The following is a 288,358-nucleotide window of genomic DNA, read 5'->3' on the forward strand; positions in this document are numbered from 1 at the left end:
TAAGGAAACGGAATACCAACCTCAGATTGAACTGAATCAAAAAGAAAATCAGTGATATTGCCCGTCCCTATTGTAATACAATGCCACGGGCCAGGGGTGGGCAATCTTATCTGCAAAGGGCCAGTGTGATGCCAGTTTTTGGGATAACCTTTAGGCCAGCTGTTGAAACTCGGGCATGAGAATTCTTCAGCCAGTCAGTCCTCTAATTAGTAATGTAATTAGTAAGCAATGAAAACCTGCATATCCAAAAGCCCTTTCGGCCGAAAACTGACCCTCTCCTGGCATTGGCTAATCTGCTGATCAACGTTAAGAGGGAGCTGGACTCCTAATTAGTTCATACTGGCTTCTGTCTGATTTCAAACAGTTAGGCAGCCAGTTCTTTCCCTTCTTCCAATTACAACCGTCTTTTTCCCCATGCGCTGTAATATTATTCTGATGGTGTTCTGGTTGCTGAATCTTTAGTTATGAAGGATGGCCTGAAACCTAGTAAAAGGGTATGATTGTTAGATGCTCCCCAGCTGAAGTTTTAAGTGACCAAGACAAGCCGTTGCATTGTCTTTGGTTAACATGAGGTGGAAATGTTTTACAGAGCTCGCAGCAGAACAACATTGATGTTCCTGTACTAAAATGTTAATGGTGGTCATACAAGTAGGATACAAAAAAACCAAGAGTCCCAATTTTTCCTAACAAGCAAATAACTATGGTTACTCCCAGGTGGAAAGAGGTTGTCATTTTTAACCACAGAAGATTTTTTTTTTTTTAATTGAATCAAGAAGATGTTCAGAAACAATCACTCGCAGCCAGGACTTCGTCGACATGTTCCTGCTTTATTATTTTAATTGCTGTGATTATTGTACAGTATCTTACATGAGAACAAAATCAAACAAAAGGGGAACCTGGAAATTACAAAAGGAGGCCACACTCAATGAAAAGGCTCCAGGATAGAGGGAAGAAGAGCAGATGGAGGTGTTAAGCGAGGTATGGACATAGGGATTTTCCTTTAGACTTTGCGCATCCATTCTGCTCCCCAGGCATCGTCCGTACGGCCGCCCGCCCATTTACTCATTTAATTGTGAAGCAGCTACAGCAGCGATGATCCCACTCAGTCGTCCTCATGGAGTTTCGGTGAAGATGCACAAGGTTCAGAGCGGCGACAGGGTGCTCATGCTCACCTAGCACACCATGGTAAAACAGCCAGAGAGTGATCAGAGGTTTCCAGCAGAGATTACTGGAAATGACAATGGATCTTTTTTAGCACTGGCCGATGTAGAAAGGATGCAGCTTCAGTTTGAACACAGACACAGAGCGGCCATTCATAAACAATAAGGTCACCATGTCCCTGCTCTGCATACAGAAGAGGAGACTGCAGAAGACTGATCATGGAAAAATACATTTCTGTACATCTCTCCTGCTTCTCACAAATTACTGTCTTTCTAATCATCAAACTCAAATTCCACCCTAAACTCACATTCAAATTCAGTTCCTGGTATTGCACAGGGATGGTGTGAATTTAAGAGTATTACTATTTTATGTCTGCCCTACATGTGCCATATAAACCTAGCAATTTTAGCCGAGTTCTAATACAAACTTCCGATACACTAAACTATTCTCTTTTAAGGCTTTCATACACTGGATATCATTCCACTATGTGGTTAACCTGGACATTTGACGGACAGTTATCAATTAATCCCTATTTTCATCTGTTTATTCATCATCACCGATGCTATAATAAATTTTTAGAATGACAACTGTATCACCAGTCCACTTAAGGAAATAAACGTGGAACGGGCATATTGGATAGGATGAGTTTCTTTAACATTAGATCATCAGTATATTTCTCAATGACAAACTGATTGTAGGTCTATCACACTCGTTTTTATGGCATCGCACATGTAACAATCCAATTAGGCCAGGAGGAGCAATCTAAAAAAAAGGCTAAATGTAAGCAACCTTAGATAACAGCCATCTGCTGGATGATATTAATTATATATACTACACAGAGTACTAAACCAAGTATATATTATATAGCTGTAGACAACAGTAGACAATGTTATCTCAAGCAACTTGCACTGTGCATTATATAATTACATTACATATAAAATGCTCTAAAACTAACATAGACGTATATTCCGAGAAGCAGATCCATTAGATGCAAATTGTGCAAAAAATGTAATTCTTCTTGAACCAGTTACAGTGGGACACCACTGTCTGCCCCTCCCTTTCACATCATTGCGCCAATACATCAGTCAACAGGTATGGAGTGCTCTTTCGAAAATTGTTTTTTTCCATATACGTCATTGTTGGTGTTTAAATGTTTCACGCGGTTTTGAGGGCCAAAGGATCTTTGACAGCGAAACAGTATTTCCAGCTTAAAGGCATCAAAATGACAAGTCTGTTACACCTAAACGGTGCACTTTTACCATATTGCTTTCCCTAGATACAAAAAACAAATCCTAAAAACAAGAGAGGCCCATTTTAGACATTATTTTCTCTGAATGCCTACTGGATCAGGATAGTTTGTGAGTTTAGAGGCTGGGAGGCATCCTCTTTCACAGCAACCCAATATGAAGGATATTTCAGTTATAAATTGCAAACTCAAGAGTTCTGGTCACAACTGCATAAGGTTACTAAGTGGCTGGTCCTGATAGAATTTCCTTTTTGTATTGTTACTAAGGCCTTTGTGCCCCCTTATCATCAATAATACAGGGGTTTCAGATGTGTTTGAACATCGGGGCCAAAGAATAAAATAACAACAAGCAAGGAACTACAACATCGTACATGCTGGACCGCTGTCAGCACATACAAAGGCACTCAAGCCTAACTCAAACGATGGCTTGGAGCAAAACCTTCACTTCACTAACTGAGTAGGATAATATGCAGATTATGTCCTCAGCTTTCCGGAAGTGTCCGCCGCTCCGGCAGTGGCCAGGAGATAACTGCGGACCATCTGCTCATGAAAGAGCTCCCCATCAATCAACTGGGACGTCAGCTAAACCTGGGGAGCTCACGGTACCATACGGGCCCCCAAAAATCAAATAATCAACAGATAACTGGGATTTTTGAAAAGGTCCTCCTCAGTCACGGGTGGGTGGCACCGGATCACCCCAGCTGCCCCGGGAGAAAAGCTTTGTGCTTTATCTCTCGGCGCACAAACAGAAGACAGGGTGAGATGGTGTTGGAATAAAACCACAGGGCAGGCAGAGAACTTAGAAACAGGACTGTGAGGGTTTGAAACTGATTCCCTACTGACGCCAGAACAGGCTTTGGTTGGAGCCCTCCGACAAGCAGCCATTTGGAATGAAGGATCTTAAAGTGAAGGGTTCAGCCCTCGTCCTCTCAGTGCAGGCCCGTTCTGCTGGTAACAACTGCCACATGCCCCCCCCCCCCCGCATCACGCCGCTGAGGTCCCTCCCATTTTCTAGTCCACGCACCCATCCCCTACGTGGCCCCTGCGCGCCAGCCCGCATTGGCCACTGCCACGCCCCTGCTTGAGTCCTCCTCTGTCCTCTTCTCCCCTGTTAGTACATCGCTGTCGTTGCTGTCCCACCAGAGCAGCCTGCCACCCCAGGTCGGTGTTTGGACAGCGCGTCGTCCAGGAAACCAGCCAGCCTATCGCAGTCCTCCTGCAGTGGAGCCAAGGGACAGAGCAAGGGGGGAGAATGTCATCAGCACTCAGGAATGGCCATAGGGACTTGGACGTCAACAATCAGGATCAGCTATTTTTCAACAGTAATAACAATATTAAATACACAATGATAACTAGCCCCTGATCTGACAGGAAGAGGAGGTTGGCAAGGTCACACACCCCTGCATATGTGATGTCATATGCAGGGGTGTATATAAAGCCCTAACTGTCCTATTTAAAAAACAACAGGACTCCATAGATTGACATGTATAGTAGGAGAGCTATGAGCCAACACATAATGTCCACTGCAGAGGACAAAAACGAATTACTGGATCCCAGTAATTACTGGATCTCAGCAAACATTGTATGTATATTAGTTATTATTATTATTATTATTATTATTATTATTATTATTAATAATAATAATAATAATAGTACAACAACAAAAATAATCATAAATTGCTTGTAACACACATTTCTCTTATCCAAAGTAAAATAAAAACAGTTAATTATATTTTGTTGTTCACTATTCTGTTATTTATTTATATTTCTCATTATGTGTTGCTTAAGTCTGCAGGGAAGTTAACAAGCAAGTATTTCATTGTACTTGTACAAATAACAAAGCTGTGGAACATTTGGATCCTTGAAAAAAAAAAAACTAAAGCAGATAAATGGCCTGGATTCAGGACTTGATACCTTCAAGGCTCAGACTAACCAGGTTTTCCTGGTTAGTTTGTGAAGGGGGAGGGAAATACCTAACCAGGAACTTTTAGTGGAAATGCCCATTTTAACAACACATCATTTATTGTCTTGCAGTATCAGTATGGTGCATCCACTTTTAGAATGAGACACCAGAAAATGACAATCCCTTCTCTGTCACATACCTCACTGATGAAGGCATAGTGAACCAGCTCATTAGCCAGGTCCTTTGAGTTATCACCTAAAAAAAACACACACACACACACAATAAAAGTAATGTCACACTCCCATTAGTGGCCACCTAGCCAATGAGAAGACTCAGTTGTATGTTAAGCCAATCACAGAAGTGTGTGGATTAGCCAAACAGCAATGGATGGTGTTCAGCACCAGCACAGTCAGCTGTGTAGTTTTTGCACGGACGGATAATTAAGGTCACCATAAAATTGTAATAACGAGCCTCTGGCTCGTTAACTTGGGGCTGGTGTCTGCAGGGAACCCATTAGGACTCTGAAACAACTAGGTGGCACTGATTAACGGTTTTGCCTCTGTCTGTATCAGCAGAGATTCGAAACAGACATCTGGAAGGTTCTCCGCTGTGTGTTAATTGACTCAAAACCCCCACAACATAAGCTTGGCAACCAGAGCAGCATTTGCTCATTTATGGAATGACTGTTTCCCTGGGTGGATCCTCACAGTTTATAAACAAAGAAAAACTACAGCACAAGGCTGATGTATGACACAGGGTACTAGATCGCAGGCATGGCTGCAATATGTTACTCGACAAAGAGATGGCGCTGTCGTCATTATTATCAGCTTTGACACGGAGGTCTGCACCAAAGTGAGATTCACACAAAGCCCCCAACAGGATATTAACAAATGCTAAAGTAAGCCACCCCCGATCTACAGAGACAGGGCAGACAAACCAAGATGATTTCATATTTTTGTCTGATTTCTGCAAAACTACACTGATATACTTTATACTATAAAGACAGATGCAGATATACACGTCTGAGGGTACCTCAGCCTGCATATAATCCCAGCTGCAACTTTGAGATAAAATGTAATTAAAAGGAATGTTATTGAAATGAAAGAAGTCATTTTGTAAGCTAAAATGGCAGAACAGTCATATAAGTTCAGTACTATTAAGTTTATCAGCTACTTATAAGCCATTGAATAATGATTGATGAGAAAAAAAGTTTAAAAAATATCTTCTTGGAATCCATTTATAAAATGACTTCAGAGTCTGAGACTTTTACATTTTATATGACCACAGTGCAGCAGAAACTCTTTTAGCTAAAGCCAAAAACTAAGGTAGCCAAAGCCAGGTCTATTCACAGACATTAAAGGGACATTTCATCACTTGGATATTTTTATGTTCTTCCCGTGTTTCCCAAGCAAACAAAAGATTGCCTGACCGTAGGATATAAACTCCGTAACATGCTACCCTCAGTGAGTCACATGGTATACAGCATCACATCTGTCTAAACACTGATCGCGGGTTGCAGCTCTGAACTCCTGGCACAAACCCATCGAGAGGATCTGCGGAACGTAGGAGGCTTCATTTCCTTCAGATCCATCAGGCGCTGCAGAGAGACAAACTTACCGGGCAGAATGTCGCAGCTCAGCTGTCGATGCAGCTTGTCGTCCATCTTCAGGAACAAAGACAGCTGCACGACAGGTGTACATCAGCAATGTTAAGGAGAGCTATGTAACTTATCTGGGTGCCATGAAACATTATAGGCTGACCCCGGGGTAAGAACATCTGACTTACGGACAGCTCATGCTTACGAACGGACTGCTGGAAATCATTTTTCACGGGTGGCAAACCGGGTCCATGGAGAGCTGCTGTGGGGGCAGGTCTTTGGGATGACCTCTCAATCAGCCAATAATAAAGCAGTGGTTATCAACTCCAGGCCTGACAGCCCTCTAGTATTGGCTGATAGAGAGGTCATCCCAAAGACCGACACCCACAGCAGCTCTCCATGGATCCAGTTTGCCATCCCTGGCCTACTATATCAAAAATTCAAGTTAAATACAATGGGTCGTAATAATAAATGCACGCACTACATAGTGATGCTCATGAAAACATTGCACAGCTTGAGCGGTTCATCGGCTCAAGGTACAGTACCGTCTTATATTTAGTTACTTTCATTATTATTGTATTATTATTATTATTATTATTATGAGCTGTATTAGCATAGTTCCCACTTATGAATGCGACTTAAAGAAAGACATAGGGAACGGATCTCATTCGTAACTCGTTCGGACTGCCTGTACACACCAACCAATGAGTGAGACGACAACATTTACTGCCCTTCATAATGGTGACGGAAAGCAGGCAAAATGCGGTTCCTAGTTTGTTTTGAGATTTGTATGTGAAGTTAACCTATTATTTACATGGGTTTTGGTCCCTTCCTCATTGGACTCCAGGTTACACTGCATCTGAATAACCTGCAATGTAAACAGCAGGACTTGCAGTTAGAAAGAGGGCAGGCCACCAAAAACAGAATGAGCAGTTACACATCAAATCACTGAATGAAGTGTAGCTGTGTCACTGAATCTCAGAATTCCCCAGTATTATTCAGTATAACTAGCTGACCCTGCGCTGTGACCCAAAAACCTGCTTGTCATCTGTATATGTGTCTGTGTTTCATGGAGAGCAGAATGTAACAGGTGAAAAGACAATTTCCCCATGGGGATGAATATAGTATAACTGTTGTTTTTCCCATTTCGTCCACTACTGACTTGCTCCACATTTACCTTCCTGGTCTCTATTTCCTGTGGCTCAGGGGTTGGGGTCTTCACCGTCTCCATATTCTCCTGGGACATGGATAGGGTGCGAGGAATAGGGTGGGGGCGTGCAGAGGCGAAGTTCATCAGGGGGTATATGCCATTCCTGGAGTATAAGACGACAGCCATGATGCAACTCATGGCAGAAGCACAAGCCTTTGTGTCTAACAGGACAAGCTAAGACCTTCAGGTAAGGAACTCGACTGGACCTTACTCTCACCTCTCCCCGTAACCCAATCAGTGCCAAAGAGCCCATCGGCACACTTGCGGCAGACAGACTTACTTGACGTCTTCAAGAAATTTGTCCAGTTCAAGCGGGGAGACGTGGGAGTATCTGTAATTCGCAGGGAGAGGATGATGATATCTCTCAGAGGACACTGCTATTAAAAAAACGCTTCACGACTGCTTTAGCTAGTCAAGACTCACTTGAGCTGTACTCCTGGCCGGTCTTTGTGCTCAATCTCAGCCATGATGGCATTAGGATCAAAGGATTTTGTTTTTTCCTCCACACAGTTTTCAGGGAGGAGATCTGGAAAAAGATGGAAGAGTGGAGCCTTTGATGGACCAAAACTGAATTCACAACTGAAGAGCATATTTCCGAAACCCACTGTACATGTTTTGAGAAAATTTCTATGGACTTTGTGAGTTTTGGAAATTTAACGAAAGTATTTTGTTGCATTACATGAGGACTGAATTGAGTTTTGCTATGGTGAGGAAGCCTGACTTTAGGTCATTGGTGGTCTCATCTTAAAAACTATTTGCTCTCCAGTTGGACCACAGGTCTTCAACAAGGTGCACGGAATGCTCTCCCTGAAGTGAGACGAGGTGAACCACACGTCAGAGAAGAGCACAGACTGCACAAATCTCACAGTTAGCAGCGGTCACCAAGTGAGTGTGATGATTAGCATGCTAATCAGATGATGGCACCAATGGCAATATCATGTGGAAGTTCTGAACATCTGTGTGGTCTTCAGAAGCCCTCTGCCCATAAGGACTCACACTGGTTGTTGATTAAGCAGTGGGCAGCCAGTAGCTTCAGGGAGTGGACCTCAAACAGCACACGGTGGAACAAGAGGTCGTGTGCCGTGGGTCTCAACTTTGCCTCATGACGCACACACGACTGGGTAAATTCCTGTGTGAAAACACAGCATTATGGGATAGGGGGGTTGCAGTGAGCCAGTGGTATTTGATAAGAGTATTGATTTATCTCGAAGTTAAGAAGACGCTACCTCACTCCCACCTCAAGATAGGTGAGCAAGACTAAGAGAAACTCCCACATGTGATCATTAACGTCTCCCATGGTAACTGTAACCAGGATATGACATTCACCCTCATGAGTGGATCCTCTAGAGACTGCCCTGCGTTGGTTATGGCTTCCTTCGACACAACCGAATCCCCATTGGCCTGGATTTCCAACACAGCCATCTGCACGAAATGACAGTATTGCTGGCAATGTTATTCAATGGAGGGTATACAAGGGCGGGGCCACAGGGACACTGGCCCGAGCTGAAACCTGATTGGCCCCCACAGTGCCCCTGCCCCTTAATGAATCAAAACATATCATTGGCTAATGATAAGGCTAGCCCTTCTGTATGAATTATAGTCCCTCTTATGTCCCCCATGTTAAAAAGTTTTAGAACTGCTCCAGTTTTTCTCTAAACCAATGACTGGACTGTCTTTTCATTAGCATAAGCTTTATCCCATAAGAGTTTCAAGTTGGAGTAAAATGTGATTCACGTCAAACTGAAAAAATAAAACAACTGTGAAGAGATGAAGATTACAAATACTCTGATGAACAAAATCATCACTGTAATAGAAAAAATAACATGCATCACAATGCAATAGCCTGACTGACTGATTTCTATATACAAAGGAGGTCACATGGTGCCATGGAAGAAATTCCCTACTGGGAGGAAGAGCTCGCGCCAACCTCCTGCTGCTGGCACCTGCAGGGAACTGCAGGTACCCATCAATTCTGTGCCTTTGCTGGCTCAGACTATCAGAAGCCCCTTCGGCAAGTGCATCCATTACCATTTGCCATGATTCTGTCAGTCTTTGTGTCTGTGTGCCCATGTATGAATATACATTAGCTCTATTGTTAGCTCACAAAACAGTCCCCTCCAAAAATGGGGAAACTGACAAAAACACTGGATTTATTACACAGAGCCAGTAAACATATCAAATACAGCAATTAGTGACACAACTTCTACAAATGCTAATCCCAAACATAAAGAAAAAATACAAAGGAAACCGCCGAATGCAGTGCTGCTGATGTTTCACAGCTGCTGTAAAACCAGAAATTACCAGTTAAATATTGGAAACCCAACATCAACACAGTTTTCATAGATTACATTTACTATTTGCAGTTAGAAGGGTACATCCCTTGCATTGCTAGCATCGGATTGACAGAGACAGCTGGCTCAATTGGCCGCAGTCCGCTCCAGCTTTCCGGCGCCCCTGCATTCGACCGACAGAGTTCTGCATCCAGCCAATCAGGTCTCTCGGTTCAGCTTGCAGGGGCAGGGTAACCATCGATGGCGTGCCCCACCCATATCCCACCCTGCCCCACCCACACCCCGCCCCTGCCTGTCGCTCAGTCACACACGTTTGGCTGCAGGGACACCAAGCCATTGCCCTGCAAGAAACAGACGGATGGAGGGAGCTTTCTTGCCACATCTTTTTGCCAAGAAAAGAGACGTCTCTCACCTCCAGGGCGCAAATCCCGAAAGAGTAGATGTCGATGGCATAGTCGTCCTCACCAGCTGGAAAAACAAGGGAAATAAGCAAAGGGTGAGAGAAAGACAAAAGGCTTGAGATGTAAAGAACCAACATGAAAAGAAGAGTGTGATTGCAAAAAAAAAAAAAAGATGCACAGGCAGAAATGCAGAGAGGAGATGCAGGGGAAACGATGAGCTAGTACGTCCTTACATGTTCCTACGATGGCCGGCAACACTGAACTTGTGAGATGAATTAAAATGGATTTCACACGTTAATCACCTGGCAGACATTTAAATGGCTTCGTAAAAAGATGCCAGATTGCTTTTTGAACAAGCAGAGGTGGAGGAGCATGTAGCTGCCGAGTACAAGGGCGGCATCACCAGGCTCCTTTAAGCACAACCTAGTGTCCCGACACACAGCAGCTTTTCACTTTGGGAAGGAAACAGTTATTTCTGCAGACGATTCAGCTGCCTGCCACAAAGCATTTTCTGGGGTGCATTTTCTAAACCACTGTTTCTCAACTGGTGGGTCGTGACCCAAATGTTGGTCGTGGGACTATTTCACTGGGTCGCAGAATGTCTGTTTGGAGAAAAAGTAGAAAATATTTTCTAAATATTGGAGTTTCCAGTACATGAAGTATTGTGCTGCTGTTACTGCACTATGTTCTATTTATTCTATTATTCTATTCTGTTCTATTATTTACTATTATATTTGGTGAAGTAGATGTGGGTCAAAATATTTAACAATTTGGTCCTGAGGCCAATTGAGAACCAATGTTCCATATCATTATTATTATTATTATGCATCTTTCAACTACCTATCAAGCTCAGGTATGAGGCAAAGAGGGATGCCAGTCTATCACAGGGTAAACTCACACCCTACTGGCAATTTGGAGAAGTCAATCAGCCTAAAGTGCATGTCATTGTACTGCTGGAGAAAACCGGAGCAAGATGGAGACAGCATGCAAAAGGGGTAGAAGTCAAACCCCCAGCCCTGGAGGTGTGAAGCAACGTTGCTACCGGCTGTGACACTGTGCTGCCCTGATTGTCAAGTTAATTAAAAATTATATTATTTAAAGTCCAACTAAACCCACATTCTCATCCCTACAAACTAACTTGCTTGAAGCAAGGTTTAAAAAACAAAGACAGACAGAAAGTGCAGAGGCCCTGCATGGTGCATTGGTCTAACCCTCCTCTGTGCGACACGCGAGGGCATGGGGAACACAGCAGACCGTCAAGTCCCTCGCTGCTCTCTAGTGACACCTAGGGATAAAAACCGAGAAGGCAGAACTCCCCTCTAAGCGCGGTACGGTAAGTCAGGCAGAGAAGCTGCAGAACGAAGTGAGGGGGCCTAACCAATAATTTGTGCAGTTTAATAATTAATAAATTAAATCATAGACACAGAGCAATTAGATCATGATTTTTTTTGGTTGAACTGTACACAGTAATAAATGCATTTAGTTATGCAATTTATTTTCATAGGGAGGTGAATTTTGAAATTACTGGAAAAATAACACTACAAACAGCACAAGACAAGCCATAGACAACACAAGAGGGAGCTACCAAGGGTTAACAATTAAAACAAAATATTTTCCCATACAACAAGGTGACCATCGGCAACTTTACTAGAGAAAAAAATCCACTCCCAAGTCAGCTGCCCAGTCATGGGTGTATACAGGGGTGGAGCCACAGGGACTCAACTGAAAGCTGATTGGCCCCAGGAGTGTTCCTCCCCTGTCACTCACTGATTCCAAACAAATTTCTGGCTAATGATAAGGGTGGCCACTGTGTATGAATTATGGCCCTTATTATGCCCCTAAATAATAATAAAAAAATCCTAGAATCGCCCCGTGTCCAGTTCAAATGGTGTCAGTAGAGGGGGAAGCATCGAGGCGGGGGGGGGGGGGGGAACTCTCACAGCCATATTCTGGGGAGAAGAAGTGCAAGTTCCTCTGTTCGTCACGGTGGTGGCGCACTTTGCCGTGAACACTGGCCTCTGGGAACACTGGGAAAAGGGGGAGAATCAGTGGGGGTTAAAATCTGCATTACCCGGCATCTTCATCCAGAGACTGCGATTTGCAAACTTCACTCGGCCCACATTTACAGGGGCTCCTAAGAAGCTTCCATAACAAGATACAAAAACCCTATTTAATTCACTTAGGCCTTAAACTGAATTTTCCTAGGAGTGTTCATGACTGCTAGCATGACGAAAACAAGCTCTATTGACTAAATTAAACATACTGTATTTATGTAACCAACCAAAAGCTGGGAATGAAGGCGGTTGCAGGCAGACGCACGCTGCAGATTAACAAGGAAGACATCTCATGTACACAGGCGCACACACACACACACACACACACACAGACACACACATACATACATACATACACACCCACTCACACAGACTTGCATTCATATCTTTGTGGGGACCATCCACTGTACATTCATTTCTATGCCATTACTGTAATGCCAACAATGAGGACCTTAACCCCTTCCCATCCCTAACCTTAACCATAAGTAACCAAACAAAATACTTTTGAAGGTTTCGTTTTTTGATTGCATTCACAGATTTTTATAAAATTGAATTTCCCCTAGCAGGAACCGAAAAAATGGTCCCCACATCATGAAAATAACAGGTCTTTATCATATTGTGGGGACATTTGGTTCACACATACGCACACAGAGGCGTGCATGTACATAACTGGGTACATAATTTTTTCTGGTCTATAAAACCCAAGCACAATAACATCTATAGAGAAATTCTCCAGAGTGATAGTGGAATGACACACAGGAGAGGGACCTTACCATTGACAAAGAGTCTGTGCCACACTGTGGACGGACAGGGTGAAGGAGAGAAGCAGGAGAAAGAGTAAATGAGAATTAATCACAGTGTCAGACAGAAATAAACGAACACACACACAACAATGCATTTGGCAGTGAGGCCCAGAGCTGGCTGTCAAAGCTACTCTTCTCCAAGCAATAGAGGAGAATTACAGGTGACACGCTTTCAGTTTATCTCTGACAATGTAGTAAATGAATAGATTTAAAACACATTTATCTAATGCTGCTATTCAGTAACAATGACAACAGCAATAACCACTGTTTCTTGAAAACACAGATACAGAACTGAAGATGATGTTAGATTTGATGATAATATTATTTTATTTGCCATTAGTGCGTAGGAATTCTTTAGTTTTCACAAATCCCATTTTATTCCCCTACGAGATGCATGTATACAGGTGAGAGCAAAGTTTTCTGCTAATTACTTATTTGGCACTGCCCTGAGTAGTTTTGGGGGCTAATGCCCAAATAGTAATAAGACCACTTTGCCTGCCATGGCTTTCCAATCACAGGCACGATATCCTAACCCATACAGCCACAAACCACTCCATTTAACTCACCTTTCTTTTACTGTTTTGACTGATATTTGGGGGGAAGAATATTTTTGGGTTGTAGGCTTATAATATATTTTATTATGGCTTGCAGAAAACATCAGCAAAAGCAGAGAAGAGACCAGCTCAGGGTTCGGAATGATACATCTTCAGGATGAATGGCTCTGTGCTGGAGCACCAACTTTCAACCAGAAATTAGCAGGACGTTTCTACTGTGCATCGATCTTTGAGATCAAGGGCTCGTCGACATGCTGTTCATTCCTGTTTATAACCACTATCCCATGAGTCCCATTTCTGTCAGTAGGACAAGCAGTTGGCTTCAAAGAGCCTTGACAGACACACCAGCACAATGTAAGACACTGAGCTCATACAAGGCATCTCACCGGAGCCAAACATGCTGCCACATTCATTACCAGGACAGCTCAAATGGTGGCTCACCTGAGCCGATCTTGATCAGTCCATTGTGCTGGATAAAAATGGTATCGCAGGTCAGGTTTCCATGGATGATGGGTGGGTCACAGGAATGCAGGTAACTAGGAGAGATAACAAGCACTAATTAGCACTTTTTCAAATGTCATGTTTGCATTTTTGGCTGCTTACGTCAAGCAGATATGAAACTATGCACATTCTTGTGATAGTGTGTCATACCTGCATTAAAATATAAGCACATCTTATTAATTTAGCAGATACCTTTATCCAAAGCGATGCGCAGTTAATAAAGCAGGGCCGGTCAGTCCTTTGAGCGATTATGGTTAAGCGTTTTGCTCAAGGGCCCAATGTGAAACCACTCTGCTGATGTTGGGATCTGAACCTGCAGCCTTCAGATCACAGACACAGGGTCCTAACCCAGCGATCCACCAGCCCTCCCATCTTAAGGGATGTCGCCCAGAAGAAGTCTGCTATAAAGCAGTGTTTCTCAAACCGGATAAATCAGAAAGAGAGTAATCAAAGTTCAGTCAAATTACAGCAAACAATATATTTCATTTCTAAAAATATCACCCTCTGGTGGTGCAGTGGTTAGCACTGTTGCCTCACACCTCTGGGACCCGGGTTCGAGTCCCCGCCTGGGTCACATGTGTGTGGAGTTTGCATGTTCTCCCCATATCGTCGTGGGGTTTCCTCCGGGTACTCCGGTTTCCCTCCACAGTCCAAAAACATGCTGAGGCTGAGGCTAATTGGAGTTGCTAAATTGCCCGTAGATGTGCGTGTGTGAGTGAATGGTGTGTGAGTGTGCCCTGCGATGGGCTGGCCCCCCATCCTGGGTTGTTCCCTGCCTCGTGCCCATTACTTCCGGGATAGGCTCTGGACCCCCCGCGACCCAGTAGGATAAGCGGTTTAGAAAATGGATGGATCACCCTCTGGGACTGGCGTGTTGTCCATGGCATACCCCTGCCTTGTGTCCTTTGCTTGCTCCCACCCCCGTGACCTTGACCAAGTGGTTAGAAGACTAATGGATGAATTAATTACTAGTGTATAAGGATACAACAGTACCATTAAAAGCGTTTGTTCAGAAACATGTACTGCTATGAAAAACCCCAATACGACTGACTCGCTTGGCTCCAAAGCATTACAAAAGAAGCTGGACGCAATACAAAATGTGATTTTATAAAGTGCAGAAAATTCATTGAAGCAAGCCATCCACAGTTATAAGACCCCACTGTGAAGAGAACAGGCTGGGTGGGGAGGGGCACCCCAAATGTCACACCCCCAGCTAAGAAGGATCAAGTGCTTTTTAACTGTCAGATTGGGAATAAGCAGTTCACTGCTTACTGCCATAGGGACACAAATCCCAAAATCCTTATTTGCATTGATAGTCAGAGAGACAGCATGCCTCTGGAATGTCACATGGCCATCATATCCACATCATGGTATGGTTACCAGTAGATTCCCCATAATGCTATGGGACAGTAGACACATGGCCTAAGGCCTCACCTCTCACACAGCCATCACCACTTTCTGGAGTGATTTCTTGCATTACAATGCTTTGCCTGTCATTTTAACTGCCCTTGTGCACCAGCATGGGGGATGCAATATATCTCACTGATAAGTGTGGGGATGCAGCATATCTCACTGCATTTCACTACGTGTTGTACTTTGTATGACTATGTATGTGACAATTAAAGAATCTTGAATCTTGAAAAAGGCGAGGGATGCCGCATATCTCACTGCAAAGGTGGGGGATACAGCATATCTCACTGCAAAGGCGGGGGATGCAGCATATCTCACTGCAAAGGCGGGGGATGCAGCATATCTCACTGCAAAGGCGGGGGGATGCAGCATATCTCACTGCAAAGGCGGGGGGATGCAGCATATCTCACTGCAAAGGTGAGGGATGCAGCATATCTCACTGAAAAGGTGAGGGATGCAGCATATCTCACTGCTAAGATAGGGTTTCTGGGGAGCAGCGATACTCTCAGCACCATTCCTCATTGACAATGCACATATACATTTACAGTATAGACATTATATATACATTACACATAAAGGGTAGTATGCCAAAGACAGTGGAAGGAAATGTTTAAAGCTATCTGGGTATATCTGCTCAGAGAAAAACACAATTTAACAGTAGAGCATATGCAAATTAAGAGTAATTCAACGAAAGCTAACAAGAATGTCCTATATTCTCCAAAAAGTCACTGACATCTTGTTAAATGGCTACAAGAAACCTTCCGTTTCACTTCACTTCAGTTCCCAAACCTCACACCAGCCATTCTATGTATATGTTGTGACATTTTACCACCAGCTCACTTAAATATTTAACTTAATTAAATAACACAATGAGGTATTGATTAGTACTGTGTGTGCGTATATCTGTGTGTGCGTGTATAAGAAGCGGCATTACTGTGAGAGCATCTCAGCCTGGGAAGGAGGGACTAAAACGAGGCCAGGACACTGAAGACCTTAAAAGTCAGAGCCTATGAGAAACAGTGGCCCCTTTCCAAAGTCAGCAATTCTTAACATGAATTGCATAAAGCTCTGAACACCTCCCAGTCAAACAATCACATGTGACACCAGCATCCTAGACGTCTGTGGTGCAAATTGTGTCCAGAAGTGTCCATGTTAAGCCCTGAACAAGCAGAAACACGCCCCCACTGGAGGGATAAAGACTTGCTTAATTTCATTTAAAATCTTCCCTACCCACATAAATTGCACAGAAACTCCATTAAGAGTTTTCTACTATCATACCAGTGAGAGGTACTTAAGTGAAAATAATACTCTTGCGGAGATATCCATATTGATTCCTGGCTTAGGATGACTTTTACGAGGCTCAGTGGAATGAAAAACCCTGGTCGAGGTATCACGTTACTAGGACCATCTGTTTTCGAGATACAGCATTTGGCTAAATTCACAGAGACTAATGGTCATACCGCCTCACGCAGTAATAGATGAACATAAAAAATGGCTCTATGACTAAGTAGTGAATTTTTAAACATATTTAAATAAGAAAAAAATTGAAATGGAACAAGTTCTGCTGCTTGTTGTAACTGGTCTGTACAATAATCCTAAGCAGAAAACAGCAGAATTACACAAACAAAACAATGCATGGTGACACAATCCCTCTCCCGACCAAAATACAAACACACACAGTCTTTGTGTTCAGCTAACATGTTATTCTATCTTTATCTTTGTTTTCCAAAGAAATCAGGGACTCGGTAAATGCCGTATAAACAAGCGGGATTCAGCTTCTCACCTCTCCAACCCACAAGAGAACGCAGAATCCTCTTCAGTTTCCGAGAAAATGAAGTGCCATATTATTCATTAAGAAAAATACTGAGGGGTAAGAAATCCCCTTTTTTACTTATTCTTCCATATATTCATACTCCATAATCATTTATGAAACGCTGGCCTCCTGGAGCATTTGAACATATTCGCAGACCCAATGGCAGCATCTGTCTGCCGGTCATGAGAGCTGAACCTAGCAGCCTTCTGATCACCGTCAGAGCGGCAATACACTGCGCCACCCCCCAAATGGCTGAGAGGGCTGCCGACACCCAGGAGCCAAGGAAGGACAAGGCAAGGGACACCCTGGTATGGATGGCCGTCTATCACAGGGCACGGAGAACACGCAAAAGCCAATTTAGCGACAAACAGAGTTGGTGCAGAAACTGAGGACCCAGCACTTCCCACTGAGCCCCTGCACCCCCCTAAAGCAGTGCTTCCTAATCTGGTCCTCGGGGACCCACAGCCAGTCCACATTTTCGCTCCCTCCGAGCTCCCTGCCAGACAGTCCATATTTCTGAGGAGCAGGGAAGGATGAAAAACACGGACTGTCTATGGGTCCCTGAGGAACAGATTAGAAACACTGCCCTACAGCAAAGCTCTTAGTGAATCACTGATGGCTAAACAGTCAGAAAAAAAAAACGATCTCGAGAACCTAGGAGACGAAGCTGCAAACTGAATGACAAGGTCTACACTCAGTGTACGGCGGAGAAAAAACACTCCTGTGGACGTCTGTCTTACCTGAGTGCAGAGAGGATTTGCGTGCACCACCGCTTCCAAGCCTAGGAGAAAGAATACAGGGTTACACTGAGTTCATTACTCTTACTGAAGAAGAAGGTTTGCTGAAGGCCTGATTCTATGATAAATGGAAATAGGCCATTTGGAAACGTCAGGCAACAATACAGACAGAAGAGAAAACTTCCCTTAAGTAGGAAGTGGCTCTTAACCTGCCAAATGAGAAAATATAATAATCTATACAACAGAAATCTGGCTGGACATTGAATTATCCTGGGACCAAAGTTTTTTTTTTTAATTATTTCAGCTTTTGGGTCAGTAAACAAAACACAGTAACAAACACAAAGAAACAGGCCAAACCACCAATTACAGTTCATATTAGTTTCATGTATTTTTGTTGCATTTACTCCATCCATTGCTGATAAATCAGTTATCTAGCTGCAATAATATAAGCAATCCCAGGGCCACATGGGGCCCATCACAGGGCGCACAGAGATCCAGTTATATGGGCATACGATCAACAGTTCACCTGAGCAGAGTGTGCTTCAACCAAGTCCTTGGGGGTCACCCAAAAGTACAGGTGTTTGCTCTCTCCCAGATCAAGAACATTGAATACCATGTACAGGTGTGTTGGGAGGTGGGAGGAAGCAAAGATGTGGACTGTATGGGGATCCCCAATGACTGGGTTGAGACACACTGGCTTAGCAGCACGTTTGTGGGCTGTCACAGAGGGAGAAAGTGCAAACATCACATGAACGTCAGTGGGGTGGGACTTGGATCCAAAACCCTGGAGCTGTGAGGTGACAAGGCAATCTGCTAAGCTCCCCTTCCAGAATCTACTCTGCCTGCTGGTACATCCATGGAACCTTAGTCACAAAAACTATACTATAGAAATCTCTACATTGCTATAAATGATTTTCTTTTCAGTCAGGAACATCCATTTTCTAACTGGATATCCTAGTCAGGGTCACTGGGAACCCGAAGCCTATGCCAGAGAGTACAGGGCACAAACTTAGGGTACACCCTGCATGGGGTCCCAGTCCATAGCAGGACACATACCTGAGCATACGCACCCAGAACGCAACACAACACAACGGATTGTTCATTCGAACCCATAACCCTGGGGTGAGTCAACAGTGCTGCCCACTAAGCCACTGTGCCACCCACAGTTAACTATTATGGAAACACTTTCCTTTGATGCTATTGTTAGTCATGCAGAATGCGAGCATGAACTAATCTAACAAGCCAATAAATACACCAAATTTTGCACAAGATAATGCAAAACACCAGGCAGCAATGGAGGTTTTATTGAGAGCATAAAGCGAGTTCGCCGTGTGCCTGTTAGAGAGGGAAGGATCTGGAAGCTGGGCTCCGGCTCTCGTGAGTTTACAGTCTCACTCATTTAAGTCCAGAGCCAAATGGTTGTTTTGTATGTTGCTCAGCTTGCTCATCTAAAATATCCCAGGGGCGCTAATAAAACCGCCGTCTTCCGTCTTCCAGCACACGAATCCTGTGGATCTGTTCTCAATCGCAAAGAACAAGGTTTCCCACATAGAACGAACATCAGAATTAAACTACATAGATGAAGTGTGATTTCTGCAGAGCGACTTCAAAGCAGCAGTCATGGATAATAAACTCAGTTATCCATTTAAACCCTGATGCCACGTCTTATTAAGTAGCTGGATGAGGTCTAGTTCCCTACCGGCCTGTCTGAAGAAAAACTGCACTACTGCACTTCCTGTGCATTTATCCTAGAAACCAAATCCAACTCATTGGGTCACAATGTTATTTAGTTACCTATGCAGCATTACCTCCCATCACCAAATGATGGCGCTGCAGACGAGAGCACATTCCTTAAAGTGAGCACTAAGATCACCTTCAAGTTGTGTAGCGCACTCCCGCTAAGTGCCTTCATTAAAAATGCATACGTGACAGAGCCTTGGGGGGTTCTTTGCTCGAAGCTCATACCAAGACATGCTGCTGAATGAATTATAAAATATTTAAATGCATACATTAAATACGCAAAATACGAAGTTTCACAAGTGGAGAACCACTCTACCACCAAAACATCCCGAGGCATGAAAATCAAATGCTACACTCGCCTGCCAGAAGTCTTTTTTAGAGTACGCTCTCAGTATATATCAGAAGCTCCAACAAAGAAGAACTCAAACCATCTGTCAGAGGTCAACCAAGATGCCACCAATCAAAAAAGTTTATTGATGACTCAAAGGTGTCCTCAATATTAGGATGGTTCATGTTCTCACAGCTTCTTGTGCATTTTGGGACACTAGGCTAATTGAAGAGCAAATCTCCAAAACTCACTCCACGGGATATGTTTCTCGAGAATTTAAATTTAATGAATGTTCTTACTTGGATGACATGAGGACTGAGTGAGTTTTGGTTTCCAATACTCTAACATATGATGAGCAAGCCTGACTTCAGGGGATTGATGGTCTCATCTCAAAAACAGCAAAAAAAAAATGGACTGAGTGAGTTTCAGAAATGTGCTCGTTAGTTGTGTCAGATAGGGTCGGCTCTGTCTTTTCAGGAGGGCTAGGCAAAGCTTGGTTTGGGAGGCCCCCCGATCAAGACAAGCGGGTGATCATTTCACTTGCTCCATAATGCTGGTTATTCAGGGGCCCTAGGTAACGACTATTTTGTCTATAGCTAGAGTCGGGCCTGGCATCAGAAGTTGGGTTGCAAGGAACTTTATCCTCTAAGTGAGACTTGCCTTCACATTCATAGTCTTGTGGTTCTTCTTGGTCTTCTTCAGAAACTGCTTCAGGCTCCCTGAAGACATGTACTCTGTGATGAACACCAGCTGCAACACGGACCAAAAAGGATGAGAAGAGGTCTAGTGAGCCCGTACATTGGCGCTTCTATGGGTGCTCGAGCTATGCGATATGGAGCGGCCGGCGGTTTGCCAGCGGCAGCTTACCCTTGCTTGATTTTCCCTCATGTCCAGCCAGTACTTGTGGAATTTGACAATGTTGGGGTGCTCAACTTGCATCAGATTCTCAAACATCTCCTTGATCTTATCCTGAAATGGAACAGCAGATACGCACAGTGAGAAGATTGGGTATATGGTCACACAGGAAGCAGCAGAGGTCAGCGGATAGCAGCAGCTGAGAAATAATCACACCAGTGGGGCAGAAGGTTGTGCAGCTGGCAAACATTAGCTGGAGCTGAGGAATAAACACAACAAATCATTTTTGAGGTGTTTTTGTTGACAGATAAGTATTCATAGACATCACACACATTTGTGGGCAAAGTAATTCATGTCCATTCTAAGTGTAGGAAGGCAGTTACACCTACTGGTGTTTTGGAAGCATATTTAAGGACCAACTATATTTACTAGAGCAAAGGCAAACACCTCAAACCTGAAAAAGCCAAGCAGGACAACTTGAAGGAAAGTATGTGTTACATCTGCCGTACCTCCAGGGCTTTGAAGACCTTCCGGTCTGAAAAGAGCACTTCGTTCCATACCACCTCAACGCCCTCTTCCGTGTCCATGGCCAGGGAAGCACTCTCGATGCCAGGCACATTGCCCTGACTGACCTGTAGAGTATACAGGAAAAAAAGGCTAAATGCTAATTTCCGAACAGAGCAAAGACTGGTTTTGTTTACAAATATTTACAACTGAAGAGCAAATTTACAAAACTCATTCAGTCCACAGGGTACGGTTATGTGGATTTAGTGAGTTTTTGGAAATTAAACTGAAGTTCTTTGTTGGATTACATGAGGACTAAGTGAATTTTGGTTTTCAATACTGTAACTTACGATGAAGAAGTCTGATATTAGGTCATTGGTAGCTAACAAAAATGAACTGAGTAAGTTTTAGAAATCTGCTCTTCAATTTACTGATTATTAGCAGTTTTTATTGTGAATACAGACAGATAGACTCATAATCATTACCAAGATGATGCACTTAATACAATCCCTGACAAGACAAGAGAGAAAGACCTGGGAAGACCAGCTAAAATAGCTGTAAACACAGACACTGACACAAACTCAATGAGAGAAATTTAACTTGGCTTGAAAAATTATTATAATTCCGTTCAGGTACATGAGAATCCATCCCGAAAACTCGAGTGCTAAATAAAAGATTGGAAAATGAATCGGCAGAGCGCAATCGAAATTTACACATCCCACAAGAGTCGTTATCCCATCTGTTACCGAGCCGGCAGCCAGGGTAATAATTCACAGGGCGATGCAGACTCATAGCGTATAAAAGTACTACAAACAAGAGGCATGCCACCCCCTCCCCCCATATATTTAAAATCCTGCCTCTGCAAACTAAACTAAATTATGCCTACAATTTCAGCCTTGTGGCAATGTGGGAAGCCCGTAACTACACAGAGCCTATTTTTTGTACTCGTCAGTACAGCATAACAGACCTTTTGAAGAAGCTATGAGATACGTTATCTGCCCCGGTATTGTTGTATTTTTCTAGTGTATCCTTATTCAAGTTCAGTGTATCTATTCACATCAGTGGCCTGTACTACGAAGCGAGGTTACTGGCTTATCGAGTAACTTGTCGGATTTAAGGTATCACAGTTTAAATGGACTTCATACTCGTTCACTTACATTTTGCCCAGACTACCTTAAATCCAACAAGTTACCCCGATAAGTCAGTGACCCCGCTTCGTAGTACAGGCCACAAAGCTCCCTTTATAGGATGAAGAGTAAAAATCAACATTCTATATTACTACAGTCCATGTGCAGTATTTTGGTGATGGTAATATGATGCTCAGAACCAAGGAAGAGAACCGAGAAAACATGCTGTAAAATTCTGCATTTGTCAGCCGAAAGGATATCTGTGTTGCAGCAGCGTTACCTGAGGGGCATTTAGGTGTTTTGGGTCACAGCAGTAGTGCATGAATTGTGTGAGAGATCTTGGTAGGGGGGCATCTGGTGGGCAGTTGTTAGCCAAGGGGGGGGGGGGGGGGGGCGGGCAGTAAAAGTTATCACCACTGCAGTGTTTTAAGCAGGATACACCACTGTCATTGAGGCAGAAGAAAATTTCCCACTCAACACCACCATCATCTGGAAGAGGTTTCAGGGGGAGTACAGCATGTTTCCTGGCACGAGTCACTGACAAAAGCAACCAACTGCTTGAATTCAATGTACTACCTTCATTGTTTTGACTATGGTATGTTGTAGATATACTGCCTACAATATCAGAGGTAGTAGGACAGCTGTACTTTATTCCTCCCCATGGAGAACTTATTATTCTGTCAGCTATGGCATCTGAACCCATGACCGTCTGGGCATGGTTACAGATCCCTAATCCCCTGAGCTACAAAGCACCCAACCTTTCACCTCTCCTTCTGACCTTCACTTGGCCGAGAACCCAAACAATGGTCATGTGGTTCTGCAGCCAGGGTTCCACAGCACAGGACTAAGAAAGCAATGATTCCACTTCAGCTGCAGCCAGCGGCCGCTATGTTTCATCGACAGGGTCAAGGGCAGGGCCAGCAGTCTCGGGGAACCTTGAAAACAATTGCTATGGCTTGGAATATTCACGGGACAAGGGATAATGGGTATACAAGTCAACCGTGGGAAGGTTGAATCAGACTCTGTTGGATATGAATACATTCACAATATATTTTTTTTAATAAACAAATTGTTTGCTCATCTGGTAATTACACAGCCTCAGTGGGAAGCATCTTCTAATAATCTGGTTTGATGACTCTTTACTTCGGGGGAAAAGTCCTTGGAGATGAAGCATCTCACAGTAAAGGGAGGGATTACACTAGGAATGGAGAGCACTGAGCCAAAAGATACATGTTATCCAGAGAGGAGTCCGGCGCATTGCTGTTTCACTGGGATTATAACTGCAGCTGTTTGTAGATGCTCTTGAGCTGTCCTTCAAGGCCCAGCCTGATGTGAAGCTAAAAACATACTGTGCATTGCAAATAATTTAAAAGGCAATGCTGTGCATTGGTTCATTTAGCATCCTCTGCAATCCTCTTATTCCATATCGGAGCCTTTTGGTTTAAGCAGTTCTCTTTCTTAATCTGCATTACTCACTGAGACTACATATTAACGACTCCTATTAATAAATGTTCCATTTTTGTATGAAATAAGTGGGAAAACACTTAATCTCACTAATAATGCCCATTTAACGAGCTGGGCGATGCAGAAGAGTATTTTGTTGGGTCTGTTTAAACGGGGCTTTATTATAGAACAATGAGACCGACCAGACAGGTGGATACCCAAGTAACTGCAAGGTATAAAGGTAAATAATTTGCTTGGAGCAGACTAAAGCGCCCCCCTACTGGGCAGTGCTAAACACTTGAAATCATATTTCTGAAATTTAACCAGCATCAGCAAAACCGATACAGGAGGATGACTAGCGTAACCCTGAAAATCTGAGCCACATAGGGAACCAATTAACCTGTTGTCTTGACTCCAGGAAGTGACATCATTATAGTAGCAAAGTTATACATGTACACTCAAACATCTTGTGTAATGCAACGGGCACGAGGCGGGAACAACCCAGGATGGGGGGCCAGCCCATCGCAGGGCACACTCACATACCATTCACTCACACAAGCACTTCTATCTTCATAATTAAATGTACAATAATAATATATTTGTAACACCTAATATGTCTTATTTTCTGTTATTTTGTCTAATATATTGGGTAATACGAGTGTAACTGTCATGACCTGCCTGTAGGATCCTCTTGTGTGCCACGCCCCCTTATTAACCACGTGTGCATCCCCAATCATGACCAGCTGTTTTATGTCAGTTTCATTCCTCTGGTGTATTTAAGTCCACGTCAGAGTCTGTAACCCCAGGTCTGTCACTGACGTTTTGATGTTACATGTTCCTGTGTTCTGCATTTGGAGTGATTCCAACTAAACCCTTCGATCCTGATTCCTCGTCTCCCCGCTCCTGCTTCTGAGTCCAGCAATCATAACAGTAATGGTGACTAAAGGGTGTTATTTCATGTCTAATAATGTTTAAAACCGTATTTCGAAGGTCATGAACAGGTTTTCTAAGCTCTAACTATGAAAATATTCAATTTATAAATAAAGAATCCTACTTCGCGGAAATTCACTTATCGCGGTAGAGTCTGGAACTGACTAACCGTGATAAACAAGGGCTGACTGTACACCCTTGCCTTGTACCATTCGCTTCCGGCCATACCCGCCATAAACAGCAGTGCTAATTCCTGCTGACAGTGGCTGGCTGGATTTTATAGTATATATGAGATAATCGGGGTGCAGTAGGGGCATGAGGTTCAGGAGGGAGGCAGCATTTTACAGGGGCTCTGGAATACCCAAAATTATTAAATTATATAATGGAGGGTCCCAAGCTGCCAGTTTGACTGAGGGCCCAGAATTACAGAAGATAATGAAACTCTTCTCTGTGTAGACACACACAACAGTGTGGTAGAGCGGTATTAGCCATGATAATGTTCACACACAGGCAGAGCATACAAATTTGAGGCATTTCCCTGTGGCGACGCAAAGGGACACACTAGGAATGAAACGCAGCCTCTGCAGCTGCGCAGCGAGTCATCGACTGCGACGTAAACGTCACGCCATGCTGCAGGCAGCCCAGACTCACAGCTGCCTGCTCCTCTTTTTTTACATCTGTATGGGCGTTGCTCCATCACACTACTTATTCTGAGGCAGTTTGCAAAAAGATTCACACATATTACCAATCTGTGGCAGATGTGCTTTTCTGGACTACTGAAGAGCAAATAGCCAAAACTCAGTGCATTTTTTTGTTGTTTTTGAGACTAGACGGCCAATGACAGTGTTCTAGTTACGAGGACTGCACTGTCTTTTGTGAAATAAATTTAGTTGGAAATGTTTAAAAATAGGTCAAGACTTAATGCCCGATGAAAACATGGGTCCTGAGGCCAAACCAACTGAGAATTACTGATCTAGACAGAGAACTGGTCCATGCCCACCCCACCCCCCCCTACTTCGCTCCCCCTGAACCATTCCTGACCACACGATCAGTCCCTGCACGGAAAACAAACCCGGCCTCACGCTGGCCTCCTGTTCCCTGATCAGTGTGCTGGTCCACACCACCCAGGTGTTCCTGCTGAGATGTTAATCAGATTAGTGAAATTATACCTGGGAAAGATGGCACCAGTACTGATGGAGGTCTCTCCACAGCACAGCATGGCCCCGCAACCTGTTCTGTGCTCTGGTTTAATTTTGCCCACATTACAGGGGGCCTTAGAACAGAAGTTTAGTCCCTTCAACTGAAAATAAATACACAGATTAAAAACTCCTTTAAAACGATTAGGCCTGGTCTTCTGAGGGAGTTTCAGAGTGGGAGGGAGGCTATTGTTTTGGAGTATTTCTGTATATTTTTGTATATATATTTTATTTATATATACACACACACACACACACTTTTTTCAGCCATACCTCATCAGATGTGGCCCACAATGGCTGGTGTAATGAACTGAAAACAGTCTATGACAGCCTAGTTGAAGGCTGTGCGATGGTATTCATATTTCTTCTTTAGAAAAGTGATTTGGAGTAAATATTGTACACAAAGCATTTATATTTGCTTCAGCAGTGATTTGACCATGAGTAGACCTTGAATCATCCTCAACAAAATCACATTTGAAGCCCATTGTGTTGTACTGTTGCCATGTGACCAAGATGGCTGCTTTCTGTATTAAACCAGTGCCAACACCCGGGTCCAGCTTACTTTTGAAGAGGAAAAATCAACCAGAACCAATCAGAATCAAACAAACAAAGCCCTGTTTTGGCACAACAGGAGTAAAACTGCTTAAATATATCTCCTCAATTACCAGAAAGAACTGAAATGAAGAAATGTGAAGGAGAGTATTTACTAATTTAACAAAATTCAGAAGAGGACAATCAGAAATATATGAAGGTGAAGCTGTAAAACAGAGAAGATGAAGAATGAAAACCCAATGCATACATTCACATGCTTGCATTGATCCATAGGAATGTACAAGTAAGGCAGGTAATAACACTACAAGCAAACAGGTGTCAAGGAGCTCAGCCTAGCTGCACTTGTAATGCATGACCAGTAACAAGTGCAAGAGGATTCTGGGAGAGCTTTATGAACACGGCATAACACCTCACGTCAGAAACTCTGCATGCACAAATATCACCCAAGCAAAAGTACAGTAAGAAACTAAGTGCAATATACAAAACAAAAAAGAGAAAATTAGGTCAACTTAAGGCTTTTACATTATACTCAAAATTGTGCCCAGTTTTCATAGTCGATGAGATATATAAAGCTGAACTGTGTTTCAAGGAAACAAAGTAAAAAAAACCTGCTTATCACCCGCTATACCTCAAGGGTAAGACGAGTGGGAGGCGTAGGCCAGGGGGAGGGCCTAGTGTGCAGTATAGAGATAACAAAAATAAGAGAACAGCCCAGGCCTTACTGGAGAAGCTGTACGCTACTGCTAATCTCAGACAGTGTCAGTGGTGATAACGTGGGGGGTGGCGTTTGACTCACTTGTTAGGTCTCTATGCCTGTGATCGAAAGGTCTCCTGGGCTCAGTATAATTGTCACGCTGGGCCCTTGAGCAAGACCCTTAACCCATCCATCCATCCATTTTCCAAACCACTTATCCTCCTGGGTCGCGGGGGGTCTGGAGCCTATCCCGGAAGCAATGGGCATGAGGCAGGGAACAACCCAGGATGGGGGGCCAGCCCATCGCAGGGCACACTCATACACCATTCACTCTCACATGCACACCTACTGGCAATTTAGCCAATTAGCCTCAGCATGTTTTTGGACTATGGGGGGAAACCGGAGTACCCGGAGGAAACCCCACGACGATATGGGGAGAACATGCAAACTCCACACACATGTAACCCAGGTGGAGATTCGAACCTGGGTCCCAGAGGTGTGAGGCAACAGTACTAACCACTGCACCACCATGCCACCCTGACCCTTAACCCCTACCCTAAAAATACTTCCAGAGCCCTGGATAAATGGCTGTTCTTGTGAACAAATCCCAAGCTTAGTGCTCAACTGTATTCAAATGTTTGTATGTGAATGTCTGAAAGCACAGCATGATGGGTCATGCAAAAAAAACACTTGTACTTGTATAAATACCAAATAAATGCCTTTTTAACCCAGATGGGTCAATGTCTGGAAATCAAAGGTGTCAAACAGTGGCTTGCCAACAATGTTATAAACTGGTGTTAAATTCACTTTCAGCTTAATTCTCACCTTTTTCGCAAACTATTAGACATTAGACGTGCCATTCCTGATCCTGAAAGAATGAACATGCAATGCTATATACAATGAACGACTGATCAGTGAAATGACCGAACAAACTGGGCAAATGCGTGATGCGAGTGTGATTGTGTCATTTTCCCTGTATGTACATACATGCAAGGCATGTAGAAGGGTGTAGCTGAGAGATTAATACTATGACAGACCCAACTTAATAATTTAAATACAAAAGTCCATTTATTGGGTGGGGGACAATTGAAGCCAAATTCAATTTTGAGGTGGTACATGTCATCCCCCCCGGGTTCCTATGTCCCTGGGTAGCATATTATTTAAAAAAATAAAGCTAAGGTATTAAAGACCTTCAGCTTGCATAGAGGACATTCAGCTTGAATGTAGAACCAACGCTGGAACAACAGAGTCAGAAGTATAAAATATACATGAAAGTATTTCATTACTTTGCAAGTGCATAGCATATCTCAACAGCATACTAAGGGTTAACTTGACAAACAGGGGCGGGGTCACAGGGGCACTGGCCCCATCTGAAGGTTGATTGGCCCCTGGAGTGCCCCTCCCCTTCTACATATTACTGCAACACCAAATAAAAACATATCACTTGCTAATGATAATGTTGGTCCCTCTGTATGAATTATTGTCTCTTATTGTGCCCCCTCCCCTTTAAAAAAAATCACTCCTGCAGAGCCTTCAAAAGTTCAAATCAATCATTCAGTAAAGACTAGAGAGCAGCATAACAGAAATGCATAATGAGAACATCTAAATGAAATGATCATTTTATGTGTTAACGATACCTTTCTAATAAACAAAACAAATTCCTACTACATGCAGTTGCATCTGGCCAATAAAGTGAATTCTGATCCTGATTCTAATTGACCCTGTCCTCAGGTTCTAGCGCTTACTTCTGTGATATCGTCAAGCATATTTGCGCAAAGTATTGCAGCTACAGCAGTTAAGTTCCTAGCATTCTCTTCAGCTGATAGTGTAACTTTTCAGTGATTGCGTCTGAGCAACACTGTGAAGTTTACATCAATCCCTGGCTAAGAGTTCTTAGGTGACCTTGAAGGGCAAAGCAGTGCAATCCTAAAATAGACGTTTGCGTGCATAAAAAAAGCTTCGTCAAATATAGAGAATTCAACCCTGGGTGACGCTAGTTTGGGAACTTTGTGTTCACCTCCTATGCGGGTGAGTTGTGTCAGTCACAAAGGGTTCTTAATAGTTTATTAGGTTTCTAAATGTTGCCAAATTCGGCAATCTCTCTCTGGAGCAGTGGCATTACCAAGATGCCAACCTGGGCTGGGTATTCAGATGGGCACCAATGTTAAAAATTGATTTTGGAGGGTGAAGGCAAAAGTTGTAGAACAGGGGGAGAGGAGTTAATAATTTTATATTTAAGCAATTCTATTAAAGCAGTAATAATTGGTTAAGTTTAGTCTGTCTCTGTTGGGTGGGCAGTGCCCACTCCCTGCCCACCTGTAGCCACACCCCAGGTATGGAGAGTCCCTTCCCCATGGAGTCATCAGCTAAAAGAGGATTTTGGCGGCCAGGGATGGCAGCTAGCTGAGGACCAGGCAAACTTTAAACTCTCAGCACAAACAAAGAGGTACGAAAGGAAAATGTCCATATAAATTGCTCAATGCAAGAAGATAAGGTCATAAATGCATTACATTTCATAATCGCCCACAATGCCGGTCAACGCCCATGTGGTGCTTCACCGCTAGCCGTGAAAACAGCAAGATGGGGGGGGGGAGACAGTAAAAGTTGTCAAGCACTGGGGGGGTGTGGTGGCAGTAAAAGATGTTGACTGGCTCGAGTGAGTCGCGCCAGTGGTTTGCTTCAGAAGATACCACCCTGGGCAATTGCCCAAAGTTCTAGTAACTGAGGGTAAAATGTTGTTTTATCTCTGTATGTTTAATGAGTAAGTAAATGTAAAATGCCCAAGGGCATTAATAATTACATGTATAAACAAAACACTTCATAGAATTATGCATCATAATTCATAGATCATACATCATAAAATGCGCATTTATGTGCTTAATCTCTTGTGTTCATGTATTCTAATATCATGGGTGCTTAAAATATGCTGATACTCCTCTGTTGAAACTCATTTGTTCAGTAGTGGACTGTGCTAATCTGATCAGACCTTGCAAACAAAGGTGCAGAAGATAACTTAACACCCAACATCCATCTATCCGTCCAGCACACAGTCACACGGCACACAGGATGCACAGGGCAGGTGTTCATTCTGGATGGGATGCCAGTCACACAGACGTACACCGTTATTTCATATTATTATTGTGTTTTAGCTATGATTCATCATCACTGATGACCATGAGGGCACTGGAAACTCGCTCCTGTTTAAGTTAAAATGGTCTGAGTCTTGATACTATAAATGGAATCATCTCCTTTGAGTTTCCCCAGCTGTCACTTTCTATCAATTTTCTATCAAAATATCAACTGTATATGCAAATTTTGGACAGGTTAGGCAAAATCTGGCTTCATCGTGGTGCATAAGAACTCAGGTAGCTACTTAGACACCATGCTCGCCCTGGACACAAGCTTTAGATGTTAAAATGAGCTCATTAGCATCCATTTCCTCTTTCCCATCAGCATTAATGACATTTCAAAGCCAGCGTTATATTGAAAGAGTTCCCAGAAAAAGCAAAGCAAGAAGCAAGTGAGCGAGCGACAAGTAGATAATCTCTACTGATATTGGAGCTAAAAGTTTGCATTGGTTTTAGCAATAGCTTGTTGTTTCAGTTCTGCTGACAATGACCAAAATTCTGCCCCAAAGGCATATGGGATTGATGGCTGGACCACCTTCACACCATCCCCCACAGCACTAGGTAGTCCTGCTTTTCATCGTCTTTCTTTCTTCCCGAAACATGCCTGAAACAAACATGCCAGCCCTGGACCTTATAACACTGAGCAAACTTAATGGACTAACTGAATCTCTGCCAGTAATTTACATTTAAGGAAGATTCAGATGCAGGATCCAGTATTATGTATGTCAAACTGAAACAATAGTGTACTAGAATAAGCTAAACATCTGTCACAAGTACAGGATAAGTTTATGAATCGCTTTCTGTCAAATTTTAATCAGGAACCCTTTAAAAGGCATATTTACTAGCATGTTTATTTAAAGGAACCAATGCATGTAGCAGAATTAAAACAGAAAAATAAGCCAGATTTGTTCAACAATAGCTTCAGGGAGTGTGGTTACAAATGTGGGATTTTGACCTGATGGTTGAGGGTTCAAGTCTTTGAAATAGTCCTGCTCTGTGGTTGTTATCCTGAGTTACTAAATATACCCAGTTACATGAAAGTGTCTGGATGTTATTTATTGTAGATGAATGCTAGTGTTGGGAATTGTCAGTGACAGACTGAATTAATATTATATGGTTGCCGATTCAATATGTATCAATTTCTAAGCAGATTTTGCTGAAGAGCATTTCAGTAAAGACAAGGGCTGTAACGGTACATGTAATTGTCATGTGCCTTTCAGTCACAGCATTTTCAGTTTGGAACCCACAATGAAAAGTATTAATACATTTCTTGACATGGGTGAAACCTAAATTCACAAGTAGATGTTCAACTTGGAAAACATTATGCTAACTGGCTTTGAGCTGGTTACAGCTAGTGCTAGAGAGCTCAAAAGACACATCACAAATCAACAGTTTGGGAACATTTTGGCTTCCGAAGAAATTACTTCCAACACCAGAGAGAGTAGTTGATAAGACCAAGGATGTCTGTTTGGCTCTGTTATATCGAACTCGGATATTTTTATGGAAACACATTCAACATGTTAACTCATTTTAGACAACATTATCAGAGTTTATGCGAATTCCTAGTGGAACGTTCTTTAGTTAGATAAATACAAAATAGAAATTTACGGACTACACCCAAAAACGCTATTCCAGTCATCAAAGGTTTTGGCAGGAAATTCAGACCGGGCTAAAAAAAATTGCATTAATTCTAAGTTCACACTACACGATTTTAGCCCCGATTTTCTGTTTGCTGAAAGTTGTCACCGATCAGCAACAAAAGCTCCAGATTGGAGTGTTTGCTTGGCGATGGCAAATCAGCGCTCGATCACGTGACCAGACAGTGTCGCCATTGCATCGCAGATCTAGCAAGCTAAATATCTGGACCTGTCGGAGACTCCAAATCCCGTAGTATGAAAAGTGTTGCGACTTGCAATGAATGAGGTGGAACCCAGGGAAGCGGTTTAAAAACAATGTGAGTAGTTCAGTTTGTTTAGTGTTCAGGGAAGAGGTACAGAGATATTCAGTGAAAGTTAACATTTCACACATTTGTAGTTAGTTTTGGCTTTAAATTGAGATGGTGCAGGAAAAGTCTCTGCACATGCTTACTTATTCGTGATAGCAATGTGCAAAAGGTGTGCATGCCAGTCCCTTAACAAAATCAGGCTGTGTGCAACTGGGCAAGTATAAGAGCTGTACCAAATGTGAACAACATTATCTCAGCAACCCATGGTTAAATTGATTAAAAATCAGTTGTTTACCACTCATGATGATGTTAAAATGGCAACCTTGAAGAACTGCAATTTGTAACAGAATCGACCCCCCCACCCCTAATGAATGCCATCTATCCATCCATTATCTGCTGCTTATTTGGTGGTCAGGTTGGGGGGTAGCAGTCCAAGGAAGGATGCCCAGACCTCCCTCTCACCAGCCACCACCTCCAGCTCCACTGGGAGAATACCAAGGCGTTCCCAGGCCATCCAAGAGATATAATCTCTCCAGCATGTCCTAGTTCTGCCCCAGGGTCTCCTCCCAGGTGGACAAGCCAGAAGCACCATCCTAGGGAGGCGTCCAGCAGGCATCCTTCATAGATGCTCAAACCATCTAAACTGGCTCCTTTTGATGTAGCTGCTGAAGGCTCATGAACAAGACCCCAAGATACTTAAACTCCTTTACTTGAGGTAGTAACTCATCCCTCACCTAGAGATGGCAATCCACCCTTTTCCGGTTGAGAACCGTGGCCTCAGACTTGGAGGTACTGATCCTCATCCTGGCCGCCTCATACTCAACTGCAAACTACTCAGCTGGTCCAGAGTTTCACAACCAGTAAGGAATCCGCATCATTCCTCCTGGATCTTAGGTTCGACTAATGGGGGAACCCTCCTCTCCAGTACTGTAGTATAGACCTAACTCCCTTTTCTGCTGCTGTCCACCACCGGATTCAGGGATCGCCACAACACCAGGCACTAAACAACCTTACGGCCACAGCTCCACACAGCTGCTTCTGCAATGAAGTCACAGAACATAGCCCATTCAAGCTCAATGTTCCCTGAATCCCTCAGGATGAAGAAGTAGTTCTGCTGGTGGTGTGAGCTGAAGATCTCCCAGACAGAGGCCTCCACCAGATGCTCCCAGCACACTCTCGCTATATGTTTGGGTCTATCAGGTCTATCCAGCATGGGATCCGACTCACCACCAGGTGGTGATCATTTGACAGCTGAGCTCCTCTCCTTCACCTGAGTATCCACAACATGTGGATGCAGATCCTGCTTTGGATCGGGCAGGCCATCCCTTCCAATCACACCCCCACTAGGTTTCACTATCGTTACCAAAGTCCCCTATCAAAGTCCCCCAGCGGAACAATGGAGTCCACTGGAAGGGGACAGTTTCCAGTACCCCATCAAGGTCTTCAAGGTCAGATACGTTGAACTGGTGTTCGGTGCATACACACAGACAACGGTCAGAGCCCGTCCCCCGACAAAGTTGAAAGGAGCTGACCCTCTTGTTCACTGGGGTAAACTCCAGTGTTCTGGTGCCGAACCAGGGGGCTATTTGTAGACCCACACCTGCCCAGCACCTCTCACCATGGGAAACTCCAAAGTGGAATAAAGTCCAGTCCCTCTCCAGGAGTTTCACTCCGGAGCACAAGCTGTACACTGAGGTGAGCCCAACTATATCTCGTCGGAATCTCTGTACCTCCCACGGCAGTTCAGGCTCCTTTCCCACCAGAAGGGTTACGTTCCATGTACCTAGAGCCACATTAGGCAGCCGATGATTGCTCTGTCAAGGTCCCTGCTTTTGACTGCCACCTGATCTACACTGAACCCGACCCCCACAGCCCCTCTGGCAGTTGCTGGGCCCCACAGGAGGGATTAGATGAATGCTAATAAAGTAATCAATGTTCAATGCAATGAAAAAATGCTTTCATTAGTCTGGTTATAGAAACTCCACGCAAAGCACAATGAAATTTAATAATGCACATTAGGACAAAAAAGTAAAAAGTATAGAAAAATTAAGGTATAGAGGTAATTAGAACACTGATATTTCATTCATTTCCAGGGGTAAGTTGTGCTTTCACAGATCCCATCTTGCTCTATATGAGACACATACAGATGAGAGCAAGCTTTGGGGTCCCAGTGCAACCATCATCCAGATCTCCTTCAGAAACTGGTGCTTAAGGGCCATGGTCAAAGCCTCAATGGTTGCAGCACTCGGCTGCCCTGGGAAAGGAAGCGCCAACCATCTAATCACAAGCACAGAGTCATGACCACACACCGCTGAACATCACACATCCTGCCATAGTTTCAGGTGGTTCTCACAAATCTAACAAAACTCACCCCCCCACAAACAGAGCAAGAATGCAATTCACTGGGGGGCAGAAGACGTGACAAAAGACAAAGCAGAAATAATCTTTTACAAGATCTATAACATACCACAGGGATTGTTCTGTGAATTCCTAGAACGTTCTTTAGTTAGATAAATACAAAATTGAAATTTACGAACTACACCAAAAAACGCTATTCCAGTCATCAAATGTTGAGTGATTCAGGAAAAAATGTGAATGGGCTGATTTAACTGGCTGTTTAATTAGACTGCATGCTTCACACGGTTAATTACAGTATGGAACAGGCTGCATTGACATTTAGGGCTGCTGAGAATGAATTGGTAGGAAATGAAAATCTCAGAATATTCAGACTAACATCCAATCATCCATTTTCCAACTGCTCAAGGAGTACAGGGTCAGTGTCCACAGTACAAGGAAGGACAATATCCTGCCAGTAGGGGGTGCCATAAAGGGGGGGGAGAGAAGGTAAGATGATTCCAAGGGTAACTGAATGACAGGGGTCCTAAAATTCTGGAACATAACTGGCCCAAAATCTCAGGTGGCACCCCTGACTGTCAGACTCACGTAAATGAAAGAAAATGTTTAGACTCAAAGTTGATGTAGAGCCTCAAATTACTATCAGGTACAATGTAATTGAATACGAATGACAAAGTGCAGCATTACGCAAATATTTAAAGCCTTAAGAACGTCCCCACCGGCCCACATTTCATACGGGGGGAGGGGGCTTGTAACAGAACCATCAACGGTTGCATTTTACTGCCAACACCAACTGTTGAGTGACATACTTTGTTCCAATGAAGAAAAGCCACCACTCAGACAGTCCAGGCCGTGGGGATTTCAATGGTGTTCATGTCTTGAGGTGGCCTGTGGTCTCCTGGGCAATATACACTTCCAAAAGGCTGGACCTCAGGCCATGGTTGGCCTTCTGTAAAGCAAAGGGCTTGCTTATCCCAGTGCATTCTGGGAGTTGGAAGAGTGTAATAGGAGCGCTGCATGCTTTTGGCACACACCCACACTCTTCACAGGAGGAGCCAAGACTGGTTTAAGGGGGTTCTGTTGGTGGAAGGTGGGTCTTTGCGCAAGTATGTGCGTGCATGTGGTTTCTAAGAATTTATAGCTTCGTTTTGCAAATTTATGTACGAATAGCTTAATAACTGCACATTCTTATTTAAGGTTACTAGGTAGCTAGGTAGCTTACAGGACATGAACTGCCGCTTTTATGTATATGACAAGCTCAATGCTCACTGGTGTGCCAGCCTTTTCAAAGAAAATCAGTAATATGAGGGTACTGAGCTTTCTTTAACGAGGATGGAAGCTGGCGTTGCATGATTTTCATGAGCTGTTCTGATTTAGAGGGAATATTATACATATTGGTTTGAACTGCTATCAACAAGAAGCAAGCACACTGGTCGTTAAGGACGCAGACTTGTTGCACGCTGACGTACCCAATAATCCAGAATTGCTCCAATAAAACATCCAGATGTACGACTGCACACAATTGTAAGTCACGGTAGATAAAAGCAGTAAATAAGCCACAAAATAAAAACAGCGATTATAATGATGTGGTTTTTACGCCAGCCGGAAAGTGTTTCGGGCAAGCAGATGATGTCTCCACAATGAAGTGAGAAACATAAAGCAGACGGCGAATAAACAGTTGAGTGGAATTAGGCCTACAGAGCAAAACAGCTCGGTCTACTTAAACACGTCCCAGGGCGTTCCAGCAAGATCCCTGTGATCAAGGAGACTCTGACCATCAGGAATATCATCCATGTTGGGTTCTTCTCATGTCTGGACATTTATATTGATAAATATGCACGACAATGATCAGTTTTTTTTGTTTTTGCACTATTTCAGGTTGTTGGCCTGCTCTGCATCTGTGAAATCTGCACATGGATCTTACACAGTTTTTCCTTGCACTTTGCAGCCATTTGCACATGGTACTCTTATACTAATTTAAGAAGCCCTCACATTGTGTTTCCCTATAAATTTGTAATTTATACTGTTTTTGTGTTTATTACACTGCAAAATGTACGTGTCTTGTAATTTTCTCCTGTACTTAATATAACTGCATAATATAACACCGTGATAATATAGCACATTCCCTAATAATCACCAGGGCTTTAGATGACGGATTCCATTTATTCAGTACTATTCAGATGTTTACTTACACCCGTAATTTGATAAGCAGATTAGCAGTATACATAAAATATTAGAGCCGCATTGCGGTGGCCAAAATTAAGTAACCTCCATAAATTTGGCGTATCCTTATGTTTATCCTTATGTGTCGGACTGTAAACTGCAAAAGTAGCGCCACACCACCAACATCTGTTTACTTTGCTTATCCACAAGATCTCCTCTTCTTCTGTCCCTTCTTTTCTGCTACTTCAGGGCTTATCGCTTCCATGGTATAACAAACCAGTAGTATGTCGCATGGTCCGCTAACCGAATTTAATAAGCATACACTGAATTTATACAGACTACTAACTTTTTCCCCCTTCTTTTTCACTAACTTTTGGGTGTCACACTACGTACTGCTACAACGTTTATCAAATCGTGGGCCTGTGCTTGGTGTCTGGACTAATATTTACACTCCATTAGCTAAAGCACCACCGTGGTGCTTAATGCAAATGCACACATATAACGATTATTATTACATAGCAGCCCTACACCTAGTCACAACCAATTCTGATATATAGGTACATACCGGTGTTTAAGTGCTCTGACTATTCAGGGGCTTGTGGGTTTTGCACAGTCCTCTCTAACTGAAAAGTGCTCTAACCAGGGGAGAGTGAACAGCACTGCATAGTACAGGCAGAGAGTCATCAGGGACAGGATTTCCCTTTCCAGGCTTTATGGGGACTGGGCAGAAGTGCGGTCATCAAAGACAGATGGGGATAAATGCAAATGCAAAATGAGGCATTTCAGCAAGAGAGAAAAATTTGGGTTGTTGGAGTCGAAAGAGGTTAGGGTTAGGGTTAGGGTGCTGGATCCAGACAGGTTTCCTGGAACCAGTTTTCTTATTGGTTTGATTTTTAAAATTGATTATATTTTTTAATATTATTTTAAATTTTCCTTTGAAATCAAGTTTTCTGTGTGGTTTTAATGGTTTTTCTTTTAAAGATGGGGAAAACGTGTTCCAGGTATTATGGGAAGTATTCACTGTTAGCTTTTATTTTAATTTGGATAGCTTCCGAAACACACTTAGTTGTCATATTTTTTCAGAACTTATTTTATTTCACATTATAAAAATGTTTTCTTATAATTTTAGTTTAAACAGCCCTCTCCAGAATTTAGAAGAAACTGGAAACGACACTTGATACTTTCAGACACGAACGAGATAAAGATGGAGTGAATCAACACAGGCTACCACAGTAACTCAACTCCTCCCAAGACGGCGTACATCCCCCCCGACATGCATACACACTGTGGGAATGCCAAACACCGTAGAAACACAGCAAAGGATTAATCAAACTCTAACAAAAGAGGGCTGCTTCACCACTGGGGAGCCTTAAAAATCCGCCTCACAGTTAATGTTTAATTGACACACCCTCTCCCCGTCACAAACTGGAACAATCAATTGGCTGCTGCATTAGGCAGAGAGGCGTCCCTCTGATCCCCATCCAGTGCTCACTAATCCATTTGAGAGCACATGCTTTCAGCAGTATTGGCGCTTTTACTGGAAACGGCTGAATCTCATTCAAGAGTTGAATGGCCTCATACTCGTGGTGGTGCGCTCAGTCCCCACGAACAAACAAATGTTCAAAAAGCAAACAAAATCAAGTATATAGCTTTGCACTACATGTACCATATGTATGTGCAAGAATTTCCCTCTGGGCTTAATGAAGTTCATCTTAATATTACTAGTGGTTTGAACACACCCTGAAAATTACTGAAAGATTATTTTGGAAGGGACTCTAAATCATAGTCGGGCGTGGATTAAAGTATAGACTATCCGAGGCTACAGGGGTCTCAGCTTGGGAAAAACTGAATGCTAAACTTACTAAATCTGACCGATCAATCTGCCAGTGCCAGTGTGATACTCTATGCTGATTGTTATCAGAACCCCCCTCACTGTCACAAAGCATCACACCAGTCAAATGGTTTCCTAGGGCCAGCAGAGAAGTTATTCCGCCCCTGCACGCAGTGTACTGTACCATTGCTGATCTTTTGCCTGTGCTTCCCTTCTGTGGAACCATTCGAATATGTGGCTTACTAACATAAAATAGGTCCAATTCTGTGGTGCTATCAACTTCAACCCAAAAACTGGTCACTGTAGTGGATCCCATGGAAGGTGTAGCTTCTCCCTGGGTATTATAACAAAAATATGGACTTTTATTGACAACTCAAAAACTTACCAGTGACCTCCTATTCAAAAAATGAGAAATACTGCTTTGCCTCATGCTGAATATTTCTGCTTATGAGATGCATGGATGGATCGATCCAAAAACCCTAAGGACAAGGTTTCTCTTTCATGCGGAGGGATGGGGGTTGGACTATCCTTCAGATAAGGAGGCTCCTTTTCATTGCGTTGACTCAGGTCCCGCTCAAAGGGAGCCATGCTGTGCCTTCAGCATTCCACTGGGAAACATCCTAAAGGATTCACAGCTTACTTTGTTCTCAAACAACAGACTGGCGGGTGGGATGGAGTCAAACCAGCCAATCAGCTCAGAGTTTTGTCTACTCTGAAGGGAATATGTCCTAATGTAGGCCTCCATGTACACGGCATTCACCAACAAGCAGTCCCACTCAAGACCAGCATTAGCCTCTAGACTGAAAGAGGACTAACTTGCATGTTACTCTTCGGGGGGTTGGGGGGAAAATTGCATACACTGGCTCTGTGTGCAAGTGTGCCAGGGTTAGGGGAAAAATTGCAGAAATGTGCATGTTAATCTTATCTATCAATGATTCTGTAATCCTTAATTTGGGAGCTTTCATGCTGCTACAATATATGGATATTGTGCTCTTTGGGTGTGGGTCCTCATTAGCTAAATAAACAGCATTACAAGGGTAAATTAACAAGAATTTCATTAGATGACCTTATAGCTCAAGTCACACCCCCATGAATATCCTCAGAACCGCCAAAACTTAGACAAACATCCCTCAGTTTTACTCTACTGGACCCCATGCTCCATATTCCAAAAGATGGAAAAATACACATTAGTGATACGTTCAACCACCAATTATACACCAATCAATTTAATGCCATGTTGACTACACACTTGTCTGCTTATGATACAATCACATGCAAGAATTAAATATATATAATAATAATAATAAGTAAATGAAATTCATTAAAAATGAAGTTGTCCTCAAATTATTCTGATCTAGCTGCTTTTGTACAGCCTTCAAAGTTTATCAGATTCTTTTGAGCTGTGGCTCACTAGTGAAGCTTTAATCTCCAGCAAGGCTGACATCACAAGATTTTATTCTTTTTTTTTTTTTTAAGTATTTCATGCCAGTGCGGCCCGACATCCACCGAGCGGCGAGCATCCTGACAACCCAGGGGGCCATCAGCTGTGAGAAGTTCGGGAGCTGCCGACTAAATCTAGAAAGGAAAGGCAGAAACTACAGCGAGTATCTTATATGAGCTGTCGCAGTCTGACAAGAAGCACTAGTAGGGGATAAAATAAAGGGAAGAATGTGAAGCCCCATGCAGAATCTTTATCTAAACGCTGGCGTTCCCAGGCGCTACCAAGCCTACTTGTCATCAAATAGCAATTTTCCACAGACCCAAGTGAAACCTTATCATCACATGCAATCACCCCAATGCCGCCTCATTCTCCATTCCTCAAGAATAAATGGATAAATGGATCCCACCACAAGAGCCTCGTGGTCAGAAGAATTCTGTCTTGTACAATGCAGAATCTGCACCCTGTGCTGTCAGGTTGGTTCCTCTTCATAGCAGTCTTACAACACCAGGTGGATCATTTTTATATTGTGATGAAAATATCTGTGCCTTCCCATGGGAGACGCACGATCACTGACTCATATGACCCATAACCTCTCAGATGACAGACACGCAGAAAGGTGACCTCATTTCGACCAGCCACTACCCCAGGACATCTAAATTGCCATCACTGGTTACAAAAAAATATATTCACGTGGAGTTATTTTTCAATGCTCTTATAAATTCACAAAATAATTAAGTTATGAAATTAGTTAAACTAATCTAATCTAATCTAAACTAAACTAATCTAACAGAATACCCACTACGTAGTTTTTATTTTAATGCGAAACAGAAAATTTTACATTCAAGAAAACTTAGAAGTGAGGTTGTAGTTTTATACACATTGGTCCAATAATATTTAAAATAAATTTACTGCCTAAAAACTAAAACTAAAATATGATGTTTAGCAGCCCTAATGTGAAATGATTTGTGAGTTTGATTCTGAACTCAAATGGCAACATTTTGTTTTTGATTGTATTTACTTCAGAGAAATAACGTAAAAAAAAAGTGATTATTTTTCACAATAACTTTAAACAACTAAACTTTAACGCATTTAATATGCACGTCTTTCTATGCCTGCATAATGTGCAATAATTAATTATGTATTATACCATGGCATTGTTCAGTTCTCGATTCTGATCGGTCACAAGCGTGTTGATTAATTTTCTAGTGCAAGTCAGGTGAATCACAGAAGTAAATCGATGCGCTATTATTAAACGATGGACAATTTCAGACTAAACTGTTTTATGGTCTTAGCAACAGACAATTTCTGAATTAACGATGGCTTGGGTCATATCTAAGCAAAATGTTTAGTTATTGGTGAATGAATGAATGCATTTTTCGCTCGTAAACGTGAAAATAATGTCTCTATGTACAACACCCTGGTAACCATGATATAAGAGGGTTAACACTCCAAGCCAGGTATCAAATAAATTTACTTTGCGGAAACAACCAAAAAAAGTTAATCTTTTAGCTTTACTGGTGTTCTTTACACAAAGCGAGCTACATGAAAACATTTCTACCAAAGAGTAGTTTTTATGATATCTAGACAAAGAGTACACATGTTCACTGCTAAATCGTTTGCCTGTTTGGCAGAGAAGTATAAAACAGTGGCACTGCTCCCCTGTCATGGTGCAATCATATAAAGTAAGAGATTAGAATAAAGTAAGAGAGCAGAATTATGTGACTAGAAGTGATCATTTTAGCATGTTTCCCCCCACCTAACAGACCCCTTTTTATTACTTGACATGTTGGACATGCTACCACAGAAAGTCACGTACCAGGGCGTATCCAGGGGAGGGGGACACAGCGTCTGATCCCAGCTGAAATCTGATTGGCCCCCAGAGAGCCCCTCCCCTACCCCTCACCAACTTGAAACATAATCAGTTAATGATAAGATTGGGCATAATTGATAACGAATAGCCATTCTTTTGCCCTCCAACTTTAAAATTCTAGAATTCAAAGTAGACGGGGCAGGTCTGGACCACAGAAATGATGTGAAAGTTGCATAATCGGGAGGAGAGAGAGAGAGACAATGATAACTTTAGAAAAAGCAGTGGGGGGGGGGGGGGGGGGCGGAGGGGGCAGGGGTGAGGGAATGAGCTTCTCAGGAAACAAAGAGGCCCTCCCCCCAAACCCCCTTCAGCCCCCTCTCCATCCATGCGACTTCCTTTAACAACGGGCATCATGTTTGGATGGCAGGCTTCTCTTAATCATAATCTCAAGCTTATCCAATGGCCTGGATGCATCAGGTATTTGTATTTTTCTGTGGGAGTTTAGCATGAGCGTGGGAACACCAGGATGTTATAAGCAAAGCAACACGGTGTCTAAATCGTAACATTAACCCAAAAACTCCATCCATAACATTTTGCCTACACTGAGCATTTTTGAGACTCATTTTGTAGCCTGTTTGTGAGAAAAGATTCTGCATTTCTGTTTATGAATCAAGCTTCGGACCTGCGGATATCTCTCTCCATGGCTTCCCGTCTGCATTTACCACCGAGGTGCGCTTATCCTTTCTGGTGGCTTTCTGCTCATTCCCACACTTGCAGACCAAAGTAATGTCTTGGGTACACAGAACCAGGAGGGAAATAACTTTCTGCCTCTTGGGAGAAGTCTGCAGCCACATAACCCTGCTTTAATAAAGAGGCGGCATTACAACACCCAATCTTCACCAACAGATGTTGTTAAGTGCATTTTCTGAATATAGGCTAGATGCTAATGCTGCACTCAAGGTTTACGGGGAATGATCATTATATAACGAGGGCATTCCATGGTTCAGCCAAGGTGGAAGAGAGCCAAAATAAAAAAGCCATACATTTTCACTTTTCACTATGTGTTAATTGCCTTTGTTTCAATGTTTTGGCATAAGGCCAAAATTGCAGTTGCAAAATGAAAAACTAACATCACAAGAAGTAACACTTTACTTGAGGGGGCACAAGTAACTTAGTAACCCAGTTACTACTCAAGTGCAAATTATGAAGAAATATAGTAACTGCATGAAGTACATGAAATACATGCAATGATATGTGAACATGGGCTCAATATATAACTAACACTTAGTTTCTGGTTAATTTATTCATTAAGAAGGAGTGTACTGCTACATTATTTGTGCCCCTCAAGTAAAGAAAAGTGCCCCTGAGCAAGAGGGGCCCTAAAAAAAATCTGAAACGTAAAATAATTGGTCTAGATTGGGAGCCCATTATTATGTTTGAAGGACTCAGTCCTAACAAGAGCTTTACTGCAGTAACAGCAGAGTACACATGATCCCTACTAGCATGAAAATAGATGATCACATACTAGTTTCTGCAAGGGTGACCTCGACAATAGCATGGCAAAAGAAAGAGGGAGAGGAAGGAATCTACATCTTAAGGATAAACATGGATCACTGGGAAGGCGCCCAGGAATTAAACCAACCACACTAGAACAGTAATTCCCAATCCAGTCCTTGGGGACTCACAGACAGTCCACATTTCTGCTCCCTCCTAGCTCCAGAGCTGGGAGGGAGCAAAAACATGAACTGCCTGACAAGGAGCTTCGAAGGAGCAAAAATGTGGACCGGTTGCGAATCCCCAAGGCCCGTACTGGGAAACACTGAACTGCAGCAAACAGAAGGGTCCCAAACCCCATGCCTCGGCATGCAGCAAAGAGACAGCGGTCCCATTATAACAAAACAAACAGCCCTAATAATCCAGTTCAATAACTCAAGAGTGTTCTGGAGAAAGGTTATACATAAACAAGCAGAGGCTGCCTGCCAGTGCTATGCAAATGCGTCCATTCATCTATTGGCCGGCAATGGGCTGCTCAGTGTCACAATCGACTCAGAGGAGCAGCTGGCCAGAGAGCGGGCAGCACGGAAGGATCTGGAAAAGGAGTCAGGAGTCAGGGTTGTTTTTGAGTTCCATGGGCTGCGGACACTTGAGCTGAGGACAGGCAGACGTAGCTATAAGGGGACGGTGTGTGTGGGTCAGAGGGTTAGGATGCTGTGCCCGTTATGGGAAGACTGATGGTTCAGATCTTATGGTCTGCAGAATGATTTCACAGTTGGGTCCTTGAGCAAGGCCCTTAACCCCTAACTGCACCAGGGACTGTCTGACCCTGTATTCTCAATTGTACACGACTTTGGATAAAAGCATCTGCTAAATAAATAAATGTAGGTTAAAGCCTGGAGGTGGCAACAAAAAAATCGGCTTTATTTGAAGTTGAACTTGGTGCAGTCAACCCAGTTCCATGGCTGGACTTAAAGGCAGGTCGCGATCACGCGTGTCCACATGGCATCTCAGTGGATTGGGCCGGTCTCAGTGCTTGGGCTCTAATCGGTTTGCAGGGTGGGATGTGAAGTGGGTTGGGCCTCTAGGCCTGTGAGAGACCAGTCTTTAGCCACGACCCGAATACTGAACCTGTGCACTTTATCTACAGTGATGTTTGCTCAATCAGAGAGGGGAAAAAATAACAATACAATATTCTATGTACATGACTCAATAATACTGTAGTTTGCTTTCAACATACAATGCACCTACAATGCGTCTCTCTTTAAAAACCTACACTGAGCTCTTATATGGGTTTTAACAGGAAATCAGGCAAAAACACATGTAGGCCTGAGACTACTAGAACAGAATATGAACCAAAAATCATATCTCAATATTTTTTTTAGCTGAATGGCGATATATATAATATATATCTTAACATTTTTCCCATTAAATAATAACAAACAGGTGCCACTTTACAATAAGGCTACCCATACAAAGGGTTTATGAATGATTTATAATCTGGTTATTAATTAGGTTGTAACACATTGCAAATTATTAATAGAGAATTTTAAACAAGTTATAACACAGTTTTCTTTTTACGAATGAGTTACTGCCATTTACAAGTTTCAAACGGGAGCCTTATTGTAGAGTGGCATCATAAAAAGTCCGAGTCAAATGTCCCCAATGTCACACAGACACTTTTATTAACAGACAGCTGTACATGTACATCAAAAAATGGCTGAAGAATACCCTACCAACATATATCATTTTACCAAGCAGCTCCTCTTTGCTAGCTTTTCTCGTGGCTGTATCAGTCTCTGTGTTGTCGCTGCATGCAGGACTTGTGAGTGAGGGGTAGAGGCGGGTTGTGTTCGGAGAGGGTTAGGGATGGAGCAGGACGAAGTTGTGCGAAGGAGACGTGGGGAGGAGAAAGAGGCGAACTGGCAGCTCTATGGGTGCAATATTAAAACAACACGAACTACATCAATATAAACGATATTGTCTCATTGTAAATCTCATATGAATATATATTGCTATATCTAAAACACTCGATACATCGCCCAGCCCTAGACAAAAGTAACAATTATGCTGCCTTGTCTAATTAGTTCATTCTGTAATGGAGGAAACATTCCGTTACAGTGCCTGTGATCAGAAGGTTGCTGGTTCGAACCCCAGGGTCGGCAAAGGAACCACATCACTGTCAGGTCCTTGAGCCCGGTTCTTAACCCCCTAAAGAAATGTTTCCCCCTGCTTCTCAGAGTATTTCAGTAAAATCTCTACAAAGAGTAAAAATAAATAAACAAGACACTGTTCATGGTGGTCAGTTGGTGGATGGAGCAGAGATCGAAAGGTCATACCAATACTTCGATTGTCATGGTGTAACACACAAGCAGTTACAGCAGGGATGCATGCAACTAGGCCACACTTCAGCCCCATTCATACTAAGCGTTAGTGTGATTTGCAAGTCATAATGGTTTTAAGAAATGCACTGTGAAACGGTGGGGTAGTGGTTATCTCAACAGGAAGTCAGGTGTCGGGGAGTTATTCGCGTGGATTCATTCCATCTGACCCACAGAACTAAATGTATAAATTGGTGTGCTATGTTCTTTCTCTCTCCAAACAGAGCCTGGTTCCTTTTGCTAATCGGGTTGCAATTTTCACCCCCCCCATCTTTCTCCGTAACCATCTGTTATCCCGTTCCTCCCAGAGCTCATTAAACCCATGAAATGGCAGAACCCCAGTTCTGTCACCCAGTTCTGCTCGTCATCCTAATTCTCACACCCCATTTTTAATATGTACAATCAATAGCATCTAAAAGGTTTAGCTACGTCAACCTTTAAAAGGTTTAGTTACGTCAGCCTTTAAAAGGTTTAGCGACGTCAAGCATTAAAAGGCACTAAAACTTGCATTTTTAACACTATAATATGGTGTGTGGGTTAGGGTACTGTGCCTGTGATCAGAAGCTTGCAGGTTCAAATCCCCGGGTCAGGGGAGTGATCCTACTATTTGACCCATGAGTAAAGCCCTAAGCCCCAGTTTCCCTAGGGACTGACTGACTCTGCCTTCTCAATTGTACACCACTTTGGATAAAAGAGTCTGCTAAATAAGTAAAAATGTAACGTATCCTCATTCGGATGTCCCTTTAACAATGGTAATGTTACAAAGAAAACATGATTTGTTTTGATGCGTTTCCAAGATCACTCATGTAAGAGTATACCACCACGTGTGCCCAATTCCCGGCTCAGCCATGACTGATTGATGAGAAGCTTTTACCCCCAAGGCATCGGCAAACCACACAGGCATCGGGCAGTAACCCCAAGCTCTGAGAACGTATCCTTCACGCTACTCTGGCCTACAAACATTCATTTTTTTCCCAAATCAAGTCCATTAGTCATTAAGCATAAGAATCGACCCTTGTTTAACATCGAGGGATGCCCTCTACAGCGGTACCCGATCAATTCCACTAATTTCAAGCTATGCTTGTAGGGTTAGGGTCAGCTGGGAACGCACAAACCAAAAGGCTGCTTCAAAATGTGATAAAACTCCATGCCATAGTGTACATCTTACTGCTACACGCAAAGCTGGCACAAAGAGGATTCCAGAAAGCAGATGTTCTACATTAACCAGCCATAGGCCAAGGAGACTGCATCCAAATTCCTCCCAATTGTTCTGGAGAGACACAAACACAAGTCTAGATTCTTGTTGTCAAAATTACAGCTCCGTGACTTTCTAATACTGCTGTGTTTCAGCTTTTATACAAATATGCCATTAAAGATTTGAAATATCAGAGTGACGAGGGTGGTGTGTGGCTCAGTGGGTGGGGCTGCGTTACCGGCGATCAGGGACCATCAGATCCTGCTTTCTCAAAAAAAGTATGTTGAAGTGAACAGCCAGCTTTGAACTTTAGCTACACCTGTGCATTTTGAAGATGCGTTTTAACCAATATTACCTAATTACATGCACAGCATTTCTAATGAAGAACACATTGCTGCACACAAGACTTTGCTGACTCTACAGAACATCATTCCGCCATATATCCAGGCGTCAGTGACATCAATGAAAAAAAAAACCAACCCGGTAAATTTCAGCTTGGAAAGTTACTAGAGTTCGTTCAAACATGCATGGCAAAAATTACCACCCAACTCAACAGCCCGTGGCCATGGTGTTGGGGGGGGGGGAAAACACACAGATTGAATTCAGTGGAATTCAACACAAGGATTGAATTCAGTGAACCAACTACAACACAGGTGTGGTGGGTAGCTCAGCAGGTTAGGATGCCGTGCCTATGATCAGAAGGGTTGGCAGAGTGATGTCACTATAAATGCCTTGATCGAGGCCTTTAACCTCTGATTGCTCCAGGGACCGTCTGAACCCATTTCTCAGAATGTATGTCGCTTAGATAAAAGTGCCTGCTAAATAAATAGAAATGTAAAAATAAACAATATGGATTTTCCTGCTACAGGTTGCTCTGGAATTTGAATTCACCCGATTACAATGATCTGAATTGGCAGCATTCTTTGACTGGATGCAGACAGCATTTCTGCCAGGGGTTTGACCCATTTCTTTTCCCCTGTTTAACAAAATCACCCCACAGACACCACATTAACAAAACACAATGAAGACTTAAGCAAGCCAGTAATGATTTGCTTTCATAGACCTGCTGAAATTAGGGATTATCAATCTGGCACTTTCAGACAGACTTGTTACATCAGCTTCAGATTGACGAAAGGCTTTTGTCGATTGTTTTCGCCCCCGACCCAAAACCAGAAGCTTGCTGTGATCCTACTGCCTTTCCCAGTCCTGCCTGACCAGCAAGCCCGGGTGATGCCTCACATGTACAAATCGTGGTAAAGGTGCCACAGATCCCCTCCGTGTCAATGAGCATCAGGGTTGTGTTTCGCACCTTTAACACAGACAGACTTGTCAATTGTCAGACAACGCAGCACCAAAATCTCTGCGAAAGATAACGGCCTGAGCAGGACCGAAATAGAAATGATCATGCGTAAAGTCAGCAGCATTTCACATATTTAAATAAATGAATTTATTCTAAACACATCCCTGGAGCAGTATGGTTGCTCAGTATAGTTTCCTCACACCTCCAGGGTTGGGGGTTCGAATCCCACCTCTAATCTTTGTGGAATATTTATGTGAATTGTGCAGGCTTATTCCCGCAGTGAAGGAAATCAGCGTTTACAAAACGTGCGATGGACTGGCATCCCATGCAGGCTGTCCCCTAACCTGGGGCGCTATGACCCTCAGTAAGACAGGCAGTAGATGGATGGATGGATGGATGGATGGATGGATGGATGGATGGATGTACAGAAGACATAAAACTGATGAACGTTTAACATACTAAGGACCAAAAACTCCTCAAAGAGTCTTAACTGGAGGTACACATGTAACCTGGCAAAATCCCCAGAGCCCGTGTTCTCATTACCTGATGTTCTCATTTACAAGAACATCTCAGTCCCTCTCATCACAACGGAAAATTTAAACACCTACTGGGAATACAGGTTAGTAAAAAAAAATATAACATACAGACGTGGACAAATTTGCTGGTACCCTTACAGTTCATTGAATCAGTCCTTCATTTCTCCTGAAAACCGATTCAATTAAAAGCAACTGTCTAATGAATACCGGCATGCCTCTAGCATGTGGCAGAGTAAAGCAATAAAATTGTGAAAAGAAATGACTTGTTGTTTATTTTACAAAGATATGCTAAAATAATATGGGCAGATTTGTTGGTGCCCATACAGAGACTATTTTCCTTGCATTATACTCATGTTTCAAACTAAGCGTTTAACCATAATTAGTATCACAGGTGCCTTCAAGCTTTTCATCAGCCATTCAGCCTATTTAAAGGGAAAGAACATCTACTGTGTTTGGTATCATTGTGTGCATCATACTGAACATGGACCAGAGAAAGCAAAGGTGAGAGCTGTCTGAGGAGCTCAGGAAGAAGATTATAGGTAACAGTGTTAAAGGTAAAGGATATAAGACCATCTCTAAGCAGCTTCATGTTCCTGTGACCACAGCTGCCAATATTATTAAAAAGTATAAGGTTCATGGGACTGTAGCCAACCTCCCAGGACGTGGACGCAAGAGGAAATGCAACCCCAGGTTGATCAGAAGGATAGTGTGGATGGTAGGAAAAGAGCCAAGGAAACCATCCAAAACCATTCAAGCTGAGCTCCAAGGTCAAGGTGGGTCACCTTCTGATCGCACCATCCGTCACATTTTGAACAATAATGGGCTCCATGGAAGAAGACCCAGGGGGCTCCACTATTGACAGAAAAGTATACAAAAGGCAGAGTGGAATTCGCCAAAATGCATGTTGACAAGCTCCAAAGTTTCTAGGAGAATGTCCTTTGGACCCATGAGATAAAACTGGAGCTTTTTGGTCAGTCACATCAGCTCTATGTCTACAGAAGGAAAAATTAAGCTTTAAAAGAAAAGAGTACCATACCTACTGTGACACATGGAGGGGCTCGGTTTTGTATTAGGGCTGCTTTGCTACATCTGGCACAGGGAACCTTTAGTCTGTGCAGAGCACAGATCTTGGTAGTTGGAAGATTACCAAGCCATCCTGGAGCGAAACATGCTGCCCAGTGTCAAAGCTCAACCTCAGTCGCAAGTCATGGGTCCCCCAACAGGATAATGACCCAAAACATACAGCTAAAAGCACTCAAGAATGACTGAGAAAAAATACAGGACTATTCTTAAATGGCCCTCCATGAGCCTAGATCTTAATCCCATTGAACATCTATGGAAAGATCTAAAAATTGCAGTGTGGAGACGCCACCCTTTGCTCAGGAAGAGTGAGCCAAACTACCTGTTGGCAAATGCAGAGTCTCATTGTGAAGTACAGAGATCACATGATGGCAGTGATTGCTGCAAAAGGCGGTGCCACAAAATATTAAATTAAGGGTATCATATTTTTTGTCTGTGCCATTTTAATAGGTTTAATTATATACAATATTCAACTAAATAAATAATCAAAAACAAAGTCTGATTTATGTTAAATGTGGAATAAACAAAGGGATGCCTGTAAACTTTTCTCAGTTTCAAGTTATTTCAGAGATTTTTTTTTTATTTTGGAAGGGTACCAAAAAGAATTGTCCATGGTTGTTTAATGAAAATGTAAATATAAAGTGTATATCACATACAAATCTACTTATTACATAGCAAAAATACCATAGTAATACCAAAAAATAAACATGGATACAAAATCCAAGACTAAAACTGCTAAGAAACCACATGTAGTGATAGTAGATGCAAATATTGATAAAGAAAAGGCTCTATTACAGAGACACGTCCATGACCGAGACGGGCCTGGATCCTATTCTAGGCAACACAGGGAACGGAGCAGGGCTACACCCTAGAAGGGATGCCAGTCCATCCCACACACATACACAAACCCTACGGGCAAAACAGAGACTTCAGTTCTCCTATAAGCATATCTTCAGAATGCAAGACGAAACCCGCACAACACTGGGACAAGATCCAAACTCCACACGTAGGGCGTAGCTTGAACCCCCAACCCTGGAGGTGTGAGGTAACAGTGCTGCCCACCGCATCACCCCGGCCCATTTAAATGCAACCAGCCCAGTAAAAAAAAAAAATATATCGTCATCTTGGCATGGGTCTGCTGTTGTAATATCAGACCATTTTTGATCCTTCAACTATAAAGTAATAATTTAACCACCGCTGGGGCTTTATTGCTGAAACAGTGGCATGACTCCATGTTCGTACATGGAGTTCGTAGGTTTACTCAGCACTCTATGTAAAGGCCAGGCTTCCACTCGTACCCTGAGCCACGGCAGTGTTTGCCTTCCCCTCCTGTAAACCTTCGCTGCGGCGTCCCTTTCCGGCGCTATCAGCCGTATCTGAGAGGGCAGCTGGTCAGACTCGCTGCCCAGAGCCGACAGACCCGGGGCCTGGGATTCCAAAGCGGCGGCTCAGAGGGAACGTGCTGTGAGGGAGCACAGAGGGCTCGCTGTGAACACCCCCGGTCCACGTGCAATGACACACCAGCGGGCTACTGATCATCATGACTCAGCCCTACAGCCAGAGAACAACCTGCAAGCCAAAGACCTTCTGCCGATGGACCAGGTAGTATCATCATTATTATGATGACGAACAGATAAGAATAATTGTGTCACCAACAACAACAGTAATTAACAATGTCAAGTTGCTATTAATAAATATTATTACTATTATTAATAATATTACTAATAATAATAATAAGAAGAAGAAGAATGTTGACATATTAGTAAAATAATAATAATGATAATAATTATAATCAATCATCATCATCATTATTATTTGGACTCTGGGGTTCCCATGCTACAAAGTGGCTCTGGGTATTTGAGCAGAACGCCGCCCGCAGCATGCAGATCGCACACTTATGGCTCCGCGGGCCACAGTTCGTGTTCCACTTCCTGTCACAGCTCAGCCACCCCCGCCCCCAGGCCTGCTGATACTCAGGGCTTTACATCACGCCTAAGTTTAGCCTCAGAGCTCTCGCTTTTGGTTACTTTTCCCTTCATTCCTTCACCCCAGGCATGATTTAAAATGTATCTTAGAACCAGTGAGAACATTCAGATGGAAGTTTTGAGTGAAGCTTGTCATCATAAATAAACATTGAATAAATAGTTTTTGGATTTGAATAACAGATATGTAATCATTATTTAAGCCAGTGCACCATGTCAATGTAATTTGCACCCTAAGCCTCCATCATAATAAACTAGTGACAAAAATTGTGCAAAATCACATGTATATTTTTCTCTGGTTTCACAGTCAAATGAATCAGATCTTTTACACGCCACATTCAAGCAGGACGAGCTATGGGTAGCCTTAGCCTGCAAGTAGAAAACACAGTCAGGAACTGGGGCATTGTAACATAACAATGACAATCAAGAATCTCCATCCTGATATGACAGAGAGGTTACTGGGGACTACAGAGTTAAAGCATAAACAAGCTCAGGACTAATATAGTCACAGAAAGGCTGTACTGGAAAGTGTATTGGGATTAAGCCGTATTTAAGGCATGCATGAAAAGACAATGAGCTAGCACAGGGGCTGCCATTCAAAAATAAATGCTTGTTATATTTCACCTCCAGCAAACCTCATTCAGGTATTAATTATAGGCTTGAAGATTAGCTAATTAGTTTAATCAGACTGCCTGGTGGTTGAACATAACAAAACATGAGGAAGGGCTGGTGGTGCCCAAAGAGAGGATTGGGAGAGAGAGCAGAACAGTGGATCTGGGAGCCATGTGAGTGTATATGAAGGTCCTACCAGACACCAGACTATGACACAACTCTGAGCTCATTAGTTAGTGCTGTACGAGTCTCAGGGGGAAGCCGACATATTTTGACAAAGATTCCCTACATCGACATTATTAACTGTTGTTTCATGAATATTTAAATTTGCTCCCTACTGTCAGACTTTGAGTATAACATCCCACACAACCAGAATACAGGCTTACAATAAAACACAATATAAAAACCCGACAATTCAGAATATCTTCTTTCATTTAGATAAACCAAGTTTTACAATATGTCTATTTTTAATGCAAAATACAAAACACCTAAACAGACAACGAAGTTCAGGTTATTACAAAAGTAATACATTTCTTTTTGCTATACAATGTCTTTCCAAAATGAGTCAGCATTTTACTATTTGCTCATACTACCATATGATGAAAAAATAAATGTGTTTATCAAAGATGAATGTTTATTAATAATGTTTGAGTAGCAGATTCTCATACATTTTATTTGCTTATCCAACCACAACATGGACCAGCTAAGCATATAAAAAAATTAATTTGGGGGAACATTCTTGAGGAGTGGTAAATATCTGTCTGCCGTCAGGGGCTATTCTTAACCCCCCCCACACACACACACACACACACACACACACACACACACACACACACACACACACACACACACACACACACACAGCTGAGGGCACCTGCGTTTGTATCTATCATGAGCCGTAGGAACGGACTTTTCCAGTGCCTTCTGGGTCAGGCGCTGCAATCACACAACGGCAGCACGGAAAACATGGGCAGATTGATGCACGGACTGACTAACCATGTATAATTATTAAAATGCTGAGATTTATATCCAAAAATAGTGAGCTGAAGCTCTACCGTAATCCACAGCATTTAAGGGGAACCACATTTTAGATAAAACACAGAAACCCAGATGAAGGTGAAGGATTTACAAACTTTCACTACCACACATTTACCACTGATCTCCCGTCTTGCATAAATATTCAGATATTAAAGGAAGCATCACTGTAACACAGATTAATAAACACAAGTACAGACCGCCAACAAGACAATCAACCACATACAACCCTAAAAGGGGCTGGAGGCTACAAAGTAACGTAATTAAAAGATACCGACGCTGATTTTATATAGTACTGTCATCGCTGACAGGCTTTACAGCCAAGTCCTTTATGATAAATTGTAAATAAATACAGGGTAACAAACTGTATACAGAAAAGCATCTCAGTTCACTACTAAAGATGTGGAATTCATATGTAAGACTTCAATCAGTCTGGCCCTGGCTTTTCAAGTTTAAATAATGACGCACTTGTCATCTTCCGGATCACAGCTTCCCTGACTCCAGAGATCCTGCATCTCCTTCATCTGAATCCAGAGCGGCTTTTAGCTAAAGGATGCTCTGCTCTTTAAACTCCCCTTCCTCCTCTGCAGTGGCTTGCATGATGGCTGCCGTCACCACACTCAGACATCCCAGAGGCACTAGGCAGCCGGTCCTAGAAGACCCCAACGCCATCCAATAACGGCTGTCCCTGCAAACCCATTGCCAAGCAGACATCCCAACGCGGCATGGGACTGCCTCTGATCATGCCTGCTCCAAAACCCCTCCCATCATTGTCGTTGCTATGGTTTCAGCCATCAGACATCACACACAGAGCAATTATATCTCAAATATAGTAAGCTGCATTGGTATTATCATTACACATGATGCACAGAAGAAATGAATACATATTAAAATAAGCCTTGTTTAAGTCTCCATGACTTCAAACCAAAATGAAAACAGACTTTTAGCTAAAAAGAATAAAGAGAAAATCTATTTCCTTGAGCAGTCTGGTCAGGCATGATTTGGCTCATTTAACTTCCCAATGTGAGCAAGAATGAACATTTCTGACAGATAGACAAAAAACTGCACCAACCTGATATCCAAATTCGGAGGGAGACTTTTACCACCGCTGAACTAGCAATTTCCAAAGATCCTCTTTTTCAGTGCTTGTCATAGCATGCTAACAGTGAGCTTCCCGCATCTTCTTCACAGTCCGGAGGACAGATCATTTTTCTATAGTTACCTACCAGGCATAACTAGCTCATGCTGTGAAGAGCATGTGTTATCACACATAACAAGCTTCATGTCTACTTTGGGGCGATTCTCAGAACGAGAACTTGGGACAGCTTTTCTTGGTGTTGCACCGAACACAGGTTCCCACAACAGAATATTTATCGAAGTAATGTGAAACATTTGTTTTACGTAAACATTATACACTGCATACAATTTAAAGTACAAGAGTATTTCGTAACATCCACATTACTCACTATCATTATGTAACAATAGTCACCCTACAACCAAAGACATTAATATGTGTGATTTACATTTAAGGTTAATTTAAACAATAATTAAACAGTATTATATATATATGACACAGTATGGTTCCAATTGTTACACAGTGACCTCTTTTTAAACTTAAATCTGCATTTTGAACATTCCATGAACACAACAGAAAGCTATGGGAACTTCCTCAACAATTTAGAGCAGACAGACAACAGCAAAAACGAATTTCAATGTAACAACCTAAGCGATTCAGTATGTGACAGTGGGAAGATGAGTGCGGTGCTGGGAGACTGAAGCCATCAAAACTTAGGAAATCGAATGAAACTAATTACTTGATGCTCATAACGTCACAGTGGGCTACTCCTTGGAATTATTCACTCTTCAAACTGTCTCGGTAATTCAGAACCAAGCTGCAAAACGTCAATTTACATGTCTTTTTGAATAAAGAACCATTTTAGACCAGCCGAAAGGCACTGGCAAGCAAAAGGCACTGGACAGTGTGCAATTGCGAAATTATATGCATTAAATTGTCACTCTGCATAGCGTGCCACAAGTCCCCAAAGGGTGATAAACGCTGGGAAATATGCCGTCAACGGTAAATGCACCATAATTATATCATTATATGTATTGCTCTTCATGGCATCAAAGAAATACACACCTAATGAGTGTCACTTTTTTGTGTAGTAATTAAACATTTCCCATATTTCAATACACGGCAGTTCAATAACAGCCTTTAGACGATGGTTTTGTTGCAAACAGAATTTCACATTATATTGTGGCATACAGAGTGACCATGGCGTCGTATTGTGCCACAAGGACAGAGGCGATATAAATCAGCCACAAGGTGGTGTTTATTTCACCCGTACATTCACTCTAACTACTTCCACACACTGCCTAGTGCGTGGTCACCCTGACTACCCACACCACGCACGGTGGGCCCACGCATATCACTATTTACAACACTTAACATTAAACGCTATACGTGACATTACTTTACAAGACAATGACAACACAATCGACGATGACTACACAAAGCTATTCACATTAATTACAGGTCTGGCACTGGTCCAGTATGTCTCCCACCAGCGCTAAAATATAAATGCTACCATACACAAACAATTCATTCAACGTGCATTAAACATTTTACCAGCCCTAAACTCAGCCAACGTCAGTCTTACAAAATAAGAAGCTAAACACAGACCGACAGCTGACAACCTGCAGCAGAATAGTGGTTGTTTGCAGCGAGACCATGAAAGAAACTGTCATTCAATACTTTAATAATTTCCGCATACACCATCCTTGTCTCTCCTGACTACGCTTGAGCGGTAGTGAGGTAATACGATATATCGCGGTATTATGGGTATGCCGTGGGCATAGTGCGGAAATTTGATATCCTGGGGGGAGGGGCATTCAGCAAATTTTATTACTAAATATACTGCATACCGCTGTTTGGACGGTATGGAAAATTACATGCCCAGGTCTACTTCTAGCAAATTATGCAAGTGATTAATTGTCATTGTTGACACACTACAGCACACAGTTAATTCAACGCCCGGGGAGCAGTGCTTGGGGGTGGTACCTTTCTCTGGGTACCTCAGTGCTACCTTACTGGTCGGGGATTCAAACCAGCAACTTTTCGATCGCAAGCATGCTTCCCTAACCATTATGGAACCCACAAAGGGTGACGGTAGGGGTTGGGGGAGTTTAATTTTTCCTGGGTACAAGGCTGGGGTACTAGCTGGGTGGGATGCTAGTGCACTGCACTCACACACTACAAACAATTCAGAAATGGCAATTATTCCAACTGCGTGTTTTTTGGACTGCAGGCAGAAACCCACACAACACGAGGGGAGAGTGACGGTGACTTAATACTGCTGGTGAGATGGGCAGCTAAATTATTAGGAGCAGGTCCTCTTAGCCCCCGCAGTAGATTTTGTTGGCTGGGAGAAACGTCCCTTCGGTTCATTTTGCCATGTGGGGGGGGTGAAATTTTCATAACTGGTTGCAAATTCGTGAGCAGTTTCCTTCAGGGCAACTTTGATACTGAAAGTATCTGATCAAACCTGTAATTTGACTCACTCAAGATTTATAGAAGCATAAGGCACAATTAGCTATGTAGGATAATAAAATACTAAATAAATTCTAACTTCCCCGTGTATATTTTGGTCAAAAGAGGATACTACATTCATAACAACAGCAAACCTCAACCCCGAAGCCCAATATATAACAATTCATTTTGTTTTTTCTCAGCAAGGTAGTTAAAACTACATATTTGTTAAGTATAGGTCTATGTCTAATTTAAAAATAAAATTTATTGAGATGCGGAATTTGGTAGAGAACGTGTGGGCTTTTGTGCAAGAGTAAAGAAAGACTCTGATGGAAGAAGCAGTAAGACATGACATCCCTCAAACCTACACGTTGTAAATAAATTAACAGAAGCAGCATGAAAAATACAGACGCTACAGTCATTTTAAAACACATAGTCCTGAGAGCTCATGAGAATAATTCCGTTATCGGGAGAAAACGACATTCGCTTTCTCATGATATGGCAAAAAATATACCGCTATCATAAGACCACCAAATAAAATAATAATGATATTTCATTGCCATTCTCAGCTTAGGTAATATAGGGGTGTTGTGGGGGTGCTACCGTCACTGTAGGAGGGGCCGGAGCACCCCCCAAAGCTCCTCCCTGGCACCGGCACTGCAAGAACAGCACGCAGTCCCCAGTCGATCTGAAACACCAACCCTGGAGGTGTGAGGCATTAGTACCACCCACCACATATATCGCAATATATTTTATTCTCTTAGTGCTCTGTTTACGCAGCGCATCAAGCATTTCGATTTGCTGTCAGATAAAGCTATCCGCTAACGTGCAGAGAAAACAGCCTCAACTTTCTTGCTTCTCTATTTTTCCGTACTGCTGTTGTATGTGTGTGTGTCGGGGGGGTGGCATTCCTTCAAGATCAGTTTAAATTTGGCCAGCTGCAAAATAATGTGCTGACGCCCTTGAAGACAGAAAAAAAGAAGAACACCCTGGTCTGAACACACTTCATAAGACAATAGATAAGAGAGCCTGCTTCTCGCTCACCCCACACAAAGGAAGGATTTTTTTATTATCTGGCTTATGATCAGAACCAGAATAACAGTGTTGGCTATGCAGCTAACGGCGGACGTACGGTAGGGGAGAAAATGCCAGTTTTCAAGGTCTCCAGTTCTACGTGATACACTCTGCACACTTGTGCCAAAGTTGACACGTGCCAGCAAAACACCTGCCTGGAACAGCGACCAGCTGGACACTGGAACGTGATCGGTGTTAATGATTTTACATGAGGGGTTCCCAATACTTTTAAAAATCATACTAAAATTGTTGTCTTCCATTCTGGGATCCCTATGAAATACCAAGTTCAGGACCATGGACTCTGCTTTCTTTATGAGACCAATAAAGATTAAATTGAGAATTTTTAGGCTGACTTCCGCTAGCCCTGAATGATAACGTTAGCACAGACAAAGAACCTACAGCCAGGAATCTAGAGAACTAAATATTCGTAGTCTTTCATATATAAGAAAATACACTGCCGTCGCCCAAAACCAGATTTCTGTTCTAATATTTGTTTCATGTTTCAAGCTACATATTGATTTGTAGAAGCGTTACAGCTTGCAGGCAGACATCGATGAATTTTCTTTGCAGACAGACTGTGAGACGAGGTTTGGTTGGGTCTGGAAAACCTACATTTATTTATGTAGCAGACACTTTTACCCAAAGTGACATACTTTTGAGAGAGCAGGGTCAGCCAGTCCATGAAGCAATTAGGATTAAGGGCCTTGCTCAGGGACCCGACGGTGATATTACTCTGTCAACCACAGATTTGAACTGCCGACCTTCTCATCAGGCGCAAGAAGTCCTAACCCACAGAGCCACAAATCACCCAGAAATATGGCAAAGAAAGAACAAACTAGAACTTTTTAGCAGAGGATAGGGAATCTACTGATTTTGTGCATGATTTTGTGCATGAATGTGGCAATCAGATGGAAGAAGATGAAGACAGTCATTCTGTATTATTTTTTTACCTTCACAAGAGCAGATCCTGCAGCCAAAGTGAGCATGACCATCGCATAAAGCTCTTAGTGGGATCTGAGGGGCTTCCATTACTGAATCTCGTACCTACAGCAAGCAGCCACTAACTCAGGAGTGGCCTACAGTTATAATTAAAAGGGATATTTCCAAAACTCAGTCCACAGGATATGCTTAAGAAAATTTCTGAGAACAAGGACAGTTTTAGAAATGTAAAAAAAAAGTTCTTTGCTGGATTACTTGAGGACTAAGTGAGTTTTGGTTCCCAACACTAACACATGATGAAGAAACCAGACTTTAGGTCATTGTTGGTCTCACCTCAGAAAAAACTGATGAAAGCTGATTTTTGGAAATTTTACTCTTCAATTCCACGCAATGACTGCAGGTATGAAGGAAAACAGGATGCTCTCATCCACAACATTCCTGTTCTGTTTTTGATAAATGTTCGGGAGACAGATAGCTGAATCAAGGGCAAAACAAAACAGGACCAGTGAATAAAACGAGAACAGCAGAGAATTAACATACCATTAATTTATCTGTAATTGATCACTGTTCCCTAGGGTAAACTTAGTCAAACTCCAACACTGGCTAGAGGCAGATACCAACACACCACAACTTACAAAGGATGCAATTATCAACTGTATCCAGTGTCACATCAAATATTCCTCAGACAGTGACACGGAGCAGGGTGACAAAGCTGATTCCTGACATATGAGGATGGTACATGACCTCACTTGGTGTTTTTAAGCTGCCAGTCAATGCTTTCTTATAAAACAGCATAACTTAGCCCAGGGGTCACTAACATGGGCACCAGGATGCCCCAAGCACCACATGAGTCGCCCGCAGACCAGTACTAAAAACAGCAGAACTCACCATTGAGCAGCATCTAAAATGTAATTTTATCCTGTTGCTATTCTTCTTTAATCACATTTGCATTTATATAGATTGGAGAATGGCAATATCTAAAAAAGAAGTATTTAAAGTATGTGTATTACACATGATTTAAGAAGAGTGTATCAAACTGGTAGCCCTTCGTATGAAGTAGCTCTCAGTTTCAAAAAGGTTGGTGACCCCTGACTTAGCCAATAGGAGACAAGGCGTAGACAGGTGCGCAAATAAGGAAAACCTGCACTGGCAACCTTGAAGTTAGATATGACTTGTCAAACAAATAAGGCACTTTCTGCTGATACTACAATGGCCCAAAGTAGGATATGGCTAGGCTAAACAATATTTGAAAATGTACGTCAAAGCAAAACAGTATAATTTAGTGATCAATGATGACACACCAGAGCACACAACAACGAAATGTGTCCTCTGCATTTAACCTATATGTGACAATGTGACATAGCAGGGGGCAGCTAATTCAGTGCCCGGGGAGCAGTGCTTGGGGGCGGTACCTTGCTCAGGGTACCTCAGTGGTGCCTTGCTGATTGGGGATTCAAACCAGCAATCTTTCAATTACAAGTGCGCTTCCCTAACCATTAAGCCACCATTAAGTCACTACCATAATAGGGATAAACACACAAGTCAAATACCAAAATAGCAAGATGGTGGTCCTGTGGGTAGCACTTGTCCTCTCAGATCCAAAGCAGCAGGCTCAGTTCTGGCTGTGGTCCTCACATTTGTGACAGTTTAATACAGGTACTCTATTTTCCTCCTGCAAACACACAGTTCAGGTTAAGCGGGGACACTAAATCGCCCTTAACGCATGACTGCGTGTGGGCGTCCTGAGAGGCATCGGTGCATCCTCCCCTTACGCTCTACTCGACTGGAGAGGCTCTGCTTCACCATCGATCTGGACCCTCACAGAAATAGGTTGCTGCTATGACTAATGACCAACACTCAGATCACTACTCAGATAACTACTCCCCACAACCCTAACTGAGGTAAGAGGCAAGGATTTGGATGGAGTTGTACCCGTTTAGCCTTATCCATACAACTATGGGAAAAAAATTAAGAGACCACTCTATATTTTGAAATAAATCTGCATTTTTAAACCCCGTGGTTTTGCTGGCAGAAGGGTATACTGAGCAGCAGGTTGCTTCCAGGTTCAAAATTTCTCAAAATACACAAGAATTAGGTGATGCAGGAGATACTGGGAATGACCAGAAACCAGCCAGATAAAGGGCGGAAACGATTTTCTCATGCCAGGGTTGACTTAACTTATGTGACAGTTTTTCATGATTTGCAGGAAGACATCAAGTGACCTTCAAAAGGAATGGGAAACATTAAGTGCAAGTGTGAACAGAGGTGGACATTTCAGGTCCAGAAAGTTAAAATCCAAACCAGGATTTTGTTTCAACCAGCCAGTTGAGTACTCTGTGACTGAAGCTCTTTATGCTCAACTGGTTGGTTGAAACAAAATCCTGGTTTGGATATTTACTTTCTGGACCTGAAATGTCTGCCTCTGGGTGAGACGTGCACTGCTAGGATAGTTCGTACCAAGGTCCTAGAAGCAGGACTGAAGTTCCATATAGCAAGGAAGAAGGCCTTCATTAATGAGAAACAGGGAAGAAGCAGGCTACAGTTTGCAAAAAAATGTATTATTCAGAGATGCACACCCATAAATTGAGAAATGAGTGAAACAAAAAATTGTCCTGTGGTCTCTTAATATTTTCCACAGCTGTATCTAAACTGCTGTGTGTGAATAGGTCAATAAAAGATTCAGTTAAAAACATCAACAAGCACTTGTGTTGATCAGTTCTGACTTCATTTGATCCAATGTGAAGCTTTGTTCCCATGCTGGGAAATTCTGAGAGACACCTGTGATGGTGTGCTGAGGTCCCGAAACCACAGTGTAGTATCTTTGTAGACACGTGCCATTTCAATTCTATTGGTACCTACCTACCAAGACTGTCACTCTCTTAACATGACATGAAATCAAACCAAGTGGACTTACATGGATTATTGTCAGTGAACACGAACTTAAATGTTTTTTTTTTTTTTATCGTGCGTTCCATTCGCACACGGTTAGTTTGGGCCTCGTCTCCCTGTTCACTATATTGCACGAACTTGGTAGTTTATAAACAGCAAGTACAAATATTTCGACATAAATCAGAGCTTTGTCTAACTATTTTAGATTGGAATTAACAGCAGCACATTAGCCAATATAGTCTAGTTTTTAAATCCATCTGACATAACATGCGAGCATCAACGAACTTGTTTCCGGGAAATTACATTATTGACAATATTCCATCTATAGGAAAAAGATACAATCGCCAGAGTGGACATCCACACTTTTCACAGGACGGAATGATACATACACCTGAGATCAAAGCTTGGGATCTGAGCGCAGGGTCTGGCCATTTATACAGCACCCCTAGACAATTATTTCACATTATCAGAGCTACAGAAGTAACACATCTGTCATACCACTTGTGTTAACAGACATCGTTAGTTGCATGGAAATTTGTCATTTTGAGTCAAGCTTGAAAATTACATGAACATATGAACTATGAATGTGTATGTGATTTACTCTCCTTTCTGATAGATGGGGCCCAAAAAAATTCCTTAACTATGCAAAAAACTCAGCATATTGACATGCTTTGCTTAATATCTCCGATAGCTCAACAATGTAAAGGTCATGGGTTCAAATCCCAGGGATCACACATAAATTGTGACCCCTCTACTACAAGTTGCTGTGAATAAAAGCAGCAGACAAATGTGAATGAATATATGAGAAAAGACCCTTGACTTTCTCTTGTACAAGGACCCCTAAACTTCACAATTACTCCAGGAAACTGGTGACTGCACTTCAGTGGAAACCAAACAAATGCACAGCCCCTTCATGAAAGAAAGACAATGAAGCAGTCAATGCCAGATCAGCCCGCAAACCCTTCTCCCCCTGTAGGTACATTTCCCTAAAGGAGGATTCCTGCCAGAACATGTACCAAGTTCGTGTTTTTCATCACAAAACAATTTCACATGCATCCAAGAGATATTTTAGTCCTTCGGCCCTTGAACAGAGCCCTGGATTTTCCAAAACAAATCGCAGCTGCTTACTTCATAAAGGAATTTTTATTAGAAGTGTATGGAAACAAGAATTCCCTCTACAAATCATCAGCAATTTTCTGATTTCTATAATCCCAGCCTCATTGGCTCCTTGTCTGTCTCCCAGCGAGTGTAGTCAGCTCGTTAATACATCATGAAAGAAAAAGAAGGACCGTCCCCAGCCACTGGCCAATGGATCTTCACTGTCACAGGAAGATAAAAGCTATTTACTGAACGGAAAAATTCCTGAGGACTATAGAAGCAACCGGGATAACAGCTCTGAATTCCCATGCTCCGGAAAGAACCTTGCGTAGGCTAATATTATTAGATTCCCTTCCCAAAGCATGACAGTCCAATAAATGCAGCTATTCATCACTTCAGTCCCCAAAGCAAAGGACACCAAGAAAAAAACCCAGCCGTCCACCAGCACTGTCACTCTCCTGCAGTGCCCCAAAATAACTGCTATTTTTTCTACCCAATATTTATTATCGCGCTGACATTTATTTTTGCTTGTCTGTCTGTCTATTTGTTTATTCACTCATTCATACTATTTATGTGCGAGACTGCTGCTCTCACCTTTGCCTAAATTCTAAACATTCCAACGTTGTTTACATGTATATTGTGCGTTAGTCTTACCTTGATTATTATTTATTTGCACTTTTCCCTTTTACGTCTGCACTTTACGTACATATGCACTGAATGTATGCGACATATGGCTGGTGAGACAATAAAGCCCCACTTGGCTTGACTTCACTTAAATATTTGCAAATGTGCTTCCCTCAAAAACCTGTCCACACCAGGTATATCATGACTAGTCAACCAGAGAACAGCACCTACCTAAAACCTGGGTTTAAGCCAAGCAGTGCACAAGAATTATTGGGTAATAAGAGGTAATAAGGTTTAACAAGAATAGGGAAGGTATCATTTATAATCGATGCCTAAGGATGAAGGTTTCAGAGCGGTTATTCCTGGAAATTTGGGATTTTGGCTGGACTTAACGTGTCAGTAATAAGTCAGTCATCAAGGGAAAAAAATTTGATCATTCCGACAAATCTATAAAAGCAGGAGGAATGGAAGACAACATGAAGTACACAAATAGCCCTCCCTATCCAAATAAGCCATAAATTATGACTGTAGGCACATGACTGAGCCAAAAATCATGAATAGAAGCACAGCAGTGATGAAAAGATATATAAAGGCCTATATTCAAACTCAATGACCAGACAAAGTCAATTTTGAAGTTTCTAGTCTTGCTATGCCATCAAAAAGAATAACGAAACCCAAAAAGTAAAAGGTCTCCTACATTTCTTCCTTAACCGACGAACTGGAAATTATAGCACCACTTCGACACACCCCTCCAGGGAAACTCTATGCCTAAATCTGACATTAAAACACAGAAGGTCTACTCAGCTTTTACAGATGTGAAACATGCCCTGTGTTGGAGATCTGACCGCTGACAGGCTCCGTATGTACACCTGATCTGCATTGGGTCACAAGCCAAACCGCAGTGGCACAACAGCGTGGCCAGTGTCCACATCAAGGAAACAGTCCTGGCACCAGTAAACGTTAAGGGAGGCCCATGTCCAATTATTGGGGAGAAGGGAATAACCAACCTGGTGATAAAAACGGCAAAACAGAACTTCCCTTGTAAATAAGGAGAACATTGAGTGCCTTGAAGAAAGTTAGCACATACATTAAGGGGAGGTTACATGTGTGCCATGCAGAGATAAGGCTGAACATTCAAACTGAAGGCTATCTAGTGGTGGGAAGGGCTGTCTGGACATCAGGATAAGTATGCAGCAACCGATAATATTCAATTCATATACTAACCAGAATTCTAAAATTAAGGTTTTAGTTGAAGAAATCAGCGTTTTTCAGCCGTCTATGTGATCGAAATATAACATGCAAGTAATTCGCTGTGAAAAAAAGTCACCTTGCGGTTCAAGGTACAGCATTGTTCAGGATACTTTTCAAGTTACCAGCTGACCAATTGCAACATAGCAACCCTATATAAACCGATATACCCGGCAATAAAACCATACTTTAATATCACAATACAGGCAGATAACCATAACACCACAAATGGTTATGCTTCCACGGCGTGGATGTCACCGCTATCATTTTCCAGCCATTGGTATCATGATAAAAAAAAGGTTAATGGAAAGACGTATAAAAGGTGGAAACCCAAAACACACACCGCAGAATAGACCGCGCACACCGGCTAACTAAATGCTGATGATTTGTGCTGTACGCAGGAATAAGTGACTGGTCAGCTATGTTGTCAAACAATGAATAAACCCGTGGCGCTGTAATGGACTTCATTCATTTTATTTACTGATATATCAAATCGTCCAACTTTTCCATCTACAAGGACGAACCACACCGGCAGCTGTGGGGAAGCTGAGCTCACAGCTGCCGTACGTTTAAATTGCCACGCCCCTTCATCCACTAAATACGCGCATAAGGAACATAGCTGGGAATAAACTGCGATGAAGAGGCATGAGCAAGCATGCAGGAAACCCGAACAGGGCAATTATGACAGTGGATCAGTGCATTTTAATTTGCAGAAAAGCATTTGCGCAATCATATACCCCCGAACAGACGCGACAGCATCCCTCCCCCCAACCTGCCCAATAATGCGCGCATGAAATACCGCAAATAAAGATCGCAAGGCTTCCCTCTGCCAAACGTGCACCGACCTGCTCCTTTCGCTTCTGCCATCGACCACAGGGGCTCTCCTCCAGGATTTCGCTCTCATCTTCGCTCTCCTCCTCTTTTCCCCCAGACCCCGAGTTTCTCTCCGGGACAGACATAGTCATTTTTTCCTTCTTTGGCTTTTGATGGGTTTTATTCCTCCTTGTCCTTTTTTTAAAAAACGTAACAAGGCTCTTGTCGGTCAAACACGTTGCGTTTATTTAAAATAAAAGGGGGCCGGGGGTCTCCGGCTTTAGAAATAAGACGCCGACCGCATCAGACGGAGTCCAGCTGGTCGCCGACCGCACACGCAGCCTCCGACACCGCACAATGCAAGCGCCACCATCAACGCATGGAAAAAGCTCTCAAACCATAAAAACCGGCGAAAAATCTCACACCATCGGGTTTTATATTTAATAACCGGATCCTCCAAACGTATTGTGCAGACCCACTTCAAAAACAATCAAAACAGGATTTCCTTAAACAGGGAACCGGCGCATTAAAAATACTGTCCCCGGCGATCAATTATAATGTAAAACGGTGCATCCGATCGTACACCTTTATTTCCTTGCCGCAGTTCTTACTTTCTACATGTACGTGCATAAATCCCATTGCTCAGCGTGTCACGCATCTTACAAAGATGTGTGTTGTTCAGCCTCCGGAGAATTTATTTCGCTCTCCAGGCTACCGTAATGTTTGTAAAGCGAGTGCGCGAGAAAAATGAGAGGCGTGATCAAAAAGCTTGTGCACAGCAAAAATGATTCGGTACTCTTGTAGATATAGGCGTCAGAGTGAGGGTTATTGAACGCCTTCCTCTGTCTAGTCTTAATGAATTAACTGAAATGTATGACGCTGTTAAGGTGGCAATTTTGTCTGTTTCCATTTACCTTAAACGGGGAATATCTCTGAATCCTCTTATGCTATTCTACAACTGGATCAGGCGATACTATAGTAACAGTGTAAGTCACATGGTTGAGGTCCAGGCAAAGGGTAAGGGCTGATTAATGTTAGCGGTCCTGCAGGGACTTAGGCAGGGTCAGCTTCAGGGGCACGCTCCGATTATAGCCAATCACAGAGCAGCTCTGACCGCTGCATATGTAAAGACCGTGACAGCACCAGGGCAATGTGTGAAACACTATAATAGCAACATGCAAATGAAATGACCTCCCACGGAGCCATCCTATACAAACTGAGTTACACATTAGACTATAACTTCCCCATGCAATTCCCTCTACAAATTAAGCATTTTTGCATAAACACTAACAATAACTTTTAACTGTAATCAAAAAATCCTATCAGATATATGGGTGTGGCAGCACAATGACTCAGAGCGTATTACTCTCACCTCACACCTCCAGGGCTATGGGTTTGAATTCTGCCCCTGGTCCATGTGTGGTGTGTGTTCTTCCAGTGTCACATGCGTGCATGTCTCCTGCCTTGCTGGTATAGACTCTAGACTTTTCATGGTCCTGTACTGTATCAGAGCTTGGAAGACAGATGGATATGTTTTGTATGGCCAAGCCAGGTATAATATACTGGTGCACATGTATAGTTGATTACAATTTGTTGAAAAAATTATGAGTACAGTATTTTGCTAACTTTACTGCTTAGGCGTAGAGAAATGCTGATTTTGCAGAATGCAGTGAACACTCTACAGTTTGCATGCATAGCAAGCAGATAGATCCCATTATTCATTTGCAAACTTATTTGGATATAATGTACTGTAGTACAGAAGAAGATTTTCTAGGATTTCACTTGATGTAATGGAAGAACAGCAGAACACCTATTACAGACTAAGATTTTGATGTTGTGACCCCCCCCCCTCCCCCCCTGACTTGACATGAGACTCCACGTCAGACGTCTGGAACATTTTGTGAAAAGGTCCATATATCACAGTGAGTCTTTGAGTGGAAACGATATTGGGGGCTTAAATTGACTGCTTTTTACAGATAAACTCATAGCTATAAACTCTCAGTTAGCATGATAAATGACCCAGACAATCAGTAGTATTTTATTTGGTAATTTATTATTACTATAAGTAAATATCACTCTCCTTTCTGAAAACAAGTAATTTACAAGCAGTGTGAACCATCATCCAGGTGGATTTTTGTCAGAGTTTTTTATGGATTGCAGAAGATTTATTGTCCATTTCGCTTGATTAATGTTGTGAACTATATCTTAAAGGATGCTGCTGATAATTTTCTGGCCCTACTGATGAAACATCTGCAACAGGACGAACTTGTCAGTGTGTGGCATTTCAGAGCCAGAAAGTCTGTTTTACACGCGGAGAAACAGCACGGGGATGAGAGAGGGGAAGCTCCGATTACACACATGCTGCTGTAACACCATCCTGCAAAATGCAACAATGAATAGCACGCCTGTGAATGGAAACAAAGCACCAGATACGTGTGTGGATACACCGCCTTTGAAAGCAATGCTTTTAGTGGTATCTGTCCAGTCTGTTAGCCTCTGTGTTGGCCATGTGCTTCTAGCAGAGAGGTATGTAGGTAGGTAAAGAGCAAGGACAGTGTAAGAAAATTCATATGACATTAGAGATACTTTATCTATACCCAGGAGCGTATAATGGGGCGGAGGCACTCGCCCCAGCTAAAAGCTGATTGGTCCCTGGGGTACCCCATCCCCTGTCCTCTCGGCTTTGTGTGGTCTTCCTGCACCTGAAGCTTATCATGAAAACAGCTGAACAGTTAATAAAACACAATTTGGTGCTCGGAAGTATAAAGGTTTTAGGGGGGACATGGTCATCATCGTCGTCATCATCATCATCACCATTGTCATAATTATCATCTTCATACCGTTTCTCCTGGTGAGGATCATGGTGGTAACATAGCCAACAGACCTCATATCAGACCTCTCCTTCTAAGGCCCAGGTCTTCCCAAGCCCAAGATGTAATCCCTTCAGCACATTTTGGGATTTGTGACACTCATTGCAAGCAAATAGTTCTGAAACTGCAACCCTACACAACCAAGAGATCCTTTTGTTAGAAGCATGATAAATAGGCAAAATAAAAAAATCTATTTAAAATTATACTCCTTTTTGATCCATCAGTCAGGCTTCCACCCACGGATCCTGAGATGGGTTGCATGGGCCTTGGATCTTATCCTGTATTTCATAGAGCACAAGTCAAGGAAGGGGTTAGTCAAGTATTTTCTTGCTTGTATTTTAAACATTCTGAGTTGATTAAAAGTGTATTGATACATACTAATTATTTCATGACGCAGAATGATTTGAAGACCCATTATATTTTCCATCTTAGTAACCGCATTGCCCTCCAGAATGTGTCCTTTGTCTGCCCCCTGCAGGTCAGAGAAGCAGACTGGCGCTAAGCAGCACACGGTGTGAGAAGCAGAGCATCCATGAGCTGTTCTCTTATTGCAAGACATGGCGTTATCTATAAAACTGTCAATTGTTCATCTTTCATCCTGTTTTATACCTACATTTGTGCATCTTGGGCATCACTGGTCTGACTGATTATCATAGTTTTTTTTTTTTTTTTTAACTGAGTAGCCCTGACATGTGAGCATACTGTCAAGCACATATTTTTTCTGAAGGACCTCCACAATATAATGAACTGTAGTGGGTTGGTGTTTGCTTTTATAAATGATATACTGAGAGAGTAAAGTCAACCTTGTCAGTGAGCTACAAATGGACTTAAAAAAATTGATTCGAAGAATACTCTTCAGACGCTGATGGAACGTTCATACACCGACCTGTTTCCACAATGTTAATATAACAGCACTGCGAGTATAGAAACAATAGATTAAACAAAAGTTGTAGATTTGTACATTCCAGAAAAATGAATTATGCAATTCTTCATCCAAAGGTTTTTTTGCATTTCTTGGTAAACGCGTGTTTTCATTTAAATAATTCCACGTTTTGTTGTCCAGGGTTTTTGGGCTCGCGCCCTTCCTGTTACGGTTTATATAACTTACAGAATGTTTTGCTTCTTGAAACAGACACTGGTGTCTTTAATTACATAGCCGGAAATGTGATTTGTGATGGTGCATGGAATCATGGTAAGGTGGCTCACCTTGTTTCTTTCACCTACATGGTCCTGTGTTTGGCTGCTGCCCTTGGCTGTCTGTCTGATGTTCCCATGTCCCTAACTTGCCCATAGGGTCCGAATGTGCCTTGTGATATCATCCTACCCAGGGTGTCTTGTACCCTGTGCTTCCGGGAATTGGCTCCAAGCTACCACTGAAAAGCTGTACTGGGTAAGTGGTTGAGAAATATGGATGGATGGGATTTATTTAGTAAGCAATAGCGTGTCACCTTTCACCGAGGGATGGTCTCCTTTGATGGTCTTCTAAATTCCGCACAGTGAGAAATATTTTTAAATAATTACTTGCAGGATTTTGGAAGCAATATTGGGTCCTGACATGGTGTTTTCAGTAGAAAGCAGAGGCATATTGTGATGATATGCTCCTAAACCACATTGAAGGATGTTCAGAAGTGTTTTCATATTCTTGCTAAAGTGTTCTGCATTATGACAGAGGACATTAAGTGAGATGTGACCGTGTGGGGGATGGGAGCAGGATTTTCATCAAACAGACAAGCGTGGCAGGCGTGAGGTCAGGCTAGCGCCCAGCTGCAGCTCTGGACATTACTCATGTCCCCTGGATGACACAGGGGACCACGCCTTGTCATCGTCCCTCTCCACAGATTCAGGTGACAAGTCCTGAAGGTGCCCAGTACCTTGTTCTTAATCCGATACATGACCTTGGATATACGCTGTGATCAGGGCCGAATTTAGGGCGGTGGGAGGCCCTGGGCTAACGTCATCATTGGGGCTCTAGCTACAGCAAAAACGGCTGCTGTAACATCCAGAAAAACAATTTGGGCCTTTTATAACTAAGGGGCCCATGGCTTCAACCAAGTCAGACTGTGCATGTAGGTTTAGCTACAAATGACTGGATTTTTAGGGGTTACATCCAGTCTGATGTAAGGGCTGTTACTATGCTTAGCATTGATAATCGATACTTTATTGATCCCCTTTGGGAAATTGTCTTTATGCCTCCCTCAACTTGCTCTTTGTAGAGTAAGCTTCCCGCAAAGGGAAGCCACCTGTTGGGGCACCCAGGGAGCTGGGGGTTAGGGGCCTTGCTGAAGGACCCGCAGATCTAGCTTAGAATCAAAGGACATCAGGCTGTACCTTATAAATGTTTTATTTCCATCTACAAATATTTTACATTTTGTCTATTTCCTTAAACGTTGAACACAACTCTTGCTTGAAACAAAAAATTTTTCCAATGCATACTTTGCATTCAAAATATGATTCTTTGGTTCCCAATGCCATGATGGAAGTAATTTTGAAGACCATTTACAAGGTAAACAAACTGTTACATACACGTAAATGCCTGTGCAGACTTGTCTCAGATTAAAAATCTCACTCCAGCCAGCTGACCATAGTTGGTATCCCTGCAGAATAATACAGGTGACTACATACAGGACTGTACTGTACCACAGGGCCACGGACCGCTGAAGCTACGCAATGTTTTCAGGAGTGTCACCAAGTAGTGTGCTCATTCATTATTATGAACCACTGTATTTAACCTGTTTGTAAGTGCGAGCTGTCCATAAGTTGGATGTTCTTAACCTGGGGACCGCCTGAGTTGTCCTCTTCTTTCATGCAGTGGTACAGAAGATGGATAGAAAGGTCATCTTAAGGTTCAAACCAGCAATGCACGCTATGCCAAAACATACCTCAACCCTGCTGGAGAAAAGATGTAATCATTTTAATAATCCTAATTCCCGTGTTTTCATTCCAATTGTGTCGAATAATATGATTTCATTTTCTGTTATTTAACCTCTATTTCAATAACTCTTTGTAAGTTTTAGCATTGTTGTTCTGTAATATTCAGCTATTATGAAATCTGTTAAATATCTATTAAATATTTACGCCTGTATGTCTGTGGAGTGCATGTTGTCCTGGGGTTACTATCCAGGTTCTCCAGATCCTCCCCACATTCCAAAAACATGAATAAAAGTTACAAATTGCCCTTAGGTATGAATATGCGTGTATGAATATATGGGTGAATGTTGTGTGAGTGTGCCCGGTGATGGGTGGGCACCCCGTCCTGCCTGGCGCCCATTGATTCTGGGTTAGGCTCCAGACCCCTGGACCCTGAATAGGACGAATGGTACGAAAGATGAATGAATCCATTAAATCAAACACGGTACAGTAACTCAGCTGAGCATTAGTGCTCGAATGCATGTCACAGTCCCAACTGAAGCGTAGACCTCATACTGGCATCTGAAACCGCTGCTGCACAATGCTAATAACAATAGATGTTTGAAAGTTTGAACAATGTCTGTACTTCCGTTACTTCCTACTTTATCTGTTGTCAGTTTCCTTACAGTCCTGCTTTCTTTTCCTCTCTGTACAATGTGCTGCAACAGAATAAGAGCGAATATTTATTAAGAATGCCAAATAAAACAGGAAAAATGTAACATGCTCACTGACAGTTCTGACCAACTGCCAACATATTCTTGGGGCTCTTTTTGTTAACAAAATGAGTGATTGGTAGTTAGTGAAAATGTGGGCCAAGAATTCATATAATAAATTATTCCCACCATTTGTTATTTTTAAGTTTGAGGGAAAGCACGACTTTTTGAAGCTATGTAATTCTAAATTCTATCTCATTCTTTCAAGATCCTGGAGAAAATGTGAAACTTACATTTATTTATTTACCCAGAGACCCTATTAAGAATAAGCAGTTAGAAGCAAGACAGTTGGATGGATTTATTTAGTTAGTAATAAGCAGACGCTTATGTCCAATGTGAAGGACAGGTGAGGCTGATGAGACATCACAAGCATACAGCTGTTAGGGAGACACTTTAGGTATAAATGCTGCCAGGCTGAGCTTCCAGTAAATGGTTAATAAGTGCCAAGTGAATCAATTTCAATGAATATCCAGGGAAGGTCAGTGGGCGAGGTTAGGGCAGGTGTTCCCAGATGCAACAGGTCTTCAGATATTTCCTGAAGGTTGTGAAGGATTGTTCTGACATATCACCTCCATTTCTCCAGGCACTTTTGTTTTGTTTGTCAAACTTGATCTTTTCAGGCTGAAGCTGCCTCAGCCATAGCGTAAGAATTCCTGCCCAAACGGATTTATGAGTTTCGACTTTGACGTTCCATTTAATTGGATTTGTGTGCAGCAGAAAGACTGCCTTCTTACATCTTGCTGTATCCATGTTTTGCTGGAATTCTCATGGGAAGCGCATACAGTAGGTTTAGGTTTTAACTATGTTTTATTTTGGGCTGCGCCTGAAAAATGTTTTCTGTTCCGTCTTCTTAGAAATAGCTAGTAAAGCCTCCAAGCCTTTCTGGCATTATTGAAAGTCTGATCAGGTGAACTCAAACAAATAAACCTTCAGAGTGGACTTTGCCCTCTGGTGGGGCAGTGTCTTCTCTCCACTCCTATTTATGATTTTTTATGGACAGGATATCAAGGTATAGCTGTATTGTAGCTGGGAGAACATGCAGTATGAGGGAAGGGGGGTAAGGGGAGAAAACCCTTCTATAGACCTCCAGCATGCTCTTGGTTCTACGCCAGGTGTGAAGCAGCAGAGATGTGAATCATTCATCCATCCATCCATCCATCCATCCATCCATCCATCCATCCATCCATCCATCTTCTGCAACCGCTTATCCCATTCAGGGTCATGGGTGGAACAATCCAGGATGGGGTGCCAATGCATCACAGGGATGTGATTCAGCATCTCCAAATCCAAAGCTGAGAAAAGAGTGGATTGTTCCTGTGAGGTGTCAGTGGAGGGGCTGCCTTTGGTGTTTAAAAACCCTGAGATGCTGTTCATGAGGAACAGTGAGAGGGAGCTTGACAATGACAGGCTGATCAGTTTGGAGCTGGAACTCTTCAGGCAATGAACAGGTCCTTGATGGAGAAGCGAGAACATTATCTTCACCATGCCTGGTGATCCCCAAGAACAGGGCTGGCCAATTCTGGTGCTGGAGGGCCAGTTTGAAACAAAGGCTGCAGATTTCCCTACTCCAACACCCTTTATTCAGCTCAACAGCTAATTGCCAGTTTTAGTAGGTGTACTCAAAAAGTATTGGATGGATCTTTTTCTTTACAGACACATTATATGGGTGGAGATCTCGAAATGACCAAATGTTGAGACAGATCGCATAAAAATTAGAGCAGCATGCATAGTGGAATACGTAATGCGTGAAATGACAGCCCCCAATGCAGATCCTGTGAACCTGAGTACATTGAGACACATAAGTTACACAAAGTCGGGCTTTTAATAGAGATTTTTTGGAGAGGTGGGGAGCGTGTGTAGGGGGTTAGATGATAGTGGTTCGGGTATGTGGGAGGAGTAGGTATTATATAGGGGGAGGGACCATCCGGGGAACACATCATTATCATTCCACCAGTTATGCACTTAGTATGTTGCATAAATAAACCATAACTATTTCATGCTTTTACCAAAAATACTTTCGTTTTCATCACTTGCCTTATTATAGGACAACATGGCTGTATTATACCCCCCATATTTTTTGAGACTGGAGAATTAGAAATGAATGAATTGTGGTACACTGTGCTTCCCTGGCCTAGCAGTTAGCATTGCAGCCTCAGACATAAAGAGTTGGGACTCCTGTTTGCAGCCATGAGTCTGTGCAATTTGTCCTTCCTGTTTGTGTAGGATTCTTCCTGGAGTCCAAAAATATGCTATTAAGCCAATTGGTGAGTGCAAATAGCCCGTAATGTGCGTGACCAGCAATGGACCGGCATCCCATCGAGAGTATCCCCCCGCCTTGCGCCTTAGGCATTCAGTCTTGCTTCACGCTCATTCCGACTGTGTTATGGCTATGGAAGATCAATTGTTAAATTGTTATAACATAGATACACACACATAAGCAAACACATAACATCTGGTTATTTTGAATTGTATTGTTGCATTTGATCAATTTAATCAAAAGCCTTCCCTGCCATTAATGGGCATGAAGGAATTAAACTGCTCTGGTTATGTGACCATTGACCATTGACAATAGTGATGTGACATTGCTGATATACCATCAAGACAACCTCTACTTTCATTTATAAGAAGTCTTTTGGGGATATAGGCAACAATTGGTTCCTTAGAACTTAAAAACTGCAAAAAAAAATCACAATTGTGACTGGTGGGATTAAATGGGGTAAGAATTAATAGAACAAAGAGTGTGACCATTATCAGTGTAATGTTCAACAGCTAGCCCTGAACCAACAATGAAGACCAAGCTAGGCTATGTTAGCTTATTTTAAGCTACTGCTATCTCACTTCCTAATTATTATCTAACCCAAATATGCTACTGATACCTTCCCGATTCTCTTTTTACATCATTTACATATACAAAGCACAAAAGGCTGCAAAAAAAACCTACGCTTGACATATTTTTTAGGCTGATTAACATCTGGCCTGACCTGAACATCTGGCTGTGTCCTTGACTTTACACCCAAAACAGCATTATATATTTATAATTCAGGTACTAAATTAAATATGACCCTTTTGAGGGGAAATCTTGCGGTGAAAACAGTTTTATCATCGGTCACTAGTATAAAAGCTAGAATAGCTTAAATGACTTATGTGTCATCAAACGTGTACTATATACTGCCAAAAAATACTTTGAAATACCAATAGACATCACAAAATACTGAAAAGCAATAAAAATATACAAATATGCGTTGCAGAAGAAACTTCGAAGGAGGCAGTATCTAATATTGCACACTTGGTGCAATTTTATAGCTGTAATATATATATTGGAAGCAATCAAACACGGACATATGCCAGAAATATAGTAAAAAAGAAGGAACAAGCTTTCGGGGAAAAATCTGGGATCTTCCTTGTCTTCCAAGACATTAAAGTCCCACGGCGTTAGGAGAAGTATCAGTCTCCCGCATTTTGTCATTGTTTCAGTTTTGCTGCATGCTGGGGGGGGGGGAGACTGATGCCTCCTGTCGCTACTGACGGGAGCAGGAGGGAGGGTGTAATCCCTTCATCCACTCATCCCCTTCCGGGTCATATCCTCCGTCATCAGACATAGGAAGTGAGCGTGTTTCAGCGAAATAAACAAGGAGGTATGTCGCTCCTGCCCTCCTATTAAAGATAAAGGTGCATCAGGCCGGCATGGTAGAGAAGCAGGATCATGATGTGAGTATGCATTTCCAGACATATTAACTGACACTGCAGATTTGCAGTGAGACAGCTAGATGGGACTGTGTACATGGATTAAGAAGAGGCTGCGAGTTGCATCCGTGGGTCTTGAGCTCGTAGACAGTAAAGCATTTTAACTTCCTAGTGAACTTGATTCAGTCTCATTGATTGCCCGAGGATGGTGCATTTATGCATTTATACTTATTGCTGACGAGTTTAGGTTGTTAGTTTGCACATGATCTATGTCGTTGGTTGGGTAACACTTGTCAGTGAGATTGCTATTTGTTATGATGTTTCGGGCTGCAGGCTCTGGTAAGGCAATGCGCCTGCAGAAAACAACATGAACATTACATTGCTATATATTGGCAATAGAATAATTATCTGCCAAAGAGGAACGTGCACATGTCATTATCCTTGCCATAATCTAAGCCGTATCAGTGCAGAGTGCTTTAAGTCTGGTGAGATTTAATGCAGCCGTCAAGGAAGCCGGTTAAATATAAAAATGCAAGTAGAAAAGGCATCGATCTCTGAAGTTTTTAACTGTTTGTGTGTTTTCATGAAATACTGTAGAATGCTACTGCGAAAAAATGCGTTGGAAAAAATCTTCAGATAGCTTAACTTGATATATCAAGTTATTTCTTGAACTGTTAGCTGTGAACCTTTATAAGTCAAGTAGGTAACTAAATATGTAATTTACCCCCCATTAAGGCAGTAATTTAAACAGGTATTTAAAACTACTTGAGCGTTATTAAATATGTAGGCTCTGGCTACTGGAATTGTGTGATATTGCCAAAGATGTTAGGGCACAAACATCAGTGGCGGGTACAGAACTCAGATACTGGGTCACTTTACCTAAAAACGTGGTTGCATTCCCCAGGAGGCTCAAACTGGTTCCAGTGTCACCACCCCAAAAAACACACCCACACACAGATACACAGGTGGTTTTATGGTAAATCAACCATCTTTATGTCGCTTTTTGTGTGTTTGTAACATGGCCATTCTGTGGGCTTAAATCTCTTTAAAAACCTATGGATTTGAATTAAATGTGTAGGTGCATAAAACATCTATGGAAGAGGTTGTCATGCTATTTCTGCCAGTAGATCAAAATCAGGAGTATTAGAGGATTAATACATAAAAAAATATATATTAACAAATGTACTTGTACACCAAAGAATACAGATTTAAACAGTTTGTGCTCTGTACTTTCTTTTAAAAACCATGGAACACAGTAACTGTTGTACAAGACAAAAAAATGTTTATGTTTGTGACCTGATGAAATCAGAAATTTGTGATAAATGCATTTTTGACGGTTTTATCCTAACAGAGCATCAGTTCACTTATCATAATATTAATGTTTTGTATTGATTTATATATGGAATATACATAGAATTGACCTTTAAATTAATATATTATGTTTGCTCTGATTGATAATATAATGCCCTGTGATAGACTGGCATCCCGTTTTAATCTCCTTTGAGACTCACAGACAAAAGTGAGAGCTGATTTTGCAGTCAGAGTGCGAGGTCAACCATTTATTTGGGAACTCTGGAGCATTTTTGAGGTTATGGGACTTGCTGAAGGGCCCAGTGGTAATATGATTCACTTTCCTGGTCAGGGGATTTGAACCAATGACCTTCTGACGACAGACACAGAGGAGAGCCACACATGGATGGCTATTAGTGTAATAAATGTACTGTTTAAAGATGTATGTATGGGGGAATGCTGGGAAATGAGTCGTTTCCTGTGCAGATGGAGGAGGCAGACCAGGTGTACCTGCTGATGAAGAAGGGCTACCGGATCTCCCGGAACGTGCGGCTGGCCTGGTTCCTCAGCAGGCTGAACCAGGCGGTGAGGCCGACGACCCACACGGAGCTGGTGGGTGCTTCCTCCCGAAGGCTGCTCAGGGTGACCCGCCCCACGTGTCGCCGTTCTCACCCCCCGTCTCTGTCTGGCCGCAGTTTAACACAGACAGCGAGCTCGATGTGCTCAGCGTGCTCCCCAAGGGGTGCCAGCCCGACTTCCCCCCCGCCGCTCTGGCCTATCAGCTCGTCCCGTCCACCAGGGTGACATTTCTCGCCCATCGGTACCGGTTTGTCATCGAACTGGACCTCAGCCCTTCCACAGGAATTGTGGTGAGTGCTATTCGTGACGTTTGAGCAAATTCCTGATCTTAATAGTGTTATTATAGGGATTAGCTGTGTGTGCGTGTGTGTGTGTGTGTGTGTGGGGGGGGGGGGGGGGGGGGGTGGTACTGTGTGAAAGTCTTAGGCAGCCATAGAAAAATAAGTTTAAAATCTGTCTGTTTTGATAAAACTGTGATTTTATGTTTCGTCATCTTTGCTGTATTTACAGCATTTTTTTTTTGACTCCACCCTTATAAAGACACACACACACACATATATATAAACTTAAAAAGGTGCAGTGGTGAATAAATGGATTTAATAGACCTTGTCCGATGAAATCAATGGACTCCTGTGACGCCGTTCCTCATTTCAGGATGACAGTACAGGAGAGATGATGTTTGATGAGGTTTTCCATGCCCTGTCCCGGTGTCTGGCTGGCCTGACCAAACCCTTCAAAGTCCCTGGAACAGACCTTGTGTTTCAGCCTGAGATCTTCGTCACCATCCTTGCCTACTCCTCCATCATTGGACTGAGATCACACCAGGTCATTTTTAAAGAGTTTCACCAGTGTGTGCTTTAATGTTATTAGTGAAATTTCCCCATGGGGAAATTCTCTTTTTGCCTATCTAGTCTTGCTGTAAATAAGACAGGCAGGTGAGAACAAGCTTGGGGGGGTCACAGCACAGGGTCGGCCAACATCCAGCACCCATAGAACAATCAAGGTTAAGGGTTCCGGGATATGAACTAATGTCCATCTGATCGTGGGCATGACTTTTAACCCTCTGAGCTACACCCCCCCTTAGCCTATTCACATGAGAACTGAAGTGTAGTTATGGGTAACCTTAGTTAAGTGTCCCATCTTGGTATTTTTTTTACTTGTGTGTGTGCCTTTCTTCCCATCTAAGGATACTTTTATTCACCTCAGGTTTTGGTCCAGGGATGCCAGCTGGATTGTATTGATCTGGAACGGTTTTTACACCAGATCTACCAGCAAGTCAGGGCAGTGGAGAACAGCATCGCTGAGGTCCTCCAGCAGCAGCACCATCAAGCAAGAGGACAGGTCAGACACCGTTCAGACACCGGTTATAAAAAACACAGTTTTTCAAGTCAGAATCTTAAACTCGAACCTCAACGTAATGTATAGAAATGCATCAACACTCAGGGCGCGTGCTGAATTGTGTTGGCAGTGCGATTCGGCTGTTATGTGCTCCGGGATCTCAAACGACTTGATGGATGCTCAGCCTGAAAGGAAGCTGGCGGTATCCATGGTGACGGCTGATGTGGGTTTGGTCAGCATGATCAGGCAAGGAATCTTAGCTCTCCAGCTTCTGCCTCCCAACTCCAGTGCAGGTGGGTGACATTCTCTTCTCTTCCTTTCATTTGTATTTGTGATCACAGTTCACACCTCGTTTGCTTGTGTTCTATAATATTAGCCAATTGACACTGGACTCTCAGAGGTTTTTTTTTTCTCTCCTTCCTTGAGAGTTTCTGGTTCCTCTCTTCCGTGGTCTTCTGACTTTCTTTGTTCCCTCTTCCCCTTTTTCCCTGTTTCATGTACCATTCTGTCTAAATGATGTCATAATTTATTGTCGCACACTCTGGTCAAGTGCCTTGGGGTGACTCTGTTGTGAAAGGCGCCGTATAAAAACAAATTCAAATTAAATCAAGTATTTGTTCCTGTATCTGCGATCACCCAAATGTATATTTTCCTCTATCACATAAATGAAATGAAATACTAAAAATTCCATTCAGTTTTTATCTTTCATATGACAGCTATGTTTATGAAGACATACAATATATATATATAAGCCTTTGGTCTTTTATTCATTCTTTTATTCTTAACATGTATAATTGTATCATTGTATCAAGGAAACAAGAGCTGGTCACCAAAAGACATTTGTCTTCCGCTGTATGGAAATATTTCAGATTCCACAGAGACGATATTGAGCAGAAGCAGTTGTCAGTTTGTCAGTGCTGCTGTGTGCCTGTTGGCACGACTCACAGGAAAAACACTTATTTCACAGACTCTGTTGGCAGAGTATAACAAGCTCTCTGTGGCTGTAGTTTATTTTGAGTATATTTTGGACTGTTTCATAAACATCACCATATTTATCACAAAAAATGTTGAATTTCTCAGTTGTCTATTCAGTTGGACAAGATAGGAGATGTAGCAGAGAATTGCACGGGAGAAGATTCACTTGTCACGGTTGGCGGTCGTTTTATTTTAGCTGATGTTTATGCTTTTAATCCACAGCTGGATGCTTTACTGGTACAGTCTGGGGCGGCTCCAGCTATAGGTAGAATAGACAGTTGCTTAGGGCCCTTGAATGACCTGCATTGCAGAGGAAGTGAAATGATCATCGATTTTCTTGGTAGGGCTCCCATCCCATGTAAAGCTTTGTCTAGGGTCCGTGAAAAGGCTGAGCCAGCTCTGGGGGCACTTATATTTGAGTGTAATATCATGCTTGAGCTGCTTCAGTGGTCAAATATGTGCCCCCAAATTGGGGTAACACCTGCTCTCAGTATTTCACTTAGGAACCTCCTTAATGCTTCCAACTTTCTTATTTTTATAAAACGTGTTTCAAATAACCTTTGGCTACTTATCAAATATGCAGTGGCTTAATTCAACAAGAATATTATTTTAGTAAATATTCATAGGTGGTTGAGATGTTCCTGGAATTTTTAAAAGGATAAACAGTTTGTACTTTTTTGCCATTTAGTAATGTCTGCTTTGTGAAAAAAGACATTTTTTCCCCCCCTGTAGGAATAATAATCATCACGGATGGAGTGACCAGCGTGCCTGACATTTCCGTGTGTGAGACCATTCTGAACCAGCTCCGTAGTGGAACCACAGCCTGTTCTTTCATTCAGGTAGACCTCCATTTCCACTCGAGTACTGTAATCCTGAAGATCTGTCACAGCACAGAAAGATATTACTAAAGGCACTCAAAGCATGAATTCTACGCTGACTTGGTGCTGACATGTGCTGCACTATGCTCATTAGGAAGGGAGAGATCTGCTTAACCCTTTCATGCTTGCTGTCCACACCGATGAACAGTTGATTAAAGGCTATTTCAGGTAAATCTAAGTTGCTGGTAACCACTGGATCCATGGAAAAGCAAAGTCAAGGATAGGCAAGTCTCACCTGTGCTCCCAAGAAAGGAGCCAGGTCAATTCTGCCAAGGAAAACCAGTATGATGCAGGGGGATCTAAAAATTCTTTTTAACAACTCGGGTATGAAAGGTTAATGAGGATACAAGTATTACTGATGTTTTGGAATGTATGTGAAAGAAACGGTATGTTTAGGTCCTGCGCACTCATTGGTCAAACCAAAGTTCCGTAATGAAAGCCGGCTACATAGATTAATGCCCACATTGTAAGAGGAATGGGGTCCCACTATGACATCAGAATGGTCAAACAAGCAGAGGAAGCATATAACGTGATAATCTATACAGAAAGTATGGAGGTGGTAGCTATATTATTTTTTTAATATAATCATTGACCTTATGAGCTGTTGTATTCAAAGACACCCACATGTCCATTTTGCTTCATAATGAGAAGGTTTTGAACATGCCCATCAGTCAGGGTCAAGAGAGACTGGGATCTTAGTCAAATGGCTTATTGTTTCATTGATAATTTATGTTCTTATTTTGCTTTTTTTTCTAAAGTCTCTGGGGTTTTTTTGGTCTTATTTTAGTGTCGTTTTTTTTTCTTAAAATGCTTTATGGCAGAATGTACTGGATAATTTCTAAGGGCATCAATGAAATATTTACTAAGAAAAGAATCTTAATGAAATTAATTCTATATGTCTTAATAAGGGTGGAGTTAAAGGGGGCAGAGACTCGGGTGGGGGGTGGTGGTTACAATAACCTTAATAACAGATGTCTCACTTCCCAGGTGGGTGGGGCATATTCTTACGACAGCAGCTTTGGCTACATCCCCAACGTGGAGCTGATGAAGTTCATCTCCATGGCCACCTTTGGGTCCTACTTGTCGATCTGCCCAGAGCTGGATGTGACCAATCAGGAGATGAACACCTATCATAAGGCATTCCTCACCTACTCCTTCCTGAAGACCAGCGAATCCATGAACCCAGACTACTACTGTGGTAGGACAGTGTTTCTGGAGAATCTCCTTCCTGGAGCTTGGTTAGCCCTCATAGTGCAGACTTGGGGTCCAGGTGAAGAGGTGTTTGTGTCTGTCTGGTTCTGTGTGCTGCACACGTCCCCTGCTTAATGCCATGTGTCTCAATGATATAGGCTAATGCTTCTTAACTGGTGGTCTCTCAACGCCCACATTATCCCTTGGTTATTAAGTCATGACCCAAATTTTGAGCCACATATAGAGCATAATACATTAACATTAGTACAGTGCCTTCTTGCACAATCCAAAATAATGTGTGTTTTTTTAACCACAAACTACACAACCCAATGGAAATGGTCCTCACTTTTGTATCATCACCCACCAGTTAAGAAACAATGATGTAGACTCTACATTGACGTGACTGCAGAGGTAGATACTGAAAATGCATCTATAGACCCATGAAGAACGTAAGAAGAATTTACAGTTTGCCCTCTATATCCATAGAATAAAGATGAATGATTATGTAGAAGCACACTTGTTTATGTATAGGGTTCTCATGTATGTCATGCTAACACACACGTCATTCTATCAACATTGAAAAGGGTAAGATGAGCGATTCAAAAACACCCGTAAAATTTGCTGAAAATGGCAAGCTATCAAAAAAAATCTCCTTGCATATAGTCGTGCACTGAAAACTGAAATATTTTGCTGTCTAGGGGTTGGGAGGTGGCTGTGGCAGCTGAAAACTTCTGAATTGGGGGGGGGGTCTTGCTGACCAGATTAATTCTGCTGTCATATCTTCACAACAACGTTTTGTCTTTGTTCGGTTTGGCTACATAAAAACCATTGAGACTTGCATTTGCATTTCGATTAGCAGCAGGGGCTGAAAGCCGTGAATCTTATTGATAAAACGTGAGACTTTACACCCCTGCTAACTGTGGGTCTATGACACCCTTCAGATTCCCAGCACAAGCTCTTCAACGAGCACCTAGTGTCAGCCAGCGGGAACCCTGCCCTGGTCATGCGTAGGAAGAAGCACACCGAGAAGGAGGTGCATGCCCACCTGCTGAGCGTGGTGTCGGTCAGGCTGAGGGAGGGGTACTCCATCCGTGAGATCAACCTCATCAAAGGTACGGAGCCCACCTGGAGCCAAGCCAACCCATGTCCGTCTTTAGCGCTTATGCAGTGTGCGATTAGTTAGGCAGGGTAAGCTTTCTATCCAGCTCATTTTACATTAATGGTATTGGCTGGCTGATTGTGAGTGGGGTCAATCGATAGCACTGGGTCTTCAGTTCCAAGGTAGGCGGTCCGAGTCCTGCCATGGATCTGTCTATGATGGAGTTTGCATGTGCTCCTTGATCATGGCAGGGCCAATTCAGTTATTTTTTTTTAACATTAGAGGGGCCAAAATTCATATAGAGGGACCAGTCTTGTCTTTAGCCAATGGTATGTTTTGAATCAGTGATAGGGGAGGGGGCACTCAGGAAACACTCCGGGGGCCAATCAGCTTTCAGTTAGGACCAGTGTCCCTGTGGCCCCACCCCTGTATATGCCCCTGGCCCATGTGTGGTTCCAAATGATCCAAAGACATGCTGATCCGCAAAAATCGTGTCTCTAAATTGGCTGTTGCTCTTCCTTCGGCAAATGGGTGCTCAGCTGGCCTGAATAAGAGGTCATGCAGGGATGGATGGCTGAGGTTGTAGGAGGCTTGTAAAAGCATCTCCCAATGTCTCAGGCGGGACACAGCTGGAGGTGAAGCTCGTCCTTCTATGGAAGCACAACATGCGCATTGAGTACCTGGCAGTGGCGTCCTGGCCGCTGGATCCAGGAAAGCGCACCACGTGGGTGGAGGTGACCATGGAGGGAAGCTATGACATCCTACATGACATTAGCTGCACCATGAGGAAGCCCATCACCAGCCCCTACCGCACGTCTGTCATCCGCCGCTTCTGGAACACTCTGCAGAGGTCAGTATGGTGGGCCCTGCTCATTTAGTTCTTCTGGGGGTTTAATGTAAGTAAGATTGTATACAATTATGAAAGAAGGTTTCTGAACCCTTTGGAGTTCTCTGCTAAAATGGCTCCTGAAATGTGACCTGGACTTCATTTGACTCATAAAGTATTTTTTGACATCCCATTTTACGTTGTCATATATTTATTGAACAAATGGTTTAAACCAGTGTTTCTCAGTCTAGTGTACATTTTTGCTCCCATCCAGCTCCCAGCATACTTGTACCAGGTATTCGGTGTTGTTTGGTTGGTTTTTCATTATTTAGTTCCTGTGTGCTAGGAGCTGTACAGGCGATCCCCAGGTTATTAACAAAATCTGTTCCCCAAGTCTGTCTTTAAGTCAAATTTGTTGGTAGGTTGGAACAAAAGAAATGCATTACATAATAACAGTAATAATAATACTATAGTGATAATCACTACATACAGTGCTGTGCCTCAAGGCGACGAACCACTGAAGCTATGCTATGTTTTTATGAGCATCACAAAATAGTGCATATGTTTGCTGTTATAAACTATTGTATTTAATTCAATTTTTTTTATATAATGGGCTTTATGACAGTCTGTTCAAAAGTACAAGTTGGAAGTTCTTTACCTGAAGGACTGTCTGTAAACCACTGACAGGTGAAGTGAATAGCACCGATTACTCATTACAGTGGCACCTGTCAGAGGGTGTCCTTGTGTATTAGGAAAGTGAACAGTCAGCCAACACATCAACTTCAAGAACTATGATAGAAAGGTTTCAGAACACACAGCGCATCGCGGATTGATGCGTATCTGACTGTGTAGTTTCGGGTCAGTCACAGTGCCCATGCTGACCCCTGTCCACAGCCAAAAGTGCCTGCAGTGGCCATGTGCGTCAGAACTGGAAGAAGATGGCCGGGTCTGATGAGTCACATTTTTCGTTGCATTTTGCAGAGGCAGGGTGTGTGTGCCTCGTTTACCTGGAAAAGAGATGCTGCAAGCATGCTGTATAGGAAGAAGACAAGCTGGTGGAGGCAGTGTAACGCTCCCAGCAATAACCTGCTGGAAAATCTTGGGTCATGAAAAAGAGCTCAAGGTGTTGACTTGACCTTCAAAAGATCTCAATCTGATCACGCATCTGTGGGATTCGCTGGACAAACAAGCCCTATCCATAGAGGCCCCACCTTGTAACATGCAGGTTTTAAAGGATCTGCTGCTAACACCTTTGCGCCAGATACCACAGGACACCTTCAGAGGTCTTGTGGAGTCCAGGCCTCCATATATCAGAGCTGTTGTAGTGGTACGAGGGGGACATACACAATATTAGGCAGGTGGTTTTAATGTTATGGCTGATGTATATAAGACTATAAGACGGTGTATATAAGACTTTTAGATGAAGGTGATTATGATAACATGACAGCAACAGCAATTGCATCTAGTCTAATTAACTGAAGCTGGCGTTTGGTGCGAATCTGGTGTGGTATTCAATATTCTAATATTGAGCTGCTAATTACTGCATCCAGAACCACTTCAGGGGTACACTAGTTGTGTTTTTGAAGAAGCCTTTCTGTACACCACCTGTTTTTTTTTGCACTTTTGACCTTCCTGTTACTAAACTCTTAATGCTGTAGTGTGTGAAAATTTTAGACAGGTGGCTATTTTTGTGATGCTGCAATTTGAAATGTCAAGCACCAACAATCACACATTGTTCAATATTTGTTTTTGGTCACAAGCCTTTCTAATGCAAACCGTATATTTACATTTGCATATTTAGTAGATGCTTTTGTTCAAAGCGACACACCAGTGATGAAAATGGCACATTGCAAACATTCATGTTGTCAAGGAGTTATCTAGGCATAAGTGTTTACAGTCAATGGTCAGGTATACAGTGTATGAAGTATTGGAATAGGAGCTACCCATGAGTTACACAACCATACATATATGTCAGTGAGATACAGTGAGACACAGGGCATTAAGACTACAGAAGGTGCAGTAAGTGCAACACAAGTACATGCAAAGACCATTCATGGTAGAGGAATTGAAGGAACAGGCATTGGGGTTTCTGATGACTGGACATGATTCAGTATCTCATTGCATCGCCGGGGAACCTTGCAAGAGAGTCATTTGGAGTGACACTTCTCATGTGTTGGAGGGTGCTCTAAGCAATGTTGGTTTGCTGACCAAAGGGGGCGAAATCGGAAATAGGTAGTAAGGAGGCTTTTGATGGAAATGGATGCCTACCTATTAATGGACCAGTAAGCCAGCAGCAAGGACCTGAACTTGATGTGAGCACCAACATGGTGTTGAAAGACAAACAGGTGTAATATGAGAATAATTAGGCTGAATGACTATCAGATGTGCTGCCATGTTTTGAACCGTCTGCAGTGGTCTGATAGCACAAGCTGGTAACCCTGTTAGTAAGCAGCTGCAGTAGTCAAGTTGTGGGGTAACAGATTCCTGGACTAGAAGCTGAGCAGCATAATGAGACAATGACTTGGTCTTCTTAATGTGATCCAGGGTGAATCAGCAAGATTGGCAGAGTACTGTTATATGCTCTGCAAAGGACATCAATCATTACTCCTAATTTCCTATGAGACCTTAACGGACACAGTACGGATGATCCAAGTTGAAGAATGATGTCATGGTTGATGGTAGGGTTGGCAGGGAAGACAATAAGCTCAGACCTGGAGAGGTTAAGCTAGAGGTGATTATTCCTCATCCAGGCTGCGATGTCCTTCAGGCATGCAAAGACCTGAACAGAGACCGTGGTGTCATTAGGAAAGAAGGTTATGTAGATGTGGATGTCATCAGTGTAGTAGTGGTAGGAGATGCCATCAGACCTAGAGAGGTAATGTAGAGAAAGACAATAAGAGGACCAAGGACATAGCCTTGGGGAACATTGGTTGTTACTGTATATGATCTAGATACCTTTTCATCGGTAAACAGTAAGTGAACCTCTTGACCTTGTCTATGTGCCGTGTGTATTCAGCTGCAGTCATATTTTTGGTTGTTTAGAGGAGCCGGCTGTTTGCATTAGCAAGCAACTATAGTTAATAAAGTGGTTGTTGATTATACATTGTATACTTATAAACCCTATTCTTCCCTTCAGCATAAACCAGACGGATCAGATGCTGGTCCACTTGCAGTCTTTCAACTCCTTGCCAGAGCACTACACCATCCCAGAGAGTACAAAAAATGGAGTGCCTCTGTTTTACATCCCTCCTGGCTCCACCACTCCGGTCAGTCCCTGTGTGCTGTATGTAAGAGCCTGTAAAATGCCTCTGCAGGTCACATAGATAACTGATGAAATTAAATAAAGCTTATTTTCATATATCCTTTAAGACATGCGCATGTACTGTATATAGAGTGAGGTATTGATTAAGTCGGTGAGGTATTGATTAGGTGTGGTAGTGCCCATGTAAAAATATACACGGGTATGTTGGACAGTTGCTGGAATTACTGGGGTGACTTTAGCAGAGGTTTTGAAATGCTGAGGTGACACACTGACATAGTTTTTTTTGCTTTTTTTTTAATTTTTTGACTTTTACACAAACTCACTTCCTTGGTGTGCCCTTTGAATCGCAGGTGCTGTCCCAGCAGTACAGCGGCTCCAAGGATTCCAGCCAGTCGCAGTTCGCCTCCTACTGGAAGCCCATCCTCTCCATGGACGCCAACTTCTGGCAGAGATGGCTACACATGCATCGCATCACCATCATCCTGCAGCACGACACGTACGCAGGGCCCGGCCCATTCCTCTCGGCGTACTTCCTCGTGGCGTAGCGCGTCCCGCGGCGGTACCGTAATTCCGAGTTTCCCCGCAGCCCTGTCCCTAAGCACCTGCACATGGCTGGGGCCAACGGCCGCTTCAGCACCATCCAGTGCCGCATCTCCCACTCGGCCCTCACCTTCCTGCTGCGGGACTGGAGCAGCTTTGTCCTGGTGGAGGGCTATTCCTACGTCAAGCTCATCTACAGGTGAGTGGAGAGATTTTTACTTTCTGGTCATGAAATTGGCACCTCTGGTGGAACTAACCAGATATATGACATAGCAGATGCGCTTCAAGGAGAGGTTTGACACACAGTGTTATAGAGGATCAAGGCACTTATTTAGTGAAGAACTTGGCTTGAGGTGCATGGAACTATGAGTGACATCAATGCTGACACAGAATGGTGATGAGGATGATGGTGGCAAAGAGAAATGTCTTCCTAAACTCTTGTTTGCAGTGGCCTTGACCAGCCTCCCACGTCCTTCTATTTGGTGCGTCTGATCTCCAAGGCTCCCTGCATGGTGCTCCGGCTAGGATTTCCTATAGGGACCCTGGCCCACATTAGGAATAAGGTACTATGTAGACATAATTGTATCCAATAATCTCTTACAACCATGCAGTAGTGGGGTATTTTCTTTTTTAATACAATACAATGAAATACTGTTTTTTGTGGACAGCAAGTGACATCACCATAACTTTTTATGTATATTAAAATTACGTCATTGTTGAATTTGGGGCAAAAAAAAATCAAAGAAGGTGAAAATTTCATATTTTCAATTAATTTGTATGATCAGATGATATTTTTTGCTCCCTTCTTTTAGTTTTGTAATTTTTTTTTCCTCATCTGCATAGCCCCTGCCGTGGGATTTATGAAGTATTTGTATTGCAGAAATAAATGGTAATATAATAACTGATTACCGCAGAGGCAAAACTGACTGTGTAGACAATGAAGTTGTATAATTTAAACGTGTCTTCAAGCTAGTTTTAGAAATGAAAGAAAATTCACATGTTATCATGATGAGTTTGTGGGAATGACCTAGTGAGAAACACTGGTTGAATACCTTCCTGTTTGTCCCTTATCTCACAGATCGCAGATGAGCTTCGGGACCAGATCCTGAAACTGAGGTTTCCACACCGTGTCCAGGGAAAAGAGGCTTCCACCCCTAAAGTGAAGAGAAAAGTCCTAGAGAATGTGTCCCCCTCCAAATCCCCTCCCCCGCTCACCCTCAAACCGGCTCTGTCTGACCGGCCCTGTGTGGTGGTTCTTAACAAGCCGCTGGAGAAGCTTCTGATCAGGTCAGCTGAGCCCATCGCTGCCCTGGCGTTAAAACTCGGCCTCCATTACTTGACGTTCCCTGTGGTTGCTAGAATCATGCTGTATACTTCTGAGAACTGTAAGGTTCTTTGAAGAGTTCTTAAAGCCTGTAGGCTGTTTGGTATCACCCGAGCTGTGGGCCAGAAGGAAAGGAGGAACATGAGGAGAGGTGCACTGGGAAGGAATGGTGACTTATTTGGGAACGGGAGTGGAGTCGGGAGGTGGAGGGCTGGCTCTGGCATCGTGGTCTGGGAATGTTGATTGGGGTGCGAGAGACCAGGTCCAGTCTAAACGTGACTGGGAACAACATATAACATTCATTTATTTAGCAGAAACTTTTATTCAAGGCAACATATTTCTGGGTCATCCAGTCCTGGAAATGTTTGAGGTTTAGAGCCTTGGCCGAAGGGCCTCTGTAGTCACATCACTCTGCCTGCCCTGGGATTTGAACCGACGACATTCCGATCTTGGACGCAGCATCCTAACCTGCTGAGCCACAGGCTTGTCATGTGACCTCAGAGAGCCCGATTGGCTATGGCGTTTATGATGATACAATTCATATTCCTTATAAGATAACTGTCATATTTGCTTTACTCCAATTCCGTGTTATTTCCTGACAGTGTTATTTCCTCAGTGTTATTTCTGACAGATCTTTAAACTGTATACATATGTCTGTCGTGTTGCGTGCCGTCCTGTGTGCAGGTACGAGAAACCTCCGTCTGATTATCGCGCCCCCTTCATCCTGAACATGGAGCACTTCTCGCAGGCCCCCACCCTGTCCGCCCCGCTCACCGTGGCCGCCAGCCGCACGGTCTCCTCCACGTTGGCGTCGCTCTCCCGTTACTTCCTGCATCGGCGCTGGGTGTGGGCGGTGCAGAATGGGCTGGGCCCGGCGGTCTCGCTGCAGGCCGTCACCCACATCCTCACCCTGCTGTCAGAGTAAGTTATTTACATAGTAAATGCTCTTGTCTGGAGCGAAGTGCAAGTAATGATCAGCCAGTTCCTGGAACCGTTGGGATTAAGGGCCTTAATTAATGGCCCGCTGGTAAAATCAGTCTGCCAACCCTGGGATTTGAACTGATAGCCTTCCAATCATGGACACCACAGAACCACACGGTACCACATGTTTGTGCTTTTGTCAATTTATGTCTCATGTCTTAGCCGGAACACCCTGGCTCAGGGTTTTAGCCAGCTTCTTTAGTGTTCAGATGGTCTTATGTGGGTGGGGTGGGGGGGGGGGCTCAAGAGTTGGGGACTCAAATCCTATCAACACTCTGCAGCTGTGTGGAGTTTTCCCTTTCTCTGGAACTGGAAACTGGGGTAGATTGGCACTTCTTGTGTGTTTATGGTTCCTGTTTGTTTGGTCCCCTCAGCGTCCGCCTGTCTGAGGGGTTTAATTTTGCCGCCAGCGGTGAAGGTATCGTCAACATGGTGACAGAGCTGCCCATGCAGGTGAAGGAGGTCCCAGGGACATCACTCTCTGTTTTATCAGTGTGACTGATTTCACTGTTATTTAACTTTCCTTATGTGCCCTACTATTTCTGCTATGAGTGTGCTGTCGTCAATCCTGCTCAAAGATATTCTAGTCCATGGCCTCAAACGGGAGGCTTTATTGCGAAACTAAGTGTGTGTGTGTGTGTGTGTGTGTGTGTGTGTGTGTGTGTGTGTGTGTGTGTGTGTGTGTGTGTGTGTGTGTGTGTGTGTGTGTGTGTGTGTGTGTGTGTGTGTGTGATGTTTTTTGCCTGCAGGCATCAGAGGACGGGGAGAGTCACACCTGCATCATCCAGTACATCCTCTTCCCTCCACACTCCACCTCTACCAAGGACAGGTGGGGCCTTACACACACACACACAGCTGAGCATTTTCCCTCACATGACTAGTACAGTGGCTCTGAGTCCGGTCCTCTGGCTCCCCCCATCCACTCCATACTTTTGTTCTAGTACAGCAGCAGCTTGCCTAGGCTAGGTAATCAAACCAATCAGCAATCAGGCTTTATAATTATGGCAATCGAAGTAGGTGGTGGAACAGAACAAAAATGTGGCCTGGCTAAGGAGCAACACGGGATTTTCTGTAACCTAAAAAGAACTAAGATTTTTTTTTGCTTGTCAAGACTTTACAGTATGTCCTAATTATTATCAGTGATGGGCAAAGGGATTGTTTTTGCCGTTATTGTCGTCATGTGTAAGCAATTTTATATATATAGGATATTAGAATATATGTAATTGCTCTCAGACAGACCATCAAACAAGTTAATTATCCATCCATCCATGTTCCAAACCGCTTATCCTACTGGGTCGCGGGGGGTCCGGAGCCTATCCTGGAATCAATGGGCACGAGGCAGGGAACAACCCAGGATGGGGGGCCAGCCCATCGCAGGGCACACTCACACACCATTCACTGACACATGCACACCTACGGGCAATTTAGCAACTCCAATTAGCCTCAGCATGGTTTTGGACTGTGGGGGGAAACCAGAGTACCCGGAGGAAACCCCACGACGACATGGGGAGAACATGCAAACTCCACACACATGTGACCCAGGCGGAGACTCGAACCCGTGTTCCAGAGGTGTGAGGCAACAGTGCTAACCACTGCACCACCATGCCGCCCCACAAGTTAACTACATACAGATTTTTCAGTTATTAGGTTTAATTGGAATGCATTGTGTTCTGTTTGTTAAATCTGTGCAATAGACGCTAATGCACTTCTCTGCATACCTCAATCGATTCCTTCATTCAGAGGTATTGGTTGTGCTATTAATTACTGAATCAGCTTGCCATTTACACTCACTAAGCCAGCACTCTTTGGTGCAGCTTTTCCACTGACGACGACAATGACACAGAGGTAGAGGCCATTGATGTGGACACGGAGCTGAACCTGGTCACGGAGTGCTGGGTGGAGCCTCAGACAGGGGTGGTTGGCGTGGCTGCTGAGCATCAGAGGCACCTCCGTGACCTCATGTACCAAGAGATCCCCCAGGCGGTCAGTCCTCCTCCTATACACTCTTCACTGCCTATTACGGTTTTATTTAAAAATCTTTGCTTTACCAAAACTGCTTTTATGATGATTCAGCCATAGGGACAAGGCCACAGGGCACTAACCCCGATGAAAGTTGATTGGCTCCCAATGTGCCTCCTCCCCTGTCAGTCACCGATTCAAAACAAATCATTGACTTATCTTAAAGTTGGCTCCTCTGTATGAATTATGTCTTCTCTTATGTTGGGTCTGAGGCTAGGGATCTGTGCCTGCAATCGGAAGGTCGCTGGTTCGAATCCCGTAAATGATTCAGTGATCCTACTCCTTTGGGCCCCTGAGCAAGGGCCTTAACCTGCAATTGCTTCGACCTGGGTATGATGCAAATCTACATCCAGCCCTGTAAGGAGGTCCTCTAACTTGCAGGGAAATTTGGGGGTTGGTGGCAGGATTGGCCAACTGGAGTAAACTCACACTGTTCCATTTGGACTGGTGTGGTGCTGAGGTATCACCCACTGCACAGCTGCACTCAGGTTCTCATCCTTGAGGTGGTTTGTCATGTGGTGGGTGCGGCAATGCGCTGTAATCTTTGCGCACCCCTTACCCCTCTCTTCTCTCTTCTTATGCCCCCACCTTAATAAATCCTACAATCGCCCCCTACGATAACTTCAATTATGGGAGGTTTTGAACTCTAATGTTATACTGCTTCCTCTCCAGATTTTTCCCCGGGATCTGGCCTGCATGTGTACTATTATGACTTTTGAATACCTAAGTCAGCTGTGCCAAAACAAAGACCTCATCTACCCGCTGTGTGGGGACAAAGTTTTTAGGGGTGAGTGCCAACATAACTGAAATAGATCGCCTTGCTAACCTGGAGTTCAGAGGGTTCTTTGGTAGATTGCCCATGTCAGGCTACCAGTTTATGTCATGCTTGAGCTGTTTCCATCATCAAAGGTTAGTTCTCCTTTCCTCTAAACCTGTAAATATTCCAGCTAGCTAGGAGTTAAAGTTATTGGCTAAGTCACTGTTTGACGAGATGATCATGCATACTTTTCTCCCCAGACTTGTCCTCCTTTGTGGTACATAAAAATGTATTTTTGGGATGGAAAAATCGCCAGGATTTCTCTTTCATGATGACATTTGCTGTCTGTGTGCAGTCTGGTCGCTTCTCTTTACACCCTACCTAGTTGTCCTCTTTTTTAAAAACAGTTAAAATGTTAGATTTTAATTGTACATTATTGACGGCATCAGTCGAAGAATTATATTGTATTTAAACTCAACCCATGGTTGATGACAGAGATAAATGCTGACGCTCAGACTGCAGACCACGCGTTTCAGGCCTTGAGATGTTGTATCTTTGTCTGTATGCAGAAGACGCGGCGGCATCCGACGAGTGCATCCAGACCATTCCCTTCCAGTTTGACCTGATGAAGTTGCTTCCCAAATGCCAGCAGATTGAGATTGTCTTCCTTACTCTCAGCAGAGGTACATAGTTGCGTAATGCTGTAGGCCAGTATTTCTCAGACCGGTCCTTGGGAACCGCCCAGACATTCCACATTTCTGCTCCCTTCCAGATTCCAACACTCCTCTACCATGTATTCGCTGTTCGATTCAGGTGTGGTGGGAGGCCCGGGGGGAAGCAAAAATGTGGACTGTCTGGGTGGTCACCAAGGACTGGGTTCACAAACATTGCTATCAGATGGTTTCTTTCAGCCTTGTCCTTGTAAGCACAGCCACAAGTATACAATTTTTTTTTGTGCTGCAGACGATAATGAAGAGGTGGCTCGTGGTAGCCCCTCACTGCCCAATGAGGTGCTGGTGAGCCTCTTCCACAGCTGCATGAAGCAGGACCTCAGCGACCGTGAGATTCCCCTGGAAGACGCTGAACATTCGTCGTTCATGCAGCACATCATGCAGAGGGAGCGCGAGGGCCACGTGCTGCCCTTCTCACTGCCTGTCAAAGAAGGTAACGGAAATATTCCATGCACATGGCAAGATGGAATTTTTGGGGTCATACTGTTCAGGTAGTAAATGAAGTACCTTAAAGAACCAAGCAGGCGAGTTTTGGAGAGAAAATGAATAATAATTGGGGCAATGGTTCGTGACTCACTGGGTTTGGACACTATGCCTGTGATCAGAAGGCCACCGGTTCAAATCTCAGGGCCCTTAAACTCTGATTTCTCCATGGACTGGCTGACCCTGCTTACTGAGAAAAATCGATGTCCTTTTGGGTTAAATCGTCTGCTGAATAAATAGATTAAAATGAAAACTTTCCAGCTTTTATCGTAATATGTTGGTGACATAAATTAGATTTTGACTCCTGGTGATCATTTAGACAGTATCTTCTCGAATCTTCTGTATGGCTTCCACGTGGCATGTTCATTGTTGCACTCCAGACCAAAATAGCTAGCTTATATCCGGAAACCTTCTTAATTATTAAGAGAACAGCATGCTAACTCTTCCAGGCTGATTTACCTGCCTGTTAACACTTAACGCTGATGACACTGCCTTACTTTTCTCCAGAGGCCTGTGTGAAGCTTCCGGAGAGTCTGGACATGACGGCAGCGTTGCACACCATGGGGAACAGCAAGGATGCGACAGGATCCTCCAGCACCCTGCAGGTAATGTCTGTTGTCTGGAAGTCTGATGGCGGTTTCGAATCGCACCGTGTGTCCGACACTGAGGCATTGACTGCTGTTCTTGTTTGGGGCTGCAGAGTGTGAGCAACGCGGGTCTGGCTGAAGAGGGTGCCGTCGCAGAGAAGAACGAGACCCCATCTCCACAGTGGAAGTGTTACGCCAAGTACGTCAACGCCCATCAGATCTTCCTCACCTTCCTTCCTGCCACCTTTGCAGGTAAAAAGCAATTCCTGTAATTCTCCTTCCCATTAGAATAAAGAAATATAAACATAATTTTTTTTTCATTTAGCGCTTAGAAGAAGCTATTCGGTAGCATGCATATCTTCTGTAACTGTGCCTCAATGGGTCTTAGTGACCTTGGAGCCTACTGTAGAAAGCACAGGACGTATCTCATTTACATCTGTTATAGAGGAGACTCAGAGACAGGAGAAGGTGTTACTGTCCCTGTTTAATAAACGTGTCGTGTCTTGGGTGACATCGCATGTACTGCGAAGCTGTTCCACAAAGCAACTCAAAATTTCAGGGTTCTTGGGTTTCCTCTTATAGCTTAGTTGCTGCCTTCTTTGGGGTTTGTGCACTACACTTCCTAGTCATTAAATCATAGTTCATGCTTCACTTTTCCACGTATGCTTTCAGGCTGTGCACGGGTGTGTGCATGGAAGCTCGTGTTCATGCTGCATTTGACCGTGGACACAAATGGTTGCAGTCGGTGCATGCAGCAGTGATATTCCATCAGTAGAGGGCAGATGTATTGCAACAGACACAAATACTTGCAACGTAGTGAAATGAGGAAACTTTTTCTGAGGAATTTTAAAGTTGTTAGGCTTGGACGGTATTAAGGTAATATGGCGTGCCACAATGTTTTGCCAAAAGACAAATTTAGCTGGGACTCACTGTGCCCGGTGAATTTTTATTGCCATGATAACAGAATGCCAGAAGAGTGTTGCTTTGGAAAATACCAAATACCGTAGAGTAATTTCCGGCCAGTATGAAAAGTTAGGTATGCAGGTACCTCCACACCTCCCCATACAGCTGCTCACCATAACTACTACAACAACAACGGTTCTTCCTCTCATCTTTTGTTGGTTGACCGCTGCTCCACCTAATGGAAACATCTAGCCAGCTTCCTTGCACATGTGCAGTTCACACGCACTGACACGCATGATGCAAACCCCTAATGACAGTTTACATCACTCACACTTGCGTGGATCGGAAGCACATGCGGAGTTGTGAAGCGCGAAATGGCCTTTACTCATTTCCACCACATGTGCAGCTTTCCTCTCCCCACAATAATTCTCATTTCACTTCACATATTTTTGTGACACACACTTATCTTGTGAAGTACAAGCCTAAGCCTCTGTCTAACATTCAAACAATATTTTCTCTCTTCCAAGCATCATAACCCCTTAACAACCCTTTTTCTTACTCGTCGAAATTCCATTATCATAACACTCACACTCACGTTATGGGAAATCTTAGATGCCCCTTTACCGAACCATATGGTTTTGGATGGTCTCAAGAAACCCTGTGTAACACTTCATGTGTATACAACACACACACACACACACACACACACACACACACATATGTTCGTATTCATATATTTGTGGGGGCTTTCAGTTCAATTCAATTCTATGTGAAAAATCCAAATCCCAAGAATTATTTTTGGCTGTTTTTAGTTTTTTAATTGCAGTCACTATTTTTATATGTTCACATTACATGTTCTATTTAATTTGAAAATTACATTTTAAGAAATTCTTTAAAAAATAAAGAGGTGAGAAGAGAAGCTTTTTAATTATATTGAATGTAACATTGACTTCTTTGAATACGGGACTCCTTCTTTGACCACGTTCTTTCAGATATTGAGATTCTGATGGAGGCTGGTCAGGACAGAGAGGCCCAAGATCAGTGTGGCCTGCAGGAGGACGAGGACACGCTCAGGGACAACAGCAGCAGCAATGAGCCGGAGGCGGGCGAGTCGAGTACCGATGCGGGGCAGAGCTCAGCGAGGAGCGATGCAGGCAGCCGGCCCCTCAGTCCGGACACGGTGTCTCAGTGCACCCTGCCGGAAATCTCCACCGGGGAGAGCAAGGACTGGGTCAACCTGGCAACCGAGCGGGACGGGGGCAGCTCCGAACAAGGTGAGACCTTGGCGCTGATGTTTCTGCATTGAGTACCATACCTGACTCCTAGCTTTATGTTGTCCACTGAATGAATGGGGTAACTGCTATTGGTCCAGGGGAGTATACAGAGTGGGGGCTCCAGAGGTCCTGTCCCCTACTGAAAGCAGATTGGCCTCTGGATTGCGCCCCCCTCCCTCCCCATGTTAATCACTGATTCGATCGTGTCACTGGCTAATGATAAGGCAAGCATTGCATCTGTATGGATCACAGCTCTCGTTGCCCCATTTTGGTCAACCAAGGATGATCCTCTTGTGGCCACTCTTTCCTAAAATCCCAGGCGTGGAAGAAAAGGACGGTGTCCAGTTTATGGAGCCTAACAAACGAGAGCTCCACATCACCTTCAGCCGACAGGTCTCTCAGCAGAGTGCTGGGAATCTCGCCCGCCCGCGCTGCCCCATCTACATCTACAACTGCTCTCTGGAGTCCCTCAAGGAGCAGCTGGTGCATCCCAGTGCCAACAGGCAGCCTCGGGACATCTTCTTCAGGTATGTCACTCTTCTCCTGCGCCTTGGGAACATTTCATACCTGATATCTGCTCCTCTAGCCTCAGTCTCCTCAAGTTCTGCTAACAACAGTTAATGAGCCGGTTGAGGCATCAGGCTGACTGTGACGTGACAGTGACCCACCTTGAGATGTGTCATATAGTTTCCATGAAAACCCTGTATCCACCTTATTTCCCCCTCAAACTTCCATAAACAGTTAGTGTCCTGTTATTAAATATAGTGTTCTGGTATGGTGCTACATTGTACTAATGAGCGTTCAATCAATCAGTCTATCAAAAATGTATTTATGAAGCACATTTAAAACAGAGGTTGATCGAAGTGCTGCACAAACTCAGATAAATCTAACTAACAGAAAGAGTAACAAAAACACAATAAATGATCTGCAAGATTGATAAACTTTATTGATCCTAGGGGAAAATTTTGGAGGTAAGAGATGAGACACGAGAAACAGACCTCAAGAAATTAGACCCAACAAAATGCTTGACAGACCCTCATGCTAATGTAAAGACAAGGAGAATAGATGAGTTTTCAGTCTGGATGTGAAAGTGCTCAGAGTGGGTGCAGTCCTGATGTGAAGGGGTGTTTCACTAAAATGTGTTATTCTGATTGTTTTTCTGGTTGAGAATAGACCTCAAGATGCAGACTCCTGGGAGATGTATCAGCTTAGCAGGTAGCACGAGTGCCTGTGTTCTTCTGCCCTTTGGTCACAGTACTGATCCTCTCTGTCACTGGGTATCGTGGGACAGGACAGGTGTCTTCTGTGCTCCTCTGCATTGCTCTAACTTTGGTGTCCACCTGGCTTCACCCTGTTACGGCTGCTGTGTGAAGTTTACGAGCTTTTAATGTCGAGGCTTGCTGCCGTTGCCTTGCCAGTGACATCTTGGTTTTACACTTTGTCTGTTTGGGGTTTTACTCTGAATTCTGGATGGTATTTGGGTCTGGATCGGTGGTTTCTGCAGAGGATTTCTTTTATTGGTGCTTTCGGGCTTAATAAAAGATGATTATTGTATTCCCTTGATGGGGAACATATATGGATTTGCGACCGGTCCACTTTTTTGTTAGAATGATAGTTCGAAAAGTATTTGATGGAACTTTTTCAAGCTTTGCAGACACATTATATGAGTGAAGATCTGGAACTCGAGACAAATGGCACCGAAATTTAAAGAGCGCCACATAGTGGTGGCAAGGGATTGTAGAGTATGGGGGCTGTGGGAGAAGTAGGGATTAGGTGCAGGGAGGGGTGACTAGGCTGTCTGGGGGGTTGTCGTTCCAGCAGCTTCTGGTTAATATCTGCTTAAGTGTACTCTCTTTACGCATATTTAATTCACAAATCATGTTTTTATATTTTTGGTGACTCAAAAATACTTTTTTTTTTTTTTTTTTTTTTTTTTTTTACTTTTTAGCACAATGCTTAAGTACATTTATTTTAGTAATCAAGTTTTTTTTTTTTTTATGTCATCATTGCACTAATGTTTGTTGGGCTGGCTGCATTTCCCTGCTCGACAATGGGTGTCACTGGCTGCTCTTGTTGACTGGATATTTTCTACGCAAATGTTTGCAGTCGCTGTGCTTGAAAAAGCAATGTCTGCTCTCTCCAGCTTTGCAGCTTTGACTGCTGACACGATAAGCTTCCTTCTCGGGTCCTAGAAGGGTCCTACGGGTAGATCTCAGCAGTGCCTGTTGAAAACTTCCACTCTGCTCGTAACAGTGCTTGGAGATGGTTTGTGGGGGTTTTGTTTTTTTTTTTCTTGCAGGGTTCCATCTCAGGAACGCAGCAGCACCTCCTCCTGGACGGAGCTCATGGCTCACCCTCACAAACACAAGGAGCTGGCTGGCTACTGCAGCCTGCTGCAGGAGCATTTTCATCAGTGCTACGTTAAAGGTTCGTCTCTGGTTTCCGTCGCAGTGACTTCACGGGGTCAGAGGTCACAGGTATAAATAATAATGGGGACTGTGTCAAAATAAGATGCCTTTTTGATCCCAAAGGAAAATTCTTTAACCCTCTGGGGCTTAGGGGTAGGGAACACACTTTCACGGACTGGAGCATGGTCACACATTTCATTCAGTATCATAAACGTAATTCATGGCAAATAAATTATTTCTTATATATTTGTTTTGGCATTGAATTCAGCTTAATCTTAGTGTACTTTGTAAATATGTCAGATTCATGTGACGTTTGTAATTTGACATCAAAGTATAGACATTGCAAAATGCAGTTTGGAACACTTTCAGAAACGTTATAAAAGTACATAGTAAGCAATGGTGGAAGTTTGTTTTGATCCCAGATATCTGATCACCAAAGTCTTGGCTACATGAACGTGACTAAATGGTGTAGTTACAACATTCAGTTGGATAAATAAATAAGTAACTTTCACATGTATGCATGAGCCATTTACACCTGCCCCCCGCCTCCCCCCCCCTCACCTTTTATGGTCCTGATGGGGATGTATCTAGATCGCGTTTCACCATTGCGTCGTTCATCAAATTATCATGCAAATGCGATTTCAATACGCGGTAATGTGCCCATTTAGAATGTGAATAGCGATCTTCAGGTGAGGGCAGCACTACACTCCCCGATGCAGGTAAAACAAAGTAAGGTGACATGGTTTACTTTTTTGCCTAATTTAACCTAATTTTAAAAACTTTAATACTTCAGACAATGGATGTTTTGAAAAGAAGACATTCCGGATTTAGTCAGTGTTTTTCATGTTTCTACAATAAGATTTCTGCGAGTTATGAACTGAAATGCATGAGAAAGATACACGGCATCGCCAATGATGCCGTCGACCCGAGAGGGTTAAAGATCTCACTATCCATCTCTCGATCTATCTTCCATCTGTTTATATAACTGCTTATACTTTTCCAAAAGGATGACACAGGTCAGCAGGCCGCTCAGTGTAGCAGCAAATGGCTACAGAACTGGGCACAGTGAAGATAGTAACTAAAGTCACTGAAGTACATCATGAAACTACAGACACTGGGATGGGGATGCAGTAACAAAGCACAAGGTTGTGGTCTAAACCAAGGGTCTCAACCTGAAATAACCTAGGAGATACTAGCTAGCATAGGAGGTGTTCAGCTCAAGTAGGACACCAAAAAGATCAGTCTTTGGGCCAGATTTAATAATCAATTAAAAACATGGAATGGGTCGTCTTGCAGGCCAGTGCATTGAGACCTTGGGTCTAACCAATGGTCAATACAAAACTCAAGGGAATAAGCATGTTGGCGTATTTGATGACTGATGATTACACTGGAGAGTATTTTTCTCCTGCCCTGTTACGATGATGGTTTTGCACCCCCTTCAGGAGTGTACCACAGCCTGCAGCAGTCGCACCCCATCAATTCCCAGGACGTCCTCACGGCGATGGACTACTGCGAGGAGTCCCTGCAGGAGATCGACATCACCTCTTTCCTGCAGACGCTCTGTGGACATGTCCATCTCTTCCGGGAGCAGCATGACAAGCCAGTCAGGGCAGGGGTCCTGGGTCTCAACCGAACCTCGGCCACGTTCACCATTGGGGACGCAGAGGACGAGGGGGGGACTGAGAGACCGCCGCTGGCGTCCTCCTCCAGGTACGAGCCAGCCGGTCCCTCTCAAATGTTATCTGTCCATTTGTGTTTTACTCTCATTTTACCATTTATTTTAAAGCAGATGAGCCGGTTAAGGTGTGGGGGTGGGCATAAGAGGGGCTATAATTCATACAGAGGCACTAACCTTATTAGCCAATGATATGTTTTGAATTGGTGAGTGACAGGGGAAGGGGCATTCCAGGGGCCAATCAGATTTCACCTGAGACCAGTAACCCAGTGGCCCCACCCCTGTTTTAATGCCAGTGTACGCGATAACAGAAGTCGACATTTAAATTAATTTGGTAATGATTTTAGATATTCTTCATCTGGTATTTCTCATGGTGGCAGTCAGCACTGTGATCTCAGTCTTGCATTATATCTCACTTTCTTGCAGTTACGTATTTTCCAGATGCAGAGTATTTAACGATCCTACTCAGTCTGGCTTTGTTTAAGCTCCCTGTCTCCCAACCTTGAGTTTGCATATAGCTCATCTGCTACTCGGGCTGATGGTCTGATATCGTTCTCGTTCACTTTTAACCCACGGGTCTTTATTGCGTGCCAAATGAAGGTCTTTGCCCCATAAAACTAAACCCTAGCCTGCTAGCTCCCTTCACTTCCCCAAAGCAGACCCATGACCCCATGCAGGTTTGCCAGGTTCTTGTTTTCTCCAAAGCTAATCATGCTTTGCCGTTTTGGTCCCCTTATCAACCTGGTAGTAAAACAGCTGAATTACAGATTTTATTTCCCATGTTTCTGTGTGAATTTTCCTGGCATTTACATATTAAGCAAACTACACATTTATTTATTTGGCAGACACTTTTATCTGTAACTGTTTACATTCATACCTTTCCGCTTTGAATTTGAGTTGTATGATTGCACCCATTTGCACTCTATTGTTCACCATTTGCACATTTGCCTTATATACTGTTATCATTTGCGCAACTGACTTGTATATTGTTACCATTTGCACTCTGTCTCTTGCCTTGTCAGTTTGTCCTCTGTTTTATCTGTCTTTTCGTATAGAATGTCTATAATTTTGTAATCTAGATTAAACTTTCCAGTTCTAATTGCCGAGAAACGGCATTCCAGTTCTCATGTATGTCTTGCACATAAAATGCGAATTGACAATGAAATATTTATGATCTTTGATCTTGATGATAGTGATATATAAGTGAGAAAGCCAGATCAGCCAGTCCCCGGAACAGTTGGGGTTTAAGAACCACAGGATTCAAACCAACCTAATGTCCTAACCCGCTGAGCCACACAGTATGCCCTCAAGCCCCGTCGATCCTTATGTTCCCTCATGGTCTTTTTAAATGTGCAGGTTTTCTGGTCTTTGGTCAGACTTGCACCATATGGTTTTTTGCATAATGCACTTAAGCCTTTCCGGCCACACAGATCGATGCTGACCCGGTGTCCTTTGTTCTCACAGCGTGGACACGGAAGACGTCAGTGAGGCTGAGTCAAGGGGGAAGCCCTCAGCTCCCACATCGCCCCTGGCAACCGAAGCACCTAAAATCTACAGGATCTACCCAGAATTCCCTCTGTCTCTGTTACAGGAGCAGCAGAACTGTGAGATGTATCCCAACTTGCACAAAATTATACAGGTAACAGCACAAGATTAAGAGAGAATTTTATTGATCCTTGTAGAAGGGAAATTTCTTTGTCCAGTGTCACAAAGAGGAAACAAAGTATAAGAAATAAATATAGAAGGATAACACAAGTAAGAAATGTATAAAGAATTAACATTAATAAACATAAAAGTAATACATTTAAAGAATAAATAAGACATATGTGCGAAAAATGTACCTCTGTAAGTACAGTGCAAAATGTCTGTCATGGAAATGGCATTTGTGCCTGTAATATGCACTCAGCATTGCAGTGCTGGTAACAGAAGCAGCATTGTACGTTCATTGTGGCAGTACGGAGTAAGGAGGGGGTAAGGAGAGATTTCAGGCACTTTAGGTTTTATAGTAAAACTTTTGCATGAGACAAACCATTTTAGAGGCGTTTGCAAACTGTTGGATTTAGTTTGGCTTTTGGGGTGAAAATACAGTGTCCTGTGTCATTGACTGACAGGACAAATTTCTGGAAATCGGTGCTCGCTACTTCAAGATGGTTCCTTCGAACCCCCATTACTTCTTTTACTGCCCACCTTCAGCAAAGAGAGAGGTGAGTGTAGCCCTTTATTGTACATGACAGACTCACTGACTGACTGATTGACAGACTTCCTTTATTGCCCTATAAGGATATTTGTCTTCATAGTCTGTTCCGGTACAAACCCAAGTATTTTACTGGCCGCTAACATGTTGAACATGTTATGCACAAATACATGAGCTCCAAAGGAAGACAGAGCAGTGCTTGGGCCCCCAGCCCTTTGTGAAAGTCGGATGACGTTTTTTTACTAGATAGATAGTAGGGCTTTGAATTGATTAAAAAAATTAATCACTGATTAATTCCACCTAATATTAAAACTTACAATCGTAAATATTTATATGTTGAATCCCTATTTATGCATTGAATTTACGCATTGAATTAATGTGCAGTTAATACAAAGGGGATCATTCTCATGAACCATCACTGTAACTCAGTTTTCTCTGATTTTTAAAAATCATAAATGAGTTGAAATTAGTTGGATTGGGAGATTATACAACTTTATAGTTTGTCGATTTTGCCTCTGGGGTTGTTAATCAGCGTTGTTATATTACCTGTTATTTCTGTAATAAGCAAAAGTATTTAATCAAATCTGGGGCTAGAGTTAAATATGAAGACTGAGGGCTTTGTCCACCACTGGTTCCTATATGTTTATGTACGTTCCTGCGGACACCCCTACCTGCTGACAGGACCTGAAGACTGACTGTTCCTGTGGTGTTGGCTTTTTCAGGAAGACTCAGACCAAGAGGAGGAGAGGAGGCCCAGCGAGGAGGTCGAGGTCTCGGAGGCTGAACTAGCGACTGAGGATGGTGAGGGATTGACTTGATGCCGGAGTGGCTAAACCTGGGGTACTCCGTTATTTCACCCCGAGGCCTTATCGGCAGCCACACTCGCATGGTTTGGCATTGTCCAGATGTGCATTGGATTCCGCCATTTGAGTGCCCCATGTCACACGATGAAATTTTTAGTTTGTCCACGCTTCCACGTGCTACAGAAAAAAAAAAAGAAAATTAAACAAAAAATAACAGGACAATAGACAAGCATATAAAACGTATATCTACCATGGATAAAAATATTAAAGGAAAAAATAGTAAAGAAAAAATAAATGTATGTAAAATGTATTTGCATTTGAAATACACTTGAATATCGGTCCGGAATGTGCAGTGTAAAGTGGCTGGTGCTTATCAATCCAGTATAAGATGTATGTAAAAATGCGTTTTGTAGAGGTGTGTTTTCTTGGACTGTGTGGTGATCAGCGTGTCTTGCCATGCCCGCTGTCATCGTGTCCGGCAGAGAACGTGTCCGGATGCTGCATCGTCACCGAGAGCGACACAGACATGGAGGTGGAGTACAGAGAGCAGGTTGACAGGCGTTTCCCGGACAACGACTCCGTATCGGACTCAAACACGGTTAACCAGGAAGACGACTCCTTCAGCATCCTGGACGGGGACTCCCTGCTGGAGGCGGAGGGGCCGCAGCCGGAGTTGCCCCCACTCTTCATCCACCTCACCTGCTCCATCAACCTGAAGAGCTCCCATGGCTCCATGCCTATAGAGACACTGCCCACCTGTCTGGGTGAGATGCTGCTTCCCTGCCATGATGGTGCTGAGCTTGGTATTAGTGTTAATACCTCCATGTGTCTTCTGTAACCTAGGGATCTCAAAGCAGTGACCTGCAAGATGGTTCTGTCTCACCTGTGACTTTTTTTGCCGTCATTATTAAATGCTCGATTGATTGCTTTTCAATGTAACGGCATTCCACTAATCAGTAGTCAGTAAAAATTCATAGAAGCTCAGAGAATTTTACTGCTACCTCCGATTGACAAGTTTCATTGCTTCTAAATAAAAAAAAACAGGTGAAACACCGAATGTAAAGAGGATTGTTTATCAGATGCCACGGAATATCAAACCATGCATTATATTCACATATTTAGCAGATGCTTCCATCCAAAGCAATATAGGCATAAGTGCTGAGCTTACAATGTCAACTAGGCGTAGGCTGAGCTTACAGTGAATGCCCAGGTAAACATGCCAAGTGTGAGCAGTTACACTGATCCACCTCTGGATGTGTGTGGAAACACTGACATGTTTTCATGTTGCAGGGGAGGTCATTTCCTGCCTGGAGAATGCTGAGTCGCTCCAGTCAGTGGATCTGAACGACTTATCGGTCACATTGGACGTCTTTGTCCTGACCCTGCCCCTAGACCTCGAGGTCATGTCATCCGAGTTTCACCATAATAGGTAAGTATGCAGAAACTGGCCTTTGTCGATGCTGTATTTTTGATCGAACATTTACTGTATTTCCTGGATGGGTAATGCATATGGTTTTGGGACTAGTCTGCTGCTGCAGACATTTATTCCGTTAGCATGATTCCATCAGCAGAACTCAAAGTATTTACCAGATCTTTTGTAACCTTTGCAGACACATTGTAAGGGTGAAGACATGGAACCGATCAAATTTGACACTTATTGCACCAAAACTGGAAGTCGTGCTGCAAAGAGATAGAAAGAACAGCAGCTTCAGACACTTGATCAGCATAACTTAAAAATATTTTTTTTTTCTGTGTTCAAATTTTTGTTAAAGAAAAATCACAAGAATTGAACAAAAACTTACCATTGTGTACGACAAACACCACCTCCTACCAGTGCCCACCCCCCAACACTCAAATAGTATTTAATGGATTATCTTAAAATTTTAAAAACACCATCCAGGGACTCCTTTTTATTGTTGTTACAACAGCATCTAGTTATCAAACTTACCCTGTAACTGGACAAAGAAACAGACTAGGCATAAAACGGACAAGTATAAATGAAAATACTTGAGAATCTCATAAATGAGAATAATTTGACGCACTAAAAAAAGAATAAGGGACAAACGCATCTAGACAGATGTAATGATTTCGGATCTGCAGCTGAGTTGATGTGTATTTGCAGGTACGCCTCAGAGAGCAGCGTCTCCCTGAACCGATCTCCCGCCCAGCCCTCCTCCTACCACTCCGACGAAGAACTGATGAGGACTCTGGATGGTCTTAATGGGGTTGGAATGGATGGGTTAGTTTCATCCTTAATCACATTAAGGGTTGAGGAATCACTCATAGATGCCAACCATGTCTGGAACAGATGAGTAAATCAGAGTGAATCATGTTGAAGAATGGCTCACTTATTTTTCCAGTATACTGCCATACATAGGCAAAACACTGTAACTGCATATTTTATCTAAACTGAGTTCAGGCTGAAATTGGGTCTCTCAGCCTGTGCTCAGTTTGATAGTTATTCCTACATGATCCTTTACCTACCTACTGCACATATGGGTAGAGAGGCAAAAAGCTCTCTCTTAAACCTCTGTTTCAGTGTCAGTGTAGTTACTGTGTTTTGCCATTGGAGGGCAGTATAGAGGGCATGTGATGAATCTTGTTCTCTGCAGGGTTTCAGGGGATCCTTTGGCCAAACTCCCGGTTCCCCACAAGATGGCCGTCTTGGCCACCATGGACGAGGTGAATGGGGATTTTCGCATGCAGTATGTTCAAGACGCAGCAGTGAATGTGCTTGGAGTGAATTCCAAGGGGGGTGTGTGTGTTAACAGCCACTTTTGAGAAGGATTTAATGAGAGGTAGTGCATAGATGCAGCAATCATCAGCCATCATGCCAGTGTGATATATCTCTAACTGGTTCAAAATAAACATGGTTATTACATCAAAAAGAATATTTCTGCTACATGCATTTCTATCCATAGAGATGTATGATCCAACCCGTGTTTGTTGGATCTCTGAGGTGGACAATCAGGCCTCAGTTCCCATCATTTGGTTCTTCTTCTCCTGCGTAGATCCGTTGGCTCTTGGAGGATGAGATCGTTTCTGCCTTGCGGCACTCGGGGGCGATCACCACGGTAGTTCTGCAGAAGGTGGCGGAACACATATGTCGCTCAGATGACCGGCCCCAATGCCTCTCCCAGGAGGTGCCCCTGCAGTTTGTCTTTGGCCCTGAGCAGTCCCTCGAGAACTTTAAGGAGGTAGGGAAAACTTGACAAGCTTGGTCCTCGCTAAGTTGTTTTTATTCGTTTTTTTTTGTCCTAGTGTAAGGTCAACCTTTAGCATGGAAAAAAAAATCGTGTGCACAAGGAGAGAGAGGTAAGGTAAGGAGCACATGCTGATGCAGCGCATTGCCACACGCGACACATGACAAAACCACCTCAGGAGAGAGCAGCTGTTGATGCAGCTGCAGATGATATCTCAGCACCACACTAGTCCAAATGCACCAGTGTGAAGTTTTTTTTCCAGTGTCTGGAGTGCCAATCCTGCCACAAACCCCCCCCAGATTTTCCTTATAAGTTGGAGGAACTGCAAGCAGAGCTGGATTTAGATTAACGTCACATGCAAGACGAAGCAGTTGCAGGTTAAGGGCCTTGCTCAAGGGCCCAAGGAAGTAGAAGCACTCCTGGCATTCATGGGACTCAAATTGGCAGCCTGCCGATTGCCAGCACAGACCCTTACCTTCAGAGCCACCACTCTGCACTGTTTTTAAAATGTTCACTTATTTCTACATGTCATATTTCATAGTTAGTTTTTTTTCTTAATTACTGTTTCAATATATACACAGATTAACCATGCATGTATGTGGTTTCCATAATCTGTGAAGGACTGGTCACATCCATAATGTAAAAATGCGACATCCAAAAGCAGATATTTTCAAATATGTACTTTTTTTTCATTCAAATCTCATGTTGCACATGCCTTTAAAATTCACAGTCTGTAGAAAATCTGTAGTCTATAAAAGCCAATGCCACATCCATTACGCTGATAATATACTATGTATATCTAATATGTAAATTGCTCAATTTAATTTTGAGGATTTGTCTATACAAATTGACTGATACTAAGCTAATCTGATTTTGTTTGTCAGTATGAGTCTAAATGTCACATCCGTAATGCCCAATAGTATTAGCTAGAACGTGCTCACAACTCATTTTGATGGTTTCTGTCTTCTGGCTAGGAATTCCGAAGGATGTCCCTCACAGGCTACCTTTTAAACGAGAATCTGGATAACTTTTACTACGTGTCAGTGAGCCGCCTGCATTCCCAAACGCTGAAAGCCGTGAACAGCGCGCCCAAGTGTGTCCCTGATGCTCAGGAAGTGGCGGACAAGGCCCCAGAACACGCCAGCCACTGTGGAGAACCGGAAGATTCTACCAGGCTGCTTTCCGGTCATCCTTCAGCTGCCAAGAGCCTTGATAAGCAAGCAGAGATGGAGAAAATGGAGCCGAACACTGCGGTTAGCTTCATCTGATTATGTCTCGTTTGCAAAGTGGAGGGTGATATGCGACTCAGTGGGTGTTTCCGACTGGAAGGTCGCCGGTTCAAATCCTAGGATTGACAGTGATTTCAAGGCTCTTAACCCCCAATGACTCTAAGAACTGACTGACCCTGTTCTCTTTGTATAAAAGTTTCTGCAAAAATAATTGTAATACAGTGTCTGTTTTGTTCTTGCAGTCGTTATGTTATGTTTTTATGTAATAAGAATAAAATAACAAGCGTGCGTTCTGTCCTCCATTGTGTTTAGGATGCCGTAGGCCCTGGGTTTGAAGCGGAATGCGTGTCGGCTTCGGAGATGCCAAACTCCACTCTGGATCGAGACGAGGCCAAAGCGCAGAGCTCAGCCGGTGGTGGTGGGGCTGGAGAGAGACCCCGGGGTGGAGCTTTGCAGCTCCAGCCCAGCGGCAGTGTGGAGGGCTCCTCGGGGCATGTTTCACCCCCCAAGACCCCCTCTGCCGTCAGCCTGACGGAGTCCATGCAGTCTGCCACCCACAGTGAGTTTCCAGCATTTCAGTAAAGGATGTCGCGCCATTGTCGTGGGTATCATGTGACGGGTTGTTTTCAATGTGTGAGTGGAGTGTATCTGGACATGAGTGGGTGCAGCATAATCACGGTCTTCTGATGGAAAGCTAAGTTACCTTTCTCTCGCACGTTTTCACTTTATATGTCAGGATTCCCCTGTATGCCCCACGTGTCAAAGGCCTTTGTCGCTAAATCACATTTTAATCTGTTTTTTCTCTTTCAATTCCATTACGCAAATGTGTCTTACAGTCAATATGTTTTTTTTTAACTGTCAGATAATGTCTTTATTACTACAGTGTGTTTTAAGTGTTTATCTTTTCAGGTGAACTATCCCTCTGTAAATCTTAACCTTTAAGATTGATGCATATATATTTTTTTAGGTAGCTGCAAACTCAGACCAAGTCGGGTGCAGAGTGTTGTGTCCAGTCAGGGCAGCCTGGATTCTGATATGCTGGGTACGGATCACATTATTGGTCTTTTTTATTTTATCTGAAGCTGTTGATTTGATGAACCGATTTAACTTGAATTTCACTAGTCAGGAATGCAGTGTGTCAAAATGCAGATGTCAAATCCGAGTTTTTTTTTTTTTTTTTGTAATAACCTCTTGGACTGAGGGTCTCAGCTGGTTTTTTAATTGTTATTAAGTCTGGCCCACCTCTTGATATTTTTACTGGAGAAAATACAAAAATTATATAATCATGTTATGCAAATTGGCAGCAGTAAAATTTGTCAGCACCAAGCTATGCAAGTGGTCGCTTGTGGTAGCTAAAGGCTACCAGGTCATTTGAGCTCCAGATCCACGATTTTGACTGAGTTCTGCATGACTCCTTTGTATCGTACCTGTGTGCCCGACTCTGTCCTCCTGCAGGCTATGACGGGGGTAGCAGTGATTCGGAATGTGAAGGTCCTACCATGGACGAGCAGGAGCCCCAGTGTCCCATCATGCCTGACTTCTGGCTGATAGTCAAGATCTGCCAGGACAAAGTGGTGGTGTTCTCCCACTCCAGGTACATCCGACACAGCCTGAGCGTGCAGCTCTACAAATCAAACGGTCATTCATTGATTGTTCAAGGAGGGTGGCAGTGACTTACACCTCTTGAAGGCTTGATTCCCCCCTCCTGACTCTATGTGTGTGGAGTTTGCGTGTTCTGCCTATGTCACTGTGGGATTTCCTTTGGGTTCTCTGCTTTTCCCCCATTTTCCAGAAATACGCCATGGTCTAATGGAGTTTCCACAATTTGACCATAGGTGTCCTTTTAATTCCCTGCCTTGCTTCCATTGTTTCTGGGATAATTTCTGGACCCCTGTGGTCCTGTGTAGGAGAAGCAGCATAGAAGATTAATGTATTTTCTCTCTTTGGTTCTACCTTGTTCTTCTAGAAGTTTAAATGGCAACAATGAGGAAATGATTGGAGATTCAGAGAAGGATGATACCAAATTGCCTGAGTATCTAAAACTGCACCAAGCGCTTGTGCGGAAGGTTGGGGAGATCTGTCGCCTTGTCAACCAGGTATGTCTGCACTTTCTATTTCTACCAACCGCCACTTCCTGCAATCCCTCTCCTTTCGTCCGGCCAGTCAGACTGTCCCCTGCTTCCTTCAGCGTCTCCTGCTGCAGGACCTTCATGACAGCCATTCGTGTAACTCGCTGCTGGTGGCCGAGAGCGAGGAGGACATCTGGAAGAATGAATCCATGTACAGGCAGAGGACGGCCAATCCTGACGGTCAGATCCTGAAATTAGATTAACTCTATATGCAATTCAAGATGTTTTATTTGAACCGCAGCAGTGAAATCGGCTTCAGATATGTGATGCTTGCGTCATACCGTAAACAGTTCATAAGCCCCTGTTTTTTTTGTCTGAGCTCATTTTAAAAATTTTATTGAGCCCCCCCGGGCAAAATTACCCTTGGTGTCCAGTATTTCTTCAGTGGGCTATCCTGTTTCTTCAGCCCCCCTAGGGAACAAACCCTAGAATTGCCCTTGGGTAATGCACTGAGGTGGAATACTGTTCTCTCTGGTCATAGTGCAAATGAAAACGAATAAAAAGAATATATATTGAGCCATATAAACCTATTATGTATTTTATTTATTATTTTTTATTTGCAGTATGATAAGTGCCTTGGATAAAGAGATTGGCTAATAGATCTGTTAGCTTCTTGAAACAATCAGCGTCTCAGTAGTTGGAGGCGTTTGGTGCTGTGTTGACGTGGCCACCCCTTTTGTCGCAGACTACTCCACCGAGGAGACCTACCAGCCCAGGAATTATCTGGCCGCGACCATGCAGTTCATCCCCGGGTACTTCGCCTGCGATGTGGTGTGGAGCACCGTTATCCTCATCCACCCCCGGCTCAAGATGGGGCCCAACATGGGCGTTTCTAGGGGTGGGTGCATTCATTTACCAATACGTTTTATGAGCTTCATTTCCAGGCTCGTTCACTGTTTGTGGGTCTGACATGTTCCCGTTCTGTTTCGGGTTACTAACACTGATCAAAAACATGCCATTTGTTGTCTCTGAGTTGTCTGGAGTGAGTGATTTAAGTGTGTGTGTGTGTGTGTGTGTGTGTGTGTGTGTGTGTGTGTGTGTGTGTGTCCTGTGATGGACTGGAATCTTCAAGGCTCCAGGTTTGTCACAGCTCTATAATGATTAAACTGGATGGATGGATGGATGGATGGATGGATGGATGGATGGATGAATTGGCTGGTGCTTATGTTCTGCCAGCTTCCTCAGTGAGCTTCGATGAGGCGCTGCTGCTCTGTTGGCTCTCTCTTCAGCAGGCTTCTCCTCCCTCTTTTTCAGCGATCCAAGCCCTTCGCTCGGTGCTCAGCGGCTTCTCCGTGGTCAACAGGAAGAACATGTTCGTCTACCAGGAACGCTCCACCAAGTCAGTCTTCTACCTCCGGTAAGGCCCCCGGCTCCTGTCACCTTCTGTCGGGCTTGGCGCTCCTGATCTGATCTAAGCCCTGGTCCCCTTCCTCGCATCCAGGCTTTCTGAGACTCCACAGAGTGGAAAGTTCTCCGACTTGGAGGCCAATCCCCTGCATGTGTCCCGTTCTGTGGGACTCGCCCGCAGCCAGGAACCCATCTGCTCAGAAGAACTCATGGTAACACGTTTTTATATTTAAACATGAGTATTCAAAACATTTATTGTTTTTGGAGATTCATCAGTGCTGGCGGGAAATTGGATCTATTTCAGTGGATATGAAGGCTTACTGGTCAGTCAGTTTTTAATAACACAGCTTTCATTAAATTTTATATGTGACTGTTTATTCAATATCATCCATGGAGAGCTGGTGTGGGTTCTAGTTTTTGCGATAACCTCTCAATCGGCCAATAATAAAGCAGCCGTGGGGAGCCATTCTTATTGGCTGGCTGAGAGGTCATCCCAAAAACCTTCCCCCACACCGACCCTCCACGGGTCGGGTTCCCCACACCTAATTTAATAGCATTGTCTAAACCAGTTTTTCATACATGATAGCGATTTCTACTCGAATGTTGAGCTTTTTTCTCTGTCCTTCAGGGCTCGCATTCCTCTCTGGAAGGTTCTCGCCCCGTGGGCCAGGTGGACAAGCACATCCTGCTGCTGGTTCATGGTGTTGGTCAGGCTGGTGAGATCCTCCCTGAATCGCAGCTTCCCTGGAGTGAACCTCAAGCTCCAATATTCCAATAATCTCCAATATCTATAATCCAATAATCTAAATTAACATTAAAAACTAAGGATATTCACTAGATTTTTGAATGTTTTTTTGTGAATTTAGTGAATGTTCTGGTAGCTATCTTGCCCACTCACTTTAGTCACTTTACAGTGATTGTTTATCTAAGTTAATCACTAACAGGTACTCTGGGGTAATGAGATGTTTTACATCAATTAGAGAAATCATGACGTTCTCCTTCCTTACGCTCAGGTCCGGAGATCACAGATGAGCTAGTCAAGGTGTTACGTAAGCGACTTGATGAAGCTACACTGGATATCATCACTGTCATGCTCGTGCGCAACTGCAAGCTAACCCCAGATGATGTTGAGGTGCTTTGTCGATATTTTTAACTAAATGTTATACTCTAAATATGTACATAATTTTATAATATTGTCTATGATTGTTATGCACGACACTCGAAAGTAAATTCCTTGTATGTATGAAGTAAACGATTTTGATTTTGAAGATGGTTTGTTATATTTCAATTTAATTGCTTGTCTGAAACATGCTTTATTTAGCTTTAATTGTTGGGTCCATTGTTGTCACATAGATCAATGGCACCTGATGGAAATTAAATGCGCCCCCCCCCCAGACTGAACTCCGGTTTGGCTGTGTTGTGTAACGTGCTGTAAATTGAGGGGAAATCTCAGAGGGGTCCCGGCTGACCCGTTTGGCTTGTTCCTCTCCCAGTTCATCCAGCCTCCCGGGTCTCCGGCTACGGAAGTGATGGAGTTCACACTGCCTCAGTACACCCTGCCCTGGGTCCAGGCGGTGTCTCACTACCTGCGGCAGAACCTGCTCATCTTCCTGCACATCCCCAAGTACACTGACAGCAATATGGAGCACCACTTCAAGGTAGCCCTGGGTGCCACTTCATAAGATTTCTCAAAGGTTAAAATGATATTTCTAATTATTGGCGTGGAACTAGTTACGGCAACTTTTTAAGCTACTGAAAACCTATCAATTAATTAGTAAAGGGCTTTGCAAGACAATATGAAACCCTGTTCTGTTAAAGAAGTTTGTTTAGCTATATTTTGTTAGGTTAATTCCTGTTATTTATCAGATTTCAGATTGGTTCTAGCTACTATAGTACCTACTATAGTACCTAGTATAGTACCATAATACCTACCCAACTATACTCAACTTTCTCTTTGTCTGTATTTCCCAGCACCACTTTAATTTGAACAGCGGATTGCCTGACTCTGATATCTACCTCTATAACAAGCCTGGGGGGCAGGGTACAGGTGGAAAAGGTAATAAACCCACATTTATGAAATCATTTGGGAGAAATCAGGTTCCTTTCCTTGTTTCCTTCATCAGAGCATGGCGATTTGAATAGATAGTGGTTAGGCATGCGTCGATACCAAGGCTGATATTACAGAGAGTGTTACAGCACCTGTCCCGGTCAGCAAGTGTCAGTGATGGTTATCCATATATCGTTCTGTCATGTTTTCATTATTTTTCCCCCAAGCCAAATGAATGAACAAATTAAAAGATAGATAGATAAATAAATAGACAAATTAATAAATGAATGTATAAACAAATAGATAAACAGAGAAGGAAATAGTTTATTTATCTAACAAATACATAAGTGTGTGTGTGTTTGTTAATATGGCTTATGAGATGACACAACCAGTTTACCTATCAGCATTAGTACTGTATACCTGTGTGTGTGTGTTGGGGGAGGGATATTTATTTTATCATGTATCACAATATTTTTTTTCTTTTTTTTTCTTTTACCACTCGCCTAGACCTACTTGATATCACTATCAATACTCATACTTGGTTTGAAAAACATCTTTGTTGATGCATCCTTAATGCTAATCTTTAAATTCATTGCTATGTTTTACATCCTTATAAACTGCCCCGAGAATCTCTACAGGCCAGAGAAAACGAAATATGTTAGTTAATCTGGAAAAATTGATAAAATTGATTGGACTGGGCCTGAGGGACAATATTTATATTTCTTTGCTGGCTGTAGAAAGTCCATTGGCATCACTGGTGGAAAAATGGTTTCTAGTCATCTTGGAGCCATTTGACTTTCGGTTTTGATTTGCTGTTTGTAATTTTCCCGTAATTTTCTGGTAACTTTCTACCACTGAGGTCACATGCAGTGTTTGGATAGCAGAGGGTAATAAATGAGGAATTATTTAACTTCAGACTTTCATGGTAACATGTTTCTCCCCTCTTTTTCCATGAATAAACTTCAATTTTTCGATTAATCAGAGTGAAAATACCCAATAAAACAACCTTTTTTATTTACTTTGTGCTTTGTAGGAATCGCCTGTATTGCCTTATCTTTTGTGGATGCTCAGGGCTGCCCCCTGCAGGTGCCAGCCCAGAATGGCTGTGAACCTGCACAACAGGATATCTCTACAATCACACTTGACCCTGATATATTTGAGACCCTCACTACGGTTGTTAAAATTGATTCCCAAAGTGAACAAACAGGTAGGGCCATGTTGAGACTAAAATGTTATGTAAATGTTAAATTCATAGGCTTTTCTTTTGGGCAAAATGAAGTATTCTTAAGCAGCATTGATTTCTGAGGTAAATTCTGAAAGTACAGATAAGATATTCTTAATTTTCTTTTCTGAACATTTGTTTTTAATTTTCCTCGAGTGCACAGAAAATGTAATTAGTTTATTTCCAGTCAAATTAAATCTAGTTTAATCCCAGCTGTCAGAAAAAAATACTGTACTCCTGGATGAGACTAGACTGTTTAGACTGTTGTTAAAATTTTGTTCAGTTTTGTTCAAAATGTTTTAACCCTATTACTAAATTAATGTATTTGAGATCCATTACAAAGTTTCTTAAGAACTTGAAATTATTTTGAATAGTATTTTTGACATTTGAGTTTGATCAGTGTCTTTCCAGGTTTACCAGAGAGAGTGAACATTATCTATGTACATGATTAGGTTGGTATTAAGCACGGATCTCTCTTTGACAGAACCACCGATTCGTGTTCGCTTTGACATATGGGAGCAAGGGAACATCAGCTCCCTCCAGCTGGCTGACAAACTGCAGGGAGCTCTCCGCCACGCCCTCTGTGATGTCATAATGGAGCTGAGGGTGTTGCCCAATCCCCTTTGCATGGAGGCGTGTTCGTTTGCCATGACTGTGCCACAGAGTCCTATTGAAAGCTCTGCTAGTAAGGACCAAGAAACCTCTTGACTTCTCAGTCAGATAGAAAACTAAACCTTATTTTATTATCTCAGACTATTTTGATTTAATTACTCAGCACCAATATGGTCATCTACTTATTAACAGTAGAAAGAACATTTCTTAAACTGGACAACTAACCAATTTTCTGATCACTCTGGCTTTCGCCATTCTAGGCCTTCTGAATTCTCAGTCTGGCAGTAAAGAAAAGAAGGACTTTCCTCAGCAGCTTGATTGCCAGGTTATTAAAAATAGCCCCGCACCAATTACTCTGACCCCGGCCCCTGGAACCACGCCAATCACTGGCACTAGTACCCCAGAATCCACCACACCCACCAGTAAAACCACACGCAGAAGCTTTTGGGAAATATTGGTGAGTGTCGTAGTGATCAGTGTATGTTATGCTCAACATGGATCAGCTGATATTCAGCCATTTTTTTTCCTTATAAAGACACGATACGGAACATTCTATCAAGTAAATCTTTGATTGTCTGTAATGTTTTGGGATAACCCTAACATTTACATATACAAAATTTCATGAAATAATTCTCCTTAAAAATGAAGAAGTTATCAACCATTGGAGAATGATTGTAATTCTTAGATGTCTGTATCGTCGTTGTTTGATACACAAACATGTATTTCCACAAATCCATTAAAAATGCGTTTTCTCAAACTACTTTCCAAAATAAAATTAAAACAATATTACATTGTTCTAGAGATGCCCTTAGCACCTCTAATAGAAACCTATCTTTACATAACAGTCATTGAACAGTTTTATGTTTTAAATGGACTGAATTGTTGGCAGGGACTCTGTCCGCATCTACAAGATACAGACTAATCTCACTTTGTTACCACTAATTGTGAATATAATGTTACTAAGCCAGCTATCCAACTATCATTGTTAAAATTTGCAATATAAAGTAATACATACAAATGACGATCATTAAAACAGATGTTCATAAATTAGATGTCAAACGGTGTCAGTAGATAGAAGAGGATGGCTGTATTCCATCTATAGTAAAAAAAAAAATTGTTAAAAAGTGATCAACAGACAGTGACGATATATCTTTAATGAAAGCCGTATGATTAAAACAAATACTAATGCTGGGATATTAAATGATATTATTTTATAAGCAACTGCACTACACAATTTGGAGAGGTTGCTTGGAGAGTTCTGGACACAGTGTTATTTAATGTTTAGGATGATCTGGTACAAGGTTCAAAAACAAACATAGAGAAGATTTCAGGGTTGACCAGCTGTGCCCCTACTCCTCCACAGAGCAAGCCAGACCCAGCAGAACTAGGCAGCCCCAAGACCACGGATGACATCGTGCAGGAGCGGGGGGAGGACAGCCGAGCTGCCAGGCGGAGACACAAAACCGAGACTGTCAAGCAGCAGTGGAGCCAGGAGAAGATAGTGGCTACTGACATGGAGCATGCCCAAAGGTTTGGCGCCTCCTAGAGCCTGGAAGACTGAATCACTCATGATAAGCAAACCTGAATAAAATAGAACAGTGGAGGATTTGGTTGTTTCTGAATAACTTCTTTCTTGCCATAATAAGAAATAAACACTGTTAGCTACTGCTAATCAGCTGAAAAACTGCTCAATGGTAAGACAGCCTTTTATGTGTTGGTGCCATTTTGATACACTGAGAGCAGGGGTTTGGGTTAAGGACTGTGTGGGGCGTACCGAGAGGAGGGGTTTGGGTTAGGGACTGTGTGGGGCGTACCGAGAGGAGGGGTTTGGGTTAGGGGCTATGTGGGGCGTACCGAGAGGAGAGGTTGGGGTTAGGGGCTGTGGGGGCGTACCGAGAGGAGAGGTTGGGGTTAGGGGCTGTGGGGGCGTACCGAGAGGAGGGGTTTGGGTTAGGGGCTGTGTGGGGCGTACCGAGAGGAGGGGTTTGGGTTAGGGGCTGTGTGGGGCGTACCGAGAGGAGAGGTTTGGGTTAGGGGCTGTATGGGCTTACCGAGAGGAGAGGTTGGGGTTAGGGGCTGTGGGGGCGTACCGAGAGGAGGGGTTTGGGTTAGGGGCTGTGTGGGGCGTACCGAGAGGAGGGGTTTGGGTTAGGGGCTGTATGGGCTTACCGAGAGGAGAGGTTTGGGTTAGGGGCTGTGTGGGGCGTACCGAGAGGAGAGGTTGGGGTTAGGGGCTGTGGGGGCGTACCGAGAGGAGAGGTTGGGGTTAGGGGCTGTGGGGGCGTACCGAGAGGAGGGGTTTGGGTTAGGGGCTGTGTGGGGCGTACCAAGAGGAGGGGTTTGGGTTAGGGGCTGTGTGGGGCGTACCGAGAGGAGGGGTTTGGGTTAGGGGCTGTATGGGCTTACCGAGAGGAGAGGTTTGGGTTAGGGGCTGTGTGGGGCGTACCGAGAGGAGGGGTTTGGGTTAGGGGCTGTGTGGGGCTTACCGAGAGGAGGGGTTTGGGTTAGGGGCTGTGTGGGGCGTACCGAGAGGAGGGGTTTGGGTTAGGGGCTGTGTGGGGCGTACCGAGAGGAGGGGTTTGGGTTAGGGGCTGTGTGGGGCTTACCGAGAGGAGAGGTTTGGGTTAGGGGCTGTGTGGGGTGTACCGAGAGGAGGGGTTTGGGTTAGGGGCTGTGTGGGGCTTACCGAGAGGAGAGGTTTGGGTTAGGGGCTGTGTGGGGCGTACCGAGAGGAGGGGTTTGGGTTAGGGGCTGTGTGGGGCTTACCGAGAGGAGAGGTTTGGGTTAGGGGCTGTGGGGGGTGTACCGAGAGGAGGGGTTTGGGTTAGGGGCTATGTGGGGCGTACCGAGAGGAGAGGTTGGGGTTAGGGGCTGTGGGGGCGTACCGAGAGGAGGGGTTTGGGTTAGGGGCTGTGTGGGGCGTACCGAGAGGAGGGGTTTGGGTTAGGGGCTGTATGGGCTTACCGAGAGGAGAGGTTTGGGTTAGGGGCTGTGGGGGCGTACCGAGAGGAGGGGTTTGGGTTAGGGGCTGTGTGGGGCGTACCGAGAGGAGAGGTTTGGGTTAGGGGCTGTGGGGGGTGTACCGAGAGGAGGGGTTTGGGTTAGGGGCTGTGGGGGGTGTACCGAGAGGAGGGGTTTGGGTTAGGGGCTGTGTGGGGCGTACCGAGAGGAGAGGTTTGGGTTAGGGGCTGTGTGGGGTGTACCGAGAGGAGAGGTTTGGGTTAGGGGCTGTGGGGGCGTACCGAGAGGAGGGGTTTGGGTTAGGGGCTGTGTGGGGTGTACTGACATGTGTATTCCTGCAGGAGGCACACGAGCCAGCTGGAGGAGGGGGAGACGGGGGTGCTGCACCCTGTCTACCTGAGCACCTACCAACCCTGGGTTACTTTCATGGGCAGGCTGGGTGAGTGACTCCCTCCTAGATGATATTTAGGGGGTTATATTTGCATTTTACATTTTGAGATCAAATTCAACTTTATTACATGTAACCCAAAGTAAAAAAATAATTAAACTATACATAATACAACGTATATTTCTTGCAAATAGTTTTTTTATTGTTAGTTTTGTAATCTTTCTGCTATTCCTCTGGATTTGATTGAATACTTTTTTTATTCTAGATTTAAATGATATTACAATAAAACTGATTAACTACTAACCCTAACCTAAACCCTAACCCTGAAATGGACATTTTAGAGAATGACGTTGTATAATTTGAATTTTTCTTGAAATTAATTAAAACAAATACCGGAAACCGATATATTATGGTCATGAGAACCTAATGATGTCATAACTGTGTCGTAGTGGGATTTGACGCTCATGGGCACAGCCTTCTAACCCACTGTGACCATTTCCTACTGGCTGGTTCTTATAAACAGGGTGCCCCTCCATCCAGCAGTGCGCAGCTGAGATCGCCTCCTGCTTCTTGCTCCCATCTCTCCTGGTGGAGATCGCGAACCTCGTCAGCTCGCTGGCCAGCGACACTGTGGTCAAGGTCTTCGAAACCACAGGGTGAGGCCCATCACATTTGTGTTGAGAAAGCGCGCAGTGTGTGGCTGTTTTTATACAACTCATTTTGCAAAATGGAAATTGAATGGTTTCTTATAATTGTGAAATCTCCGTGAAATGTTAACACCCCACTATTTTAAAAATGAAAAAGAAATCTGACTAATAAATAATGTATTTGTCAAACGTTACTGCCTGCAGAAGGTATTGCTTTACAGAATTATGTTTTGTTTCTAGACCTGTTTTATCAGTCATACTCTAACACATTTTTTTGTCTACAAGTCCTCACAGTGACACATTTGTGCCTGTCACCCATCACCCCGGTAAACCCCCATCGACCTCCAAGCATTTTATTCTCATTGGACGGAACTTCCATCAATGGCGATGCAGCACAGAGCAAGGTATGCTAACGCATAACTTGATGTCAAATTATTATTGAGGTTGTAGTATTAAATCTACTTGATTTTCCATTAAACTGATGTTATCAGATATTACGGCATAAGTCACTTTGTCGCGAGTACATAGCTTTTGCTGTGTATCGGCACTTTCTCTTCATCTCTGACTCCTTGATTCCTTCCTCTGGTTCCTATAGCCCACAAGGGTCTCCAGCGCTTTGAGGCCTTGGAGCAGAGTGACTGGTTCTGCGCTGGGCAAACCTGCAAGGGGGTGGCACCCAGACAGAGGTTCCTAATTGTCTACATCTCAGACAAGAAGGTGAGGGGGAGAGTTTCGACCTGGGGGGGTTACGGTGTTGTCCAAGGCTGCTGTGTTGGGTTAACTGGATTATTCGGAGTCTAAAAAAATGGAATGGATATTAAATTAAAAGTAGAAAACTATGGGTGTGTTGATGGGTTCTTGTTCTCCCTGTGTTGTGTGTGTTTCCTCCTGCAGTCCAGTGATGCACTTTGGTAAATTGGTGTCTCAAAAGATAAGAATGAGATACATTATTGATCCCAGGGGGAATTTTTTTTTAAGGTTATACATTTATATAGTACTTTTGCAAAAGTCTTATGCAGTCAAAGAAAATGATGTTTAAATAATCTTCATGTTGGTGTAAAATTATGCCAGTATGTCTGACAAAGTCGGTCAGCTTAGCCATTTCAAAACCTCTGCTGAAATCGCCACAGTATTAGCAGTGACCATCCAATACACCCATGTAATTTTTGACTCGACCACTAGCACACCTTGTATGACTAATCAGTACCTGATTGCCTTTTTAAACTAAATAAATTTAAGTGAGTTGGTGATAAACTGTATCTAATACATAAAATGGTTGTTTGGGAACTGAAGCGGTGTTCATCTAGCCATCCTTATAGTTTTTTTCTGAGCAGATAAATAGTTTTAAACATTTTCCTTGACTGCCCAAGATTTTTACACAGTATTGTATCTTATCTTAAATAGTATATAATATATACTAAAGTACTGATAGTATATGATTGTTTGTGCACTGTGATGGACTGACATACTCGACTTTTATGCATTATTCACATAAAGTGTACTTTTGATTTGTGCTGTCAGCATCCCAGAGTAAGTCTGTAATCGACGGTACATTGAATAGGCACTCTTCTGATATCTGTGACATGCTGCCTGTCCTGACTGCTCCACCCCTGGTTTCCCCCCGGGTCAGGTAACCCTGTACACGTATAACTGGTCGGTGGACCTGGGCGCCTCTCTGAGTCGTGAGCTGACGCGGCTGGTGCAGTGGCAGAACGCTCGGTCGCACGTGCTGCACTGCCTGCTCAGCCAGAAAATGGGCTTGTTCCACCACTACTGCCTGTCGGACCCCCCGGCACATGAGGACCTCAAACAGGTGAGTGCTTTTGGCCTTGAAGCTGGGCACACGCCATACCAACGGCAAAAACCTGGCACCAATCATGGGTGAAGAACAGTCGGCTCGCGTCAGTCATTCATATTTCCACTGGAACACACTGGCATGATTAGAGGCGACGGCCAACATACAGCCCAATCCCAGAACTGTTTCCGACATGCTTGGATGCAGATTGAAGATGCTCGGTTGGCCGAAACAGTGCTGTTGGGGACCAACCATGTTCGAGCCACATCCACTGGCGCAACTGGCACCGACATCAATAGTCTGACACCGTTTTACAGTTAAAAATCAGCTTGGCGTGTTTGAAGCTAATTTTCACAAGTTGATTCTGCACAACCATGTCCAAACATACGTTCAGCTTCCTGTTTGTGCATTTGGTATGTTTTTCCTATGGCATGTAGATTTCCTCAGACAGTTCAAGTACACACAACTAGGTTAATTAGTGTTTTAAAATTGGTAGTAGAGTGGGTGTATGTGACCTATGACGGACTGGCTTCGCATCAAGGGTGTAGCCCAGCCCTGTGACAGACTGGAACCCCATCCAGGGAGTATCTCAGCCTTGTGGCCTGTGCCACCTAGGACAGGCTATGGGCTTTTTTGATCTCTGACCAGGATAAGTTTTTGGAGGATGGATGATGGATGGATAGATTCATCCTTGCAGGGGTGACGCTAGGGCTGGTATAGGGGAGTTTTGGCCCTCTTGAAATTTTCATTATCGCTTTATTTGAGGGGGCTTAGTAATTCAGTTACTACTCAAGTACTAATCAAGAACATATAGTAATTGCATGAAATACATTAACCTTTATGAGTGATTAAGAACGAACATGGGATCAGTATGTAACACTTTTTGGTTAAGTTTTTGGTTAATTAATACATTAAATAGTGTTACCGAATGTTCTTTACCCCCACAGTCCCTAGTAAAGGCTTAGCCCCCCCCCCCCCCCCCCTTTTCCGTAGTCCCTAGTGACATTCATGGATGAATGTTGCCAGCTTTCTTTCCATGCATCCAGGATCAGTATACATTTTCTGGAAGCTTTGTTCAGCTGATTTTTACTGATATTCCTGGCTGTCCCGCTCGCTTCTGACGGGCTGCTCTGTTTCTGTCCTTTTTCAGGAAAACAACCCCTTCCTGAACTCCACCCTGGAGGCGGATGCTCTGCTCCGCAGCCCCGTTCCCCCTGCGCCCAGCAAGGACCCAGGGCGGCTGAGCGGCTGCACCCGCACTCTGCCTCTCATGCACTTCCACCCAGAGCTGGTGCCGTTCGACGAGGCCCTGCGAGACGTCTGCATCGAGCGGCCCATGTCCAGCGGGCCGGACGGAACCGATGCAGTGGCCCAGCACGGAGCCCAGCTGCTGGAGATCAAGGCTGCTGAGCGCAAGGGTCAGAATCGGCTTATCCAGCATGAACAGTTCACACCTTCCGTGCTCGTTTAATATCATGCTTCATTTTCCATTAATGCCTAGTTTTACAGTCATAAGAGAAAGAAAGTAAATCCTCCATCAATTCTGTATTTTTATTTATCAGGGCCAGAATACCAGTTGCGTGGTCCTCACTAACCTCTATAAACAAGTGTAGCCTCGAGAGACAAACAAAAAAGAAAAAAATACATTGTTTTTGGAGAAATTGGAATGAGGCAAAAGGGTGGCATTAAGACATGTCTGTCAGGATTGGAGTGACAAAATGCTTGGAAGATGTTTGGAAGAGGTCTAGGAGGGTGTTAGGTGGTAAATAAAAGTTTAAAGCATCCTGTATGAATTTGAGGACTTCTTCCGGTACCAGTTGGCAGAGTGGTCTTTTGGCTCTTGTCTTTATTTACGTGAAAGTTACAGTTAAGGCGAACCGAAAAAACGTCCCGAATCTGTGATTGGAATGATGAGTGACATTGACGAATGTCTTGTTGCCTGTAGTTATTTTTTTAACAAATTGTGTGAAAAGTTGTGCTTTGCTGTTTCTGGGAGGCCAGAAATGGAGAAGCAGATGAAGATCGAGAACCTGTTTGTGACGTGGCAGCAGAGGTCTGCACAGTCCAACATGCCCATCACGGTGAGTGCGATGCTATCAAAGTGTTCACCTGGCACCTTCAGGGTTGGGGGTTCGAATCCCACCAGCAGTTTGTGTGTGTGGAGTTTGCATTGCCTTTTTATGTTGCTTGAGTTTCCTCTGAGTCCTCCAGCAGTCCAAAGACATACAGTTAGGGAAGTTACCATCTTTAAATTGCTTGTATTGCAGTGGTCACCAACATGCTACTCACAAGCTACTAGTAGGCTACAGGAAGTGAATGAGTAGCTTACATAATATTTTAGGAATAGGATCCATTATGTTAAAATTCTAAAAATATATAAATTATTTTGAGTAAACGTGCAGATTTGGAGATGGCATGGTGGCACAGTGCTTAACATTGTTGCCTCACCTCTGGGGTCAGGGTTTGAGTCTCCTCCAAGGCTCATGTGTGTGGAGTTTGCATGTTCTCCCCGTGCCATTAACAGTCAATAAGGAATTTCTCTTTGTCTTGGGCAATGTGTGCTGTGCTAGTATGGCGCCTCCTGTGTGAGAGAAAGAGAAACTACTTGGCTAAGTTGTTGCACAAAACAAACCAACAGCGAAAAAATGATGACATGCCACAATTAATCTGGCCAACAGGTTTTATTGGTCGCCTGTTAAACATCCTCATCCTATTTTCCTTACTTTACTCTAAGATGTCTACAAGGGGGCTATTCCACAAAGCAGGATTTCCCAGTTAGCTCGAAAACTTAAGCCAAACATGGAAACTGCTCAATAGGAAGAAAGATAAGCATTCCTATTGGACAGTCTTTATCCCTGCTTTGTGGAATGCATCCAGGTGTTTGATTAATGATCATTTGTTTTTGTTTGTTTCTTGTAACATTACTTGATGTACTGGTCCATGTTTGACTATTATTGATATATTCTGAAAACATGGACTACAGGGAAAATCTGTGGGAACTGTTATCCCAATAGTTTAAGCCAATATGGATAAATAACGTAGAAGTTATTTTTAAATGTACATGTTATTTGTTGAATCCCCCAGATGGTTGTTATTGAGGTTATTTCTGAACTTGTTGGGTCCCACAGGTGACAGACCTTGAAACTCTGAAGCAATCCTCCCGACTGGTCCACTACTGTGCCACCCCTTTGCTGTTCGATCCTGTCTTCCGCAAACAGATCCAGGAAGGGCAAATATTCCACCCCCAGCCCAAGGTGATGGTCTGGTTACTAGCTGCATGATCTGCCGACATTTCCTAGACCTTTTCTAATTGTAATTGAAAGATTGCTTGTTCGAATCCCCAACCAGCAAGGCACCACTGAGGTACGCTGAGCAAGGTACTTCCCCCAAGCACTGCTCCCCAGGCGCTGAATTAGCTGCCCCCTGCTATGTCACGATGTCGCATATGGGTTAATTGCAGAGGACACATTTGTGACCTGTCGCCACGAAATGAGTCTTAAATCGCACTGGTATAAGCACCCATAAGACTCATTTCGTAGTGATGGGTCACATTTCATTGTTGTGTGCTGTAGTGTGTCAACAATGACCACTGATCTTCAAATTCTGCTGTAATGGGGACACTTGTTCACTGTAACCTTTGTTAGTTAAATTCTGTTTTCTCGCCATGTAATTTCTGCAGAAGCGACACCGATCAAATGAGTCCACCCTGTCAGGCCGCAGCCGCAGCTATAGCACGGACTCCGCCGACGCCCCCCCCGTCCGGCCACCGCAGGAGGCCTGGCTGCAGGACATCTCCAGCACGTTCCTGCAGCAGTATGTGCAGTACTTGCAGAGCATCGGCTTCATCTTGGTGCAGGTCCGGCCTCAGTCACCGGCCCGAAGGTGACCGCCCCCGGGAACGTGACATGGCTCGGCCCGTTCTCCAGGGCCGGCCTCCTCCTGCATTTAGACACTCGCCTCGCTCTATTTAACCATTTGATCCTGCTCCCCATAGCATCGCTCGAGCTCGAGCAGCCGCCTTCAGCTCAATGTCCAGCGAGGGTCGAGCGTCATTCTCCTGTAACAAGCAGAAGAGCGAGGACAGTCCAAAGGTGAGCTAGAGAGATGGGCTCACGTCATTGTGATGACTGGGGGATGGTGTGTGGTTCAGTGGCTTCAGCGGTTTTGTGACTGGAAGGTTGCTGGTTCAAATCCCAGAGCCCGAGAGATTTTTCCATTGGGCCCTTAGGCAAGGTTCTTAAACCCCAAATACTCCAAAATTTCTTAGTAATAGTAAATATCCCTTTGGATAAAAGGGTCTGCCCCCCTCGAAAATCGCTCCCCCCTCCAAAAGGCAAAATATACTGAGAGCCCCTCCCCAGTTGGTGAAATCTACCGAGGGGGACCCCTATACCCCCCACCCCTGAAATTTATTTCTGGTTATGGGCATGGTCCAGGTGTCATGTGGATGAGATGGAGACGCAAGGACTTGACAGGAGTGGTGAGCCTGCTGGTTCATTTCGGGATTGGTGGGAAAGGAATAACAGACAATAACAGCAGTCCAGTAGTGGAAGAGCTAATCGGGGTCAGGAATCGGGGTTTGGGTATTTATACTTGGGGCTAGAGAGAACTCAAGTCTAGTAAATGATAGGAGCAACCTGAATGAGAAGGTTCGTGACCTGACTCCACCCTGCCCATCAAATAATGGCTTATTAGCTTTTGTACCCAAAGCTGAATAAATGTGTATATATCCTCTTCAGAGAAGCAGCGGATTGGGAACGAGCACCTATCACCTGCAGCGGGCACTGCCAGGGGGGATTGTACTAATGGAGCTGGCCTTCCAGGTAATACAAGAGCAATATTCTCACATTGTTGGACTTTTAAAATTGATGATGCTCTTAAACAATGTAATTATTATTATTTTATTTTTTTTATTTCCATGGAATTCGGTATCTACAAGTGAGATGTATTGTATATTATGGAGTTTTAGAACTGTTACAATATGCCTGTACAGTCTCTAGAATTGCTGCAAAGTGAAAATGGAAATGCACCATTTGATGGCTGGGTTTTCTGATTTGAAAGGTTTTAATTTTATTTTGGTGTCTTTCATTTGGTCTTAAATAGAGAAAGACTACTAGAGCCACCGAATGCCTCTTATTTTGGATGTGACAGTTACTTTTATAATATTGTAATTATTATAAATCCGCTTCTGCCTCACCAGGGCAGTTACTTCTGCGTGACTCAGTACGCCCTGGAGTGTTCCCGCACCCCCATGGGCCAAACGGTCAACTCCCAGGTAAAGATTTCCTTCCGGCTGATATATCCGAGAGGTCGGGGAGTAGCTGAGTGAGCCTGTCTGCCTGTAAATCTCTGAAGAGCTGGGCAAAGAGTCATGGATACTGTAAACATGGAAGATGTGGAGCCTAAAAGGCTTTATCCAATTTAGCATGTGATTAAATACACATTCTATGTGGTGATATTTACATCGAATGGATTCTTCGTTTCACAGTTATCAAAAAGCACTTAATTTTTTCTGTGCTGAATTGATTTTTTTTTTCGGGGACTAATTTTTTTTTAGTCTAGGATAATTTTTCAAATAATTTTCAAGGAAAAATCAATCATTAAGACCAAGACTGTGATGCTTGTTTTGCCATCTTAAAATACATATCAACACCAGTCTATAAAATATAAAATAAATTTTTTAATTGAATTTGCTTTGTCCGTCTATGCTGTTCTGAGCTTGCTTTCTGATTGGATGAATCGATGTGACTCCAATGGTTCCAAAACCCACTGAAAGGTCTCTCATCACAAGAAGACTTTCCCCCCTTTATTTAAAAGTCCACCTCAATCAGCATCAGGTATGAGCAGATAGTCTTCAGGTAACTTGCCTAGTTGTATCCATTGATCCGTCCACCCATTTACTGCTCATCCAAGTACAGCCGAGGAATAAGACCCAGAGAGCATATAAGTCAGGTTATTCCCAGCGTAGGAGGCCAGTCCGTCCCACGTTACAGCTGTGTTCTTAGGTGGCATGACATAGGGTTACCTGTGCTTCATGTGTTTGGAAGTTTGGACTGAGCTAAGGCCCCCGGCGCTGTAGCTGTCGCTGTTTGCTCTTGTCGAAAGGATGGCATGGATGGTACAGAGCAGTTAAAGCCAAGTGATTAGCCCACCTTGTGGTTTTGGGTGTAGCACTACATACAGAAAACCTGTTTCAGCAGCGCGGAAGTAGTATTGTAGGATGTGCCCTACATCCTCTTCTCTGTGTTTCGAGGTTTGAGTCGATGCCCATAGTTGGCGATACCGTAATGGATTCTCTAGGGTTTAAATGGGAGTGGGAAGTGTTCTTCTCAGCCAACTGCCTGCACTTCTGTAGAACTCCAGTGTGTGCAGGTACGCATTGTTTGACTACTCAGGTATCCTGCTTCATTCTGCTATGGTGTGAACAGATTATCATGACAAAAGGGTATGGAAGTTGTTACTGGGACAGTCATTGGGTTTAATAAAATAAGAGAAAGGAAAAGGGAACAAAAGTGCAATACACATGTCTGGACAGAAGTCTCAGTGTGGGCCAGGGGTGGGGCCAAGGGGGTGTGGCCACGGGGGTGGAGCCACAGGGGCGGGGCCACAGGGGCATTGGCCCCAGCTGAAAGCCGATTAGTCCCCGGAATGTCCCCTCCCCTGTTACTCACTGATTCAAAACATTTTATAGGCTCATCATAAGGTTGACCCTTCTCTATAAATGATGGATTTATAAATATTGCCCCCATCCTATATTAAAATATCCGAAAATTCCATTTGTGGGCTGCTCGGTCTGAGTTGAGGGTGAGAAAGAATGGACTTCTCCATCGTTAGAGAATGGCTGAAGGTGAACGAATGACTCATCATCTGACTCGTCGTCTGACTCCACCTCCACCTCTGGACATCCACTCCTTCCCCCTCTTGTGTAGTCCTACTTCAGTTTCCCCAAACTTTTCTTTGTGCTTTGTTTTACCAAGGTAAAATTTATATATAATCTAAAGAGTAAAGAGTATTGTAAAGCTAGCTAACAAACACTACTTACTCAGCTGTAGCTACTAACATAAAAATAACATTATGGCTAATTACCTGGTAAGCAAGACATTTTAGCAAGTAATTTAGCACTGAATACCATTTAGAACAACATATATGCTTTTCAATTATTACAATCTCATTGCTTCTGACTTGCCTGTCTATCTAATGGGGTAACTTTAATTGTGTGATATTTCAATTATTTCATAAGGAATAATAAGAATCCTTGCTCCACCAGCATGAACTACAAATAATAAAATGTATGAATTTATGCTTCTTCACCACTCACTTGTGTGTTCACTTTTGTTTTTCTCTGTCTAATATGTGTTTGTGTCTGTCTGTCTGCACTGTGTTCAACTCACGTCAGCCCCCACCCCCCCACGTGCTCATACCGCAATGTCTTTCTGTGCCATGTCCCATCTCATCTGCTCTCTCCATCAGGCCTCTCTCCTCACCAAACCTCGTAGCAAGTCGTACACGGAGACCTCTTCAGTCTCTGACTCTGCGGTATGTCCGAGCACTGCCAGTGTGGGGTAATCTCCTTTCCATTGGCTCTGCCCACACCATAATTTTTCCTGCTTCCCTGTCAACATCCTTTCCCTTTCTGACCTTGGGTCCAAATCTGGTTGGAGCTCTTGATTGACTTGATTGGCTTAAATGAATCGGTGTTTCATAAGCATGGGGCCAAGATCACATTTTCAAGCCTCCAAGACCCTTGACTGGGAAGCATACTGCTCCTGTTGATTCTCTTGTTCAAGCCCACAGATTGGGATGTTTTTTTGTTTTTGGTTTATTTTCTCTATCAGATTTATGCATCCGTAGATCTATGCATCACGTATGGCTACGTAATATTATGCATGGTCATTTTTGTTAAAATTCCCAGCATGATTTTAATTCTGACCTTTTCAGTTATTGGATTTATTTTAGATACAAAGAAAAGAACTGTGAAACGACTAATCCTGAATGATTTTTGAACTGCATGACTGAAAAATAGTTTAAATAAAAAACAGACTTTTAAAGAGCATAAAATTAATAAAAATGGGATTTCAGAAATTGCAGCTATCCTGATTTTCATACATTGTCCTGTGTATAGTTACTTTGGTATGTATCACTAAGGGGTTGTAAGGTTTCTGAATGTGACCTTAGAGGATTTTGATTGCTATTTGAGAAGAGATACTACAGCATTTATTGTTCTAATTTTTCATGTTGGGCTTCCAAGTAGTTTATTTACTTCAGAATATTTATCATCAACATAACCAAAATATTTATATTTGCATCCAGCACTTTTGTGTGAAACAAGGTTATTTGTGTCTTTCTGTGTTGTGAAGCAGTTACTCATTTTTGCTTTATTAGTTAGTCAGTTAAATGTTTGTGTATAACTATCCTCAGAAAATAAACTGATAAATCTGTATAAATTCTGTATAAATTAGTTAACCGTAATTAGTCATTTTGAGAATCCTGATTAAAATATTTCTACTAAACACGTGTAAAATACAGAATATAAAATATGATTAATGTAAAAATAACATGCAAACAATATTCTCAGAACTTTGAGGTTTCAGCACATAGTCACAAACCCATATGTATGTGTTAACAGTCATCATGATTACAGATGTCCTGTCAAGTCCATGTCTATAGCAAGCGCTGCTCTTGTCCTTGGTGTCTCCTCCAATAGTGCTGTTCAATGCGCCATTCAGTCAAAAGAGTGTTGTGCTCCGTGTCCAGAGGATGAACCCGGTGATGGTTAGAAGGTGCTGACAGGCTGCAGATGCTTCCGTTTCGGTTCAGTTTGTTTCCTGTTTTTTTTTTGTCATATCTATTCTGAGAAACACAGTGAAATTCTTATGCCACACTTGCAGTGAAGGGGACCAGTGCACTGGGAGTCCTAGACCCCAGGCTGGATCTTAAATGAGCTGAATTCAAAGTGTTAAATATAGATCGACTGCAGGTGATCTTAAAAATCCCCCGCTGAGCATCATGTGGTGGAAACTCTGGGTTCATCAAGAACCCAGTTACCCTTTGTCATGCTGGACGGTCATTTACTGCTCTTCCGCGGCAGTGTGACCTTTGGCGGTCAGCCCTGTGACAGAACCTTTCCCGAAGCTTCCCATTTCCACATCTGTTCACTCCGAATCTGCTGTCTCTGTGAGAAGTTGCAGGACCGTTGAGTTGGGGACAGCCGGCAGCCGACTGGTCAGTCCCCAGTAACCCTATAATCACACTCAGTAGTGTGATTATATCAGTAGAGTTAACACACTTGGGAAACATGTATTCTGTTTTTTTCTCCCAAGAAGACATGAAAATGACAAGTTGTATATTTTACATGAGGTTACTTTAAGAGCGAAGAAACACTTACTGTTTGGGTCAGAAGTGTAAAGCGGTCGGGTAGAATCTGCTAGTTGCATTCAATTAACAGGTCCATCTAAAGAGTACAGATAACATTAACTTTCCCCTTTAGATTCACCATGGTTTGGGATTTTCATAAGGGTGTATAACAATGCATCGTATAATAGCAGCACATTATGTAACAACATGACCAAGAGTCCAGGAAGAAATGCATTTTGGTTGTTTATTACATAATGCACTATATTGCATTTTCATTTACATTACATTTACAGTATTTGGCAGACGCCCTTAGCCAGAGCAACTTACAGAAGTGTTTCAAGACGCTGTGATGAATTTTTCCGATACTAGCTCAATAAGGACCCAAGCTATGAATACAATCTGAATACTCTGTTGAGAAAGTGCAACAATTTTTTTTTGTACACACACAGACACACAAGGAAAAGAGCTGAGTAAGAATACAGAGTACTACTACAGGTATTTCTGAAAAAGGAAAGTTTTGAGTTGTCGCTTGAAGACAGCCAAGGTTTCCGCTGTTCGGACATCAAGGGGGAGTTCATTCCACCAACTAGGTGCTAGAACAGAGAAGAGCCGAGATGTGTGTCGTCCTTGTGCCTTGAGGGGTGGTGGGACCAGTCGAGCAGTGCTGGAGGATCGGAGAGATCGGGGTGCAGTATGGGGTGTGATGAGGTCTTTTATATAGGATGGTGCCAGACCCTTTTTAGCTTTGTATGCGAGCATCAGTGTTTTGAATCTGATGCGGGCAGCTACAGGAAGCCAGTGGAGAGAGCGCAGCAAAGGAGTGGCGTGGGAGAACTTGGGAAGGTTGAAAACAAGTTGAGCAACTGCATTCTGAATCAGTTGGAGGGGACAGATGGCGCGCAGTGGTAAACCCGCTAGAAGCGAGTTGCAGTAGTCCAGGCGTGAGATGACGAGGGACTGGATGAGTATCTGGGTAGCCTGTGTAGAAAGAAATGGACGTTTCCTCCTGATGTTAAAGAGGAGAAACCGACAAGAGCGAGAAAGACTGGCGATATGTGAGGAAAAGGACAACCGATCATCCATGGTAACTCCAAGGTTGCGAGCAGAACCCGAAGGACGGATCAGGGAGTTGTCAAAGGAGATTGCAAGGTCCTGGAGGGGGGATGAGTCAGCCGGGATATAAAGCAGTTTAGTTTTACTAGTGTTGAGTTTTAAATGGTGAGCGGTCATCCAAGTTGAGATGTCTGCCAAGCATGTAGAGATCTTAGTGGAGACATGAGTGTCTGAGGGAGGGAAGGAGAGGACGAGTTGAGTGTCATCGGCATAGCAGTGGTAGGAGAAGCCATGTGAGGATATAACCTCTCCAAGAGATTTAGTATAGAGGGAGAATAAGAGAGGGCCAAGAACCGAGCCCTGAGGGACACCGGTGAAAAGACAACGTGGGGTAGATGTGGATCCATTCCATGTCACTTGGTATGTTCGGCCTTCTAGGTAGGAAGCAAGACAGCGCCATGCCAAGCCATCAATGCCAAGACTCTTAAGGATTGACAGAAGAGTCTTGTGGTTGACTGTGTCAAATGCTGCTGATAGGTCAAGAAGGATGAGGACAGCTGATCTGGCAGCATGTAGCTTCTCAGTGACTGCTAAGAGGGCAGTCTCTGTAGAGTGAGCTGTTTTGAAACCAGACTGATTAGGATCCTGGAGGTTGTTCTGAGAGTGATAGAGAGAAAGCTGGTTGTAGACTGTACGTTCGAGGATTTTTGAAAGGAAGGAAAGAAGCGATACTGGTCAGTAGTTGCAAGTGTCCGAGGGATTTTCATCATTAAAAAGTGAAGTCCCGCATTTAATAACCATCACAATCTGTAATAATATGTTACGAAATGCAGGGAAATTTATTATATATTGACTTACAAAATGTGACCAATTATTACAAAATGCAGGTGTTATTACTTAAAAAAGTAATAATTTGTTGCATTTTATCAAGTATAGTGCAGTATTATTCCGTAATGCGTTGTTACAGTGTGTAAGAAGTTCTTCATTTTTGAGGTTTCTGTTGATTTTCTTACTGATTTTAAAATGACTTAAAATTCACCCCTCCCTTTTCGAGTTTTATAGTCAAGTTAATAGACATGTTTAAATTTATGAAGAAGATACATTCTTAGGTGATCTTAGTGATAAAAATTCAAACAGCCTCTTTCTAAGCAGGAAACGTACAGAACAAGGTTTCACAGCTCAGTGTAAAATTATATCTCCAGATGGAGCATCGCTATAAACGCTTTGTTCCTTATGCCTGACAGCCTTCAATAATTCACAGGAGAATGAAGCATTCCTGTGCATGCAGGCCTTACTTATAGGCAATCCAGCATTCTGTCACTCCTGTGGTAACAATACAGTACTTCTCTCTCAGAGCATTATGAAAATAACAGCTGTCCGATGCTTTTTTTTTTGGGGGGGGGGGGGGGGGCTGCTTCTGCAGCTTGCAACAGCAGACAGGTACAACATCTCCAGTGGATCCTCTGCCAAAAGCAGATGCATTAATCGCATCCAGAATATATTCTTTGCTCTGAATGCTTCCAGCTACTAAAATGGTATTAAACGTGATTTAATTTGACAGTGATAACAAACTTCTTATGGGAATGCAATGTGCTGTGATTGAGTGTGTTATGAAATTTGCTGCATCTCTTGATTTGTAGCAAAATGGAGGGTTTTCAGAGCAAGTGCATTCAAGTACAATTCAGCCTGGTTAGTGCAGCCCAGAGCATGTGAGCGGAGCAGGAGCGGGAGCAAGTGTGGAGCCGAAGCGGAAGGATTTTGACTGGAGCGGGAGCGAGCGCAGAGCAGCATATTTGAAAAAAAACTCGAGCATCATATGCTCACATCTTGAAATGAATTACTTCTGCTTGAATGTAGATTTGCCTGCTCATTTAGTCAGGCTACAATTTAAGTTCAAATTAAAATACAATACAGATTATTTTCTTTTTTGAAACGAGCATGAGTCGTTTCGTTGGAGCATGATAAAAACTGACTGGAGCAACTGTGAGCGGAGGACCATACCGCTCTGTGAGTGATGAGCTGAAATTGTCATTGTTCCGCTCTGCTCGCATGCTCTGCTGCAGTGTCTTGTTATGTATCCCCGCTTTCTGGTACTGAGATTTAAATGAAAGCCTTACCAAAAAGAGAATAAAGGGAAAAATAGGTAAGGGAGTAAGGCAAAGAGGTAAATGGTTATTGTGTAAAGAATTGGGGTGGATCTGTGCAATACAATGCTAGTGGTATGGAAGAGGTATAGGCTGTGGTTAAAGACTGAGGGACCCTTGAATGTTGACTCTACCTTTGTCTGTCTTGCAGCTCTCCATGCTCTTCACAGAGGAGTGCGATAAGGTGCGGGACTTGATGCACGTGCACTCTTTTAGCTATGACTTCCACCTGCGTGTGGTGCACCAGTATTTGGTAGGCTGTCATATGACCTTGCGGCAGGGCTATCAGCTCAGTAGCTTCCTGGAGGACTTCATGGCCCATCATCCTGACATTCCCAAATTTGGTCGAAATCACGTCTTCCAAGGTCAGTATTCCCAATACATCTGCATACGAAGCTAACCTGTTTGCAGTAAGTTTATAGTAGGTTCACTGACTATCGAACTGCGGCTGAAACTGCTAATATGACACATTAGATGCTAAGTTGTTGGGGACTGTCAATCCAACAGGAAGCTTCTTCATTCCCACGAGCATGATAACGGCTCACCAGCTCTACAACTACATTACCGACCATGCCGGCACCTACGATATGAAGCCTTTACGTATGTCAAAGACTGCAATAACTACAGACCATAAAAAGGGGACACCAAATGCTGATTTGCATGAGTACGCCCTTGTGGCACTACGTAACAGGTATGGCACAGGAACAGTGGTTGATTTAGCACTCTACATGCTGTTTTGATTAGTGTTATTTTTTTTTGCTTTTCTGTTGTCAGAAATTTTATCAATACTTTTCAGCTCTGGTTCTTACAAGGATTCAGAAGGCTTGCATCACCATGACGACTTTGATGTGTCCCTTCTGGTGTGTCATAATGCTGCACCATTTGAAGAACAGTCAGAGAAGGAGAGACACCGTCTAAGGTACCACCCCAAACTGAGAGGCATATTGTATGTGTAGACCACCCTACCATATGGTCGTGACCAGCTGTCTTCATGTTGTATGTGTTGACTGCTCTACATGATTGTGACCAACTTCCTCTCTCTATTTCCATGTGTAGACTGTGCTACTACGTGATCATGACCAGCCAGCGTGAGCTCTTCCCTCGTCTGACGGCTGACATGCAGCGCTTCAAGAAGCTCCCGCAGATCCACCGGGATCTCGGCGACCCGGGGGGGAAGGTAACACAGGAGCAGCTGGAGATGGGCAGGACCGAGGACGACAAACTAGACCTGTGGGAGGAGGCTGCCACCAGCGAAGGTGGAAGATGCTACCTGTCCAGGCCCCAAGGTGGTGGTGCGACCCCGGTGCTTTTCTGCTCCTCCCCAGTCTTTCCGCTGCTGAACTCGGAGGTGAACTTTGCCCAACGGCAGATCCAGACTTGTGTGCAGCAGGCCATGGGGCACTGCCGGAGAGACAATCTTTGGAGGCGTCTCTTCCATGGGGAGCACCTTGCCTTAGATAAGCTCAAATTGAGCAAGCTGACGTTCCATGAACTGGAGGAACTACTCAATGCCGTGCAGAGTCGCTCCATAGGGGACATCGACCCGCAGCTGGTAGGTCATGATGAAGTAGAGAAACATAGCGCAATACTGACTTTATATCTGATAAATGCAGCTTTTGCCATGGGTAACAGACCTGACACGGAGGCCTGACTCTGCTCTAAAATCTCCTTAGTGACCATAATTACAGAACTACAGTCTGAGCTGAACTGAATTTCACTTTTGTACTTGAGTAGAATGTTTTATAGTAGTGATTCTAACTTTTTGGATCAAGTACTACTTGGTATCAAACCAAAGTGGCCAAATATAAAATCAGATACTCGAATCACAGTAGCAGATCATCATTATCTTCTCACGTACAACCTGGCGACATTCAGAGTGCCACTGATGGTAGACAGGCCACAGTTTGACTACCACTGTTCTGTAGATTTTTTTCTCCCTTAAATGGCTTATGTGCCTGGTGTTCTGTATGCCTGGATCCATAAATAAGCTCATGTCCCACGAGTAATAAACCGCTGTTCTGCAACCTGTATTACTCTGGTGCTATTTTGATGATACTTTGTTAGTTTGGCTCTAGTGTTTTACTGTATGAACAGTGTCCTTGTAATGCTCACACGTGTCTTATCCCAGGATTGCTTCCTGACCATGAGCCCGGCCTGGTATCAAAGCCTAATCAAGGTGCTGCTATCGCGGTTCCAACAGAGCTGCCGGCACTTTGTGGATGACAGTGGGATCCATTACCTGGTAGGAAGACCTGTTAAGGCATTAATGGTTTTTCTAGTCTTAATGGTCTACTGTGTATGCTGGATGTAATCCCAAGTGACCTCTTGATTTAGCCCTGAAATCAAGCCACCAGTTTTTAGATTTTTATCTTTTAATATATATATTTTTTAAGTATATTTACTCAAAAACAATATTTAAAGGAACTGAAAATCTATACATTTTTAAATAATTATTAAAACAACTAATAATAATATGCATAACTTAATTATGGGCTATAATAATAATAATTTAAAATATATATATATATATATATATATATATATATATATATATATTTTTTTTTTTTTTTTATTGAATGAATGCCTTATCGGTCTTGTTAACTTGCTTTCTTGCCTTATATCAGCATCTGATGTGTGTTTGTCTCATAAACTTGTCTGGGGGTATTTGTCTGCTCATTGCCCCTCTTTCTCCCTAAGGCTGTCCTCAATCAAAAATTCACGGACTGCTTTGTTCTTGTCTTTCTTGACACTCAAGCAGGAAAAACAGTGAGTATTTAATTATCACTAACATCTGTATCAAATGATGAAAATCTCACTGGTTTAAGACTGTGGAGTATTTTCCCTTCTAGCATCTTTTCCTTCCGCTTCATTTTTTGTATGCAGGATGTAATGGACGGCCACATATTCTTGTCAAGTGCCTTGAGGTGACCGTGTTGTTAAATGCACTATATAAAAAGAAATTTCAATTGAATCGAATACTGTGCCCAATGATTCTGGGATAGGCTCTGGACCCCGGCAAGCCTGTATGAGCCAAATCGAAGATGTCCATTCTCACAGTCACTGACAGACCATTTTGCTGTTCTTTTCCAGAGTCTCAAAGTGGTTTTCAGAGAACCGTTACCTTCCCACCAACAGGGCGGCAGCAGTAGCCCTCCACCCCAGCTTGTCTCCATGTACCATCACTTGGAGTCGGTCATTAACACAGCCTGCTTCAACCTCTGGACTGGTCTACTTTAGTCTTTAGCTTTATAACCCCCTTTCCCGTCACAAGTCTTGCAGTATTACGGACTCACATTTCTCGCATACTCATCTGTAGAGCATGCTGTACAGCCCTGATCCTACATGAAGGATTACTTGATGACGCCATTCTGGTCAATCAGAGTGCCGGTCATGAATGCAAGTTTGCACTTATGCCTTGAACTGCTTCCACATGGGGCTTGGAGCGAAGAGACCCCAAGTTCAGACACATTAATTTGCAGTGATTTCATTTACATCGAAAGGACTGCATTTATACACTAGTGTGTCTTCATCCAAAAAGTGCCTGCACTGTTTTATAATTTAATGAGAGATGTGTAATATTGAACTTGAATGAATGGATTATAGAAAAGACAATTAAAATTGCAGTTTAAAGAATTAGAATCTGTCCTTTTTTTGCAAAATAAAATGTGCCGGATAGGTTTAAAATTGTTTAATGGTTGACAGAAGTTTACAGGGAGTTAAATGATGTTCATTTCACGCTTGCATGCAAGGACAAGGATGATTCAAATGTGTCATCAGTACTGGACTGTATCCAGTGTTTAATGCTAAAATCGTATGATGCTAGAGACCAACAGGAAAACACTGCTGGGTTTGTATTCACAGCCTGTGTAGCCTTTGTATTCTGGGTTTTCCACACAAAAGTAAGGGAAACTTCCCCAGGGCTGTCAGACTCATTGCAACCATGAAACTGAGTGATCTGGACATGACATGAGACAAAATCAAATTTTTCATTACAAGTAAAATGTTTCAAGAGTGAGGTTTCAGTAATGGGTGGTCGTGGCTCAGCAGGTTTGGACACTGAACCTGTGATCGGAAGGTCATCGGCGAAATCTTGGGATTGGTAGAGTGATTTCACTGTTGGATCTATGAGCACAGCCCCCAGTTGCTTCAGAAACTGTTTGACCGCACTTACAATTGTACGTCACTTTGGAGAAGTGTCTGCTAATTAAAGAAATTGTAATAAAGCCTACCATTATGCTCATCCATAAAACAGCTAATTTAATTAGTCCCACTGCTGGTTAGGAGTGTATTAACCATGTAGGTCATGTGAGTCAGTATATGTTAGTGATGCCAACTTTTGTCAGCTAGCTGGAGTGACATTTTCAATTCGAGGGAATGTGCACACGCATGCAAACGCATTGTGGGTACATACATGTATTTAACAGTTGTATTACCTTGTAAATTGTCTGTATAGGGAATGTAAACTACCCCAACACTTTTGGTGTATATAATTTTATGTTTATAATGGAATAATATAGATTTGCCGTAAGATTTTATGTGCGAGTCTGAAAGAGTGAATGTCATGCCACATGTGTAAGAGCAGGCAACCCTGATGCTTATGATAGGGAAATACTTCTGGGTGTTTTGTGTTAAATTCCAATCCTCTGTCTGAAATGAAGAGGGATTTGGAGTATCCCACTCTGTTTATATTTGTTAAAATGTATTCCTTGGCAGGATACATGCATTGAGGTTTGTACTTAAATGCAGATAAGCTCTCCTTTAAATGTTTCATATTACCATTTAAATAATGTACATATACACATTTGGTGGCATGGTTTATGCAGTGGGTGGCCCTGCTTCTTCACATCTCTTGTCCAGGATTGGGGTGCTGTGTCCTGTTCTGCTTGTGTTCATGTACGTTTTCTCCAAGTCTACTATTAGATTAAATTATTTTTTTGTATCTCACTGGTCCATTGTGATGGACGTGTGATTGTCCTTATTAGAAATGTGCCACTGCATCTAGATTCATATATTTAAATGAATTTTATAAATTCATATCTTGTGAGAGGAGTATTGGGTCTACTATTGGAGTGCTCTAGAGCGGGTGCATTGCGCGTGTCGTGGCTTTTATTTTGGCACTGTCCCTCATGTTAGGGGAATAGATTTTTTTCCGTTTAGTCCTGTCCTGTTTTTTTTTTTTTTTTGTCTCCGGTTGTTTTTTTGTTATTTCTTCACGGTGCTTGATTAGCGAGTGGTACCCGCTTAATTTAATGCCCATTGTTCCTTGCTGGATATGCGCCGTCAGTCAGTTAAACTCCCCAAGCCTTTCAATATCTTGTACTGTGGGAGACCCATTCACTAGCTCCACTCCAGATTTACCAATGAAAAACAATTCTAAGGGGAATAGTTAGACCAGCAAATTGGGATTAACGGGGTTCCCAACTATCACCCATCTGACGTGACACTCACCTTCTCAGAATCTCATGCTAGCAATTTTACGGCAGATATATATTATTCCATTATAAACCTAAAATTAGCTACATTGAAATCGTTGGGGACGTTTACAAACCCTATGGACTATTTACAAGGTAATTAACATGTATGTAACACTAATGTGAGTGCAGACTTGTCTCGAACTGAAAATCTCAGGACAGCCACCTGACGAAAGTTGACAACCCTGGATTAAAATGAAAATCATGTAATTTAACACCCCTGGCATGTAATTGCCCCAAGTGTACGGCGTGCAGTAATACTAGGCTTTCAGACTCTCCCGTAAGAAATATTAAGGCAAATCTATATTATCCATCCGTTTTCCAAAGGGGTCCTGAGCCTATCCCAGAGTCTGCGAGCAACCCAGGATGGGACACCAAACGATCGCAGGGCACTCACACATGTGCACCTATGGGCAATTTATTAGTTCCAGTTAGCCTCGACTTGTTTCTAATTTTTGGACTTGGGGGGAGGGAAAGCCGGAGAAAACCTCATAACAACCCAGGTCTCAGATGTGTGAGGCAATAGTGCTACCCCGCAAGTCTATATTATTCCATTATAAATGTAGTATAAATTAACCTAGTTGGCGTAGTTTGCAAACCCTACATACTATTTGTAAAGTAATAAAGTTTTGTTTGTGCAGACATCTCTTAAATTGATTATCTCACTCCAGCCACCTGACCAAAGTAGGCAATCCTGGGTTAATACTGAAGCATCTTCATGCAAAATATAGCCTACATAATTTACAATTCATTGCAAATCTCATAATGAACATCTGAATGTAATCTGGGCCGCATATTTGATTTACGAACAACGATTACGCAGACGATAGAAACTACTGCACTATTATATTCAACTGTTAAATATTATTGGCTCTTATTTTGAAAGGTTCACCCGGAAGCTCATAGCAGTGCTAGGAGCAGTAGTAGAGCACCGATTGCAGTTGTAATGTAGCTATGGCGTCTGCCAGTGGTATTGGTAGAGTTCAGGACTACCTGCTGAAACTCCATTCATTTCTCAGTGACTCAGAAATCAGATATGCTGCACTTCAGTGTCACGATATAATCGGCGACGTGGGACAGGAGTGCTTGATACCGAAGAGGGAGAGCGATTTCGGTGGGTTTTCATTACTCAGTCAGCCTATTAGTGGTACAATACCGTAGTTTACTTTAGTCCCATAAAGTTTATGTGTAAAGCTGCAAAGCTGATTGTAACCTCGAGAATCATGCAGCTGTTTTACATTCAGACCTACTGAGAAGACGGGTGGATTTCTCATGATTTTCTTTACGTGAAATGCATACTTGGTAATCTTTGGCAGACAGCCCGTACTCGTCTCTGTCACTGTCTTATCAGTTATAACTGCACCTGCATCCTGATTTTAAAACGGCACATTCACTGGAATCACTCATCGGCTCAGTGACAGCACCTACGTGTGTAATGTGCTATTTGCCTCACTTGTACGTCGCTTTTGGCAAAAGCGTCTGCTGAATAAAAAGAATTAATGAATGATCCCCATCTGTCCTAATTATTAAGTTTTCCAGACGTCTCTGCTGTTTTCGAAGGAAGAGGGACTGCTCAGCTTTATCCGAAAGTCCATCAGCTATGATGAAGTAAGATAGGGGCGATCCGCAGTAATAAGTGTGATTAAATAAACTCCGTGTTCTAACAGTCCTGTGCTTTGCAGCTCCGAGATGCTCGACTGGAGATCATCAGCCTCTTGGAAAAGCTTCTTCAGAAGTTATCTACTGAGTGTAAAGGGTGGGAGAAGAACCATGCCGTTGATATCAAGGTAAACACCTACATTCAGCTGTTTGCTTGTGTGGTTCCTTCGGACAGTTTCAGTGGATCCAAGGTGCTTCTTGTCACCAAATTTCCACTTAAATGTTTTAGTTAATGTTGCTTTGTGTCTTTTGCGCAAATGTTTTAACAGTACGAAATTTGAGAAAAGCAATGAAATAACCGGATGCATCAATACATTAGGACCAGGAACATTAGTTTTTATTATTATGAGTTTCTCTATATGTAGTTTGGACAGGGGGTATCTAAAAAGTGTGAATATCCCAAGTGTATTGTATTCTCTGTCCCTCTCAGAAGTACACATGCTATCTTGGCCCTAGATGTCAAAGTAAGGTGTGTTCTGTTTTATAATCCCTGTTTTCTTTTTTTTTTTTTAATTCCGGTGTCTTCAGGATATGTGCCTCCTTGTCTATACAAAGGACAAATCTGCAAAAAGCAGAATAGCAACCCTGGAACTTCTTATAAAGGTCATTTTATATTTCAGTTTGTTTTAAGTGTATTGTTTTTTTGTCTTGAACGATTGCTTATATTCATATTGTCTCTACTTCAAAGGTGTTGTTCGTGACAAAGGATTCTGCTGTAGCTCATGACTTTAAAGTTGCCGAAATATTCAACAAGTTCTATGGCGAACTTGGTCAAAGAAGTAAACTACCTGACACGGGTATGTTATATATGGTATATAATATATATAACTCATTGGCAAAATAATTTAGGTGGTGTTTTAAAAAAAAATGTTTAAGAATTTATACCTCCAGATTATTATGCTTACTACTAACTTATGTGAAGTTCCCTGTTGTTTCCTTTTGCTCTAGTGCTGGAGACCTCATTGTGTGGTGTGTTTTTTATCTTGCTTCTGTTACAGTTCATGGTAACATCTATGAGCTGCTGGGAGCACTTGGTGAAGTACAACCTGCTGAAATGATAAATAATTCTGAAAAGCTGTTCAAAGCCTGCCTGGGAGAGCTTAAAGCTCAGGTACGCTTGTGATTATTTTAACTGATGTAATGGCAGTACACCCACATCATTAATGTGTATATTATGTATGTTTACTTTTGAATTATTTTTTTTATCTTAATTATTTTTCAGATGACTTCTTTGACAAAGGAGCCCAAGTTGCCTATTGTTGCTGGATGCTTAAAAGGACTAACCTCACTTATGGTTCATTTTACGAAATGCATGGATGAAGGTTTGAGTTCCCTTGCACCATTTAAGGCTAAAGGCTGTTGGAGTAGTTTTCAGATATGCACTGTTTATACTCAGGTTACATACGTTGGTGTCAGTGCTGGACTAAGTATGGCACATGTTAATCCTGGCAAAAGCACAGGTTTTGGAGAAATTCCATTGTCCGCTTTCCTATACGTATCTCCAGTAATCTCCAGTTTGCTGTTTCGTAACAAGTCATGCTACTCTGTTTATTGCAACTGGGACTGTATTATCGTGAGAGGATTTAGTTGAGGAAAATGTTTAGGCCTGAGTAGATTTATCAGTTTGTTAATTAAATAAACTGACCTTAATAGACATTGTAACCATTATGGGGGGGGGGTGATCTGTGGTCTCAGATTCCTTACAGTAGATAATATGGATCTCAAGACTTATACTAGGTTTTATTAGCTTGCATCCAAACTATAGCATTCGATTATTTGAAATGAAGCAGAACTTACCTGTTGCAATATTCCAGAACCGTTGGCAGCACAATACAAATATGTTGTAGTATATCATGTGCCTTCCCATAAGTGTGACAGTCAGCACCAAATCATAGCATGGCAGATCTAGTAGGGTAATATCTATGATGCTAGCTTGGCTACTTAACTCAAAATTAGCTCTTTGTTCTTAAATACAGTGTTTATGAATCCTAGAGCATCGACATTTTTTTCTATATGGAATTATGTGCATTAGGGAGCTTTGGTGTTTCCTCAATTTATATTTAGGAGGCATCTCATAGGTTTCATAAATTACAGAATCCTTGACCTTTCAAATGAGTTGATTGATATTATTCCACTGTATGACTGATATGGAACTTCTCCCCCCTTCAGACCCACAAACTTCAAAGGAAATATTTGATTATGCCCTGAAGGCAATCAGTCCGCAGGTGAGATTGTGTTGTACTGCACAGTTGTATGTTATATACAGTTCGATCTGTGATCTGTCACTTGTGCCATCAGCTTTCAAATATTCAAAAAAAAATCCTCCAGTTTATTACAACACAGAGCTTAAAATGTCAACGTAACATGTTGATTCATTGTGTCATACTGGATCTATCTTATGGGCAAAAAAAGCCTGCGGTCTTCATTATTTATAATATCACTTGTCAGTGATGAGGGGGCCTTAGCTTGGCTCTATTTTTGTTTAGCGGTTCCTGATTTGAGTGAAGCTGCAAACTCCTGCTGCAAATGAAAAGTTAACACATCCACTGCAGTGTACTAACATGACACATGTACAGTATGTGTCTTTTATTGTTCGGGATGAGGGCGGGTGTGGCTCAGCAGGTTAGAATTCTGTGACTTCTGACTATAAATTTTGCTTTTAAAGATACTTTAATGTCAGTCCATTACTTTCTTCTGATTGAAATTGTATTTAATCTTTTAAGTAATTGGCTGAGCTTTGCTTGTGTCGCTAACGTATCTGTCTCTTTGAACAGACTGAAATGAAGCGTTACGCCGTCACGTTTGGTAAGGACAGTGTCGTCTGCCCTCACGTACTGAATGTAACGGATGTTTTGTATTAATTGAGCTGGCATTACTGTGTTACAGCGGGGCTGAGATTGTTCGCCAGGCATTCTTCTCAGTTTAGCAGCTGCCTTATGGATCATTACAAGACCGTGTTTGATGTCATGTGCAAGTGGTGCGGACACATAAATGTTGAGATGAAAAAGACGAGTTACCACGCTTTGGAATCGTTCCTGAAACAGGTTAGTTCATTATGTCGTCTTTGCCCATTCCGGTAGGCACTGTTACTTAGTATAACATAAATAATAAATCGATACATAAACATTAGTAGAGTTTAAACGTTTGTCTAGCAGGTTTGTCTGCTACTCTCTTATTCTAAAATGACCGCGCTCTGCCATGTCACAAACTAGAGCTACTTATCCCATGGGGTCGAATGAAGTGTCACTAATTTAGTGAAGTTGTAGCATTTGATTTCATATGGAAGCTAAAAAGTAAAACTGTGTTAATTTTATAGAATACAATTGTGATTTGACAATTGAATTGACAATTAGGATGAAACCTTTGGAAGAATGGATGACTAAAGGGATGTTTTTATGTAATATATGCCTGTATTTGCGAATATGTGAATTCAATGCATGACCAAACGCTTGGCACCCTTCCTTAACAGATAGCATCCCTCGTCACCGAGAATGTCGAGCTACACAAAAGCAAGTTGAAATTCTTCATGCAAAAGTTTTGCGGCATCATCAAGAACATGGATTCCTCTCAGAAGGAGCTCTCCATTGCCATTCGTGGCTATGGGCTATTCGCCGCTGTACGTCTGTATCCATTTCATGTCTATATCTAAAGTCATTTCAGACCCTGTGGTGTTAGCACATGTCTTCAATTTTAATATAAATGTTGTTCTGTAGCCCTGTAAGGTGGTGTGCCCTCAGGATGTGGATTTCATGTATACCGAGCTGATCCAGCGCTGCAAACAGATGTACCTCACTGAATCCGATACACAGGCTGACAATATCTACCAGCTGCCCAGCTTCCTGGACTCTCTCGCTAGCGTCCTCTACCACTTGGATACCGTAGGTGGCTAATCAGGTTCAAACTCTGTGTCTTTGATCGGAAGGTCACCAGCTCAAATCCTGTGGGTGGCAGGGTGATGTCACCATTGGGCTTCTAAGCCCTTAACCCCAGTTGCTCCAGGAACCTGCAGATGTTGCTTCCTCAGTTGATAAAAACACCTGCTGAATAAATAAATGTATAAATGAATTATCACCCAAGGCTATCTATCTCTCTCTCTCTCTCTCTCTCTCTCTTTCTCTCTAAAACTTTAATTCAGCTTTGCTGTTACTTTACGCGATACTCTTGTTTAAATAGCTGTACAACTCCATCTTATGTAAAGGATTTTGCCCACATTGCCAAGGAATGTATCCTATTTCAGATTTCATATGAAATATAATGTGATAGTTTGGATAGTTTCATGATTAAGAAGGAGCAGCACTTGTTTATTCTGCAGTAATATTTTATATAGTTGAAAAAGGTACCATCTAGAACTGGGGTGGGCAATCTTATCCGCAAAGGGCCGTTGTGTATGTAGGTTTTTAGGATTACCCGTAGGTCAGCTACGGGGCCCTTTGTGGATAAGATTGCCCACCTCTGATCTAGAATATGCGACGCCTGCTGAAGCTATGTGTTACTGTGCATTATTGTTGCAGTTTCAAGTTTTTACTTGTTTACTTAGTTTAGAAATTGTTTAGAAATTAAATATTGAACTATCCAATATTAGCTTTAAGAATAATGTAAAATTTAATCAGACACTGCCTGATATTTAGGTTTTTTTCTGAGAATGGGTAGTGATGTTAAATTCCCTTCCCTAGATTCCTGAGGTATACACGCCGGTCCTGGAACACCTACTGGTTTTGCAGATCGATTGCTTCCCGCAGTACAGCCCGAAGATGATGTCAGCTTGCTCCTGTTCCATTATCAAAATTTTTATGGCTATGGCAAGGAAAGGTCCTGTGCTCTGGAACTTTCTGAGTACTGTGAGTAAGTATCAGTAATACTCGGATTCATTCTCATTATGTGTACTTTGGCTTTTAGTAATAAGTGCTGTGCCTTAGTTACAATAAAATTAAGAGGGTCACAGACAAGTGTGTCGTGATCTTAGTAATGTACTAATACATATTCAAAAAATAAGCTGTATATATTTCTAACTATTGGGTGCCACCTGCAGAACCAATGAGGTGGGGATAACTGGAAATGAATAAGGGCAAAATTATCCATCGTAACGGATTAATCCCCGCTGGGGTCGGGGGGGGGAGAGCCTGTCCTGGGAGGGTGCCAACACACCGTAGGGTGCACACTCACAGGGCCAATTTAGACACACCAATCAGCCTACCCTGCACGCTTTTGGACTGTGAGAGGAAATCGGAGCCCCCGGCAAAAACCCACGCCAACACGGGGGGAGTCTGCGAGCTCCACACAGAATGGACCCGGGACCGAACCCAGGACCTGCTTGCTGTGAGGCAGCAGCGCTAACCAGTGCACTACCGTGCTGCGCAGGGAAAAACTAGTTATTGTCTAAAATATTTTTTTAAGTATTGACATTAAATAGCTAAATAACCGTTTCTGGTGATCAGAATTATTTATAAAAGAAGTGGATAGTGGAATTTAGTTCACACCAGTCTGTAGTGCAGTTTAGTTTAATTGTAGGCAATGAATAATTCATGTTGCTTATGGTTAAAGGTTCTAAATTTTGCTTGTTTAAATTGTATATTTCAGTGCATCAAGGCTTGATCCGTGTCTGTTCCAAGCCCGTTGTTTTGAATGAGGTGAGAATAAATACATATCAGAGCTGTTCATAATGTGTAATGATTTGCCTGGTTAGAAAGCAAAGCTGGTGTTGCTGTTTGGTGCTTTTGTCTATATTGAGAGGCCTTTTGATTTTCAGGCAGGAGCGAAGAGCAGTGACAGGGACCTGGAACCGCCTCCGGTTCGCACTGGGAAATGGGAGATTCCCTCCTACCGCGATTACCTGGATCTCTTCAGGAAACTCCTGGACTGTGAGAACATTAAGGTATAAATGTTCATATTTCTTGGAAATCCTTTTGGCTTATTATTGGGCTTTGAAGGTGAATAACCTAAAAACCTAAACCTTTATACCTAAAATCGTAGAAATTAAGTTATAGAGCAGAGAGAAAAGAAAGATGCTCTATTCATCCCCTTGGGGAAATTGTCTTTTCGCCTATCCCATCCTGCTCTCCATGACACACGGATGCGTATTCAGATGACACCAGGTTTTGGGGTCACAGTGCATTGGTCAGCTAGTGTCCAACACCTGGAGCAATTGCGGTTAAGGGCCTTGCTTGGGGGGTCAGTCTGCCAGGGTTTCAAACTGGCAACCTTCTGAGTCATAACCCATTATACTGTATTCATTTGCATAAATTAATGGAATTAAGTACTGCGGGTGTAGTTTTCTAGCACAGATTTTTTTTAGCTAAGGGCCATGCAGTGTAATCCCCAGGGCTGCTTAATTCAGTCATTTTAAAGACAAACAATGCATTAATGGCCAAACCAGAGAATCCGGAGAATTCCTGGTGTGGTATATAGTAATCATTTTATGTTAACTCTATGGCTTATTCTGTGATTCTCAGTCTGTGGTGCACATTACCTGGGGGTGTGACGCCAGCTGTTTGTGGAATGGAAATAAATATTTGCCTCCATGTTCAACAATTCTTATTCAATTATTATACTCTTCTTGAAAAAGCAGTCCCATTTTGGCCCTGAAGACACAGCATATTTTTATTAGAAAATAAAACATAAATCAGAATAGTGTCCTATGGTCTTTTTCCAGGAGTCTGTCAATGTGACGTTTGACATGGACCGCTCCGTTCTCAAGTCTTTAAACCGGCACCTGTACGACGAGCTGGTTCGATCAATGCTGAAAATCATTAAGAAGCTTGACCTTTCAGTGCAGAAAGTGAATTCAGAGACAGAGGTGAGTTCATTTAATGAAACAATACATTGGACTAAGGAAATTTTTCCATTAGAACCCAGTTATAATAAATTGACTTTATTCAACTTGTCGGTGTTCTAGCTGTGTTGATTGTGAGTTTTTTGTTAACATCCACAGTCAATTGATGTGCAGAAACAAGGAGAGAATATTGAAGACACTGTCATGCCCTCCTCAGACCCTACTGCTCATCTTCAGCCCAACAAGCCAAATGACTTTATGGTCTTAATCAATCTGACCGATTTCTGCAGGTGAGGTGTTCCTTAATATGAGAATTAGAGCTGGTAACCCCCTCCCCATTGATGAAATGATGATGCCTTTATTTGCCTTTGGTACATGAGAATCCTTTGAGACATAAACACATAGGAAAAAGCAAAGCATCTGGTCATGAATCCAAGGAAGTTGTGACTATTCCGCTAAGAACAGGATTTGAACCGGCGACCATCCAATTACAGCCACAGAGGCTTAACCTTCAGGTGAAGACTCCTCAACACTTTGTACTTTCTCCTCCTCTGTCCTTGCAGTGAGCTGCTCTTGAAGAGAGATGCTGGGTACTTTCAACAGTGGGTTTACCCCATGGGCCAGGAGATAATCCTCCAGTCCTCACGATTTCCACTCATCAGCGGTTTTTATAAGCTCCTCTCCATTGGCATGAAATTAGCCAAGAGATTAAAGTATTTCCAGGTATTTTCCAGGTATTTGTCTTAATTTGCAAGTTTGTGAGACTTAATTTTGCATCAAATACCTATCATCGTTTTACAATATTTTTATAGCAGGTGGTGTTAAAATCCAGTCATGGAGTCTTGGAGAAGCATGCCTGCTTTCTACTTTTTACCAAGTTTGGGAAGGAGGTACTGTCTAGTTTATAGATAACATTTGTGACAAAATGATTAATGTACAATGCATTAACGACGTGTTGCCTTTCTAGGTATCTGTACGAATGAAGCAGTACAAAGATGAGCTTTTAGCATCGTGTTTGACCTTCCTCCTCTCGCTGGACCATCACATCGTTTCTCTGGACATCAAAGCCTATATTCCTGCACTTCAGGTGAGAATAATAGGTGCGGTTTGATGTACTCCATGGGAAAGTTTTAAGTAACAAGGAGCTCGATGTCTGGTTTTCCCAAGGTGTCGTGTGTGATGAGGCAGAGCATAAAGGGGAAAAACAGCAGAATTGCAATTTATATTCCTATGGACATGAAAACAACAGCAGTTGTTTTACTTCATTATCACTGAAGCCCTAATATAACCTAACTTTATTTTAACCTTTTTATTTGTTTAAAAATGTTATTTAACCTTTATTTAAGTAGGGTAGGTGCATTGAGACAGTCTCTTTTCCATGTCCAAAAAAAGGCAGAACTAAGTTTAAGACCAAACATAAAAAACAGCGACATAAAAGTGGAATACAGTAGGTTTATGACAAAAACAACCTAAAACATTCACATTCAGCCGTCTTAAAATCAAACAAATGTAAATTAAAATGAACGTGGTAGCTGATATTGACATTTTATTAGTTATATACTAGGCACTTTTACAGTACCTACAGAAATTTACCGCATTTTAGAGGTGACCCATGAAATTACCATCGGCCTGTTTGTTTCTATACAAAGAGACTGACTTGTGTTTGTGTTTCAATGTCAAACCCCAGGCAGCGTTTAAGCTGGGCTTGAGCCACCCGCCTCTGGCGGCAGCAGCTCTCGACGCCCTTGAGGAGTGGTCGTCCAACATCCCCCAGCACGACATGCAACCACATTACAAGGATGTCCTGCCTTGCTTGGATGCTTATCTCAAGACATCAGGCTCAAATGGTGAGACATTCTCATGTAAAACCAACTATTGTTTTGCTTACATTTCATTCATCTCATTGTTGCCCCAGTAGCCACTTATGGAGGCATCTAGGCTTGGGAAGTATGACAGTATTACAATACATCCCAGTATTTAGAAATCCTGAAGGTATTACTTTTAATACTATAAAAAAATACAAAGGCCTCTCTTTGTGTGGATCTGATAGGGAGATGCTATGTTAAGGTGATGTAATGTCGTGCACATCGTTTATGGTGATTGGAGCATTCATTTACAAAGGGGGGGGGGATAACATGCATTGCAAAACACTGCAAAATAAACTTCTCCTTGAATGCACTGTAAACTGTTGGGCCATGCGTGGCATACGCATGAAACCTAGGGTGACCAGATAATCCATGTCAGGGAGGGCATATTGAGCTAGGACAGGATTTTCAAAATACCTTTTTAATTAAAGGAATCTGAATCTCAGTTAAGCACCCAGTTCTTGCTGCGTGCTGATTGGTCAGTCTCCTATAGTCATGCATATGCCACTAACAGCCGGATGACTTTTTCAATCAAAGCAGTCAAAGCACAAGAAGAAGTGAGCTAACAGTCTGAGGCGACAGAGGGGAAAAATCTTCCTGTGAAAATGGCAGCCAGGCTTTTATCCTCAACCTCAGTGTCTCTCAGCCAATCGGAACAGGTCTTACTAAACAGATTAGTCTCCTCCCCTAATTACATTCATTGCCTGTTGACAGAGGGGAGCAGAGAGAGACAAACAACAACAAAAACAAGATACAACACAACATAATCACAAATAACAATGCATCTGTAGATGCAAAGTGCAATGCATTAAAACATCAACAAACAACCAAATAAATAAGTCTTAGGACATAATAGGTTAATTGGCCCTCGGCTCACCGCCATCGACGAGGACAGCGGCATAAGTCGACTGTGTCACTTAACAGCTTGTGGTTCCCAATCACAGTCTTGCTCAGGACTTTCAAAACTTCATGAAACTTGTTTTTTTTTCCTGAAACGTATACTGCGTTTTCATAGACAAAGTGTCTGAATAATCTGAACCTTTGATCTGAGTTGGTGCTAGATGTCATTGAGTTGTATTAAAATGAAAGCCCTGCAGAGCTGTCAAGAACTCTGTACGCTTTCAGAGTAGGTTTAGTCTTGTGGAAATGTAACCTGAACAGAAGTTATTGATTTCAGGTCAAGGTGAAAACAACTGGGAGGTGTTATGTCTGTCTTCTGGGGAAGAAAAGGGACATGGGAAAGTTCTCATGAGGTTGATGAAGAAGTCCAGACACCTGTCATTGGTGAGGTTTTCATGCTGTCAGTGTGGCCTGCACACTTGATTATGTTCATTTACATAATTGTTATAGTGTATTTAGTCCTGTGTTCAGTTTGATATTGGGCTGGGTATCGCCAACTTGCCCACGATGCAATACTTATCACAATACCAGTGTCATGATTCAGTGCATTACCATACAACCATTGTGTCCTGATGGGTAATACTCCAATACTGAAATAATGAGACTTCTAAAATTGAAAACAGGCCGAATTCCACTGCCTTTTACTACCAATGATGAGTGTCTTGAATGAAGATGTTGCACATTTCCCACCTGCATAAATGTAAAATGGCAAATATATAGACACTTTACTGTATCCTCACATCATAGTGCACAGCCTACATAAACAGCATATTTTTTAATCAAGAAATGCTGAGAAAATGTTAGTAACATAAAAGATAAAACAACTGCTATTCTGCAGATTATATATGTAAAAAGAAGAAATGGTGACAGGCTAAGATGTGGAGAGTATTTAATACTAACTGGGCTGTGGAATGCTAAGACAAAACTAAAAAAAAGAATGACATCAGCTTTTGTTGGTTTTACTACTGAGAGCCTCATTTAAAACAAAACACTGCCCCCGAGGTTTACTGTTGTTTGTGCAATTATAGTAAAATATTGTAATATTTACTATAGTCAACTGTACCTCCTGAGGCAGAAAATCACAATGTGTGTGTAGGAACCTGATGGACTGACCTGTTTGTTTCACTTTGTTTAACAACTCGTTATGGATGGATTGATGGATTGATGAATGGATGGATGGATGGATGGATGGATGGATTGATGGATGGATGGATGGATGGATAGTTACTTCTTTAATCAATCAGTAAATTCCCGTAGGGAAATTCCTAAGATTGTACCGGCATGGCTAACTGTGTTTCTGAATACTGCTTTTATGAGCTGCCTTTGAACAGTCCTACTCTTACTGACATGATTATGAAGCTGACTGGTTGCTATGTTGTGTCCAATGTCAGGTCCAAGACTCACAGAGCACGGTGGTCAGACACAGAGTCGTGCAGCTTTTAGGCCACTTGGGGGGACAGTTAAACAGAAGCTTAGTAACAGGTGAGACTCTGAGTATTATGTGTTGAGTATAAAGAAATCTCATATTAATCCTGTGTTTTAAATATATTGGCAAATCGCTTGATTCTCCTTATTTCCACCTAACACAACAAAACATCTGTTTGAGTATTCTTAAATGACGGTTGAATGCATAGTTGTTGTAAATGAATTAGATAAATTGCTAATATTTCTCCACAGATTTCACTGATCTGGTTCGGAAAACAAAAACTCTGTAAAAGATGGTGATTAAATTTCAAATTTGGTATGAAACAGAAAATATATTTGACATTCTAGATCATTAAATTTTATTTTATTTTTTTTATGATGCAGCCACATCAGCTGAAGAAATGATGAAGAAGTGTGTGACTTGGGACTCTGAGAAGAGACTAAACTTTGCCGTACCTTTTGCTGACATGAAGCCGGTCATCTTTTTGGACACTTTTCTTCCCCGTATCACAGAGCTCGCTCTCTCATCAAGTGACAGGCAGACCAAAGTACACCTTCCAGCTCCCTTACACCAGCTTCTTGCGTCCCATGTGCTGACTTTGGTGTATGAATGCTGTTTGTTCTGTGTGTTCAGGTGGTGGCTTGTGAACTGCTCCACAGCGTTGTTGTTTACATGCTGGGGAAGAGCTCCCAGATTCCCGAGCAGGATAAGTGCGCCCCACCCATGTACAACCTGCACAAGCGGATCTTTCCCGTGCTGCTCTTTTTGGCTTGTGATGTTGACCAGGTACAGCAGTTCAGCTCAGGATCAGCTGGCCATTCATTAATTCATTGACATATTCAGATATTCAGTACACATGTCAGTACACCTGCTGTCTTCTTTTGACTGCACTCTTTTTAAAATGCACTTGATGTTAATATAAGACACTTGAATGGTGTCTTTGTTCAGGTGACAAGGCAGCTATATGAGCCCCTGGTGATGCAGCTTATTCACTGGTTCACTAGCAACAAGAAGTTTGAGAGTCAAGACACAGTTGCTGTTTTGGAGGCGATTCTGGTAGGATATTTCTCTGAGAAATCAGTGTTCGACGTACACACATATCCATCCGTCCATTTTCCAAACCGCTTATCCTACTGGGTCGCGGGGGGTCCGGAGCCTATCCCGGAAGCAATGGGCACGAGGCAGGGAACAACCCAGTATGGGGGGCCAGCCCATCGCAGGGCACACTCACACACCATTCACTCACACATGCATTCCTACGGGCAATTTAGCAACTCCAATTAGCCTCAGCATGTTTTTGGACTGTGGGGGGAAACAGGAGTAAACCCCACGATGACATGGGGAGAACATGCAAACTCCACACACATGTGATCCAGGCGGAGACTCGAACCCGGGTCTCAGAGGTGTGAGGCGACAGTGCTAACCACTGCACCACCATGCCATCCCGTACACACATACTGTATATACCCCAAAAAGTTCAAATCTTGGTTAAGGGCTCACAGAAAATTGCATTTCACTCAATTTGAATGTCTGTTGCCTAAATGAACTAAGAGAGAGATTTATTTTGAGTTGAGTTGTATTTTAAATTGTTAAGGAATGTAGAAATTCCTCTATGGCATGTCGATATCGTTAATGGGAAAGAAAATGCAGTCTTAAAGTATTTTATAGAAAAGCACTCATAAGCCAAGAAAAATGAAAAAATGGTTTAGAAAAGACTACCTTGTCTGTCGTCTCTTCATGTTTATGTTGATCTGTTGTTCTGTTTACGTATTTGCAGGACGGTCTGGTGAATCCAGAGGACTGCAAACTCCGGGACTTCTGTGGTCAGTGCATTCACGAGTTTTTCAAGTGGTCCATCAAGCAAACGACACCAAAACAGCAGAAGGAGAGTCACGTCAACATCAAGTCTCTCTTCAAACGGATTTACAGCCTGGCGCTGCATCCCAATGTTTTCAAAAGACTTGGGGCTGCTTTGGCCTTCAACAGTATCTACAAACAGTTTAGGTTGGTGCAGTTGTTGATCTAGCGGTTTTATTAGCTAAAGAGCTGTGTAGTTCCAGTGGCTGGAGATTGTGCTGCAGTGTCTAAGGACCCAGGTTCGAGCCTGAGATTGGTGAAGGCCAAGGCAATTTTTTCGGGCTGGTGTGAGGCTTAGTAGGATCCTGCGCCTGTGATCGGAAAGTCATTGGTTCAATTCCTGTGGTTGGTAGAGTGGGTTCCTTGAGCAAGGGCCTTAATCCCCAATTGCTTCAGGGACTGGCTGACTGTGCCATCTCAGTTGTATGCTTTGGATAAAACTCACCACTAATGAAGTCATTGTGAATATGTTAACCTTTTTTTTTTTTTTTTTTTTTTTTACTTAATGCACCCACATTTTCCAAGTGATAAATACTTTATAGTTGCTGATGGTGATGATGGTGATGGTGTTGTTTTGCCCCACAATGTTAACACTACTTTTCTGAGGGGATACCTGTAAAGTTACGGAATGTTCTCTGTGTGCTTCTGTCTGCAGGGAAGAGAAGCCCATTGTGGAGCAGTTTGTTTTCGAAGCTCTGGTCACGTTTGTAGAAAGCCTGGCCTTGGCACATTCAGATGAGAAGTCTTTAGGTAATGAATGAGTCTGTATATTTTTTCAGACATCGTTTAATGTGATTCAGTGACATGTGATGCGTTTAATCCTTTCAGGAACATTACAGCAGTGTGGCGACGCTGTTGGACATCTGAAGAGAATCATCAAACACTTTGCTATTCAGCTGAATCAGTGCATTAAGAGACGCGTACCAAGGTTTGGAAAAAATTTTTATTTTTTGTGTACTTTTGTTTGACTTTACCCTCATGCATGGCTGAACAAATCTGAACTTGACTATTGAAAATAGGCTAATTTGCAGTATGTTTTCATAAATGGAAAACTTAAAAAAATGTATCTGCTTAATTATAAAATTAACCAACACCTAAAGACTTTGACCCTATTGTATCATAGGTTTTATAATATACAATGAACTTTAAAGGGGGCCAATTATGCTTATTTTCATGGTTCATAGTTTTATTTCGGGGCTCTCTCAAATTTACATGGTTCAATGTTTTAAAAACACTTTATTTTTCACTCTGAAACGTTCTTTTAGAGCTTAAAGCCCCACCCTCGATGAGCCCAGGCTGCTCTGATTAGTTAGGTTGCCCAACACGATCCGCTCCTGTCTTGCGGCCTGCAGACAGATCCTTGCAGGTACACAACCAATAAGGATTGTGTTACGAGGTGACCTCACCATGTCAAGAAAGTAAGAGCTGGAATTCCAACGAAGTGTAGCAGTAGCGCATATATATTATATGTATGTAATTTTACATACAAGCTTCTTAAACAGACCTAATGTTTTGTCCTGTTTTTTTTTAACCATTTTAAATATTAAATTCTTAATTTTACAGTAGTCATACAAACTCTGTAAACCTCCAGCTAAATTGCAGTGTTAATGTAAGTCATTCTTCAGTCATTATAACCTAAAATGTTTATTAATATAAATGTGCAATAATGTAGTGGTGTAATTAAAGTGAAATTTTAGTGGATGAAATTGCCTCTTAATTAGAATTATCTTTGTAATCTTTATCATTTTGTCCTCTAGGGGTTTTCCACCAGACAAACCAATGGCGTTGTTGGACATAGTCATGTGGCTTTTGGTGCAATGTGGGCGTCCCCAAACCGAATGCAGACATAAGTGCATGGAGCTGTTTTATGAATTTGTGCCCTTGTTGCCCGGCAAGTATAAATTTACATTTATAATATTTTGGAAAAACTTCATTAATTTTATCAGAGCACTAATTGTTTTTGTGTCATAGTGAAAAACAAAGTAGGATCCTTTTGAGCCAGTTCTGCAACTAAATTAACTTGTATCTTTGCCATGACTCCCATGGCTTCAACCCTATGTGCTTTTGTTCCTCTTTCCCGGCTTTTCTCCTTATACAGCCCTACTCTCAGTACAGTATGTAGATGTAAAGTGCAACTGTTGTGGATGCTGCTTTATGGAACAAAATTGAATTCAGTTGACTTTTTGACAGAATCAGAAAGACATGTATTGGTAAAGTATGTTAAACGTACAAGGAATCAGTCTTAGTGGCTGTGCCCTTGGCATAACATACAACATACCAGACAATGTAGGACAACATACAATCAGACCAGGCTGTCTGATTACAGTGAGACGCAGCATGGGATGGAGTAAAGGCTGAAGAAATAATAATAGTGTAAGATCACACCAGAGCATGAAGTTTTCCTCTGTTTTCAGGTCAGAAAAAAGCAGGAGTCTGGCTTGAGGAACTGCTGGAGCAGAAGGGCTTTGACTTCCTGATCGACAGCTTTGAGGGTGGGGGATACAGCGAGTGCTCCTTGGGGCTCCTGTCCCAGTGTACCCTGAAGGACCTGGACGAGCCCTTCAACATGCGAGCCACCCTGCAGTGGATGGACATGCTGCTCGCAGCTCTGGACTGCTACAACACTTTCATCGAGTTGCAGCTGGTCAAGCCGACAGTGATGCAGAGTGAGCAGAAAACGCCTCAAATCTTCTGCCGTAATTCTCTTTCCATATGGGTATTACTTGATTTCTCATTTACTTGCAGGCACTACAGAGAAGTCTAGGTTTTTGAAAGCCCTTCAGTTCTTTATTGATCAGCTAGCTGCACAGGACATTGCGGCAGCTGAGATTTGTTTCCCTGTAAGGCAGAAAGTTTCTGTCTTTAGCCCTAAAGAGAAAGAAGACTACAACTATAGCAAGGGAACCATCATCGTACGTTTGATGGAGTTTGTCACAATGGTGCTGGAGAAATGCCATCAAGACTTCTGGAAGGTACAGAAAAGATGTAACATGGAAATCAAAGGAAACTTGTTTGGTGATCATGAATCACCTCAGTATTACTTTTAAAAACATCATAAATGAATGCAATGAATCTGATGTTCATATGCATTAAACATGCAGTTGAAATTAAGTAGAGTTTTAGTTTTCGATGGTTTGAATACATTTTTTTTGAAAGTCACAGATTATATATTAAGAATAAATTTCATAACGTTACTGTTTGATGTTCACTTCGTAATTTTTTAATGGAATTTTAAATGTTTCTTATTTCAGTTTCTTGAGCAGTATGTCTTGAGCGACTCTTTCTTTGAGCTCGTGGCGCTGGTCATCTGTGAGCCGTCAGTCGTTGGCTTCAATATGGCTGACGTGGAGGTGATGGTGAATCTGCCCACGGTCTGTGTCAATCTCATGAAGGCCACGGTCCCCACAACGTACAAGTCCAACCTGGAGAGAAGCGTCAAGAAGTGGATATCCCGGGAAAGGTTATTTAAAAAAATTTATTAACATAAACATGACTTAATTTGTCTTTTTTTCATTATGCTGTTGAATGTCTCTTCTTTATTCAGCTGATAATATCCATCAGTTCTGTTGTATGTTTTTGGTCTATTTAAAGTGTTTTATGGTATTTGTCTGTGTCTTTCCAGTGTCTCTGAACTGTGTGGAATAGATCTCTATGACAAAGAAGCCCGAGCAAATAATCCCAAACTGGAACGTATACTCTTGGCTTGTAGGCAGCTTTACCAAGCCGGCCTTCTCGAATCCATTTTTCAGAGCGTGGTATGGCTATACTTCTCCCGTCTCAAAAAGACGTAGCTACAAATGAAATGAATGGGACTTAAACGATGCTTAGGTATGTACGTATAACCCACTGTACTTTGCCTTCCATAAAACAGGCTGAAGCTGATCTATCCCTTGGGTCCAGGCTTCTCTCAGTTGTATATAAGGGTGTTGTCCCCAAAGAAGAGGGGGCAACTCTGCCATCGATGGATGTGAGCAGCAGGAAACTAGCAGATGAGCTGCTCCAGATGGCATTTTCTATAGGACAAGAGGTAACGCCTTGTTAGTTGTTGTAGTAGCAGCTGTTTTTTGTTTCCTTCACTTTTAATGACTGTGTAGGCCAATAAAAATCTTGCCACAGGTCAGCTGTTGCCCATATCTGTACTGCACCGTAATGCCCCATACAATTAATTAGCTGTAGCGGTGTTATTGGTGTTATTGGTACCTGTATCACAGATAATTAATTCTTGCTTTTATGAAATTACTATCATAGATAGCAGGGTAGACATATAAGCACTAAAAAAACTTTCGGTAATTTGCTTTGAATAAGCGGCCACTTCACTACATGATATCGCTATATCACACATGCAGAACAAAACAGAGACACAGAAAAGGTCACGTGAAGGAGTCCTGTTGAATAGGGCAGTAAACTGATCAGTGACCGGATGTGAGAACTTATTTCCAGGGGCTGTGGAAATGGAACAGCAAACATCCATCCATCCATCCTCCAAAACCATACCCACATCAGAGATCATAAGGGCCTGAACCCTGTCCCAGGTAGCAGAGGGTACAAGGCTGAGATAGATCCCTGGATAGGATGCCAGTTCATCATAGCTCACAAACCAACACACTACTGGCAGTTTATAAACCCCGGCCTAACTGTATGTTTTTGGACTGTCTGCGGAAATGTACATGATATAGGAAAAGCATACCAAGTACACAAACAGGATACTGTACTTGTGTGTGGATGTGCTTCTACAGAGTGATCTTTCAGTTGCTTATTACATGTAAACAGTCACAAAGTAACTGGGCAGTTAATAACAGGGATTGATAGTTCTTTGTACAAGAGTTCCAGAGATTTGAAACAAGGTGAGTTTTGCCTAGCATACTATACCTTTATGACATGATGGGCTGTTTTGAGACTGAGAGCATTCAAATCAATCTAACCACGTTTGCTTACTACATACAGTCATAAATGGCATATTAGATATCCTTAAATAGAATTAATATTGACATATTATGGATATGCCTGCTAAAGCTAATTGTTTAATTTTGGCTGTGACATGTTTGGTATAATCCTGTACCTGGTATTCGGTGTTCTTGATTGTTTGGTTCATTGTTGATTGTTTGATACTGGTGTGTTGGCTGCTGGGAGGGATGAAACATGTGGGCTGTCTGGGGGCTCCGCAAGGACTGAGTAAAGTTAGACTGGTTTAGGGGATATCAATACTAAACTGAAAATGAGTGTCATGTATGTGAACTGAGTAGTGTGTAACAGGATTTATTTATCACAGAAATATTCCATGAGGGGTCTTACTTCTTTTGGTCTTTATCAGAATGAACTGGTAGATCTGTTGCTGAACAACACAATGATATCAGTGACACTGTCAGGAAGCGCTCAGGGAAAGAACATCAACTTCTTGCACGGGGAGTATTTCTATAGCCTCTTCCACACAACGGTCAATTCCGAGTTGCTAAGGAAACTGGATGGCACTGTTCCTGCACTCATGAAATCCGCTGTCTACCATCCCAGAATGGTGAGTCACGCATAGTCGAACTTAGTAGTGATGTTGAAGGTAGCAAACCCTTTGATAAGTTGTGTCTAACATGTTTGGACTTATGGATATCCTTATTTCAATAGCATTGTTGAGACAATAAGATGATCTAATTTCACAAAAACCCTTGAATAAATTATTTGGCGATTTGAACAAAAAATCAACAACACTTCTAGTGGACAAAACGCTGTTACTTGACTTTAATAGCTGGTGTTGCCCTCCTAGTCAGGGACAGTTCCATTCAAGTGTCTTCTATGCTTGAACATCTGTTAAACATATTTAAAAATAGCAGGGTTTGCCATCATTTTAAACTTGATATATTGTGGCTTCCGTATGTGTGTAATCTTAAAGGTGGCCAATTGCATCTTCCATCTCTTGGCAGATAAGTACCTTGCTGAATGGCATGTTGGATCATTGTTTTCGAGAGAGAATTCTGCGGAAAAACCAGGGCAGCACCTTGATAGGGGGGATATTGAGGAACTGGAGCTCCCTGCGACCCTGGTGGTCCATTGCCAGCTCCTCCTCAGAAAGCAAGATAGCTACCCTGACCCTGCTCTCCAAAGTCCTTCAGGTACTTTCTCTCCGGGGTTTTGTAGTTAGCGAGCTTTGTTTTCGAATAAGTGGCCGCGTCTGCTTCATTTCTGCGTTTGTATTTGTGCTGCGTGGCTTTCTTCATGTTGTTGCCCCATCCCCACAGATTGATTCCGCAGTCTGCTTCAGTACCAGCCATGAAGCATTTGGAGAAGTGTTTGCTACATACACCACTCTTCTCACTGACGTTGTGCTGCCACTGAATCTGAAGGTAAATCTTTCAGAGTAGCTATTGAAAGTAGGAACCGCCAAGTAAAAACTCAAAATTGGCCCATATTAGATTTTGGAAGTTTGGATGTTTTATTTTGTTACCAAGTAACAACAAAGAAATTCTTTAAAGAGATTGTTGGGGTTTTTGTATTGAAGGTGCAGTTGACCAGTATTTTTGGTTGAACTGTTGACTGTAATTTCAGTGTGGGTTTTGAAAGTAACAACAGGGCATAGCTAGGCAAAAAGACTAAGAAAAATCCTTTATTTTTATGAAAAATATATTTAACTGTGAAATTTCAGGACAGAGAAATAAGTTGACTCTGAGCTGCTCTTACGGTTAACATTTATTTTTCGTCCCTGGGAAATGTACCGTGAGAGAATAGTGGCCATCTTTCTGCTCTCATTCTCAGAACCATGCGTTGATCATTCTGCCATTCTTCACCGCCCTGCCTGAAGAACCACTGGTGCAGCTGCGGAAAGCCCTGGAACTGTTTGTTGTATCACATTTCCCCCTGCAGTCTCATGAGTTCCCCAGGGGAACACTGGACTACAACAACTACACTGATAGCATTAAGAAGGTAGCTTGAGTTGTAATTGAAATTGTAGTTGAGTTGAGTTGACCTGACCTGAGCTGACCTGACCTGAATCTAAACAAAACCTGTGCCATTTGTAGGTACAAAAGTACAAGTACATTGGAGTTTTCTTGCACAATTTCCCTCAGTCAACATTTAAAAACAACAAACAAGACCATTACATATAGAAAGTTGCATTCATGATTTACTGTAAAATTGATAAATAAGCTGCTTGAAAGTCCGGTAGTTGGGGGTGATTTGACTGGTATGGAATGGGATTGGGGGCACTGCATCCATCCCGTCTAACTGCTTGACTGGATTATGAAATCATGTCCTGTGGATTAGAGAGTTCCAGTGTACATCTATACCTGTGCAAATGGCAAATGAAATTTCAGTTCAACTTTGTTGTTCCTCATGTTAAAATAAATTATGATGTGTTTTTTGCTATGATGATAAGATTATGAGGTTCACCAGTCACATGGATGTCTCCATAATCAGTTCTTAGATGCTCTGGAGCTCTCCCAAAGTCCTTTGCTGTTAAAATTAATGGCCGAGGTTCTTTGCCGGGATCAGAAGCACATCATGGAGGAGCAGTTTCAAACGTGTTTTAAGAGAATAGCTAAAAGGTTAGTGGCGATGTCTTTTGAAGATTGAGCTTACTCCTCTTTTTAGTGTCATAATGAGATCATCTGTTTAGTTTTTTTTCCGACGTGCTGTTGTTCAGTTTCTTCCTTTTCGAAGTCTATTCCCATGGCTGACCAGTGACCTTGTGATCTTTCTGCAGTTCCGTGTGTGGCTGGTTTTCTGCGTACTCTGGTGTGTGTGCTGCTGTGTGCTGGCTTTCCATCTCCCTTAAGGGCTTGCATTCCAGTCTTCATTGGTTTCAGAAATGTTGATATCAATAACAGTTGTTGAGTAGGTGAGGAAGACTTTAGCAGACATCCCAGCTCTCCCTCGAGTCCCGGGAGTCTCCTGCGAATTGACAGCAGGTCCCTGAAACTCTTAAACCCTTTAGTGATGTGCAGTGTCCCATAAATTTGTCTTCATTGCTACACCCCTGTTCAATGGCGGTCCATTGAACCAACAAATCAAAGTCCATCAAATTTTACTGCCACAGCCATCCTCCCCATGTTGGCAGATTTTACCGACAGAACCCACTGACACCAAGTTGGGAAATTTCCACCTCCCTGAAACTGATATGCCTAAAGTAGGGTGTCTGACTGAAGTCTTAGGACCCGCCAGCTTTGTGTCTGTCCTTTTATATGCCTGCTAAACCGATGTGTGAACTGACATATTATTAATGTTTGGTGACCTATAGACTTTTCATCCTCCTTTTTTGGCAGTGTTAAAAGCAGATTCTCCTCATGTGTGCTTATTTATCTATATCAATATCTTTATTATTTATCTGTATGTCTCTCTCTGACTCATAACTCTGTTTGGTCGGGGGTTGGTTTCCTGCCTGCAGGTCCAGCTGTGAGCGGCAGGTGGCGCTGCTGAATACCGTGTATCGGACAGTCATGGTGGACGTGCAGCCAGTCGGCGTCCTGGGTCACGCTTTTGTCGAAAGGACGCTGCTGACGCTGCTCCAGCACTGCAGCATCGATGCTCTCAGGCAGTTCTTCATAGAAAATGTTCCTGACATCATAGCCACCCTGCAGCTCCGTTTCACCAAGGTAAAAACCCCTGATGGTCACACACACTTCTCTGGAATTCATGTCGGAAAATAACTTAATGGTCAAATCAGGTCATGTAATTATTATGAGGGGCAACAGCATGTGGCTCAGCTGGTTAGGACAATGCGTCCAAATAGGGGGGGGCAAGACTATTTCCAGAATATCGTATTTTAACCGTAAGTGGTTTAAATAAAAGAGAAAACTGTGATAAAGAAAATTATCAATATAATTTTGACCGATGAAATTATTTATAAACCTAGTGGGTTGTGAGTCTCTGCCACTCTTATTTTGACTGAAGAGTTTGACAACCCATAGCTTAGGACAGCATTTTTCAGCTGGTATATGTGTCTTACAGTAGAAAAAAACTGCTGGGAAACACTGGGTTAGGACACTGTGCCTGAGACTGGGATGTTTCTAGTTTGAATCTCAGGGTCGACAGAGTGATTTCACTGTTGAACCCCTGAGCTAGACACTTAACCATAATTGTTCCGACTCTGCTCTCAAAAATTAATGTCACTTTCAATAAAAATTTCTCCTAAATAAGTCAATGTAAATGTGTTACTTCTAAGCAAATAAAAATTCCCTTTGTTTCCTTCTCTTTGCTAGAACAGATGTATATAAAGTTCCAAACGTTATGCCTTGTGCTGGTGTAGTTGAATGTCTGAAACAAAATTTACACCATTTAAAATAATTCACTGGACCTGCAGTCCAGTGAATTTTCCATGTAAAATATTTTTAAGAAAACCTGAAACTTGGAGATAAGACTCAACTCTGCAGAATATTTCCCGTTTTCTGGCGTATAAGTTTCTCATTTCAGTTACACAGATCCTTTGGTTGTTTATACTATCCAAGAGTTAAATATTCAGAGTTTTTGGGTAAATGCTGAAACTTGTTTCCAGTCTAATGAGATGACGTTCGAGACTCAGATCATAAAGAAGAATGGCTGTTACAAGCTGCTTGAGGTTCTCTACTCTCGGCTACCGAAAGCTGAAGTCTACGCCAAAGAGTCGAAAATTAACATGGCCTTCGTGGGCTCAGGCCAACCTGAGGGTAACGAGTTGTCAAAATCACTGCTCAAGTAAGTAGAAGATGCTTTTTTTTTTTGTATGTTTGTTTAAAAATACAAATATCTACTGCATCTACTGTTCTATGTTGTACTGTTGTTGATTTGATTAAAGAAATTACATTTCATTTGAGATGCTCTTATTCCAGTGTTAGTGCAGTTGATTGCCCTAATTACATTAGAAAAACTGGACATCGCTGCGAACTATTGTTTTTATGTTTGCCTGTTCGCATACAGCGTAGAGAAACATTTAATGCACCTCAGACAAAGTGCAGACATAACATATAGTGCAAACAGTAAAGAAATAAGTAAAAATCTTGGTGGTCTATGAATACCGATTCCCTTCAAATCCTTCCTTTTGCGTAGTCATAGCAAGAACGTCATTATGCTGCATTTCATCTGGTGACTGTAGATGACAATTACAGATATTTTCAGTTCATTGAAATAGGTGACAAGACAGTATTTCAGATAGCCTAGTAAATTAAATTTCCAAGGTAAATACATAGTCTGGATTACCTGAATAAATGGAAAAATCAATAAATTCCAGTTCACATTTTAATTTTACTTATTTTCACATAATGGTATGAATTATTGGCATGCGTGTTCATTTGTCAGTTTACCTGCAACTACTTGCTTTGCAATAGGTGTCGGCTTTTGCCGATTTGTACCATGCTACGTAGACCTGCTCCTGAATCCCCTTTTATGCTTTTGATACTGTCAGATTTTGTTTAATAAATTCAGGATTTGTTTATGGACATTTCAGTGAATTTTTTGTGCATATCTAATTTCGAGAACTGAGGCCCCTGGTTCAGGATGCTCAAAAAATGTAAACTGTTATTCTGGAAGTTGTAATTTTACTCTGTTGAAATCATATTGATTTGTTTGATTAGGGGAAAGTCTTGTTTGCCCTTTCTTCCTTGGATTTTAATGTTATAATTGATTCAAACTGTAAACTTTTGCTGTATTTTAAACAAATATAGATATTTTAGACAGCATCTTTTTCCCATTGTATCTTTGTGTTAAAGGCTAAGTTAACATTCAGGCAACTCTTGTAAGTTAAAAAGATCTGTTTTGCAATGTATGTTTATCCTACAAATGTTCAACTATTGGTGTTTTGCTTATATTTTAAAGATCCTGCTTTGAGGCCTTTACAGAAAATATGGTTGGTGAAACCCAGCTTCTGGAGAGGAGACGACAGTATCACTGTGCTGCCTATAACTGTGCTATAGCTCTGATCAGCTGCTGCTTCAATGAGACAAAGTTCTACCAAGGGTTCCTCTTCAGCGAAAAGCCAGAGAAAGTAAGGAAACTGCTGGGGGCCTTAAATTCTCCCCCATCTCACCATTTATAATACATCAGAAGGAAAAATGTGTATGATTCTAAATATAAAATTCTGTAGTATTTTTTGGCCCATGTGCTTAAATCAGCAAAATTGAGGGGAAAAAAACACAAATCGCACTGAACAGACTGAGGATTTTTAAGTTGTTCAGGTTTAAAAATGTCACTAGTTTGAACATTAAAGTAGCAATTCTTAGATGAGTTCTGTCTTCCCTGAGAGACAGACGGTTTGTCAGTTCGTGTTTATAAATAGGCGCTCGTAGCTTTATATATACCTTCACCTCTGTCATCCTTTCTTCCCCAAGAGTCAGTTTATTTTTGAGAACATCATTGATATCCAAAGAGCCTACAGATTCCCTGTAGAAATTGATGTGAGTTATTTTTTTGCTTTTTATCGTTTCCGAGTATTTACATTATTTGCAATCTTTATAAATGTGAAAAATACACTTTTTTAAAAACTGTGTGTTTTTTGTTTGTATAGGTTCCTCTTGAAAGGAAGCAAAAGTATGTGACTATCCGGAAAGAAACGATGGGCAACAGTGGCGGTATGATTTGTTGTTATTGGTGTTATGACGATTGCATAATTATTGCCGAAATGCATAAAATCCTGTTGACATAATGACCTCCTTTTCAGAAGAACCTCGCTATCTCTCCTCGCAATCCTGCATGGACAGCAGTCTCAGAGAGGAGATGAGCCAGTTTGACTTTTCTACTGGCGTCCAGAGCTTCTCGTACCGATTCCAAAATCCTGGCAGTGAAACTACTGCTGCCTCGAGTGGGGTAAAATATAATGATTGTGACTTAAAGATATGTTTGTTTCAACTGCAATTTCGTGGAAACCTTAGCAGGGCAAGAAAGTACATATCTGCAAGAGCAACGGCAACAAGTAACCATAGATGAGAAAAACCTTGACTCATCACATTTTTCCCTGATTTTGTTTGTATTTCCCTTTTAATAAGCAAGAACTTATTCTGTCATCCAGTATTACAAATGCATTTTTCATAGTTGTTCATAGTAGAATTTTAGGCTGCCTGCTTAAACAAATAGTTCTTTATAAAAGAAGGTGCTGATGTAAATAACAGAAATGTAATTATGGTTGTTGTGGAAGTTGCTGCCTGGAAGTTTTACGTCACTTCATGGCAGATCCAGCTGAGTTCTAGATAACAGTGAGGCTCTCCTCAGAGCAAAAAGCATGCAACTGAACAGAAAATGATTTAGCAATGATAAAATGGTACGCTAGGTAGAAAGATCCTTAAGCTTTAAGGTGTACATGAGCTTTTTTCCCTTCTGGTGAGCTACAGGAGCAAATGGAGACAGTCTCCCAAGATGAAGTGATGGACCTGGAAATGGATGAGCTGAACCAGCACGAGTGCATGGCCTCCATGACAGCGCTGCTCAGTCACATGCAGAGGAACGGCATCACTCCCAAAATAGAGCAGGTCTGTTTGCAGTGTCATTACCCAATGTCAGGCTGCGATATTGGCATGTCCAACAATACAAAAGCTTATTGTTATGTAGAAAAAGTGTGGAAAATGAAGAAGGGGTAAAAATTAATCGCAGTGCATAACTCTGCTACTTCTGTTTAGGCCTTTCTGCAGCTCTGTCGGTTTTGCATGTTATTGGTGTTAAAAAGTGCTGTAAGGGTGCTTCCATGGGTCAGAAGTGCCATTGATTTTCTACAGTACTTTATAAATGACGTACAATTGGCCTACCTGATATCGCTAAACTCTGTAGAATTTTTTTTTTACATTAAACAAATTTATTTATCCCTTGTGACTTCATTCCTAAAATGTATATTTATTTTAGGGTACAACACCAGCTGAACTTCCACCTTGGATGAAGTATTTTCATGGAAAGCTTGGGAATTCATCAACACCATTGAATGTTCGGCTCTTCATTGCAAAAATTATAATTAACTCTGAAAAGGTAAGGAAGGCCGTTGTAGCCAGAAATACCCCATCTGTGCGTCTTTAACTTGCAGCTTACCTATCTTGTTTTTGTATTGATGTTAAACAAGTGAAAGTCTAGTTCTGTTACATTTCCATTGCAAACCTTCACCCACCTCCTCGCAGGTTTTCCAGCCGTATGCCAAGTTTTGGCTCGGGCCGTTGTTACAGCTCGTTGTCTCTGGAAACAATGGAGGAGATGGAATTCACTTCATGGTTGTTGATATTGTTGCCACAGCTTTGTCTTGGACAAGCATTGCTACACCCAAGGTTTGTTACTGGTGTATATTTATCTAATATCCTCAATTATCTAATTGAGGAGACTTTGAGTAGAATGCATTAAATTTTCTTAGTATGTTCTTAAGGATAAACTTTAAAATATTTTTGAGTTTACATTGGTTTTGGTATGTATAATGCCGTATAAATAATTAGATAAAACATCAGTTTCAAACTGTAATATGACAATACTAAAGAATATATTCATTTCTTTTATGTTGTATGATATAATACAGGCACTTCAAACTTCTAGCTGTTCACCAAAGGGCATTATTACAGTAAATCAACAGGGTTAAACAGAAGATAAGATCAAATATGATGTAATACGATACAGTAAGAGAGTGAGATAAGATACAATAAGACAGGATAAGATGAGTTACAGTAAGATTGTCATTGTTTACAATGAATTTTTTATGTGACAACTTGTAGACAGAAAGCAGGAGTAAGTATAATTATACATAATGCAAGATAGAAGCATTTCTGACACACAAAAGGCATGCAATGGTATTTAACACAAAATGAAGTACATTGACAAAATAGACTTAGATTAATCTTGCATGGTTTTCGATTATAATTCTATGGTATACCTGGAATGATATTTATCACATTTATTGTTAAGATGATGTCATTTATTGTAGTTTTTCTATTACAGGGTAACACCAAAGATGAGGTTTTGGCTAATTGGTTACTTGAGTTCCTCATTAAGAACTGTTTTCACCAAAGAAGAGCTGTTTTTAGGCACAATCTAGAGATAATTAAGATTGTGGTGGAGTGCTGGAAGGATTGCTTGGAGGTACCTTACAGGTATGGCAATAGTCTTCCTCTTTCTTACAAGCCTGTCCCATTTAAAGGCCTAAGCTGCTGTACCTCCTTATCCCCTTAATATGGTGGTCCTGTAAGCCCAGAGCAAGTCAGCATTAATACATTGCAAAAACATCAAGATGACTCATAAACGTAAAACTAAGCCAATTTAATTTTTAAATGTGTTGTGTTCTCTTTATTTGATGTGGTTTTCGAAACGGAAGTGCCTCTAGTACTGTTCCCTACGGTAGCTGATTAGTGTCTGCAAGCTACAAAATTTCAAACTTAGAAAACACTTACCCATGTGTTAAATAGGTTTTTGATTCAGATTGTATACGAACAGAAAAAACCTTCAACTTTGTTTTGAGAGCAGACATAAAAAGACAAATGAATGTTTGTAGACATAGCTGAGTGAATCCCTTTTATGTCTTGGCTGCTTAATTTAACCCATGCAGCAGATGCATAGGCATACATAGATTTTGATCTTTATTTGGAGACTTGTGTTTTGCAGTAAAAAATGTCTATACTGAATAGCTGTTATATATTTCCAAACAAGGAAAGCGCCCAAATATTGTTTTAATAAAACTTTTTAAAAATTAATTTTTCTCAAAATTATTTTTTTCCAGTTTATGTTTTTGTGTCACCATTATGTTTTTGCATGTTCTTAATGTTTTTGCGTTGTGTTAATGTTAACGTTCTCTGGGCTTTCAGGGCCACCGTAACCTTAAAGGCTTAAATTACGTTAAAAAAAAAACGTTAAATCCCAGGCTTAAATGAGAAAAAACCTTTAGGGATACCTAAACTAACAGTGCACTTCAGCAGCACACTGGCAAATCGGTTACAAACAAACCCCACAGCTGAGATGTCTTATCAGTCAACAGCCTATAGCTTACAGAAGGGAAACGGAATGATGAATTGACGCACTTACAAAACTATGAATTGTTCTGATAACCCATATGAAAAGCTAATAACTCCTAATGCTTTGTGCTTTTCCTGTTGTATTTATAGTCTGATACATGAGCGATTTGCTGGGACAGATCTCAACAGTAAGGACAACTCAGTGGGACTTCAACTGCTTGGGATTGTACTGGCCAACAATCTGCCTCCTTACGACCATAAATGTGGCATAGAGCAGGACCGGTATTGTTGTCTACATTGTTAATAAACATCAGTACACTGAGGGAAGATATTTCTTTGGATGATTTACATGTATTCGTGTTTGCGCTTTTTCTGCTGATTTCAGGTACATTCGATCATTGGTCAACAATTTGTCATTCATAAGATACAAAGAGATCTACAGTGCTGCTGCGGAGATAATTGGGTGCATGATGCACTACTGGGCTGAGAAGAATGAAGTAGGTGACACCTTTTGTATAGTGTTTTGTATATTGTATGTAATATCAGATATATTTCTACGCTTGTGTTACAAATGACTTACGTTTCCTTGTATTCACCTGCTCATAGTATTTGACATGTAAAATACTGCTGCAGAACTTGTATTGACAATGAGACTTTTGAAAATTGTCATTGAAAGTGGCTAATGTTAGTATTTTAGAAAGGTAGCACACAAAACATCGTCTTATGTTAATATCTTGAACTTTCACATTTCTAGTTTTAAATTTCATTGTGCCCGTAGTCCTGACTAGGGATTTATTGTATTTAAATAAAATCTCCCTTTTCTGGTCCAAAAGTTAATGCATTTGAAATGCGTACAGTCAGTCCTGCTACAATGCGACTAATGCGTTCCTGATAAACCTTACATTTACTGAAATTGCATACTAAAATACATATATTCAATTGGAAAAAATTAGCTTGCGCCAAAAAAAAATAATTAACTAAAAAAAAAGAGATACCAGTGGCTAATAATGTAGTTATATGCACTTTAAATAAGAAATGATAATACTACATTAATAAATTATATTATAAACATCTCCTATGGGTCTCACAAGAATTTAGTACACACTTGCTCCCTTGTTGATTGCTGACAGGAGTAGTGATGAGTCAAAACGACGCTTCATGAACCATTTTCTGTATTTTCTGATGTCTACAGTGCTTTTGGTTTGCTTTGAGTCCTTTTTTGAACAGAGAGCACCATCTAGTGGGGTCAGAAAATACAGCAAATGGTTCACAAAGCGTTGTTTTGGCCATCATTCATTGCAAGTAGTCAGCCGTAGTCACTGTAAAATGTCACAGTTATAAAATAAACAGAACAATGTACTGCCTGAACACTTTTTTCAGATTCTGCACTCCTTACAAACACACACCCGGAAAACTCCCTGTACCCGCTCTCTTTTTTCCCATACCCCTGTGAGCCTCGAGCCCCCTCATCAATCCAAAATAAAGCACTGACATCTTAAAACAATAAGAAACAAACATTACAGTCACCATGTGGCCGGCCGTGCGCACAGCACAAACACAGCAGATTATGGTATACAGATTGGCACTCATGTAGTCAACATGGCTACAGGCACTCTACGCAAAGCAAATGTAAGTGAATTTAAAAAATGTTCCAGTTTTTATATTGTCATGCCCGGCTCGTCTGCTCCTCATGTGTGCCACGCCCCCCTGATTACCCACGTGTACTTTCCTGATTGTCTCCATCTGTGTCTGCTTACTTTGATTAGTGCCGTCCTATTTAAGTCCTGGTCTTACTTGTTCCCCTGGTCCGTCATTGTGGATTCGATGTCAAGTCCGTGTCAGATGTTCCTTTATCCAAGTTCTCTTAATAAAACCCCTTTATTCCCCGTACCTGGCTTCCCTTGCCTGTTTCCCGCACGATTGCCGCAACCGCTATATATATATATATATATATATATATTTTAGATTTTTAGAATCTGCACCTGTGCAAGGCGTGGATGTATAAAACCTCGTTTGACTGATTAACTGAAAAGAACCGGTTAACGAGTTGGACGTCACTGCCGTTCACTTGGATAGCTGTATTTGAGTGTTTTTGTCTAAGACCATATCCTGTTGTAGTTCATTTTAATGATTTTCTCTCTGACTGAAAATCGTGCAAATTCAATTCCGCATTGTATTGAACTTCGGTTCTAATATATCAGTCACGTTAGAACAGATTCACACTGCGGTATCGTACGTTGTAGCAGGACTCACTGTAGTTGAAAAGATACCTTAAAGGTGTCTCCACCTTTAATCCCAAAAAGGAAATTTCCTGTGAAATAATGGAAGATTAAAAGGCTAAACACTTAATTGTGAAGTTTTTTTTTTCTTTATTATTTATGTTAATTTCTATTGTCTACTTTGTTTCTTAAAAGCTAAGGTTTAGAATTTTTTTCTAAATAAATAATATCACCCTTATTTGTTTGCAAACAATCTAAATTACAATTAGATTGTCAATGTCCTGAATGCCTGATTACTTTTTATGAATTAGACCAACCCTTATTAAAAGTATACAGTTAGTCATTGAAACAGGTAAGATTGGAGCAGTTTAGTCTTATAAGCGCCATTCTTAAATGAAGAATGCTTAATATTAGAGAGAGGAGAGGTAAGGAGCATGCACTGATACAGTGCCGTGCCACACCCACCACATGACAAACCACCTCGGGGAAGAGAACCCTGAGGCAGGTGATACCTCAGCACCACACTAGTCCGAATAGACCAGTGTGAGGTTTTTTCCGATGGCCAATCCTGCCATCAACCCCCAAGTTATTCCTGGTAAATTGGAGAACCTCCTTATAGGGTTGCATGTAGATTTACGTTGTACCCAGAACTAGATTAATATTAAACTGAATTAAATGTTTTTTCTCTTTTTCCCATTAGCCCAGTACGACCTTGTTTGACCTCACAGCTAGTAAGCTGATGGAGCTTAAGAAGTCTGATAAAGATGACAAGTTTATTGTTTGCTTGAGTAAAGTTTCCAAACACTTCGCTCCATTTATGGATCGGTAAGACTAGATTTCGTAATAGCTGCAAGTTGTACTTAAAATCACAAATACATTAAGTTCATTATAAAATAGCTTCAACAAATCTTATTTTCAGCATTCATTCATTCATTCATTTATTCATTCATTCACAATTCTTTGTCTGGCAGGTTTGTCAGTCAGATATTTTACCTGCTGCCAAAGATGCACGGGTCATTAAAGACTCACTGCCTGGAGTGTCTGCTCTGTAGAGCCAGCGAGATTCCAGACATATATTTGCAGCTAAAGACAAAAGACTTTCTCCAGGTCATGGGTCACAGGTGAGTCTTGATTGTTGATATTGCTTGATATTTAGTTTCAGGTTTTGAGTTTTATTGGCATGTGATCTGAGGAACAGGATGAAATTCCTATGCTACAGTTGCAGGGTAGAGGATTTGGCAGTAGGATAAAGAGCAGTGGAATACAGAACAAGACCGTGCAGGACAAACTTGCAGTGTAATATAGGCATGAGTAACAAAGTAATAAACATTTGCAGTATGGCAAATGGTAGTCCTCCTGGATTGGATTGTTTTGCACTTGTTGTAATAACTCTTTGCTGTTCTCCAGGGATGAAGCAAGGCAGAGAATCTGCCTAGATCTTGTCCATAAGATCTTACCCATTCTGAAGCCAGAAGAAATTCAGGAAGTTTTGGGTTTGGTGTCATCTTTTATCACCCATCCATCCCCTGTGTGCAGAGAGAGAATGTATGACATCCTCATGTGGATTTATGACAACTACAGGTGACCTGTACCTTTACATATTTGCTTCTCTCTAAGTGTGACAGTGCCACACCATGTTTAGCTAACAACGAGCTGAACTCCTGCATATTACTTTTCTGTTATAGTGATTCAGAGAGCCAGGCAGACCCTGTCTCCCTAGGCGTCTTCAATACAGCAAAGGAGACTCTTCTTCAAGGGCTTGTGGATGAAAATCAAGGCCTTCAGTAAGTCTGGAATCTATATTAATGCTGTATTTGCAGTTATGTAATGCTATGTGTTATGCAGTTTTTGCCCTGTTCTTTTATTAGTCGTATTTCTTATTAAATTTAAGCTATAGCTTAAAGCTATATTTAAGCAAAAACAATGGATAAACCTAGAGTGATGCCTAATATTACAAAAATATAAAAACAGCAAAATACCTCTGCGATGGTTGTTTCACAATCTCTTCAGATCAACTAATTGTTTCTCAGAACTGTACATTCTCTTACTGCTGCCTATCGTGCCTTAAGAAACCTATTTATCAGTGTTGCATGCATCGTATAAGCTGTCTTTGGGGACATGACAGGAGCGGCGCTGTGCGCCGAATGTAAGGTTTAATGTAAAGTTTAATCAGAGGAGCAGCTGTCAGTGTCTCTAACGGCACAGCTCAGCTTTTCGGTTTCTGCAGAATCGCGTCAGAGTTGACGGTGTTTATAACTATAACTTAGTTTCATATTTTCTATTCCGTTGCCTAAAACCAGTTTGCAGTGTTTTAGGAATGCTATTTTTATTACATGTATGTTGCTACCCATTTAGGGCTGACCCTAGTTAATTCATGTAAACCTAAACATATATAACCTTTAAGAATGTTATTCTGTGTTATTTTTGCCGTATCTAGTCAGTATTCTCTGTGTACTCAGGTGCAGTGTTGGCAATAAACCAAATACATGTATTGTGGTACTTTTCCAGTAGAAAAAATTCAAAAAATGTTTTGATGGTAATTTCTAGTACTTCAGAAATTGTATTAGGTGCTTAATGTTTGAGGTAGCTAGAAAAGGCCAACATGTGTGAAATATACAAATAAGAAAAAATGTAATAAATGCCTTCATATGCCTCCAACCAAATGCAATAAAATCTTTAACCTGCACTGCATATTTTGTAATATGAATTGTCATTCATGGCTTTTGCATTTATAAATTGATCAGACTTTAAGTAACATTCGTCTTGTCTTCATTGTTCCGTCTCGTTCAGACTGTATGTCCACAACTTCTGGAGCCATGAAAGCCGGCTGCCCACGGCTACTTTGGACCGCACACTCGCTGTATTGCGATCGCTGTACTCCTGCAGAATTGAAGATCACTTCCTGAGCTTGGCCACGAACATGCTGCTGGAGATGACCAGCCGCAGCCCTGATTACACCCGTGCCATGTTTGAGTATCCACTCTCTGACTGCAAGTTTCAGGTCGGCAAGAACCCCAGATACTTGTTCCACGGCGATTGTTTAGCGAGCGTACTGTACTCTCACCGTAATACTAAATGATAAAGATGTCATTGAAGTCTGACTCATATGGTGCATCGCTTAAATGAAATAGGGAGAATTGTGCGGACAGATTGGTAAAAGCAAAATCCAAATTCCAATGAACATTTTGATAAAGATGCACAGACATGGTATTTTAAGATTTAGGCTACAGTTTTTTTTTGTTTTTTTTTTCCTTCTCCAATCAAACATTTTACCACAGACACAAACAAGTCTTGCCACGGACACATTTGTTAGTGAATCGACTCTTTGATGACAATCCCTGGTCACACATGTATTATATATTGATGAAAATAACTGAAATGTTCTTATAGTACAATTTGTTCTGAGTGGAACACAAATCCCAGATCTTGAAAGTGTATAATTGTAGAAATCACAAAATGCAAGATAAGCTTTTATTTTATCATCAATGGGAAATAAAAGAATTAACAATTAATAATCATTTCTGACTGCCAACAAAACATTTCTTATATGAAAGCTGAAATATGCTTTGAGCTTGTGAGATTATAAAGGAGATTTATGTTTCTGTGATTTGCCCAATGTTTGCATAATATGAATGAACCTGGTTGACTGCATAGTGTTTCATTTCAAAAATTAAAAAAATTTCAGATGGATACTGTTCAGATATGGTATCCAATGTGTTTTTTGAATCAAAATTGTAGATGGTGACATTTTTCCAAAACAAAGTCACATACAACTAAACGTAAAATAAATGTATTTAGCCAAATAATTTGCCCTTTTACGTGTATTAAAAGGTTAGCTTTCATTTGTGTGTTATAGACGGTCTTATCACCATACCTGTTTTTCGGTCTAGGATTATGTGATTGACTCCAATTGGCGTCATCGGAGTACGGTGCTGACGCCGATGTTTGTGGAGACGCAGACAACGCAGATGTCGCAGACAGGCTCATACATGCAGTCACAGAATGCTGCTGCGTCCTCTCGTGGTTCCACGGGGGCTCAGCTGAGAGTCACTCAGGACTCTCTGGAATTCACCCCAACACAGACAACCGGTACAGAAAGTGAAAGTGAAACCACATTATTGTCTTGCTGTTTTTTTAGAATTGTTAATTTTTTTTTTGTATTTCAGGCAAGCGTGCGGCATTTAACTGGCTAACCGGGAGCAGCATTGACACACTGGCAGATTACCCTTTGCAAACTTCCTCAGAATCAGTATCTTCCTTGCTGGTGTTTGAAAAAAGGGACAGAACGCGAATGACCAGGAAAACCCCGGGGGCTGATTTTGGCACAAAGCGTCTGACAGCCCTTGGTGACAAAGGAAATGATCGAAGCGCCAAAGGTCAGCATCAGCAAACTGGGCTCATGGCACAAATGTTTCACAAAGCTAATGCTTTCACATGTACTCATGGGGTTAGGGGAATAAAATTCAGTTAAAATTGGCAGCAACCATTTTTTAAACTTTCAGAATAATAGCATTTACAGTAGTTAACATTTTTGCAGAAATCGTCAGTGGCAATGTGTGGCTTTGCAACTTGATATTTAATCTTCCCCCAAGATTAACTGTCACATAGAGACAACGTGTCTCACAGGAGAGCAAGATTGCCTGTGCAAGAACCATAGAACTCCTTTTAAAAGACGGCAAATAAAATGATCAAATCTCTTAATACTGCAGTACCTGTAACTGCAATGATTGTTCATTTCAGCTGCAAGTGAACAGCAGGCTGACATCATGAGGTTAAAAAGAAGGTTCCTGAAGGACAAAGAGAAAGTCAGCCTACATTTTGCCACGAAGGGCATCCGTGAGCAAAAGAGTGAGAAGGTGCATCATACAGGGAACTCTGTATTCAATAAGTCCACGTGCCTTTCCTTGAAACATTTATTCTCTTATTTACAGAAGCGCGTGACTAAGAGTAGAATATGTATCGATTACTTCATTTCCTGACTCACAGAAAACTGTGCCGATGCAGTGCTGCCCTGGAGTTGTAAAGCCTGGTCTTTACTACCATTACATCTTTTGTCGATAGTGTATGTAATTGGTGTTACAATTACCTGTAGATGACTGCAGCCCATATTCAGGGGGGCTTCATCCACCTTAATTTTGGTCTCTGCCCTGCTGAAAAAAATCCATTATTTGTCTGGAATTTCTTGGGACCAAATCCTAGGATCATGCTGAAGATAGTGAAGTTTATAAAGATTTTAACATGTACGATAATGCTTGGCTAAACGGATGTCTCTATAGGCATATATTTGAAATAATGGATAAATCAGTTGCTAATAATGCGTGATGTTTTTAACTCCTCACAATGTGTGAACTGCAGGAGCAAGTTGCCAACAAGAAGCTTCAAAAGGAGGCCAAGGTCACCCTGTATCGCAGCTACAGAGTGGGAGACCTGCCAGACATCCAGATCCAGTACAGGAGCGTCATCGCCCCACTGCAGGCCCTCGCGCAGGTTTCACTTTCAGTTTGTGGAATGTTTGATGCACTGCAGTGGAGAAACAGGAAACCATGCCTGTGTCATTGCAGCTGTCATTGCGCTTTACTCCATGTAGCTTTACATGTGTTGCTCCATGTAGTTTTCTGGCCAGATTTTGGGTAAATTTCCAGTCCTCGGTTTGAGGGTTCATCTCTTCATAAAGTTCTTTTTATAATGTCACAATGACTGGTATGGAATGTTTTGTCTGTATGTACAGCGTAGGGCTTTTGCTCATCTAACCAGGTTTATTATAAAGTACTTTCTGAATCAACAGCAGATATTTATTACGTATATTATTCTACTCTATATTATTATTATTGTTATTTTATTCTTGAATGTACTATGACCAGCAGGAACAATATTTCACCTGAGTATATGGTCCATTCATCATATATTCTGAAGTTGACAGTAAAAGATTCTTAAGCGAGGAGGTCGTCATTCTCCCTCGTCATGTCGCCTGGTTGTCTACAGAGGGATGCGACTCTTGCGAAGCAGCTATTCAGCTCCCTGTTTAGCGGAATCCTGTCGGAAATGCAGTCTTTTAAAACTTCTGCTGAAAAAAAGAAGATTAGCGAACAGCTGCTGGAGGACATGAACAATTTCCTCAACAAGAGTACAGTCTACTTCCCTCCCTTTGTCGCATGTGTGCAGGTAAAAATATATAAAAAAAAAAACCTTATACTGTAAATGTTTCCTGTTTATCATTTTATAAATGAATGAAGGTTGCAGCCAGAGGCGGATTAACCTCTCTAGGGGTCGTAGGCTGACATGGTGTAAAATATGTTGGTATGCCTTGACACACTGGAGAAGGGTGTTCTCAGTTAAATTTGCCAATCAGGGATCAGGATCAGCTGATTGACCGGGCAGATTTAATATGTGATTGGTGCTTTTAAGGATTTTCTGCATCATCTTTTTCTAAATTTCCTTGCGGATCCATTAATTCACTTCATCCAGTTCAGGGTCGCATGAAGCACAATGAGATTCGCATGTCTGAATAGTTTGTTGTCCTGATTTACAGTCGAACTTCGTGTTCAATGTTGTATGATCGATGTGTTTTTAGGATATGTGTTACCAGCACAAGGACTTGCTCAGCGTCCACCCTGAGAATGTGAGCTCCAGCTGCTTGGCTAGCCTGCAGCAGCCGATCGGCATCCTCCTGCTGGAGGAGAGCCTCATCCGGGACCAGGCGCCGTATCCTCCGGCCAAGCGCGCTCGCCGCGACCAGCCGCCAGACACCCTGCGCTGGATTCACCTGGCCAAGTCTGTGCCTCCTTCCCCTCCGAATGTATACTTCACCTAAAGGGGCTTGTACCATTGTGCTTGTTGGCAGTATTTAAAATTTATACGCTTCTTTAGATATATTACATGGTTTACATTTAAAGGTGTTGGCAGCAGTTCTTTTTTATGGTGTTGTGGTGTCTCAGTGGGTTTTACTGTGTCCTCACCTCCAGGCTTGTGGGTTTGGGTGAATCACTGTCTTGAATTTGCCTAGAATGTGTGGTTATGGTTGAGGAAATGTGTCCAGGGTGTTAAAGCTCTTTGTAAAATGGATGGGTCAATTTTTATAGACCAAAAAGGCTGTCAAAGGCTGTCTGTACGTACGTATCGTTAGATAATTATGTAACTGGTGTTTAAAGTTATTGTTTTCTTAGCATTTTTGAAATGGGTATTTTTGAGTGTTGGAGATATTACGCATATTAAATAAATTCTCCCCATAAATAATGGAAACGGCTTAATTTAACGTCTTGTGTTTAATGTCTTTATTACTGTGTGATTATATTAACTGTTTATTTTTGGAACAGATTGTACAGGTCTTTGGGAGATTACGACGTTGTACGTGGCATCTTTAGCGGCAAGGTTGGGACAAAGCCCATCACCCGGACAGCCTTGCAAGCTGAAGCAAAAAGTGACTATGCTGAAGCTGTGAAGCTCTACAATGAGGTAACTTACTTGTCTGCTTGCCCTCACCAGAAGTTATGACGTTTTTACCCTAGGAAAGGTTCTTACAGTAAAGAACTTTCATTTAAAGTTGCTCATAAAGTTGCGTAAATTTTCGAATCCCCTCTTGCAACCATACCAAACAATCTCTACAAAATACTTAAACCATAACTAATTTTCTCGACGGTGGTGTAGAGAATGTACTCTCCACTGTGTACAGTTCATACAAGGGATCTGTTCCATTCAACTCTCATTCCTTTCTTTGAAGTGGGCATTTGTACAGATAAATTTCATATGACTGTAAACCTTTGAAGTAATTACATGCTGTCGCGATCTTTTGTAACTACATTCCAGGCACTAAACACTGAAGAATGGATGGATGATGAACCTACTGAGGCAGAGAAGGATTTCTGGGAGATGGCTGTCCTAGAGGCCTATAGCCACCTGACTGAATGGAAATCCCTGCAGTACTGTGCTACTATCAACATCGACAACAGCACATCCATCAGACTTGAGAAAATATGGACTGACCCCTTTTACCAGGTACCAAATTGTAGAATAAAAGCGAGGGCTAACAATTTATAGGAAGATGACCCATTTTTGTGTATATTATCAAAAATATTCACACCCCTCAAATGTTACTGAATTACAAATCATATAGATTTTTTTTATTATTATTGTCCTGTGACATACTTCAACTGGATATTTAAATCTTTAAAGCAAATGGATGTACTGCTTGCATAAATTTTTAGACAGCTCTCATACATCTATAGGTGAAAGAAAATGGCCTAACAACAGATACCTTTTTGCCTTACTAATAGAGAAACCACCTGCATTTACAGCATGGAGCTGACTAGACACAAGTGCAGCTAGACCGAGCTTGCAGTGAATGCCCAGATACTAGTGTAAGCAGTGTTGCAACAAAAGCTATACAACACCTTTCAACCATAGTAAGAACCACGTAAGGCAAGTACAGTACTCAAATAAAAAGAAAGGAAAATGCGGCACTAAGAACCTTCAGGGATCACTAGGAATGAGTTAAGGATTTGTGGAGCTTCGCAGTGTCGAAGGCTGCTGAAAGGCCAAGAAGCATCAGGGTGGATGACCGAGATGCTTGTGGCTCTGAGGTCCACAGTAGTCATTAGTGCCGTCTCAGTCCAGCTTCCAGGTCCAATGCCAGATTGGAGAAGATCCAGTTGGAGAAAGTCAGAAACATGACTGAGGACATCACATTCAAGGGGTTTACATTCGAAAGTTTATAACTGAAGTGTAGAACTTTTCTAAGCAGTGGAGTTACATACACTTTCTTAAATAGTAGGGATTGTGCCAGTCGTGAGTGATGAGGTGGCGATTGAGTGAGTGCAGGTGTGTGTGTGGGATAGGTGGAGGCAGTGAGGGGGTAGGGTTCTAGGGACATGTAGTGGGACTGTTGTAGAGAAACTTGGAAATTAGAATTGGTGAGCGGGCATTTTAAACGTTAATCGACGTTTCTAAATGCATTACTAGAACCAAGCCTGACAATTCCTTTCATTGCCTGCATCTACTGCTATGTGTTTACCGTCGTACGTTTGATGTATAAACTTTGGGTTGGATTTGACTTCGATTTAGATTTAGGTCTTTTAAAGGGCTGAATTGCGGCTCAGATTCTTGTGTTCTGCATCGTGTGGTTCTCTGTTAGGACATGTACCTGCCTTACCTGATGCGAAGCATGCTGAAGCAGCTGCAGCTGGGAGACCAGAGCCAGACCCTGCTCAGCTTTGTAGATGAGGCGATGAAGCTGGAGGAACGGAAGAACATCATGGAAACTTATTTTTCTCAAGAGCTGAGCCTGCTGTACATCTTGCAGGAAGACTATGACCGAGCCAAGTACTACATCAATAACTGCATGGAAATCTTCATCCAGGTGGGGGCAGTATGAATACAGTAGGTAGGGAAGTATATTCTTATGTGCTCCAAGTAATAGTTTTAAGTAACTGAAGTAATTTTGGTTATATTTAGAACTATTCCACCATTGACATGCTGCTAAATCGAAGTCGTCTGGCGAAATTGCAGTTAGTGCAACCTTTGACGGAGATTCGAGATTTTCTTCATTTCATCACCAGCAGTGGTAAGGAATTCTTATTTTCTACTATATGAGAATTCCTCGTACTCTTTACAAAATATCAACACGGTAGTATGCACAATAGTATCTTTCTGCTACTTAGTCATTGCACATATGTATTTTAAAGTACAGTTATTGTCTCATAATGTTTTTTGACATTTTATCATGGCCTTCATATTGGTTCCGGTGAAATGAGTGGTGTAATTAGTAGGAATTACTGTGTAATTAGCAGGAATTACTTTTTAAAAAAAATGTTTGTTTCAAAAACGACACCACGCATGACATACCAGTGATACCAGGGGTATGTACTGTAAGGCACATCCTAATCATACTAGATTCAAAATTCTTTGTTTGCTTTTCATACATTAATACATCATGGCAAATTAAAGGGACTAAAATATTAAAATAGACGTATAACTAGGAAGTGTAGAGGTGTACGTTTTTAGAATAAATATGAAATACTAGAACTATCTAATGGATAAAGTATACATATGAACTAAATATAAAAGAAAATCCCGAAGAAAATAGGAAATACGGCAAAGTGCAATATGCAAATATGTATTATCTTTTTTTTTAATTTACTTATTTGTATTTCAGTTTCTTCAAACTCTCTCAGGACTATTATAAATACTTGGACAAATCGCTTTCCTGATCCAAAAATGGATCCAATGAATGTGTGGGATGACATCATAACAACTCGGTAAGTTATCGTCGTTAAAATTATTTTTCTGTGGTAGTTTTGTTAAAAATGATTGAATATATTCTTGTTATCCTGCCATATCCCTATCTTTACATTAAAAAAAATCTTTCTTTTATAGCTGTTTCTTCTTGGATAAGATCTCTGAGAAGCTGACCTCTCTAGTCACCACAGATTGTATGGAAGTGGAAGACAGTGAGGGCACAGAGCAGAAAATAAAAGTTGAAGATCCTCCAGATTTTGCTGTGATGATACGCGAATGCAAGTTTAACATGAAGTTAAGGATGGCTGACAGTGCACGGAAGCAGGTTAAACCTTAAAAAAACGAACAGAAATCAACATTTCATTAAGAGTTTGAAGTAATGTGTCTGTGTAGGTTCTCAGTCGTCCAGGACATGATAATCTTAAAGGCTTGAATCGAAAGCACCTGGACTTTTTTTTTTTCTCAACTTCTTGAAGACCTTTCGCCTTTCATCTGAAAGGCTTCTTCAGTTCTAAAAGTGTGATGGGCACAACCGCTCTGGAGGATAAATACCTGGACTGAACTTTTAGGACTGCAGAATAAAAAAGAAAAGAAAAAGTCCAGCTCCCTTTGATTTGAGCCCTTAAGAGTCTGGAGCAATTAAATGACTTTGCAGCATGTATATAGGTATGTTGTGATTACGATGCTACCTTTATAGATTAATGTAATGAAAAGTTTTATTTTCCAGAGTAATTTCGCTCTTGCCAGCAAGCTGCTGAAGGAATTACACAAAGAATCGAAGACGAGGAGAAGCTGGATGCAGCAGTGGGTCCACAGCTTCAGTCGCTTCAGCCACAGGCGAAGCCGAGGCCTGGGGCAGGTGGAGCAGGTTTCAGCAATGCTCAAGGTCGTCCCACTGCTCGGTATGGCCTTAGCTCCCTCCTTTGTTCTTTCGTTCATTCTTTCTTTAGTTTGTTCTATTATTTGTTCATTCAGTCATTTGTTCTGTACTTTTTCTTGTTCTTGCTTCTGTAAAAAGAGGTTTCACAAATTAAAAATGCCTAAATGGGCTCATTTATCTTTTTACATCCTGAAAACACGTGACTTTATCAAATATCACAGCACAAAAGTGTGAAAATAAAAATTTATTATAATATGGTTTTATTTTAAGGGCCAGTGTGTCATCTGCCCATTGCCAAATGTACAACCTTCAGTTAAGGTGTTTACATATTAATGTGGTATTAACTTCTTACTTATCGTTACTGTAAAAATTACTCTCCACCCCCTGGATGGAGTATCTGCATGTTATTCAGTCTTGCTAGCTGTACTGTCATTGTTTAAGGATATTGAGTGGTCATGATAAAACATTTACTAAAGCTAATTTTAATGTGAAATCTTGGTTTAAGGAAGAACGTTACCTTTGGGTTACAGCATTAAACGCCCTTTGATTGAATATACGCTTTGTTTTGTGCACTCTAGAGGAAGTTCAGACGGAGAATGCACCAATACAGATTTACCAGGACCAGAAAATTCTACTTGGGACCACATATTGCATTATTGCTTCAGCAGTAAGCAAGGAATTGTGTGTTCTGGAAGAGATTGGAAGCGATAAGTCCAAAAGATTGCTGGAGCTGTCTGGGGCGTCCACCAATGAACAGGTATGAATGTGCATTCAGCGCATTGATCACTTTTGCTTTGTTTTGCACTGCCTTGGATCATTTAGCACTGCCTTGTTTAGTCTCTTTATAAATGAAGGTGGCTGATTGAACAAGCATTCCAGTGTGCCTGTTGCACTTGGCCTATATCAATGAATATGTGGATTTTTTCAGATATAACATAAGAGCCTCTGATCTCTTCCATCTGCAGGTGGTCATAGGGCTTCAGAAACGTGCATTCACGCTTTTTCACAGTGCTGTTGAAAGAGCAGAAATGGAGCTGCCCTCATCTTCTACAGGAGATGTGGACACTTCTGTGGCCATCAAGGCGTACATGTCATTGGCAAACTTCTGTGACAAACGACTGCATGAGGAGGAAAAGAGCAGCACTGGTCAGTCACTGCTCAAGACATATTTGATGCTCTTCCAGGAACTGATACTATAACTTGCTGATTTTCCAGCCTTCCTTTACCTTTGAACCAGGTGTGAAGCCTCTGGCCAATCAGAATCAGTAATTCTTAAACTAACTACCTGGCAGAACTGAAAACAAGGTTTGGATTTAGAATTGAGGTTTGAAGAGCCCTGGGGGCTGTTTTTCGTACGTGGATTAGTCGTTTAGCCGGATGTAATTGTTGACGATTTGGCATGATCCTGGATCTGTCGGTTTTTCAAAACACTTGCTAGGTGTGTTGTCATAGTAGCATATCCAAATGCTCAAACCTGCTCGGAGCAGGTTCGTTCTATGTAAACAAGGATTAGCTCACACTTAATCCGTGTCTGTGCATGGAAATCCGTTCAGTCATGACCTCGCCATTCATGGATGAGCGACCAATTGCAATCGGTGCACAAAAAATAAAGGAACTTTTCGCGTGATCGGCAAGATCCTTAATTGCTGCCGGATGATATTTTTTTCGAAAGATACCGCTTCAGCCGAGATGGAATATTATATCTTAAAGATTTATTAGCTCCATATAGCCTATTAGAAGTCCAACTAGGCGAAGTCGTGCTCTCACAGCCACACAGAAAACGTGCATTGCCCTGATATATTCTGGAAGCGGTACTTTGTTGTATACTGCAGGCGATGCGGAAAATATATCAAAGAGTACAGTTTGCCAGGCAATTCGCAATTGTTTTTCCTGGACACCTGTGAGTGCAGGCAATTAAAGAGGCGTTTTATGCCATTACAGGTAATGTATACGCAATAAAGTTACAGTTCTATGAAGAATTAAAAAAATACACTAATATTCTCATTACCCAGAATTTCCAAAGGTTTTGTCTGCTTTCTTCTTAACTTCAAAAGGAATGTTTTATAGATATTAAAGATTCCATACATTTCTTATACATAAAATTATGAATGAAATGACGTGTTTACCAGTTTGAAGTATATTTTTGTACTTCACTTTAACTTGTTCCCATGTCCTGCATGATTGTGCTTGTATTTGATCTGTAATTATGACAATAAGATAGTAATGAAACATTGGAAAGGTAATATTACATTCACTATTTGCACATTTAATTTGTCGGACACTTTTTGCCAGCCATCTTTTCTGGTTTGGGTCGCTTTTGATGTGTTTCCTTTAGCACATATTAAATCTTTGAATTCATCATACCCCTCTAATAAAATGTCATGCTAGAATTGCGGGAAAAATTGCGCTCTGTTTTTTGACGTCTTGTGGAAGCCAATGAGAGACTTGCCGATCAAGTTTTCTAGACTCAATATATATGGGTTTTTCAAGCAGCTCGGGCACGTGCAGTTATCTCGGATGAATGGATCCAGCTAGATCTACTACACAACTACATTTGAAAAACTGACTTATCCCGGATGAGTTTCACTGACATTAACTCATCCAAGATCAGGCATCTGCTCTCGGATGATTTAAGCGTCGTATGGAAAATACCCCCTTTGTCTAGTGCGTTGAATACTTTATTATGCATATTATTGTTGTCCTCTTGACCCTTATGTTACACCATGGATCATTTTTGGTAATCCAATCCAAAATACATTGTGGTTAAGGTAAGTTGTTGAAAATGGGTCAGGTTTGGTCAGTTGTAAGACTGTTAATACCCTTAGCCTTTTGGATTCCGGACAATCAAAGGAAATTTAAAGGATGCGTATGCTTAGTCACTGTATTCTTGTTTCACAGTCGACTAAATGCTATGAGCTATCCAGTTCTGTGATATCCCCGATTGAGTCAACGTTGCTTTTTCCTAGATTCATATGGAGTTTCTTCCTTTGTTTTCAGTTTCAGAATATCCTGAGCTGCTGACATTCCCAGTTACTGTGATGGAGATGCTGCTTAAAGCATTGAAGCTGAACTCAAAAGAGGCTCGACTAAAGTTCCCCCGACTATTACAGATCGTTGAACTGTATCCTGCCGAGACCTTAAACCTCATGGCCAAAGAGGTCTGTCTTTGTTTGCATTGTTGGTATTAAACTAAGGAATATGACAATATGTATAAAAAGTAAAAATCTGTTTAATTTGTTGCTTAGGGGAGCATTTTTACCTTAACATGCTGCATTTTATGTTCATGAGTAGTAGTAAAGGATGCAAACTCAATCTCTTTTGCCAGATGGCGTCTGTGCCCTGCTGGCAGCTCATTTCTTGGATCAGCCAGATGATGGCGCTGTTGGACAAGCAGGAGGCAGTGGCTGTGCAGCAGATTATCGGCGAGATTGCAGATTCTTACCCCCAGGCCCTGGTTTACCCGTACATGATAAGCTGCGAGAGCTATAACTTTGACGATTCTGCCACTGGCCACAGAAACAAGGAGTTTGTCACCAGGTACAGGCGTCTATCACTAGCATGTTTAAACCTTGCAAGTTCACAGCAAAGGCATCTGCAGGCTTATCTGAGACCTCACATTTGTTTCTCTCGGGAAGCCTCAAGTCGAAGCTGGATAAGAGGGGAATCATAAATGACTTCATGGAGGCTTTACAGCAGCTGACAAATCCGGAAATGCTTTTCAAGGTACCTTGGTATTGTGCGTATGTACTGTGTATGTGATTTGTTTTGGCCCTTGTCATAGCCTCTTTGAAAACCAGGATTGCAGAATAACCAAGATCCCCCCCCCACGCAAAAAAAAAAAAACAAAAAAACTTGAAATGAAAAATTTGACACATTGAAGCTTATGTACTTTAACCTTTTATTTTCCTTAGGTCAAGCAAAGGGTTACATTTTGTTACTCTTCCTACTATTTTCCCCATTGGCTGTTTTTTTTGCTACAGCATCATGAAGATTCAGGGATATTATGTTTCTCAAGAATGGGATGGACTGTGTCTAGAATAGCTTCATGTTTCTAATGTGGAGAACTACCTGCCCAAAATTTAATTTTGTTCACACTGAAATCAATTATATCAAAAGGAAATGTATTACTAATACCTCCGGAAATAACAATAGATTACATTGTCAGTAGTGTGATAAAGGTTTGTATGTGTGATTTGAACCAGGACTGGTGGGACAGTGTGAAGAACGAGCTGGAAAAGCCAAGCTTGGATAAAAAGATGATCGCGAAAATGTATGAGGAGATGTATTCTTCTCTGGGGAATCTAAGGGCAGAAGGTCTTGGCTCCTTTAGAAAGAAATTCATACAGGTATATATGCGTATTGCCACATCTGAAATAAGCTCCAGTAAATGTAATGATTTATAATATCAACTTTCTGGCTGGCAGATATTACTCCTAGCATGTATTGGCATAGAAGTACTTATGTTTACTCAGTCTACTTTGCATTTAATTTGCTAGTGTGACCAAACAAGGCATCACTTATTAACAATTTTAATGAAACTGTCGGAATTTATGCTGATCGCCGTGAACACATAGTATTAGCTCATTCAAGTAAATTAACACTTTGGATGTGTTATTGCTTCTCGATTTGTTTAAAAACAGAAATATGCTAAAGAAATAGCAGCACTCCTTGGAACAGGTGCCACCAAGCTGATTGCAAAGAAGAGTAATACAGATTTTCTGAAGAATGTGGATGACTTTGCAAACAAGATGCGTGGTTTCCAGAAGGAACCGGGTAATCTGAAGGAATATTCTCCCTGGCTGAGCAATTTCAGAGCAGAGATGCTGCAGGAAGAGTTAGAGATCCCAGGTAGGTCCTCTGCAAAACACAGAATGTGATTTCTGTAGTTGTTTAAGCGCCATAGCTAAAAGCATTAGCATCGTAAATGTTGTGTTGAAACAGGCTATAACAGATTGATAGACATAATTATCAGACATTATCATTCACTATTTTAGGTATGGGCTTGTGAGATTTACCGTTTGCACATTTAAACCTTCTAATTCTGTTACAGGGCAGTATGATGGCCTCTCCAAACCCATGCCAGAGTATCATGCGAAGATAAAAGGTTTTGATGAAAGGGTGTGTAAGATTTAAAGAAATGAATTCCTACTCTGATGGCCGTATTGATGTTTATTGATGGGCTGCTGATGTGTCACTGCAGGTGAAGGTGATGAGTTCCATCCGAAAGCCGAAGCGCCTGATCATCCGCGGGCACGATGAACATGACTATCCCTTCCTGGTGAAGGGAGGGGAGGACCTGAGACAGGACCAGCGCATCGAGCAGCTCTTTAGCATCATGAACATCATCCTGAGCCAGGATGCTGCCTGCTCTCAAAGGAACATGAAGCTCTCTACCTACCAGGTGGTCCCCATGACAACTAGGTAACACTTTTAACAGTATTTCCATTTTAATAGTACAGTCTAATTAAACAACACACAAGCACTAGTCTCTCTTGAACACATTATACATTATATTTAGTCTACCCTGGGGGTGGCGTGGTGGTGCAGGTAAACCCTGTTACTGTACCTCACATCCCTAGTTTAAGTCCCCGTCCTGACTCCATGTGTGTGGAATTCTCATGTTCTCCCCGTGTCATTGTGTCAAGTTCTCCAGTTTCATCCCACAGTCGAGAAACATACTAAGGTCAATTGGAGATTCCAAATTGGCACTAGATATGTGTGTGTGGACAATAAATCAATGGATAATCTAGCCTGGGAAAAGGAAGTAAACCTAGTGGAAGGCCATTTACAAAAACGTTAATTTATATTTTGAATGACAAAAATGATTTGTGTCGGTTCAATGTCCAGTAAGGCTTTGCCATTCCAAAATAGATTTTCTCCTTGTAGTACTTGTACTTTATGACCCACATTATACTAAACTTGAGATTTTGGACAGATACCTTGATGTTCTTGTAGAATTTCGTAATACAATTTGGAGTTCATTGCACCCTCAGTTATTCTTGCCTTTGGGCCTGGAGAGCTTGTGAAGAACCCCCCAAAAACACGAATTTCTCTCCATGTTCTACGGTTGGCATATTTTAGTACACAGTGTTTTGTTTTCTCAGAATATAGCAGTTTGTTTAATTTCTCCTCAGAACTTGCGGTTGTAGTAGCTTTGGCACATCTAGGAAGTCCTTGGAAAATATTCTGGTTGGCTGAGTGGAGGTTTTCTCCCTTGAAAACCAAATTTGTACAATGTTCTTGTCACTGTGGAGTCATGAAAGTAAGATATTAATAGGAGATGCTTGCAGATATCTGTGTTGCGTAAGGATGCTTTGAAGCCTCCTGGACCATTCTATCATATGCTCTGACCTTTTAGTTGGTCAGAGATTAGGAAGGGTATTGAATGTCTTCCATTTGTTATCCAGTCATTATAACTGAATTGATGGATGTACAGGTATTTAGAAATGTTTTATAGCCCTCATCAGAATCTGAAATTTTTCTTTTGGGGTCCTCTGACTTTTTTTATTGTAGGTCAGGAAAACTCAACTCCAGTTACTTCTTCATAAAACTCCATCTTTGAATTTTACATTTACATTGTACTGACACTTCAGTCTAGACCATAAACATTTAAATGAGCTACAAAAGAAAACGCCATTTTGTCTGCCCTCAGGATTGGTCTTATCGAGTGGATGGAGAACACTTGCACACTGAAGGAATTCCTTTACAAGCGAATGACTGAGGAAGAACAACGAAATGTCACAAGGTAATTAATGTCTTTGTAAGCTTCTGCTGACACATTTAAGGATCCACCGAATCTATAGAGATTACTGACTTTTAGGCGTTGCAAATATAACACCATAAGTAATCACACTGCATTTGTTGACACTGATTTGTGTCTGTTGACACAACTTGCGGTAACAACCCCAACAGTATTGTGCTGTATACTTAACAAGAACTGGCTCAAAGTTCATACAGATTAAAAGAAACTAGTTCACGTTCATAGTCCACAATTTTGAATATAGAACCAAGTCCACAATCCCAAATACAACCCTGTTTCTAAAAACGTTGGGGCGCTGTGTAAAATGTAAATTAAACAGAATTACAATGATTTACAAATCATATAAATCCATGTTTAATTGAAAATAGAACAAAGACAACATACCAAATGTTGAAACTAAGATATTTTGTTTTGTTTTTTTTTTTTTTGTCAAATATATGCGTAATTTGAGTTGATGCCAGCAACACGTTTGGAAAAAGTATGGACGGGGCTTGTTTACTGCTTTGTTGCATCACCTCTTCTTTTAACAACACGATTGTAAACTGAGGAGACCAGTTGCTGGAGTTTTGAAAATGAAATGCTGTCCCATAACTGCTCAACAGTTCAGGGTCTTGTTTGTCATATTTTTCATTTCATGATGCGCTAAATGTTTTCAATGGGTGAAAGGTCAGAACTGCAGGCAGGCTTGTCTAGCACCCGGACTCTTCGACTACAAAACCGTGCTGCTGTAATATGTGCAGAATGCGGTTTGGCGTTGTCTTGTGGTTTGGTGTCTTGGTGAAATACACAAGGCCTCCTCTGGAAAAGTCATTGCCTGGGTGGCAGCACAAGTTGCTCCAAAACCTGCATATATACTGTAGTTCAACATTAATGGCGCCTTCCCGGATGTGCAAGCTATGCAAGCCATGGGTACACCCCCCACACCATCACGGATGCTGGCTTTTTGGACTGTCCGCTCTCCTCTTTAGCTCAGAGGATGTGAGGTCCATGATTTCCAAAAAGAATTTGAAATTTTGATTTGTCAGACCGCAGGACAGTTTTCCATTATGCCTCAGTCCATCATAAATGAGCTCAGGCCCAGAGACATCAGAGGTCTTTCTGGATCATGTTTCTTCTTTGCACGGTAGTGTTTCTTCCTGCACTTGCGGATGCAACAATGAACTGCATTCACAGACAGTAGTTATCAGACGTGTCCTTGATCCCATGCAGTGATTTCCACCGTAGAATCATGTCTGTTTTTAATGCAGTGCCACCTGAGGACCTGAAGATCTCGGCTATCCGATACTGGTTTTCGGACTTGCCCCTTGCGTTCAGAGATTTCTCCAGATTCTTTGAATCTTTTGATGATATTATGTACCATAGAGATGTAAATCCCAAATTCTTTGCAATATTCCGTTAAACAACATTATTCTTAAATTGTTGCACTATTTGCCCATTCACGCATGTTTCCCACCCAGTCACAGAATAGTGAACCTCTCCCCGTCATCAAAGCACAGAGACTCTGCCTCTTTTTTTTAAATACCCAGTCATCTTAATGATCTGTTGTCAATTAACCTAATTAGTTGTGAGATATAAGAACCAGGTGTTTTATTTTAGCATTACACAACTTTTACAAACTTTTGTTGCAGCTTTTCCAACTTTTTTGAATTGCTGGCATCAAATTTTGTCATAAAACAATAAAATTTCAGTTTTAACATTTGACAGCTAATTTCTCGTGCTCGCAAAATGAAAAAAAAAAACATTTTTCAGGACTTTGTGGGCTCCGTACAAACGAAATTTGAGGGCAGACACCACTTCAAAACCACACACAAGACAATAACATACACATGCGCAGATACAATCAAACCTCGGATTGCGAGTAACTTGGTTTGCGAGTGTTTTACAAGACGAGCAAAAGTTTTTAATAAATTTTAATTTAACGAGCGAGGTCTTGCAATACGAAAATTACGTATACGCTTTTTAAATCAAGATCATTTAGACAGCTTGTTTCTGAGATGACATAATGCAGTGAATTTCATATCAATTTAAAAGTTAATTTTTTTGTATTATTGCTACCTCTGGTGTGTGAGCATCATTCACTCTCAACAGAGTGACCAACGCTCGCGTTCACATTCATTAGTTGCAAACTGATTGTTCACCAAACGATCACCAAAAAATTATCACGTTCAATGAACAGCATTCAAGTGTCGTGTTTAGGGTGTGGCGCAGTATAATAAACTATAACCAAACAGAACATCTCGGATAAATTTCATCATCTTTTTTGTTTTACAAATATTTCAAATAAACACAATGTGATATTGTGCAGCCCTATTAAGTAATTGAACTTTAAATGGTAATTGAATGTTTTGCTATTACTGCCATGTTTGTCTATATTGTAGACCACATGACGTCTTTGATAACTGGCTTACCAAAGTGGCTGGTAAGGTCAATGGGATACTTCGTTATGCTGAAGTTTACAAGTAAGTTGCATAGGTTTTATATTTTAATATGACTTGAAATTGCTAATGCTTTGTTAGGGCACATTTTTGTTGTCTTTAAACGAATGTTCATCTTGCATCCTTTATTGGAATTAAGCTAAACAGTTTTGTTAAAGATGATCACGTTCTTAGTTTAAAAATGTTGACTTATCTATAGATTTACCTACGACAAAACGTCAGAGGTACCTCTGACTAATTTATTGACATTTCTCTTTTTATTATTTATTGACTATCTGCTTTCCAGCCACAGAATTATATTTTACTGTTCTGATTGCTGTAATGTGGTGCACATTTAACTAATTTATGTACATTTTTCAAGTACTGTTTACTTTTTGTATAGTGTAATAAAAGAATATTTTAGTTAATAGTCATATGATCTCTAATATTCTAACGCATTGTTAAGAAAAATGTAGGCTATGAATGCTAGAGATTGTGATGGACAAATCCTCAGATTGATGGTCTCCTACTTTAAAGATATAGGAACCAGGGCATTGGGTGGGAAAATCATATTTCTTTAGAAAAGTTGACGGTAAAGGAGTGGATGGACTCATCACAACATGCCATTTGGAGGCCTGAAGACCCAGTCAGAAGACAGAATAAGGCTTTCTGCCAGCACACTAAAAGCCTTATTCCCTTATGAATATGGCATAATACTACAATGTCTATTATTCTTTTGTCAGTGTAGTCATTTCATGCCATGTACTACTAATCACTTTGTAGGAAAGCGAAGAGGGCTGACACTGTCGCCAATTTTAAGAAGATTGAGAATCTCGTTCCAGAAAATCTTCTGAGGTAGGTTTATAAGTATCATAATTTTATCATAAGATCATCATAAGAACATCATTAACCAAAGTAGGTACTATTCAATAAAAAGTAAATGCAGAAGATGCTTCATAGGATATACAGTACTAGACAATAATCCAAGGTAGTCAAGGAAGGAGATTGTTAATCAATACTTCATTGACTCAAAACTAATTAAATTAATTGAGATGGTGTTAGTTTTGTGTTAGTCTTAATTTGCATATGTTCTTGTTAAATCATTTTTTATGCCTTGAGTTCATATACACTTACTACCCAGACATTTCCTTTGACTGCCTAAAACTTTTGTACTATTGTACTTTTGTACTGTTAGTTCATGGTACAAATCTGTAGGATATGTGAAATTTCTAATATGTGCACATGACAGAGGGACCACTTCATAAGATGGTTGTGAATCTGTGTGATGGTGTAGTAATGTTTCTTATAATGATGCCATGCGCGTGTCTTGAGCTCAGGTTTTGTTGCAGTGACCTGTGTTCCTTTAATGATTTCAAATTGGTTTCCTTGGTTGCATCGTTCAGGAGAGCCTTCATCAAGATGAGCACGTCACCTGAGGCCTTCCACTTCCTCCGATCCCATTTCATTTCCGGTCACGCTCTCATATGTGTAAGTCACTGGATTCTGGGCATTGGGGACCGGCACCTCTCCAACTTCATGGTCAAGACGGAAACTGGCGGTGTTGTTGGCATCGATTTCGGTCACGCCTTTGGTTCCGCAACTCAGGTGGGTACGTTTAGTAGCTCGGGAATTTGGTAACTGAGCAAGTGAGTTATTTAATGACTTTTCCACGTGTCCCTTCTTCATCGTGTCTTACTGGCTTAAACATTTAAAATACAATTTATGTTGGCGTACATAGTTATGACAAAAATCGGGAATCTTGGGCTCTGATTTACCTCATGACGGAATATTTTAGTTTTGAAGAAAACGCTATCATTTGCCTAATATACTACACATATGGGTAGAAAGTCAAAAAAACTTTGAAGCTGTTTTTCTCAGTTTCATTGTCAGCGTAGTTACTGTGTTTTGCCTTTGTGGGGCAGTATAGTCCTGCTTTGGTTTTTATATAAGAGATTGATTATTTATTTCTGTCTAGTTGTTTTTATTTAACCTGCTAACTCTGTAAATGTATTTCTCCTCAGTTTCTCCCGGTGCCAGAGATGATGCCATTCCGTCTCACCCGGCAGTTCCTCAGTCTAATGCAGCCCATGCATGAGACCGATTTAATCCACAGCATCATGGTCCATTCCCTGCGAGCCTACAGGGCTGACCCGGACTTGCTGCTCAACACCATGGATATCTTTGTCAAGGAGCCCTCCCTAGACTGGAAGGTATGTCATAAAACAGCTCTAGCATCACCCAGCCTTGAAATCTCAAACGTTAGTTATTGCCCTCTGAAGATTATCTCAGGGTTAATGCATGACAAGCTTTTCTAAACACACGGCTGCGTAGGCAAAGAACCACCTGTCGTGTAGTGGAGTACGTTTAAAAATGGATAATGCACGGCTTGGTGTGCAGTAACTTGCTTATACCGCAATTACTGCATATTTGGCATACACGTTTGTACTGAAAACTTATTAGTAGAACGATGATTAAACGTTTCCCTTTAGTTTCTTTTAATTTTAGAATCTGTTCTAACTTTGGAATTTTTTGTGTTGTTAAATAGAAAATAAATTCTGTTTTGTGCATTGACTTATTACTGTGGCTGGTACTACAAATGCACTTATAGAAAAGTAAACACCCAGTCAGATTCAAGGATTCTAAAATGCTGTGGTAAATATTTTTAGTGGGTGACACATATTTTATTAATATCCAGAACCTCGAGTTGAAGCAGTTGAAAAAAGGTGGTACTTGGACACAGACTGTTAACACCAAAGAGATCAATTGGTACCCTATGCAGAAGGTTAACATCGCCCGGAGAAAACTGGAGGGAGCGAACCCAGCTGACATCACATGGTATTTTATTATTTCACCTGCTTCAATTACTAATATTCATGAGTTTTGTGAGCTAAGTTAAACAGATGCTAATGTGTGATTTATTTAAAAAGTGGTCTACAGCAAATTGGATCTCAAGAATGTCCTAGCATACAAACCAGGTCTCACACTAACTACTTTTTAACTTTTAAAATTAAATAATCTATTGACAATTGTATTGATTTAGTCAATTAATCTAAACGAGACATTTTCCTCCAGAAAATCAACTTGACCGTTTTAATTAAATTTTATTTTGACAACAAACTATGCTGTTACAAGGCTTTACACAATGCACAATATGAACATTATTTTCGCCCACAATTCAATAAGCAGGTTAATGGTATGCTTAAAAAGATTAATAAGATGCGTATTGTAATACCCAAAATTTTAATTTCAGTTTATGAATTATTCCACTTTTAGAGTCCGTTTTCATTTTTAGTTTACGATAACGACTCTGGTCCCGGAATTTTCGCTTTAATAATGAGTGTTTTTTTAGCAGCGACAAGGACAAAAGACATTAAAAAGCTCTCCGGAGTCCGTAACAGCAACTTAATAAACATAATAATAGACAACCCGTTGGTTTGCCGGTCTACAATTTCTCTTCAGGTGCTCATGCATAGCACTAGTACCACTGTCATATACCATCACACCTTGCACAGTGTAAAACCACCTTTTTGTTTTCTGATCATTTGAACTACTCTCATAATTCTATGATATTAAAAGAAAACAGGTAATTTTATTAAAATATTTTTTAAAATATGCATCGATTTAAAATATTGATGTATACGCATTTTCATCGCTGCAAGCCGAATACATTAATTTCGACTCGATACGTGTTTAAGAAATTAAATGTTTTATTAAATCAAATGGATAATTTGCAAATCTTAATTATATCTGACAGAATTTAGTGCACATAATCTTTTTTTTTTTTTAAGTTTCAATATCCTGATGCATTATCTAAGATTGATTCTGTGTCGCAGAATTATCAGTCACTTAGAAGTGGATGTAATGTGATTTATTTTTTTTCTCTCCTCCTTATCGTTTGTGCTTTAAAGTGAGGAAGTGAAGTTGGGCTTTGAAAAGGCCTCCGCTTTCAAGGGCATGTTAGCAGTGGCGCAGGGGGAAGTGGAGCACAATGTCCGGGCCCGGGAACGAGGTAAAGAACTGCCCGTGGAGACCCAGGTGGACTGCCTGCTGGACCAAGCCACAGACCCTAACATCCTTGGCAGGGTGTGGAATGGTTGGGAACCCTGGATCTGAGTGACACTGAAAAGCAAACCAAGGAGTTTGAAGGCATTTTCCCACTCTCACTTTCACCTTGGTAACAGTAGTTTACTTTACTGTTTAGTTTTGACGGTTTTTGGGAAATATATATGCAAAGAATAATGTAAAAGGCTTTATATAAACATTGCAGTAGTGAAATAATTCTGCTACAGGTAGGCAAGAATGTTATATTTCTGCAAAGACGGCAATTTCCAGTTAAAATCTGTTTCACTCAGCAATTAAAATTTTAGATAGGATCTTTTATTCTTGGAATGACATTCTAAGATACCTAATTATAAAGCCAACTTTAGGAGCCAATGAAAATCGTTCACATCTGAGTATATTTACTTACATTTTTGTACCTGTTCTCTGCCTAAATAAAATATCAAACAACAGCATTGTCCTCCATTTCAGCTGTAATTCACCCAGTCTGAACACTTCACTTGTCTGGCTGTCTTCCTTCTTGATGGTTAATATTTGATTACATACTTATTTTGGTGGCATATGAAATAATGTTAATATAAAGCTTAAAGGTTGTTTTATCCCAAGGTTAAAGTAGACTGACTGCTCCCCTCCAGTGCATTTCATATGAAAAAGCTCTATCAGTAAGAATGTCTCCACTAGTTTCATCATCTAGGTAGACTGAAACATTGTCTCAACATCAATCTATCCTTTCACCCACACTCTGAAACTGCATAGTCAATGTAGACTTACTGAATGTCTGGAAGCACAAGACACAATGTACTGGACATCTGGAAAGAAATTCAAGTACATCATATAGCATACATAGTTCAGCACTAAGGTCAATTTAGATAGGGTCATCCATTAAAAGCATGCTTTGTACTGTGGGAGAAAGGTTGAATCCCTTTATGAAACTCATGTCAACATAGGGAAAATATCTATCATTCATATTCCAACTGCTTATCCTGACTTGGATCATGTAGGGCCCCCCAGAACCTAACTCAGGTAGGACACGGTATAAGGCCATTACATACCATGTGTTGGAAGCAACATAATCAAATTATTTGATTATGTGGCTCCCATTAACTGTAAATGGTAAGAATCGGGCTCTGGTTAATTCCATAAATCCCTTACAGAGACCAGTCCCCGACCATAGATCTGACATGGCTAAAGGCAGGGCCCGAGTAAGGTACATCAGGTTGATGCCTGCCTCCATCCGGTTTTCCATTAACTCCCACAGTGCTTTGAATTTTAAATCCAATGGAGCTGATGGAGCTCCATAATGACCTGTCAACAGCCGACCACTCACCAGGCTTGATATTGCACCTTTTCAAAGTGTTTTTCAGCTTTCACCATTATAGTGAAGCTTTTCTGTCGTGTGTTGGCCACCAACAATTGACCATGTATGTCCTGTCATGACAAACTTTCTACAAGCATTTGGATCGCATGACCAACCCAGAGAAGATGTCTTCTAGCTAAAGTCACTTCTATTCCAGTAATATTCGAGTTTGTTGGTTATTGCTTTTGAAGACCCTGTGGCACAGTTGGCCAAAGGCCTCTGAGGCTTTGAGTGCAGGCATGGATATCATCATTAGCTGACCTAAAGGTTATCCCAAAAACCTGCGTGCACACTTGCCCTTTGAGGATAAGATTGCCCACCTTTGATCTAGAGAGAGGCATTTGTGTAAGATTCGTGCATCCCATGCACTACAGGGAGTTTAGGGACATGAATTCGCTCAGCCTCCTGTGTTTGGACTATGAGGACTTGGATACTTTGGAAACCTGCATGACACCAGAAGATCATGTTGTGTATTTTAACATTGATTTATGAAGCAATTTAATGGAGATAAATGTACTGAGAAGTTCACTAGAAATGGCAGCAGACTTGAAAGGAGGTGAGTCCAAAGCTTGAACTGACCTGAGCCATGTAGCCTTGATATTGGCTGTTGGCAATGACATCTGCAGATGTTCTTATCGGCTAGGCAGCACCACAGATAGTAACCGTCTGATGCCATGGCAACAACATTATTACTGTATATTTTTGTAATGCCAAATAGATCTGAATGTTATTTGTTAGTCTTTTATTTAAAACGTGAACTGCAAAATAGTTATGTATTGGTGGAGCAAAGTTCCAACAAAGCCAGTTTTATTTATGGATAAACACAGAAACAAAGTTAAATGATTTTTACGCTCGTATGCATTTCAGTAATCCATCTGTTTCTCCATAACCGTTTATCCAGCTCAGGGTGAATGCAGACGTATCAGGGGAAGCACAGAGGAAAGGGCAATAGACACCCTGGATGGGTTTACAGCCCTTATGCCACAAGGGGCGATTTCAAAATTTTTAATTAATTTATAAACGAAAAAACCTGAAGCAGTCAGGGGAAACTCATATGGACTGCAGGCAGAGAGCCGCATACACCGCGAAACGCTGCCCGTGTTTCTGTAATACATTTTATTATCACTATAACAGTACTACATTTCCTGGAGTGAGGCTAACGAAAGACCAAACCAGACCCAACCATCACGGTTTGTTTCCGATGAGGATTACAGAATCCCCTAAAACGTGCGAGGAGGCCCACCTCCCACGGACTCGTGGGGGGGGGGGGGGGGGGAGCAGCAACGCAATAATGTTCAGCTTAATAAGAATAATGAAATCATTAGTCGCATAAATTACTGTCATACGCACACTTACGGAGAAGTCAGTTCTAAGAAAAATACATTTGAGTTTCGAAGAGAAGTGGATTCTACATTAAAGTTAAGCTCCTCTCCGCGGTATGTAAATCGTCTTTGAAAATACAAGTTCGTGTGTTTGCATAATATTAGCTACATATTTTACATTTAGAATCAGTTTTGTAAGTTCCGTTAAATATTTGCTTGGCTTTGTTTACGACATTTTGTTTTTAACAGTAACGTATTAAGGTGCACATGTCGTAGGGCTTGGGATAAACAGATTTTTAGACTATTTCTAGACTTTATTAAAAACCATTATTCTGTCTCTAGGACCACCTTAATATGAAAAATGGCTAGCCACAGCCTCCTGCGCTAAAGCCAGAAGGTCGAAGATTTCCAAGATAATAAAACTCACTTTTCAGGCTCACATTATTGTGACACCAAAATGCGGCTAATGCGTTAAAGCTGCCCTATTAGAATCTTGTTTTAAATTGTTTTTTAAGAGCATTTCCTTTACCTGCTGCTCCAGATGATGAGTGTGGGGACACACGTAAGTTTCCAAACCCCTGTTTACTACATTTTGATCCGATTTATTGTCTTTTCTTTGCAGACAGACCACAATCTCAGTTGCTTTTTTATTGTGGCCGAATGGCAGGCAAGGATGCTGTATCGGTTTTGTTTTTTGCTTATTGTTGCTTCACATCTGCAGGTAAGCTGTCGTTAACGTCACTTAAGACAAATATTTCACCTTTACAGCTCTATATTTTTGTTTATTTTTGGAGTTAATAAAAACATTTCATCCCTAAAGGTGCCTTTCTTTTTCATTTCTTTAATTGTAATATTAACGGAAATATGACATTTGCACCGAAAAAAATGACATTTGCAGACCTGTTTGATCAAACGATCACAAATCACCGCGGTATTTCTTTTCGGGTTTCCACTAGGCATGAAGTTTAAGGTTTGAGAGAGTCGTTTTTTTCAGTGGACTTGGTTTTTAACTGAAGTCCGAATTTCCCAGAGGAATCTACCCGAGGGATTAATAAAGTTTCTATCTATCTATCTATCTATCTATCTATCTATCTATCTATCTATCTATCTATCTATCTATCTATCAAAAAAGTTTATTATAATCTTAAATAATCTTGACAACATCTGGCATCTCTGTCATTTAAGTGTTCAATTGACCAGGAAATATCTAAAGAATGACAATAAAGGATTGATTATTATTATTATTATTATTATTATTATTATTTATTTGAGCCGGCAACCTTCTGATCACATGCACAGTGGTCTAACCTGTTGGGCCACACACCTCTCCCCAGTACCACCGGCTGTCTATCCTCCAATCACTTAGCTTGGGCAAGGTCAAAGGGGGGACTCGGGTCATTCTGAAGTAGCACAGGGACATAAAGTAGCAATGATGTGGCATGTATGTGTTTGCAGGTATTGCCAGTACCTGTCAAGGCCAGTACCTGTCAAGGCCAGTACCATGTGATATGGGGAAGGGAGCAAGGAATAGATTTGGGTACAAAAATGAAAGTGGGTTTAGTAAAACAGTGCGGACACACTAAAACAAAACAGGAACAAAGGAAAATGCTATTTTGTTGCTATCACAGGGGAAAACACAAGAAACTAGAAAGGCATGGTGTTTTGGAAAATACTACTGGAATTTGAAATGGAATTTAAGCTATGGCACCAGAATCTGGGCACTTGGTGAAGCCCCAGCCAGTTGTACAGAGACCGATTGTTTGATTACCATACTAACAGATCTATCTTTAAAAGTGTGACATAATTAAGTAATGACATACGCAAAGGAGTGCAATTGTACTCCAATATATCTATATCCTAGTCGTGATTTGGTCATGATTTGATTGGGGGGGGGGGGGTCACTGAATCCTGAGGGTTACTGCCCGCGGTGCCAGCAGCTTAAATAACAGTATTTAGATACACCTGTAAAGCGGCCTGACACTTCTGATGTGAAATGTCCGAATGCGATTATACTCTAATAACCTTTTGACCAGTCAGATTTCTTGGTCGAAACTAACTTTTCTATAATATAGATTGATAGGTTCCTTTTATATATAAAGCTGCTTGACCATTCAGTGATTCCATGCTGACGTGTTGGACCTTCTCTTCTGGCTCCCATGGAATCAATGGAAAATTACAGGCTGTGAATGTAACCCGCTCTGTTCCTGCAGGTCCATTATCATCAATGCCGTGTGAAATTTTACCTGTAGCGGATGCGCACCCTGTACAAGCCCAGTGGCTGAGCTTCAGCACCTTATCTGGCTGTGCCAGCAGGGAGACCATAGGGCTCCCCCAGGAGGTGCACCTCATCGCTCTGAGACAGAGGAGCCCCGAGGAGCCTGCACAACCCACTGATGTAAGCTGCTCACTTAAAAGAGCCGACGCCTATGGAAATTAAATAAGTTTGGGCAGTGTTTCTCACCCCAGTCCTCAGGGACCCCAAGACAGTCTGTACTTTTTGCTCACAGTACACCTGTACCAGGTATTTGATGTTCTTGATTTTTTTGGTTCAGGTGTGCTGGGAGCTGGAAGCAAAATGTGGACTGACTAGAGGTTCCCAATAACTGGGTTGAGAAGCACTGAATTTAGAACAGCACAGCTCTTTTACAGTTAACACCCAGAGAAAATTTTAAATAAAGAGTTTTCTGTAATCGAGAAACGTCAGTACTTCACACGCAATCACGCAGTCTTTGCTGAAAGAGAAACAGTACCAAATTAAATTTGATGACTAGCATTTGCTCATCTCTGCCGCTCTTCTTTCAGTGAATGAACTTTCTGTGAAAGAGCTGCTAGCCGTTGTCTCCGCCCGCTAGCATTTTCCATTCTTTGACGATTCATGTATTTGCCGTTGTGTATGCTGGCCAGGTCCGGGTGATGCCGATGATCAGGCATCATCCCTGTTCCCCTATGACTGGCAGACGCTGACCTTCAGTTATGTCTGTTATGGGGCAGCGTGCGACTCAGTGGGATAAGCCTCTGTGATGGGAAGGCCACTATATAGATATATGTTTTCAACAATAAACAATAACAAATTAAGTAATACAATAAAAAGAACAACAAGTAGACATTAGTCATTCCTGGAACACTCAATGAGCAAAAAAATGTTGGACTAAAGCCGCAAAATAATAATAATGATAATAATAAACAAATGAGAATTAAAGGATTACATGTTGCTGGATATATAATTGTATTGCATGTTTTGCTGTCCTTTCCCTTTAGTTAATGTTTTCCCTTTGCTCTTTGAAGGTTATTCTACATGTGAAGCCAATTCAGTCTTTGCTCATCCACCAGAAACCTCTGATATTCGTGCTCAGCTCTCCCTGGCCGGTGATGTGGAAACTGAGGGCTGAGAATCTGGCCCCCCATGTAAAGCGTACCCTGCATGTGAGTCTTCATCTTCACCTTTGCCTTTGCTTGTCTTCCTCCTGCCTTCCTTCATAAAATGGATGCTTAAGTTACAAGACAAATTACTGTAACTGATGTTCCTCTTCTGCAGCATGTACAGTACCACTCAAAAGTCTGAACACACCTGCTTTTAATGCATTTCGGTACATTTTAGCTATTTAATTCACCTTATTGTAAAAGGCCTTGAAGCCATGCAGTGATACATATCAAATACTGGAATGACCAAGAGACCAAGTGTTAGACGTCTTAGAATTGTAACAAATTTTAGACTCCCAAACTTTAGATTTTTCACCCAACTTCCAGATGTAGCCACCTGGAATGCGGCTCCAACAGTCCTGAAAGAGTTTCCACGAGCTCTGGGCACAAGTTGGCTTCCTTGCTCTTACTCTTCAATCCAACTTCTTAATCCAAAGTTCAATCTAAGCTCTGTATGGTTTAGGTTACTGGCTTGTGGGAGCCAGTTCATCTGCCACAGCACTCCATCTCTTTCTTTGTTCACAAAGTAATTCTTACTACTTAATAAAAATCACAACTGCAATAGTTTAAACAAAAATGATTACTTACTTTCAGGAGTCATAGCAGTTTATTTTATAGTCCAGCTGTGCATAGCATTAACAGCAAAAGTGAAGCATGCCCCAACGACTTTCAGTTTTTATTTTATATCATTGTGTTTCTGCAGATATCAAAAAGATCAGAGGTTCTGTTTGAGGTGGGAAATTTTTCAGCTTTCAGCAACGTACTTGCAGAAAATTTGCCACGTGGCAACCAACGCCTTGTTACCTGGGCAAAGAGGAAGTACAAAGCGGTCACTTCCTTCTCTGAAATCAAAGCTGCCAAAAATATCTATATGAATGTTGGTGAAGGTATGTTGGCCATACTTTTGCCGATAAATTCCTTTTTTCTGTCCTACTGTACCTGCAGGGGATACATACCCCTGCTGTAGATTGGGATTAAACAATTTGATTATCTGTAATATAACACAGGAGGAGGTCCTGCTCATTAACATGATTTTTTTGGGGTGGATGAATTACAATTAATGAGTAGCGGGTGGGTGACTTATGGTTAATGAGTAGCGGGTGGATGAATTACGGTTAATGAGTAGCGGGTGGATGAATTATGGTTAATGAGTAGCGGGTGGATGAATTGATAAATCAGTATGCTGAGCTCTTGCACTTATATCCAGTATTTAAGGATTAGAGGAAATAGTGCACAAACTTAAAGTAAAACATTAAAACAGTGATTATAATGTTAATATCCATCTATCCATTTTCCAAACCGCTTATCCTACTGGGTCGCGGGGGGTGCGGAGCCTATCCCGGAAGCAATGGGCATGAGGCAGGGAACAACCCAGGATGGGGGGCCAGCCCATCGCAGTATAATGCTAATATAATTAATGATTTTAGAGTTAGTAGGATATAACAGGCTATGAAAAATATAACGACCATATTCTTTCAGATTCCATGTCTTCCGAGACCTGTGAGATAGTGAAGAGATTCCGATCTCAAAACTGCCTGACTGGTTATGCACAGACATCCAAAGGCTGTGTTCTGCCATACCAAGCCCATAATCATGAAATCCACATCATCACATTACAGGCCCCAGACCCCAACAGGTAAATGCAGCTTTTCTAGCTATTAACTGATAAATATATATAAAGATATAGTTCACAGAATACACCGAGATCACATAATGCCGGCCTTGTAGCAGATCCTTCAGTTGGCAGTTGGCTTCTAGTTTGCCAGCATAAGGGAAGGATGCCCCCTTCGGCTCAGTAGAAAGAGGCTTGACGGCTGGTCTGCAGGTGGCTGAAGAGAGAGAGCTGACCTGCAGAAGGTCTGATGAACCACAGACAGCATGACAGAACATAGCGCCACACAAACATGCACACTACTTTCCAAAGGTGGAAAGTTCAGGTCCAGCAAATACAAATCCAGACCAAGATTTTGTTTCAGCTAATCACTTGAATATAAAGAGTCACAGTTACAGAGAACTCAAGTGGTTGGTTGAAACAAAACCTTGGTCTGGATTTATACTCTCTGGACCTGAAATTTCCACCTCTGCTCCTCTTTGGCTTATTCATCAGCATGGTCAGTTGACTGAGGATCCACAGTTTTTTTTTCCAATATATATTTTTTCTACAGGGTGTATATCTGTATTTTATCCTCTTTTTTCAGTAGTACATTTCAGAAAGATGTGACTGTGGATATTAAAGTACTGGACAAAGATAAGCTCACTCACCATGATGTGCTACTCATCCTGAAGTGTGAGAAGCCAGTCCACTGGGTGATCCGATCTCGAGGCATCATGAGCAAGTTGAAAATCCTGGTAAACTGTAACGTGCCCCATCTTTTTCGTATCTGAGTTTCAGTTTCAGGGTTCCAATAACAGCTACAATGCACTGGCTAATGAGTCCTTTTTTTTTGGGGGGGGGGGGGGGGGTAATTTCATGCACAACGCAAATAGGAACAGAGCATTCTGCATATGATGCATATAGTGTGTAAAGGTAGATACTAAAACAAAAGTGAGAAAATGAAAAAATGCACACGAATGGAAGCAGAAATGTGAAACATGTCTCTATTAGTTCTACACTATATCACCACAAGCTAGCCATTATGGTCATGATCTTTTTTATAATTCCAATAATCACATTTCCTTTTAATTGTCCTTTACTGTTTCCTATATATTGGCAGCTTTTTGTACATTCAAAAACGCATTGCATTTGCATGCTTGTTGTGGTGCTGATTGGACCCTGACCCTACTCTCTCAATTGTACATTGCTTTGGATAAAAGCATCTGCTAAATAAATGTATGCAATTAATATGATTAACTTTAACATATTAAAATTTCATGAAGTGCATTTGTTCAAAGCTATATATTGCACTACAATCTTACGCCCTGAGCTGACCTAAATCGGCCCCAGGCTACCTTGACTACGATAAGTGTTTGGTAGGTGGATGGATGTTTCAGTGTTCTCTTGTCTATTTTATTTTCTTACATTCACGCTTTGTGTCCTCCACCTTTATCTCAGACCCCAGATGGTGTAACTCTGGATTCTGGCACTGAAACGCTGATTTCCAAGATCAGCAGGCAGGATGTTCCTTCTCAACCTCAGCTCCTAATCCAGTGGGCTGAGGTGCATAACTACAGTCCCATCACATCATTCACTATCACAGATGTAGCCAATCACTTTACATTGTGGTTGAGGGAATTAGGTAAGTATACGATACCATCTCAGAGTAAATGCTTCATAATTTCTAATACAAAACTGCAAAAAAGAAATAGACAATGAAATTTAAATGATTTCTAATATATATTTTTCAGATTTTTAAAAAACATTATTTTAAAAGTACTGAGTTAATAGCTTTGATCACATGTGTGATTAAATCCCCCCAATGAATTTCCTGAAACAAGGGGGGGGGTTAACCAGTGGTTTGTGACTTATAGATGCGGTTGCAGATCCTTTGAAGAGCACGTTGAGCCCACAGCTGGCTGTCCTTCACCGTTATAAACCCTATCCAAGCTCCCCCCGTCAGCGTGGGGTACCGCATCTCTTCCTACCCGCACCCGTCAAGGAGAGGCCTTGGCCTGTCGTGGATCACGAGGCCGCCTTCAGGGTTGGGCTGAGTGTGCGTTGTGAGGAGCACAGGATGGTGGTGATCATGGACAAAGAAGGCCTGCAGGTGACAGCCATGTGTTTTAATCTAGATGCCACTTATTAGGACAGCAATGAGTATCACATTCATATTCTTATTCATATGTTATGACTGTTATGACTACTGTATAATGAATAAAAAAGTTAAATATGCATAGAAAACAATGCACGGTTGGAACAGTTCTCACAGACCTACAGTGTATAATAAAACAGTATTTTCATCTCCTCAATTGCAAAACGTCGTAATGAATGCTACACATTAAAAAGTTGTAGAACTAGCTAGATATCCCTAGCAACGATATGATAACTATTACTAACTGATTGATAACTGCTTTTTTTTTTTAATAACACTGCTAAGTCTGGGAAATATCTCTTGGCTGCTGGATCACATGTTGATTGTTCCAAGGAGGCCAAAGCTGTCTATAGCATCTATGTCTTTGCTTTCAATGCTAAGGTAGCTGCTAATCCTTTAGCTATAACCTTTGTTTTCTTCATATTTAGCCACAATCCCATCTTTTCACTGACCGGTATCTGTCCTTGGCTGCAGATCTTTTTCATTTCTGCTATAAGCATTTGAATTTCACTTTTAAATTGTCAATTTCCCAAACAATGCGTGTTTTGCTTGATCTTCCTGTCTCTCCCTCAGGCCTATGGGTATTCAAAGGTCAAACTTACCCTGCAGGATCCTGACTGTAATGCAAGGTCTAACGCTACTCACTACATCCTGGAGACACTCCTTACAGGTTGCCAAACCACCAAGTACCCTTTTTTCCCAAGCCCAGTGGTAATCTACTTTAACACAGTAAGTTAAAAAAAAAAACACAGGCAATCTGCTTGTTTTTAGATCTGAAAATCTGAGTAATATAGGAAACTGTGGATCCTGTTCTTTACAAGCTTGGATATAATCCTGGTATGTTAAATTTTGGCAGGTTTCTGTTCATTTGGTACATTTTATGGATCCAGTAACACAGTTCGGGATTTTGTTTTTTTTTTTTTTTTTGTCTGGCTGCATATTTTTTTTAGATGTGACGTTGTGAGGAATTTATCATCTATGAATATGTTATTTGAAAAGGAGTATTGCATAAATACTTTTGTGGGAATAAAAGCATATCTTATGCTGCACAGCACATCAAGTCCTTCCACACATTTCTGTCTTTTCATGATCGGCAGATTCTTATTGGCCAGTTGCAGCCTGAGGTGGGAAGCGGCTGGTCATTTGATTATGAGGACATAACTGCAGAACCCATGGAACCAATATTTTCCATCCTGGTAAGCTGGCAACCTCAGTTATCTTGAAATGAATGACAGCCCAGTGTAAGTACTGTGCTGTGGTGTAAGTGCTGTGCTGTGGTACTGTGTGATGGCCAATATTTCATCTCTCCCATAGTTTAACTGCACATACAGAAACAACAAGAGGCCTTTACCCCCATTTCCCACTCATGGCCGCCACAAGGATCCTATGAACAACATAACATTCAACATGGAGCTTTACAACACAGACCTTTTCTACTACACATTACCTCAGCCCTTCCTCACCATCTCGGAAAACAAGCCCATCTTTGTGGAGGTAAGAGAGAGCAAAAAACAGAAATTAGCTTTGTTTTCAAATTGCCGGTTGTAGCTATAGCTGTTTTTAGAATAAATCACTGCACACTTCTCCGAACGCAGGGTCAACCAGCACCCCCAGACAGCGATGCCGACTCTCACGCATCTGGCGTGACACTCACACTTTCAGACTCTCACGCAAGAAATCTTACGACAAATCTATATTATTCCGTTATAAACCTAAAATTAGCTACATCAAAAGCCTTGTGTTAGTTTGCAAACCTTAGACTGTTTACGCGTTAATAAAACTGTTACATAAATGTAAGAGTGTGCAGACTTGTCTGGAATTGAAAATCTCACACCAGTCAGCTGACCAAAGTTGGTGACGCTGCCTAGAGCAGCTGGACTTCAGGGTCTTGCTCAAGGGCCCAATGGGATGAACACTAAGCTTTTTTCAAGGTAGCAGATTTATAAAAAACCAATCAGTATTGTCATGACTGCATATACTCAATTCACATATTGTTGCTTGACTCAGCATATTGACTCAGTATTACATTTACCTTTAGTGATCATACTGACATAATTTTTTGAATATATGGTAAAGAACAAAAATCTCAAATTGGTACAAACATTTCTGTTGCTACACTATACTGTACATGATGCTGCAAATGTGCTGTGAGGCATTTAGAATAGCAGATGTTAATTATGGAAATCATAAGTGTGTTCCTGATTGGGTTGGGGATCTGTACCTGTGTCCGGAAAGTAGCAGGTTCAAATCCCGTAAGTTTAAACATACCACCACTGGACCCTTGAGCAAGGCCCTTAACCACAAGGGATGCTGGCTGACCATTCTCTCTGACTCCATACTGTCCTGACTTTGAAAAAAAAACATCTGCTGAATAAATGTACCTAATCCTCACTTAATTCTAACCAAATCTCGTAGCATTATCAGAAGCTATGCAAAAAAATATGTGTTCACAAGCTGGGGCAGTGTGGAGCGCAACACCCTTTTAGAAATTGTGCATCATGTATTTAAGATCATAAAAGATATTTAATATTACATGCTTTAATACTATATGGACTTTAACATCAGTGATTATGTGGAAGATATGTGACCATGATGCAACACTTCTGTTTAAGTAAAACGGCTCGTTAAACAATGACATGCTGGACTGCTTATAGATTAAGATCTGAAATTATGGTCAGAGCAGGATGCCCAGAAATACTTTTGTGAGTTTATGGTGACATCTTCAGGCACTAATTTGAACTGCAGTTTACTGTTTCCTATGCTGATGGTTACCCATCAGTGCTAATCCAGGTGAGGGTCACAGGTGCAGCGATAATGTTTCTCATATTTGTTAATAAATAGAAGGGATCTAGAACTACAGTATGTAGCTAACCATAACGTTTTGTTTTAATGCGTAAATATTTGTTTTTGTGTGAATATTTGTAACAGTGTTTCCCACGTTTATGGTTAATAAATATAGTAATGTTGCAGGACAGTGGGATATTAATGCATTGCTAGTTTTTATTTTAATTTTACATCATGATTGTTTGTGTGCTTTTGACAATTTATCTTGGTTGCGTATATATCAATGTATCAATGCTTTATTTAGTTCTATGGTAATGCAGGTACCCATGACATAACCGTGACTGGCTCATGCAGTTATAGGATGGATGGTTATGCGGGTCGGCATGGTATTCTGTGAAGTGTAGGGATCTTAAAGGTGATCTTGTTACAGATGCTTTAGCCAGAATAAGCTTAGCCTCATTCTCTCGCAGGGTGTTTAATCTTAAGCATAGCCGTAGCATCACCATGGCATAGTTTTGTATTTTTAATCAAACATTTTTCTTTTCACCCCTCTGCCTAGGTTTCCACCACCAAATCCGATCACAAGCTTGAGTTTATGATACAAACGTGTTTTATCTCGCCCAATTCGAACCCTAACATAGCATCCGAGTACACCCTCATTGAAAATATCTGCCCTACGGATGACTCTGTGCGGTATTACCCCCGACAACTGGAATTCCCTTTCCTACATGCGCAAACAGACAGAAAGAGGTTCAGCTTTAACTTCCGGTCGAAGTTCAACATGTCCCTACTTTTCCTGCACTGCGAGATGTCCCTCTGCACCAAACGCCAAAGCAGTCATGGTCTGCCAAGGGTCAGCATCACTTTGTGGTCCTTTATTTTTCTCTATTTGCCTTGAAATAATTTCTCTGTATGACAGATGCAATTTTTATATATCGTAGTCAAGGGCAATGCTTACATATGGACAGATTTGGGTAGTTCAGGTCCAGAAGGTAATAATACGGACCAACATTTTGTTTTAACCAAACAGTTGAGCATAGAGTCACTGTCACAGAGTATTCAACTGGTTGAAACAAAATGTTTACTTTCTGGACCTGAATTATCCACCTTTGCCTTTGGATTTTTGCATAAGCATAACTTTGTATGTCATCGGCATTGGGTGGACCTGGGAGAATGTTGGTGTGTGCAGCTATTATTACTGGCCTGTGCGATCATTAAAAAATAAAGTAATAATATCTGGTAAAGTTATGTTCTAATGGATTAAGCTAAAAAATATTTATCTGAATTATTAATACGTGTATGTTAAATTTAACATGCATAATGCACAGGTTGTATGATTTCTGCTTGTATTTTGGAAAAAGGGAAAAGTAAAATTTAATGATTCTGTTATTGTGGCTTTCATAGGGTGTGAGTATAATCATTTAAAAATGGCCCCTTTTAAATGGGGAAGCTCAGATTTGGCCCTTCACAGAAATAACTGCCCAGCTCTGATCTATGCAGATTCTGTATAAGAAATCTATGTTTGAATAATTAAAATTAAGGAATCTGTCATTGTGAAATTTGAAACAGCATTGTAACTAGAAAAAATAATCCAGTGCAGTCTGGAGGCAGAGCATGCACTGCAGTTTAAAGTGTTCTGATCCTAGTCTAATCCTGCTCGTTTTTCAGTGTATACAACCTGATGAGGCTTGTACCTCTGTCAACATGGATGTCATTATGGCTGTGATGACACTGAGCACCAAGACTTCCACCAAACCACTGGTGGTGCTGTCAGACAGCAGACCGCAGGAGCCATCAGGTGAGAAGGCTAGTAAGAGGGACTGACCCTCCAGTGTTTATTAATGTGACACATTACCAGTGAGTGCTAATCAAGCTATAAAGATGCTTATACAATCAAGGGCGAACGATACATACCATACATACACTGCCATTCAAAAGTTTGGGGTCACTTAGAAATTTGCTTGTTTTCCATGAAAACATACATGAAATGAGTTTGAATAGGAAATGCAGCTACTGTAAATGAATAGGAAATAGTAATTAACAAAGTTACAAAAAATCATTTTTGAAATTAAAATAATAATTGTGTTCTTCCTGAAGCATTTCCCACGAGTTGGGTTGGCTTGATGGGCACTTCTTGTGTACCATTCGGTCAAACTGCTCCCATAACAGCTCAGTACAGTTAAGATAAGGTAACTGTACTGGCCGCTCCATTATACACAGAATACCAGCTGACTGCTTCTTCCCTTAATAGTTCTTGCATAATTTGGAGCTGTGTTTGGGTCATTGTCCTGCTGTAGGATGAAATCGGTTCCAATTAAGCCTCATCCACAGGGTATGGCATGGCATTGCGAAATGGAGTGATAGCCTTCCTTCTTCAGGATCCCTTTCACCATGTATGAATCTCCCACTTTGCTATCACCAAATCAGCCCCAGACTATCACATTGCATCTACCATGCTTGACAGATGTCGTCAGGCACTAGTCCGGTATCTTTTCATTTGATCTGCGTTTAACAAAATTTCATCTTTGTGATCTGAAAACCTCAAACATTTGTTTATGCATAGCACTTTTTTTTCCAGTTTTCCTCTGTTCAGTGTCTGTGTTCATTTGCCCATCTCAGTCCTTTCTTTTTCTCAGCCATTCTGAGATACGGCTTTTCCTTTGCAATTCTGCCTTGGATGACCGGCCTCCCGGAGTTGCCTCTTCACCGTTGATGCTGAGACTGGTCTTTTGCAGATACAATTTAATGAAGCTGCCAGTTGAAGACCTATGAGGAGTCTGTTTCTCAAACTACACACTCTAATATATTTATCCTCTCGCTCAGTTGTGCACCGGGGCCTCCCTCTCCTCTTTCCATTGTGGTTAGAGCCAGTTTGTGCTGTTCTATAAATGGAGTAGTACAGAGCGTTGTACGAGATCTCCAGTTTCCAGGCAATTTCACGCATAAAATAGCCTTCATTTCTCAGAACAAGAATAGACCAATGAGTTTCAGGAAGTTCCTTCTTTCTGACCATTTTGAGCTTGTAATCAAACCCACAATTGCTGATGCTCCAGATCCTCAGCTAGGCCAAAGAAGGCCAGTTTAATTGCTTCTTTAATCAGCCCACCAATTTTAATCTGTGCTAACAAATGATTAACTTGCAGTAGCAAGCACAGCATTCCACTGGCACACCGGAGTAACTGATGCTGATAACGGGCCTCTGGCCACCTATGTAGAGATTCCATGAAAAACAGCCGTTTCCAGTCATGATAGTCATTTACTACATTAACAGTGTCTACACAGTATTTCTGATCAGTCTGATGTAATTCTAATGCTAAAAAATGTTTTTTTTTTTCTCAAAAGCAAGAACATTTCTAAATTATCCCAAACTTTTGAATAGTAGTGTATATCTTACCTATCTAGGGGGGAATTTATTTTATTTACTTTATCCTAAATGTATCAGTTTACATTTAATCATAATGTCCTTTAAATAATTTCAGGTATTAAAAAGCATTAGACTATGCTGCTTCTGTCATTGTTTCAGGACCTTCCACGCGGACGTTTCTGCAGGGTCCCCTCCAATCCAATAAAGACTGTAAGTTCATTTGGGGAATAGGGTTACACAGGGTCGTATCACTCCTTTCCTGTTTTCTTTAACAGTAAAGAAGCTTAATAGAATAGAGTAGTTATACTGTATTCATCCACACTGGGAGACTGGGTTGCAGTTGTATATCCCATCTTCACGAGAAACGCAGACACACTTATTAAAAGGTGTGAGCTGGTTTTGGGGTCAGAACACAGTGTAACCAGTTGTGACTGTGATTCTTTATACTCAACTAGTTGGTTGAAACGAAATTTTGGTCTGGATTTTTACTTTCTGGACTTGAACTTTCCAGTTCAGTTGATCACACCAAAACACATAACTATTTGCACTGTAACAATAGCGTTTAAGATGCATCTTAAAAATCAAGAGGAAATTATTGGATGTTGTCATATGGTCTGAATCACCTCAGTCTCACTACAGTTTTAAACTGTAATTGTAGCCAAAGTGTGGCTAAGATTCTATGAATTAATGCAATATATACTTGATTTGAGGGAACTGGCTTGGGAGACAAATCTTTCCATTGCAAAAAAATTGACATATTTTAGTGGCACCGCAATGAACTGTTAGCATTTAATTTTGACCTGTAAAAATAATGTACGTTAATATGAATTGTGCAGGTGTTCAGCTGTACACACCATGTAAGCCTGTTCACTTCAGCTTTCTTTTTTGCAGATGTAATATATGTCCTGGATACTCCAGCGATGGTTGGAATCGCTTTCGCAGCGTTTATCATTGGGGCTATTTTAACAGCAGCTTTGTGGTTCATTTACTTTCGCACAGGTAAGCCTGCTATTTCGCTTGTCTTTCTCACTATACAGCTGAGCACTTTCTGCATAAAATCGACGAGCAGAAGGCCGCTCACCATCAGTGCTGTACGGCACCGTATTAGAGTGCTGCATGCAGCACTGGGGTTGGTCACCCTGCTATGCTGGTTTCGTGTGAAGGCTGGTGGCCCAATGCTAAAGCTAAAAACTACCACATGTTCTCATTTGACCTATTAATTTATTCAACTCCCAGACATGAAAACTGCCCCCTTTCAGAGGTCTTTCTGATTAACCCCACCTTGCTTGATAAATCTTACCGACCAGCGATGATCAAGCAAAATTTTCTTCTGAATCCATTCCCTATATGCATCGTACCCCTGGGGTCAGTAACTGAGCTGGCTCCACCCCCTCGTCGAGCACTTTTTTGATTTGTAACTAATGGTATTTAAATTCGTCTCTCCTTCACTATTTTTCACGGGCTTTAATTAATTTATATTATAAAATGTTATAGGAAAGGATGCAGAGATTCATTCATTCATGCTACTCATTCAATGAAATTCTGATTAATAAACGTATTTAATAAACTTAGCAGGACCCAATATCATGTTATAAAGACAAAAGGCACCTTTCTAAATAATACAACTTATTGCATTTTTGTGTAAATTCACAGGCCGAAATTTCAACATAACTTACAGCTTGCTACATTTTTCTGGTGTGGTCCATAGACAAAGTTATGTCCTTTTTTCACCCTATCAGGTCCTCTCTGTCTTGCAGGTGGTGGATAATTTGAGTGTGGTCAGTAGTTCCTACCCCAGATGACTTCTTTCTGTCTGGACCTTACTTAATACTCATCCTAGCATTACCTATGTATATAAAGAATATATAAAAATAGAACTAATCTCTTTAAAGAATACATGATGCGTAGTGGTGTGTCTCTTTGGCTGCATATTTTAATAAAACTGTGTGAAATTTTCACCATATCGTGGGGTTCTTTAGCCACACTTATGCCTTGGGATCCCAGAGCGGCTCATGCCAAGGTGATGCACTGCGAACTGGCCCTGGGAGATAACAGGAAATGGTCTCAAGCTGCTGGAGATCTTCCTGCCAGGAGTTCATACCTATGTATAACAGGCAGAGCACTGCTAATTCCCCATGAAAGCCCTTCAGACACTGTGATGTAACACTTTTAGTTGCTATTCACATAAAGAAAATAGTCTAGTATAGCACCTACCAGGGGCGCCGACAAAGGGGGAGAGCTGGGACCATTACAAAGGCCTCTGAGTGACAGGGGTCCTAAGAAATAGGAACATACTGTAATTGGCTTAGTTTGGGTTGGGGGCCCAATATGACATGATTTCATGGGGCCTAAAATCTCTAGCAGCACTTCTAGGCTTCTACTGTCATATTAATGTTATGAACCAATACTTCAAATTTTCAAAAAAAAAAACTACTTTTTATTTCGGTAATACTTTGATTTTTCTTATATTACAGTTTTCCTCCAAATGCCTCAACATTCAAAACATTTCTGATTCTTAACTTTAACAGCTTTTGCTTTAAAAAAAAACAGAAAATCAGAAAAATATACCTATTGTTAACCTAGGTGTCACATCATGGGTAAAGAAGGAGCCGAAGGCAGGCGTGGAAAAATCAAAAGGGACTTTATTAAGCAAAACTGCAAGCAGGTCAAAAGGAAAGGGACCATGGGGGGTTAGAACAGCGTTGGAAGGATCAGACCAGAACACAGGGCAAACTGGAGAGCACACACAGGTAGCAACATCATGGACTGGGGAGCTCAAGACAGGGAGGCACTATATACATCACTAACGAGGGAGCAGACGAGAGGCACTTGGGGTGATCCACACAAGGGCTGTAACGAGAGGCAAGATTAAGCAAGTAACAGGTGCAGCTTGTTAGAGCCACACAACAGAGGGAATGAGGGGGAAGGGATGCAGGGTGTGACACTAGACACTAGTAGATAAAATCCTACTTAAAGTTGTCTCATCTTGTCACTATGGGGGACTCAAACCATTTGGTTAAAATACATTTTATTGACTTCCATACCCAACCGGGCCCAAGTCAGGCGACCCACAATGGGGTTGTCTACTCACAATGCCATTATTTACCCACAATGCCAGGATTTCTGAGACCAGGCGGTATCCCACACAAAAATGGTAACCTTTGGAACTACCTACGAGAGGGGTGGCTCCAGGACAAGGTGGACAAAGGAGAGACTGAAATGTGGAGAAGTGAAGAAACCAGGAACCCAAACCATGACATGGAGTCCAGAAAATGAGGCTGAGATTCCGGAACAGGTCTGGCAGCTCATCACAACTGAGCAAGAGAAGGAAGCTGGAAACAAGATGGCAGCTCGCCAACAGCATGATGCCGGAGACAAGACCCTGGATACTTAAAATTGCAAACCCAATAATGCTGGCTATTAAAACACAAACTCTCAAAGAGACCCATTGTACATGCCTTACATCTTGTGCAGCATGGGATAGGCTCCAGAGCTCCCTGCGACCCTGACCAGAAAAAGTATTAAATCTGTTGAATTTGATTGGAAAAATATTCAAATATAGATTTGGCTTTGTGTACCTTAAATTTCCCAGATAGGTAACATGAACCTTACTCAACCTCAGAATCAAAATACTGTTGCAGGTGTAACACATAAGTTGTAAAGTGAAATGTATTTTAATGTCTCAAAATTGTATTACTTTTATTCTTGAAGAGTTTAGCTCTCAGAAGACTTAAAAATAAATAAAGTAATAACTGGAAGTTCAAACATGCCTTTGACAATTAGATATCCCAGGACACCTTGTCCTCTGTGACTACAGAATAATTATGATAATATGCAATTATCACCTCACTTTTTTCAGCAGCAACCTTGAAGTGAAATAAGGGTGTTATTGCAAAGATCGAAGAAAAAAATAAAAGCCAGGAAAATCCCCTTAAGCTGAAAATATCTGTGTTTTGATATATATTTTGTGTAGTTTACTCAATCAGTTACTGCAGTAATGCCAGACACAAAATCAGAGCCTATGGGGAGTTTATCTAAAGCACATGCTATGGGACTACAGGAGAAAATCGAAGCAAAGCCAAGGAGGACATGAAAACAGCACTGAAGGCAAGGCACAGGAACTGACCACACAACTAGGGTGACATCACTACACTAGAAATTCCATACGACCCACATGTCACGTATATAGTACATATGACTTGCACGATATTTTCTATGTAAACATAGATTCATTCTATTATATATTTTATGCTTGTTTTTCCATTTCAACTTATCCATATATGCACCATTAGATCAAAGACATTCTGTGGGATATTAGGCAAAATAATTACAGTATACATATTACAGTAATACAGTATTATATACAGTAATACATTACAGTAATATCAGTATTAATGTACTATCTAATACTGAATTTAAGTAAACTAATTTTTTGAACCAAGAAACTGAGCCAAAATAATTGATGATTTGCTGATCACAAACCAGCAGTGATATTTGCTGTAAAACGAGATATGTCTGTTCTGCATTTGAACTCCTAACACCACAACAGATGGAGAAAATCATGGAAGGTTTTACCTCTGAGGTGGTAACAGTGAAGCCACTCATTAACACTGAATTTACCACTTTGTTAGCAACATGGCGTCCTGGTGAGTGCAGCTAGTAGAGAATGACATATGCACCGGGTTTGCGTTTGTGAATCTGCGGAACAGGGGTTGTTTGCTGTGGCACAGTGAAAAACAGCATCTTCATTTAATTCTGAAGTTGAAGGTTTTTTGTCTTTTTTTTCAATTAAAATGTAACAGATCTTTCAATTTTACTCCATAAAGTGTAGGTGCACCACAGTAAGGCCCCAGTAAATTAAAGTGTCGAGTCTCAATCTATTTTTTTCACTCACTCTGTGTATGTAGCAGTTTCTTTACGTTTAAGCAATAACAGACATTCTGTACATGGCACAAATTAAATATTATTAATAAAATAATTAAATATTATTTTATTAATATTGTGTCTAGTAACTCCTGTATACATGCATAACTTACTATAAATAAAACGTTAAGCCGTTTAAAAATGTAATTATAAAGTTTGAGTAATAGTAGGCTTTGGTTTACATTATTAATTGAAATGAAAACAATGGTTTTTTTTCCCCTCCATCCATCCATTTGGGGGGGGGGGGGGGGCGGGGGTGGGGTCGGGGGGGGGACCGGAGCCTATCCCGGGAACAATGGGCACAGGCAGGAACCAACCCTGGGCAGGTGCCAACACCAATGTTTTTTAAGTAATGATAATCATGTCTGTTTTGTTGGGATTTCTCTTTATGATGGGGTACTGTTCTCCCCTTTACTGTCTGTAGAATTTTTGGTCGCGGGGGTAGAGGTTTGGTCGCAGGGGGCAGATTCCTCACAATTGTGTATCAGTCTGATTAGCATTACAGCATCGATCTGCACAATTCAGGAGTGTAACTTTTGGGAAATGCAATCATTTGCTTAGAGACAGTAGAGCAGAGGAGAGAGCACCAGGCCCATAGCTAGAAAATTTCTAATGCAGAACATGTCCGCAAACAATATCCACATGTAGGATGCCGGGTGATACCGGGTGATAGTGAAGAGTCATGTTAAATGCATCATCCACAGATCTATTGGCTCTATGCAAAATGAAAGTGGGCCCAGCTTGCGGTCTGTTATTGTTTTGAGGAAGGCAAGTGCAGGTGTTACTTTCTTTTTGACCACAGAGGTGACGACAATTAGGTGATGACATAAGTCCTCTTGACCTATGACCCTCTGCTTTTTGGGGAGGTGGTGTTTTGAAAGCAGAATCTGGACTTGTGATTGTCCTATTTTTTTTCCTCCTCCTGTTCACAGCTTGTTAGTGCTCATTTGAGGATGCAGGCAGGGTGAAGTGTGAATGGTAGAGGAATCCCAGGTAAGCGTTAAGTTTTTCAGATTCAGATTCAGCCTTTAGTTATTAACCAAGCAATGCCCATATATGAAGTGGATGTTCTGCAGTTTGTGGCTTCCTACATGTTTCTCCACTCGAAAGATAGGTAGTTGGCTGAAACCTGCATTCTCAGATTTTTAGAGTACCTGCACTTGCCTACTCTGGTTCCCATCCACAGTCTGTACTTGGCAGTCTCGAAGAGGATATTCTCCCCATTCCCATAGATTTTGTCTTTTTGGTCTGTGAAGTTGCCTGACTTCTATTGTAAATGAGGGATTGTCACTGTAAAGCTATGTTGTTCTTCTAGGATTTTAATGGCCTGTCATGTTGCCTTGGATACAACAGATTAAAAAAACATATTATTAAAAATACAGTGAGTCGCAGTGGATATTTATGTCATGTTTGGTCTCTACATGCTGGGGATTCTGTCAGGGTAATCTCAAAAGAGCTAATATCTTATAGCCACTGTGATATCTGTAAAAATGTTTTTGTGCTTCTGAGACCTACATAGGGGTGGGAGAAGGGATCCCTCTGCTTGTTATTCCTGATAACACCAGCCAATCACATCAATTAACAGTGCAGATGACAGGATATGGTCTTTATTACAAAAAGAAGTATAATACATTCAGGTCAGGTCAGGTTGCATGCACTAGTGCCGTACGTTGCCACACATGATGAGACACCTCAGGATCCCAGGTGGTGAACCCCCAGGCAGACTCGCGGTCTAGTCCCACCTTCCGGAAATAGCCATCCATCTGCTGCACTCAGGTGTTATGTGGGCACCCCCTTAGCCTGGTGCAGCTGCTTGGGGGTGCATTGCCTGAACAAAAACGGAAGTTAGCATTAAAATCATTGTACTATGTTAGTTAAAACTAACTAGCATCTGAAGTATGACTCTTTTCCAAATCTATTATAATCTGTTAGTACCACAGTAGTTTGAATCACCTTAGCTCGAATCACCATTCGACTACAATGGTTCTGGAGGCAGGTGGTGTGCGAAAACTCACAAACTTTGTAATATTATTCATTATTAAATACGACAGTTGTGCTGATATTATTAATTGTGCGTTATTAATTTATTGTGTCAGTCATATAACAGCAGTAGTAATATTAATAACTCAAAAATAGCAATTGCTTCATAATAATAATTTAATAATAATATGATAATTATAATAATAATACATGCATTGTACTTTCATAGGTCCAACCACACAAGTTGCTAGCATAGTTAGCAGCTATGCTTTTGGGAAACACACCCCGGGTCCTCAGCAATGACAATCCTGCAAGCCGGATCACCTGCATAGAATCGTGCCACATGGCTATAGTGTTGATTCTGACGCTCCCCCACAATGCAGGTAATGTGCCTCATTCGGGGCCCCGTTTGACACAAAGGCAAGCCAGTTGTATCCAAGGATTCCCTGAAGAGACACAGTACCAAAGGAGTCCAGTCTTCAACATGGTTCACTCAATAGCGTCCATGTCTCACTGTCATGACCTGCTCGTCAAATCCTCCTGTGTGCCACGCCCCCTTGTTACCTCGTGTGGAATCCCGGTGTTCTCAGCTGTGTCTAGTTGTTCTTAATTCATTCTAGTATTTATTGTTTCCAAGTTGATGATTTTCCCCAATTACTGTAAACCCCTTTTTCCCCGACTTCACAGCGTCTGTGCTGCTTCCCCGCTGAAGGCCGTAACAGAATGACAGGATGACAAACGAAGATGCCTCCCCTCAGTGAGGTGGAACACCTTGATCTGTTGGACGAGGTAAATTACTGGGTCATGCAGCCCAAGGTAAAAGAGGACCCCGCGGCAACAGCCATCGCTTTACAGTCGAGGGAGATCCTAAAACGGATCTCCCCTTCAGAGGATCCGTACCTTGCGGAGGAAGTGGTGGGTTGATGCTTTTGATTTTGTTTCCCCGGGTCCTGTCCTGTCCCCTCAGCGAGGCGGAACGCCTCGATCTTTTGGATGAGGTAAATTACTGGCTCAGCCAGCTCAAGGTAAAAGAGGACCCTGTGGCGCGAACCGTCGCTTTATGGTCGAGGGGGGTCCCTGAATTTTTTTCCCTGGGTCCTGTCCTGTGCTGTCCTGTCCCCTCCCTCCTCGCCTCCTTCGTCATTCCCTCCACCTGTGCTTGCCATGCGAGCTGTCGGATCTCGCAGCGGAAGCTCGCAGGAGGAGAGGGGAGTGGAGAGAGAGACAGGAGGACACGCTGGGCGTCTTCCTGGGGGCCATCTCGATCACCGCTACCTCACATACGGCATCGAGAGGAGCCCGTCCTGGTGGTGTTTGTGCAGGATACCTGTCTGCCTGTTGCTTCATCTGCGCACGACGCCCGTCTGCCTGCTCTGCCAGCACCCGGAGCCCACCTACCTGTTACTTTGCCTGCACCCGGAGCCCGCCTGCCTGTTGCTTTGCCTGCTCTGCCCCCCGTGGTTCCTGATCCTCTGGACCCTGTTCCTGCCCCTATTGTCATGGCCCCTGTCCCTGTCCCTGAAGAGGTCCCAAACCATTGGACCACCACTCCATCTCCTGGGGGAGAGGAGCTTGAGTGGGTCCCCTCAGGGATATTCCTGGTGTCCGCCCTGGTGAACTTCTCTGGTGGGTCGCCCCGACCATCATCCCAGTGTGGCAGATCCCAGCCAGGACCTCGGCTCTCCGTGTCTAGAAAGGCTCGCCATCGGTCCCCCTGGCTGCTGCTCTGCAGTCGCCTGTGGGTCTGCCTGCGGTATCTCGTTGGCCGCCTACGGTAAGTCCTCTGACGCCTCGTCGGTCACCTGTGGTTCCCGCAACTCCAGCTCGTCGGTCACCTGCGCCTTTGCCGGCTGTGCCTTCGCCTGCGCCGGCTTCTCCTCCCTCCTTGCCTCCTCTGTTGTCCCTTTCACCTCCCTACTCACCTTCTTCGTCAGTCCCTCCACCTTCCTCTTCGCCCCCTTCGGCGACCCCAATGGCTCCTGCCTCACGGTCGCCGAGGGTCCTGCCTGCTCCGTCCTTGCGGTCGCCCATTGCCTCTGCGGCTTCCGCCTTCCACCCACCGGGGTTCCCTCCAGCTCCTTGTTCCCCCCCTGCCCTTTGCTTTCTTGCCTCCTGGTTTTATGCCCCCTGTGTTTGCTCTCCGTTCCTCTATTCTGCCTTTGTTACCTCCTGGTCCTTTTGTTCCTCCTGTTGGATTTTTGTCTTCTGGTGTGGTCCCTTTGTTGTTCTTTGATTTCCTTTTGTCTGTCTGTGTTCCCCGTGGTCTGTCTGTCCTGGTTGGTGTTTTGGTTCTTGTTCTGCATGTCGGTGCTGTTTGCCATGGTGTGTTAATGCTCTTGATTTTATTTCCCCAGGTCCTGTCCTGTGCTGTCCCTGGTTCTGTTCCCTCCGATCCCTTTAGGCACGTCCAGTGTGCACGCCTCTGGGGGGGGGGGGGGGGGGGTTCTGTCATGACCTGCTCGTCCATTCCTCCTGTGTGCCACACCCCTTTGTTACCCTGTGTAGAATCCCGGTGTTCTCAGCTGTGTCTAGTTGTTTTTAATTGATTCTAGTATTTAGTGCTTCCAAGTCTGACTTACCCCTGTCCGGTCATTGACGTTTGTTCATGCATTTCTGCTGCTGATACCACCAGTTGCCACTAAGTTGTGCGCATTGACTCCTCTTAGTAATATCTGGGAGGCCCTGCGAGATAAAACACTCCTTCTGGGAACACCAGCAACACCAACACAACCCTCAGCAACCCTCAGGGTCTTATCACACACATATCCCATTAATGTCAGCAGTTGCACCAGATCACGTCAGGTTGGGGAGCATGGGCTGATGCAGTGTGTTGCCGCTCCCACCACACGGCGAAACTCCTCAGGATACCGACTGGTAACCCCCCAGGCAGATACACAATCTAGTCCCACCCTCTGGAAATGGCCATCCATCTGCTGCAGCCAGGCATAGCCTGGTCCAGCCACTTGGATCCCCAGCAATGAGGATCCCGCGAGCCGGATCACCCTCAGGGAAATGCGCCACATAGCCATTGTGCCGCAACTGATGCTCCCTCACAATGCAGGTAATGTACCTCAATCGGGACTCTTCTAGCAACTGCTTCATAGGAAGAGTCACCAGAGACATGAATGTTGCTGCCGAGGTAAGTAAATCTCTTGACAGACACACTACTGATGGCTGTGCTTAAGAAGTCATTAAGTGTCTTGATCTTGGTCTTTATACCGGACATCTGCAATACCAGACACTTTGACTTCTCACTCAGTCTCTCGAGAGCCCCGATCAGAGCCTCCATTGACTCCACTAAGATCACAGCATTGTTGGCAAAGTCAAGATCAATAAATCTTTCGTCACCAACAAATGCTCCACAGCTGCTGGAACACTCGACCCTGCCCAACACCCAGTGCATACAAGCATTGAGCAAGAACACACCCTTGGCAAACCCCAGAATCAACTGGGAAGAATACGGAGGTTCTCCCTCCACTTAGTACTGTACTCAAAGTACCAGTGTACAGGCCAACCATGATGTCCAGCAACTTCAGGGGGATCCCGCAAAGTCTCAGGATGTCACACAGAGCAAATCAATCAACTGAGTCAAATGCTTTACGAAAATCGACAAAGGTTGCAAAGACCTCTGGCAATATTCGCGCTTGCACTCGATGAGAACCCTCAGTGCCAGGATATGGTTGATGGTAAACTTCTTAGGCGTGAGACTTTCCAGTCAGATGGGATGATGCCTGAGACCCAAATCAAAGCAAAGATTGCCTGCAATGCCAGGAGGACAGCCTTACCACCAGCCTGGAGAAGTTCACCCCAGATACAACAGATCCCTGCTGCCTTCCATACCCCCCATCTGATTTACCACCCGTGAAATCTCAGTGAGATTGGGGTGTTCACAGCTGATCGGAGGGTCAGCTACGAGAACCGTGGACCCAGATGTGTCCAACGTCCTAGCTGGAGGGTCAGCTTTAAACAACTGGTCAAAGTAGCCAGCCCAGCGGGTCACAACTGCAGTGTCATCCGTAAGGACCGTCCCATCACCCACCCTGACTGCAAGTCTCCGAGGAACAGATTCAGATATGTGTAATTCGATTCCTCTGTAAGTAGGACGTGGGTCACAAGATCACAGATAGTGAGTCACCTGCTCACAGATTCGTTTGAAAAATGACTCCTTATCTGACCACAGAGCCCTCATAGCCGTCCTCCTCAGTTCCCGCTAAAAACTGTAGTTGCCACCAAGTTGTGCACTGTGACTCCTCTCGATACCATCCAAGAGGCCCTGTGAGATGAAACACCTCCTTTGGGGAACACTAGCAACACCAACAGAACCCTCAGGAACCTTCAGGTTGTTATCATGGAAGGTCTCCCACATCACATTAAAGTCAACAGTCACACCCAAGTATGCATACACTGTATCAGGATCTACACTGAATCTACAGAATACCAACAGCAAGTCTGTGGTCAGAATTCACAAACTGGGCACTTCTGTAGACCCTGCAGTACTGCAGGAGCATCCAGCATCTGCCCATGAGGATGCGATCGATCTCCTTTGCCTTCTCCTTCATATATGCAAAATAAACCTATGTGAATCAAAATTGTGAATCCCACCCCAGATGTGATTGACTTGTTATGTGTGATGTTAGCATATTAGGCTTTTACTCTAATCTAGACTCTAATTGCAAGGTAAATTTTCATAAAATTTTATATCATAATTAATAATATAATTTAATATGTGAATAAACCACCCCGATAAGCCATTTGTGTATATAAAATTTTTACACAAAAATGAAGATGCCTTCTATAACAAAATGATATACTGTGCTTAAGGTTCCGCAGAAGTTCTGAAGAGTGGTTAGTGGTTAGACAGGTTTTCAGATTTCTCTGCCACTGGTTTCTCTGTGATGGTTTGGTACTACAGAGAGGAAGTTTACAACATTTTGTTTTGCCTGTAAAAATGTTTTTGATTGTATTATTTTTATTACGCAAATTATATGTACCTTTATTCTATTAATTATCATTGACTGAATGATGTGGCGTATTTATCTAAGTATCAAGAAAATTGATTTAAGAGTCCATTGTTCAAGCAGACAGTGTCATCAGCCTGTCACAGAGTCCGTTAAAAATTACTCTACAAGGGTTAAGACCAGCCTATGATTTGCTGCTGACAAAAGGAAAACATGCTGACAGTCGGCAGGAACGAGTCAGCACACAGATTTGCACTTCAAGCAACTGTCCAAATAGACAAAGGCCACTGACACAGCAGAGGGCAAACGTAGCACGAGGAGGATTTCATCCAGCCTGTCACACCCTCATACACTAATGCTTTTATCCCTGCATCAATTATTTACCTATGGCTGCAACAAAGGAAACCAACATGCAGTGTTTTTTAGCCCTGAGAGACTCATCATTGTTTGTGGAATCCAGTTTATAATGCATGTTCAGATACACCACAGTTTGTTTTTGGGATTAATGCATGTTGCATGTTAAAATTCATGCATCTAGTCATGTATTACGTTACATATACATTTATTTAGAAAATGCTTTTCTATAAAGTGACATAGTGTACAAGTCAGGTGAACAGCACATAACAAACAGAAGTGCCGTCAAGAAGACGACTATATATGTGGCTCTGCCGAGCTTCCAGAGAATGTCAAGGTACAAGTGTAAGCAGTATTGGAGCAACAGCTACACAACTAAGCAAAAACCTAATAAAGCATCTATTCAAATCAGCAGAAAGTACAACATTAAGAACATTCATGCAATGGTATCAAGCTAGTGGAGGAATTCCTATTCTTCTATTAGAATTACATCCGATTAAATAAACTTTCTTCATCAAATTACTGTTAATGTAGAGTGGCAGAAGCTTCCCATTATATTTCCTTATGATGAGCTTCTACATATTAATGCTGTTGAGGGCCAAGTTGTTCTCTGAGAACAATTTTAATAGGTTTCGAACCTCTTCTCTGTTAGCCTCATCTGCATCAGAGATCAACCCAGTCACTGTTGTGCCATCTACAGAATTCAAGGATAAGGTTGGTATTTGTGGTATGGGTGGGTACGTAGTCATGGGTGAATGGGGCACAGAGAAGAAGACTCAATAGCCTTGGGTCACCCCAACATGAAGAATCAGGCTAGAAAGATAGAGTCAAGCAGGATAGACAGGAGCCTAGTCTAACTTTCAGAGGGCAAATGATCAGAAAGTCAAGAATCTAGCCACAAGGAGGACCATTGAATCTCAGGTCAAGTAAGGTCATTTGGAAGAAATACAGCACCATATACACACCATATTCAAATCTACACTTGATAGCCATCTTGAGGAGCACCAGTGAAGTATCGGTCAATGAGGGTGATTCCTGAATATGTAACTCATAAAACAATATCTCCATTGCCCACAAGTATAAGACCCACCTCTTCCAGGAATTCCTCTACTAGCCTGATACCCCTTTGTGGTCCCAGATGAATATTCTTTCACTCATTGAATAGTTGTCTTAACAGGTTCTTCCTTAGTTTGGAAGATATAGTATAGCTTTTCCTCCAAAACTACTTGCACTTTTACCTAGGCATTCGCAGGAAACTCAGACTAGCTGAGTAAACACCATGTATGTTTATAACTTGCTATGTGCCTCATTTATATGTAGCTTTTGAAAAAGAAATCTCTGCTTAATAAAAAAATTTAAATAAATTAATTAAAAAGATGAATTGACAGTTAGACAGGACAGTCAGAGCTCCCAAATGAAGATAATGAAGATACAAGGAAGGTTCTCAAATTCCATAAATTTCTTTCTCTGAAAATACTACTGTTGTGTCATATTCTCCAAGGTGAACATGGATGTCCTTGTTACTAACAAAAAGATGCATTATGTGCACAGGGCAAAATAAGAAGTCTTCAGTCATCCCAGACTACAGAAAGGGTAGCTGACAACTTTAATTAGGTGGCAGGAACATGTAGCTGCCAGCGCATGGCTGTCTGGGTAACTCATTGGCAACGTCAATAAATATAGATGCCAGTAAAAACATGAAATGTGTCAGATCTACACCCTCCAACCATGATACTGTGTGCTACGTGTAATTCAGAGACACACATGCATATTCTGTCCATCATGTGAAACATACAGTGTAAAGTCAGTAGAAAAAAAGCAATTAAGGACGTAGGTAATAAGTGTGCTATGAAGACTCATGAGGTGTAACAGCTATGTGCATTTATATGTTTAGTTATGATCACTAATCAGTTATACATGCATAAAAGAAGGGTGCATTGATATTTGCGAATGACCCAGAGAACCAAAAAAGCCTTTGCAGTATCTTATTTAGTGTTTGATAGTTATTATCATGTTTAAAGTCACACGTCAGACTCATTTAATGTGATTCTCCCGAATCCTGCACCACATTTTAGTTTTTTTTCCCTCAGAAATTATTTTTCCATAATGTTTAAACTTCGCAATTAATTTTAAATTTTAACTTACTTAAAAATTCTCCTAAGTATCAATTGTTATTATGAAATTGCTAAATTATTAATCTAATTCTCTTTGAAGTGCACAGCTGCCATGGACTACAAATGACAAATTGATGCTCATACCTCCCTGGGCTCCAACTTTCTTCCGCGTGGCATGACTAGGCGTCAGACTAGGAAATCCTTCCTGCCAGTGTTATTCCAGAATATCTGGGCCATTAAAATGCTCAACAGGAAGTGGAAATTTTATCTAAACAGGAAGTGGAAACTGAATCAGTTTCATTAAAGATGTTTGATTAGCTTTTCTGACCATTTAATGTGACTGCTCATGAATAAAATAATACAGTTATAGGTAAAGTATACCTAACAATAAATTAGTAGGTATTATACCCTTTACATATAAACAAAGAATTATACTTGAACTAGAGTAAAATTAGAATAAATGTATTGACATTCTAGGGCGCTAAAGATTCACCAGACTTATTTCCATGTCTTCTCCTTTCAGTCCTACTTCTTTTTAAATACCATGTGTGTGGTGAATAAGTGCCTGGAAAATGGATTATATGTTTAATGTCTTTTAACAGTTGTCAATATAAATACTGTAGGAAATTCAGGGTAACATCCTGGCAAGACTTTAAAATACCAGGTGCTGTTCCATCTAAGACTAATTTTGCTCCAATCAGAGCTGACAGGGACCTAATCACACAATGCCCCGAAGGAAAGGGAAACAGGTACCAGAATATACACTGATTTACACCCTGAAACTCAGACATAATCAGAAGTAAGGTTTTCACCCTCTGCTGTCTATTGATTCTTTTTTTAAGTATATAAAAGTCCATTCAAGTAGAAGGCTATTGATCCAACTACGATAACTGTATGCTTTTTCATATAGTTGGATTTTGCTTCTACCTGTATGGTTACCATTTTTACTTTATTTAGCAGTAAAGCTGCCATTAGAACCAACAACCCATATTCACCCAGACCTTGTCTGACCTCGCATCATTACTAAGTGTTACCAATAAATTGATTCTTACCAAGAACAATTTTACTATGAAATAGATCTTCACGGTTGGATTCCTCTGGCCTTGCATCTTGACGATCAAAAATGACATCTTACCACCAGGGGGCACTGTGACATATTTTCTGAACAACTCCTGTATTTGATAGACTGATTTTATTTTAAATGCTTGCATTGTGTGCATGTGTGCTTGCTCATAAAGGGACTTAATATCCTGTATAGGGTGTATCACGATCTTGTGTCCCTATGCATACTGGGAAAATACTGGGTAAGCCTTTGAAAGATGGATAAATAGCTTTGTAAATAAAGAAACTACATTACAGTCGTAAAAAGCACCAATATATTGTCAAAAATTCACAATAATCTGAGGTTTTCTTAAATATGAAAAGTTGATTAGGAATAATAGTGTTAAATTACAATGGTATAGAGTGTTCCACAGAAGATTACACACAATTATTATTTTTAAGGTACTTTCACAATGTACTTTGACTTCTAGACAAATGATGGCTGTATTATACTGTAAATGACATGACGTCATCATTTGTGCCACATTGACTGCTGACTCTTTAACACACTATGAGTCTGTTACAGATGTTGGTGGTGAACCCAGCTGTTGGTCATAAACCAAGAATGCAGTACCGGGCAAAGCACATCTCGCTCAATTGCTGAGGTGCTGAGATGACCCTTGAGAATAAAGAGTAGAAAAAAATGTGTTTTTGGGGTTAGTACTGTTGTTATTGCCCTTTCAAATTCTTCTGAGAGATCCGTGTTGAACCACTTATCGGATACAGAGTCACAGTGGGAAAACTAGGCCACATTGTCAACAATAGGATGACAAGCTACTGCAAGGAACATTGATGTACTCCACGTACTGTGTGTGTGTGGGGAGCTCCAGTTTCCTCCTGCAATCCAATGACACATGAGTAAGGTGAGGCGGCATTTATAAACTGGCCATAGTGTGTTCCCTGTGATGGACTGGCATCCCATTCCAGTCTGCTGTTCAGGTGTTTTTTTCTTTTCTTTTCATGTAATACTGTGTATGCGTGCGCACACACACACACACATACACAATTAGCTGTTGATGAGCTTGCAATACCAACTTATTTGACTGCTGGCAGGAATAATCAAACAGAAAGTTAGGTATATTTGGCGATAGTTTATTTTGTGAATTTCATCTTTTTTTTGTTTCATATCGCAGTATTATTATTATAGTAAAATTTCACATCCATCCATTATCATCCGCTTATCCGAGGTCGGGTCGCAGGGGCAGTAGTCTCAGCAGACTTCCCTCTCCCCGGCCACTTCATCCAGCTCCTCCGGGGGAATCCTGAGGTGTTCCCAGGCGAGCCTAGAGACATAGTCTCTGCAGCGTGTCCTGGGTCTTCCCCGGGGCCTCCTCCGAGTGGGACATGACTGGAACACCTCACCAGGGAGGCGTCCAGGAGGCATCCTATGCAGATTCCCAAGCCACCTCATCTGGCTCCTCTCATTGCAGAGGAGCAGCCGAATGACCGAGCTCCTCACTTTATCTCTAAGGGAGAGCCCAGCCATCCTGTGGAGGAAACTCATTTCTGCCACTTGTACTCGCGATCTCGTTCTTTCAGTCACTACCCATAGCTCATCTCGGATGGTCTCGGATTTGGAGGTGCCGATTCTCATCCCAGCCGCTTCATACTTGGCTGCGAACTCCAGTGAGAGCCGAAGGTCATGGTCCGATGAAGCCAGCAGAACCCATCCCCACCATAAATAGTGTTGATGCTGCACTGCTTTCCCGTCCTGAGACACCGAATGGTGAACCAGAATCTCCTCAAAGCCATCTGGAGTCCCACAGGCTAAAAAGGCCCGATAGGACTTCTTCAGCTTGACGGCATCCGTCACCACCTGTGTCCACCAGCGGGTTCAGGGATTGCTGCCGCAACAGGCACCAACCACCTTACGGCCACAGCTCCGGTCAGCTGCCTCCACAATGGAGACGCAGAACATGGCCCATTCGGACTCAATGTCCCCCACCTCCCCCAGGATATGGGAGAAGTTCTGCCGGAGGTAGGAGTTGAAGCTCCTCCTGACAGGGGATTCCAGCAGACCTTCCCAGCAGACCCTTACTATACGCTTTGGCTTGCCAGACTTGGCCGGCTTCCTCCCGGCAGAGCGAACCCACCACCAGGTGGTGATCAGTTGACAGCTCCACCTCTCTCTTCACCCAAGTGAAGCCACAAGTCTGATGACACAACTACAAAGTCGATCATCGAACTGCAGCCTAGAGTGTCCTGGTGCCAAGTGCACATATGGACACTCTTATGCTTGAACATGATGTTCATTATGGACAATCCGTGACAAGTACAGAAGTCCAATAACAAAACACCGCTTGGGTTTAGATTGGGGGGGGGGGGGGGCGTTCCTCCCAATCACGCCACTCCAGGTCTCACTGTCATTGCCCACATGAGCATTGAAGTCCCCCAGCAAAACAAGAGAGTCCCCAGGAGGTGTGCTCTCCAACACCCAAAAAGGGTGAGTATTCTGAACTGCCGTTTGGCCCATAAGCGCAAACAACAGTCAGGACCCGTCCCCCCACCCAAAGGCGAAGGCAGGCTACGCTCTCGTCCACTGCGGTAAACCCCAATGTGCAGGCAGCCAACCAGGGGGCAATAAGTATGCCCACCCCTGCTCAGCGCCTCTCCCCGCAAGCAACTCCAGGGTGGAAGAGGGTCCAACCCCCCTGAAGGAGACTGGTTCCTGAGCCTAGACTGTGCATCAAGGTGAGCCCGACTATATCTAATTGGAACTTCACAACCTCACACACCAGCTCAGGCTCCTTCGCCTTCGGGTGGGGGGACATTCCATGTCCCTAGAGCTAGCTTCTGCAGCCGAGGATCGGACCAGCACGGTCCCCGCCTTTGACCACTGCCTAACTCGCACTGCACCCAACCCCTTTGGCCCCTCCTACAGGTGGTGAGCCCATTGGAGGGTGTACCCACATGCCTTCTTCGGGCTGTGCCTGACCAAGCCCCATGGGTGCAGGCCTGGCCACCAGGCACTCGCCATCAAGCCCCACCCCCAGGTCTGGCTCCAGGGAGGGGCCCCAGTGACCCGCGTCCGGGAGACGAAAAACGTGGATCATTTTCTCAACATAAGGGGTCCTGTGAGCTGCACTTCATCTAGTTCCTCATCCAGGACCTGTTTGCCTTGGGTGACCCTACCAGGGCCATAAAGCCAAGGGTAACTTAGCTCCTGAGATCATTGAAACACGCAAACCACCATGATAAGGTTTCGGCTCCAGGAGAGGAGAAATTTCACATATTGCTGTGATGTCATGAAGCCCCTTTATATATATAATAGATTCTACCATATACCAATCATACTCATGAACAGAGAAATACATAAAAATAGTTACATTTTCACAGCACTTGACATTATATATATTTGTACAGCAAGATTATTGGAAATTTTCAGCTGATTCACATGTTAACTACCCTCCTTCGACTGTATTTTCCACCATTGATGACATAGTCGGCAGAAAATGACCCTGCTTTCAAGGCATGTTGAAAAAATAATTGTAAATAATGAACGCCATTTCGAAGCTGTATTTACCAGTCAGAAACTCTGGATTTTATTTAAGCCCCTAGTTCCTCGGTTGGGGACGTGTCATTGCAACAAGCATGGCTGAGGCAATGGATAGCTCCACTATAAAGGTCAAATTATTTTGAAAGTAATCAATTTTATTGCAAAACTTTGAATTGTTCTGAAGGTTGAGGAGATTGTTATTAAATAGTGTACTGTGAAAAAAAAGTTTCTGTCTCAATATTTAATATGTAGCTGTCAGCTACCTGCTGTTTGAGCAAAGGATTATGAAAAGTTCAATTAATGCTACGGATGTGTGTTGGCATAGGAGTAAAGAAAAATACAGCAAAACAAAAGGTAGATTTCGTATTGCCTCCATTTGGCTCTGACTTAACCACTTGAACATGTGTCATGTTGTAATTATGATTTCCCAACTCCCTAGTCAGATCTTCCAAGTAGAACTTGAAGGCTGCATAAGCTTATAACTTCAGCATGAGAAGTCAGATTGAACTGTCGGTGAACATTTGTTTGATCTATGGTTTTGGGAAAAATATCTGTGTCACTAAACGATGGTTTGTACTATTAAAGTTACCAGCTTAGTAACCTTGACAGTTTGAACAATGGCTTTTGGGAAACACTTGCAAGGCAACTATATAGTTCCAGCTACGTAAGTTGCTAACATTGTCAACTATTTTTTTGGGAAACACATCACTGTCTGTGATACCCCCCCCCACCAAGACTTTGTCTATAATAAGTTACTACAAAAAGATAGATGGATAGATGTACAGACGCTCCTCTACTTGCAAACGAGATACGTTTCGAACGGCTGTTCATGACTTGAAGTGTTCATAAGTTGTTATTCAACATCATTTTAAGGGTACTCAAATCTGCGTGTATGATTAAGTATGATTTAATGTCAATACATGTTGTCTTATCCTAAAACACATTACTAATGATACATAAAACAAAAATAATCTCCAGAAAGCACTTCTTACTGATACGCAAGTACATAGAACTGGGATGCTAGGAGTACGCACGCTACGCTGCACACGGCAGGAGTAGGGGCCAGAATTCGTACTAGGTGGTTTTGGCACGCAGAACAAAATCTGATGTTGCGGGAGCCCAACGAACACAATTTGGACTTACAGTCCTTTTCGTTCATATATCTGAAAGTTCATATGTTGAAAGCTCGTAAGTAGAGGAGTGTCTGTATTTGTTTCTTATTAAGATATTAAATATTCCATATTTTAGGAAGACCTTTCACTGTTTTTGTTTATTAATGTCCATTATTGTACGAAAATATTTGTCATAGATGCTGACTAGAGCTGTACGATATGGGCAAAATATTACCGCGATATTTTTTTCATACCGACCGATATTGATAACTATGGCGATAAATCTCAGATCATTATTTCTTTCCAGTTTAAAGGTTTATTACACTTGAGTTAAAGTCGAAGAAACCAGGTGTCATGCCCGGCTTGTACGATCCTCGTGTGTGCCACGCCCCATGATTATCCACGTGTGCTTCCTCGATCGTACCCAGCTGTGTCTGATTATGTTTGCCCAGTCTGGTGTATTTCAGTCCGTGTCTTGCCCTGGTTCCTGGTCCGTCATTGACGTTGTGTTCCCGTTGCCATGTTTCCTCGTCGCTGTTTCCCCAATAAATCCCCAGTTTTCCCCGTCCTTTGCCTGCCTGCGTCGTCCTTTCCTACCTCCAGCCTGCCAACCTGCCCGTCTTCACCCACGGATCATTACACCAGGTTCTTTACCATCAGAATGTGACAAATATGTGACAAACACTCGTCATACAGTAGTATTGATGGCCAAAATGATGCTTCTGGAGCAATGGTCTCTATTTTCATTACCCCACTATATGGCTCAAAGCATACCCAAACCTATAAGCACCAAAATGGACAGTGTGTCAAAAATGATTTCAAATGGTTCACCAAGTGTCGTTTTGGCCATCAATATAAAACACATTTCGCATTTCACAAGTCTGAGATTGAAGTTGAACAGGTTATTTTAGTCAGCCCCAAAAAAATCTGCCGCAGGCATGCTTCCTATCATTTCTTAATTCTCTATGGATTATTAATGTGTGGATTTCTCATGGACTGAATTTTGCACTGGTTTACATTTGTTCAACAGAATGCTTTTGGCTTACTTGCTCTCCTGATTAGTTGCCCAATTGTTTAGACGGTTTTGTCATTTGCCTGTCATTGCATTCTCTTACTTGTTCAGTAAATCCCCATTTGTGTTTTCACAGCAATGTTTGCACTTGTGCTGTACTGCCAGTCCTGAGAAGGAGCCAAAGCGATGTCATTGTCTGATGCATCTCCTGTCACCGTAGACGTCTATGGAGCATTTGTCATATTGATATTGAGGAAAAATACATCGCAATAATTATCGTTATCCTTTTATCATCCAGCCCTAATGCTGAAAGTCCCTTGATTCATCTCAATTATAAGTATTAAATAAATGTGAAGGTATTCCATGATATTTTACTACAGGTCTATTAAATTTAATTACAACTGTATGCATATAATTTATTCCTGGAAAATCTGTTAATTAAAGACAATAATCTTCAGAGAATTTGCATGTTCTCTCCATGTTGTCATGGGATGTAATCCAGTGTCCCCCCCCCCCAACACAGGCCAAAAACTAAAGTTAATTGTTACTAAATTACCCATAGGTGTGAATGGTGAGTGAGGATTCCTTGTTAAGGATAAAAATGTAAAATATAGCTGTTTTCTACTCGGTCTTTGAGCTTAAAATAAAAACAATGGGTTGATAATGATTAGATTGAACGATAAATGGGGTGTGCAGTGTTTCATTTTGCAACCTATCACAGGAAGCCTGGGCTGGGGAATAGCTTAGCTGCCTCGTTAGGGTCTTGTTTTGTGACTCGTAGAATTCGGGAATGAGAAGAGAATTCACCTGACAAACTTCTTCATGAGAAAAACAGACAATTTAATCTCACCCTCAGGCTCCCCTATGTCAGTCAGGCCTGCTGATCTTACGCTGACATCGGGGTCTGATTGATGACAGTCCCATGTATTCTGATGTAACGTAAAAAAAAAACACAATTCGCACAGCAAATAGCAGACATTTACATTGCTTCATTTCTGTGCTGGGGATGTTGATTTAGCTGCTAATTGGTGACAGAAGCTGTCAAGTGGGTGGCGGATAACAATCGTGGAGGCGTCTGTCATTATTAGGTGAGAAAAAGGCATTTTTGTGAAGGAAAAAGGACAGCAGCACCCCCTCCTGTTGACTAATATTTACCCAAAATACATTGCAAACACAAAGGCAAAGCAGTGAAAGAAACACAATAACATAGTACTCTCTGTCTTTCTCTCTTCCTTTTCCTCTCTGTTCATCATTGTCAGCATGATTGCAGAATTCAGTATGTTTGCTAGGGGATTCTAACATGTTTTACAGCTCAATATCCCTGAAACCTGGGGGCATAAAATTTGCAGTAATATGGGGGTGGTTTAGCCTCCGTAACTGTGGTCAGAAGGTTGTTGGTTCTAAGCTCAGCAGGATAGTCACACAAACTCCTGGGGTCTTGAGCAAGATCTTACCTCCCCCTCCCCTAAACCCCCAAAATGCCCCTGGGGTGCAGAATAAATGACCTGACCCGACACTCATACCCAAAGCCTCATTCCTGTGTCTGTTTCAAAGGAGAGTAAGATGGCATATGTCAAAAGAAGCATTTCAATGTACTTGTTCTAATGGAAAATAAAGCACCATGTGTTTAATACCATGGACAGTCTACAACACAATTGTAGAACATGTATCTTGCAAAGGCAGTGTACATATACCATGACATGACTGCAGCTCCACAGATGGTATAAAAGGCTAGATGGAAAGAGACAGGGACAGTAGTAAATGCTAGTTTTGCATGTGTGTGTGTGTGTGGGGGGGGGGGGGGGGGGGAGGTTTGGGGCGGGGTTAAGGTCACTGGAGGTCCAGAACCCTCAGAGGGAATTTGAGTTATTAGTACCCTGCCAGATCACGGCCAATTATAAAGGAGCCTGTCAGTCGAGGCAAAAATGCTACATGATTAGGAGGAAATGACAACATCTGGTGAAGAGTGTGACTCATCCCAGCAGCTCTGATTCGATAATAAGAGGAAGGGATGATAGACGGGCTATACCCAACTGTAGCCTTGCTTTACTCCCTTCATTCTACTTTGACCTTCTTAGAAGTTACTGCTACATTCTTCACCAAAGAGGAGGAATAAAGAAAGAAGCGGGAAATGGAAGCTTGCCTTCTAGTGCATGGTGATCTTTTGTATAAGCGCTGAAAGCGGAATTATTTATGGTGTCAAGTAGTTTTAGGCGAGATACGACAAGCTTGGGCTTGCATTTTTCAAACATAACTCCTCACTAGAGTAGAGAGCAGGGGGAGGAGTTGGGAAGCATGGTATAGCTTGGTAAATAATGAAATACGTCTGCAGAGTGGTAGGTCTGACAACTTTGGCATATGATGCATGGGATCCATGCTAATGTCCTGCCAAAGCAGTGATGGATCCTGGAATGTCGACCGCATGTAGCATTAGCCTCTGTCCATGACAGGAGAGTAAAGACGGTAAAAATTTGAGGTAATGTGGAAGTGAGAATGGCAGAAGTGTGAGAGAACATTCAATGGTCTACAATCGTGATAATAATTATTTTTATTATGTATGCAGCACTTTGCACGTGAAATGCAGCTCAAATTATTTACATTTGGGATTAAAATTAGGAACAAAGAAGAAGCTGTACAAAGTATGCAACTAAGGTAAAGATCAAATAAATGTAAAAAAGAAGGACATACTGTAAGAACCTAAAAATCCATCCATTCATCCATTTTCCAAATCGCTTATCCTACTGGGTCGCAGGGAGTCTGGAGCCTATCCCAGAAACAATGGGCACGAGGCAGGGAACAACCCAGGATGGGGGACCAGCCCATCGCAGGGCACATTCACACACCATTCATTCACGCATGCACTCCTATGGGCAATTTAGCAACTCCAATTAGCCTCAGCATGTTTTTGGACTGTGGGGGGAAACCGGAGTACCTGGAGGAAACCCCACGACGACATGGGGAGAACATGCAAACTCCACACACATGTAACCCAGGCAGAGACTTGAACCTGGGTCCCAGAGGTGTGAGGCAACAGTGCTAACCACTGCACCACCATGCCGCCCCTAGAACCTAAAAATAAACATGTAAATTAATAAATACATAAGTAAGTAAGTAAACTTTATTGTCATTCTCACCATACAACAGTACAACAACGGATGCATACCTGGACGAAATTGCGTATCTCCAGGCTCAATGTGCAGACATAAAGAGACAAGTGCACACAGACAACATATGAACATGAATTTCACTTTTTACACAGAAGTAGGTAAGACTGTGAAAGACAGCATAAGGCAGCACAGGACAGACACTATATATACAAAACAATATACATGTACAGAAATGTATAACCAGTCAGTGGGTGAATATAATGAAAAGAAAAATATTGCACATCGTTTCACAGTGATTGTATTATTGTACTATGTACATACAGTATTCACAGTGATTATATTATTGCACTATATAAATTAAATGTAAACGTAATACCTACTGTGGTAATAAAGTGCACAGTGAGTAAGAGAGAGTTAGGGTTTCACATGAACTTATGTTCATTAGGGTTTAGTATTCTGATGGTCGGGGGAAGAAGCTCTTATTAAACTATAAACAAATTAAAAATTCAGTCTTAAACGATCCACACACACACACACACACACACACACACACACACACACACACACACACACACACACACACACACCTGCAGCTCGTTTTGACAGTGCATTTTGTTTTTCGTCATTGTTTTTCTGCAAAACCATTTCTATGTATTTTAGCACAGTAGAAAAAGTGTGTTTATACTGTGCTTCTTTGAGCCGCACTGGCAAGATAACTCTTCATTCCAGGTGACGTGTTTTTATCAAGCTTTTTTTTTGGTCCGGTTGTGTGGCTAATAACTTTGACATTCTTTGACAGACTTTATAGATCGCCTAATCCTCCAGCAAATAGGAAACCTTGTAATACCAAGCCATTTCGCAGCGAGAGCTGCTGTTCGAGGCACCAAACTGACAAATAATACCACAGGATGCGAGGAAACACAGGTTAGCTTGACAGACAAGAAGCACAATTATCAAAGTTTGATTAAAGAGCTACCTTGAGAATGGGTTGCACTGTTAATTACTGTCCTTTTCAACACTCTTTTATTATAAGAAAAACTATACAATGACAAGTGTGTAAAAGAGCAAGAACTAAATTACTGTCAGAAAAATAAATGAAGGGGCCCATAGCTTCTCAGTGATTTACGGGGCAATTATTCACCAAAGATGCTGAGGACGGCACTGTTATGGGAAAGTGTGTCAGGGAAAGGCGTATAGGGACAGAAAAGACAATAGAAAAATAAGAGATTATGTGGTGTGAGATTTGCATTTGAGGAAGGCTGGGGATGTATATTGCCAAACAAAGACTAAACATTGTGTATATATATATATATATATATCTGATTGTAGCGTGAATTTTTAGTTACTGTAATTTGCACACTCTTCAGTTTCTTTAACACTGCTCTTTAACACTGAGCATGATTGGACTAAGAAGTTCGATTTCAATAGAGTATGCAGTGTTTTGTGTTTGTAGGGCAGTGTACCACATAACTGATTTGTTTTATTTTGATATCATAACTTTTGATCTTTCTGTTTGGGCCACATATAGCCATTTTTACTCAGTGAAGGCAACATCCTTAATATAAAACAATAAAGAACATTTATTTTATAGTATATGGCTTACCTGATAAGCAGCAAAATAAATAAAGAACATATATTTTTATATTACAAGAGTTGCACGATAGTTTTTAAAAAAAATATATTTTCCAGTGTTCCATTCAATACTCTGCTTTCCTTCACATAAAAGTAACATTTTACTGATGTTAATTTATATGACTAAATAATGCTGTGAAAATGAATGTATATAAATACAATTAGTGGCATTCCAGTGTACTTCACAGCGTTACATTCTTGGTTCAAGATCATCTCAACTTATCATTAGAAACATTTACTTGAAATGGGCGGATGGTTATTATAAATCTTATAACCTCTTGTTCTGGTCAGGATAAGGTCTCACACTGATTTCCTGTAGTGTGAGAACATGCTTGTTTGCTGGAAGGCCTTTATCTCTTTTGTTAGTATCAATAGATTCAGTGACATTCAGTGTCATCAGTGCTTATGTGCCCAGGTTCCCCGAGGTGCTCTGTGGGGGGGTGCTTCGGGAGTATGGGGTTCGGGGCCCGCTACTGTGGGCGATTCAGTCTCTGTATGAACGGAGCAGAAGCTTGGTCTGCATTGTCGGATGTGTTCCCAGTGCGTGTTGGGCTACACCAATGATGGTGGTCCTGTTAGCTTCATCTGCTGGAGACCTTGGGGATGAGGATTAGTACCTCCAAGTCTGATGCTATGGTTCTTTGCCGGAAATGGGTAGATTGCCCTCTTCAGGTCAGGGAGGAGGTACTGCCTCAAGTGGAGGAGTTTAAGTATCTTGGGGTCTTGTTCACGAGTGAGGGTAGATGAGATCAAGAGCTGGACACCTGGTAAGATGGTGCAGTGGTTTCACAATGCTGCCAAAGTCTTTCCTTGCCACCGCGTTCAGCCATCAGTAGTCGACACAGAATCACCAGTTTGCAGATGCAGGCGGATGGGTGGGACATACCCCATGTTCATGTGGTGCTTCACCAGGGATGTGGGTTGGCAATTTTGAACAAGTCCAGCGGAGCTTTAAGCCTGCCTCGCTGCTCCATCAGGTCCCGGCTGCTAAGCTGCCACACCTCCCTTACAGCTTGCACCGTCTCGAGAGACACCCACACTGCGATGTTACTGTGTTCCGCGATCAAGGCAGGGTTTGGGTCTGTGTCGCTGATGTTCTTTCCTCCCTTCCCACAAGTCTTCTTCATTCTCCACTGCTGGCCACCGCTGTCATGCTGGAGGGCCACTACATCTCTGCCGAGGTGGAGGGCTGCTCCCGGCACATCGATGGTGGCCCCCAGTTGAGTCAGCAGGTCTAGACCAATGATGCAGTGGTTGGCGATGTCAGCAAGCCAGACTTTCTGCACCACCGTGTGTCCAGCCACCTGGACATGCAGCTGCCTCTTCCCTTTCATAGCCGTACGCACGCCAGTCACCGACATCAACTGCATATTAGTTGTCTCCCAGTTGGCTAATGCAGTTCTGCCAGTACCTGGTAGCACCCCTGTGTGGATCAGGGTGATGGCAGACCCCGTGTCCCCCCAGGGCTTGGCAGGATGTTTCAGCTATCAGGCAGTTGATATAAAAGCCAGTAGCCTTGTCAATCCGGCCCACTCTAGGTGTAACTGTTGGGGTTAGACTGGCATGCATTGTGGGTGGCGCCCTCCTCACAGCGCCACCTGCCCAGCATTTCCCAGTTGCTGTTTGGGGGGAGGGGGTACCAGGGGGCAGCTGCTGGTGGGCAGCGTCTCTGTCATGGCTCTTTGTTGGTCACGTGCAAGCGCTGGTACCCTCCTCACTATCGGAGCCCTCGGGCACCCAGGTGCAGTTTCTGCGCAGTGTAGCTGGCGACTGGCGCGATGTTGCCAGCAGGGAAAAGATTTCTGTGGCCGACCCTACCTCCACCAGGGCTTCGGTGAGTGTGGCTGGTGCCTGCAATTGGATGTGCTGGCGCTGCTGCTCTGGTGTTAATTCCTTTATAAAGGCATGTCAAGCTAGCTCTTCCTATGCCGTGCCAGGGAAGTGTGGGTAGCCGCACCATGCATGGATGCAGAGGTCTGCCGCAAACGCCCACTGGGATCCTGCCTGTGCCAGTTTGCCAGGTTTGCCCTCTCCACCTCCACAGTATTTGACAACATGTACAAAGATTGTTGCTGTATGCTTATCCCTCCACAAAACAAAAAAAAAGTTACAGAATCTGACACAGGTTAACACCGAAATAACAAAAAGAGTTAGATACAAGTTTGAGATTCCTGCATTTCCATCAACGGTTAGCTGATAAATTAAGGCCTGATTGTGCTGATGGTGGAAGAAGCAGTGTGATGTTTAACACGGCATCACATTAGCGGAATATGTATATGGATTTCATCTTCATACCAAATTTTTCATCAACACAGCCACTGTAAGAATACATTAAAATCCTACAATATGACAAGGTTGTTATTGGCTCATATTTTTATCAAATCAACAACTGGAACAGCATTTGGGTTTAAAAATATACAGTACATGCCTCATAAAACCAGCAAAAGGCCTGACTTTATTGTGCAAAGTACATTGTCTACATGTTGCTACTCAGGTGTGTATGCCAGGGGGAAAACTTAAGAAAATAATTTTAATGGCTGGTGTAATAAATGTCAATTAAAAAATAAAGAAAAGGCAACAAGAAAAACAATGTTACTGGGGTGGTGTGTGACACTTTGGGTTATTGTTGTTATGTGAATATCAATTAGAGCTGCTAGTTACTAGCTACTAACTGGGATTGCTAGACTAGAGGCTGCTGGGATTGCTGCACTGAGACAGAGTGGTGTAGGTGCGGTGTACACTTGTGTTGTGTACGTGTTGCAGCGGTTGATTTGGGATTGTTTGGAAGTACATTTGATTGTGTGCCAGTACAGTTTATGTAGGTGGCTGTTTTTATTTATATTTTATTACTTTTTTTCGGTCGGCGTGAGTACTTGTCTGTCCTTGTTAAAAAAAAAAGCAGCGCGAGCGTTATCGACAGTTATTGAGTTGCAGCTGCGAGTGTCGCGTGAGCGACCTTTCTGTCCACTTAAGTTCGCAACAATCACCCGCGGGTAATATTATGTAACACCGGAAACGTTAACTAGCGTCGGAAAAGGACAATTGAGCTTTGCTCGGTCTTCAGTCGGGGCCGGGAGGGACATTTTCCACTTTTTTCCCCTCCGGTAGTAGCCTGCTGTGAGAGAGTTTTTTTGTGTTTTTTCGGCTCCGAAGAGCAACTACAATTTATTTTAGTTATATCCTACGTGGTGTAGTAGGAAGTTATTCTCTGGTAAGTAATAGTTCATTTGGTTATTTTAAAAGTTTCTTTTTAAAGGTTTTTTTTTTTTTTTTTTTAAATCTCTGACCCTATCGGATAACTTAAAAAGTTCCATTTTAACGTAAGTATTAGCTTAGTGTTTTATTGTACTTGGCACTTTATTGCGAGGGCTGTAAGTTAGCGGATTCACTCATGGTCGAGGTTCGTGACCTCGAGGAGCATATACTTTCATCCGACAAGACACAGAGTTGGAGGAGATGGTTAATACGCCTTTTAGGGAGACGGTGTGTACGTCACAAGCGGGGAGGAGGTAGAACGAAGGGCAGAGAGGTCAAGAGAGCTGGGTAACCGTAGGTCATAGATGTAAGAAAGGGCGTACACAGTTTACAGAGGCAGCATCCTCTGAAGTTACTGAATCAAACCGCTTTCAAGTGCTTCCATTTTAACAGCCGGAAGAGACTGGAGAGGTAGGTGGGCCCTTGGTCAAGAGGAAGGTTGTGGTAGTTGGGGATTCAGTTATTAGAGGCATAGAGAGTTATGTGTGCACCCATGATAGAGGGTCCCGTACGGTGTCTTGCCTGCCTGGTGCCCAGGTACGGGACCTTCCGGATCGTGTGCACAGGTTTTTGGGCCCAGCCGGGGTGGATCCAGTGATCATGGTGCATGTTGGCAACATTGACATGGGCAAGGGTAGGAGGGCTGTTCTACAGGATAAGTTTGTAGAAGTAGCAAATATGCTTAAAAGCTCTGTATTCTCTGGAATACTTCCTGTGCCATGCGCAAGACATGCTAAATAAGAGATTAAATGTGTGGGAAGTGTGGTGTAGGAAAGAGGGGTTTCGGTTTATGGGGCACTGGAAGACCTTTTGGAACAGGTGGGACCTGTTTAAGCCGGACAGATTGCATCTGAACCAGTGGGGAACCGGTGTATTGGGGAGGTGTATGTGTAGAGTAGTTGAGGAATGTTTAATCTAGGGACTGAGGGGGCAGCGAGGTTAGTTAAGAATAGAGGTGGGGGGAGACGGAAAGCCCCAAATAATATTAAAAGTGGGCGCAGTAAAAGGCCTACCCTTTGCCATCTGTACTTAAACGTTGAGTATTGCAAACAAAACTCATGATTTAGAGGTTTTTATTTCATCTGACTGTTACTGCATTACAGGAATAACAGAAACATGGTTGAGTGACAATGATGGAGAAGAATATAATATGGATGGATGACATGTCAGTGTTTATTGTAGAGCACCTATTGTAGCTGCAGAGGAAACCAGAATATTATACAATCATATCAGGCTTATGAGTAATAAAAATGATGTGGTAGTTATGGGTGATTTTTATTTACCTGGGATACAGTGGGACACAGTCTCTGGCTTTTCTGTAAATGAACTTGAGAAGGTGGAATTGCTGCAGGATTGTTTTTTTTACTCTGTTTAAAACCCCTACCAGGGGAGAAGCCATTCTTGATTTTATTTTCCCGTCCTATCCTAATTATTAGAGAAAATTAGAGGTTTTAGAACCACTTGACAGTAGAGATCATAACATGGTGAAAATTGATGTTAATTTTCATGTCCGAAAAGCAAAGACTCTCTAAGAGGAATGTCGAAAGGAAGATTGCATTTGAGGCTAAAGATATTAAAAGTTTTTTCCAATATTTTAACTCCAGAAGAGCTCTAAAAGCTGAACTCACTAATCCCCAGGATAGTAAGGGTCTCATAATTGAAAATGAAATTGACATGGTATATGAGTTTGTTTTTCACGGGTGTTCACTGTAGAGAAGATGAGTAACTTACCAACTTCAGCGTCGTCTATGACTAATATATGTATAACTGAAGCTGATGTGTTACAAAGTCTAGCTAAGGTCAAAGTACATTAATCATAGGGACCCGATGGCATCTCACATATAGTTTTACAAGAGATGAGGGATATTTATTATTTGTTAATATAACGCCCTTATTCAAAAAAGGGGATAGATGTAATCCATCAAACTATAGGCCAATCAGTTTAACTAGCATTACTGGAAAAATAATGAAAGATATAATCCAAGTGAAAACGGTAGATTACCTAGATTCAAATAACATTCTGAGGGATGGCCAACGTGGATTTAAGAGAGGTAGATACTGTTTAATCTACTTGAGTTTTTTGAGGAAGCTACATGAGAAACTGATCACAAAAAGGCCTACAATGTGATCTACTTAGATTTCCAGAAGGACTTTGATGTTGTCCCCCACAAGCAGCTCCTGCTTAAGCTCAAAGTAGCAGGGATTTTAGGAACTGTATAAGCTTGGATCAAAAACTGGTTAACAGACAGGAAGCAGTGGGTAGTTATTAGAGGCACAATGTGACAGTGGGCTTGCGTTCATAGTGGGGTACCGCAAGGTTCAATTTTAGGATCACTATTATTCCTAATTTACATTAATGATATTGACACCAGTACATACAGTAAACTTGTTAAGTTTGCAGGCACCAAGGTGGGTAGTGTAGCAGATATTGAACTAGCAGCAAAGAGGCTACAACAAGATCATAATTTAATTAGCAACTGGGCTGGTCCCCAGCAGATGAAATTTACTGTAGGTAAATGTAAGGTAATCCATGCAGGGAGCAGACATATAAAGTACAGATATTTTAAGGGTTCCACTGAAATAATGGTAGCAGATTATGAGAAAGACCTTGGTCTGTGTGTTGATGCTTCCATGTCCCACTCTCACCAGTGTGAGGAAGCAATTAAAAAGACCAGTAGGATGTTGGGTTACATCTCAAGGTGTGTGGAGTTTAAGTCAGGGGAGGTGATACTAAGATTTTACAATTCCTTGGTAAGACCCCACCTTGAATATTGTGTGCAGGATTTGTCACCATACCTTAAGGACATTGCTGCCTTGGAAAGGGTGCAACGTAGGACTACAGGAATGATTCCCAATCTTAGATGAATGTCTTATGAAGAGAGATTAGCTGAGCTGAATCTGTTCAGCCTCGAGCAAAGGAGAGACATGATCCAGGTATGTAAGGTTCTAACAGTCTGGATGCTGTTCAGCCAAATAGTTATTTCAATATTAATCTAAATACTAGGACTCATGGCTATAGGTAGAAATTAGCAGGAGAACATTTTACACTGGATTTGAGAAAACACTTCTTTACACAGCGTGTAGTTAGAGTATGGAATCGTCTTCCTGTTAGTGTAGTGCAAGATTAAACCCTGGGTTCCTTTAAATCAGAGCTAGATAAGATTTTAACAACTCTGAGCTGTTAGTTGAGTTTTCCCCCAAATGAGCTCGATGGGCTCGTTTGTGAATTTATGTTCAACTTTGTATTTGTCTTTTCATAATTGTTTTGTATTAAGTCTATGACAGCATAATTTTCTGGCAATTAAATAATTGTTTACACAGTCAAAGCTGCCTTGACATTTTGAAAAGCTTTTTTCACATTACTCTAAAAAAAAATGGGAAGCAGAATTTCAATATTCAATAAAATAAATTGATGGTGATATAAAATTTTTAAAATATGATTTGAAAGAAAACATTGAGTAGTGAGTTGTGAGCACCATTCCTTTTTGTTGGTACAGTTTGTTGATATCTGGCATTGGCTGTCATGTTCCAGATTGCTCCTTTGACACACTAAGCAGTTTTTCTGACCAATGATCCTACACTGCATAGACCGGCCATTTTGGAGCTGTTTCAGTACCTCATAGTTCTTTGGAAAAGTCAAAGTGATCATTGTCAGACCTCTTTCGTCGCCTGCACATACTGATGCGTGGCAAGGTAGCTCAGTGGGTAACAGGGTTGGGGGGTCTGAATCTATCAGACAGATTAGTTTGATGTTTTCCTCATATTGTACGGTTTTATTCCTGGAGTTGGAAGTCATACAAGTAGGCTGTTAGGTTTTTACTTTACTAATATTAATGCTGTACAATGTGTGAGGGGATGCGAGATCCATATGATGGGCCTGTCCCTGTTCCATGGTATGGCCCAACTTGTGGATGAGTAACCTCCAATAGTTCATTTGGCTTCAATTGCCCACCCCCCCATAAACAGACTTTTGTATTTAATGTATTTTATTGGACAAAATACAAATCAAATGCACAAAATACAGTTCTCTAGATAACTAAGTGTTAAATACAGGAAGAACTGAGTGTAGTACTGTTTTGCCCTTATTGTGGTCATTTATTACTAATGCTGCACATTTTCAATTAGCAAATCATCAATGTACTGTGTAGGCCTATGGCATCTTCTGCAATTGTATTATAAGTCATTAGAATCAAGATTCAAGTTCTTTATCTACAGCCTCGAATTGAACTGTATCGTCACAACCAGTTAATTGGATGTCGGACATGCAATGTTACATACTCTTTCGATGTTATAAAGGACATTTATTTTATTTTACTTATATTTTCATTTTTGGCTGCTCATTCAACTTTCCAGTGCTGAACAAGAAGACAAATTCTGCAGTTTTTGAAATAAACGGGGAAAAGTGGTAAAAACCTGCCATGTGCAAAATCTTTTGTAAATGCAGATACAATAAGTAAATGTGCAACATCCAATATATCCATTATATTTGAAAAAAATATATATAGGAATGACTGAAAATTATGATATTTTGTTAGTCTGATGTGCCTTGAAAGCAGGAAGCTTTTTGCTATATTTTTTAACAAAATATTACTGGCTTGGAAAAATCATTTATATTATATGCAAAGCTTTGTTTCGCACTTTCTGTGAGCAGACAATTTACAAAAGGGCCAGATACTTAAATACAGCACACTATCTCCTTGTTAATTGAAATAGAACACGTCTATTTTGTTTCAACCTTGTGCTGAATATCATCCTTACATTCATCCATTTTCTGAACCCTCCTGTCCTATACAGGATAACAGGGGCCCAGAACCTACCCCGGAGGCTACGGGTGCAAGGCAGGGAACTGCCCAAGATGGGGCACCAAGCCACCATAGGGCACACTCGCACATCGTTCACTCACACATGCACACCTATGGGTAATTTGGGAACTATGTTGAAAATCATTGCATATTTTAAATATCTCATTACATTACAAAAAATAGACAACTAACTTACTGATGTGTACATGCAAAAAAAGAAAAATATATTCTATAAGATTTCATGTTGAGGAGCGTCCGATTCAAATCTGTCCTGGGTTTGGACCAAGTATATTGTCTCTGAGTAATTAGGCTTACCCACTTAGCCAGAAAGTGCGAACTTCAATCATGCACAAACAATGTCCTTTTTGTCATGCGTAATGATTTTGGGTGTTGGACACCTCCCCCTCCAGTCCCAGGGGGAACTGCCCTTATTATCATTGATGGCAATCCTCTTTATCATACACACATTGAGGTACTGCACTGACTTAACATAGGATGTTCTGCTTAATTAGGGGTAGAAACAATGAATGAAAATATGAAACAAACATACATGAATCTACAGCTTATATGCGTATCATAAATTAAAATGGAAAAGGAACCACTGTTTTTTTAATTGGCTTTTTTTCAGACCTGAAACTTTACCATATTATTGTAATACTTGTATTGTTTCTTATACTTTTAGCATTTTTTTCCCCAAGTTTTTTCAGTTGTTTTTGTGTTTTACTCTGGATCATAAATATATAAAAAGTATTGACTGAAATTAGTTTACATAGGTATATTTTTTTCTTATTTCAAAGTGTGGGAATATGAAGTCGTATTGTTTCAGAAAAGCATGAACTATGGAAGGAAAAAAGTTATGCAAGAATCCACTAGGGGCTATGTTGTTCTTGAATGTTTGTTTGAAAACCGCACTTTCATGTGCAGTTTGTTCAGTAACATTTTCACTTGTACGAATCCTTCAGCCTGAATGAGATTTTCATACAGGTCCTTTTTTGAATGACTTGAGTTTCTATTTGTCTATGACGATTAACATTTGCATAATGAATTAAACAAGAAGAGGTCTAATTGCTGGCAGGGGGAGTCTGTTTGTCTATTTTCTGTTCTGAAAGACAGCCATCCGTGTAAACTGCCTCAGTGGCACGCTGCACACTCTTGACAAAGTGGTTGTTAAAAAGTTTAATTAGTAATGGATGGTCCCCAAGGCCTGGTGAGGCACAGGGTGTAAATGGGGAAGATGTCCCATCTTGCTTGCTCCACATTCCACAATGTGGCGCGCAGATGTGCTGACGGAAAAACTGTGAATGGACAAACGATAACAGAACACTCCCGCTTCCAACAACAGCTCATTAGCAATCTGTCAGAGATTTTAATTTGTGCCTCCGTGTACATAATGCAGCGATACCACATAATCAGTATCATGCATGTATAATTGGAACCGAAAAGTTATACAGTTTATCCTATTGTCCCTTGTATTACATGAATAGCAATTATACAAATGTATTTATTTGTTCTTATTGTTATTTGAAAACACAAACCTTATGTGTCTGGAAGCAGTGGGGCTACTAGTCTTAGGAGGCTCAAAAATAGCTTTACCAGATCAATCTGCAAATATTATTGTTATTATTCATTTTGTGTAATCCAGTGTTTTATCTTTAAAGACATTTGAGAATGTAAATTCTAAGCATTGTCCCTGCATTGCAATCACTAGGTACCTTTGTTAATTAGCCCAATACCTGTAGGCATATTGTTCTATTTTATCATCACTCTTTGTACTAATCACTTATGAGATGATCACCCTGCCTTTGTCCTGTGTTCTTTTGTGATCAAAGCATCCCATCAACATTTATGTATTTTTGCATGAAAACAAGTCCTTAGCCGTCTCTTTCTTTATGCACTGCAGCCTGAGGACATCCCAAAGATCCCCGCGGTGTAGTTTTCAGCAGATATCCCTATTTCCTCCAAGATGTTTTAGCTCAGTCCATAAAGCTTAGACTAAATGCTACCTGTCTTTTCTCATATGCATGTATAGGCATTCTTTTAAAAAAGCTTACAATTTCTTTGCTTTGTGCATTATTTTAGTATTTTTGGTTACATATTCAAATGGTTATTCAGTGTATGTGCAAGTGTGTGAACTTAATTCTCACTAGCTTTTTTTGTATTAATATGCTGTTGCCTGTATCATTTAACCTATGTTGAAATGGAGACCACTGGTAAATCACGAACAGTTCTGATTCCTAACTGTCAATTGCGTCAGTTGATTAAAATCGTACCAAGTCAATTTTTATTTAAAATTCAGTTTAATAAAATATGAAATTATTATTATTAGTCATAGTAGCAGTAGTAGTAGTTGGCATCGTATTGGTGTTACCATTATGTTTTAAGATGTATAACTGTACTCAGTGAATGCCATTGCATAATTTACAAAGGTAAATTAAAATGTAAGTAAATGTAAAATTAGGAAGTATATTATATTTATTGGACTGGGATATATTTCAATTTTAAATGTGTTTGAGCTCATGAGCCTGTCTTGCACAAAACATAAAGTTTATGGTTTGTTTAATCGGTGATCTAATCTGAGTACATCAATATAACAGCAATCAATGTGACTGGCATTGGGTAGAAAATGATTAAAACCCATGCTGGTGTGTAAATGCAGAAAGACGTCTGGCTGTTGCAGAATCCCCATGCTCAGTCTGGGACAATTAGAGTATATTTACATAGTGTGATGCTTGGAGGGGCCGAGGAACAGTAGGGGGTGGTGATTCCTGCTCTCCCAACCTGTTCTGTGCACGAGTGCCCCAATTAACCATGTGCAGCTACATCCCACGGAGATAATGACGCTGAACTAATTTACAAGGGTCTCAGGCTACGCTGAACCTACACTGGGCTTGGGCACTTTTTGGGACGAAAGGAAAAATACCCCACTTTTAATTTATGATAGTTTTCTTATTAAATCTGTTGTGAATTTATTAATTTATCTGTTTCAGGTTTACTGTGTTTCTTGTAAAATTCTTATTTTCAGCAGCTGTTTCAGTGAAGAGTCAGCATCCTAACAGTTTGTTTGGTGTCCTAATAAAATATTTTGTATGTCAAACCCACCCTGTTGTCTCTGACCTGTGTAGAGACTGCAAAAAATGCATAGCTTGTTACTAATCTTCCCTATATACAATTTTTGGTTCACTCTCATCTCATTTTAGACAAGTTTCATCTACTCGTCATCATCCAATTTAATTTTTCTTTCCAAAGAATTACAAACATTTAGTATAATTGCAACATATTAGCCTATTCTTTCTTTTTTGTCTTGGGGGAAAGATTTATGTGAAATTAATGTAATCTTTGTGACTTTGATTGAGGCATTGTTGATGGTGCCTGGATGGGTTGTTTGTGGGTAGAGGTGGGTCAATGGTTAGGGAATTGCACTTATGTTTGAAAGATTCCTGGTTCGAATCCTGCTGAAGTATCCTGAGCAAGGCACTGCTCCCCAGGCACTGAATTAGCTGCCCTCTGCTATGTCACGATGTCACATATGGGTTAAATGTAGAGGACATATTTTGTTGTTGTGGACTGTGTGGTGTGTCAGCAATGACCAATGATCACCTAATTCTAAATTGAGTATCTCCTAATCTGCTGTTTAGAGACACACAAGTCTCTAAAGTTTTCACAAAATGGTGTAAAAAAACAAAAGACATACAATGACATTTCTGTGGGTGGAAATGCTTTGTTGATGGAGAGGTAGTTATGACCAGACTGCTGTGAGCTGATGAGAAAACTACAGTAATTCAAATAACTATAATTATATTTACAGTGGAACTTATATACAGTGATGAACAGAAAAGCATCTCTGAATGTAAAACTTGCCCAACCTTGAGGTGGATGGCCAGCAGAAGACCACATCGGGTTCTGTTCCTGTCAGCTAAGAACAGGGAACCTGAGGCAACTGGACAGTTGAAGACAGTTGACAGTTTAAGTTGGAAAAATGTCACCTGGTCTGACAAATTGAAATTTGTCCTGCAACATGAAAATGGTAGGGTCAGAATTTGGCACAATCTGCATGGATCCATGGAGCTAGCCTTTGACAATTCAGACTGCTACTGGTGTATTGATGTTCCTATTCTATTTAACAGAATGACAGCATATGTGAAGGAAACCCCTTCAGCATTGAACTTTTGACTGAAGACTTGCTGCTTTCACTACCATAAACCATAAATCTAGCAAGACCACAGACAGAACTACTGGCCTGGACTGCAGAAAACTAAACAGAGAACTGATCTACAAAAGGTATGATGACCCATAGATGGCCTGATACAGCATGGCACTGTACAAAACACACACTACTTTCTGGCCTGTATATTGTCAGTATGCTCAGAGGAGTTCCGTGTTTATTTCTCATCAAATTATGGAGTCTTGTTTCCTCCATTGTCTTCTGGGTCTTATTTACTAATGATTTGCACACAAAACTGTGAGATGGCAGTAAACGCCACCGTTTGATTTTTTTTTTTGTTAAGTCCTTTGGGCCAGCCATGCTGGGATAGATTCTATGTAAAAATAAATTATATGATGCTCTCACTTACTGTTATTCTTTGTTAACTTAGTGTTAATCCTAGTAAACATATGAGTGTGTCTCATTGCATTGCATACATATTATAACTTTAAGTAGACCTTTCACAAATTTAAGTGCAATGAAACAATGAAAAATTATAGCTGGAAGTGCAATAGTCCTGTAGTGAACAGTTGCTATTGTTATTTTTTAAGGGGAATCATAACTGGGATTTGATACTTTCTAGGAGATTTGTGTTTTGGAGACCTTCTGAAGCTCCTGTTTTTTTTTTTGGATGAGAAGCCATCAGTGTAAATTAGCAGGGTTGTCAGGGTTGGCTGATGAGTGTTGGGGTAGGATGTGATAAAGAGTGTTGAAGGTGTGAAGCCGGGGGATGGGCTTTGTGAAAGTCCCGTCATTAAGAATCCTTTGTGTTTCAAATGTACCGTAAGCGCCACTGAGTTATTTAAAGGACAACTTGCTTATTGCATAGTTGCTCTTGGCTAGCGTGCAGGACTTCTGGACAACAGTGAAAGGTCCATGGCTGTGGCAGGTGCAGCATCTACTTATCTTTATCTATAAATCATCCCCTGGAGAGTTCATTCTTGTCTGTTGTTAAGATTGAGACATTAAAAGAGATGTCACATATAGCAGTGTTTTTCAAACCAGTGCTTGGAGACCCCCAGATGGTCTATGTTTTTGCTCTCTCCCAAATCCCTGGGAGATGGGAGAGAGCAAAAACATTTAAAATGCATTTATTGAACTCCAGAATAAAAAAGTCCGAAGACAGCACCCTGAACCAATTTGTTCTCTGTCTCACTGTCCCTGAAGCTGCTGGTAGTCAAGATAGAATCTTATCTGTGATATTGTAGGTCTTTAAATTATACAAAAATAAATAGAAACCTCATTTCTTATGTGATTATACTGTAGATCAGAAAGGGGGGGGGGTGGAACTAGGTGGGTGAACACTAAAGGCTAATTTTTACTTCACTTTTGCATATACGGTTTGGTTCGTGCAAGGGTGAGTGATGCAAATTTTGTCACAAACTGTTTGTGCCAGATAGTGTGCATGTTGCCCTGATTTTAATGTCTGGCGAAATTATGCGGGTCAGTACGTATCGACTGGGCATGTGCAAGAATATTGACTAGATGTTTCCAGTAGGTGGCAGCACTGACTTCCACAGAGCAGTGGTCAACCAAGAAAGACAACTGGAGGAATAGTTGCTATTGTTCTATTCTGAGATTTTGTAATATTGTAGTATGTAAAATTTATCAAGCAAGGGGTGGGGGGTTAGGGGTTGGGGGGATTTGGAAACTAGCAAATTGTGTCGTAAGAATTAAAAAAAAAGGTGTTATGCTACACTGCCCAAGCCTATCAACTTTAAAACTGTTCCTAAAATGTTTCACTGCACTGCTTGCATTAATGTTCATGCAGTGCATCTACTCTCTCCTGATCTGGTGGAATATCATTGCTGTACACATATGCCAACTACGCGGCCCGAATGTGCATGCGGAAAAGTGAAGTGTGAACTAAGCTTAATTCTCTTGGTTTTTCTGCTCAGATATCACTTAAACCAGCTGTACACCAGGGCCAGACAATAATACATTATGTTAGCTATTATGTAAGTTTTTTTTTTTTTTAGTTTAAGCCTGAAAATTCCCCTCCAACACGCTTTTAGCACATGTAAACTTATTAAAACAACACATATGATATGTGGATGTCGGACTAAAGATTACGTATGTGATTCCATTTTAACGATGGCTTTACTCTGAGGACATGCCACCCTCTTTCCTGTTTGACTAAAGGAAAGTGATGCAATGGCTCTTACATCAAGAAGGATGAAAAGAATATATCATACCCTCGATTCATTCAAGCCATAATGGCGAGTGATGTCCGAGTAACGCTTTCCTTCCTGAAGAATATCCAGGAGTTTCACCTTCTCCTGAATGGTCAAGGTCTTCCTCTGGTGCTTAGGCTCACTACTACCAGAAGGCTTAGAAGATGCAGGACGCTTGGGAGCCATCGTCAGGGAGTATTCCGCGATATAGCGGGGGCACGATAGCTGAACCGCAATATAGCGGGGGATCACCGTATAAAATATTGAAGCTGAAACTGAAAATCCACATTGTGATGTAAATATGGTTTAATTTTACATTGAAGAAATACGCATAATTAACTTTTATTAAATCTCAGCGCATCTTACTATTCTGCTGGTCTCTGTTAGGAGACCTGTTTCGACAGGCTTGAGCTATAAATGCATATCCTACTATGATAGCATTTTTGTATGTGATGTGTAGCAGGTTTTTGTTGTTGAGTACAACATTTATTTATTACTGGCGTCCCTTGAATATATTTCACATTTAAACAGCTTGTTTTTTTTTTTTTTTAAATTGAGCTGTCTTCCATTTCCTGTATTACTCAATTTCGAAGATGAGTTTACAACCAGGGTTATTGTCTGCTTCTACAAGTGGGAGCTCTGCCTCCTAACAGCATCTCTGAGCATCTCCTGTGAGGAAGACGGTCACCACATCACTCCTCCTCTGTAGGTTTCACCTGTCTCTGTAAACATGTGGAGATATACCTCTGTGTCGTTGTTTGGCATTATTACATTTGTCTAACAGTCTGTAATGCCTCCTGGGAGGGGGGTGGGGGGTTAGGGTTAGCCCATTTCCTAGCAGCTGGCTTGGTCATCCATCTACACTTCTACAGCCACGTATATAGTCATGGGCAAAGCCCTGTGGCTGCATGCAGGCCAGCTGCCTGAAACACGGGCACGTTACCAAGCACACAGCCACCTGTCTGTCAGCTGGAGCAACAAGCAGCAAAGGTACCGCTGTGAAATCATGGCACAAGACATTACAGTATGGCCTCATAGTGAATTTTTGGTATCTTGGAGTTAGGCGTATTTCGTTCTTGATGACCTAAAGATGAAGTGCTAAGAATTATGGGAGGTTTAAGGAAAATCTTTATATAATTCTATATAGTTTGATTACAGGTCCCTTTCGTTTTACATTCCTCAAGGTAAAGTCCTGGAAGGGGTTGACAGCAGTTGCAGTAAACACAAAAATGCTTCAAGCTAAATGATTCATTTATGTGACACATTTCTTAAGGGGTGTGCTGATATGGGAATGATAGCAAAAAAGCATATGCCTGTAAATATGAATTTTCAGGAGTATGTGTTGATTCTCATTATTTCTGGCAAAGTTGCCTATTGTATTTGAGCTATATCTGGCTGATTATCATTCAAATCAGCAGAGGCACATTAATTTGTAGTAATTAATAGCACTGAGATGTTAACAAGCCCTTTTGATTGTTTGCAACTCTTGTTTGCATTCTCTCAGAGGGATTCATAATATCAAAGCTTAACAAAATCTGTCAAAATGCAATTCATACGAGTCTAATTCTTTTATTAATTTAGATTTGGTTTTTTGTCTACATATTAGTTCCTTCCACAGAGTATAATTGTGCAAAATGCTTGTCACTAGATTGTCCTCCATTTTACAGGTGACAATTGCCAAGGGCCTACCCAACAGGCATGATTTAATTGCCTTAGATTAAAGCATGCATCTACATTTTCCCTTTCTCTGCTGTTAAAAATGGATCATTGTATGTGTTTTACTTGCTTGCTTATTAGAACTCTGCTGCTCTTCCTGCCTTTTTTAACTCGCTGTTTACCTGTATGGTATGATTCTTTTAGCATTCTTCCCTTAACAGTCTGATATGAATTACAAACTTTTTATGAATTGGAGATAGTGGAATGATTAACTAAATTGTTCAGTTCCCTTCTTTTGTAGTGTTGTGAGGTGAAACAAATTTAAGGTTGCCTTTATTCATACCCTTTTGCCCCCCCCCCCACACACACACACATAGGTTGGTAATTATATCTTTGTGGGGAAAACATTCATCTCCATGGAGAAAACTCCTGACAAGTTTAACCCCTACCCAGCCCTAACCTTAACCATAAGTAACCAAACAAAATACGAGACTTTTGGCATTTTTACTTCTGTGATTACATTCACAGATCTTTGTGGGGAGCCAAGAAATGGTCCCCACAATGTGAAAAAGCATGTTTTTATTACATTGTGGGGGACATTTGGTCTCCATAAAGTACTATAAAACTTAAAACATCGGTTTTGCCCACAGCCATTTTGCTAATTTCATATATGAATGATAAATAATGTCCAGAGCCGCCTTATTTTGACCCAGCATATATCCAGAAAACATTTTAAATGAATGTTTAAATGTTTTAATTAACTGGCAGCTTTGCTATCTGTATACCATTTTATTTTGTTCAAACCTTCATGAAGTCCTACAGAAGTGCTTTATATAAAATATGAGCAAATAACAGGAATAATTAAATCGAAAATAAAATCTTAAAGTGAAATACAATAAAAAATGATGAGCCCATCCTGTGGTCTGTGTGGATCCCAATGCCCCAGTGCAGTCATGGCAACACTGTACTGTAAAATGTGGTGCAATGTGATGTAAATTGGAGGTCAGGACTCTCTGAGGTCATAAACGATTGCTGTGTATCCATTAAAATAGTAGGGGTGATACCCTGATATCCTGGCTAAACTGCCCACTGTGGCAGTTTAAAATCTGGCCTCCTAATCATCCCCTGTATCTCATTGCTGAATTCTCTCCTGCCCCTTTACTGCTTTAGCTATTGTGTGGTGACACACAATATGTGGAGCAACTGGTACAGAATGGCTGCCATTGCATTATTCAGGTGAGTGCTACACAGTGGTGGTTAATGTGGCTCCTGTTTGCTTCTGTGAAGCACTTTGGATGTCTTGAAAAGTGCTATATAAATGTATCACTCATTCATTCATTCATTCATACATGATCTCCTGGAGTTCATATAGGGTGATATGCTTAGGTAAAATATCTACAGTGGAGACAAGGGCAATATATTGTCGCTGTCCAATGAAAACTGTGCATGTCCACTTTGATAATTGTGACATTTTATCTTTTCTGATGGAATGCACCCATTTTACTGTCTCTACTAATAGCATTTGTATATCTGTCCACAAAACATTTGTAAAATCAGTGTTAGAGATGTGTCCATGCCCATCGTTGTTTTAGGTTGTGTGTCTATTTGAAATTGTGTTTCAGCCTTTGTGACATTAGCAATGTCATGTGGCACATTGTACCTAGTACTTGCGGAGATTCCGTTCAGATTGCAGTTTTGAATAATGGTGGCATTTGATGCTAAAGAGTTTTTGGGAATCTTCCCTTTGACACATATCTTTGCGAATTAATTTCCGTCTTCTTCTTTCTACATGTTTCTTCCATCTTTCTTGGCTGTTGGCCAAAAAACACTTGATCGTACAGTGATCAAGTTTCAGTTTCAATAGTTCTGCATCCATTGGACTGGCACTATTTAGATTTCTTCTCCATCCTATGTAAGGTGCTTTTTTGGCCCATTTTTTATTATTTATTTAGTAGTTCTACACAAGGAAGTATCTATATTGTAGTTTCCTATTTTGCTCCAAAGAGAAAGTGCTCAGACCGAATACTGAGCATACTCTATTTTTAAACAGTCCATTCTTTATTGAAGATTAATCTGGACTGAAACTATTGATCAGTAGAGAAGATATTAGCAAAATACACACTTGCCTAATAATTCTGCACAGTGTCTCTAGTTTACTCTGCAGAAAATGCCATGGCCAACACTTTGCACTGTGTTCATATGAATGTATTATCTCTGATATGCTTATATCACATCAGCATAGTTACATAACATGTCACATTATGTTACTTGAAGGTTTAAGCATTACAATGTCAAGCATCATACATTATATTGAGTAATGTTGTCTCTGTTGCAGTTTCTGACAAACAATAATACTTTTATATGACATAATGGGCTATTCCTGTTTTTGTGATCTGGCTGGCTTTTTGTAAGCGAATTGAAAACCCCCTTCTCTCTTTATTTGATTTTCCGGATAATAAGCTTTGAATTCCAGCTGCAAGTTTAGAGATCTTTTCATCTTCTCAGCTTTGCTCATAGCGAGGAGCTGAGGAACAGAGACCCTAAGTGACGAGTCAGCCAGGCAGCCAGGCGAGCCTGTCACTGTCTCTCAAACACTAATGATTTCCCTTTAGTCTTATTTTCTGTCTCATTGACTGTTTCCTTCAAAAACAAAATTGCTTATTTAAATTCATATGCCTGGGGCATTTCGGTCTTCAAATATTGTTGGAAAGTGAAAGGATTAGGCAAAATATGCTTTTTTAAAATGTTAATATATTTTCTGGTTCACATTCTCCTCTGAGGCCAATTAGGAAATGTCTTCTGGCTGCATTAATGTCAAACTGACAAGCGCCGCTATAATTACACTGTGCTTGAAACCTAACTTTCACTTGTGGGTAGACGAGTGTGCCTGGCAGTGACATTGAATCCTCTCTGCCAGCTTTTGATCATTTAATCATCACTAGCTTTCTTGCCTCCTTTGCTCGTTGATTATTTCACCTTTGTTCTTTCTGTTGCAAAATTCAGTGTTGTCTTTCATTATTCACAGTTGCAATTTTGCCTGTCTCATTAGTGACATTGTTGCTCCACTTTGCTGTGCAAAAGCAAGGGATCATTCCTTTCAGGTGCATCTACCATATGCACATTGTTTACTTGCATGATTCACAATTTACATTGTGTTGTTTGGGTGGCAAGCCTGTTTTAGAAAATAATGTCCATGCTGCCAGGACATTATAAGTAAGAGCAATGCATTAGGAAGTATTTATTAGGACCCAGAGATGGGTTGTGGTGGTCAAATATATTTCGGTAAGCATGGATTCTCTGTCAAGTCAGCACCCATGTTATATTAGTCTGGGAATGGTTGATACCAAAGTATGAATATATCTCACGTAAAACTTGCACCAGCCTAACATTCATCTACATCTTTGCGTAAATACTTCATGAATTAAGTTCTTTATACAGAACATTACAACACACATGATGTGGATAATGCTATGCATCCATCTTCCATTAATTTACGCAGTAGCTTCTTAGAGATGTTAAACAGCAGATAATTCTAAATATATTCCTCGTGTTCTTAGCATTGAAAAAGCTTATTTGTTTTAATAAAAAACTGGAAAAAATTATATTTTTCTCATTAAATTATAATTTCTCAAAATGATATATTTCATTAACTGTACCTAGAGGACATTGCATGAGTCTTCCAAAAGGACAGATATGTGACTCCCAGATTATAATAGCATTCATAATAGCATTATAAAAGCATTCCTCTTCCTGTCTTCCTCTTTCTGCACCTCTGTATTCAGTCTCACATTGGAAAATTCAGTACTATTGTTTTTCATTGTTATCAGTATGGATCAATCACTGGGGGAATCCAGCAGCTGGATGGTCCTTGGAGTCTTGTATGTGGTCAGTATCGCGCTGTTTGACTGACATGTTGAGTAATTAAGAAATGGTATAGACTTTTCCAGCTGATATACCAACCTTTTCATGACAGCCCAAGAGCAGAACAAGCAGACCAAATATAATCATGTACTTAAAAGCAAAACTTAAAACACCAGTAAAACATTACATTGTCAGGTGGACCGTAATATAATATGAATGCAAATATGAATAAATTTACTATATATTAAAACAATTATAGAAGTGTCATTCATTGCATTGATGTGATTATGAACCATTTATTAATCTGTTCGATTTTAGATGTGGCTCTTATAAAACTGTATTATATACTGTATTTTTTACTTATAGTTAATAAAAAAATTCCCTGGAAATAGAACAAGACAATTATAAAACCAGTTTTAAGAAACAGTAACAAGTTTTAATATTAAAGTTCTTGGAAATATTATGCTGCACTCATAATATATTTTTTTACACATTTTCCTTTGTGCGTGCTTTAAATATTTTTATATAACATATTTATTCAGACTCCGGTTTCCCCCCACAGTCCAAAAACATGCTGAGGCTAATTGGAGTTGCTGAATTGCCCATAGGTGTGCATGTGTGAGTGAATGGTGTGTGAGTGTGCCCTGCGATGGGCTGGCCCCCCATCCTGGGTTGTTCCCTGCCTCGTGCCCATTGATTCCGGGATAGGCTCCGGACCCCCCGCGACCCAATAGGATGGGCGGTTTGGAAAATGGATGGATGGATATTTATTCAGTCTAGTAGTCAGTCTAGTGCCCTAAATGCAGATTTTTTTTTCCCACAAATATTCCTACAATATTTTTTCGGGCACTCAAGGCACATTCACAATATTATGTAAAAACATTTAAGGTAAAAGGGCAAGAATGATTGAACAGGCTGTAATTCGCCCCTGAATGTAAACTTAATTTGAACTGATATTCAGGTGGAATCTTAAACATGAAAACAAAGTTTCATGAGGCGTCTTCTGAAAAAACTTTATATAGTGTTTGAAAAAGGATCCGGGGGGTTGGGGGGTCAAATCCTTTGCTTAGCGAAGCATGATCAGAGAGAGTTAAGTGGCCAATTTCATGTATTGTGACTCCATCCAAGGCAAAGCTCAAAATAAAAGAATAATTACTCCGTAAAAATGACTGAAGAGGTGCATAATAATAATAATAAGTCCTTTATATACTGGATGTGAGATTATCCATGTATCAAAATGGATAAGGTCATCGTGGAAGGTTCCTGATCTTCTTGTATTTCGACTGTGCCTGGTCGACAGTGCTGGTTTTTAGTTTAGTTTTGCATTTAACAAATAATTCACCATGCCCTTCAAAACTGAAAAAAACAAGAAAAGGCTGCATCTCAAATGTTCATACCAGCTTTTGAGAGCTCAGTTGGTAGAGTGGCAGCCTGTAGTGTCTGTCATCCTTAGGCTGCTGATTCAAATCCAACTTGAAGGACTATGTGTTTACTGAATTTCTGCTTTGAATCTGTAATGTTTGTGGAGGTGGTACATGGCTCAGCGGTTTTGGGAATAGTGATGTACTGTCAGGGTCGGTGCCTTCTGACTTTTCACTTTGTGAACCTTCCACATTTGGCCAGCAGGCATTGCTGGTCACTGCCTTTCCCCCTCTTTGTCCTTCAACCCTTGTGTTTTCCCTTATCCCCAGACTGCTGCGTAGCTTAGTGGGCTGAGTGTGTGACAAAGACTACAGCTCTGTCAGTCATGGGTTTAAGACTGGTCTCTGACCAGCTTCATCTGTTCATTTGTACTGGTTTTCTGTTCCCGTCCTTTCCATCTTGTCTCCCAGTTTAAGATTACCCTGCTTGTGTTTGGTTCTGGTTTTCTTATGTACTATGTCTTATCCTAACAGTGATTATATTCTCTCGTTTTGGTCTCTAGTTTTTCTGTGCTCATTAGTGTAGTTAATTTCACCTGGTTCTTGTTGTTCCTGTGCCTCCCTGGATTGATTAATTGATTATGGAGTTACACCTGTCCCTTGTTTGCCCTAACTACCTGTGTGTATTTAAGTGCCTGTGTCCACTCTGTTCTCTTTTTTTTTTGCCATTGTTCATATTCATGTTGTGCTGTAAACTCTAGCCCTGCTCCCCGGTCTCGACAGTTCCTTAGTTATGTTGCTTAGTGTTTTCTTTAATTTTTTTCTTATTTCTCCCAGTTTGTTTGTTTTGTACTTTATCCCTTTGTGTCTGTTTTTCTTTAATAAAACGTTTTCGTTTTGGAGCCTCAAGTGGATCGTCAGACGTGCACTATATGGACAAAAAAAGCATCGGGACACCTGGCCATTACACCTACAGGTACTTTTGACATGCCATTCTAAATCCATAGGCATCAATATGGAGTTTGCAACTATAACGGCTGTGACTGTGTGTGTGTGGGTGCGCCATTGTGCCACTGTTCTGGGAAGGCTTTCCACAAGATTTTCGAGAATGTCTGTGGGGAATTTTTGCCCATTCATCCAGAACAGCATTTGTGAGGTTAAGTACTGATGTTGGATGTGAAGGCCTGGTTCACAATCTCCGTTCTAGTTCATTCCGAAGGTGTTTGATGGGGTTGAGGTCAGGGCTCCGTATGAGCCAATCATGTTCACTCACACCAACCTCAACCGTATCTTTATGGACCTTGATTTGTGCACTGAGACAGTCATGCTGGAACAGAAGAGGGCCTTCCCCAAACTGTTCACACAAAGTTGGAAGCGTAGAATTGACCAAAATGTATGCTCTAGAATTGATCTTTCCCTTTAATGGAACATAGGGGCCTAGCCCAACCCCTGAAAATCAACCCCTTACCATTATCCATCCTCCACCAAACTTTACAGTTGGCACAATGCAGTCAGGCAGGTAGCATTCTCCTGGTGTCTGCCCAATCCAAACTGCCAGACAGAGAAGCATAATTTTTCACTCCATCTGACCCTTGGCATTGCGCTTGGTGATGTGAGGCTTGCATACAGCTGATTGGCCATGGAAGCCCATTCCATGAAGCTCCTAGTGCACAGTTTTGTGTTGGTTAATGCCAGAGGAAGTTTGGAACTCTGCAGTTAAGTTAACAGAGCATTGACAACGTTTATGCACTATGCTCCTCAGCACTCTGTGACCCCGCTCTGCCACATTAAGTGGTCTGTCACTTTGTGGCTGAGCTTCTTTTGTTCCTAAATGCTTCCGCTTTTAGTTATACCACTTACAGTTCACTGTGGAATGTCCAGCGGGAAGAAACTTCACAAGCTGTCTTATTGCAAACGCAGCATCGTGTGACAGTACCACCCTTGAATTCACTGGCAGTGCTTGGCAATGGGTCAGAATGAAACGCGTAAATTCAATGATTAAGAGGTGTATCCTAATACTTGTGTCCATATAGTGTATATTTACTAGACATGAGAGGCAAGTCTCCAGCTGTAGGCCAATGGGCATAGGACATGACACCATCTTAAAGTCTCTCCATCCATCGTTTGTATGAAAACAATATCAGCGACACACAATTTTCTTGCAAATGTCATATAAATGAGACCACCTACAGTTACAATTAACAGTGTATTTGGAATATCATTTAGAAATTATTAGGCATTATAACAATTGGACATTACATAAGGCTGCATGGTGGTGCAATGGTTAGCACTGTTGCCTCACACCTCTGGGACCCGAGTTCGAGTCTCCGCCGGGGTCACGTGTGTGTGGAGTTTGCATGTTCTCCCCATGTCATCGTGGGGTTTCCTCCGGGTACTCCGGTTTCCCCCCACATTCCAAAAACATGCTGAGGCTAATTGGAGTTACTAAATTGCCCGTAGGTGTGCATGTGTGAGTGAATGGTGTATGAGTGTGCCCTGCGATGGGCTGGCCCCCCATCCTGGGTTGTTCCCTGCCTTGTGCCCATTGCTTCCAGGATAGGCTCCGGACCCCCCGCGACCCAGTAGAATAAGCAGTTTGGAAAATGGATGGATGGATAAGGCTGCATTTCAAAACTGCATAAATATCGGACATGGGAAAATATTTTAGTATGGTAGATTACTTGTGATAGTATTTTGATGAATAACATAAAGAAGGGCTGACATCAATATAAATGCATGTATGTTTATATACAGTAGGTGTCTGTACCATTGTTGCTGAGGTATTTAGATTCATTTTAGGAATTGCATTTTCACATAATTGCAAAAGAGTAAGTGCATTTCCCAAAACAATTTGTACAAACACCGCCACACAATACATTACCTGCAAAAGCTTGTAACTTGCTCAAAATCCTTAGTTCATCTCTCAAAAGTAAATATTTATGTCAATCAACTTATCAATGGTATCAGAATGACATGTCCTAGTGTCATTAAAATTAGACAGGACAGTCAAAATGCTTAATTGTATGGTCAGCCTAACAGTGTACTCCGTAAGTGTTTTATGATGTAAACTATGGCTTTAAGGTTTTGATGACAATGTTTGAAAAGGCACAAGGCCATTTTTTCTGTATGGTATATATCAATTTAAACAGTACAAAGTTACACATATATGCTGTATATATTCTGTATATACACACACTGTATACATATGTGCTTGTGTGTTACAGTATATGTATTAAATATATTTACTGTATACTACAAAATGTGTGGAATTCTGTAATATGAAGCATTGCGGTAAGTGTGCAGTATTACAGGACATTGCACGTTGTTGGATTACATACTTGTCTGTATGAAACCTTTCAATGATTGAGGATATGATTTTTCACCCACCATTTGGTTGTTTTTCCATTGTCAGAAATCATAGCATTGTGTTGTGCTCTGTCAATATATGCTTGCCAACTGAAGGGTCATGGGATACAATTCTGAGAAGGGCTGGGCGATAACATAACAAAAATTATCGTGATATGATTTCCTCTCAATATCAATGTGGCAAGTGACAAGTTTTGTGTCATCATGGAATTACTTCACTTTCTCTGATTACTTGTGTGGACCGGCAATGGGACACAAGCACAGACACAGCCTTAAAAACACAGAGGATTTATTGAACAAAAAAGAGAATGTAATATGACAGAACATCATTTCTCATTGTTTCACACAAATTTCTAAATGTTTTAATTCATACATGGAAATGGATCTGTACAATTGTCATCAATTGGTACAATATTTGGTTGCTTTAATCTTGTTAGTCAAAATAGATTACAGCGCCCTCCACAATTATTGACACCCCTTATAAAAATTTGCAAAAAGGGTTAGGAAAAAATCCACCTTTTGGTGAAAGTTTCATCTCACACTGAAAAAATTAGAAAAATAATCCAACCTTTTGTTAAAATAAATTAATTGAAAGAAACAAAACCTTCATCAACAAATAATTATTTTCAACAAAAAACATTTAATACTTTGTACAGCCACCCTTTGCCAGTATAACAGCACTGAGTCTTCTCCTATAACATTTTATAAGGTTGGAGAATACCAAGCAGGACATACAGTATGAGTCCATTCATCTTTACATAATCTCTCCAGACCACCCAGGCTCCTAGGCCCTCTCTTTTGCACTCTTCTCTTTAGCTCTGCCCACAGGTTTTCAGTGGGGTTCAGGTCAGGGGACTGACATGACCATGGCAGAAGCTTGATTGTGTGGTCAGCTAACCATTTTTATTCTGATTTATTTTGGTTCAGACTGTACTTGATTTTGCTGTCATTTTGTTGTTGTATTGCTATTTAGCTGTTTTTGTGTTGTACGGTACTGTCTGACTTTATTGTTTGCTATTGCACTGTCTTGACTTCTGAAGAAGTTACATGTGCTTTCTCTTGCCAGTGAACTTCACAAAGTGTAATGTAGAGCCTTGCAATGTTGAAACTGGTGTCTTTGACATGAATTAATAAGAGTTTGCTAAAGAAAAATGATCAGCTAGTGGCAGTGAGAAATTGATGACTGACTGTCATTTAGAACTGTGGAGCTCCGGAGCATACTTGCAATGACATTTCGACAATATATCTAAGCATTTTGACTCTCATGGTTAAAATGATACTGAGTGTACTTTTTATTTTGATGGCACTGAGTAATTCATGGGTGAAATTATTTGATTTTGAGACTTGATTTAATTGTTTTGGGTAAGTTATAGGCCTTTGCAGCTAAACCATAGTGTTGTGCTATATGCATGAACTGTTTTGAGAAATGCCCTTATAGTTTGAGAGATTAAGTATATTTCATGAAATGTGCCAAAGCAATCATGAAAAACTGCAATAGCGATGAGTCATGAGAGAGAAACGTGCTCCCTCGGAGTAACCTTTGGTGCCAGTGAAGAGCGCAGCAGGCACAACACCTTGTTAAAAGGGAGATGTTTTGAATAAACAAGGTAAAAAGACATTGGTGGCGTGGTAGTGTCACGCCCGGCTCGTACGATCCTCGTGTGTGCCACGCCCGGCTCGTACGATCCTCGTGTGTGCCACGCCCGGCTCGTACGATCCTCGTGTGTGCCACGCCCCCCTGAATATCCACGTGTGCCTCCCTCATTGTACCCAGCTGTACCTTGTTGTCTATTTTAGTCCCTGTCTTGCCTCAGTTCATCGTCTGTCATTGATGTTAGTCGATGTGCGTGCTTCTGTGCTTTAATAAATCCCGTTTCCCCGTATTCCGCCTGCCTGCCTGTTCCTTGCCCTTTCCCCTGCCCGTGCGATCACTCGCTTGCCTGAGCGATCACCCGTTTCTACTCCGCATCGTGACAGGTAGTACTTTGGCAGTTTAAGGAAGCCTATGAAATGTGAGACTGGTGCTGACTAAAATTGGAAATAGTGTCCCATGAATGTATTGCACTACTCGAAGCATTGCCATCCAGTAGCATATACAGGATGCAAGAGCTTATAGTCACAGACACCAGCAATTAAAATTGCAACTTTCAGTCGTATCCAATATTGGTTCAAAATAGGACACAACTTTTTTTTATTTTTCAATAACAGGCCTATGGTATCTCTACCAGTAATGTTAAACCTGCCCCTTGTAACAAGCAGCCGGGCAGTCAGAGAAAAAAACCCAGCAATATATTTATTTATTATAATTAGATTATAGTTTGCAGTCCATTCAATTTGTTGTCCTTTTCATGTTTTGTTTAAGGGAATTTTAAGTTTAAATCGAGCCTCAAAGTTAAGAAATAATGAATTATTAGTGAAAATAATGATTCATGAATTATATCGTGATAATTATTGATATAGACTGATATAAACATTTTCATCGCTATAACATTTTTGGTCATATAGCCCAGGCCTACAATGGAAATCAATTTTGACCAACAAGACTAAAGCAACAGAAAATTGTTCTAAATAATGACAGTTGTACAAAACTATTTGCATATACGTACTAAAACAATTGGAAATTTGTATGAGGCAATGAGAAATGATGTTCTGCTGTGCAGAAATGACATTATGATGTAAGGATTACACTTGTTGTTTTGTAAATGTTAATTAGCATTTGAGAAATGCTTCAAAGCAACTGTAAGAGCCTGCAATAGTCAATGGTAAAATCACTCACTGGATTTGAACTGGCAATATTCTAATCACTGGCGTGGCATCATAAGCTGCTGAGCCCCCCCACAAGATATGTTTAATTTCAAGTTCAGTTTATCTCTCTATAGCACATTTCAGACAACCAAGGTTGACACAAAGGGTTACAGAAATCATAAAAGCAAAAAGGACAAAAACATACAACATCATGACTGGACTCCTATATTGAATTAAAAGCCAAAGAATAAAAATGGGTTCTTAACGAAGCTTTAAATGTGGATGTTGGAGCCTGTCGAATATGTAGGGGCAAATTATACCATAGTATTAGGCTTGCAACAGCAAAAACACGATTTCCCCTAAGAGAGGAGGAGGTAAGGAGCATGCGCTGGTTATAGCCTGTTGCCACACCTACCACACATCAAACCACCTCAGGGATGAAAACCTGAGTGCAACCATGCAGCAGGTGATACCTCAGCACCACACTAGTCCAAATGGAACATAAGGGCCTTGCTCAAGGGTCCAGTGGATTAGGGTCACTTGTGGCATTCATAGGATTCAAACCAGCAACCTTCCGATTGCTGGTACAGATTCCTAACATCAAAGCCACCACTCCACCTACTGTTTTTCCCTAAGCTTCAATTTAAATTTTGGCATCACCAAAAGGCTTTCGTCTACTGATCTCGCAGTCCTTTTCGGAATGTCCTATATAGGCAAATAAGTTAATCCTTCTACAAATAAATGCAATACAAATAAACCTGCACTATCCGTTTAACCAAAACTCACCTATAAGAAGGCTTACATATAACATACATCTAGCATACTACTGATGCAACAAAAGAAAATAGGAAATGGAAAAGGGCAGATGTGTTATGAGGGTGATTCAGGCCATATAAAATCAAGAAATTTTACTTCAGATTAATCAAATTCACATGTGCTCATTGATTCTGTCATTACAGCATGACATAAACCAATGTTGTGTAACACTCTCTTTGAAGACTCCAACTGCAGCAGAAACTACAGTGGGATATTGGTCTATTTGATCCAAAAAAAGATTAGTCGAGTGACTGTGTGTGTTTGTTCTGAGTCTCAGATTTCAGAGACTGGCATAGCTGATGTCAGTCTTGTGAGTCCCCAGTTTGACAAAAAAAAACTTATTTTCATACAGAATTAAAGCCTTTATAAAATATCCCAGAGGGAAATGACATGTAACATTTCATTTCCTAAGCTGTGCAGAAATGTCACTAAATTCACATTGTCTCAATGTCCTATACAATGGATATCTCATTCCCATTATAGATCCATGGTACTATGAGCTTAACCGAAGCAAGGATCTTGCCCTTGTCCTGGAAGTTATACCTTCTCATTATCAAAGGTCCTGCTTGTTTCCCAGCTGCATCATCTCCTGTGACCCAGTTGATGAGTTGATGAGCATGGTTCAGATGCACCATGACTTGTTCAATGACCAAATTCATTTCCAAAACATTAGGAGTGGCAAAATCCACAATTTGGTTTGTCATGAGAAAGAAAGCAAGCATTGGTGAACTCAGCAACGCAAAAAGGCCTGGACGTTCACGGACGATAACAGGGGTGGATGATGGCAGAATCATTTCCATGGTGAAGAGAAACCCCTTCGTAACAACCAACCAAGTGAACAACACTCTCCAGGAGGTGGGCGTATCAATATCCAAGTCTCCCATAAAGAGAAGCCTGCATGAAAGCAAATACAGAGGGTTCACTGCAAGATGCAAGCCACTCATGAGCCTTAAGAATAGAAAGGCTAGATTGGACATCGCTAGAAAAACATCTAAAAAAGTCAGTACAGTTCTGGAACAGCATTCTTTGGACAAATGAAACCAAGATCAACCTGTATCAGAATGATGGAAAGAAAAGTATGGAGAAGGGCTGGAACAGCTTATAATCCAAAGAACACTGAATCATCTGTAAAACATGGTGGAGGCAGTGTGATGACCTGGGCGTGCATGGCTGCCAGTGGCTCTGGGTCTTTAGTGTTTTTTGATGATGTGACACAGGATGGAAGGAGCTGAATGAATGCTGAGGTATTCAGTGACATCATCTCTGCTCAAATGCAGCCAAATTGATTGGCCGGTGTTTCATAATACAGATGGACAATGACAAACGCAGCAAAAACAACCTATGACTTTATTCCACTTCTTTGCTTTAATATTCTCGAATGGCCAAAGTCAGTCACCTGATCTCAGTCCCACTGAACATGCATTTCACTTGCTAAAGACTAAACTACAGACAGAAAGACCCTCAAACAAGCAGCAACTGAAAGCTGCTGCAGTAAAGGCCTTTCAGAGCATTATAAAGGAGGAAACCCAGCATCTGGTCATGTCCATGAGTTCCAGACTTCAGGCAGTCATTGGCTGCAAAGGGTTTTCAACTAAGTATTAGAACTGAACATTTTATTTGCAGTTATATTAATTTGTCCAGTTACTTATGAGCCCCTGAAAGGAGGGGATTGTGTAGAAAATTTACTTTAGTTCCCCACATTTTTATGCAATGTTTTTGTTCTACCCCCTGAATTATAGCAGAAAGTCTGCACTTCAACTGCATCTCACTTGTTTCTTTTAAAATTTATCGTGATGATGTACAGAACTTAAAAATTGAAAAACTTTGTCCAAATATTTATGGTCCTGACTATGTAACTAAATCTAATTTTCATAAATGCATAACATAAAATTATGATACCTGAATTATTAGACAAAAGGTGATTTTGCTGCAATTGAAGCCAGCTACTTGGTAAAGTAGGTTGATTATATTTCTGATTTCATTATGTGAAACCTCTGCATGATTTGTGTGAAGTATGCTCTTCAAAGAAGGGTATATTCCTCAAAAAGTGAGATTTTCCTGCATATTTATCAAAAGTCACTAAATGCAATTGACCTTGTACTGGGTCAGTACTTAGTTGGCAACTATGCACTCTTGGGAAATAATGTTTGGAGGGTGCTTTGTAATAATGAACTGACCGCTAAAGAGAGCTTAGTTCATAGTTCTCTCCCCCCATGCATTAGCTCAGTGCTGGTGGTATTTAAGTCCTGGAAATAACCCTGGTTAAAATGCATACCGAATAAGTATTCAAATGAGTTTTCAAAGCCGTGATAATGTAGGACACGCCTCACAATAGCATGACAGTCCGGGTCTTTGTAAGTTCATCACATGAACACACTTTGCACGTCTGAAGAAAAAAAAGACCCTGGTTGTCAAAAAGGATGGATCAAAAAGTGTGCTGGTTTCACTCAAAATAAAATTTCATATTTTTTGTTGGTAAGCCACATTCATTAAATTACTTTTTAATAATTAGCATTAGTCTCCCAAACCACATGTAAAGCTGTTGGTATTTTAATATACCCCTAGGTATCTTGTCTATGCATTTCCAGAATACTTAATCTCCTTTGTAGTAATATATGTGCATGGATTCATTGATAACTTTCTACTCTTTTAGAAAAAAAAGCTCCAGCAAGTATACAGAATTTTTATTTCACATCTAATAAACCTGAAACTGTGCTTTTGATCTATGATGCGACATCAAATGAAACTGGCACGGACAAAAACACTTAATATTTGCAAAGAAAGCCTTTGGAGACAACACTTGCAATCAAGTGCCTCATGTAGCTCTGAGTGAGATTCCTACACTTCTTGACTGGTAATTAGGCCCCACTCTTCTAGAATAAACTGCTCTCGGGTTTGATGTGCCTCCTCCCAAGCGGTGAGGTTTAGCTCTTTCCACAGATTTTCGATGGGATTCAAATCAAGACTCATGGCAAGCTACTTAAGAACTGTCCGCAGTTCTTGGTTACTTTTTGAGCATTACCTTGCTGGAGGATCCTTAACCAGGGCTGGATCTACCTTTTCAGGGGCCCTAGGCACAATTTTACTTGAGAGGCCCTGCTACCAAGAAAACTGATGATTATTTCACTTCCTCGACAACACAGGTGCTTGTTGACAACTGTGTATTCTGCCTATATCTAGAGCTGGCCATGTTTCTGCTAGCACATTAATATTTTAACATTTGACAAATAATAATAACTGAATTTTTTTGAGACCCAGGGAAATGGAAAAATATCATTGCCTGGGCCCCCTTGCGGCGATCAAACCCTAGTCAGCTGCCTAGTTTACCTATGCATAGATCTCGCCCTGTTCTTGACCTGTGACTGGAACACAGCATTATCACAATGGACAGTGCGTTTCGCTCCAAAATGCTATTTTGCCCTGTGTAGATTTCAGTCACCCAGCACCAGGAACAGCAAAACATTACGGCGCCTCCTCCATGTTTTGCGGTAAGGATGGTGGTCTTTTCTCTGAAAGCTTCATTATTGTTACAGCGGGGCCAAGGAGGGAAAAGAGGGCCAATCCACAGGGCCGTTCACAACAAAGCAGAGTTTATTAACTGAAACAGAGCACAAGAACGGAATTGCGCCAAATAAAGGGACCATGAAGGTTAAAGAACAAAACAAGAAAAACAAGAACTAAGTAAAACAGCCACAAATTAACACATTAGGGAAAAGAGCAAGACTGGGAAAAAACACTAAAATGACTGACTGAGGAAATGAACAAAGGCAGGCAGTTAAATATACAGATTTAGGACAAGGACTGTAAGGTGTGGGCTAAAAGGACCTAGGAGCAACAAGGAGCAGGTGAGGTCAATTGAAGGATACAGCAGAGAAAATCACTAAGAGAAAGTAAAACAAGGAAAATTGAACATGAAATGACCAGGGAGCAGAGAGCGACTGTAACCGGAATACATACACATAATAAACCAAAGAACGTAAAGCGTGTGTAACAAATGTAAAAAAAAAACCCCAAAAAACAAAACAACTAGTTCAGGTTAGCCTCTGGCCAAAAAGAAGCCACAATGATGGTCGACCACTCAACCTGTTAAACCACATAGCAGCCAGAGGAGTAGGGAAACACACTCGGGACTAAGGGCTGACAAGACAGAGGGGGGAAACAGGATGGCCAGCGACACCTACTGGCCAATTGGGGACATATGGAACAGGGTCAGATCTATCTACCTCTCCTGTCATTGTGTCCTGTAGAGATATATCTTTATCTAAAAAATATATTCCATTGTGTGGGATATATGTGTTTGTGTGGTTCAGCGGCCATTTTACCATAGACTCCCACAGGATTTTTCCCCCTTAATATCTAGTTTTTAGTTCCTGTCCTTTGTTGTCTTCTGGCATTTTTTTCTTTTTCCTGTATCATGACTGATTTAGTATCCATGAACTAATATAATGCATTGCCACACAGTCCTCTGAGGGGGCTTGCAGCAACAGTGTTGTGAAAGGCGCTATATAAAATGTATTTTATTGAACTGTTCAGGAATATATATTTTTCATAAAATATCACTTGAGCTGAAAATCCCTTGATAAAATAAGTATACTAATTCCAGCAATGACGCAGTTCCATTACATTAAGCCTGTCTTTATATAAAATTGAGATGAAAAGGCAATAAACTGTCCTTTGGGAGTTAATAATGATGGTGACTCTGTCGCCGCCTTGTGCTGTAATGGTCTGTTCAAGTTACTTCTCAGCCTCAAGTGCGTTTTACTTATTTTGTTGCGCGCTGTCCCACATGCCCATAATTTATTACAATGATATATATAATTTATTTGAAATATTTATTTTATTTTACAAAATATAAAATAAATATTTTGCTATACAATACATTTCAATACTTTCACTCAGAGCCTTTCTCTCTTGTTCAAACAGTTCAGTTCTATCGCGTCCAAAATTGTCGGTTTTCTTTATTGTTAGCATCACTACTCCAACTAAAATCTGCGTGAGTCATTTTTTTAACTAAATCATACGCCTACTGAAACCTCATATTAAATTCCATGCACGGCTTATTTAATTAAGTCACGGTTACTTCGAGCACTTTACATACATAGACACGGCTGGACACTATATGGGTTATTTAGAGACGTCAATTACTGCAGGAGAAAAGCGGAGTACTCGGGTCAATATAGGCAACCCGTTATCCTCCAGTATCAATAGTGGATGAAACCCCGTGAGATCCGATACGAATCCGCAACACTCGAGGCGTTTGACTGCAGTGCTGCTTACAGAGCCACCACTGTGTTATAAGTTTTACTGATAAAATGGATCTATTTAATTTTAAAAATAATAATGATAGTAATAATGTTAATAATGACGAGACGGAAAAATAGGAAATTGCACCTATTTACACGTATGCGTGACAAAACATGCGTAAAACAGCCTCCTGTGTTTAAAGGAAATAACGTATGTACATACCCGATTCACGTAATGTTGCAAGTTAATTTATTTTCGGTTTTGTTCATGAATAAAAAAATCACCTGGAAGATGTGATATTCCACGCAGATTAATCGTCAGTCACAGGTTAACCTGCCACAAACAGACACCCAGTGGCTTGGCAGCCATGGATCGATCTTCAGAAAAAAAATAAAATAAAAACAGCATAACTGTAATACATATCTACATATAGATTAAAATATCTGTCCTTTGTCGAAGAAAATCTATTTTAAGAGTTGGCTTATACTATAGATATAGGCCTAATACAGTATTATATGCCTAATAAAAATGAAATACATTTCAGTATAGAATGTGCAGAAAACAAGTCAACTCTAATAATCAACAAAAAAGTTTATATATGCTCGAACATGGCAAGATTGAAAAAAAAAATCTTAAAATATTACAAATCCCGCATTAGCAACTACCGAACTACACAATAAATTAAGATAAAAATATATCATATGAAGATACTAATTATTAGTAGGCCTATTGATGAATAGTTTTCTAAGAAATTTCCGAAAAAATCTAAATTAACGGTTTAAAGTAGATTATGGGCGAGCATTTTAACTAAAAGAATCTATGGACACTGTCTGAGCAGTATAAGTGAACATGAACATTAAATCCACGAAACTGATATTTAAAGGCATTTTTTGCTTTAAGGTTAGGGTGAAATTAAGTATTATTACAGGCGTGACAATATATTCAAATATCTACAGTGTACATATATTAATATATAGAAAATAATTTATCACATCTTAGTGAACAGACAAATAAAATGCATTTCGGTCCAACAAAAGTGAGCAATTTCAATTTAGGTTCCACATTAGATTAACACTGTTGACTTCTCTATTTTCCCTCTGTTTATATATAGAGTATCTATTTAAATTTCTTGGCTTGGGATATTCTTGATAAAGTCACCATCCTTTGATTGGCTGGCATGGTGATTTAACCAATGGGAAGGGAGCTATATTAACCTAAAGGAGAAAATCTGAGTTATTTGGGCATGTGCTATGACGTCGGAAAAGGAAGTCAATGTAGCGCATCGACAGAGACCGCCAACAAAAACAGCGCAGGGTGTCCTGGAATTAATTGCACCGATCTCAACACACCTGAACTTCGCAAGTTCAACAATCTGGAAACAAAGGACGCGGACTACACAGATTTTCAGATTTTAATAAACTGGATTTACTACTTTTCTGGAACATGTATTATTTTACATTCAAAAAAACTATTTAGCTTATTTATATTGAATGCATTTTTGTAATAGTTAAAACTTCACTAGTCTGCGTTAGACGTATTTTTTGCTATTTTATATTTCATGGGGGATATTGCATTTCTAAAAACTGGCATGAAGGCTACTTAATTAGATTTTATTTTAATATGGAAGTTTCTAGCGGCTCGAACTTTGGAATAGACACAATTTTATCGAGCAGTACCGGTTGTGGTAGCCCTGTGTTGATGAACGGAGATTTTAGCCATGGTGACAACAGAAGTACGGATTTCAGGATCCATGTAACCCCCTCGCCATGCTCGGATATAGACACGGTGGGATCAGCCCCCTCATCGCCGATGTCGACCACCGTAGATCACGCCGAGCTGCAGATGTTCCGCGACGGCTTTCAGCACCATCACTATCGTGACACTCAGCAGCAAAGTTTGCAACTGTCGCCTCAGCTGCAGCAACTTCCATCTATCCCTAGATCTGCTACCTCTTCCTTTTTGATCAAAGACATTTTGGGCGACAGCAAACCATTGGCAGCCTGCGCGCCGTACAGTACAAGCATCTCATCGCCACATCACACTTCGAAAACGGACATCAGCACGGAACCGAACGGCTTCAGACCGAAATTAGATTGCGAGGCGCGCAGCAAATTTGACAAACTGGATAACCTTTCTACCGATATAAAATGTAACGGTAAGCGTACATATTTACTTATTAATCATGGCATATCAATCACAGTTATTACCATTAATGTTTTCAATAATTTCGTACTGAAAATAGATTAACGACGAGGAAGACATATTGGTCTAATGTATTTTATGTAGCTTAATAATAAACCAGCAATAATGTATCGCTAAGGTTTTGTTCTTAATTATATATTGCATATCATGATTGTTGGATGTTTTATTATATTACTCAATTTTTAAAACACTTTACTATTAGGAAAAAAATGTCGACGATTGCTTTTTTGGAACATTGAATTACCATAACAAAACCAAACACAGATGTAGACACTCTCCCTCTGTCGAGGCACACCTCCCTAGTGGTTCAATTAAGGGGATTATTGTTGTTCCTATAGGGAGATCATGGAACACAATGAAAACCGATACAAATGGAGAAAGACTGACATGTACCACCCCTCCCCGTCCCGGCCCCCTATTAAAAAAGTTCACTTCAGCTCCATGCAGTACTTCAATCACAGCATAACTGCTCAATGACATCTTGCCAAGAATAAGTGGGCCTGTCTGCTTTACATTAATTCTCTTGTATTTTTAAGAGAAAATATAAACATTGGTCAATGCAGATAAAGTTAATTATTAATTAGAATTTTGTGTAAAACAAATTTTGTGTGGACAAAATTCCGTTAGTTTTTCCTTTGAAATTTAACTAGGCCTATTATTTTAAAAAGTGATAATGTGTGTTTAATAGAATGTCATAGTTTTACCGTACTCGTGTTATTCAGCAGAAAAAGAAGAATGTGACGAGGAAATCTCAAGCAGCAGAGGCAGCCCCCAAGTCCGCTCGAAGAAGCCCCGGAAAGCGCGGACCGCCTTTTCGGACAACCAGCTGAACCAGCTGGAGCGCAGCTTCGAGAGGCAGAAATACCTCAGCGTGCAGGACCGCATGGACTTGGCCGCGGCACTCAACCTCACCGACACACAAGTGAAAACCTGGTATCAAAATCGCCGGTACGTGTCCTAAGTACGTTTTGCGAAAATATGCAATTTTTTCAGGTGTGTTTTTACAGTTCCATATAATTTTACACTATATTGGTAGACTAAAATTGTTTTACTCTCACGCTGAACTTTTTGATGTGTTATCGATTCTAACGAGATACTAATTTGTTATTAATTGATCCAAAAGTTAAAAGCGAGACAGATAACACGTGTTTTTATTTCCAGCACTGATGCATTCGTTTCTGTAGGCGTATTTGTGCTGGCAAAAATCACAAAAATAATCAGCTTCTATATTTAAACAATGTATGCAAAAATGTGCAATATGCGCCTCAGTGAAGTGTGAAAAATTACGATGCGACTGCTATTAGTGAGACAAATATTCAATTGCACTGGTTTAAACACCCAGGCGTGGGAAAAATTAAAATGATTTGGCACAAATAATACAAAAGATATATTTCGGTCTGATTGCAGGACGAAGTGGAAAAGACAGACCGCTGTCGGACTGGAGTTGCTGGCTGAAGCTGGAAATTATTCTGCTTTACAAAGGATTTTCCCATCTCCTTATTTTTATCATCCGAACTTGCTAGGAGGCGTGGACGGCTCTACGGCGGCCGCCGCAGCAGCGGCGATATACAGTAGTATGTACCGGACTCCGTCGGCGCCTCACCCGTGTCTCCAGAGGCCCATTGTGCCGAGGGTCCTCCTCCACGGTCTCGGACCGGGGGGCCAACAGGCATTAAATCACCGGTAGAACAACAATAGGCCTATAATAAAACAAACCAGGAGAGTACTAAACGTTTGAAAGACTGGGAAATTTAAAGACTTAAAAAATAACCAGTTTTATACAGGACCCAAAGAAGGATGTATTATATCAAATATTAACATTGGAAAAATAAATTTTAATCCCCCAAGATGGACTGATCACGTTTTCTATAGTGATCCACGTATTATATTGCCAAATATAATGTATAACTTTTATTACATGGAATGACTTGAATAAAAAGAGGATGACAAAGTAAATCTGAAACAGGCCTACCTTCATGTTACCTATATAGGAAACAAAGCAGCTACAACATGATTTTTTTACTATCAAGGACTGAATGTTTATCTTCATAAGAAGCATGTAGCGTAAACATGACGTGTACTGAGTAAAAGTTCTATTGTACGTTATCAGAAATGTCCGCTTATATAAAACATTCAAATGTTGTCCCACCATTTATTTGAATTTTTTAATTCCACAACCTTTACAAAAAAGGAAATTGATCTTTCCTGGTCGTTATGATTTCTTTGTTAAGGTTTTATATTATGTGCACGCAAATATAAAAACATTAATCCATTTTTACACACTTGCATTTCGTTGGCAACATAACATTGAGCGACTGGTTTTACGCTTTCCGATCTGTAAGCTGTAAATTTATTCAAATAAGCCAACATTTCTGTCTGTGTTATGTGCATATTTAGCAGCTTTCTGGCGGGGAGAATAAATGGTTTGATGAACTGGGAGGTCGGCCATGGAAATGGGAAGGTTGTCCCAATGTGGCAGCTGTTCTGGGGTAGCAAAGACAGACAGCAGGCGGGAGGTTCCTCAGAGTGAGTAAAACAACCAGAATACTATAAGAAACATATAAACATATACCGAGAAATTTCACATTCAGTATCTACTTTTACTGGTGTTTTAATTTGATAAGTTGCTATCAAATAAAACTTCTCACACTTCTTAAACTATAGCTAGGCCCAGATATAAAATGGGTATTTTGCGAGATATTAGCAGAACAGGGTTAAACTACAGATTGATTTAATATAGTTTGTCTCGAACGCGTTGTTTTTATATGACAGAAAACAGAACAGAAACAGACGAAATTGAAGATTTTTGGTAAAACAGTACGCTATTCGTTCCATTGTGCTAACCTCGATGCGTGAAAGTAAAAATAAAGTAAATGTATTCAATATTTTATTCACGTCTCTTGTCTTACAGAGGTAACACGATAAAGTGTAACATAAGATCAAAAGTAAATTAACATTCAAGTACTTTTGTACTTAGAATGATATTCCCAGAGGGACTGTCGTGTGCGGACGCTTTAATCTGCATATATGAACTAGAAGGTTTTTACACAGATGTGGCACGACAGGGGTAATACTTTAATTTTTAATTCTTTTAAAAAACATATAAAGGAAGATTTTAACACTGCGTTCATTTAACTTAATTTATTACATAGAAATTATGACTTTGATACACATCTCAGAGATCACGAAATAAGGCGGCATCATGATATTAATGGTTCAGACGCGTGAACTGCAGTCGAATATCGGTATCCAGCAACAATACAGCGGAGCAATTATTGGAAAAGAAATATTTGTTGTGGTTTGTTTTATTTGTAATATTGTTATTGAGAAACCGGTATAATTGGAAACGCTTGTCCCTTTTATGTAGGCCTATATGATATTCTGGAGGCGAGACACGTTCTGTGTAAGTTACTCACATATTACACTTGTATTAAGCATATATTTAAATATATCTCAGGTCCATTTACCGTTCACCATCTTCCAGAACAAATGGACTGATTATAAGATTGTGGCAGGTACACGCTGTCAGCCCTGCAAGTACGACGCAGAAATCTTTACTTTTCGCCGTTTTACAGTTTAAGAAATCTAGGCTACTACCATTGGTACTCTTGCAACATCCTGTTAGTGCGGACATTAAAAGTGCCTTATTCCTGGCCAATAACCGGCAAAATATTAATTCGAATTCTATCCCAATTCAAGGGCCTCTGTTCAACGAATTTGAGTAAGTATCACTTCGTAAGTCTCTTGAAGCACAAAATATTTAACAGGCAGCGAACTTCATAGCTGAGTTACGTGTGGGACATGTAGGCCTAGGTTAAATTTGTTTTTTGGTTTTAAGTACAACTCCACTGCAGCTTAAACTAATTTATCTCCATTATGAATTCATCATTTCAAGAACATTTTATGTAGTACTTGTTTAAATTTCACCCAGAAGAAAATTAGCAAACGGAATGGGCCAATTAAAATATTTACATAGTTTATATGATAAGAATTTGTAAAAACACAGGGGCAATGGAACATTTAATTATTGGATTGTTCTAGAGCGACTGTTGTGAAATTTAATTGCGAGGTTTAAAAACTAAATAACCTAATAAGTTATCTTTGTCATTATGCTAATGAGGCAGTACGATTTCTCTCTCCAGAATATATTACTAAGGACTTTTCCAGTTTAAATATACACGTATGCAAAACCTTTTCATAGTATCGCCAGTGGTCCAGGATCACTTAAAGATTTCAATAAGCCATATGGAGTGTTGTCACTTTCGTTGCACATCCATATAAATAACATTAAATAACAATAAATAACATCTCTCTATTTGACTATCCCTGCCGGCCCCTGGAGGATGGGCTTCCCCTTTGAGTCTGGTCCCTCTCAAGGTTTCTTCCTTCTAGGGAGTTTTTCCTTGCCACTGTCGCCTATGGCTTACTCACTGGGGGCTTTGGGTGAGGATACTGTAAAGCGCTTTGAGACAATGTAATGTTGTGATAATGCGCTATATAAAAATAAATTTGTTGTATTTGTTGTTATTATATAAAAACTTAATCCGTCACTCAATCATAATCATGGTTGGCTAGAATCTTAAACTTGTCCCGTGGTGATGGGATAAGGTGGCAAATAGATGAATTTAAAAATACTAGATTGTAAACATATGAGTTTTCATGGGTGGTGAATTTAGAAAATAGTTCTAACAAGGTTAGATTCATGCGAAGTGTGAATTAGAATTCGTAAAATAACGAAACCTTTGTCTAAATCCTTAGTTTGTATGAATCAATGCGCATTACGGCACCTGATTTGTACTGGTCTGCGTTGATATGTGACATGCTTCTCATGTTTTTTTATAATACTTTTGCCAAATATTTTCCATCTGCCAGTGGCTAGGATTTGGTTATTGTTTCTATCATTTCTACCAAAATATCTAACCAAAACTCAATTTAATTAGCTGGCTCAATTAAAAATAAATTTAAACCTAAATGTAAACTATAAAACTTGAGTTTCCAAGCATTTTTTTTCCATATCCTGTATATATATCTGAGTGACAATCTGACTATAGAAGTGGACAATATTAGGTAAGGTAAAGGGACACATTTGTTTAAAGCTGTACAAAATTGCAACTGTTATGACCATATACATACAATGTTAATATTAAGATACATCCGACAAGCCTTCTTAAAAGTGGTAGCTAGTTCAAAATAAAATGTTCATTCAGCCACCTCTGTGACTGATTTTTTAAATAGAATTATTATAACAGAAAGTGCACAAATGATTAGATCTAGATGACATACTTAGCCAAAGTTTTATCATTTTTATTTTGATAAAATTCTTTGATTATTGAGTGTTTTTTTTCCACAAGCTGCATTGTGAAATACTCTGTTTAAGCTCTATTACTTGAACCATTAAATTTAATTACATATGAACTAGCAACAAATTAAACACTGTTAAATGGATAGCAACCCAAATACAAATACATACAGGCTATTTAAAGATACATGTTGGCATAAACAGACACATTCATAGACCCCATAGGGTCTAACTTAAATAATAGCATTATTTTATGTTTACGTTCATTCCTGTCATCCTCTAAAGCATTTATATTCCAGATTACATGAAATATCTAATCCTCTACTAGCTGATAGCGTTACGATATTTAAAGAGTATTTAACTTACTCTGACTTGAAAATTTAAATGATAATCATGGCATGTTGCTTAAAAGAATTGCTCTCTCTAAGTACCAATGGAGACTTACAAACTTAATTTGTATTCTCATATGGAAACAAAAATTCCAAATCCTAATACATTATTTAGGAACTAAAATATGTCTCTGGGTTTCAGTACAATAAGAATCTGCAGTAGCTTACAACATAATCCTTCTGTGTTTAAGTTAATACAACTCAGTTCAGTTTTCATTGCTATTGTGCAATGAGATGCATCCATCAAGCGGATCATTTAAAAAGAATAACAATTACCTAACAAAAAATGGCATCACAGTAAACAAATACCAAATGAGTGTGCAGATAATGTATGCAAATAATCTGTAGTTTATTCTGTTGTGCCCTTATTATTGCAATTTTATGCTTTTGATAACCTCGCGGCTTGAAGGCAAAATTTTGTGAGCCTTATGATTCGAATGATGATGTTTCCGTTCTCTCTGCCAGAAGGGAGGAAGGAAGGAAGTGGAATTTATCAGTGTTTGTGTTCCTCTGCATGCCTAATCGTATACACCACGACTTTGAATTTCATGGTCCATGGCACAGAGTTTCAGAAGATGTTTTTCAAGTGAACTTGATAGAAAAAGAGGGACCCTGATAATTTAAAAATGATTTGTTAATTTGTGTCAATGATCAGATAATCCAGGTGTTATCCAGATGCATTGATCTAAGACTGGGTTTAAAAACTCCTCATGATGAACTCTTGCTGATCATTTGCGCACGTGGTGCCCATGCATCTTGTCAATTATTGTAACCAAGAGATAAGATTTAAAGTGACCAACAACTACTTTAAATGATCAATCATATCTGTCTGTATTGTTTATACAGGAGACCTCTTATTCCTATAGCTCATTATGATTAAAATCATTATAAGATACACTGTTGCAGCAACCCTGTTTCAATAAGGTCATTTATTTTTGTTTTAAATCAGTTGATCAAGGCTGTAGAAGATTTGATATAACTGCTTCTGCAGTACTGGATCACAATAAACCTGATTCCTGTCCAGAGAAGCACAGGTGAAGAGGCTGAAGACAGCCTGGATGTGACTGATCTGTGTACAAATCATATCCCTTCCCACCATCGTATAATTGCTCAAGATAATGAGCTTTTATAATAGTGTACAAATGAGTGCTATATATCATATTTACGATGTTTGGGTGTTTATATCTTTAGGACCACATGGCTAATTTTGTTTCTCCTATAAAGCGACCCGAGAACCTTTGGTGTTCGGAGAATTTCCCCCAACCACGTCTATATTCAAAGTAAATAAGACGTGCACATGCCGTAGTTAATTATCTTTTAAATCCGAAGATATCTTTTGGCTGGCTACTGCTGAGTGACAACACAAGCTATTAAATGCAATGAGGATGCGAAAAAGCGTTAGCACCTACCTGCGAGGTACATGTTCAGGCCTGTAGTGTGGCAAGAATGTGATTAAAATGTGTAGCTAGGCGTGAGCGCCTCTATCTCCTGTCAGTCCTGTGTGTACTGAACGGGCAAAGGAGCGGTGGCTGGTGCGACGCATATTTTTGGATGTCAGGAAAACCTGTCATGCTTTGTATGATGTGCCACAACAGAGGCTAGGAGCTATTCCTTAATCATCTAAATAGGACATGTGCTCTCTGAAATGAAAGAGAGGGAACGACACGATAAGTGCTGTCCTTCATCTACAATAATTTAAAATATGACTCTGTAGTAGCTTGCAGAAATTACAGCACTGGAAGTGTTTGCCTGAATTGCAAATGAGTGAAAATACATTCTAATACAGACCTATTCAGTTACTATCATTTGTAAATATTGGTATTTTATATACTAGGAATGATGGTCTCCAGTCAGTTTCCAATATAATTACTTCTTTATGAGTGTTTTCCTTTCTTACTAGTTATCACAGAAGAAGCTGATTCATTTTATAGATGTAAGTAAGTTTTAATTAAGCCCTTAATATATCTGCATTTTTTCAACTATCATCCAGCACCCTCCTCAGTAACTGTGGTGTAAGAGGAGAGAGACACTAATAAATCATGTTTGTTTCAGGATAGAAGCTCCTGTTAGTTAGGAAAGACATTAAAATTTAAATAATTTTTAATACACTGCTGAAAATATGTGTTGAACAAGACTCCCAGCAGTGCTCCTGGAGTGTGACTAGATGCCTTGAAGGAGATCATAAGTTTTTCTGACACATTCTTTGCCAAAGTAATATGTATATTTTCACACTACATGTTGCCTGGTACAACAACTCAAAGAGATAGAGCACTGCTGCTGAGAACTGGCAGTATGTAGATGCTGGATGCATGCAGAGGATTTGCAAGTTTATCAGCCACAAAACCTGCAAGTCTAAAAAAACCATAACAACACTTGGCAAGGAAGAACAAACAAATCTATCTATCTATCTATCTATCTATCTATCTATCTATCTATCTATCTATCTATCTATCTATCTATCTATCTATCTATCTATCTATCTATCTATCCATCTATCTATCTATCTATCTACACACACATGCACACACACACACACAGCCGCAGAAAAAACATTAAGATACCACAACACAATTTTTTGTTTTACTCTTTTGTCATTTTATGGGTGTGTGTCTGTGAATCACATATATATTTTGCAAACTGGTTCTTCCCTGTTTGTCATTGATGAAGGGCTTCTTCCTTGCTTTACTTGACTTAAGTCCTGCTTCTAGGAACCTGATACGAACTGGCCTAGCAGTGCAGTTCACACCTCCTCTGTCTAATTATATTATATACATATATATACACACATACACACACACGTGTTCCTTAGTCAAGAAATAATTATTTTCAACAAAAACACATGTGCCATGATTATTGGCATCCCTGGTTATAGTACTTTGTACAACCTCCCTTTGCCAGTATAACAGCACTGAGTCTTCTCCTATAACATTTTATAAGGTTGGAGAATACCAAGCAGGACATACAGTATGAGTCCATTCCTCTTTACAGAATCTCTCCAGACCACCCAGGCGCCCTCTCTTTTGCACTCTACTCTTCAGCTCAGTCCACAGGTTTTCAATGGGGTTCAGGTCAGGAGACTGAAATGGCCATGGCAGAAGCCGATGGTTCTTCTCTTTCTCTCTCTCTTGCTGCGGGATTGTGGGTAATTGTCTCTCATGATCAGTGTCAGTCAGTGTCCCTCACTCGTTTAGTCAAAATTTAGTAGAAAAGCGCCATTCGAATAAGGCCATAGCAGTGCGAGCGATCCTGAATCTATTTAACAACAATGCCATGTCCACATTTCCACGAAATTTAAAAGGAGACAAAAGCGGCTGTCATTGGATAGGTTCCTTGTTAAAGTCGCACAAAAAGAAAAAGATTCCAGTGAGCCAACAGATAGCAGTGATTCCGTTAGTTATAGTGAAAGTCGTGCTACAAAATAATCTTCCTCTTCTCCTCTCTCTCACCATCCATGATTTTTGTCAAAGGTAAAGTGCAGGTTAATTTATTTTATGTATTTTTACTTTATATTTTGTGTTAATGCTCCCTGGGATAGGCTCCGGACCCCCTGACTCAGTAGGATAAGCGGTTTGCAAAATGGATGGATGGATGGATTTTGTGTTCATCATTTTTAGAGGAATATTTTTGGGTTCTAATTGGAGTTGCTAAATTGCCCATAGGTGTGCATGTATGATTGAATGGTGTGTGAGTGTGCCCTGCGATGGGCTGGCCCTCCATCCTGGGTTGTTCCCTGCCTCGTGCCCATTGCTTCCGGGATAGGCTCCGGACCCCCCGCGACCCAGTAGGATAAGCGGTTTGGAAAATGTTCCCGTGACCCAGTAGGATAAGCGGTTTGGAAAATGGATGCATGAGTGGATATTTTTAGGTTGTAGAACAAAACATCTGAGTTTCCATTATTTCATATGGGAAAATTCGCTTTGATATATGGGTGCTTTGGATTACAAGCACGTTTTCCGGAATGAATTATGCTCGCAAACAAAGGTACCACTGTAATCTGTTAGCAAGAAGGGGGCGTCTGTTTTTTCAGAGACATGGTAACCCCAAGATTTTACTTGGTCTTGTAATTCACCAGCAGTCATCCTTTGGGATATTTTTGCTTCTCTGATGATCCTCCTCACTGTACATGGGGGAAAAATAAACTTGAGTCCTCTTCCAGGCAGGTTTGTAAAAGTTCCAGTGTTTTGTCTACTTTTTTATTATTGCCCTAACAGTAGAAATGGGCATTTTAAGGCGAGTAGCTATTTTTAATACCCATTCCCTGACTTACGAAGGCCAGCACACTTCTCCCTCATTTGGTTTGGATGTTCTCTTATCGTTCCCATGTTGATGGATGGCTAAGAGAATTTGGGCTCTGTGTCACCTTGTTCGTATCCGTGTTAACCAGGAAGTCATAGATTACAGCTTGAAGGTTCCTATTCACAATGTGGCACATGTGTTTTTGTTAAAGATTATTTCTTGATGAAGGATTTTTATTTCAATAAATTTATGTTAATGAAAGCTTGGATTTTTCTCAATTTTTCAGTGTGGCATGAAGCCGCTTCACCAAAAGGTGGATTTTTTTCTTACCATTTTTACAAATCTTTACAAGCGGTGCCAATAGTTGTGGAGGACACTGCATTTGGTCCATCGTGTCCATAAAGATGACTCTGGTAAGACTCATCTGTGTCTGTGGCAAAATGTTTTGATTGAGAGGAAAAAAAACTGTATAGGCTACATTTTAAAATACCATGTCCATGTTAAAAATTATATTTTCTTATTAATTAAAATGACTATCAAAATTCCTCATTCTGTTAACCCCTGACACACATTTCTGGACTTACATGATAACGTTCTATAAAAACTCTAGGTGAAGAATGAAATTACTAATTGCTAGGCCTCCATAACTCTGAAACTGAGGAAAAATATTACAGAACAATGACACTACATTAAAATATGTAGAAACAGTATTTACATCTTCATCAATTCTCTGAGAAATAGTGCCATATTTTCCTTTCCACTAGGGGGCTCAGTCACTGCAGAAATCCCCGACTATAACCATCACCTGAGCTGTACTACAAAGTGCATTTTTAGGAAGAGCCTCCACAGATTGTCCTGTTTATAAATCGTTTTATGTGTGGATGCTAAGCAGGTAATATGTATATATCACCACCAGCACCTGTATATCCCCGGAAATTTACTCGTGGAAATGCCTACTAAGTGTGCTAACCTTTTTTCAGTACATACTTCAAGAAAGTTTCTTCCTTTCATCCTTCTCCAAATCAATTCTGGGCCTCAGAGCAAAATTCCATAAAAAAAATTCTTCAAACACTATTAAACTTTAATCACAGATTTGGAGAAGACATTATCTACTGGGATATCTGAATGTTCCTCTCTGTCCCAACAAGTTATTTACTGTCCATATTTATTTTATTGTTGTGGTATAAAAATGTTTTTTTTTTCAATGAATCAATAGAAGATGGCAAACATACAGCGATTGTACAATACTATATACTGGTTATCACAACTCGAGGAATAAATGACTCGAGGACAGGCATTGTAGTGAAACAAAAAAAGGGGGTTTATTGAACTCAAAGAAATAACTGGAAATAAAAAAGACTGCTCAGGATTCATGGACTTCCCAAGAATATGAAATGAGTTGCAATTAAATTTCACAATATCACAACACGATCCTTAATTAAACAAAAAGTGAAGTTATATGTCTTTGTTATACAATTATTATACAATAATTAAATGTACGTAATACACAAAAATGGGCAGGCAAGATACTAGTCCATCATCAACATTATTGTTAGATTAGCAAAAACTATAAAAAAAAATTAATAAAATTATAAAAAAATTAAACATTAAATAGTTAAAAATAAACTTCAGTGGGCCTCTTTCCTCCTTGTAGCAATAAATACTATTGCATGAAAATATGCCATATACTATCAAAGGTGATATGTTATTTTACTGCTCTAAGGAATTTTGGTATTTCATAATATCCTGTTTTAATTCCTGCATTGACCTTGAATTTTTTAAAAAGAGTGGCACTAATATTTTACTTTACAGTCCGCAACAGATTAAAAGCTAAAGTATTCCAGTTGAACCATATGTATGTATAAGTATGGTAGGAGCAAGTACAATAAAAGTGTCGTCATTTCTGTCATAATCCTGAATAACTGAATATGGAAGAAGGGTTCAAGAACACCATCATTAACTAAAATCGTCTTGAAGATAATTATTCAGTTTTAAAAAGTGCTTTGAACTAGTTTTGGAAGTGTTTGAATTTCATCCACTTCCACTTTTTTAAATGGCTCTCATTTGAAAAGTTAATTATGATCATCACCTATATCCTGATAAGAATGTGTTTTAAGAAAGTTTGTCTGGACAAACACATTTCAACATTTTTTAATTAAAAATATAATGTGTTTGCTGGTAGCAGACTGAAAAACCTTTGAAAGTTCGTTAAAAGCTGAAAGGAGATGAAAATGACCACGTGAATGGGAAGAGATCTTCGTTATTCCGCCTTGCACTGCAGACAAATGAGAAGTGGGAGATAGACAGTTTTAAATTGGTGGCATTTTATGATCTTTAAAGAGACGCCCTCATTAAAGCAACCCAGAAGGACTTCAAATTTTCTTCATCATTTGGAACTATAACTATGAATAAGAGATTTACAAGTGTAGATTTGGTTAAAACTCATTGTCGGTTTAATAGTTGATAAAACATAGCTAACACCAGCTGGCATTTTCTCTGATATGCTTTGGCCATTTTTCGGTGAGTACTGACATTACAGTGTGCTTCTCTTGCGCTGGTTGGACAGCTCACTTCGTTTCTGCTATGGCATTCTTGTTTCTATTAATGTTTATTTAACCTACATGCCTCCTCATCAATCCCTAATATATTTTCATATCTTGTCCCTCTGGAGAGGTAGACTGCTGTCAGACCCCTGTGTTGCTGCACACACTGCGGAGGTAGTGTTTACCTGTGATTTCCCTGTGGTTGGATCACCAGTGTAATGCAGAGGGGTTCGACCTAAAATGGCTGTGTAGTCATTTTGTGTGTCCACCACCTCTTAAATGAAAGTTGCTAGTCAGGTGCAGCGCCATTTGGAAGGACCCAAACAAACCATTACCCTTTTGACAAGAAAGGATCCTAAGCTACAGGGAAGCTTTACTGCATGGGGTTACCCAGATTTACTGCATGGAGTTACCCAGCTTTACTGCATGGGGTTACCCATCTTTACTGCAAGGGGTTACCCAGCTTTACTGCATGGGGTTACCCAGCTTTACTGCATGGGGTTACCCAGCTTGAAGCCCAGGGGCATCTGCTGAAATAGGGCTGCAACTTATCTTGTTTAATAGAATCTTAGAGTTGCCACCTGTCTCGTATTTTATGGGATTTAATTCATCCTGAACTAAAAAATAAAATACTGTGTCTTGTTTTGAACAAATACGGGATGCAAATTGTCCTGTATTTTCATAACTGAACTAAAATATCTGAAGCACCCACTAATAATTTTTAAATTCTTATCATCAGGGACCCCCCCCCCAGTTGACAACTACACTATTGTAGAAAACAGTGTGGAGCTCTCTGACAATTCCAATAGCTCAGGGACCTCTGACCATGTTAATGGGCTGCCGCTGAGCTGGTGTGGGAGACAGAAAGGGGCTGGCCAGCCAGAGTCAATAAATAAACACTAACAATTGTTATTAATAAGCTAAAACTTTAGTGGGCTTGACAGACTTCTGAGGTATGTTTTTCTATGCTTGAAGCATAGAACCAAATTAATTTAATTAAGGTGCGGGATGCAACATGAAACCAATCAAATTAATTCACACCTAGTTGATGGAGGTGAGTCCCAGGGGTGATTTCAAATATCTCGTAATTTCTCAGCTGGTTTCCCGTCTGCTGACTGATGCCATGTGATACTGAAGAAAAAAAATTTAAATCAAACTACTGGGGCTTGTTTCACAAAGCAGGATTTCTTGCTTAGACCGATAACTTGTCAGATTTAAGGTATCACAGTTTAAATGGACTTTTTCTTTGTTCACATACATTTAACTACCTTAAATCCAACAAGGTATCTGACTAAACAAGACATCCTGCTTCATGAAACAGGCACCATGTAAAAGGCAAATGCCATAGTTTATGACGCATATTAGTCTACAATGAGCATGTGCACTTAACAACTTTGTATTTTATTTGTTTGTTGTGGCTCGAACACAACATGTCATTTGTCTGGTTTTTGTAAATCATCATTGTTTTTATAATTCTAGAAGTGGCAAAGCATATATTTTGAATTATTTATTTTGACTTGACTTTTATTTGACTTTCTGACTTCTGATTACCCTCACACAACACCACGTGTTTAGAGTAAATGTACATATTTTATTTAGCAAAAGCGAAATATCACAGTACTGTACTGTTGCAGACACTAAGTTGTGCATAAAAGGATCATGTAGGTTATCAAAATCACAGCAACAACACAGTTATCAGTAAAATACATCATGGATATAGAAATTTAGTCAAGTCACATCGCATTTTCCCTCAGTTTCACTGCACTCTTGTCTTGTTCTATCTGCAATAAGCAGCGATCAGTAAGTCCTTAGTTTTCTGTGTTTGTGAACAGCATACAATGTACACAAGACATAACTGTGATGCATACAAGTAAGCAAAATAACACTAGCCAGGTAGTGAAAGTCCTGTGTGTCCCATCCTCCATGTGAAAACTTAGGAGAAACATTCTTCATTCCCGAGAATAATATCCAAGCAGGAAAAGAGACATTGAACAAAGAGAGCTAATCAGGATACATGAGAACAAGAAGTTTACAAACTAGAGGAGGCCATTCAGCCCATCAAGTTCGTTTGGGGAGAACTCAACTAACAGTTCAGAGTTGTTAAAATCTTATCTAGCTCTGATTAAAAGGAACCCAAGGTTTTAGCTTGCAGTACACTAACAGGAAGACTATTCCATACTCTAACTACACGCAGTGTTAGGGAGTGCTTTCTCAAATCCAGTTTAATTTCCACCTATGGCCACAAGTTCTTGTATTTGAACTAATATTGAACTAACTATTTGGATGAACAGCATCCAAAGGCTCACAAGCTAACCATGAACATACTGAAGCTCACTGATGTAGACATTACTAAATTTTTTACATTTATAAGCATCTGCACTAATGCGTTTACAGAAAGATTAGGTATCAGATAGCGCTAGAAATTCTCTCTGCTTCTGGGAAAAAAAGATCTGTGGTAGTGTGGACAGAACTAAATTGAAAGAAAACATTTTGTGTTACTAGACGAAAACATTAATGTGGACGTACACTTGGAAGAAAGAAAATTCTTCAAAGGATGATGATCACAATTTAATTATAAATACCTTTGCTAAAAGAAATATATGCCTTCTTTGTTAAAAGCAAATACTTATCTTCTGGCCTTTATTGCTTGTCCAGGATGTCCTATATGTGTCTGCCTCCACAGTACATGATATTTAAGTCTTGAAGTTGTGGTTTTCACACTACATGACTGATCAACGACAGGGGTCACACACTACGAGATCTTTCACCAGGAGGAATTGCAAACGAGTTCATCTGGTCTCCCAGCTGTGTTTTGTCATGAAATCACACCTAAGAATGACACCAGGAAATCACAATTTTAGTGATTAATTCTAGTATCAACTAGCTAAAACCTTTTAAACCCTCATATACTAACTTTCAGGAAACAGTATCATGCCGATGTGATGCATTAGCGACTCCGTCGGATCACATCTTTGAACAGTTCACACATAGCAATCGAACTCCGATTTGCCTCCAATCTGGTGGTTTTGTCGGTAATTTCCTAAGACTATTGCCGAAATACAGTTAGGAGCATAAATATTTG

The 288,358-nt window shown here is 41.4% G+C and overlaps 5 protein-coding genes and 1 long non-coding RNA gene across 13 annotated transcripts; 5 read left to right on the forward strand and 1 right to left on the reverse strand.

Annotated features, from left to right (window-relative positions):
* Window positions 1-807: 807 nt before the first annotated feature.
* On the reverse strand, window positions 808-66,292 carry LOC125740448 (nuclear receptor-binding protein 2-like). Of its 2 annotated transcripts, none has more exons than XM_049011586.1 (18): window positions 65,585-66,292; window positions 21,114-21,236; window positions 20,617-20,718; window positions 20,410-20,499; window positions 17,685-17,725; window positions 13,662-13,756; window positions 12,637-12,660; window positions 11,750-11,836; window positions 9,821-9,876; window positions 8,444-8,539; window positions 8,114-8,246; window positions 7,541-7,643; window positions 7,398-7,448; window positions 7,085-7,220; window positions 6,722-6,775; window positions 5,928-5,991; window positions 4,510-4,565; window positions 808-3,623 (listed from the first exon to the last, which is right to left on the reverse strand). In XM_049011586.1, exons 1-18 carry the CDS (start codon window positions 65,702-65,704, stop codon window positions 3,519-3,521), a joined length of 1,536 nt encoding a protein of 511 aa, XP_048867543.1. In that variant the 5' UTR covers window positions 65,705-66,292; the 3' UTR covers window positions 808-3,518. The 2 variants fall into 2 exon arrangements, with proteins under 2 accessions (XP_048867543.1, XP_048867553.1); XM_049011596.1 differs by having other exon boundaries at window positions 20,821-21,236; window positions 65,585-65,610.
* A 9,332-nt stretch (window positions 66,293-75,624) lies between these two features.
* Window positions 75,625-138,913, forward strand: szt2 (SZT2 subunit of KICSTOR complex). 3 transcript variants are annotated; one of them, XM_049008223.1, is made up of 74 exons: window positions 75,625-75,750; window positions 77,503-77,628; window positions 77,712-77,885; window positions 78,250-78,420; window positions 78,802-78,936; window positions 79,064-79,226; window positions 80,641-80,747; window positions 81,774-81,984; window positions 82,919-83,089; window positions 83,695-83,926; window positions 87,039-87,168; window positions 87,515-87,660; window positions 87,751-87,903; window positions 88,153-88,267; window positions 88,783-88,991; window positions 89,713-89,949; window positions 90,384-90,462; window positions 90,759-90,838; window positions 91,824-91,992; window positions 92,701-92,815; window positions 93,355-93,468; window positions 93,749-93,949; window positions 94,507-94,604; window positions 94,700-94,838; window positions 96,482-96,763; window positions 97,083-97,290; window positions 97,937-97,978; window positions 99,063-99,190; window positions 100,614-100,881; window positions 102,311-102,485; window positions 102,958-103,050; window positions 103,763-103,841; window positions 104,326-104,607; window positions 105,134-105,272; window positions 105,966-106,082; window positions 106,456-106,525; window positions 106,855-107,040; window positions 108,021-108,299; window positions 108,588-108,834; window positions 109,243-109,317; window positions 109,731-109,869; window positions 110,242-110,371; window positions 110,464-110,584; window positions 111,090-111,242; window positions 111,659-111,761; window positions 111,846-111,963; window positions 112,380-112,467; window positions 112,765-112,883; window positions 113,245-113,409; window positions 113,723-113,807; window positions 114,832-115,005; window positions 115,505-115,705; window positions 115,893-116,089; window positions 116,996-117,162; window positions 118,935-119,032; window positions 119,505-119,637; window positions 119,914-120,032; window positions 120,224-120,345; window positions 121,259-121,441; window positions 122,574-122,841; window positions 123,425-123,504; window positions 124,552-124,677; window positions 125,103-125,305; window positions 125,418-125,514; window positions 126,163-126,246; window positions 126,624-126,698; window positions 128,894-128,959; window positions 134,126-134,339; window positions 134,482-134,665; window positions 134,771-134,893; window positions 135,031-135,526; window positions 136,103-136,216; window positions 136,672-136,740; window positions 137,065-138,913. In XM_049008223.1, the coding sequence occupies exons 1-74, from the start codon at window positions 75,727-75,729 to the stop codon at window positions 137,209-137,211; spliced, it is 11,130 nt and encodes a 3,709-aa protein (XP_048864180.1). In that variant the 5' UTR covers window positions 75,625-75,726; the 3' UTR covers window positions 137,212-138,913. The 3 variants fall into 3 exon arrangements, with proteins under 3 accessions (XP_048864180.1, XP_048864197.1, XP_048864189.1); XM_049008240.1 differs by lacking the exon at window positions 128,894-128,959; XM_049008232.1 differs by lacking the exon at window positions 97,937-97,978.
* Window positions 138,914-140,371: 1,458 nt separating this feature from the next.
* Window positions 140,372-195,793, forward strand: prkdc (protein kinase, DNA-activated, catalytic subunit). The gene is made up of 86 exons (XM_049011122.1): window positions 140,372-140,559; window positions 140,977-141,053; window positions 141,128-141,232; window positions 141,633-141,707; window positions 141,793-141,901; window positions 142,103-142,215; window positions 142,327-142,426; window positions 143,274-143,329; window positions 143,879-143,909; window positions 143,991-144,148; window positions 144,574-144,720; window positions 144,818-144,982; window positions 145,778-145,946; window positions 146,682-146,731; window positions 146,851-146,976; window positions 147,754-147,897; window positions 148,033-148,163; window positions 148,437-148,596; window positions 148,686-148,763; window positions 148,841-148,960; window positions 149,561-149,720; window positions 150,916-151,022; window positions 152,030-152,120; window positions 152,448-152,611; window positions 152,698-152,850; window positions 153,013-153,120; window positions 153,842-154,068; window positions 154,577-154,671; window positions 154,750-154,849; window positions 155,679-155,812; window positions 156,336-156,587; window positions 156,667-156,893; window positions 157,173-157,381; window positions 157,544-157,676; window positions 157,793-157,948; window positions 159,233-159,433; window positions 159,834-160,022; window positions 160,149-160,253; window positions 160,663-160,830; window positions 161,323-161,450; window positions 162,290-162,497; window positions 163,397-163,575; window positions 164,692-164,860; window positions 165,204-165,269; window positions 165,380-165,443; window positions 165,533-165,678; window positions 166,200-166,337; window positions 166,705-166,824; window positions 166,971-167,114; window positions 167,773-167,924; window positions 168,930-169,061; window positions 169,165-169,276; window positions 171,699-171,823; window positions 171,970-172,119; window positions 172,406-172,579; window positions 172,684-172,782; window positions 173,789-173,999; window positions 174,889-175,087; window positions 175,165-175,374; window positions 175,739-175,854; window positions 176,354-176,485; window positions 176,981-177,160; window positions 177,570-177,769; window positions 178,312-178,450; window positions 178,802-178,990; window positions 180,126-180,350; window positions 180,446-180,554; window positions 181,146-181,248; window positions 181,367-181,553; window positions 181,956-182,130; window positions 182,687-182,865; window positions 183,074-183,254; window positions 185,106-185,266; window positions 185,434-185,645; window positions 185,744-185,831; window positions 186,311-186,454; window positions 186,749-186,956; window positions 187,159-187,226; window positions 187,309-187,529; window positions 188,761-188,853; window positions 191,247-191,327; window positions 192,066-192,137; window positions 192,686-192,887; window positions 193,304-193,492; window positions 193,978-194,117; window positions 195,191-195,793. The coding sequence occupies exons 1-86, from the start codon at window positions 140,400-140,402 to the stop codon at window positions 195,393-195,395; spliced, it is 12,378 nt and encodes a 4,125-aa protein (XP_048867079.1). The 5' UTR covers window positions 140,372-140,399; the 3' UTR covers window positions 195,396-195,793.
* A 2,101-nt stretch (window positions 195,794-197,894) lies between these two features.
* LOC125743899 (transforming growth factor beta receptor type 3-like) lies at window positions 197,895-214,844 on the forward strand. 5 transcript variants are annotated; one of them, XM_049015990.1, is made up of 17 exons: window positions 197,895-198,134; window positions 198,643-198,741; window positions 200,231-200,415; window positions 201,351-201,443; window positions 202,144-202,327; window positions 202,920-203,076; window positions 203,639-203,789; window positions 204,493-204,676; window positions 204,909-205,144; window positions 205,763-205,918; window positions 206,287-206,385; window positions 206,504-206,683; window positions 208,533-208,826; window positions 209,642-209,771; window positions 211,497-211,547; window positions 212,229-212,336; window positions 214,456-214,844. In XM_049015990.1, exons 2-17 carry the CDS (start codon window positions 198,681-198,683, stop codon window positions 214,611-214,613), a joined length of 2,427 nt encoding a protein of 808 aa, XP_048871947.1. In that variant the 5' UTR covers window positions 197,895-198,134; window positions 198,643-198,680; the 3' UTR covers window positions 214,614-214,844. The 5 variants fall into 5 exon arrangements, with proteins under 5 accessions (XP_048871947.1, XP_048871938.1, XP_048871929.1 ...); XM_049015981.1 differs by having other exon boundaries at window positions 198,647-198,741; window positions 201,306-201,443; XM_049015972.1 differs by having other exon boundaries at window positions 197,896-198,134; window positions 201,306-201,443.
* A 25,265-nt stretch (window positions 214,845-240,109) lies between these two features.
* On the forward strand, window positions 240,110-249,626 carry LOC125745158 (uncharacterized). Its single transcript, XR_007398591.1, has 4 exons — window positions 240,110-240,337; window positions 243,163-243,315; window positions 248,989-249,207; window positions 249,308-249,626. It is a non-coding gene; the product is annotated as an uncharacterized LOC125745158 (long non-coding RNA).
* A 22,601-nt stretch (window positions 249,627-272,227) lies between these two features.
* Window positions 272,228-274,645, forward strand: LOC125744785 (barH-like 2 homeobox protein). Its single transcript, XM_049017043.1, has 3 exons — window positions 272,228-272,762; window positions 273,532-273,757; window positions 274,217-274,645. Exons 1-3 carry the CDS (start codon window positions 272,228-272,230, stop codon window positions 274,494-274,496), a joined length of 1,041 nt encoding a protein of 346 aa, XP_048873000.1. The 3' UTR covers window positions 274,497-274,645.
* The last annotated feature ends 13,713 nt before the right edge of the window (window positions 274,646-288,358 follow it).

Source organism: Brienomyrus brachyistius, chromosome 1 (genome assembly GCF_023856365.1).
Source record: "Brienomyrus brachyistius isolate T26 chromosome 1, BBRACH_0.4, whole genome shotgun sequence".
In the NCBI taxonomy this organism is placed as follows: domain Eukaryota; kingdom Metazoa; phylum Chordata; class Actinopteri; order Osteoglossiformes; family Mormyridae; genus Brienomyrus; species Brienomyrus brachyistius.

Excerpts from the sequence above, each read along its gene's own strand:
- LOC125740448 (XM_049011586.1), bottom strand. The coding sequence starts at position 65,704 with ATGACTATGTCTGTCCCGGAGAGAAACTCGGGGTCTGGGGGAAAAGAG. Across the intron at positions 9,877-11,749 it reads CTTCTCCCCAGAATATGGCT|CTGGTGAGGACGACTATGCC; the intron begins GTGAGAGTTCCC and ends TTGTTTTTCCAG. Across the intron at positions 3,624-4,509 it reads ACTATGCCTTCATCAGTGAG|GAGGACTGCGATAGGCTGGC; the intron begins GTATGTGACAGA and ends GCTCCACTGCAG.
- szt2 (XM_049008223.1), top strand. The coding sequence starts at position 75,727 with ATGGTAGAGAAGCAGGATCATGAT. Across the intron at positions 110,372-110,463 it reads TCTGTCGCCTTGTCAACCAG|CGTCTCCTGCTGCAGGACCT; the intron begins GTATGTCTGCAC and ends TGCTTCCTTCAG. Across the intron at positions 134,666-134,770 it reads CTTGTGGCACTACGTAACAG|CTCTGGTTCTTACAAGGATT; the intron begins GTATGGCACAGG and ends AATACTTTTCAG.
- prkdc (XM_049011122.1), top strand. The coding sequence starts at position 140,400 with ATGGCGTCTGCCAGTGGTATTGGTAGAGTTCAGGACTACCTGCTGAAA. Across the intron at positions 140,560-140,976 it reads GAAGAGGGAGAGCGATTTCG|TTTTCCAGACGTCTCTGCTG; the intron begins GTGGGTTTTCAT and ends CTAATTATTAAG. Across the intron at positions 157,677-157,792 it reads AATCCATTTTTCAGAGCGTG|GCTGAAGCTGATCTATCCCT; the intron begins GTATGGCTATAC and ends TCCATAAAACAG.
- LOC125743899 (XM_049015981.1), top strand. The coding sequence starts at position 198,681 with ATGGCAGGCAAGGATGCTGTATCGGTTTTGTTTTTTGCTTATTGTTGC. Across the intron at positions 203,077-203,638 it reads CAGGCCCCAGACCCCAACAG|TAGTACATTTCAGAAAGATG; the intron begins GTAAATGCAGCT and ends CTCTTTTTTCAG. Across the intron at positions 205,919-206,286 it reads TGGTAATCTACTTTAACACA|ATTCTTATTGGCCAGTTGCA; the intron begins GTAAGTTAAAAA and ends CATGATCGGCAG.
- LOC125744785 (XM_049017043.1), top strand. The coding sequence starts at position 272,228 with ATGGAAGTTTCTAGCGGCTCGAACTTTGGAATAGACACAATTTTATCG. Across the intron at positions 272,763-273,531 it reads TACCGATATAAAATGTAACG|CAGAAAAAGAAGAATGTGAC; the intron begins GTAAGCGTACAT and ends CGTGTTATTCAG. Across the intron at positions 273,758-274,216 it reads ACCTGGTATCAAAATCGCCG|GACGAAGTGGAAAAGACAGA; the intron begins GTACGTGTCCTA and ends GTCTGATTGCAG.